We start from the raw sequence: 288,358 nt of genomic DNA on the forward strand, positions 1-288,358 counted from the left end.
TGCGTCACTTAAATTTTATAAAAGACAATTAAGAACATCAAAAATAAAGTGATACGTAAATATTTCACAGTGCAATATATTATGTAATTAATAATAATTATATATTTATGAAAAAATAATTACATCAGATTTAATAATAGCAATTGTTTTGAATGTACATAATATGAATAAATGATTACATCATAATAGTAATAATCACAATTGTTTTATTTCCCATTTGTTGCAACCCTAGCATATTTTCATGTAGCAGCAGAAGTACCTACACTGGCGGCGCGGCGGCATCGTGCGACATCAAAGGCATTGCCTTACTAGGTAAGTTTATAATGACTCATTTCTTTTATTATATAATTTACGTTTTACTTTTACAGAATCCGATTCAATGGATTATGAAGACGAGTCACACAACGCCATACGATAGTGATGATGAATGAACATTTCAATAAATGCATGCGTGTTTTTTTATGTTGTTTTGTAATTGTTAATTGTTTCTTAAATAAAGAAATAAACTAAATATTTAAATGATGATTTGTTATTTGCAACACAACTTTATATTTGAGATTCTTTACAAATGTAAGTATATTTAGTTTTGTATCATCAAATTTATAAATTTTATTCCATAGTTTTCAAAATTAAATGTAAATGACCATAAAAACATTAATAAAGTAAATCATTGATGTAAGGTCAGGGAACGTAATACATATATACATCTGACCATGTAGAAGCTAAGTCTTGTTGACTGCTGAAGTATGTAAAGTTTTGTTGTCTGCTGAAGTCTGTACGCAATGAAAATGTCTGCCGTTTCGAAAATAAGTTTTTAAGACCCTAATAAATAAAATATATGAATGGCAGATCTGGTCAAATACTTTCAAAATTGTATTTTTTTCAGCACTTTCATAAGTGTCTGCCAGAATGTTATCCGCGTGATAATGGTCTGCCATTGTTATTTTCCGATAGTAATAATAATCTATTTTCAAATATCAAAATGGCAGACGTGGTCAAATGGTTTCAAAGTTCGCCAAAAATTTCCACCTGTCTTACCTAAGCGCGCGCCCCGTCCACCACTCTGGGCTTAGTGACTCCTCATCTCATGTATAGTAGGTATAGGGGAATCAACACACAAAAATCCAGGTCTGGTCAAATACATACAGGTAGCTTTGCGCTAGCTCTCTAGCTATTACTTCTTATGGAGAGAAAACGTAAACATGTACCACGGGCGAAGCCGGGGCGGACCGCTAGTAAATAATAAAATAATAAATAGTGTATTAGATTTGTTATTGTATCTTGTATACCTACGAATAATTATTCTTACGTCTTGTTGGGAAATGTTCAAATACCTACCTATTGAAATAATTTACTGTTACAAATCATTAGTGTTATTAGTTTTGAGTGAATAGGCATGGATCAGAAATTCAGAATATAATATGCTACTAACTACTCAAATACATACATGTTTACACAACAAACACCACTGACCTCTATAACTATAAGTTATAGAGGTCAGTGACCGTCAGTGACAAACACTATGGATACCTACGCTCGCGAATGCAAATTCGGTGATTTACTAATTATTGATACCTAGTCATTGAATTCGTTTTGAAATAGCCTGTACTTTGTAATTTTTAGTGTTATAGACATTTATAAAATGTGGTGCTCATTTTTTTGTAATAAATCATCCCGAACGCTATTGTATTTTCGTTGTTTTATTTCAAGTGAACACCTATACAATTTTGTCACGAGCCGCCTCTGGCCTCTGGGTGAAATAAACAAGTCAAATGATTTTTGTTCTAATTGTATTTTGGTAGTAGTTTGTTTAGAATTTACATTACCATTGTTTAATTTTTATTTTGTATTTGCAGTAAAATAAAAAGATGAAAAACTTCATTAGGTATATTGCACCTCACTCTGAATCGCGCTAGCGAAATTTTTTCGTTACAGAGCACATATACAACTTTCGGACAATCTTCATTGAGGCCGGCCGGCAAATCGAGTATGTCGAGAAACTTCACTTATTCGATGGAGGTATTCTACCTTCCTTCCTCCACAGTTGTGGGACCCCGACGTGCATTGAACACGCAGCTTTCTGATACTAGTAGCTAAAATCAAAACCACAGATATGTCTGTGATCAAAACCATAATAATATTTTTACCTATTATTTTACTAAAAGTCGAGTGCATCGAAATCGTAAATATGTTTTTCACCTTCCTGGTTTTTTTTCCATAGTAAATAGTGTTTTTGATTTGTTGTTGTATGAATAATTATTCTTACTTGTTGGTTATGAAATGTATTTTGAAATAATTTACTTTTACAAATCATTAGTGATATTAGTTTTGAGTGAAAATGATTTGATCAGCATAATATCATATTTGCTACTTCAAATACATGTTTTGATAAAAAAAAAACAATAGTGTAATGTAGGTAATAAAATAAAACTGCGTTTTATTGTAGGTAATCAATTTTGACATTATTTATTTCCCAAAATTACAATAAAATAGTTTACGCCAACAAATATAACTTTTATTTTTATAACAATCCTACTTCCTACTAATGCGAAAGTTCATACATGTTTCAAAAGAAAAACTTTTACTTTTACTATTATTTCAATTTATCCGGTTTAATTAAGACTTAATATTGATACATATGATCATTATAAATACAAATAGGAATTAACAATATAACGAATACGTGGCACAACTAAAATTTTACCGATACCACCCGTGGTCATTCTCCTTTGTGGGTCATTTGTAACAAGATGGCGGTTCTACAGCGAAAAAAGAAAAATGATGGTCAGAACGCTGATACCGGATACCTTAAGATACTGTAATATAAAATATTACTAGATTAGATAAAATATTATAGGTAGTATCTTCACCGTGTGTGACGCGCTTTACATTCACGCCATCTAGAGTTAAATCTTTATCATTTTTGTATACGTCTGTGTGTGTAAACGACCCTGTATGCAATGACAGATGTTAAAACGCATAATTTTACCGAATTGGGTGGATTTTAAGGCAATGATATAACATATTTCAATAAAATATAATATTCAGTAACCGCCATGACTATTCCTAGGTTTGATGACTATTCCAATTACGTAAAAACTCAAATAAACTAGAAATGTAGAATTCAGCGCCATCTAGCGGGATATTGGCTGGGAACAGATCGTTGCAATCACCTTAACGAAAATATGAAATATAGAAAACAAAATGCGTAAATAATAATTATAATAGAAAATTATATTGCTGAAATAATTGTGTATTCTTGATTGGTATTTGGTTCATGACCTTCAAAATAGATGATAGAGGCAGATGTTACAAAATTCCAATTGATAAACTATAGATTATCAAGATGAAAATATAAGCAATAGATTTTGAGATATCTCTACATAATATTATATTACTTACCTAATTAAGTTTGTTTCCGACCTGTCCATCGTGATTTTTTGTTAGTTACCTTTTACCCTAGTTGCATGGAAGAGATCACTTATACATGATGAGGCCGCCAAATAACGTTCAACTGTATTAAAGTATTAAATAACTTTTTCTTCCCATATAATCCGAGTAACGTCGAAGGCAGACGCCAGAAATAAAATATTTGAACATCAACACAAACCGTTAGGCGTTAACATTATAATAACAGTAAAAGGGAAAAACAACATTATCTGTTTCACCTAAACCATTAGCCAGGTCTTTCGGCATAATTAAACAGATGTTAGGAAAAATAAAAGTTTCGCTTCATTTGGACTCTCATAAAATTCTGAACACGCTCGAACGTTACGTTGCAAATGATTATTCTTTGCGGTTTGAGTTATGAGAAAAAAGAAGTAAAATTAAACATGTGTGACTAAATAATGTACCTAATAGATGTATAAATATTTGGGGTTACCTATTTACCCATCTCGTAAAAAGCTCAAAAAATGGTGAATTGAAAAATGATAAAGCCAACATTCATGAAATATCATCTTGTTTCTTATTTTCATATATCTATTGACTAGCTTACCGCCCGCGGCTTCGCCCGCTTTGTCTAAAACCTAATAAATCATATACTAAAACCTTCCTCTTGAATCACTCTATCTATTAAAAAAGCCACCACAAAATCCGTTGCGTAGTTTTAAAGATTTAAGCATACAAAGGGACATAGGGACAGAGAAAGCGAATTTGTTTTTTTGTTATATTATATACCTACAAATTATATTATATTTCAATTAATTGCAAAATCAAAACATTTGCGTTGATAATTCTAGGAACAATGAATCAAAAGATAATCAGAGTATTTAACATGGATTTAACTGAAGTCATTTATAAAAGAAAATATATGAATTGTCCGCTTGTAACTTGCACTCAACCAAACAATGTGCTCCCGAAATCCGAAAAATTGTTGCAATTGTTTTTATTATTAACAGGGGTATCATAATCCTTACCTGTCGATATCAATGTGATGAATTTTTGCTTAGCTTGGAAGTCGGAACATTGATAGTAGTGAGAAATAGCTTTTTCTCTATCATAAAAATGTAATTCCCGCTGCGAAATTCAATATCATGTGCCGAAGCAATAAATATTAAACTTTGCATACAAATGATGTGGTTTTCAAAAAATAGGAGAAGGTATAAGACATGGCAAATTAAAAATCTACGCAAAAGTGAGAATCAACAATACTTATAAAAGTTATAAATAAAATGTACTTATGGGATCTGTGTGATTTTAATTTAATTTTTTGTGCCATGATTTTTATTATTAAACAAGGTCTAAATCATTTTTTAATTCCTCTAGTCCCTCTTTCTCTTTGACCAGACCTTCATAAGAAACTGATGATTCAATTTAAATGAAACTAGACATCATTGGAACATAGCAGAGGTAATAGAGCAATAGACATCTAAATATTATGAATCCTAGGATTTCCCACTAAAGCAGGATTTAAGAAAACCGTGTCTTATCACCTCCCAACAAAACAAAGCCGGCAAGTTATTTACAAAACGCCTACCATTTGAATAAATTATCAATACGCCAACGATAATTTAAAATAATTTAGAGCGCCTGATTAAATAATGTGAGCAAAATGTCGAGTTAGCAAGTCTGCTAGGAATAATAAATTGTTTTTACATGAAATGTTTTCATCAACAGAAAGATGTCTATTAAAACAAAAATTAGCCTTTTATGTACGAAAATAATAATATTAACAACGCTCTCGACAGGACACAAGCTGTTGTTGTGTTATATAAATTGTTTGCGTTGAATATGTTAAACAGATTTTCGGTAGGTATTTACATCTATATAATATGTATCATAATATTATTATTTAGATATTGCTGAAATTTACTGACAAAATAAACTTTTTACCCGTTACAGTGAACAAATTATAACAAAGCATAATCGTTTTAAATGAAGTGTTAAAAATATAAAAGTCCTAAATCTGTACCACATTCTACTAAAGAAAAACACAAACTTTTTAACCATGTTTACAGAACTATTTTATTAGTTTAAATAAACATAATGACGAATCAATTAGAAACCAGAGCCATTTAAAGAAAAACAGGGGAAACCCGGACGAGTTAAAACTTCCCTTAAAAGCTTTTAACTTGTAAGTAATTAAGTACAAACAAATCCAAGGTAGAACTGAACACAAATAAACATGGACAAAAATCCACTTTGAGTATTAATTAGGCTACTGTTACACCGTTGCGTAACTTTGTTTTGCTTAAAAGTTAGTAGAAAAAATAATACGTGTTGGTATAATTTATTTATTTTTGGTTATAATATTTATTTTTAAACCACTTGGTTCGTATTACGGTTTTGCGCGCAACCTTTTTGCATATAAAGTAATAGTATACTATTTTATTTAGATAAGAATACAGAAATCCTTTTTATTAAAATATCTATTTACACACGCACTTTTTCATTTTATTAGTGTACGGCATAAATAAAGACAGACGAATTAAAAAGTTAATGAATACGTAGGTACTATGGAATCATTAATTTCTGTTATTTATGAAACTCGTATGATATTATTATGTATCAACACATATTTTTGCTACACTACGGTGTGACACCAACCCAATTTTCATGAAAGCAAGAAGCATAAACAACACATAATGGTTCGAGCATAATGCGATGAGATCTTAATAGCCCGTAATTATATATTACCAGTCAAGAATGAAATATTTTATGAAGCGACTCGAAGTTTGGAACAATAGTGTCACTTTCAGTAACTTTATTACTCTGAAAATAATACTAGGGGATGTTAACGCGAGATCGTGACTGTGTTGTACCACAATGTTCGTCTAATTTACTTATATTAGTGTTCTGTTAAGGAAGAGAAGATATTTAATATTTATACTGTATAGACAACGTTACAAGTTCGTAATTGAAGTGTCTTCACTTGTAAATACTAATGACAATAATCATGTTAGTTAAGCGAAAGTTTAATTAATACCTATATGAAGTGAAAATAATAGCATGTCTTGTGTAACTAGAAGCTGTATGAAAACAACATTTTCTTACTATAAAGTGTTGTAACTGAACATCCCAAAGTTATTTCGGCAATCTATTTTACCCAATAAATATGTTCGTGTACATACATACTTCTTGTCTTTTTAAACACATTCGTGTACACTTTTACTTCTCTCTTTCATAATCTATTGTACTTATGCGCTGTTGGAGTACAGTTGGAATAAGAAGATAGATCTGTGTCTTCTGTTGTAACCTTTAAACTGACATTTTTTACTCCATTACCTTACAGGCAATAACTTCCAACTAACCTTCAATGTACCAGAAGTTTGCAATACGAAAATAACCCAATGAATTCACAAGAATCATAACGATGCCATTTTAAAACGTCTACGATGCTAAGATGAAGTCTATTCACAAGTTTGAAAAGATTGTACCAATGCTTGGTAGAAGCCAGACTCCGGAACAGATTTTCTTTTTGACGCAATAGAAACGAACTGAAAGGCAGGGTTTCAATTTACACGTGGAGGTGAGACTTTTCATAATTTTCGATGTTTTTGTGTTACAAATTATAATGCTCTTTGAATACTGTTTGATCTAAGTGTTGACCTGATTAATCAAACGAACCAATTTTTCTGATACAAATAGAAAAATGGTTTTACTTTTGATCAACCTATATTATTATTATCAAACAAGCGCTTGTTCTAGACTTATTATTTTTTTTTTCTTAATCTGATGTTTAGAGAACAACATTAATCTATACTAATATTATAAAGCCGAAGAGTTCAGGAACTACTGGTCCGATTAGAAAAATTCTTTCAGTGTTAGATAGCCCATTTATCGAGGAAGGCTATAGGCTATATATCATCACGCTAAGACCACCAGGAGTGGAGCACTGCAGGTAAAACCGCAGGGCACAGCTAGTTAGATACAAAGATGTACTGAAAGTTATAAGAATAGTGAATAATGAATGACCGCCTACTCATTACTCGGTTTTTGTGTAAAAATATAACGAAAGGGTTCTGCGTTCTATTCCTGGTGGTAGTTGAATAAGAATACAAACAAATTATGGATTTAAATAATATTAAAAAAATATTGCTAAACTACAATCATGCTCAAAAGTTTTTTTATACGATAAATGATTTTCTTATAAATACGAGTAAATACGTTCATCATATCTTTAAATAAGTAAAACAGACCTAAATTCAAAAGCAACTGAAAGTAAATAACTGGATATTACTTCTTCACACACAGGTGCTATACCTTTAGAAAGAAAGAAAGAAAGAAACTATTTATTCCAACACACACAACACACATATAAATTAATAGCATTGTAAATTTTAAATAATAGAAACTCACTCAGGATACCTTTAGACAGCACTATGTTATTTCCTACCAATTCCTGCTATAGATTAATTTATATGCATGTCTGTAGATACAGAAACGCGTGGCCGAGGCTTAATTACAACTGTCTTTGATAACTGTAATCAAAGACATCGACGTTCTGTATGGGAACTATATTGGAGGAAACAAGGAAACTCAGATGAAAGGCTATGTCACACATTCACTGGTGATTTGGTTTTGGTTATCGTATAGTCATTTCATTTAAAAGTTATTAATTATGTTGTTATAATGATAATTAATATGTTGACTTTACTTTCAGCCCTTTGCTTAATGTTCTTTGAAAAATATATTTAAAAAATTATACTCTAGGTGTGAAAACACCTTTGAATATTACGCAACAAAACATGGCATAAGTCCTTCTTCAAGGCCTAATCTACTTATATACCCCAAAGTTTATATATATATATATATATGTATCTGTATCATATTTATCCAAAATTATTAAGTATATTATATTTTATTTGCTTGAGTGACCCACATGATAGCTTTCATTATGTCTAACTAATTCTGTTTGTTAAATTATTTGGAAAGTGTGCGGATGTATTATAATTATCAGCTATTGATTTCTATTTGTTCGATTCTGCCTTGATTAGAATATACAATTACGGTGCATTTACACCAAACGAGCGAATGCTCTTTCTAACCCCACCATGTCAAATTATTGTAGGGTAAACAGGCGTAGAGCATTCCTTCGTTGTTCTTAGTGCGTTGAAAAATATTCTATGCACTGTTCTAATACTGAATACGAGTTTTCGTTTACACTAAAAGATCGCGACTCTACCTCTATGTACGTTTGATGAAAATGCACCGTAGGAGAATTCTAAATGACGTCACAGTTATTTTAAAATTCGTGACAGCACGTGACATAGTCAATTAAATATTTTAAAACGTCATAACAAGTTATATCTCGTATATACAGAGTTGATAAAATCATATTTAATTTTACAAGCGAAATAATTAAGACTGACTCTCGTATTAGGTAAAAATTTGATGTTGTTCTGTTTTTCCACAAGCCGTTTTGGCTCTATGGCTTACCAAAGAATAACACTTACTCGAAAAACAGAACCCCTTCCGTCGAAGTTGGGTTAAAATTCTATAGTCTGTCTGTTTGTCTGTTTTAACCTGTCAAATACATGCACGCAATATATGAATCACAGATCTAGATATGAATGGCAGGGAAATGATAATTTTTGACAGCGACTTGTCATTCCTAGCACGTATTCAGACAATAGAGATTTTTTCTGAGCTAAAAGCTTTGGCTCTGCCTTCAATGGTAGCTAACTGTATGAACATGGATTAGGAATAGTGTATTTCTATTCAAAGTACTGTCTATTATACACTTGTGTAGTTGTAAGAGTTTTCACTTTGTAGTGTGAGTATTGTTTAAGATAACGTTACCATACCAAATAAATAATAAATAAATGCCATGCTAAGTATGTATGTATGCAAGTACCATAAATGTAAAAAAAAAGACGTGTGGCACTTGGGGACTGCCGCGGTAAAGCTATTACATGCTATGCCTTCAAGCCACACCTCCGCGCCCGTCCCCGTGGGGAGCGTGAGGTTTTTCGTTACGGAATTTCTGGATTCGGTCCCCGCGCTCAAGGCCCGCGACAGAAGCTATGCAATAGCTTAAAATTAAGAATATAAATAAAATATAATTATTATGAAGAATAAGGGGATATACTGTACAATATCAAGAAAATAGAATTGTGAATATAAGGAGGATATAAGTTTTTTTTTTTTGAAAGCTGAAGTTTTGGATAAGCAATATAACACCCAGTATTAAAACTTTTATTTTATTGAAGACTCATAAAATAGATCTCGGACAAAACAGTTTTTATGTCACTTTGAAATCTATGAAGAATGAACTCTAACTTTATCACTTCGTTAATAATTATAGGTACAATCGTTTTCATAGGCACTAGAAAAATAGAAAAATATTTTCTTGAATTCAAATTTTATGAAAATGCATGAATAGCATGAAAATAATTAATCGCTCTAAAGTGCTTGTAATCGTGTAAATAAGCCAGTTGGAAATATTGCAATCTTCAACACTCTCCACATAAGTGGAGTTACTTAAAATATTAAAAATTATTTATTTCGTAATTTTCATATACCGCTGGCTTAATTATTTTAAATTTTATTGTGAAGAAGTAGAGTTTTCGCATATATATAACTATGCTGTAGCTGCAAAAAATGGGGGTAAAATAAATAAAATTAAATAAATAGATAATTATATTAAAACAGCTATAACCGCAACTTTATCTGCCATAAGCCATGTAGAGTCATTATGCAATTATTGCAAAAAAAAATTGTGGTAAGATAATTTTATATTGACGTATTATATCAACCCTTTTACCGCGACTTTCCCTATTTTAAATAAGATTTCAGTAATCATCTTAACTAAATACCAACATAAAATTAACGCCAGGGACACAATATACACGTGTTTATTAAAATAGGTAGGTACCAATTTAGGAGCAACTCTATGAACACCTTACACCATCAGATAGAGTCGTAGCAAACAAGAAGATAGATAATAAACAACGCATACCTACTAAAACTCCACTACGTTTTCTAAAAAAATACATACTACGATAATTCCCAAAAATCTAAAACTAATTCGTATACATTTTTCAACGGATCCCATACTGGAAACACGCTCAACGTCAAAACAAAGTTGTTAACAACGTAGCAGTTTGTGAAACTCAACTTGTCAGTTATTGGACGGTTCTGAACAGCTGCGCTCGCGCAGCGCACCGAAATACGCGCTAGAGATGTGTTGGTTCTTGGGATGTTAAATCGATTGACACTGGGAATAAGGGTATAAAAAATTCAATCTAATTGTTCTAATATTCTTTTCAAATCCACATTCAAGAATTAAATTGCAAAATAATCTTTACAAAGCCACGTACGACATCAGCCCCTAAAATTTCTGCTATTTTTACGCATTGATCGCTCTGATTTTATTGTTTATTTAAGAAAAATCTTCAAGTAAGGGATGAATGTTGAATTTGTATGTAGAGTAGCGGTACCGCGGTAGCACAGTAATACTATATCTCCATCGAATAATGCGAATTTCTATAATGTTAAAAAAAACAATTTCAGAAAACGAAAAAGGAAGCATGATAGCGTGTGCCTTTCAGTTTTCATTTATATTTGATCTAATTCTGATAATCGATGGTATAGTTTTTTTAGTTCTTAAAAAATCCATTTCAAGTTTAAATGTATTACTACTAGTATAGTCTTATATTATCTATGATATTACTAATTTAAATACTGAAACAAATTTTATCGTACAGTCACATCACTACTAAGCACTGCGTCGTAAGTCACAGTCGCCGAGATTATAACATCACCATAATCATAACTCAATTAAATCTTTTATATTTATGAGAATCGTTAAATACAGCTACTAAATAACCTTAACACTATTAGCTTACATAGCTATTTCATACAAATTAATAACGAAACAAATATTAATTGTTTGAAGCGAATATTTTCGTATGACTTCTTTTCACTTATTTTTATTGATGAAATCATAACGACGATGTTTTCCTTTTGAATGGTACGTCTTAATTTAAGACGTTTGATATTTTTAGGATTTCATTGATAATAAATAGATTGTTACAAAGGAAATTTTGTTATAGCATTATCAGAAAATTCCTATATTTATAGGAATAACACAATTTTAACACGTATTTTTTACAAAGAAAATGAAACTGCTTTTCAACCAAGCCTATTTATTGTTACAATTCTTATGAACCAGCCATTTAAACATGTTTGAGACGCAAATAGCATTCATACAAATTCTGAAAATAGCTGATTTTGTACAGTCCTCAAAAATAACCAATATAATAAAATACAATAAGAACACAATCAAACGGCCGCTAACAAGGATTTTAATTACGAACTATTCCGCGCGGATTAGCAGAAAATGGAAAATCTAAGTGGCAATACCATCGAGCAACAATAAGCTGGCAACACCAATTACTACGTACGTAATTATCGGATACGTGCTGAATCGACCGCGGCTTCTATACATTACGCAAATTAAATGTTGCCATATTCGAGTTCACCGGGTTAAGGGTAAACCGCGCGCTTTAAGTTCCTGGGTTGGTCCGTTTTTATGCCGTTTATCTGGCAATTTCATTATTGAATGGTAATGTATGGTTGGATGTCGGTATTTAAATGACTACTTATTATATTGGTTTAATACAATTAGCACACCAAATAAATACGTGTTGCTATTTTGGTTTCATTCGTAGAGATCTGCTTAATGATGTGTTCATAAATTATTATTGTGCACATAAGCTTTATAGGCGCAACTCTAGTCGTTGAGAAAAGAATGTCTACCATAAATAATAAACCTATACAATAATTATTATGGTTTGAGTGGAATGCAGCGAAAATAGTCTTCTAGAAAGGAATCACAATCAAATTGATTAGGTAGTAAGTACCTAAGTCATCATCATGATCTGAGGCTCTACAGCCGCGAATGGGCCTTGGCCTGGTCCAGTATTTTCTTCCAGATCACTCGATCCTTTGCCCGGTTTCTCCAATTTTTCACAGTTGTAGTAGGAAACAATTGTGAAATGCTCATCTATACTTCTATACTAATATAATAAAGAGGAAAGGTTTGTATGTATGTATGGTTTTCACGCATAAACTACTGGACCGATTTTGATGAAATTTGGCACAGATAATCTTTTGACCCTGAGAAAGAACATAGGCTACCTTTTATTGCGAAATATGTACCACGAGCGAAGCCGGGGCGGACCGCTAGTTAAATAATCTATATTAATACTAATTATAATTATAATATAATATGTATTATAAAGCTGAAGAGTTTGTTTGTTTGTTTGTTTGAACGCGCTAATCTCGGGAACTACTGGTCCGATTGGAAAAATTCTTTCGGTGTTAGATAGCTCATGTATCGAGGAAGGCTATAGGGTATATATCATCATGCTACGACTACGTGAAACCGCGCGGAGCAGCTAGTAATTTAAGTAACTATCAACTTTTTGCAATTTACTATTTGAGCATAGACAAAGTACATTGTTGTTAATATTAAGTTGTGTATACTCCTGCTTATATGAATTCACCTATGTGCCTATAATAATATGTAGTTACATAAAAAGCTACAACAATACCATAATTAGAGTATAGCGTGGCACATTAATTACCTCTTCTATTCTGATTGGCGGACGATGGCACGCGATCCAGTATAATTGGAGCAGTATAACAATTATTATGAGTGCTAATGTTATTCGTGTTTATTTCCTAAATGTGGATTCATGTGGAACATATTTGTTTTAATATGCCAGCTTGCAATTGAAGTATGTTTTGTGTATCGAATTAATTATTATTCAAACAAGTAGCAAATAATGTAGTGCATATAGTTCTGTTAATCTGAAAATTAATGCTGAAAAATCGATCAAGTGTGAGTTGGACTCGCGCACCAAGGGTTTCTTAAAATCCTGCTTTTTACTATAGGTATGTTTTAATTTTGTTTTAATACTTATAAAACAGGTTTGTACTTTGAAACGTCAGTAATTTAAATATGAACTTTAACTGACCATAATTTGCGAAGATGAGAAACTTAAGTTACTTGAAAATCTGACGTAAAAGTAATTAATTCAAAAGTGCACGCCTCATAATTTTTTTTAATAAATATTTATTAATTATTATTTTTGTTTATTTAATAACAATTAAACCACATCGAATCAGACCCTGAAAAATGAAAGGGTTCTATTCCTGAGCATACTCAAGCGTAAGAGAAAAAAAAAAGACTCGATTAGTAAAGTATTTCGGTCGCTATCGTGTTAACAAGAAAAAGGATCCGCACATACAGACACACGGACGTCCAAGACAGAACTTTTTTAAACTGTTTTTTAACTAGTTTAAATACCAAAAATGACATCACACACATAATAAAAGTAATTAATTGAATGTAGGACCTTCCTAGTACTAAATAGTCTAATCAGCACCAAGCAGTGGCTCAAATCATAGTTAATTATAATCGTGTGTCTGTCTGTGGTTCGAATTACTGGTAATTATTGCTTATGCTGGTTTGGTTAATATAGATTCGAGGAAGCTAGCTGCTAACATGTAGATATGTTTCTGGTACCACAATCTCACAGATGATCGGAGCTTTTAGGGTTGCCATCAGCAAATAATAATTTGGAAAATATAGGGTTGACACTTGAAAGTCATACATTTATATAATTGGTAAAAATAATGTTTAAGTATTCAGGGTACTCAGAGATTTATTTGGATTTTTTTTATTTAGATTGTCAACATTAAAACTATTCCTATGTTAATTATAAAAGCTTGATACAAAATTGAAAGTGAATTTTTATGCTGAATTGCATATAAAATATTTACAATAAAATTCATATCACGCAACTCTGAATTTCAATGATGTAGGTATTGTATCCGATTTCCAAAAAAAGAATAGTAAAAATCTCGAAAGTAAAAACATACTATTGTTATAGTTTATTACTGTACCATAATATTATCAACATCATATTATAAAACAACACTACAATAAAATAGATTAAAGAATGTTTCTAAGATGGATAAAATGAACAAAGTAATTAGAATATAGAATAAAATATTTTAAGATAATACCTAACTATACCACAGAATGAGAACTAAAATTTTTTAAACATACAAACAAAATTATACAGAAATTTCAGAACAAAATATTAGCAAGAACATAGCTACTTTTAAAGTTAATCTCACTACTAAAAATGTCTACAACTACAAAGATTAAGAAGTGTTTTGAAACACTTTGTAATCTAAAGCGGTTCTGTGGTGTTTCACAACTGTTAGCAAGTTTTCAGTAATTTACCTTGTTTTGCACTGAAAGTTACCTACTTGAGAGAAACTTTATTTTCACGCCTTAAATTAAGAGAAAACAAAGTTATACACACCAATAAAACACGGAAAAATATAACATAAATATTTTAAATTAATTAAAATATCAACTTAAGTAATGTTAGCTGCTTACGAATATGTACAGCGCTGATATTCAGCAGTGAAAGCACCTGCACCTTATCTTAATCTTAATATAATATATAAATCTCGTGTCACAATGTTTGTCCTCAATGGACTCCTAAACCACTTAACCGATTATAATAAAATTCGCACACCATGTGCAGTTCGATCCACGTTCGTACCACGGGCGAAGCCGGGACGGACCACTAGTTTTATATATTTTCATGTAGTGCAATGCAATGCAAATCAACACTTAATTCACAGATACACCTAATGCAATTTAAACTCCTGTATGCCGTATGCAATCGTAACTTAATAAAACTCTTTCGAATCACACAATAATCATCATCATCAGCCTATCAGCCCATCAGCCCATATACGTTCCCACTGCGGGAACGGGCCTCCTATGAAGGTACAATCGTTGGGTACAATAATTAAAAAGCAACCTAATTATAAACTGTCAAACTATTTCATAACACACGCCTTCAAAGGCATATTAAATAAAAATAGTATCAAAGGTACTTTAAGCAATGCACCATGGCGCTTACCCGCCTCACAAAGGTGACATGCATCGTAAATGTTCTCAGCTAAAATTAAATCGTGAAATCTTCAATCAAACGCTGGGGGACTATTTTTAAACGCGTGACACTGGCTGTGAATATTCAGTTTAATGTGCTAATTAAACGTTTTTTAGTGTAATTGAGACGTAACATAAAGATGTTGTTTATTTATAGCGTTAAAGTTTATGTAGTCCAAATTTGACAGATAATAATTATAGATTAATTAAAACAAGAGCCATGCTATCCGTTAGTCAAAAGGGAATGCTTTCGTACCAGTAATTTTTAAGTTAATCTCGAATAAACAGACACAGCGGACGACTTTGTTTTATAATAATTATGTAGTGTACAAAGTATTCAATTCAATTAAGTTTATTGTGAAACTTCAGAAGCATTTAAAGTCTTATAATTTCGAGTTAGTATCGAGTTTAAAATCTATGTAAATGAGCTCGAAATTCTCCAGCAGGTATTGTTCATGGAACGATGAACTACTAAAAGAAGCTGCATCTTATTAAAATACAAAAGCGCTACTTTTTCACCACTGGAATTTCTCTATTATTTAAGTAACTGTCAATTACCTGCCAACGCCGTCTGGCCGGTTTTTTAGTTCTTCATCCATTTAAAGTTTCATTTTCTATAAATATGTCAAATGAATTGAATTTGTTAGGTTCAATTTTACTCACAACTTTATCGTGAAATTTTCGCAAACATTTTCAAAGCCAATGGACCTTCTCATATAACTTTTGATAACTGTGTGCGTGCATATATTAATAATGGAACCTAATTGTTGTAAGTTCTTGAATTTGGTATAGTTAAAATATTATAAAAAGACGAGGACTGCCGCTGTAAAGCTATTGCATAGCATGCCTTCAAACCACACCTCCGTGCCCGTCGGAGTGGGGAGCGTGAGGTTTTTTCGTTACGGAATTTCTGGATTCGGTCCCCGCGCTCAAGGCCCGCGATAGAAGCTATGCAATAGCTTAATAAGCCTAGGATATTGCTAATTTATTTTTACAACGCTTTATCATTCGACTTTGAGTTTGAATTAATCGAACATAATTAGTACCATACGATAACATATCGATTGACACCCAAATACACTCCCGGCTATTTTCACCAAACACCGCGTAAAGATCACGAGTGTATACTGAATTTTGTGTCAAACTTGTCTTTTATAAATCGCATTCCTCCGTCCTCCGAGAATTACGGTCGTGCTTCGTTTTTGATTAAAATAAACATGTTGTGTCCAATTTATTGTGAGCTATTAGATGTAACGGTCAGTATTTTACGGGACGCGGATTTGTTAGCGTATTTCAAGTTAACTGTCTTTCTAAATTTATATAGAAGTCTTTGCTAATGCTTTATGATAGGTACATTGTATAAGTAGGTATAAATTGGTATGAATAGATTATATAGGTACACAGGATGTCATAGAGTAGGTTAAGTATTGCTAAAGGCACTCAGAGGTCACTTAGTAGAGAAAATAAGAGGCATGAGCAGAAACGAAACCAGAAGCTGGACTAGAAGATAAGATTTAGACTATCACTACACAACATTTCACTTGTTCTCCATAAATTCCTTTTATTCTTCATTAAATTCTAAGTTACCCAAGAAAAGACAAGAGACAAGACGTAAGAAAAAAAAATCATTAATCTTAATAGGCTAGTCAATAGGAATTTTAGACATAAGAGAATAGCTAAAGCATGAATTAAATTAACAAATTAACATTTCACACAATGATACAAACCCAAGTCTCGTATGTTTATAAAACAAGGAAGTTAAGAAATTATCGTGGAACTGAGTTGACGCGTATTTTCAGAACTAAACGTTATGTTATTTTGGTTCTCTCTAAATTATGATGAACTGCCTCTTAATCAAATGCAAGTCATATAAATCCTTGACAATATTAAGACAGGAACGTTTAAGTAATGATATGAATTATATGGTGAGCGTTTTTACGTTTTTGCATACTTATAAAATATAATAAAGTAAACAAGGTACAAAGGACCTGGAATCGCAGCAAGGGCTAAAAAACCGTCAAAATTTAAAACAGAAATAAGCTGGTACCTAGTATGTTTTGTTTCCGCTTGCGCATCAAATATGACATTTTTCATAAATAATAAACGTAACAAATCTTATAAAAATAGGAAATTACTAATATAATACATGACTGTGTAGGATCTATAAAGCTCTGAAATATGTCGTTATTTTTATATATCTAATTATTACTTTTCACAATTTATCGGCTTTTTGATAAAAATATACCGTGTTTAATCCACGCTGATTTCTCTAAAGCTCTATAACACCTTTAACATATTTTAAAGTCCCTTTAAATATTTACAAAGCACAGTTAACAATACAAATCAATACATAGAACGTAACTATAGCAGTCAGCTCTTTACATTTTTATTTCAAAACGATGTTGTAAGGATAAACAAAAAGCTTTGTTTATGTGTGAAAATAGAAGCCATTTTCCTAATAGCCTTTTAGAAGTCGCCAGTCGATTAACCACTCTCTGATTTCGCGTGAAGGTCCAAAATGCTTTGAACGTGTACACCATGTATTTAAAGGGAAACTATGGGGGATGGATATTGGCAACATAAAAATTTTCTTTCGATTCCAGACACCCATTACTTGATTAAACAAAATGCTTGGGAGTGATGGACTCCATGTTTCGGTATTTTGCACATTTATTTATATGGTCCATAACCATGAAGAAGAATGGTGATAGACTAGCCCCCCTAGTCAAGTGGCTTTCTGTTAGCGTAGCGTTCAATAGAATAGACTACGATATTATGAGATTGACGTAAGCTGTAGATACGTAAGCTGTAGATACGTTTATCTACAGCTTACGTCAATCTCATACATTCGTAGTCTATTCTATTGAACGCTACGCTAACAAAGTCACTTGACTAGGGGGGCAGAGGAGTTGGCTATTGAAGACAGTACTCTAGACATCGCTGAAGGCATTGTCTGTTTATGTTCGTATTAAAGTTTATTTTATCTCTGGTCTGTTTAGAGGAAAGAGGATATTGAATGTAAGATTCGGGGCTTTTGAATTTGATCCTGATTATAGAAATATACCTATTTATCACTGGAAATATTAATTATAAACATTCATAAATTATAGAAAAGTGATAAGAATAAGATTATAAACAGACAGTAGTTTATCAAATGAGTGTTCTATTAATTTAAGCTTTTAATAAATTATCTCATGATTGTAATGTTGAATTATTCCATAAGAAAGTTAATCCTGTTTTAAACTACCTATTCCATCAATTTTAGCCTTGTATATCCATACTAATATTATAAATGCGAAAGTAACTCTGTCTGCTAACTGCTAACGGCTCACGCCTAAACTACTGAACCAATTTGCATGAAATTTGGTATGGAGATATTTTGATACCCGAGAAAGGACATAGGCTACTTTTTATTGCGAAATATGTACCACGGGCGAAGCCGGGGCGGACCACTAGTATGTCATAATTCCAGTGTAGTAATATTTTAAACTACGAAATTATTTCCTTCGACACGATAACTTTTATTAGAAAATGTAGCACAATAAAATATAAATTAAATTGAATTACAAGTCGTGTCATGGAAACATTGATCTTGCAAACACAGAACAACAAAAGCACACACACTTATTAGTGTACGACAAGACAAAATTGTCATTTTCATCCCGGGCACAGTCATCTCGATAAATAACATCCTCGTTTAGCAATGGAGCTGGTGATATGACACTGTGTGTGGACGTAATTGAGGCAAAAGGGGCCCCACTAGCTAGAGGCCCCGTTTACTAGAAATAAACTTTATTTACAAGCTTTGTAAGCCGTTTGCTAGGAGCCCCATTTACTTTGTCTCCATCTGCTAATGTTTTCTATTAACTCAAGTCTTGGCAACGCATTCTTAATAAAATAGTGTAAATTTTAGGAACTAACTTACTTAATTACAACGTTTCGGTAAATTGTTTTCTCCTGCTATTCGTTTTGAAACGTAAAATCTTTAAAAGCATTGAAACACATGCAGTATATGGAAAATATGCATACAAATATTACATTAACAAAAATAGGTTGCCATAAAATACAACTATTAATACTGGGGCCCTGAAAATATCACATAGAGTACGTACCAACTGTATGTTTGTGTGTATGTTAAAATGTATTCATTTGCGCAACTCTAAGCGCATAAATCAACACTGCCTAAGGCGGCTTATTAATATTTGCCGTACATTGCCGTAAAACTACTGGATATGACTTAATTAAAATGCTTTGACGACGCAAATTAGGTCTCTTCGGAGCTTAGATATTTTGAAATGGAAGCTTTATTTTTTGTATGCTGTTTATGCAGAATATCATTAGCGTGTTTTACTGCTTTTTCTATACCTACTCCGATACAATTTCCAGAGCCATTTCTATTAAAGAAAATTTTTAGTTCGATTGATGAATAATGCAGTAATTATTTTAGAGTTGTTTATGGTTTTATTGGTCTTCTATTGCCACATTAAAAGGAAGATATTTTAACAACAAAAAATACAGATACAACAAAAATTATACCGAAAAATGATACATTTTTGCGATAAACTGATATGACATTGGTAAACTTTAAAGTTGGTGTGAGTTGAAAGCTTAATAATTGATAAGATGTTTTAATCCTTTGAATCTCGAAGTTTTTTTAAATTAAACTTCTTTAGGCGCATTGCGAGTAAAATTGAAAGGTTGCGTCATGGCAATACCGTCACGTCGTGGAGTAAGGCGATTTTGGTATCTTTGAATCTTGCCAAAGAAGTTTTACATCTGACACGTGTGCTCGAAACACAGGCTATTTTTTTTGAGAACTAAATTGTTAAGAGGAATGCTTTTGAACTTTGAATTTTTTTTGATCAAAGTCACTTCTAGTTCTTATACACTCTATGAAGGTAATATAAGTGAGATTCTATCTCCGTGTATTGTTGAACATACACCGAGAAAGATGCAAGCTCTATTCGTATGGTTTGCAATACAATCTTTATTAATTACGGAATTAGTATAAATAGCTGTTGGTATCCTAGTCGGTTTGTATCGTTTAATATTTATTGGTGTAATATTTTCTTTTCTTTTATGTCTGGGAATCCATTTTATTTATTGTTACATTGTTAAAATATGATAAACTAGCTTTCCAGCCGCGGCTTCGCCCGCTTTTTAAAAGGAAAGCCGCATAGTTCCCGTTACCGTGGGATTTCCGGGATAAAACCTATCTATATGTGTGCTAAATTTCATTGTAATCGGTTCAGTAGAATTTGCATGAAAGAATAACAAACACACACGCATCCTCACAAACTTTCGCATTTATAGGATTTTAGTAGGATAGGATAGGATAGGATTAGTAGGATAGGATAAAAAGAACGACATCGTTTTGGTAAAAGTGTGTAACAAAAAATCGTGATGTCGTTTCAAGTAATTATTATAAAATATTAAATAATATTATAAGTTAATACTAATAATCAGTACCTATCGATGATGCACAATAAAAAACCGTTTTCAATTTTCAATGTTAAAACTGTAGAAAGTTGTAGTCAAATTTATATAGGTATTTTAAGTAATACCTAAACATTAATTTATATCAGTACAAATCTCCTTCTTCTTCTTCTTCTCTTAATTAATGGCTCCACCCAATAAAAAGGGACTTCGCCAATGTCCAGTATATATGGGAGAGACAGGACTCAAATTTCAGCCAGTTAGACTTGTTCGGTTGTGACATTTAACATTTGGAACTGAGTGGGAAAATGCAGAAATTTTGATCAACTTGGAGCGGCTAGAACAAACACATAAGACAATACAGGTTATATATATTACAAAATCTCAAAATCTCCATTATAACACAATGATGTTTGCATTCAACACAATTTTAATGGCTTCAAAATAAAAGCATTTCAGTGTAGATACGTTAAAGAGAATTAAATGAATATTCAATAATAATGGTTGCAATGGATTACAGAATAACTAGCGGGAATTAAATCGTGTTATTGAGTTAATTGGTTGTGGTGTAAAATGATTAATTGTGCCCGTAATTTGTTAATAATGTTTATAAATAATAAAATAAAATCGGTGAGATTTTATTCAGTACTAAGTTAATACAATAAGTGGTCAAATGAAAATGTAAATTAGGTTTTATAAGTTGACCGCCAATATTAAAATAAGAATACTTATTAATATTTTAAAGTAAAGGATTTTACAGTAATTTTGATTTGATATCTCTAGTGTGTTCAGTAGTCTTACTCATAAAACGAATGAATTAATTTGGACGATATTTTAACAACACGTAGGTAGTTCAAAAGCTAACATTATAGTAGGGGAGCCCAAGAGGGGATTTTGGGATTTACTCGAGCGCGTCAGATTACTATAAGGGACGGTACCTTAGCTATTCATTAGTACCTCTAGTCAATATGAGCAGTTATGGTTGGTGGGTGCGCTCAGGGGCCCCGCTGGAAAATTTGAATAATCCATAATTTCCTAAGGTTGAGCTCGAATCGTCAGATTAGCGAAATGGGGACTTCTTATATTGTAATTAACCCCCCCATATATTAATCTGACGCGCTCGAATAATATTACTTAAATTTTTTACCCTTTCTTCATAGCGATTAAATCGCCACTTAAATCGTTAGATTAACGTATACTTTTTTTCAGTGACGTCCTGGAGCATGCAAAATATCAATATCTAACGCGCTTGAGTATTTCCAAGCCAATTTTTTTCTTTTTTAAATTAAAAAAAATCAAAAAACCCTTCCCCACCGCTAAAAGTGAAAACATTATAGGACCTTTTTTTCTCGCTATGGTCTAATCTACCAATTCTAATAGGTTCCCGTGACGCTCGAGTAAATCCACATTTAGCATCCTGGGCTCCCCTACTATTAGCAATCAATCTCGTTTTCATGCATACCTTCATAGTGGCGCCCTTAAAGTTGTCTCAAAAAATCTCGTAATATACATCATAAACTAGATAATAAATAACTCCGCAAACTATAAACATTATACATAAGAAGAGTGTACAAGAGAGAGAATAAGAAAGTACAGGGAAAAGCTTTAGAATTATGCTAACATAATATGATAAAATTTGTAGAGCATAAAATTATTTACAAAATATATGTTTCATTTGTAAAAAAGTAGCCATAACAAATGTATAAAATGCATTCAAATTATTGACACTACAAAATCTCCGACACTATTTAAATAAAGACAAAATACGTAATAAAGTGTAGGTAATAAAGTGAGTCACAAAGACTTTTTGCTGACGGTACTAAACAAGTCTATTTGTATTTGTCTCGGCGGAAGAAAGGCGGTGGTCCATTATTAAGATCTCACTTAGCTTCGCTATCTGACTACGAGCTTGGAAAAATTATCCGGGAGATATATGGACTACCTACTTTGTAAGCGTTTAAACATAAATGTTTTAAAAGTTTTGTGGTATTTTACAAGCTGGTTTGCAGTTTTAGACACGTGGTAGGTACTTGTAGAATCTGTGCTAAAAGAGATTATAATAAGGCGATCTTCACACTGCCCCGCATCATGCTGCATGTTGCGTGTCGAAGCACCTACGCGCGTTCCTGCGGGAGTGCAGATCTGCATCATCGTGCGGATTTTTTGCGCACTCACGCGCGTAGATGCGTTTGTAGATTCACGCACGGCGGCTCTCATTTATTCGTCGTTCTCTGTGGTGGTCGTGCAATACTGAGCATCACGACGCGCGGCACTGCGGGATTCGGTGTGCCATACCTTGCGTCTCGCCCCGCACCTACGCGCGGGGATGCATGTTTCTCCGCGTGTATGCGCGTGATCCGCATGTACGCGCGTGGTTGCATTTTCAGTGTGTTGGACTGTGCGTGTTTTCTATACAAACGGAGATACTTACAAGTAACGTTAAACACGCAGTCACGCAACATGCAGCGTGGTGCGGGGCAGTGTGAAGATCGCCTAAGCTGTGTTCGTATCTACTATATATCTTTATTTCGTGCATATTAGTTCAACAGTTTTAGAATAGAAGAGAAACAAACATTACTCTGTATTCACAAATTTTCAATTATGTATAATATTAGTGGATAGGTTTAATTATATAAAATAATGCTAAGCACTGCTATATTCAGTTAGTAGAAATTATCTGAGAGATGCATAACCCATATACATATATTGTTTTAACATTTACTTTAGAATGATATTCTAGTAACTACATATATGGAATAGCAGCGGATATTGGGAAATTAGTTATTTTGCAAAAAAATAGAGGTGCGTGGCATTTAATTTTGAATCTAGGTAATATTAGCGTGAATTATAATATCATTATAATATTATAATCACTAAATTTTATCGAGTTGAATATAATTGAGAAAAATGTGTATTTGATAAATTTAATAGGATCTATCTCTTTTAAGATGAAGTGAGGTAGCTAGGTATACTTACTAAGCCTCAAACAGTAAAATGTAATGAACACTTTTAAGTAAACGACCTAATTTATAAAAAAAAAAACTAAATATTTGTCGGAGAATTTAAATAACTCTCCATAATTAATTATAATTTGGTAGATATGTGAAATAATATTAAATAATGACTCAGTGCGCACACCTTGCGCGGTCGATGGTAGTACCGAGACTATATCATCGAGCTACTGACTCAAGGAATATAAACCATAGCATGGCCCGTAAGCCCATGCATTTCATATCAATTCAATATCGACATTATGTTGTACACAATAGAGTACATTATAATAGGAAGGTATAGCCACATAACAACTACTCTGTTATGATTCTCTCACACGGCCATTCTGACAACGAGCGCGTTCTCGCGCGAACAATTCGACAAGTAATTTTGCGAGATTACTTCTGCGTCGTATTTCATTTGTTGTATTCAAACTCTTTTCCCTTCCCGGTTTGTAACTTTACACACCGACTCTTTAATTATTACTCATCATCGTCATCATCGGTGATATCAACAACTGCTACTGTCCCCTAAAGGCGAAGCTTTGAATGTATTGTGTGTGTGTGTATTATATTGTAAGTGTAGAGCTCTGAACAAATACTGGAACTACATGCAGCGCGGAGCCTGACATGTACTGTAGTCACATCAAGCGCAATGCTTCGCACAAAATCTGGAACTACATACAGCGCGGAGCCTCATATGTACTGTGACTACAAGGAGCTTGAAGCTACCCACAACAACTGGAACTACATGCAGCGCGGAGCCTGCCATGTACTGTTATCACAAGGAGCGCAATGCTACCCATAACATCTGGAACTACATGCAGCGCGGAGCCTGCCATGTACTGTTATCACAAGGAGCGCAATGCTACCCATAACATCTGGAACTACATGCAGCGCGGAGCCTGCCATGTACTGTTATCACAAGGAGCGCAATGCTACCCATAACATCTGGAACTACATGCAGCGCGGAGCCTGCCATGTACTGTTATCACAAGGAGCGCAATGCTACCCATAACATCTGGAACTACATGCAGCGCGGAGCCTGCCATGTACTGTTATCACAAGGAGCGCAATGCTACCCATAACATCTGGAACTACATGCAGCGCGGAGCCTGCCATGTACTGTTATCACAAGGAGCGCAATGCTACCCATAACATCTGGAACTACATGCAGCGCGGAGCCTGCCATGTACTGTGATCACAAGGAGCGCAAGCGCTACCCACAACTACACGAAGCGCGGAGCTTCCAATGTACAATATGACATACGCCTTGCTTTGTCAAACACAGAGCTATTATTGAGCTATTAAAGTGTGGTGTGCATGTGTGTTATGAAACTTTTGTGTATTACTTAGATTAACTATACGGAACTATGTAACAACCGAGGAAGTAAATAGGTAAAATAATAAAATAAAACAAAAATAAAATTATACGAAGTATTTATTTTTTACAATACTTTATTGTACAAAACAATGTAAGAAAATCTAGTACAAACTTATAAAGTAAAAATATTTTGCACAATATGCGGCCTTATTGCTACACAGCAATCTCTGCCAGGCAACTTGCAAATTACTGGAAGTAAGGAGTAACTTTTATGGAATACATTTTTATTCATTGGCTCACTTTCCAACTGCTTAGATAAATTTGGAAGTTCTTGACACAAATATGTACTGAGCATGACCTCCAGTTTGAGGCTCGATTCGATACCTCTCGTTATCGCAAAGTTGAGATTATTTTGTATGGACTGGAGAACTTTTCTCCTAACTTAGTAATTTACATCGTATGACACGCCATCAAATCGTCGTCCTGTGACATATCTAGTGTATTTACAGGAATACACAAAACCACCTTGCACTTATACCTTGATGTATGCTAGGTATAATAAGAACACTTTACGGGGCAGATTAACAGCTAATAATTAAATTACGAGGACTGAACCAGGTTCTAAAGTCACACCGACTTCCATCATCCATTTACCACTACCGACGATATCACATTTTCATAGTCTACCTTGAGACAATTCAATAATCATAAATGACCGCCAAAACAAGTAAAATAATATTGATGTTACAATCGGCTTTTCTTTCTTACTAACACAATATCAACATTAAACAGAATGCCTTTTTTTTTTTCAATACGAACCTTATAGACGTTCAAATGCTCGTCCATCCTGACTTTTGCGTTATTTCTAATTTCAAATAGGTTAACTACTAAAGCGTTGACACTCGTACTAAAACATTATTACGCGGTGGACTTGCAGCCTATAGACAATTGCAATGGGCTGTCGCCTGTGCTGTGCGTTTCTTTCATACAATACAATTCAAAGTAAGTTTAATTTTGCCAATAATTGTAGAATGCCAATATCTACGTTCATGATTTTCAGCGATAATGAAACAATGAACTTAAGAACAGACATAAACCTTTTAAAATAACCCGTTAGCGCAACTCATCCCGCTTGTAATTTTGTAAAACTCAAAATCACAGCGCTTAACATGCTCTTTTTTTTTATTTACCAGTAAATGCGTCAACAATTACCAATGCGCATTTCTTAAACTCGTAAGTGCCATTCGTATCGATTGTAATGTATGAAGTGGCTCTGACACATTTTCTATCGGATGTTAAGTCGACTGTCCAGCTCTAGAGGGCCTTTTATTAACTTTGCGATGTTAAAACGATCAATGTACGTTCTAACGAAATTACACTAAATTTTTGCAGGATTTCCAAACTTAAATGTTTCAAATAATCATGAAATGATTGTATCAATAAACGAATGATAACACTTCATTTGCACCTAACAAAACAAGAAGTTTATATAGCAGGCATTTTTTTTATCGTATGTGACAACCTTAAACTTAAATCAATAATGCCATTTCATCGCACATGTCGCGAATCTTTACTATTTTTGCCCGAATTGAACATTATGTGGAGACAATTTGTTTCTACTAATAAAATCTACATGCGGTATTCTTGCACCCTTGCGTAGGTACCAACATCGAAATCTATGAACACGAGGAGAAAATCTTTTTCTTATGACATGATGCTTTGAGGCCTTTTTGAGGCTATTTTAGTCTGTTAAAATGTTAACGCTTAATAATTGATTATGCTTGAGGTCTTCTTAAACCTTTAACTCTATTCAATAACTATGATAACAACTTTCTGTGTCAGTGATTCTTTGGTTATAATATTCGATTTTTAAGTTGATCATTACTTTCTTGTAGGAAAACTGAACCATAATAATCTATTGAACAGGAATCTGTGTGTACTTCAACAACGAGATTTGTCCGAAAATCGTTAATAAAGAAGCAGACGTCATTATTTTTTGTTTTGTTAATTTCTCCGCAGGTGGGTGTCCGTATGCGAAGTGCACTAATCCTACTTTACGTCTTTTTTATTTATTTCATACAATAGGGGCTAAGACTTAAGAAAAGCTAGGAGTAATCTCTCTACAATACCTCACGAATAAATATCTCTTATTTATCTGACGAAGCTACCGTTCGATGTTATGAAACCTTGTTGTGAATACCTATTCAATGTTGCAACAGCAACTTGCATTTATTCCAATTAAATGAAAACTCTGAGCAAGTGAGACTTTCAATACTCTTCTTAAACAAAAGAATGTAACCTCTTATAATTTTGAAAACTCGAGAACATCGTTGAATATAAAAAGTAGCTATGAAGTCACATAATTTATCTAGTCCTTGGTTAACAACAAGGGCATTACAAAGCCTTATAAACGTTGAAAGAACTATAGATTGTGCTAGTGTTGTATTCACAAGTCTTATTTCCATTTCACAAAATTCGTGCTTTACTTTCAATGATGGATCACACAGGATGAACATAATTAAAATCATTGGAATCCGCGTCTATAAATTCAATATTATTGTCCGCAAAAACAAATATTTTTTATTTTAAATTCACGAATAATTTGACTCCCATTGTTATTCATAATCAAACTACGTCCGGCTCTAGTAAAAACATCTCAACCTGTTACTTCATCCCCGAAAGTACTCGAAAGTCTACAACAACCAAAGCTCATAATATTTACATCATTAACAGTTATAGGTATAATGTTGTACGGGCGAATGAATAGGTTGATACAGTGCCAATTCTTGTTACGCGAGTGTATACAAACTCTAGAGGCCTGGTCATGTTATCAGCGGCTATCCTTTTACAAAGGAAAAAAAAACAATCGGACCCGCGCGCTGTCAATAAGGCACTTGAACTTAACGCCGGCAACATCTGTGACTGTAAGCAGGGTATCGTGCTGTAAACACACATTAAAAGGGTATTGTTTCTTAAAGAGCGTGCCGCCCGTTGCTTAGAAAAACAAACCTCTTCTATGTGACCAAATTTATGACTATAAGTGCGTTGTTGTACTATTTCTTAAATATTCAACGGACCTTTGTTATTCTTAATGATTAAACTAACTGATTTTGTTTCATAGGCGAGATTTACCGTCACGTTTGTAATGACATGTGAACACACAGTTATAGCAAACAATTTGCAACATGCGACACTTTAATTGATTTGTGCCAAAATGTCTATCAAGACCCACAAAATCAATCGGCGTGTATCATAATAAATCAGATCATACCTGGTCATCTGCAATACCTTCTACCACGAATTTACTATATTCGTGTAGTTCCAGCCCGTTCGCAGCCGGTCGGTTAGCACCAACTTTGTAGTGGAGCACTCGATGTATGTTGAAACTCGATCACTTTTTTACCATACCATATCTCGAAAAAGGTATTTTCGTTACACCATTATGCTGCCGTAAACTCGCTATCATTCGGGTCGTACATCGGTATGTAAACATCATTATAGTTTACCTTCCTTAATTATGCGTTAGACCCGGAAACAAAATGTTTCGTTTCGGGAAAGTGTATCTGCCATTTCTTTTAACAGGGATGCGCACGACATGATGATTGCGAAACCCACACACAACATTGTCGTTGTCGTGCTAACATTCTCATGATTTATTGGAGGAAACTGTGGTTCTTCTCGAACCTCATTAACACTAGCTATATCTTCTTGAATCTCACTAACACTATCACTCGTTTCACTCACTTGCAGATTTGCACCGTTTAACAAAGTCTTATTCGTATTGGAATCGGGGGTAATAAGTGCCGATCCCACCGCTGCTGTCGGAGAATTTAAATAACTCTCCATAATTAATTATAATTTGGTAGATATGTGAAATAATATTAAATAATGACTCAGTGCGCACACCTTGCGCGGTCGATGGTAGTACCGAGACTATATCATCGAGCTACTGACTCAAGGAATATAAACCATAGCATGGCCCGTAAGCCCATGCATTTCATATCAATTCAATATCGACATTATGTTGTACACAATAGAGTACATTATAATAGGAAGGTATAGCCACATAACAACTACTCTGTTATGATTCTCTCACATATTAATCTAACGTCCCATTCAATTATAAGTTTGTAAAACGACCATCAAAATGCTTCTAAAATTTATTAACAAAGTAATAATTTTACTACGATAATAATCGTTCGTAACAAGATATCTTTTTTAAAATATTGTTTAAAAGTCAAGGTCAATGTCCTCTTAAGGAGGGCTAAGAGGGTTCGGCTAATTCCTCCCTTAGTACTTGAAATCTCTCTGTGTCATTCACCCTGCTTTACCTTCTAATTTATGAGATACATGCATGAGGGTAGTTTCAATATTCATAAATATCGTATCAACATGGTACCAACTATAGAAAATAAGCATGAATTCGAATCATTTTTCATATAGACTTAGGCAGAATAAGGCTTGTGGTTAAAATTCATATTAAACTAAAACTCAAACATTTTATTTAACACATTAAGAAAATGAAGCAAAAATAATTAATGTATGTATGCAATTATGAGGGATTGCTTATTAAAAATTGTTTGAGCTACAAATAATTATTTAATAACCATAATATGACTAAATAATTTCCTTCAATTTGAATTCAGATTTCAATATAAATACAATTCTAATAAATGCACTCAGAACTATAATTCAAATATGTATGTATTTTTATTTGAAAAACCTTTATAAATAAAATTCAATGCCCTTTGTTTGAAAACTGACCCTCATCTCATGTTGTAGTGTCATTCAATTCAACGATGAAAATTAGTGAAATAAAATGCATAAGTTCTTCAAAAATGTATTTATTTTTCATTTATTGTGTTCTTCTGATAAACGGGACAGTGTTGCCCCATACAATAATGATAATGCGAAAATTTACAATTCCAAACAATAATATAAAAATAAATATCGCTTAAATTAAATATAAACAGAAAACAAGAACAATAATTTTGGATAATAATTATACATTATAAAATAATTTCACATTTTTTACATTTTTAGGACAGAAAAACATTGTTTTTCGTCGAAAATTAAAACTCGGCTAGGCTTTCGATAGAGCAATATAAATTTAAATTAGCTACGATCAAGCTATTTATTTTCGTTATACATACTGTGCAGTTTATAAAAAAATGTACTTTATTCGTATTGTAGTAACTATAATTTTGGAACGGCAGAATTAAACAATTACAAACATTATGCTTTTAGCACCAGTGATAGAAATACCTACGTTGATAGGAAGTATTCGAAAGGAAATCGTGATTTATGCGACATATTTAAACGTGATATGATTATAAAATTCAACTCGCTATTCTAACTTAATTATCATCTACTTTTATACAATATCTACAAATCCCGTGAATCAATATAACCGTTATTTCATTCGCTTCACATAAAATTAAATTTTAATAATTTTATAATCATTGCAATAAATTTAGGACTAGCTCGAAATTACTTAAAGGACGAAACTATATCTATCGTATTTAGGGAGACATAATATTTGTACAAAAATATCTAAAACGTAAATAATTTTAACAAGGACTCTAGTCGAAGAACAGCACAGGAAGGGTCCTACTTAATTAATACCTCTTTTGTACAAATCCATAGAAACTGTCACACTACAAGGAAAGTCTTAAAGGACATATCACTATTATCGAAGAAGGCTGAGGCCGTCGTTAGAAATAGGCCGTGAGGAATATAACTAATAAATGCTTATGAATTCGAACAGGTTTATGGCACTCGACCATTAAAGTCCAAGCTCGCACCTCATGATAAAGGTATTTCAGCTGATAAACGATGTCTAGAGGAGGCTCTGGTGCCGCACGTTCCACAAGTATTGTTACTGTAGCCGGAGTCGGAACCGAACGAGGAATCTCCGCTTGGCGGTTTCGGAGACGCTCTTGGCCCTCTCCAGCAAGCTATCCCGGGCAGTTCACCACCAGGCCAGGCACCACCAGCGCTCATAGGCATCGGACCAGCCGGCCTTGCACCCACCGTACCAACTTGAGGATACAGTCGTAACAAGGCATCTAGAAGTACTCCTTCATGGAACTCTGATGGATCCGGCGGGTGTACGTGTCTTGGAATCCTGTGCGCCCGCCGTCTTTCTAGAGACTTCGGTCGTCGATCCAACCGATGCTGCCTTGGCCGATGGGGCAAGGACTGTGGTGGTGGTCGAGAACACGTTCGACAGGGCAGCACATCGCCGACCAGACTTAGCTCGTCTTCCGCGAAATGATCATCACTGTGGACAGAGTCATCAGATCTGTGCGGGAGCTCTTCATAGACTGGTGCATTGCATGCGTTTCCACACGGGTTACCACCCCGCCATGACCCGCCCGTGCCGCAAACGAACACGCGCCCTTGGCAGTTCGGTCGTTTTGTTTCTACCATCTGTAAATGGAAAGGAACATGTTAATAAGATTATTCAAATATGTAGAGCATAACAACTTTTATAGAATTTAAAGTTTAAAGTTACTTTTTTTTAAACTTTAATTCAGTTATTCACACAAAGTGTAACTTTGCTTAACTGAAACTGAAAAGAAACTATTTAGATGATTAATGATGTGTATAGTTACATACGAAGAATTATTTTAAATAATTTCATTATACAATTTTTTTAACTGTAACTACGTCTTCAACTGTTGCGAAACCTTTTATCAATCATAAACGGGTAAAACCGCGAAAAATTGTACATGAATTATTTTTTCAATGTTCCCATTTTATTTCTCATATGGCATCAACGTTTTTTGACAACAAGTGTTTTGTTAGATATGTAATAAAAGGTATGCTTGTGTTCTTTTAGATTATTTCATAAAACTCAATCTATCTCTTGCAGAAATATTTTATTTTATATTTTTTTTACTGGCTCCACTTTTCTGTCCATATAAAAAATATTTGTCCACCTAACACCCTTGTGACAAAAACTGATAACCCCTACGAAATGGTATGACTGACTCGCATTTTTATGAAAAATTTAAGTTATTCGGTTCTTATTCAACATGTACATAAAAATCTTTTAATGCACAAGGCCTTAATCTTTTTTTTATTATTATTTAAAAAACTGTCCACTTTTTTTATACGTGTGTAACGTCACGTATGTAACGTCTCTAACTGCCATACTATAAGAATTATCAGAATCCTTCTCTTATTTTATTGAGTGGCAACACTATTTGGCATGCTGGCAAAATTTAAAAAACAAAAGCAGCCATTTTTTCTTTGAGAGAAATGGTGTTTTGTGTAGATGTGAGATTTGTCGCTCGAAAAAAGGGTATTTAAAGTGTTCGATTGCGAGGTAAGTATATATATTCTGTCTTATTATTATAAATCTTTACGTAGGTTTACTATAAAACTAAAGAATCAGACTACTTCGTGGTTCTTAGCATTCACAATCGAGTAGTAATTTTAATTTAAGGTTATGTCGCCCGCATTTTTTGTCATGATTGTAACGATGTGTAACGAAATGTGTTACGTTACAGTCATGACATATTGTTAGGCTTAGAACACATAGGTCTATTAAAAAATTGCGCGAAAAAAGGACGATAATATTTTCAAATCTAAATGGCTGAACGGATTTTGATGTGCAAGATATCATTGGATTATATATATATTATTAATTATTTTTTCAAATGAGAAAATCAAATTACAGATGGCGTTGACGAATGCCGAAAGGCAAAAAAATATCGAGAGAAGTTACAAGTTCAAAATCCCGAGAAATATAAAGAACTACAAACGAAAAATGCAGAAAGGAATAAAAAGCGGAAAAAATATCAATTTTTTTCAATACAATTTTGATTTATGCATCTTTTTGTTTTAATTCATTATTTTATGATATGAATTGGTTTTACCTACCTATATATCTCCATTTTTTCCTGTCGTGTGAGTGTAAGACACCGTGTCGACGTTAACTTTTTAATGCTAGGAAGAAAAGATAACTGATATATGTACTAAGCTTTATAATGGTCATGTAAGTAACATTCAGTCATGTATGTAACGTTTGTTATGATGTCATGAATGTAACGGTACAATTTTTCGCGGTTATACCCAAATACGATATGAAAATAATATTCAACAATATCAGGATATTCGTGAAAAGAACATTGTCCGTAACAAAAAATAATATAGGTATAGTCTATCAAGATTAATATTTACCTCAAGCTGGGGTTCTATGTCAGGCCTTTGCGGTAAGGGTGGTCTCCGAGGCAGGTCCTGCAGATCCTCGTACAATGGTGCTGGTGGTGGAACTCGTCTCTGCGACCCTGAACTTTGACTCGGCGCTGTCGACTTTGAAGGCAACAGATTGGTGACTTTTCTTTTGTGCCTGTTGACAAAATTGTTCTTATTAGTAAAGTTAACAACAAGAAAATCAAAAGGAGAATAGTAGTTTGTTTTTGGATACGATTTTAAGATATTTCTTTAAGGATGTATGTAATAAAAGAAATTCCGAAATTACAGGTCCTTTCTGATTTTTTTTATGTCTGCAAAAAATTCATCATACTATATATAGGTACAAACACATGTGTAAATCACTGATGATACTAATCTTTCTGATCAAAGTGCGTTTTACTAATATTTTGAACACAACTATTTCACACACAACTCTTTGATCAAAAACATACGAGTACAGCATTATTCACACACAGCTCTTTTATCATAAGCATCAGACTACAGCAATTAAACTGTCACAATACAACTTGATACTATAATAATTGTACACGATACTACAACAGGATGGTAACCATTAAAGAAATTAATGCATAGATACAATATGTCCATCCTACGCATTCGCAGACAAACATATTATAATTACAAAAGTAATGTTTGTTGTAGGTATGATTGTTTTCTGAACGGAAATGTATTAAGGCGCCTGTCGCCCATGATTAGTCTGTGTATAATCAAGTTCATGATAAACAATCGGTTTAAAGATTTGAAGAACTTGTCAGTTAATTAGCATACTTATTTGATGTAGATTTTAAAGTCTGTAGATATAATACAGATTTATCAGGTGATTGCTTATAACATGACGACAATTTTTGATCAAAAACATTATGTAGGTCTAAGGTAGGTAATAAGGTCAAATGAAACATTGAGTAATTGGACTATGTAACTTTATATTATGATGCTATGATTATGATAAAATTGGAGTAACTATATAGGTAACTGTCAAAATATTAATTTTGAACGCGGTAGTTTCTTAAAAGAGTACGTACAAGAAATAATTAATTGTCGTTTGGCCTATTTATATCCACAATAGATATTGAAATACACAGTAATATTACGATCAAGTCAGATATAGATTTATAAATGACGTACTATGTAAAAGATATAAAACTCATCTCTCTTGCCCATATCTCTGAATAATTTGTTTTGTGATACATTCGATAATTTATCTAAATCTTATCAATTTGTTATCAGTTTGTTTTATTTATTTTATAGATAACTTCCGGAGCAAGATGACCACCCACCGATTTTGGAGACTGTTGATATTATATTATAGCCCCTTGTGGGAAATGAACCTGATGATTTATTTAACTGGTTTTATTATGTTTAAGTATTCGAAATCCAATATTTTTTAGTCTAAGATTCTTCCTTCAAAATTTAGGTTACTGAATTAAATAATCACTACAACACAAAGAGGTTAGGTAAAATCCTTTGCGAATTTTAATGAGGTAGGTATAAGATATAGGTATGTAAACAAGTAAAATCTTTTGTGCCTTTGATGAATATTTTAAATAGTCCGCAACAATCAAAACGAAAAATTGATATCTATTCCTTTCTAACTAAAGTGATTGTCTATCTTGCATCTAATTTTTTAAGATAAACTTAACATTTTTCAATGAAGCTACAATCTCGCTCGAACTTTTATCTGATTTGAAGAATTATGGCCGTTCATTTGTAATGCAATAGAAATTTTGAACATTAGATTGGTCGTAACTTACGTAAATATAACGCTACACTATGTTGTTCACTTTTGAAATGTCTTTTCATTGATGGTTTAAATTATTGTATATTTCTTTGTAATATCGAAATAATCTTTCAATAGACCGTCATTTGTAAATAATGACAATTGATAGAATCGATAATTATTGGGTGGAGCCATTAATTAAGACAAGAAATAAAATAAATAATAAATTTTCAATTTTTAATATTGAAAAGGCAGACGTCCATAGTCCCCATAGAACCAATATACCAGTCCATCTAACACCCCCTTCCATAACCCAGTTTTGTTCATTTCCATTTTTCTGCAATAGTCCTACATTGGCCGCGGACTGCCCAGGGCTGTATCTCTATAGTGCAGTCATGGGCAGGCTGCGGCTGCCCATGACTACTTAGACTAACTAGTTTAAATAACAAAAATGACATCAAAAATATCATGAACGTTAAAAATAGTGTTTTTTCTTAATATGTGTGTGTATGTCTATTATCTTACAAGTGCAATGTATGATACATAAAGACATTTTAAGTTTGAAAAATCAGATGTTTTACGCGAAGTGACAGTAGTACCCACCTCAACGCTTCGCTTATGAGGCGTGCAATAAGTAAAATATTGTTTACAATAATGTTAGAAAATATTAAAAAGAATATAATTAAAACCAATTTAACTCTTTATGATTTCATGTTTATTAATTATCGTTCAGGGACATGATGCGTGTACCGTCGGACCATTAAAAGTTGATCGACCCAATTAATTAAGACAAGAAGAAGAAGTAGAATCGACAAAAATAGGAGCTGCGTTATTTCAACCCGAAAAAAAGTATCTTCAGAAACATATTACTTCACTTTTACCAAGAAGGTCAAAAAATAAATAAAATCCATTCTGACGGGTGGAATCTAACAAAAAATACTTGGTGTTGAATTACTTATACCCATCAAATCCAATTAAATCGTTGAATCTTCAATTTGTTGCGCCCGTTAGCGAGTGTAATCAGACGTAAATATTACATGCAAACATTATACGTCAAATCGTCGACACCGCAGTCGATATCGAGTTTCTCGATAACCGGTGCATCACTAATCAGGTGGACGTGTATGGAATTGATTGGCGGGAGGCGGTATCGATAGTGATGGGCGACGGTGTCGATGTTTTGATAATTGCCGTTTTTTGGGTATTGGGGTGGAAATAGTTATAATGTGCCGTTTTTAGGGTTCCGTAGCCAAAATGGCAAAAACGGAACCCTTATAGTTTCGTCATGTCCGTCTGTCCGTCTGTCCGTCTGTCCGTCTGTCACAGCCGATTTATTCGGAAACTATAAGTACTACAGTGATGAAATTTGATGGGAATATGTGTTGTATGAACCGCTACAAAAATATGACACTAAATAGTAAAAAAAAGAATTGGGGGTGGGGCCCCCCATACATGTAACTGAGGGATGAAATTTTTTTTTCGATGTACATACCCGTGTGGGGTATCAATGGAAAGGTCTTTTAAAATGATATAAAGTTTTCTAAAAAACATTTTTCTTAAAGTGAACGGTTTTTGAGATATCAGCTCTCAAAGTCGTAAAAAGTATGTCCCCCCCCCTCTATTTTTATAACTACGGGGTATAAAATTCTAAAAAAAATAGAGGTGATGCATGCTAATTAACTCTTTCAACGATTTTTGGTTTGATCAAAGTATCTCTTATAGTTTTTGAGATAGGTTGATTTAACTGTAATTTATTATATTTGCTGCTACGGAACCCTTTGTGCGCGAGCCCGACTCGCACTTGGCCGGTTTTATTGAAGGTGTTTTTAGGACTTAGTTCAAACACGAAATTATAACAATATTGTACCTACATTCTTTATTCTAATATTAAACGATTATTTAAACTTAATAATGCTCTTATTTGGACGCTTTTTTTATAGTGACAGCTCTAAAGTACAGTTAAATTATTTTCAATTATTATTTTTTTTTTTTTTTTTTTTTTTTTTTTTTTATGTCAGAGCAAGCAAAGGAGCAGATGGGCCACCTGATGTTAAGTGGTCACCACCGCCCATAAACACTTGTAACACTAGGAGTGTTACAGGTGCTTTGCCGGCCTTTTATAGACAAATAAGCTCTTTTCTTGAAGGCCCCAATGTCGTAGTTGTTCGGGAACACCGCAGGTGGCAAATCGTTCCACAGTTTCACCGTACGCGGAAGGAAGTTGCGGGTGAAGCGGACAGTGGTGGAGCGCCAACCATCCAGATGGTGCGGATGGAACTGGTTTTTACGGCGTGTGGTCCGGTGGTGGAACTGTGCGGCTGGTAGTAGGTGGAACAATTCCTCAGAGCACTCCCCATAGTAGATTCTGTACAGTATACAGAGAGACGCAACGTCTCTTCGCACTGACAGAGGATCGAGCCTATCGGAAAGCCTACGGTCATCGACAATTCGAGCTGCTCGACGTTGGATGCGGTCAAGAGGAAGGAGTTGATACTGTGGGGCTCCGGCCCAGAGATGAGAACAGTACTCCATATGCGGTCGCACCTGAGCCTTGTACAGCTGAAGTCGGTGGGCCGGCTTGAAGTACTGTCTCGATCTACTGAGCACACCAAGTTTTTTCGAGGCTAATTTAGCCTTCGCTTCCAAATGACTGCGGAATTGAACGTCACTCGAGATTTCAACTCCGAGGATTCCGATTTTCGGCGATATACTAAGGGGAGTACTCTTAAACCGAGGTTCTACGACAAATGGGGTCTTTTTAGCGGTGAACGCGCAAACCTGTGTCTTTAGGGGATTGAACTCGACAAGATTAAGTTCGCCCCAATCCGAGACTTCTTGGAGAGAAGACTCGACTTCAGACACAAGTTTGTTTCGACTCTCATTGAGGCTTTCCTTTGAGGTGTTTGCACGGCCGGGATAAAGAGCATCCCCCGTACTGTCGTCTGCATAGCAATGAATATTACTGATTTGTAACAAATCATTGATATGCAGAAGAAACAGTGTAGGAGATAGCACGCAGCCTTGTGGGACACCAGCATTCACATAAAGAGGCTTAGAGCAAGAACCGTCGATAACGACCTTAATGCTCCTCTCTTCCAGGAAGCTGGCAACCCAATCGCATAACCTCGCAGGAAGTCCGAAAGATGGTAATTTCGCTAGAAGTGCCTTGTGCCAGACCCGATCGAAGGCTTTCGCTACATCCAAACTTACAGCCAATGCCTCCCCTTTACTCTCAATCGCCTCCGCCCATCTGTGAGTGAGGTACACCAAAAGATCACCAGTCGAGCGACCACTACGGAAACCGTATTGCCGGTCGCTTAACAGCTGGTTCTCCTCCAGGTACCTCATGAGCTGGCAGTTAATAATGGATTCCATTATTTTGGAGAGTAAAGAAGTGATGGCGATCGGTCTGTAGTTAGACGGATTTGAGCGATCGCCTTTTTTAGGGATTGGGTGGACAAGAGCAGTCTTCCACGAATTCGGAACAATGCCTTTGGCGTAAGAAAGCCGAAAAAGACGCGTTACAACCGGTGCCAACTCAGGAGCACATGTCCTAAGCACAATAGGGGAGACTCCATCCGGCCCTGACGACTTATGGATGTCAAGGGAAAAGAGAGCATTTCGAACGGCACGTTGTGTGAAACGTATATCCGCCATTGAATGGTTACACCGCGGGATGGTCGGCGGTGTCTTTCCCCTGTCATCAAGAGTCGAGTTCCTAGCAAAGAGAGCGCCCAAGAGTTCGGCTTTCTCTTTAGCGGAATGGGCCAGAGAGTCTTCGTCCTTGTGCAAAGGTGGAAAGGATGAACGACAGAAGTTACCTTGGATGGCCTTGGCGAGGGACCAAAACGCCCGTGTTCCCGAAGGAAGTCGCGTCAGTCTATCGCCAAGTGCACCAATGTAACTAGATTTAGCCCTAGCGATTTCTCTCTTGTAGGATCTGGAGGCAGAGTTGTACTTCTTCCTGATGAGACCAACGCTTGGATCGCGACACGCCGTTGCTGCAACCCAGGCTTGAAAAAGTTCCTGTTTCTGGCGAGACGCCATGTTACAGGAACGTCCAAACCAAGGCTTGGATCTGCCACCGACGGGCACAACAGAGTATGGCACAAATAGTTCCATACCCTGCAGCACCACGTCAGTGACAGACTCAGCACAAGCGTTGGGATCTTCCGAGGAGAAGCAAACAGGCCCCCATGGGTAGGAAGCGAAAAAACCACGCATTCCGTCCCAGTCTGCCGACCTGTAGTGCCACACACGGCGTCGAGCTGCAGGTGTCTGCTGTTTCGAACCCATAAGTGGCACCACACTCCGTATCAGGCAATGGTCTGATGACCCCAGTGGGGCCACGACGGAGACCTGATAGTTTTCGGGGTGTGTGGTCAGCAGAAGATCCAGAAGAGAGGGAGTATGGCCCTCCACATCCGGTATTCGCGTAGGCGATGAAACCAGCTGTGTTAGGCCATAGGCTAGAGCAAAATCGTGCACAGTTCGTCCCGCGTGGTCAGTTGTACGCGACCCGAGCCATTCAACGTGGTGGGCATTGAAATCGCCTAAAACCACAAGCTCTGCAGAAGGGAACTGTACAAGCAAAGTGTCGATCATCTCTTGGATGTGCTCAAATAAACGGTCGGTACCAGTATTCCCGCTGTGGGATCTGTACAGGCAAGCATAGACGCGAGGGTGGTCGCCGCAGTCAATATGCAGCCAGATAATGGACAGATCCTCACCTTCAAGGGTGCCAAGACGTCGACAACAGATATCCTCCCTAACGTATGCGCATACCCCGGCACGCGGTGCAAAAGTATGCTCCAGCTTAAAACCAGGGTATGTGAGATAAGATACGTCGGCCGGAGTTGATATCTGAGTCTCAGTCAGGAAGAGCAAGGCCGGCTTAGCCGTCTCAAGATGGTAGTGGACGGCGTTTAAATTAGTGTGCAGCCCCCGGATGTTACAAAAGTCCACCGTGAGAGTGGAGGGGGGTGATTTTCTTCGCTTGCTCTGCGAACCCCTTGGCACATGACCGAGCGGAATTATGCCCGCCCCAGAATACGACGGGCTGCCGCAGCGCAGGCGCTGCGGGAGGGATTCTCCGGCACCGCAGGTGCCGGTACCCTCCTGGGGTATTCTGCCTGATAATACCGCGTTCATATTTGGGGGTTGTTTTTGGGCCTCCGGACCCCTCACTCACCGTACGAAACACGGTAGCATACTGTTAATATGCCACCATTTCACGCCGGTTTTCTGTGAGGGTGTGGTAACTTCCCCGGTGCGAGCTTGACCCATTTCGTGCCGAAGCAATGCTCGACTCCCACTAAACAAAACAAAATTAAAACATTAGATTTGGATTTTAGCTGATAAGGAATTCTAGTTCCTAAAAATAATGCGTTAAACGTAGCGTGTGATTGACTCTATCTCCATCATTAAGATTGTCCGTACTTCCTTAAAATACTCGTCTTATAAAACCTTAACTTACCAGTTTAATAATAAAAGCATATTCACAGTTATTAGCTATAATTACATGCTACAAATCATCATCGGTGGTCTAATTAACTGACCACATCTATAACGGACCAGCGGTCAAGTGATCGGCGCCTTATTATGGTATGGACTTAATCATGATTCATATAAAATTCTCAAATTTAATAGTAAAAAAGACTAACTGAAAAATCAAAATATGTATTCTTCATAAATTAAACTTGCTTAGATTTGCACTTTCATAACCACAGATAACAATGACCTGGGGAAATCAACAATGACCTGCCTATTAAAATATTTTCTGTACCTTATCGACGATATTTGTGATATTTGTGGCACACTAGATATTATAAATACCTATTAAAATACATAACTTCAAAATAGGTATGTTACATAACAATAATCGTCATCCATCTTCTTACATTCTAGGTATTACGTCAACAATAATGTAGGTAAATACAATAGGTATTACGTCAGCTTATAATATAGGAAATAGGAATGTAGGTAAATACACAGATCACATTACAGAATTTCGTGGTTGAAGCGAGCGAAACCCGATGCTGGTTATTAGTATAACTATGCTGTGTTTTACCGTGTGGTATAATTAATTATTAAACTAATATTAGAGATATTTGTTTGTTTGTTATGATTTAAATAAAAAATAAGTCGACTGATGTTAAAAATCTTTTTCTTTTAGACAGCTTCATGCTCAGTGTTCACCGACTATCGATTTTTTTTAAATACACCTACCGGTAGAACCCGAGCAAAGTCAGGAAAAAACAGCTAGTATGATATAGATTTACATCTAGGTATATTTTTTATTCTAATTTCTGTCTGTTTGTCACAATTTCAACACCTAAAGGGTCGAAATATAGGTAAAATGTAATTTCGCGAGTGAAACCGCGCGCCCGCCTAGTAGTATCATAATTATCTTATCCCTATAAAATAAATACAATCCTATTTATACACCAAAGTAATTGTAAGTGTATTCCGTTTCGCGGTTTTCCACGCTAGAGTAGTTTATCAATGTCAACTTGAGGGACAGATTTGTAAAAGCTGTTTAAACCATTACTATGTGCCGTGAAATGGAGCGTATCGCTTTCTTTTATAAAGATAATGTTCTATCTATCTTTATAAAAGATTCCATTTCTGTACTGTGATGAATTAGGTAATGGTTATGCCATATAATAATATCGGATTTATTTATAAACAGTGATTTACTATTTTTTACAATATTTTATAAACTAAATACATACATTGAAATTAATAGGTATGTGAATGTATCTTTGTTTCCCAGTAATGCAAACGGCTGAACGGATTTGCATGAAATTTGTAAATGAAGTAGGCACACAAATGAAATCGTGTTAACAAACAATGCATTCACATTTAAATATTTATCATCGAAGTGAATCGCTGTTATTTGCCTTTATCTTATATATAAAATTCTCGTGTCACAATGTTAGTCTGCATACTCCTCCGAAACGGGTGGACCGATTCTCATGAAATTTTCTGTGCATATCGGGTAAGTCTGAGAATCGGCCAACATCTATTTTTCATATGTACCACGGGCGAAGTCGGGGCGGGCCGCTAGTTTTATAGAAATTCCTGGAATTTTAACCGGGTCTATAGTAGAGCCAAATACATAAAATCAAACACACTACTTTTTCTTAAAACTTATCAAATATTTTTGCTAAAGGGAAAGCTTTCAGGCAAAAACTGCTGATCAGATCTGAATGAGATTTCGCTTTAGAGATAGATTAGGACAAAAACTTTGTATCCAGGAACAGTAAAACCGAATGAAAGTCCTAGTTATTATGAAATAGTGTCATGTTTCTATTATAATAATTGAGTAACCGGGTGAACCAATTTCAACAGGATTATAATGGGTCTTAAATTATGTTTAAGTTTTGTTCAAACTACTTAAGCGTAGTTTTGGTCCTTTGTGTGTATTTGATTTGAAAACATATTATATGTATCTATTTATATCTACAGACTAATGTAGAAGAAAAGACGATGAAAATTGAAAAGATATTATGACGAATAGCAGTAGGTATACGAACATAATTACAAATTCTATTGACAAATTTAAAAGACTCACTTCGACATTCTTGATGCAACATGTTGCATCAAGAATGTCGAAGTGAGTCTTTTAAATTATTACCCTACCATTTAGTAGTAGTGACTTTATTATTTAATCATTTTAAAACTTCATCTCAATACTTTCTTTCATTTCGAAGCTCTGACGACTGACACCCGCGAAGATTCCAAACTATTCGACAATAGGTAAATAAATAAATAAATATTTCAGGACTATTTTCACACACGGCACGATCTGATCCCATACTAAGCTTTCGCTTGTGTTATGGAAACCAGATGGCTGATAAACATACATATATATAATTTTAAATAAATACTTATATAGATAATTAACACCCAGACACAGAGCAAACATCTATGTTCATCACACAAATATTTGCCCCGGGTGGGAATCGAACCCACGACCAGCGACTTGGAAGGCAGGGTCACTACGAACCAAGCCAACCGGCCAGTCAAAGGTAGTCATTTTTTGAGAATTTTAAGCGTATTTTCCTTGTGAGTATGCTAACCACTCCAAACGTAAATAAATGCATATAATATAGTACGTTAGATTTCAGACATTATCCATACCTAGATCCAAGTGCACAGTCGGTTAAATCGCTTGAACATAATCCAAGATTGATCTTCCTAGTGCAGGTCGGAGTTAATTTATTAACACTTTAAAAAGAGGTATAATTTTGCAATATAGGAGTGATATATTGACTGTTGGATAAGGTAGTTCTTGTATTGTAATATATGGGTGTATAGAGTTCAAAATTTATGGCAACTTATTCGTAAATTCAATATTTATGAGGACATATTTGCATTAAAGATACATTTGCAAGATTTGTCCGTTAAAATTGAAATAATATACAAAAAAGCTAGGCGTGGTGTCAAGAAACATTTTTTTTAAACTACCCATGAGAAAAAGCGGTGGTGTCAAGGAGCGTACAAATTATATTTACGGTATAATTATAAAACTGATATTAAAATGTACGAAATTAAATTGTATGAAATATATCACCAAATATTTGATATTTTGCATAGATGGTTACAGATCATACTTCTGCCACAGAATATATAATAGTAATACGCTTCTGCTAAATGTAGCTTAGGTATTTGCTCATTCAAAAAACCACACTCAAATCGCTTCATCCATTTTGAAGCCACAAAACACTATCTTACATGAGTTATCAGTAATTCGTGTTAATACATCGGCTTATAATAAAAATAATTATTATTTATTATAATATTTTAAAAATACAAATATTTTCGTAATAAAACTACATTAATAGACTAGAAACTCGTCAGCCGTCTGTGAAGTTTCTGCATAGAATTGGCATATCGTAGTCTAACTTCGTGGCAGTGAATTTTAAACTTCCTTTATTTCTTTACATTGATAATATGCGAAACTCAGAGTAATAAATATACGACTATTATAATGTATTGAAAACGTGGTGGAAATTGGAAAGAAGGTACCTAAAACTTTACGGGTAGTTATAGGAATGCCAAATTAAAAAAAATATATATTTACTAGGTAGTAAGGTAGTATAGTAGGTATTACTAGGTACCTTAGGTACAAGTTAATGCCAAGAAACGTCGGATAAATTTAAAAATTATAGTTTAACTAGCTTTCCGCCCTCGGCTTCGCCCGCGTTTTCAAAGGAAAACCCGTTCCCTTAAGATTTCCGGGATAAAACCTATCCTATGTCCTTTCTCGGATATCAAAATATCTATATACAAAATTTCATGTAAATTGGTTCAGTAGTTAAGGCGTGATTGAGTTACAGACAGACAGACAGAGTTACTTTCGCATTTATAATATTAGTATGGATGGCATTCCAAATCCCAATGCTTTACAAATGAGTATATTTTTACATATTATAGTACCTATATTATTCGCTACAAAATTATTAAATAAATTGGCAATCATTAATAAATCATGCATAAATAACTATAAGGTATTATAGTCTTATATATAACTAGCGGTCCGCCCCGGCTTCGCCCGTGGTACATATGAAAAATAGATGTTGGCCGATTCTCAGACTTACCCGATATGCACAGAAAATTTCATGAGAATCGGTCCACCCGTTTCGGAGGAGTATGCAGACTAACATTGTGACACGAGAATTTTATATATAAGAAATTCTCGTGTCACAATGTTTGTCCTCAATGGACTCCTAAACCACTTAACCGATTATAATAAAATTCGCACACCGTGTGCAGTTCGATCCAACTTGAGAGATAGGATAGTTTAAACATGTAGGTACCTACCACGGGCGAAGCCGGAGCGGACCGCTAGTAGTTGTATATAATTGAAACATAACCTATAATAATTGAAACCTATAACCTATAATAATTGAACATAATAATTATTAAGTAATAAATCATATATTGCAATCGTAAATTAACTGTTTTGTTTACTACAAAGCAGGAAATCTAAATTGAAACTAATCTCTATTCAAAGCATAAATCAAAACTGAAATATTAAGCTTAAGGGCGCGTATAAAGTCAAATCACCAATCAACTTTTAGTTGATACGTGTAATATTCAAGACCAAATATAAAAAATAAAATATATGTAAAACTTGATGATATTTTCGATTATATTGTCAGATCAAAAACATAAAATATTGAAATTGACTCGATAGAAAAAATTCACGAAGTTACCTCTAAATTTCACATTTTTACGTTTTTTACTGGACATGGTAATACTTATTATGATTTTTTTTTCATAAACAATTATATTAAAACATTTGCAAGATATTTGTCAGAGCATTTTGTGTAATTACTTTTAGTTTTGGTTTAATCACGATAAAACACTTTTGGCGCTTACTATATTTTTAATTACGCAAGAAATCATCTTCCATCGCACGTTCCGGGAGCTAAAAACATAATTCTATTTCATACATCAGACGCTATCGCTCCGTTGAGACGAGTAGACCACGCTAAAATTGCTGCGCCGTGTTTTATAATTACGCCGAATATTGATTTGTTGAAAATGGTAAACAACAGTACGAAAGTCAAAACTGTACTTACATTGAATAGGTATTTTTTTATAATATACATATGTATATGTATATATATAATATATTCATAATCTGTATTACATAGTAATATGTAGTACATATCTATACATAAATATAGTTTTTAGAATTTTTGTATGTCTGTCTGTATGTATGTCTGGGCTCTAATTTTGGTGCAGATATAGCTTGAGACCTGAGAAAGGTCATAGGATGAGTTTTATCCCGTAAATAAAAAAAACTGTCTGTGTTTGTCTGTTTGTTTGTACACGCTAATCTCCGGAACTACTGGACGGATTTGAATGAAAGTTATTTTGTTGTGTAGGTACTATTATATTATCCGGGAAATATAAAATAATAATTTATTTTGAAAACTGAAACACCTGATGCAGAACCGCAACAGACCACCTAAACTATAGATTCATTTGAGAAAGTTTATCCAGGCGAGTTTGGATATTATTATTTGTGTAAATTCTGTAAATTCGTTTCCGCGAGTTGAGTATTCATGCGACGATATTTATAGATACCTACATTCATAGTGGGTACCTACAATTTACAAAGACACTTTTTATACTTAGTTATGTAGGTACCTAATTCCTACGGTCGCCTTGCAAATGCAATCAATCAAATCGGGAATGTTTTATAATATTATTATTATTATATATATATATATATATATATATATATATATATATATATATATATATATATATATTATAGTATTACTATAGGTAGATTCCTATGTTTGCTCCAGTAAATAACCAATACAGGTTGTGAATAGTAACTACACATTATATATATTTACAATCTGTATTAGATAATAATATTACAATCACATAGGTATAAAAAAAAATTGTACGAAAGTCAAAACTGTACATTGAATATTTTTACGGATACCTACTTGGGGCGTGATTTTCAATCGATATAGGAGCCAAAAATATAGGTACATAGTTTATAGAATTTTTGTCTGTTTGTCTGTATGTATGTCTGGCTCTCTAAGCTCTAACTTTGATACAGAGATAGCTTGAGACCTGAGAAAGGACATTGGATAGGTTTGTTCCCGTAAATCCTAAAAAAACTCTATGTGTCTGTTTGTTTACAGTACACGCCAATCTCCGGAACTATTGGACGGCTTTGAATGAAAGTTATTTTGTTGTGTAGGTATTATCTGGGCAATATAAATATGCAAATTCGAAGATCTAGAATGTATGATGAGGGACCCTGAGATCACACTCTAACATTTATAGGAGTGACGTCAACAAAAATTGTTGCGTCTGATGGAAATTTTCTGTTGATTAAAAAAAATCAAAGATCTGGAACATCTGATATAGACCCATAAGAGCCCAGCTACACATTTATAGGAATGAAGTCTTAAAAAAAATGTTCAGTCTAATGGGTATTTTAATTAAAAAATTCGAAGGTCTGGAACATACCCTAGGAGCTCAAACAAACTATACCATTATATATAAATTACACCTACTCTAAATAAATTCTCCTAGTTGTTCACGTCTAAAGTTCACGCGAACGAAGTCGCGGGCATCAGCTAGTGTTGAATCACATGTTTTTAGTCGTCTCTCGATAAAATAATACAACAAATTTCGAAGAAATTCCGAAGAAATTTGTTAATATGAACAAAATAATAACTAGTTTTCAAATAATATTTTATTTTTTTATTAATCAAGGATAATATTTATTTTTATTTTCAGAATAATTGCAGAGTCGAAAAATATTGTACAATCTAACGAATTTGATAAAAACAAACTTCTGGGGGAATGTGTATCGTCGACTGTGTATGTTTATTTAAAAATACTATCTATACTCGCTATTTTGACTTTGAATAATTTATATTTGTTTAATTGACCCTGTTTGAAAGTAATTTACTAATTTCACAGAACAATTTTAAATTTGGAAAATGTGGACCCTCACTCTCTACCTGTGTCTACTGACTATTGCCACGCAGAAAAAAATACCTACTCCAGAAAGGTACCTGCTAAAGTTACCAGCTCTCGATAAAATAATACGTAAATTTCGAAGAACTTTGTAATATTTTATAAAGGATAATTTTTATTTTTATTTTTAGAATAATTGCTGAGTCGAAAAATGTCGTACAATCTAATAGTCCATTGAATAAAAAGTTCTAGAGTGCGTGAGTTAGTAACGTAAGATGTTTCTTCGGAAACATGTCAAGAGTCCCTAGGTAATAAACATACTAAAACCCCGGGCCACTAGGAGGAGCCCCGGAGTGGGGGGAGGGGGAAAATGGGTCCATTTTTTCATTTTTCGCTTAAATCTCAAAAACGGTACATGTTAGAGAAAAACTTTCAAGGAAAAGTTGAAAGGCCATAAAATTATCTACAAGTTGTACCTTAATCATTTTTTCCTATATCCTACCGTTTCTGAGTTATACGCAGTAAAACATGATTTTGGCTCAAAACACATTCCTCCATGGAAGCCTTTAGGAGGAATCGATTTTCAAAATATTATATTATGGTAGTTTGAGTTACTGAACTTGATCTTTTAATTTTTTTTCTTCCAAAAAACTCATAAGTGCAACTTGTGACCGGTACAGATAGATTGCTCATAATTGGGTCTATCATTGATAAAAATACCAGATTCCAACACGGAGGCGTTTACGGGGAATTGAATTTTATTAGGGTAGTTACGATACTTGAACTTTTTATTTTTTTTCTCCAAAAAAACTCAAAAGTGCAACTTGTGACCGATACTGATAGATTGCTCTTAATTAGGTCTATAATTAGTAAAATACATTCCTCCATGGAAGCCTTTAGGAGGAATCGATTTTCAAAATACTATATTAGGGTAGTTTGAGTTACTGAACTTGATCTTTTTATTTTTTCTTCCAAAAAACTCAAAAGTGCAATTTGTGACTGGTACTGTTAGATTGCTCTTAATTAGGTCTATAATTGGTAAAATAAACACATTCCTCCATGGAAGCCTTTAGGAGGAATCGATTGTCAAAATACTATATTACGTTATAGTTTGAGTTACTGAACTTGATCTTTTTATTTTTTTCTTCCAAAAAACTCAAAAGTGCAACTTGTGACCGGTACCGATAGATTGCTCATAATTAGGTCTATCATTGATAAAAAAACCAGATTCCACCATGGAGGCCTTTAGGAGGTATTGAATTTTATTAGTACATGAACTTTTTAACTAACTACCCTAATAAAATTCAATTCCCCGTAAACGCCTCCATGGTGGAATCTGGTATTTTTATCAATGATAGACCTAATTATGAGCAATCTATCTGTACCGGTCACAAGTTGCACTTTTGAGCTTTTTGGAAGGAAAAAAAATAAAAAGTTCATGTATCGTAACTACCCTGATAAAATTCAATTCCCCGTAAACGCCTCCGTGGTGGCATCTGGTATTTTTAGCAATGATAGACCTAATTATGAGCAATCTATCTGTACCGGTCACAAGTTGCACTTTTGAGTTTTTTGGAAGAAAAAAATAAAAAGATCAAGTTCAGTAACTCAAACTGCCCTAATATAATATTTTGACAATCGATTCCTCCTAAAGGCTTCCATGGAGGAATGTGTTTATTTTACCAATTATAGAACTAATTAAGAGCAATCTATCAGTACTGGTCACAAGTTGCACATTTGAGTTTTTTGGAAGAAAGAAATATTTTTTGATCGATTGATGTTGAAATTGTTTGAGCCAAAATCATGTTTTACTGCGTATAACTCAGAAACGGTAGGATATAGGAAAAAAATGATTCAGGTACAACTTGTAGATAATTTTATGGCCTTTCAATTTTTCCTTGAAAGTTTTTCTCTAACATGTACCGTTTTTGAGATTTAAGCGAAAAATGAAAAAATGGAGCCATTTCCCCCCTCCCCCCACTCCGGGGCTCCTCCTAGTGGCCCGGGGTTTTAGTATGTTTATTACCTAGGGACTCTTGACATGTTTCCGAAGAAACATCTTACGTTACTAACTCACGCACTCTAGACCCCCCTTGGAGGGACTCATTCAATGGACTCAAAATAAAGTTCTGGAGGAATGTGTGTCGTCGACTGCGTATGTTTATTTAAAAATAGTATCTATACTCGCTATTTCGACAGACTTTTTTACGGATTCGTGCTCTATACTGTTTCCCTAATATTGTTTTTTTTTTATATATTACATACAGACAGTTTTTTTACTGTTTTATAATATGTATAGATTATCATTAATAATTATAAACAAATAATAATAAAAAGACATATTACATAATTTGTGATGATTTCAACTTCACTGTTTTATACAATTACTAGATTTCCGCCCGCGGCTTCGCCCGCGTTTTCAAAGGAAAACCCGCATAGTTCCCGTTCCCGTGGGATTTCCGGGATAAAACCTATCCTATGTGTTAATCCAAGTTACCCTCTATATGTGTGCTAAATTTCATTGTAATCGGTTCAGTAGTTTTTACGTGAAAGAGTAACAAACATCCATACATCCATATATCCATACATCCATACATCCATACATCCATACAAACTTTCGCCTTTATAATAGTATTAAGATTAAGATAAGATTAAGATAAGATTTTAGACAACATACCTACTAACTACCGAAAATACGCGTTGAACGAGCGAAGAATATTGTGTATAATTTAGCGTGCGATGAACTTTACGTACGTTGGATGAGCCGGGTGTATGAGGGTATTGTGAGGGCGCGCGGCATGGCGCGTAATGGGCGAGGCTTAATCGTAGAATTATCTGGCTTTATACGCCCTCTTAAGATAGTAACTTGGAGATTTATTGCCCACGCAATATCTTAATAAACTTACATTACTTAACAACTTGTTTACAAGACTATATAACTTAGTTAAGTACACTGTGTTTGCATTTGAAGCAATTTAATGAAGTTGCAAAATGGCCATTTTACAGGAAGGAATTATTTATATCACCGATAGCTGAATTATTGATAAAAGGACAAATAATAAAAAGTAGATAATATATTGAAGATATTCTATGTGTAATACTAATGAGTAGGGCCCGGATAAATATGTATTAAAAATTTCGAAATATGTAAATATAAAATGGACTGAAAAAACTAAAATATGGAAAAAATATGTACAATAAAAAGCAAGTAACAACATTTTTAATAAAGCTTTTGTTTTTTGAAAATTGAAAAAAATAAAAAATTACAATTATAATCAACTTCCGATTCACTAACATTTGAATTGCAGTAAATAATCACGTGTTTGGCGCAGTGGTAAAGTAACTGCCTACTGAGCCGACGGTCCCGGGTTCGATCCCCGGTCAGGGCAAATATTTGTGTGATGAACTCAATTATTTGTTCCTGGGTCTGGGTGTTATTATCTATATACATATATATGTATTTATTAAATATTATATTTATCGTCGCCTAGTACCCACAACACAAGCCTTAATTGAGCTTACTGTGGGACTAGGTCGATTTGTGTAATAATGTCATATAATATTTATTTATTTATTTATTTATTTATTTTAATCTTCCACACAGCATGCTGTTAATTTTTTTTAGGATATGAAATCCTCTGTTTTTTTCTATGACATAAAAAAATTTTTGCCTAGCAACTTCATCAACGGGTCTTTCCGATTCAGAAATCTTCTTTTCTATATTTTGAATAATCTTCAAACTCTTCAAATTTTCTTTGAGTGAAGTTGAAGAATTCTCGAGCGCCATTATCTGCCAGAATTTTTAGAAAACTCATAGCGCTGATAAAAATATGGACATTTTATTGATATTTTGTGGAATATGGATTTACATTTAAAATATGGAAAAATATGGAAAATAAAACCTGAATTTTCACGATCTAAATAACATATTTACTGTGGACACGATGATTAATTACGAAAACAATGTCAAATAAATATATGTAAATACATATTAATCCGGGCCCTACGTAATGAGTGTTACACATAATCATCATCATCATCATCATCAGCCCATATACGTTCCCACTGCTGGGACACGGGTCTCCCATGAAGGTACAGGCCATAATCCTGAAAAATTAACTAACTAACTAATAAATTTAAACTAACAGATTAACTAAACAGAACGCTAGAAGTTTTGTTACTGCCCATTATAATCTTAAACTCGAAAAATCAATTAATCTTGTTGTCTACACCAAAGTTACACTTAAACAGGTTCCAAAAGTACGTAAGTAGTAAAGTAGTACCTTACTACCAAACTCTAGCTAGATCCTTACTATTTAACATAGGTAATAACTGGGAAAGTAAATTCGTCTATCAGTCTATTCTTCACGGTATCTTCAATCCATTTAACCGATTTGGATAAAATTTAGTAGAGATACAGGTGGAGACGTGAGACAGGACATAGGTTTTATTCCGAAAATCCCAAGGGAACGGGAACTATGCGGGTTTTCCTTTGACTGCGCGGGCGAAGCTGGCGGAAAGCTAGTATTATATAAGTTTAACCTGGTTCAACTTTATTTCAGAATTGCTATCGTTAAAAGTAAATTATTACAATCGTGCCTTGTGAAACTGTTCCAGTAACATTTAAACATTATCGTTATGCAACGGAATTATTGCAATAGTTAAGAACAAGAGCATGCAATGCTATTGTTTGTTACGAACACACGAGTGTTGAGATTGTCGAATAATTTGTAAAAATTACTTCTTATCATATTTATTTATATTATAGATAATTTGCTTTGCTCGAAGGTACCTTCTTAGAGCATAATACCCCAGCCACACTATGCTACTCGTCCTGCTACTCATGCTGCTCCTCGTCCTGCTCATCGCGCTGCCGCTCGCCTCGATATTGCCGTCTGGCCACACACTGCTCTACTCGCGCGATTAATCGCGACGCTCTTCACTAGGGATGGGTCGTCGACGTATTTTTCATCAACGAGACTAGATAGTTAAATGTCGTTCATCAACTAGTTAAAATCTTCGACTAGTCCATGTGTAAAATAAATAACTATTATTAAATAAATTCTTAAAACAATAAATTCTAATCTCAATAAAACAATTAATAAATATTTATGCTTTCTTACAAAAATTATACTCCCTAAAAAAAGTATTACTAAAAAACTTATTATCGTTTGTTTTTATAGTTTAAATCCAAAACATTGGTCTTGTAAACCAAAAATATTTTTTTTAAAAAACTTCAAACTTCAAAGAAAAGAATTTATTCTTATCAATAAGACTGTTTAGCCGTTGAATTCAACTAGTGCATTGGTGAGCGATGGACTAGTCGAATCGTTGAGTGTACATATAGACGGTTAATTTAACTAGTCCGTTGATTCCATGACGCCCATCCCTAATTCGCACTCGTATTGCCGGTCCTTTGACTCGCGCGCAAAAGCCGACAGCAGTGAGCAGGACGATGAGCACGACGAGTGGCATGACGAGTAACGTGGCCACACTACGTCCCTGCCTACTTCCCTCGTCACTTCCCATACCACTCGTCGAGTCGTGTGGCTGGGGCATTATGCCCCAGCCACACGACTCGACGAGTGAACGTGGCACTAGTTGAATTCAACGGCTAAACAGTCTTATTGATAAGAATAAATTCTTTTCTTTGAAGTTTTTTAAAAAAAATATTTTTGGTTTACAAGATCAATGTTTTGAATTTAAACTATAAAAACAAACGATAATAAGTTTTTTAGTAATACTTTTTTTAGGGAGTATAATTTTTGTAAGAAAGCATAAATATTTATTAATTGTTTTATTGAGATTAGAATTTATTGTTTTAAGAATTTATTTAATAATAGTTATTTATTTTACACATGGACTAGTCGAAGATTTTAACTAGTTGAATGACTAGTTGATGAACGACATTTAACTATCTAGTCTCGTTGATGAAAAATACGTCGACGACCCATCCCTAGTGAAGAGCGTCGCGAATCGCGATTAATCGCGCGAGTAGAGCAGTGTGTGGCCAGACGGCAATATCGAGGCGAGCGGCAGCGCGATGAGCAGGACGAGGGGCAGCACGAGTAGCAGGACGAGTAGCATAGTGTGGCTGGGGTATAAGGTTTTCATTTTCATGAAGGTAAATTTAAATAAACTACACTTAGTTACAGTGCCGGGCAAACTTTTTGTCCAAAAAGTAGCGTGGTGGGGGAAGCTTGCGCATATAAAAATGTCATAAAACTTGATGCGCAAACTTCCCCCACCACGCTACTTTTTGGCCAAGAAGTTTGCCGGGCGCTATACCTACGTTATGCACTGTATATATTCCAAGTCATTTTGATGTTAATCGAAGTTATTTTCCAATCATTAGAAATGGGTTAAAAACAAAATCGATAAGCATCCAGCCGGGTTTCTCAAACCCGCATAGCTCTTGAAGGCCTATACATAATACAATAGACTACTCAAGACCTTTTGTCTCACCGAGAGGCCCTTCTTAGTCCCCAGGTGAGACCTTTTAATTCGTAGATCTGAATCGTTAGGGTGCTTGAAATTTGTATGGTGGGTAAAAAATGTACGGAGAGAAATGTTTAAGGAGTTTTATTTTAACTATAGAATTTTTGTATTCATACAAGGCAAGTTTTATAAAAGTCATCAATTCAAGAAGTTTCAGTTCAATAGGTCACTATAATAATAGAAGGGAAGTAGGTATTTAAATTTTTATTAAAGATTACTTACTCAAAGTATTAGTTACCTTAATTGTAACTTACGATAACCTAAAAAAATAATACAAAAACATCCTCTGTTTAAAGTTTATCCTTTTGTTCAGTTATACATCCTGAAAGTATCTAACATTTAACTAAACCAATGTACAAAGCGAAACCCCTATCTAATACTAAAATGATAATGTCTTTATTAAGCCCATTGTCTCATATACTTACTATAAGCCCTTATTACGGCTAATCTACATACAATGACGTATTTGCATGATATCTCAATTCGCTAGCAATGATTTGAATAGTAAAATTTTACGCATGGCGTGTTCCACGGCGATGAGAAAGGCGAGCGAAGCGTGACTGTTGTAATAAATGTTTTGTATCAAATATGGGTGGGTTCGTGCAAAAAGTTGTCCGTATCGTTAAACTGGCTACTCACCTACCTGCAGCAGAGGCAATATTGGAATTGCACCCTTAATTTGCTCCTTAATTGTAATGTGTATAGGCAAGCAGGGGCAATTTAAAGAACAGCTGAAATTTCTCCGAGATTGTTCAAATATTGCCCCTGGGGCAGTTACGTGAGTAGCCGGCTTTAGTCGATTATGATTTTGGAAACAAAAGAATATAACAAACTGTAACTAAAAATATGTTTTGAGGTTTAAATTAAGCAATTTTAAATACTACTTACATTAAAATAACTTCGATTAACATCAAAATGACTTGGAATATATACAGTGCATAACGTAGGTATAGCGCCCGGCAAACTTCTTGGCCAAAAAGTAGCGTGGTGGGGGAAGTTTGCGCATCAAGTTTTATGACATTTTTATATGCGCAAGCTTCCCCCACCACGCTACTTTTTGGACAAAAAGTTTGCCCGGCACTGTAACTAAGTGTAGTTTATTTAAATTTACCTTCATGAAAATGAAAACCTTATACCCCAGCCACACTATGCTACTCGTCCTGCTACTCGTGCTGCCCCTCGTCCTGCTCATCGCGCTGCCGCTCGCCTCGATATTGCCGTCTGGCCACACACTGCTCTACTCGCGCGATTAATCGCGATTCGCGACGCTCTTCACTAGGGATGGGTCGTCGACGTATTTTTCATCAACGAGACTAGATAGTTAAATGTCGTTCATCAACTAGTCATTCAACTAGTTAAAATCTTCGACTAGTCCATGTGTAAAATAAATAACTATTATTAAATAAATTCTTAAAACAATAAATTCTAATCTCAATAAAACAATTAATAAATATTTATGCTTTCTTACAAAAATTATACTCCCTAAAAAAAGTATTACTAAAAAACTTATTATCGTTTGTTTTTATAGTTTAAATTCAAAACATTGATCTTGTAAACCAAAAATATTTTTTTTAAAAAACTTCAAAGAAAAGAATTTATTCTTATCAATAAGACTGTTTAGCCGTTGAATTCAACTAGTGCCACGTTCACTCGTCGAGTCGTGTGGCTGGGGCATAATGCCCCAGCCACACGACTCGACGAGTGGTATGGGAAGTGACGAGGGAAGTAGGCAGGGACGTAGTGTGGCCACGTTACTCGTCATGCCACTCGTCGTGCTCATCGTCCTGCTCACTGCTGTCGGCTTTTGCGCGCGAGTCAAAGGACCGGCAATACGAGTGCGAATTAGGGATGGGCGTCATGGAATCAACGGACTAGTTAAATTAACCGTCTATATGTACACTCAACGATTCGACTAGTCCATCGCTCACCAATGCACTAGTTGAATTCAACGGCTAAACAGTCTTATTGATAAGAATAAATTCTTTTCTTTGAAGTTTTTTAAAAAAAATATTTTTGGTTTACAAGATCAATGTTTTGAATTTAAACTATAAAAACAAACGATAATAAGTTTTTTAGTAATACTTTTTTTAGGGAGTATAATTTTTGTAAGAAAGCATAAATATTTATTAATTGTTTTATTGAGATTAGAATTTATTGTTTTAAGAATTTATTTAATAATAGTTATTTATTTTACACATGGACTAGTCGAAGATTTTAACTAGTTGAATGACTAGTTGATGAACGACATTTAACTATCTAGTCTCGTTGATGAAAAATACGTCGACGACCCATCCCTAGTGAAGAGCGTCGCGAATCGCGATTAATCGCGCGAGTAGAGCAGTGTGTGGCCAGACGGCAATATCGAGGCGAGCGGCAGCGCGATGAGCAGGACGAGGGGCAGCACGAGTAGCAGGACGAGTAGCATAGTGTGGCTGGGGTATAAGGTTTTCATTTTCATGAAGGTAAATTTAAATAAACTACACTTAGTTACAGTGCCGGGCAAACTTTTTGTCCAAAAAGTAGCGTGGTGGGGGAAGCTTGCGCATATAAAAATGTCATAAAACTTGATGCGCAAACTTCCCCCACCACGCTACTTTTTGGCCAAGAAGTTTGCCGGGCGCTATACCTACGTTATGCACTGTATATATTCCAAGTCATTTTGATGTTAATCGAAGTTATTTTAATGTAAGTAGTATTTAAAATTGCTTAATTTAAACCTCAAAACATATTTTTAGTTACAGTTTGTTATATTCTTTTGTTTCCAAAATCATAATCGACTAAAGCCGGCTACTCACGTAACTGCCCCAGGGGCAATATTTGAACAATCTCGGAGAAATTTCAGCTGTTCTTTAAATTGCCCCTGCTTGCCTATACACATTACAATTAAGGAGCAAATTAAGGGTGCAATTCCAATATTGCCTCTGCTGCAGGTAGGTGAGTAGCCAGTTTAACGATACGGACAACTTTTTGCACGAACCCACCCATATTTGATACAAAACATTTATTACAACAGTCACGCTTCGCTCGCCTTTCTCATCGCCGTGGAACACGCCATGCGTAAAATTTTACTATTCAAATCATTGCTAGCGAATTGAGATATCATGCAAATACGTCATTGTATGTAGATTAGCCGTAATAAGGGCTTATAGTAAGTATATGAGACAATGGGCTTAATAAAGACATTATCATTTTAGTATTAGATAGGGGTTTCGCTTTGTACATTGGTTTAGTTAAATGTTAGATACTTTCAGGATGTATAACTGAACAAAAGGATAAACTTTAAACAGAGGATGTTTTTGTATTATTTTTTTAGGTTATCGTAAGTTACAATTAAGGTAACTAATACTTTGAGTAAGTAATCTTTAATAAAAATTTAAATACCTACTTCCCTTCTATTATTATAGTGACCTATTGAACTGAAACTTCTTGAATTGATGACTTTTATAAAACTTGCCTTGTATGAATACAAAAATTCTATAGTTAAAATAAAACTCCTTAAACATTTCTCTCCGTACATTTTTTACCCACCATACAAATTTCAAGCACCCTAACGATTCAGATCTACGAATTAAAAGGTCTCACCTGGGGACTAAGAAGGGCCTCTCGGTGAGACAAAAGGTCTTGAGTAGTCTATTGTATTATGTATAGGCCTTCAAGAGCTATGCGGGTTTGAGAAACCCGGCTGGATGCTTATCGATTTTGTTTTTAACCCATTTCTAATGATTGGTCCTTGAGTAGGTTTTAGTGTTTGGGTTGGGGTTATTTTTGTTACTGAATATAGTTTATATTATTTTGTTTAAATCATAATTTGTATGAGAAATTTATGTGGCATTAAAAGTTTTTAATTTGTAGTTACAAAAATTGGATATTGTTAAATTTTGATGCACGGTTTTACTTGCCGGTCGCGGTAGTTCAATTAGTTGAGCAGACAGACATAATCTCTGCTCATGATTTATTCCGCATTCTTATGTCATATATCTTCAAGTTCCTCTCTATTTAACTATCCCCCTCTCAAACAAAAAATGATTCACACCATCAATTTGTCCACTTATGTACCGTCCTACGAAACTAAATTACAGGCTATGAGGAAAATGCTATAAAACATCTGCTAGACAGGTGAATGAAGACAATGTGTCAGGGTGCAAAAAACCGTTGAATATTCATACTTTGTACTAGACTTGCGCACACGCAGGTCCGCCCTCGCATGCTATTGGTCCGCTGTTTTGATATCCGCCAATCACAGGCCAGCGGCGGAGAGTGTGTAATTTTGGCATAATTAGTCACGCGTTGTAACATCGAGATGCTATTTTCATAGTATTTTATACAAAATACGGTTCGTGGACTGAAATGGTAGGTGGGTGTATAATTTTAAAGTAATTTTCGAGGAGTTGTTTCGGCTAGAAATGTTTTGAGTCAATGTTGTACTAAACATTAAATACCTATTTCGTTCAGACATCAGTTTTAGGTAAAATGATTTCTGGTTATTATAAGGTTCATTATATCATATTCTAATTTATTCAACGGAAAAAATGATAGTTTAGGTGACCTGCAAAATATTAGATACGATTACATGAACATATTGACCATAAGCGAAAACATATAGAAGCAATACACTTAAATGGAAATTTTCAAATTTCCAGCGACGATACAAAAACATTCTCTAAATAGATAAAAATGTCTCGTAAAAGTAGAAACTAAGTTCGTCAATTTTGCTAAAAATCAGTCGCTATAACGTAATTCTGTTTAGGGAATACCTAACCTTAAAAATAACCTTTTTTATTAAGACTTACAAATATCGATAGAAATATTGTGTTACAATATTTTTATTTTGCGTTACTTCGTTTGTTAGGAAATTGTATTGGAAAAGAAAATACCTAAGACAGTTACAGAATTTCTTAGAACTTACTTTGATACAATATGATTAGGTAACAACATTATTTTGAAGTATTTATTAAGGTATGTCTATTATCACAACGAAAATAATGTATTATAATATCATCGGTAATCATCACAAGCACATACGACTAACGAGCACACGTGTCAGAAGTGAAACTCTTTGTCAAGATTCAAAGATACCAAAATCGTCGCCTTACTCCATGACGTGACGGTATTTCCATGACATTGAAATTTTACAATTCGTCGCCTTACTCCATGACTCCGTCACGACATTGAAATTTTACTCTCAACGCGCCTAAACAAGTTTCACTTAATTATTCATAACTTTCAAATTAAACTTAATAATACATAATGTAATTCCTGCACTCATCTCAATCCATTAGATGATTGGAAACAATCGATTATTTTACCCAAACGAACTAAGATAAAAACGGAATTTCCAAAATAGACCGCAGCATCCGTGTTTACGGATTGACAAGGCATGATTTATGAATGATAAACACAATATGAGAGCGTATTGTGAAACCAAAATACATTTCTTTCGAAGTTGGGTAAATATTAATGCTGCTGTTGAAATCATTTGACACATGTTGTGATGTTAACGTGAAGATTTTTAGGATACTAATTCGTTACAAGGGAGTCATTTCCTTTTAGTTATACATTTGAACGAGTTTATTCATTAGGTGAATGAATGAACAAAAGTTTCATAGTACACACTAAAATAAAGAAATAACATTAAGGGCTGATTTTTCAATCCTTGGTTAAAACTTATTCATCGAATAATGTATAAACTATACCTAAAACTACCATTTTAAAAAAGTATTCTAATTGCCCGTATTTGACAGTTTACGTGACATTTTAATATTATCGTGTTATACTTTATTGGACGGATAAGTTTTATCCAAGCATAATAATATAAGCATAATAATCGGCCCTAAATAAAATACCTATACATAAAATGCACATTAAGCGACCTTATGGCTATAGAGCCATCTCTTCCAGGTAACCAGGTTAGGTAGGTACCTATGTTGTAGAAGTTTTTCGAACGTGGTCCTAAATGGATGGAAATATTAAAGCGTCACCAAAATTTTTCTCTTTCCTTTTTCAATTATTGTAGATATAACTCGGTGAAGAAGTACCTCCTTAATGGCAAAAAACGTAAATCGCAAACGCAACAAAAAACAAAACAAAAATCCTTTCTCGTTATAATAATTGTCACATTAGAAAACATAAACACGTGCTTTCTTAAAGCTTTAACTTCAATGAAAAGTTCTACTATTAACATCACTATAAATACGTCGTGCGCGAAATCCAATTATTTCAAACCGTTTCACATTAACTCGCCTTATTAAAGGGATATTCTTAAATACCAATATAATATATCAGACCTTTATATTCGATTGTCAAATGTGGAGACGTGTGTATTGTGACTGTGGCAGGTATAATTAACTTTATGTGTTTGGTACAAGTTGTAGGAGGAAGCGGGTAAATAATTATGAAGATATTGAATAGGAAGGTACTTGTAATTAATACGAGTAGGAATTAGGAAAAGCTTAATTTTGTATGAATCGTCATATTAACACCACATTAATAAATGTAAAAAAAATGGTACTTCAAGTAAGATTGAATTAAATAATGATATATTTTAGAAGTAACGGAGATCTTTTCGTTTCACACAAATTCATGGTTTTTAAATAAAAATAATAATAGGTAGGTATAATAACTGAAGGATTAGCAAAGTTTACTATTACAGTTTATTATTACTTAAAAATTATTAGATAATATTATCATATTCTTGTAGAACAGTAGGAATCTAAGATTTTTAAACATAACACTTTGCAAGAAAATAAAATATCACTCTCGCTTTCATTTCAAATTGCTTACTAGATATTGTTGGCAATATTCGGCACTTAAAACCTAAAAGTTTTCAACCATTTCCCTGATTTCCAAACTACGCGAAATAGAAGAAAAAAAACTATAACCGCTTAACGCTTATCACTATTCACTTGTACCAATCGCGCCCTCAAAAAGATTAAATCTCGCATAGGTGACAGCTACTCTAATCAACTTTCGGGCCATTGCCTCCAAGTGACGACTGCTTTAAGACCCCGTTTAAAACCATCTTATACAGGTGTAAGAGCTTATTATGAACTTTATTCCATTTGACATAAGGTGGTAAATGCTTTGTGTAAAATGTTCAGGATTGTTAGGTGTAAATCAGTAATCTCTCTTCTTGTTTACTATGTGGATAATAATAGATAGATTTACAGAGTTCTTTTTTGTTTTAGATGAAGGTATAATTTTGGTAATAAAAGTAGATTGATTAATTTATGATCTCTAGCAGCTCGAGGATGTATATTTCATAGTATATTTTATTTCTATTATTTCGTATATTTTTCGTTTATTTCGTATAACTTTAAAAAAATTTAAAACTTTACAAAAAGTTGCAATGCAAGCAGAGTCGGGGAAAGCAGCTAATATTATCTAAGATTACTAGCTGGTACAGCGGGAAAAACCTAGTGTTACTATTCAAATTTACCTTTATATTAGCATATAAACGATTTAAATGTAATATTACCGTAAAATTTTATCAAGATTCCTCTAGTTGTTTTTTCGTGAAGGAATAACAATCATACATACACTCTCAAACTTTCGCACTTACAATTAATAGGGTAAAAAAATTTCGTATTTATAACATTAGTAGCACAATATACAGATACAACCAGTAGGGAAACTTCATACAAACGTTCGAAATGGCTCACGCACACAAGCAAACTTGTTGAATCGTAAGGGTACTTATTTTCATAATACCCTTACGATTCTCGTAAACACGCTTGCTTGTGTGCGTGAGCCATTTCGAACGTTTGTATGAAGTTTCCCTACTGGTTGTGTCTGTGTATTGTGTAAGTAGAGTATAAAAAGAAACTTACTTCCAAACCAAAATGGCGCCGATAAAAATGCCAAGAACCAGTACTATTGAGCAGAGCGCGATCACAGCAGACGTCTGTAGAGATGGCCCGCTGTGGTTGTATGCGTCTATCTTCTGGAATAAAGAAGGCAATACTTTAATATATAAGTGTAATTATATTATATCTTGAATACGTTCAAGTAGTGGTAGTATCTGGGAGTTTAACAAAAAATAAAAATAAAAAAAAAGACGTGTGGCACTCGGGGACTGCCGCGGTAAAGCTATTGCATAGCATGCCTTCAAGCCACACCTCCGTGTCCGTCGGAGTGGGGAGCGTGAGGTTTTTTCGTTACAGAATTTCTCGATTCGGTCCCCGCGCTCAAGGCCCGCGATAGAAGCTATGCAATAGCTTAATAATAATTTATTTGCTTAAAACAGGGAAAACTAACTATAGGTAAATAACATCGTTAAAGATTAATACAACAAAAAAATGTGTGCGTGTACTAGTGTACACACGTAAGAAGTGAAACTTCGTTTTATTTTTCAAAAAATAATTTACTATATTATGCAACTTTACAGAAATACGTCGAATCACGCGTGGTAGGGATAAGAAAAAGATGGCGTGTAACGGAACAATGTCACGCGTAACGAATAAATGTTACACTATTTTTTTTCCAACCCCAATAAAGAAGTTTCACTTCAAAAAACTTTTCTTGAAACATTTAATCGACATTTCAAACGAAAGAGTCGATTTCAGTTCTTTAAATTATACTAGAGATTATGACTTATGTATTTAGAGGTAAATAAGAAAATATGAGTATTACCTACTATATAGTAACTAGCCGGTATGTACATAATGGCTATGACAAAAGACCCTTTTTAAAACACATAAGATCACTAAAAGTAATTTTAAACTGTCACGCAATACGTAACCCGCCATTTCAACAATACCAAATACAAGGTGTTCCTATATTTATTGCATTGTATCCTCACGCAACGGATAGACAATAAATGATGCATGCAATGTTTGGAAAGGGTCTTAAATAATTGCTTTATTTGATGTGTAACGCATTTGGCCAAAACTGTTAAACTTGTGGTTTACTAATGGGAGTAGTCACGACATTCTCTTTATTTTTTTTTTCTTCTTTCTTGCTTGAGTCAAATGACTTGACCATTAGATGAACACTGTTTGTATTATTCGAAGGTAAATTATGTATTTTGAAGTGTCTTTTTTATTTGTTTTGATGTGTTTTATTACAATACCTGAAAATATACGTGTTGAATGGAATAGTCAGTCAAATATAAGTGTGGATATATCTATGAAAATGTGTAATATAATTTTTCCTGAATGTATGTTATTTAATGCTACATTTTTTACCCAAGAAACGAGATACACCATCACTACATAGTATAAAACAAAGTCACTTTTTCTGTCCCTATGTCCCATTGTATGCTTTAATATTTTAAACTACGCAACGGATTTTGATGCGGTTTTTTTTAATAGAGTGATGCAAGGGGAAGGTTTCAATATATAATTTATTAGGTTTTAGACAAAGCGGGCGAAGCCGCGGGCGGTAAGCTAGTAATACATAAGCGAAACAAACAAACAGAAAAAACTAAGTAAAAGTAGGTGTTATTATAATTATGATCACCCTACAACTATGTAGTAGTTGTAGTTAATTAATATTAGTACATATTTTATTAACTACCTAGGTATTAAGTGGTATTAACGTAAACTTAACTTAGCGGGCTTCAGTTTAATCAATAAAAGTTACAAAAATGCATTTGCCAAGAAATCCAATCTATTATTTATTTGACATATGGTTTTTATTACCGTTCCGCCAGCTGTTATGATAATATCAAAATGAAACATAACTTTATTGTATTTATAATGGCCGATAAAGGGACAAGGGGCGTTAAGGGGGGCTAGAATACGTTCAATAACTTTGATAAAACAATTTTGTAGAATATTTTACGACGCTAAAAATGAAATTTCCTGTTTGTATTAGTCTATATTAGTTTTCAGTAAAACCTAATATGAATTAAGAAATTGTTTGTATTTGATTGTAATGTTTTTGGTTTTCATTAAAACATAATATTTATTAAGAAATTATGAACTAGTTTAGTATTCTAATCCAATTTATATTTTATGAAAATTTCAATTGATATAATATTATATGTATGATTATATTGCACGCCTCATAAGCGAAGCGTTGAGGTGGGTACTACCACAGTATTACCATTATTTCCTACAGTAGTGCGACGAATGTACTTGTGCAGAGAAACGGAGGGGAACTGGCGGGGGTCGGGCGACGCGGGCCGCGTAAAGCAAACACGCTTAGTTTGCTTTACCTAGCGCGAAAGGATGTCGCAGTCGTATTTTTTGTGTAATAATTTTATTATACATAGGTACTTACATATTCTATTATGGCGCGCACAAACTGTTCGGTTTACGGATGTAAATCTACATTGAAATCCCAGAAGGAAACAATATTTCAGAAAGATTGTATTAATTGTATCTGTTGAATTAAAATCAAAGCTATGTATATGTTGTCCTCATTATTTTCTAATCAGATTGTACATCCCAATGCGAATGCATTACTTAGTTAAATGTTATAATATACAATTAAGAACATCCAAAAATAAAGTGTCCACGTAAATAATATTTAGCAGTGCAATATCTGTAATTATATATTTATGAACAAATAATTACATCAGATTTAATAATCGCAATTATTTTGAATGTACATATGAATAAAGATTTCATCATAATATTAATAATCATAATTGTTTTATTTCCCATTTGTTGCAACCCTAGCGTATTTTCGTGTGGCAGCGTAATTACCTACGCTGGCGGCGGCATCGCGCGACATCAAAGGCGATTCCTTACTGTAGGAAATAATGGTAATACTGTGGTACTACTGTCACTTCGCGCAAAACATCTGATTTTTCAAACTTAAAATGTCTTTATGTATCATACATTGCACTTGTAAGATAATACATACACACACATATTAAGAAAAAACACTATTTTTAACGTTCATGATATTTTTGATGTCATTTTTGTTATTTAAACTAGTTAAAAAACAGTTTAAAAAAGTTCTGTCTTGGACGTCCGTGTGTCTGTATGTGCGGATCCTTTTTCTTGTTAACACGATAGCGACCGAAATACTTTACTAATCGAGTCTTTTTTTTTCTCTTACGCTTGAGTATGCTCAGGAATAGAACCCTTTCATTTTTCAGGGTCTGATTCGATGTGGTTTTATTGTTATTAAATAAACAAAAATAATAATTAATAAATAATTATTAAAAAAAATTATGAGGCGTGCACTTTTGGATTTTCCAAATTATTTAAGTATGTAACTAGATTTTAATATTATCAAAATTTAATTCTTTTCTATACTAGTAGTTCTTTTCTATAATAAGGTTATAGTTTAATGGGAAAAATACTTTACTTTTTGTTGCTCTTTTAGCAACGAAGACATTATATCAAACTTCAAACTTTTTCTAATAATTACGATGAATTTACGGTATGGGACACAGGTAAGTTAAATTTTAATGTTCCCAATTTCATCCCTTAGGGAATCAATGGTGCGTGTAATATATTTTTTGTATGAGGGTTGATTTTTGCCCCAAATTGCTTCATCTGACCGAGAGTGAAGCGTTTGGTTTTTTGTGATTATTATAATGTAGGATATTATACTTTTTGTTACATGTTTTCAATATATTAATAATACTAGCTAGTCCTATTAGATATATATACCTATACTATGTGCTAAAATATAAAATACTAGCTTATCGCTCGCGGATTCGCCCGCTTTGCCTAAAACCTAAAAAATTATATACTAAAACCTTCCTCTTGAATCACTCTCTATCTATTAAAAAAAACCGCATCAAAATCCGTTGCGTAGTTTTAAAGATTTAAGCATACAAAGGGACATAGGGACAGAGAAAGCGACTTTGTTTTATACTATGTAGTGATGATATTACAAACTTTGTGTTAGATATTTTCAATAAATTAATAATAATAGCTAGTTCTATTAGATATACCTAGACGATTTGCTAACATATAAAATATAATAATATCTTGATTTATAATTTATATGAATAAAGTGTGTGAAGTGTCTAAACTCTAAACTATAAACGCAAAAATAACTTGATATAATCCTTTGCGATGCGAAAGAAATACCAATAATACGCTTTCGTTTTTCTATATTAATTTCTAATATTAATTACTTTACGACATATTCTTAGGTCTACCAAAATGCACAAAAACTGAATCGAACACGGTCAAGCCGTTTCAGACTAGTTTCATTACAAACACGGTGAAATTTTATTTACCTACACATGATAATAATGCAAGGGGAGGCTATGCTAATAATTTTTATAAGGGGTGGATATGATAAGGGGAAATAGAAAACGAAATATAAATGAATGTGGGCGTGATGCAGATAAAAATAATTGCATGTACGTTTGTTAGTAATTGCTTGAATTGAGGGAAATTAAATAAAAACCTATTTTTATATAGTGCGGTTGAAAACTATTATTCTGTTGTCTATGTATGAGAAATCTATATACATATATAATTATATAAAACTCAAAGGTGACTGATATAGTGATCTATAAACGCACAGCCCAAACCACTGGACGTATCGGGCTGAAATTTGGCATGTAGGTAGATGTTAGGACGTAGGGATCCCCTAAGAAAGGATTTCCCGAAATTCTTGCGGGAACGGGGAAAAACGGGGATGCACGTACAAAGTCGTGGGCGGAAGCTAGTTAAAAATATAAATGCACGTGCTATTAATTCCCGTTTTGTTATTTTTATTAATTAAAAAGCTATATAGAGTAACTAGCGGTCCGCCCCGGCTTCGCCCGTGGTACATATGAAAAATAGACGTTGGCCGATTCTCAGACTTACCCGATATGCACAGAAAATTTCATGAGAATCGGTCCACCCGTTTCGGAGGAGTATGCAGACTAACATTGTGACACGAGAATTTTATATATAAGATAATTGAAGAAAGAATAACCTACCTATGGAACATAATAGAAAATAGGATTCGTTCTTAATTCAGGTAACATATTATAGTGAAAATACTACTTTCATTTCAAAATGAACCATAAACATAAGTCCAAACGGCTGATTCATTTATGATGAAAATATTCACCTGTATGAGTACTTGAACGATATTATGTAACACTAAGAAAACCTCGCAGCATTAATTAAATATCTATACCTACAAATTTTATTATCTCACATTTAAATACCTATGTATGAAATAGGAAAAGGCTACCAGGTACAAAAAGGTATAATTTATAAACAAAAATTAATCTTAAAACGTAAAAAAATACCAATATCTTATCAACTCTCTAGGGACTTTAACAAAAACCCGAAGTGACCTCGAAACCTCAACAGTTACATAACTTCAATATTTCAGAATCGGTATCCTTCGGTCATCGGACAAGCTTCTTATAAAAACAGGGCCGGATCTGGGAACGAATGACGAGGGCGCCATGTCTGGGGCGAAAAATGCAAAACGCAAAAGAACAATTAATTAAAAATTACTAATCATTTGATTGTAGGTATAAGAAACGTTTTATTCAAAGATGAGGGGTGGTAAGTAGAAGTCATGAAACTGAAATCCCTAAATACGATATAATATTATAATTATTTCGTTATAATATTATATACTAGCTGTTGCCCGCGACTTCGTCCGCGATTAGGTCGTTTTTCGTCATTCGTCGTTTAAAAAAAATACGTGACACTTTATTTTTGAATGTTCTTAATTGTCTCTTATAAAATTTAACTAAATTAAAATTGAACACTGATAAGAAAATCTTAAAATCGGAGGAAATCGAAAATCTGAGGAAAACATGAATGAATGTGATTTAAATTCTACGTTAATTAGTATTTCAAATAATAATCTAAATTAAATGTAGATTAACAGTTTAATGATGATGATTTTACAAATAGCATCCTTTAGGCATTTAAGAGGTTACTAAAATATCAAGCAAAGTTGTTATTTGAACAAACTAAAAACATAGATAATTACTTATTAACACATTACTGACAGTTCGTTTGATTTTTTAATGATAATAAAATATTTAAATTTCTTTCTTTCTGACACTTTATTTGTACCGTGTATGTATTCATTTTATGAGTAACGATAAAATGCCAAATAACCATTGATATGGTAATTTATATTATTTATTAAATAAAAACTATATCAATCCAAGGGCGCCAAGAATTTTCGCCTCAATGCGTAACTACTGCGGCCGGCGTACAAAAACAAAGATAAGATCTGGCTCAGGGGGTCTATTTGTCAAATGTCGAAGGATTTCTGGGGACATCCGTCATCGGAACATATCTCCCGATCTGAGGTTTAAATATTGGAATGTTTGATTGATTATCATTTGATAGTTTAAATGTAGAGTTTGGGATGGGATTTGATAGTAATTTTTTGTTATTTATTTTTAATCATTTAGTCATGATCATTTATTCCCAGGAAAAACGAAATTGAATACATAATACAATAATTTATATGTGCTGTGAATTGTGTGTTGTTTCTAATGTTACTATAGTATGTACTTACATAACCAAAGTTTCCGTATGCATTTATTCACATGCCAATGATTTTAACGTAAAAATGCATGGCTGTTATGTGACTACTTACTTGATTGATAACAAATCTGGTTTTTCCTTATCCAGTAAATCGTAAAACTAAACTAGATTTATAAAGAATAACATTGTATGGAAATGAGTTCAGTTGTGATAGAAAACATTAAAAAATATCAAATACTTACAACAATTTTGAAGAATTCTGAACCTGCTGAATAAATCCCAAATTCCACAAACAGTATGGCCACCCCACGTCAATCTATGACCGGTAGCGATTAGTCAATGCACCCTCTTTAATTAATAAAGTCTAAGAAAAAGAATTGAATAAGGTTTTTAATTAATTCCCGGCATCCTCTTTGCGGTGCTTTTCATAAATTACGATCATCTTTTCCCCTAAATTTTTAAAGGCCGTATTAGAATTTTTACAATTTGCGGATAAAAGGCGTTTTGCATAATGGATTCTTTAAAGTTGTTTTTCTTAAATTAACGAAACAGGACGTTTTTGTGTAAATTGGAATTATGTAATTTAAATAAATAATATCTACTGGGCCATGATTTGTGCTGTGTATTTGCAAGAATATTTAATTATATGCGTAATTAATGAGTTGCGAATGTCTTTATAAGATACTAGCGGTCCGACCCGGCTTCGCCCTTGGTACATATTTCGCAATAAAAGGTAGCCTATGTTCTTTCTCAGGGTCTAAAGATTGTCTGTGCCAATTTACATCAAAATCGGTCCAGTAGTTTATGCGTGAAAACCATACATACATACAAACCTTTCCTCTTTATAATATAGAAATAAAATATTCTTTTCAAAATAAGTATACTGAAGAAATGATGTGTTCAGTTCCTGCTAAGACGTTTTGTAAGTCGTACCTAAGTATCTACGTTTTTTTCATTTCACCATGTCTTTTCTTCCTTTTGGGAACACATAAACTAGAATCCTAAATGTAAAGTATGATTACCTACTTAGAGAACCGGGCAAGCAAGAAAGCCCAATTCAAGAATGCCCTAGTGTGATCTTTTTACCTATTGTTTTTAAAATGTTATACAAAACGCCCACCTCCAATTTAACAGTAAATAAAAACTACAAGCACCCATGTCATCTAAGAATACATTAATGAGACCAAACAGGCAGTTTGTTTGTTTGTTCGTCTAATTGTTAGGAATGATACAGCATTATGTGTAATATATGCACATACTTTATGCTATGTAGCATTTGAATGAGTCATTATGTATTCACTTGGCATCTGCTCTCTATAGATTATTCATGTATTTTTTTAGGTTAAAATAAACGAAAAATCTTGAGAAAATAATATAATGACGGTCGTTAGTTTGATTTTTAAAGCACTTGGCAAATATACTGGTATATAAATAAACTTCATGAGTTTAACCTAATGTAGTTTAAAAATTGAAGTATGTAAGTATTAAGTAGTAAAATAACAGATCTTTAAACGATTGTGTCAGAAGAAAAAAACTTGTTATTAGTTACATTTAATAACTATGTATCTATTATCAAGTTTACATATATATAAAAAGTCACAATAAGAATGAATAGATGCTAGTTAAAAGTGATAAAACATACATTTTTTGTAAATTTTTCTATTTTTTTATCCTTTAATATAATATGAGTTATATGGCACTAATCTTCATTTACCTAATAATATATTACTTATTATTATCCAGGCTCTATAAACCTAGTGTTTATTAACTTATTACCCTGATTCTAACACCGTACTTATCAAAGCAAGCTCTGCATTAAGATTCAAAGCAAACCCTTAATTATATGGTTGATAAGCGTCGTTAACAGTATAATCTCTAAAGGATAATCCATGTACAAACCGGCATACCTTACGAAATTGTAAACTAGCAGTACGACCACCCAACGCTTCTGGGAAGTATGAATCAACATATACCGTGAAATATCAGCACCTTATTGCTAACAACTCAATCGGCTAGACCGCAAATATTTTTAAGACCAATTAAGATTAAATTAATGTGTTTTCGAACGGTTGCACCTACCACGTAGAGGATTGAGATGTCAATGTTTTGTGATCTTTATTGTAGGAAATACCAATTGATTGGGAATTCTATATTATATTTTTGACGTGACAACTGACACCGTCTTATAATTCGATAGAGCCGGCTGCACGCACGAAAAAATATGACTCATGCGGCGTTACCTCGCTCTGAGGCGTTCCGTTAGGTTTGAAGTGCAAGCGACAGCGCGGAACGAGCGACAAAGAAGCACAATCGGACGTTGTCACGTTCAACTATCGTCAGTAAACCGACTTTACAGACATACAATTTTTTTTTTGTATTAACAACGACTTCACATTATAAGGAAGTGAAAGAAAACTGTTTCTAGTAGGTACGTAAAACTAAGCGTAGGCAGACGTAGGAACGTACAGTATGATTCATTGGTTTCACCTAATTCTTTTGTCAAAGATGTGTAAAGCAAAGTAAGTAATTTATGGACGGAGAATGCACGAATTTTTCAAATATTTTACGTGAATATGTTCAAATGTGTTAATTTCGAAGAACTATAGCGAAAGTAGCGACTAATAATACAATTGAGAATGGAACACTTAAATCTAATAAAAGGTACGGTAAAAGTTAAAATTTGAAGGCAAAAAGCCGAAGCGGAACTGCGGTAATAAGCTAGTAATGTATAAAATGATGACTAACGCTCTCAACCTCTAATTCCGAGATTACCGTTCTTAAAGGCTTAGTAAAGGCGAGAATGGAGTAAGCAAATAGAAACCCGGTATCAATGTTAGCATTACATGTACTTACGAAATCTGAGCAATAAACCGTTACAAAGTTCCATACTTCGAAACGGAAAGCACACACGACTTTATAAAGATCGTAAAAAACTTGGAGATGACGAGATAAAGTGCATTGTGCCGGGCCCTCATTAGACACGTCAAATATTTAAAGAGATAACGCAACGCTTATTCATTACCATTTTTAGGACAAAACATGGAAAAGATAAGATTAACCAGCCATTCGTCAAGACCCTAAATGTTTAGGGAACAATAGAAAAGGGAAGCGTTTCAAATCGACGGCATTAAACAATAACTTGCCCGCTTATCTGATGGAGAAATAAAAACAAACACCGAATCGTTTCATCATGATTGATAATTTTGTTAAGCTCGTCGTAGAATTTTGTAAGGCATTCGAAATGGTATCCGTTAAATTATAGAACGTGACTCATTTAAAATCTAAATAATCTGTACGTGTCAGTTTTGCCAAAGCTTTGTCAAGCAGATCGCTAAAACTGAAGTGACACTTGCAATTAGAATTTAAATTTACACCAGTTTATTCAGAATTTGTTTAGTTTATTTGCTTTGAGGAATTGTCGCTTGGAAATGCTGCTTTAAATTAATCTGATGAAATATTATAGCACTTTATTTATATTGACTGCATTGTATGCATGTTAATAATTTAAATAAAAAATACTTAAAGCCTGTTTTATAGAGGATAATGAGCTATTTTCAATAAAATAATAAATATCCGACATAAAATACATTTTTTGAAGAGCAGAGTAAGTGAACTATACTATTCAATTAATTAACTTTTTAAACTGATTTAAATTTATTTAAAAAAAAGTTTTTAATAGTTAATCACTACTTGCTTGTCCGAAACCATCCTGGATTGTCTTTTATGTAGCGTCCAATGGGGAAAATTATTATCACCATCGGTTGAGTAGTATTTGAATTTTATATATTCAATTACATCTTTATGAGTGTAGGTAATCTACACTAATAAAATATCCGTCTTCACATATAGGTATACATACAATAAGTATAATATTAACGTTTAAAAATACATATAATTTACTTACTGGTTCCGAGTCACACGTCTCCAAATCAGGTATCGGATCGTCACCACAATAATATTCCGCCTGGAGGAAGGGCGGTCTCGGCGGTGGGGGCAACAGGAATTCAGGAGGTGGCCCAAGACAGTCACACTCCGTTAAGTCCGTGGGCTCCAATTCCCACATGTCGAATTTATCTAACTTATCACTATTCACAACCTCACTATAATCACTAACACTCGAATAACTAGTATCACGTTTGACGCGTTTCACTTCATTTGAAGTTCTTTGTTTGATTACGTTGGCTATGTAAAGTTCATCGTCGACGTCGCTCCATACGTTCTTTCTGACTTCCTCATCGAAGTCATCATCGACCGTGTCTTCTGTCGCTATAATTCCATCGATAGTCCCAAGTCTCGTTTTAATTTCAGGTGTATCGTGATTAACATTCGGTGGATCATTTTCAACTTTTCCCTCGTCTATGACTGGATTTCGCAAATGCTTGCTAACATTTCTCCACACATTCCGCTTTGTCCGAGAAGCGTGCTGCGACGCTCTATCTGGACCTTCTTTATACCTTTCCATACGCGGATTTCCTCGTTATCTGCAACAAAGATAGAAATTAAAGGTACAGTTAATAAAACAACTATTGATACGGCAACCAATTTCCTATCTGACATTGCCTGTAACAATTCTCGTCTCAGATCGAAACACTTATGATTTAATAGGAGAGTAACACCTCATTTTGTATAACAAAGACGCCGCAATTAGAGACTACTACGTCTTAGAGCACAATGGATGCGTTAGTGTCGATATCATCTGGCCTCACGAGTTATTTTAATTTATTTTTTATCACATCAATTTGAGTGGTTGGTTTCCTAGCGGCTCCCATCGTGATGTCGAGTCTACGGATGATATCGATGTTTTTTATTTCGAATGCTGCTCAAGGTTTAACGGAATCTTACGTTTTGATTGACAGATGTTTGGTTTTTCGAAAAATAATAATTGTTTTTTTAGTTTTGTTTCTTGTTTAGGATTTGAGAAGGATGTGGTTAGATACATTGATAGACGTGCTACTTTAATTTTAAATTAACGTTTTAGACATATCCATCAATTCATATTTCAATACAGCCTACCTACTTATTAATTCGTAAACTAAGAATGGATACGCTTAAATTCAAGCTAAAATAGATCGGTTGTGTCCCCAAAGTGATAGGTACAAAATATATTCACAAGGTGAAAATGTGTGAGTTCAAGGGTCAAAAGGCGCCCTTGTCAGAGATGACAAGCAAACAGTCGTTTGACTAAAATGTTTACTCTCGTCTGAAGTTTCAGTATGAAGCGCTGTTTAAAAATAAGTTCACATTTTATGTTCTATATCTTTATTAAAAGTTAATTAGGTTCTAGGTACCCTTACATAATAATTGTAACGTTATAATTTTTATAGAAATGAGTTTTGGAGCTAATTTACTATATTATTTTAGGATACTAAATCATATTTTCCATTTTTCTACCATCTTTATAAATTGTTCTGTAATTTTAATAAAATCATAATATATATATATTAACACACTTTTAAACTTAATTACCATCATGAACAAAATTAATTCGATGTTGTCTTACGTACTTATATTAATTTTATGTTTTTACAGTGATATGGCATTTTATAATGAGACGGATGATTAATTATTATTAATGAAAACAATATTTTAAAGCAATATAATTTAATTTCATAATAGCCGCTATTCGTTAATAAATTCGCTTTTTAAAGTAGGTACAATAATTGACTATCGATTAGGATAGAATGACACGTTTCCACAAACATTTTAATTGACCAAAACAGTATTAGTAAACCTATTGCTAATTATTATTTGAATTATTTTACATTAAACGAAATAAAGTCTTAATTTTCCCAAAAATAACTTAAACGAAAATGTCAACGTCAATCATGGTTTTAACAGCTCCATACACATCCATAGTAGTATTCTTGGTAGTATTCAACTCCCGCCTATATCACAATTGGCGACTGTCACACTATGACAAATCAATGTTGCCATATAGGCCCATCTCATTAGCATTTTGGCGCGAAGGTCCTGACATCAGCACAATGCTGGAGAGCCCTTGAACCTCTTAACGAAGCTATTCTGTTGGTTTTCTCACGTGAATTATTGCCAGCGATTTAGGGTTGCCAACTCCGTTTTTATTGAGCACTTGACAGGTTAGCGCTGGATTTAATTCAACGTTTGTTTTATTGTTTACTAGCGGTCCGCCCCGGCTTCGCCCGTGGTACATAATATTTACGTTTTCTCTACATAAGAACCATCCTCGTACTTCAAGGAATATAATAAAAAAAGAATTATCGAAATCGGTTCAGCCGTTCTCGAGTTATGCGCTTACCAACACATTTTGCGATTCATTTTTATATATAAGATATGTATATTTTTTTATTGTGTGAAATATGAAGTGTGTGAATAATGGTGAACATTATTTTAATTTAGATTTGTTTGCTAGTTACTGTAAATATTTTAGCTTAGCTTATCACTACATAGTATAAAACAAAGTCGCTTTCCCTGTCCCTATGTCCCTTTGTATGCTTAAATCTTTGAAACTACGCAACGGATTTTGATGCGGTTTTTTTTAATAGATAGAGTGATTCAAGAAGAAGGTTTATATGTATAATAACATCCATTAAATAGTGGAGAAGTACTGTTATTTTTGAGGTTTCTAATGTGATGTCGTAAATAATTACATTTTTTCCGCTTACATTGCAAACGCAGGCTGAACCCTACGAGTTTTATCAAAATAATGTACTAAGTATTGTACACATTGAAAAGGTCTACAGAAAAGTCCGTGATGGTATATGTCTATCTCTTATGGATAACCCACAATAACTTTTTTTTGTCATTTACTTTTTACGACAAATAATGGCTAATTTTCGAAACGATTTTAACCAATACAGCATTAATCCTTAACCAATTAAGTACCTTGAATACATTGTTCATTTAATATAGATATATATGGCCCTTTACACCGGATGATTTAAGTGAATATTTTCGAAGATATTACAGATTTAAAAATTGCGGGACGTAGCGTTTGCGGCGGTACCGGCCGGCCGCCATTGCACCCGTGCGAAAACCCGGGGCGGGTCGCTAGTTCTTATATAAATAGACATTGCTTTTTTTCAATAATTCTAGGTAATAGGTATTATAATTCTATAAATTTATTCTCAAAGAAGTTGTTATTATTTATGCTAGGTACTGGCTCATTCCCGTTGCTTCGCTTTTGTAGTTTTTAAATTAGACATTCGTCTTATCATAAAAATGTTTAATTCTTATATCTTCAACCTTCCATTTCTGCACAAAATAACGTCTATCTATAGCTATTTTCAAAAGAAAGACCATTACACAATCTATGTAATAAGTAGAAATAACTAATAAATACCAGCCCTAGCCAATAACGGTCATGCCTCTTGAAATCTTAATCCGAGGTAAGCCAGAGGTTGATTGTAACTAAGATCGTATTCGCCGAAGAATGTCCATGAATATTGTATCTGTGGTCAAGGGCTGTTATAATTATTTATTTATTATCTGTGCTTCTGTGACAGCTGTCAAATGAGTTCATTGCCCCTTCAATTATTTAATTGGGGCTTAGTTGCAGCGTTTAAGGTTTTATTACAAAACTTGGTACAAAATTGAGAGAACGAATTGTCTTTGTCAAAATATAAAACTAATAAAAGTGAGTGTGAATCTGATTATAATCGGTGGCGAGTTTTTTTTTAGGATTGAAATCAACGATGATCATGGCATAATTCCGAACAAGAACTATTTTATTCAATACAAACGCATACACACACGCATTCATTAACATAATACCATACATTTAATTTACCATAAGTTCCAATGAGACATGGTAGAGCAAGCAAATGCATTTACAAAATAATGATAAATATATCGAAATATGAAAATGGCAACTATGGAGTTTCTTGCCGGTTCTTCTCCATAGATACTGCTTTCCGAAGCGGTGGTAAATTCTAAAATGTGTAATGACGATTCGAAAGTGCTTCTAAAAGAAGTCTAATTGAATACTTAAATAAATGTTTGAGTTTGAAATTTATTCAAATCTTTCATATTATGTCAAAATCTAATTCATTATTCCCGTAAAATTAGCGTACCGAATGACCTGCCATAAAGACAATACGTCTCCCATAAAATGAAAACGTAATCTCGCAGTAATAAACCTAATTTCATTTCACAAACGTATAGTTCCAAAAAATATACCGTCTGCCAACTACCAGGCATATTATAGTGAGTATAGTAAGTGGATATATACATACGGTTATAAAAATGCAATGTTGTAGGCGGATTTGAAACGATTGTCGGTTTCTGGGTCGTTGTTATATTAAATATTTATTTTTTCCGGAAAATGTTTGCTCGGATAGGTTTGTTGAAATAGTCACATTTGGCACATTGACATACAATGCAGTCTTTACATAAGTTTGTTTTTATAGAGATAATGTTATATTGTTGACTAGCTTACCGCCCGCGGCTTCGCCCGCTTTGTCTAAAACCTAATAAATTATATACTAAAACCTTCCTCTTGAATCACTCTATCTATTAAAAAAACCGGATCAAAAGCTGTTGCGTAGTTTTAAAGATTTAAGCATACAAAGGGACATAGGGACAGAAAAAGCGACTTTGTTTTATAGGTACTATGTAGTGATGATGTGGGTATTGTCCTATTGTTTGAGTTTATACTTTATACTGCGGATTTCTTGTAGGATACTGGGTGAGTATTGTAGTTCTAATAAGGCGTTCTCTCCAATTAGATTAAAATAGAGTAGTGGATCTCAATATAGTTTAATAGTATTATTATAAATTCCTAAGTGTGAAGAGATAGAAGCACTTTTTTAGGTATTTCAAGCGTATTTCAGAATTTATTTCTTGGTTTGTGACAAATTACTGAGAATTGCCTATTCTATAGATACTTAAAATCTCTTGTTTTACATTCCAATGTTTATTTAAAATATATTATAGTTACCTATTTTATATTTTATTAAAATATATTATACCTATTTTATATTTTACTAGCGGTCCGCCCTGGCTTCGCCCGTGGTACATAATATTTACGTTTTCTCCACATAAGAACCATCCTCGTGCTTCAAGGAATATAATAAAAAAAGAATTATCGAAATCGGTTCAGCCGTTCTCGAGTTATGCGCTTACCAACACATTTTGCGATTCATTTTTATATATAAGAAGAAGATATGTGTCGATCAACATTATTTTACGCTATAAAACACGAAAAGTACTACGTTAGTTTTTTCTATAGGTACAAGAGTCACAATTAAACTTTTTAATCGGTTGTTGTGAACCTTGAAACGGTATTTTAACTTATCTTTAAGTACTTATTGACTTATTGATAAGCTGTTAGTTTCCTACTTAAAGCATAAAATATTATGAGTCAACTTTTAAGGTAGCGCAGTAGCAGGTATAAGTTACTAAAATACATCTGCAAAATTCATTCAATGATTTGACATTTTTAACGACCTTTTATTTTAGTGAAAGCACAGCTCTCAATCACGTAGGCGGCTTTTGAGAAATCACGCCTATAGTTTATTTGACCGATTATACAATTAAATTAATTATGTCTGTGAATTTTCAAGCAAATATGTACTACGAAAACAATTTATTCAGAACACTGAAGACAAAAAGAAGATTTGAAAGAATCATAATTTTTTTTGTTAGATAATATTGATAATAGAAATACGAATTAAACATTTTATCGAAAATGTATTACCCCGATAGTTCATAAATAAAACCTAAAAAGTGTAGTTTCGGAATTAAATTCCTCTAACAGGTTGTCTCTTTCAAACTTTGCTCGCTTTGAAACTAGATGGCGTTGCATGTATTGAAATGTTCATTCTATTCGTCATACATGAAAATGTTATTTTGTAATTTTTATTATTTTGTTACAAGACTTCTTCTGTATGCTATAATAATATTTAATTATTATAATATAGTTTGTTTCAGATCTAGCTTGTAATATAAATTTTATACTTGTAGAGTAGGTAAGCTATGCACGGTTTTACAGAATAATTTGTGAGTAATTGTGGTATTCACTATTTAGTTACCTATATATAATAAGTATTGAGTTTGTTTTTAATTATGTAATTTTTATATAATGAGCATACGGTCTATTTCTTCATTTTTTAACCTTATCATAAGCAAAGAAAACAACACAAAGATTATGTTTAATTAGATTACTAATATCAAACGTAACATTGCCAAACATCAATGTTTCCTTTGAAGAAGTACTGAAGTAGTCATAATTTTCACTTATCTATTCCCGAATGTTCGAATTAAGTAAGTACACCGGTATCAAGGTTATTGCCACAGTATAATCCAATAAGCATACGATAATACAATTACTTTATTGTATTAACCGATCTATCCCTTGTGGAACGTATTGATCAGCGTTATAGGTTATAGCTACTGCTTTGTTCAAGGTAATTTTGATAAAACTCATCCTGTTTTGCGATAATTCCTACATACTTAGCTATAAGTAGCGAACTAGTAACTACCTAGTTACCTATAATTTATTTTTGTATGAGAAATAATTTTATTACATAAATAGTTACAATTACCTATACTGTTAAGTAGGTACTTTTGTAGTACTTTTGTGAGAGCTTGCGGTCACGAAACTGTCTCTACATTACCTATGTTCTGTGATAATTGATAATCATAGTAATTAAAATCAGTTTTATATGTATTAATACAAAGTAGGTAATTATATTTGAAATTGGATGTATTATTATTATTACTTTCTTTTATACCTAGATAAAGTTTTGGCAAAAACGATTACATATAATATTATGTACCATTTAAAACGCTCTATAGACATGATCGGCGTATTCTTTAGTTTTCGTTATCAAAAATTTAAGAATTAAAAATTATCCTCTAGTGTCTAGGATAAAAAATATTTTTCATACAAAAATGAAAGTTTTAAATATCTAGCGAAAGCGTTATTGTATATTTTGGTTCAGTGATCTGGACAACGGCCCGTGTATTGTTCAAAATGTATTTCCGACGTATTCATAGCTATCATTCGATGATTTATTTGTTTTCTCTGTTATTTTGTAAAAATAAAACTAGGTATTTTATTCGATATCTAAAGAATATTTTATGTTGTGATTATTTTGGATTTGACGATGGACGAATACGATGTAGAGTTCTGGAATTTCTTATCATTTTTATTACCTACTTAATTTAAATATAATTGCTTTAGAATAAAGTACAGACGATTATTAAATAGACATAATATTATATGTACAATAAAACATTTTCATGTTGGAATACATTTTTGTAATATTAATATTAAGTACCTAGGTATGTTCTGAAACTTTTTAAAACTAAAACTCTCATTTTACCTAGATACTTAACTAAATTATTTGTAACTTTTTGATTTGCATTTTTTATTACAAAAATTCTTAATTAATTGCTAGGTAGGTACCTAATAATTATTTGATAATAACAAGAATATCATAGATGTCTTATTTTTACCTATTATACCGAAATGTTAAGTAGTTGTTATTGTATTATTTACTAACTATGCAAGCATTCAACTTAAGCAATTGTTTTCATTAAGAACTCATCAATGTACACTTTAGAAACAAAAATCGTTTTCTATTTTCTAACTTTATATAAACATCTTTTAACATAATAAAATAAAACTTTTACTAACTTGTCGTATCAATATATTGGAACATCCACAACATGATTATCACCGAACCATTTGAATATCGTTTCACAAGCAACACAATAATGATCACTTCACTTCACAACGCGCGTCTTATTCACGGAGCGTACGGACGTGCACTCGCTTCGGCGGCTAAAAACTGAATGATCCAGTGGGTCGACACTTAGAACATCGTTTTGGTTAGGCTTACATTTGCAAGCAATTTTAAACTTCATTCCATTGATATAGAGTTTAAATTAATTTGTACTTTTTCAAGAGCCTATGTTAAGTTTAGCTTGCCAACATTTAGAAAAAATAAAAATATTTCTAATGTTGGCATCTCCGATGTAATCGTATAATATTAGATTTAATATTTTAGTTTTAGTTATTTATTATTATTTCTTCTTTTTTTTTAAACCTTATTTTTGTACATTTTACTTTTAAGCTAGTACATTAATAAATTATATCTTTCTTTCTTCGATTTCTTGTCAATGGTTAAGACTTAAGCATAGACAACGTCTTGACTCTTGATGATTTGAATTCAAAATGGCGTTTTATTTTATTGTTTGTTTTGGTGGATAGAGTTAAAATTAATTGTTCTTCATCGTAGATTATGTTATTTACTCAGTTAATACTTAATGTACAGTACATTGAATTATCCCAAATACATTGAACTAAGCCTGCTCTTCAAATTTGTAATATTTATGCCAAAAGTGAAAAAAGAAGAAAGTGTTATGTGTAAACAATGGAATCTTGTGTGTAAATAATAATTGTAATTTGTGACTAAATATTTGCAATTTGTACCCAATGACTGTTCTATATGGAAGATAAAACATAATAATTATATAACAATGTATTCTCTAACACATGTTCTAGCTGTAGAATCAATTGGAGAGGAGATATTGTTATAAGTTATAACAAAGAAAACAACGGCTTCAATATTGGTATCGAAATTTATAACGAGATTTTAAAACAGAAATCCCGCAAAATATTTCAAGGAAAAGTATAAAATGTGAATCTAGTTGTATTCACATACTAATCAAGTCGAATTAAGTACTAAATGCCTAAATAAAGATATTCAGTAAAATTCAAATGGAATTATCCATTTTTGCTGTTAATAGTGTTTTAACTTTTAATAGGTATTATATAAAAATGTTATTTAATTAATATTATATTATAATAAACTTATTGATCTACATTGTTGATGTTTTATTTTTAATTTCCTCTAAATTTGATTAGGGATGAGAATTAGTAGGGTTGTACCGAGCATCAAAAATTTTATCGATATCGATAAAAAGTTTTATCGATATTAGCACTCTTAAATAGGCATCACTAGCAACATCAACCATACATCAACTTTTAAATGTTGGCAGCAATGTGGGTCATTTTTGACGTGAACTTCTCATAGGTTGGTATAAAAGATTTCCCATAGCGAATACATGCATATGTGTGCGTGAGCTCGAAATCGAAGTACTGAGTGCCGTCTCTTACCTATATTACTTGCTCTGTGGAATGATCCGAACTACGAGTGTCGACTGTCGAGTATTCTCACTGTGACAGGACGCGATGTGTGATTGGTCGAATGAATTATTCAGGTAGTCATGGTAGAGTTTTTCAACACTATTGTTGGACTTTTTGTATTAGTTTTGAGTTGCTTTATCTATGGCTCATGGGCTATTGGAGTTGTCTGTTAATTTTTTAACTTTGTGTTATTTATGTTAACGTTTACTTATATTTTTTTCTTAGATAGGTGAATTAACAACGGTTTATTGTTTATACCATGTTTGTACCTAATAATGCAAATTATTAATCCCTTATACCTAGCATAGAATATAAAACTTTAAGGCGACCTAATTGTGAACTAATCAATATTCGCAAACGAAATTTCACTAATTTTCAAAATTAAAAAATTGAACATCATCATAAATTAATTAACTTACTATTTACTAAAAATGATGTTAATAAACTAAAAACAAGTGCAATGTATGATACATAAAGACATTTTAAGTTTGAAAAATCAGATGTTTTTGGCGAAGTGACAGTAGTACCCACCTCAACGCTTCGCTTATGAGGCGTGCAACACGCGAATATTTACTACTAAAAGCTGTAAGGTCTCAAGGTGTGAAAGAAGTAATTAAGAAAATGCATATCGCGACGTGATTACTCGGTGCATTTCACTAAATATAACTCTACTAATTATGAAAGTGAGTACATGCGAAGTGTTCCTGCTAATAAATGAACTTTTAAATTAGCAAGTTTATAACGTGAAATGGGATTGCAAGTGTGTTTATTATGTTGCAGTTTGTACATAGTTAGTTTATTTATAAGATAAGATTGTGGATATATACGTTTTAGATAATCTATGGTGGTAAATGTTAAAAATACTCATGTAATGACGATTCGAAAGTGCTACTAAATAGTAGTCTAATTGAATAAATGAATGTTTGAGTTTGAGTTTGAGTTTGAATCTATTATAGTTACCTGATCAGTGACAGTGTAATAATTTTGTACATCTATATAGTTTGTATTATTTTTTAAAAATTGCAGGTTAAGTATAGGTACCTACTTATAATATAGAGTATGTACCGACTACAGAGATGTGTGCACTATACGTTAAATAATTAATGTTATTTTCATTAATTTAAATTGCATGAAACCCAACATTGAATCAGTCTTATGATCGAGTTGTAGCAAAAACTTAAAGGCATTAGTCCAAACTTTTAGTTTCAAGCCACGACCAACAAACATATGAAATCATTCTTATTCGATATTTAACAAAATTTGTGTAGGTACTTTTGACTTATTTATACTCAGATCCTGTTCAAACCTTACATAATGCTATACCAATATTACAAAGTTAAAACATTAAAGGCCACAAATATTTAAATACGATAAACCGTTGGTGGTCGAAAGTAAAAAGTCTTGGCGTAACCCGCCTCGTGCAGTTAGCACAAGAGATCAACTGGTTCTATGTGAAGGGTGTATGCACACTGTGGTATAAAAATGTCTTTAATAATCTCATAGAAAAATAAGCTGTCAAAGCTTATTTTTTATATTTGAAATTGAAGATAGAAGTGAATACTATAAAGTGTTCAACGCGGCTGTAGAAGCTTTCCCTTTTGATAAATATTACATTAATTTAATTAACCTTTGTGATAGAGTGTGTTAGACACAGTGAGATGTCTTTTTCTGTGATTTTTGCCTTGTAATTTATTTTGGATTTAACGTGTAAAATAATAATGTAAATATTTTTTTTAATAATTAAGTTAGTATTAGCAGAGAGGAAATGAATTAAACTTAGAAGTAGAGAAGACTGAATTTTAAAGACTATTGCTATCAAACCTGAAATAAAAATGTAAAAGTTTACTCAGTTCACTTTTATGATTTTTGAAAGACAATAATTAAAGTTGTCTTCTACAAAGACAAGAAGAAAGTTTTCTTTTCAATGGTAGAAGCTTCTTATAGCCCAGTGAAATAAGGTAAAAAAGGGGTCAACCTCGGAATGAAAGATAATAAGCTGGAAATTGGTAAAAACCTTTGTTTTGTTACCCTAAATATTGTCTCAAAAGTCACAAATGCTATCGTGTCCGCGTCTTAAGATATTGAAGGTCAAAGGTCACAAAAAACGATTTTTCGCGAATATCTCGGTTCCTATTGCTTAAATGATATTTTCACCTATTATGAAAGCAGTAGAGTATAAAATTCTCTACAACTTTTGTCTAAACTTTTTTTTTATACGATCAACCGTTTTTGAGGTAGAGCGCGAAGAGTGCGCAGCGTACAGTCATATATGAGCTAATGCACTAATGCAGGGTCAAGCGTGAGTTACGGTTATCAGTACGTTGTATAAAGTCAATTATTGACAAAAAAATTATAATTATTAAGCAATGCCCATTATTTCTGTACTTATTCTTAATTATTTATATTTAAAATAAAACGACATTAACAAAACTACACGCAATTCATCAAATTAACAAAACTAAATAAACCTGTACAATTGTCAACACTTCCACCAACAAGTGTAGCAGCCCGTCAACATATCAATCGTGTCTACTACCAGATTCAAACGTGGCTAGGGAAGAACTTAGAACCTCAAGAATGGGGCTGGAAGCTTGAAAATGAAATCCTGGAGCCCATATCAACGTTATTACCTCCAGCACCAGCCGAACTACAAAACACAATATTTTGCAATTGCAAAAATGGTTGTGGTTCCCGCTGTGGATGCAGAAAATCAGGGCTACTATGTTCTTTAGCTTGTGGCCAGTGCAATGGACAAGCTTGCCTCAACGCTCCACTATATCCAAGTAATCCCGATGAAGAAAGCACATACGATCCTGAAATTCTAGAAGGTTTGGAAATGAATATGACCGATAATGAGGATGATGACAATGAATTGAATATTTTAGCCCGACAACAAGAAGAAGACCACGAAGAAGAAGATAACTAGCTTCCATTCGCAATTTCATTCGATTCACAAATTATTTTAATACTTAAACTCACATTTTAATAAATGTATAACATTTAATGATAAATAAAGGTATATCTAAAATATATTTCCTTACCGTCTTTTTATTTTAAAATATAACTAAAATAGATAATCCAGAATTAATAATATACTATAGTTGAATAATTAAATATAAATAATTAAGAATAAGTATAGAAATAATGGGCATTTCTTAATAATTATAATTTTTTTGGTCAATAATTGACTTTATACAACGTACTGATAACCGTAACTCACGCTTGACCCTGCATTAGTGCATTAGCTCATATATGACTGTACGCTGCGCACTCTTCGCGCTCTACCTCAAAAACGGTTGATCGTATAAAAAAAAAGTTTAGACAAAAGTTGTAGAGAATTTTATACTCTACTACTTTCATAATAGGTGAAAATATCATTTAAGCAATAGGAACCGAGATATTCGCGAAAAATCGTTTTTTGTGACCTTTGACCTTCAATATCTTAAGACGCGGACACGATAGCATTTGTGACTTTTGAGACAATATTTAGGGTAACAAAACAAAGGTTTTTACCAATTTCCAGCTTATTATCTTTCATTCCGAGGTGAAACCCCTAATATGACTGGGCTATTAGCTTTTCTCAAACCACAGTGCGCATACACCCCACTATAAAGCAAAGGCGACGCCGACGCCATTAGCCGAGCGGCTAACACAAGAACAAACAAGAGAACACGCCTGACTAAAACTACGGATAGCGTTTGACCATCCACAGAGTAGCTGTAACCAGAGATTGAACTTGAGATAAAAAATATTGTATTATCCGCTCATATGCTTGAGAAAAAAAAAATGACCCCTTACTTAGCTACGCGCAACCACAGTTGCAAAAACACGATCGAGAATCTTGTTTCGCGCAACTGTGGTTGCAAAGCGACTTTCTTATTTCAATTGATTATAAACTCTATTTCATACTCTCAGAGTCTAATTTTTACGTATTTAAACCAAAGACAACTAATTGATTCGTCTATTTCTACCCAGTACTACCAACCTTTCAAACAGAATTTTGGGAATATCTTAGTTTGTATCTTACGTGTCTTACAAGGCAGTGTTAAAATATGCCATAATTGTTGTATTTTATTGATTTCTACTCTTGTTTACTTACCAGATTATTCTCTAACATGTGTTTTATTGTTATAAAGTAATATTTTAGTGACCGTTGTAATAAATATGTAATAAAGACGACTTTAAAAGTTAGTAGACTTTAGAGGATTTCATAACTTTTTAAGGTATACGGTAATCATATATTGTAAAAATAACACAGTTTTGTATAGTATTATTACAATAGCAATCGATTACAGTCAATATATTTGAAGTACTCCTCTCGCGGAAGTCATAAATTAAGTTTTAATAGCGGTGCGTCGAACGCGCGGCGCACGTTCCAGAGCACTAGCAAAGTAGGCTACCTTTATTTTTTTTGCAAGCTATTTAGCGTATTTTATTTTTGCAACTGTGGTTGCGCAAAGCATATGAGCGGTTATAAGGCTGTAGTGGCAATTGTGTGCAGTTTTCTCTGAGATGAAGAGTAGCCTATGATTTTTCAACTCTCCAATGCTATAAAAGTTAACGGGACGATTAAAAAACATAATATCTAAGTTCATAAATAAAAACACAATGGCTACATTTCACTTGGGATTTTCATCCTATTCGAAACAAAGAATATTTATAGGTACCTACAGAGGCAGATTGCACTGCCACTAATTCAATGTTTCAGGTTAAATTTCTTATTTTACCAAATAATCTAACACTTTATCAAATAAATATCCGTCAAACAACACATGTACCTTATTAATTTTCGTGAAATCCCATATAAAACACGTGTTCGTTACTCTGCGCGGGCATCGAAGTGACGTACCCATATGTCAACATTCATCACACTAGGGACCCGCTAATATGTAAACATGGTCTCAATAAGCTTCCATATTTGCAAAGGTTAGTTATACATGAGAGGCGAAAATTAAATATTACTTAACTTGGCAAATAGAGGTTTACTATGCGTTGTTTACAATTTTGTGATGAGCTTGGTACAGAAATGAAAAATACGTGTTGCACTTGAGGACTACCGCGGTAAAGCTATAGCTACTGCATAGCATCGCATCGCTGTGCCGGAGTGAGGGGTGTTAGGTTTTTTCGTTACGGAATTTTTACATTCGGTCGCCGCGCTCAGTCTGAGATAAAAGCTATGCAATAGCTTAACATCTCGGAACCGAGAATCGCTTTCATTCACTTCGTTTACAATATTCTATTGGAATTCCATACGTAGATGATAATGAAATTAGCGGTTCCTACAATATACTGTGTACATACGATTAGGGATAATACATATTTACAAAAAAGCAAAGTATTCCCATGCTACCAAAATTATTGTTATTTTTTTAATTATTCGAGTCATGCCCCTATAGTTATCAAATTATTACTTTTAGTTATAACTTTTTAAACTTCGTTACTGCAATATAATTCGGTCATCATTCACTCCTATCAAAATAGCTCTTCAAATCTATACTAATATTATAAAGCTGAAGAGTTTGTTTGTTTGTTTGAACGCGCTAATCTCAGGAACTACTGGTCCCGTTAGAAAAATTATTTCGGTGTTAGATATCCCATTTATCGAGGAAGGCTATAGGCTATATATCATCATGCTACGACCAACATAGGAGCGGAGAAATGCGGGTGAACCCGCGGGGGACAGTTAGTTATAGATAAAACTTCAATCCCGTAAACCAGTCCAATGTAACATTACATCCAAACAATAATATCGTCAAGGGAGCAACGAAAACAAATTTTACAACCTAATTCCCATCTGGATGTAGGTTAAACTACCGTTCCAGTTTCAGACATATCATTTGCCAAACGACACTGCCAAGACAGAAGTCCATCCGTTATCAATAGTTCTTTAACTATGGTGTCTTGGCAACACTGGCACAGTGGAGTCAAGAGCCAAATGCCATGCCATCTTGAATACCTGGTGATATTCGTGAGAATGAAACAAAATGATATTTGATTGAGTGTTTTGCGAAGAATTTTAAGGCTAATTTGTACTGCACAGTTAAGTTGATAATAATTCAGTTTTACTGATAAATCGATCGCAACTTATACGATGATAATTTAATATAAGAGAGTAACTAACTTTCACTAAACAAAATGCAGATTAAGGGCCGATTTTTCAATGCCCAGATAAACAGCTAGATAGACTTTATTCTTCAGTTAACAAAATATTCAATTTTTCAATAGACGAATAGGACTTATCTATCGAATAACTACGTTATTTGAGGAATAAATCTATTTGCCGCTCCAACGGCCAGATAGCGCGCTATTCGACTGTTAGGCGTTTGAGTTGACAACTGACGCGTCAAATTTGAGATATTTTCGTATGTCATAACATAGAGCGTAGAATTATTAACAATTAAACCTCTTTCTATATAATTATTATCAATTAAAATCATATTCAAATTGATGTTTTTGATAGTACTGATGACCATGCCATTGAAAATTTGCCGAACGCTGCCTTTAAGTAAGTCGTTTCCATCGTAAAATATATAAATTGAAACACAAATTTAACCAAACTCTTTACTCGAATCAAAACAACAATCAACAATCATAGAAGACAAGTGCACTCCTGACGTGAGTCATAATGACGGTTGTTGACAAATTGCAAGATTTGACTCTATCCCGCTCTAACCTGACTAATTTAATATGTTTGTTTCGCCACTCCGAGAGCAGTGCTGCCAATATGGAAATATTTGGTCAGATAGTTATTCATCAAATAAATCACGATTGAAAAATAGGCGAGCCGTAATGAGTTAGATAAATAATTGAATAAATCTATTCGACGGGTAGTTATTAGACTGTTTATCTCGCGATTGAAAAATCGGCCCTAAAAGGCATAAATAGCTAAACAATTAAACATACTTGATGCTTTTTCACCACCTATTAAAAAAAATACGTGAGGCACTCGGGGACTGCTGCGGTAAAGCTATTGCATGCTATGACTTCAAGCCACACCTCCGAGCCCGTCGGAGTGGGGAGCGTGAGGTTTTTCGTTACTAAATTTCTGGATTCGGTCCCCGCGCTCAAGGCCCGCGATAGAAGCTATGCAATAGCTTAAAATATTTTCATCATCAAAATATCAAACAATACCTCACAATACCTAATATCTAGCTCATCTAATTCCAATAATAATAATAATAATAATAAAAAGCCTTTATTTGTTCCTTTTCTTACATCTAATTACATATTATTTTTTTGTTAGTATTGTTAGTATTTACATTATTCTTATTTCTATTACAATTCTATTTTTAAATATTAAATGAAGTGTTAGTAAATAATAAAACAGTATGCAATTAAATATATTATAAAGGACCGCTTTTTGCGGTAAAAGCCTCCTCCAATTTTTTCCACTCATCTCTGTTTTTGGCTACTCTTGTCCATAGGGCACCTGCGTGGTTTTTCAAATCATCACTCCATCTTGCAATTGGTCTCCCTCTTTTCCGCTTTTTATAATAAGGTGTCCAATTAATAACTGTGTGTGACCATCTGTCATCTCTCAATCTGCACAGGTGACCTGCCCACTTCCACTTCATTTTACAGACATACCTTGCTACATCTCGAGCATTCGTTCTTTTTCTTATAACAGTATGTCTTATTCTATCTCTCAGTTTGATATTCATAAAGCTTCGTTCCATACCTCTTTGACAGATGCTAATTCTATTCACATGTTTTTTTGTTAGAGTCCATGTTTGGCATGCATATGTGAGACATGGTGTTAGACATATATCCATCGCTTTGGCTTTTAATGGGATTGGTAACTGACCTTTGAAAATTTCTTTCATAGCCCAATATTTGTTCCATGTTTGTTTGACTCTTCTTTCAATTTCTTTTTCGTTGCATAATTTAAATGAGATGAGATGTCCAAGATAGATATAGTCTTCAACATACTCAATGGGAGATTCATTCAATGTGACAAGTAGTTGGGAGCTGTTAGTTATAATTTTTGTTTTTTCCTCATTTATATTCAAGCCAGCTATTTTGCTATATTTATTGAGTGACTCTATCATTATTTGTAATTCCTTAACATTTTCTGACAACAAAACTATATCATCTGCAAATCTGAGATGTGATAAATATCTTCCATTGATTTTGAGACCATATGACTCCCAGTTTAGTTGGCTGAAGATATATTCCAGTACTGATATAAAGATTTTCGCTGAAAGTGGATCTCCTTGTTTGACACCTCGGTTAATCTTAAATGTTGGTCCCTGAATGTCTAGTTTTACTCTCGCATAGCTGTTTTCATATATAGTTTTTATTATTGATATATATGTCTCATTGACACCTTGAGATTTTAATGCTTGCCATATAGCACTATGTAAAATAGAGTCAAATGCCTTTGCATAGTCAATAAAGCATATGTATAAGGGTTTATTGTATTCGTTATATTTTTCTATTAACTGTTTTACAGTATGTATATGGTCAATTGTAGACATTCCTTTCATAAAGCCCGCTTGTTCAATTGGTTGCTTGTCATCTAAGATATATGACAGTCTTCTTAGTAGAGTTGAGGTAAATACTTTATATATGCATGGAATTAAGCTAATCGGTCTGTAATTACTTATAAATTTTGGATCTCCTTTTTTGTACAATAGTATTATATCCGAGCATAGCCATTGTTTTGGGAGCTTTATTTCTTTTAATACGAGGTTAAATAAATGTGTCAGAGGTTTTATTATATGAGATTTGCTCGCAATGATCATCTCGTTTGTTATACCATCGGGGCCGGGACTTTTCCCTGTCTTGAGATTTTTAATAGAATGCTCTACTTCACATTCCAAGAAGGGTGGGACATCTTCAAACTGTTCATTATTATGTGTGCTGATGGTCTTAAAATTTTTAAACACGTTACTTTGCTCTTGATTAATATCGTTGTATAGGTTTTTGTAAAACGTTGTGGCAATATCCAGTAATTGTTTTCTGTGTGTGGTAACAGAGCCTGTAGGAGTGGTCAGATGTGTCATTAATTGTTTTGTTTTCTCTAAAACCTTGTTTGCTTTTTTTATGCCACCTGTTTGTTTTAAATGATTTTCAAATATTTGTAATCGATAATTTTTTAAATTCTCCTTTATTTTTTTATTAATTGTTCTATATAGATATGTTAGTTTATATTTTTCTTCACGAGTTTTATTAGTTTTATTTCTTAATATATGTTTCTGTTGTTTTAACTTAATGATCTCCTCAGTAATTATATGACATTTTCGTGTAGTTTTAGAATTTACGCTTGGTTTTTTCAAACATTGAAGCATGTTTTTTTCGATATCGTCGTAGAGGTGCTGTACCGTATCATATTCTTGCAGACATAGTTTAAATGGGCTTTTTAATGTATCATATTCAATATGTTTTGTTGTAGATTGCGAATAGCGTGAACGCGATATTTTTCTTGATTTGGTACATAGGGTCATTCTTACCATGCGGTGGTCACTCGGGTGTATAACTCGACTTAATACACTCAAATCGCTCACATTTTTGTGTATATTAGTAATAATAAAGTCGATTTCATTTTTTACTTTATTATTGGGTGCCATCCATGTCCATTTTAAACTATTCGGTTTTTTATAGATTGTATTTAATATTTTAAATTTATATTGAAAACAAAAATCTATTAGACGTTGGCCTCTACTATTCCTTGTGCCATAGCCATATATACCTCTAACCATTTCCTCGTTATCTTCTGTTTGTCCAATTTTTGCGTTAAAATCGCCCATAATTATAACTTTCTTGCTACATTGAGATATTGCGTTTTCTAAGTCAGTATAAAAAGTTTGGAGCTCTTCTTCACTTGAGTTTTCCGTAGGCGCGTACACTTGTATGATAGTATATAAGGTAGATAATATTTTAATTTGCAGTAATGCTATTCTATCAGATATCCCAATGGAGTTTATAGTTTCTAAGTAACTTTGTTTTTTAACTAGGAATCCTACTCCTCTTTCGCCTTTTGTTTTTCCGTAGTAATATAATATGTAGCGACCTCTATTTTCAATTTTAAATCCGTTTCTTCTTACTTCCGAAATACCAATTATATCCCATTTTATTGGTGACAATGCATACTCTAACTCTAAGAGCCTGACTTCACTTGCTAAGGAACGTACGTTAAACGTGGATATGTATATATTTCAATAGAATCTAATTCCAATAGAACAAATAAACACTTATTCCAATTTAACTTTGCCAATTTTTGACATCGATTCCATTTATTTTGCGAAACATCATGAATTGATATTATCTTTTCATTGTTTGATGAAATATAAATATTGAATTTAGATTTTTGGGTTACACTTTGTTTATTTGAGTACTCAGAATTGTATTTGAAAAGGTTTTGTAAAATGTACACATAATTTTAATATATTCTAATGGCCTGTTAGATTATTAATAATTGTATCTTTAGATTCATGTTACAATGTTTCTTGTTACAAAAATAATAATTTATGAACGCATTTTTAAGTGAAATTTGCCTTTATTTGTTCCCTTACACATAAATATTAGGTAACACTAAGCTTTATGCTTTATTTCGTTTTTTATCTATTTTATTAACCTAACATAACCCCTTTTTTGTCACAGTCGGTTAAAAACAATTCAGATAGGTATACAGAGAGGTCTTAATCATGATTCTCTTATTTTAATTTTAATCTTAGCATTTAGCCAAATTTCTTATTACACTTCAATACAACGTTACCACAAAAAATCTTAAAATTCCAAAAAATCTACCAATATATTCAAATAAACAAAAATAAATTAAACAATACACACACACCGCGACAGGCAACTCAATTACAATAGAAGTCAAGAAAAGGCGGGCCACTCACGAGCGCACGACTTAAAACTGAAGTCTTAATTAACTCAAGCGACGTCAATTTAGAAGGAATCCTGAACGTACGTACGTCAATTTACATATTATATGTTTGTTTTGATTCGTTTGTAGGCAATATTTTACGAACAGGTATAAACTATGTACATAGAGTATATGATCGCGTAGTCGTAGTTTTATTTCTAATGTTCTTTGTTTATTGAAGTGAAACTTCTTTATCGGGGTTGGAAAAAAATTTAGTATAACATTTTTTCGTTACGCGTGACACTTTTCCGTTACGCACCATCTTTTTCTTATCCCTACCACGCGTGATTCGACGTATTTCTGTAAAGTTGTATATAGTTAATTATTTTTTGAAAAATAAGGTCATAAAGAAGTTTCACTTCTTACGTGTGTACACTAGTACACGCACACGTTTTTTTTATAATATCATTAATAATATCAGATATGTAGAGCCTATCAGTTAGTTGTAATTACCAAAAATACTAGAAACCAATTAAATAATTTAGTTAGGTACTTCGGGTTTGTTTATATTTGGTTTGGTCATTGTGTATATTAATCATAGAGAAGACACATCCTGTGTAATCATAACGCTTTTTGAAATTTTTATTATAATTAATTTATTTTAAGTTATAAACAATTAGATTAATTCAAATTATTTCTTTCATTCAAGTAAATAAAATCCGTATCTTTAACTGTATCGACATTATAACTGCATTTGTTCCATTAATTACATAAGGCCAAGTGATCATAATATTCTCTTGCCCTGATTACTGACGCTTTATTGAAGCAATTGAACCAAAGGGTCGACTGGTAACAACATAATACTATGTGTAATTGATCCTTTATGATATTGTAAAGGTGTTTCAAGTATTTTTTATGAATAATTTGAGGGACAAATCACCGAATAGCTAATTTGATGATATTGGTATCAATCAAGGGAAATGGTTTGAGCACCGAGAAAACTATTAAAAGTCTTCTTAATTAATATTTAACTAACGCAATCATAACATGCACTATGCAAATAACTCAACTGAAAGGACTAAACGTTTTGATTACATTTGAATTTGATCTCAATTTTAATCAAAATTTCAAAGAAAACGCGCACTAAAGAGTCATTATAGAATGTCTGGTTTCTTCACATGAAAAGGTTCTTAAGCAAGATGCTGCACCTCTATAACTGCAGGCACGTGTTTGAATTTGAATTTGAATTTGATTTCCGTGCATATTATTGTAATTAAAATAGGAACACGTTTAGAAGTTCGGTAACTAGAATTCGAAATTATGCATAACGAATATCTGCTGGAAATTCTAATTTAGTTCTCGATTGCTATAACTTTGTATTGATGTTCTTGAATTAATCTTTTGGGTGAAATTCTGTTTGATAAACTGTTTTATTAATTACGTTTCGTATTCGGTGTCCTTTTTTGCTAGTTAAAGATACGCAGAATTAAATAATGTCTTGTCTTTCGGCATTTAAATTGCTTTCCATCAGTTTTTATGCGTTATTAAATACTAGCTTACCGCCCGCGGCTTCGCCCGCTTTGTCTAAAACCTAATAAATTATATACTAAAACCTTCCTCTTGAATCACTCTATCTAATAAAAAAAACCGCATCAAAATCCGTTGCGTAGTTTTAAAGATTTAAGCATACAAAGGGACATAGGGACAGAGAAAGCGAAAGCTTTGTTTTATACTATGTAGTGATTATAAGTCCTTGTCTAACTTTTAAAATAGCCTTAGCATTCCTCAAAATAACAATACCAACAATGAACCAAAGTTATCGCGAAGTTTTTTTACAGTCTTAAGTTATTTAATAGTCTTTATTAAGTCTAAAAAACTCCTAATAGAATCGTCTAAATTGTCCTAACATTTTGCAAGATTACCCCGAAAGAATAGACTAATATTTTTTTTTAATTCTGTTCTCTAAGACCTTTTGATTCTGTCCAAAAGGGTCTCATATTACACCATACGCTACCCATACATTTAAATTTCACCTATAACTTTAAACAATAAAAATATATTCCCAAGTCCTGTCTATACCTTCTTAGATCTCTCGCATAGACAGATCGCACGGGGAGTCTAAACAAGACTATAAGCGACATGTCGGTTTTTTAGCCTTGCCTGGATGTCTTCATCTAAAGTCTAGATGTAAGACGTACTAATGATCTAGAAATAACTGCTGGATGTAGTTTATTGCCAACGGAAATTCTTAGTGTGTGAAATAAGTTCGTTTGAAGGATAGCGTGTGTTTGTATGTTGGTTTATTTGTTTGTTATTTCTACAGAATTTAAAGTGGTTTAATTTTATGTTTAATTTATAGCATTAAATTGAGAGGCTTTATAAATGACATTTGTTTTAATGTAAACTCAGAGGTTTTATGGGGATATTTGGGCAGAATTTAAAAAAATACAGAATATGTTAAATTTAGTTTGTCATAATATTTATAATTAAATTGTAATTCTTAAATTTTGTTTTTAAGTACAAAATATTTAAAGGCTTTGAATTTTAAATATCATGTAATGTAATTAAAAATTGATTCCGAACTTTTTTATTCGAAACATTCCTGAGGGGACCGTGCCTTAAAAGTTTCTTTTAAATTGCCCTTCCTTGCATTAATTTAAGCCAAGAATAATTTTTAAGAATTATAAAATTTACTTACCAGCTTTGGTATTTTTATTAGCATTCAATAAGTAGAAAAATTATCTCCTACTTATTAAATTTTCTATGTACCACTTAAAACCAAAACGACTTAACTGATTTTGATAAGATAAGGAGGTATATGGTTAAATTAATCGTCTTCCATTGTTTTATATCTCCAAAATTGTGATACAATTAACGAATAATCAAAACCTCTACCTATTCTACCACATTTAACATAATCAAATGCACGCATTAACAAGACAGGATGAAAACAAAAGATGGCTCCGATATTTATAGTCAGCGAGTGAAAATGTAGCTCCGGGCTATATTTTAACTTCACTTGTTAATTTATTGCAGTTCATACAATGATACAACATAAGTTAATTGGATGTTGCATTTAATTCGCGTAATTGCTACTGGTTCAACCCACTTGCAAATCGATTGGTAGGTAGGGTCATTGCGCCAGTTCGCGTCCACTTAGTGCAGTTGGAAAGTTTGAAGGAGAAAATAAAAATGTTCCAGAACAAATTTCAACGCAAAATTTATGTAACGTGTTCATTACATAGTCTATTTTAAGATTTACTTTCAATTGTGTTGGAAATATCATGTGGTTTTTATTTATCTAGACAAATAGCAGAATTAGGCGTTTTACCCAGTTCGCGTCCAAAAATTCCAGTTTGCGTCCACCTGTGGACCAGTTCGCGTCCACCAGCTTAGAAAAGGAATAAAGAGTGTATTTGGTGATTTCTTATCAGATAAAGGCAAATAAAAATTAGATTTTAATAAATTATTTATTTACGAATTTAGTTATTTAACAAAAACCGGTCAAATGTGAGTGAGACTCGCACACCGAGGGTTCCGTATTAACCTGTTTTTTTTTTCATATGTTTTAACTGCAAATGATTATTTTTTCAATGTTTCCCTTATTTGTGCTATAAGACGTTGCTTCGTACCAAACTTCAAGTGTCTGTGTTCACGTAAAGTACCCTGTAGGTTTTGATTCCCTTGCGAATGTCTAAATTTGCGAAAATTTGCAGCATAAACGGCTGTATCTTTTGATTACTTTGGCTTATAAGTTTGATTTTTTCACTGCTTCAAGGGACCGTAGACTTGAGTATTCAATATAAATTTCAGCTTTATACCTCCACGCGTTACTGAGAAAAAGACAGAAAGACAGACCGGCAGACGGACATACAGACGGACGGATATCAAAGTGATCCTACAAGGATTCCGGTTTTTCCTTTTGAGGTTCGGAACCCTAAAATCAACATTCACTGTAAGGAAACTGGAAAAACTTATTTATATTTATCTTCTCATTATTATTAGAACTAAAAATTAACATAAAACAAAGTTACGTTATGTAAATAAATAATAATCAGTTCTATTAAGATTACCTACCTACCCTATGTTTTAGTTTCTATTAAATTTCTTTTTTGTTTATACTATTATTTTCTTAAGCACAGTCTTTTTGACTCTCATTCTCAAAGATACAAGTCTCATTCTTAGAATACCCATTTTAAAATGAAAAAATAGCATAAAAATTTGCTAATTTGAATGAAAATTTAAATTATCAACTTGTAGTCTTAGTCAAAAATTTACAATCTATTTTAAATACATATTTTAACAAACAATTCATTGCTACGTAATGAAAAACAATGTGGACGCAATATGTTCTATTGTTATGCACTATAGGTATAGTTTGCGCCCACCGTGGACGCAAAATGGAAGTTGTACAAATTCGGTGTAGTAATTCGCGTCCACCTTATTTTAGCTATTAATTGTAAAAGATATAAGCTGATTTATAATCCATACTATTCCATGTTTTGTTAGCAAAGTAAAGAAACAGTTACATATTCAAAAATTCACATTTAACAATAAGATACTTACCGTCGAACGCGACGCTGCGCACTATTTTTTTCTCAAAATCCCGCGCGTTTTAGCTCTCTCGTTTAATAGCCAAAATTAAATATTTTTTTTTAAATAGGATAGGCGGTGCGCAGGGTTTTTTTGAATATGTGTGCATGTCTCTTATACATTGAGGTATTATCGGAAATTTTTCTTAGTACAATTTTACTTAAAGTATACTTATTTTCGTGAATTTTCTAAAAGATATCCGCAAAATGGACGCGAATAGGCATGTGGACGCGAACAGGCGCAATGACCCTATTACGTTTTTCTGTATTACGTATAGTTTGTGGTATTACTAGGGATATGCCTTGTAATGGTTAACTTTAATAAACATGGCGTCCGATTGAAAAGGTTTTAATGCATTGATGAGTTATCTTTTAATTTTTAGAGCATGTGTGTTTTATATTTAAAACAGTGATATTTAAACAAGTACGATATCCTGTTTCGAATATTTCACAAGGTAAGGTGCAATCTAATGTAATTTCGCCTTTAAAAAAGCCAATTAATAAACCGTTTTTCAGATGAAATAATTATTAGAATTGTAAATTCTAATTATATTTAAAAAATACAAAAGAAAAAAACAAAATGCAAAACTCAAGCATACACAGCAGTCACATAACCACCAAAAAATCCAACTACCAAAAATCGTATCACAAAAGGTACAACAATTTTACATAAACACGGCTATACATACTAAAACACGGCAATACAGTTACACACCCACACAGCTATAAATCAACACTACCCTACATTTATTGTCGCATAATTCACTTACATTTATTGTAACTATTCTCTCTTTGATATTCTGAATATATGACAGCACTTGACAATCGCTTTGTAGCGTCATTAATGAATAAGTAATAAAGAATGAATAAGGAATAAATGTAATGTGGGTTTATTGTTAGTTTCCGTAAACAATCATTTTTAGAACCGTTTCTAATGTTATTTAGAAACTATTTTTAGTACATACATGAGTAGGTTTTTGGTAGGTAATTATTATACCCATGGCCCTGTCGTTGATGCGGCTTGACGGAACACAGTGGGGTTTTGGTCGGTAGAAATCCGACATAACCCACGGCCTCTTCCCCGGTGGCCGTGGGTATCTATGAAAGATTTCCCCACTTACAAAAAAAAAAGGTTTTTGTTAATCATAATCGACATAATATTATACAAATATGGTAATAATCTATGAACCGCCAACGTTTCTTACGTTTTTGTTAAGGCACAAGGACACGAAAACACGAGAAGGGGGCGATAGGACAGAACAACGTCTGACGGGTAGTAATTTAATAAATTCATTAAATTATTAGGTTACAATGTTAGAAAACAAGAGAAAAGTAGTTGCTTTGAAATAGAAAAAATGACAGTTACGACTGTTACGAAGTTACGAAGAAGAGAAAAAACGCTCTATTTTCTACAATTTTATCAAAACCCTATGTTAGAATGGAAGAGAAATTCCTTTTGGAATAGAAGAAATGATATCTACGACTGTAGAGACAAGAAAAAGCACTGTAATTTCCAGAAATGTTTCAATTATTAACTTATTTAAAGACAATTTATAATACCACTAACAAAACCACTTCACAATAACACCAATGTAACTCTAACGTTATTTAACAGATCACAAGTATCATAAGTAAATTTAATAATACATCATTAGTTAGTGAAATCTCTCACAAACAATAAAATGATATTATTTTAATGACAGCTCTAATTAGCGTCGCGTCAAAGACATGTAATTGAACCGGCATACAAGTATATACAGAACAGAATAATTTAACACAGACGCTATCAAAGGGGACTTGGCTAATTTAATGTATATCGTACAAATTTTAATTAATTCCTCCTTGTTTGTTACTCTGTGTAGGCCCGTGTTCACGTGGGAATCGTGAAACTGCGACTGTGACGTCATATTGTTTTTAGTTTAGACTTTAGTCGACTCGTTGAATTGATTTGATCTTTTTTAATAGTTCAAAGTATGGCCGCATTATTTTTTTTAAAGTATCAAAAACATCTAAACTGCAAGCTATTGTAGTTAGTTGTCCGTATTATTGTTTAATACTTAGAATGATTAAATTTTTAAGTTGTTATCTATATTAAATTCTATTCAAAAACTGGCAATATCGATTTAAAACATTGCTTTTTTAGTACTTACCTACAAACCATTTGTTTTACTAAACATTATTTATTTCTACCCTTAATTAATAATTACTACACAAAGGTTCATTACATTCAAACAAACAAACAAACAAATTCAACTATTTATGAAACAAACGCCAAAACGTTTTAGAGCCGATTTTTCAATTCTTGGTTAAAATGTATCCGTCCTATAAAGTATTACACGAACATATATTAAAATGTCACCTGTAAACTGTCAAATACGGACAATTACAATACATTTTTGAAATGTTTAATACGTTATTCGATGAATAAGTTTTAACCAAAGGATTGAAAAATCAGCCCTTAGTCGTAACAAGCGCACGTCTTTATGACAATACCTTTAGAGTAATACTGAAATATTTTCTATGAAAAGCTGGTTTTAGTGGAGGTTGTTTTCAAGTCGAACGGAGTCGCTAATGGCACTTTACAATTAAATCTTAATGCATTTTAGCGCGGCAGCCTGCCACTACTCATTTTCGTCGGATATTTAACAAGATTAGTATTTAACAAGATATTATATAGTAGTAACATTGTAGGGATAAATGCTTTACCTGCTTTTGCAGGTGAAGTTAGGATGTTGTTTTTACTTTTTACATATTGTTGTAGAAGAAAAATTAAATAACTTACAGCGATTCTTACTCACGTTATTGTAATTATTAGATAATTATAAGTAACGGTTGATATGCGTATTTTATAACTATTTATAAAAATTGTATTTATAAATTGACAAACGAAATAATTTTGTATCTATGTAATGAAAATATATTCATTATAATAAATAGGAGCAGTAAATATGAATATTATAATATTTTAATGTGTAGATATAATATTATTGCAAAATGATAAACTCATTTTAGCAAAACACAAAAATATGGTTTTCCCAAAGTTCTTATTAACATCACAAAAACAGAAAGTTATAGCAGAAGTTAATATCGCACCATATGTTAGTGTAAAAAATACCCCCGCGTACGGATAGTGTAAATTATTTGAGTGTAATTAATTTTTCAAACTTTTAACGCAACTTCGTCCGCTATGAAATTCGTGGTAAAGAATTTTAGGGTTCTCTTATGTGGGGAAGCGTGGTAATATTTTTAATGATTGCATAGTTGTGTGAAGAATTTTTATATGGTACATTTTAATAGTATTACGTAATTTGTGAACATAGTCTTTTAGTTCAAGGAATAAAAATACTGTGACCGTAATGACCTCTTATTCCTATTCGGTTTTCGCCGTGAACTGAACAGACTGGCAAATTCATAGTAGTTATTGCGATCATTTGCCAGTCAGCTCAATTCACGCCCTAGTCTGTCTGGAAATAAGAAGTCATAATATGGCCCCATAGAGTTCAACAAAAAATCAAGTTGATCAAAATTTTTATTTGCTATGGTTACAAAGATGTGTTCATATTTGTGCTTACATAGAACGTTGTAATAGTTCACTACTTTGTAAGTTCACCAAATATTCTATACTTAGTAATTTTTATAGAAATTTTGCTGAATGTACACAGTGAGGTCATCATTTTACTAACCTTCATAAACGCTAACAAATATACTTTCTTCAGCGCTAAATGAGGTGTGTGTTGTTTTAAATCAATATTTTAGTTCGACTTTAGTGAACTTTGCAAGGCGTTATAACATATTTAGTGTAACTAAATTAATATTTGAGTTAAACTTTACTAAAATACTCTTGATCAAATCGAAACAGATTGTATATTCTCGATTCGCGCAGAAGTTTTTACCATCAGCGTACAATGTATTCGCTTGAGCGTCGGTTATGCCGCAAAAACATCGAATCGTAAATTTGAAGGGGCGCCACCGGTTTTTTCAGTTCAAACCGAATTTATGGTAAGTATTGAAGTTTGGGGTTTGCGATTTTATCTGCCATTTGGTTATCGGTTTTGTTATAAGAACCGTTTCATTTTCCGTAAGTACAAGATTGCTTTTCTGTTTAACTGAATAAACTTTTTATGGAAATGTTTGTGACCAGTATTTACGATTTGAGGTTATTTTACGGAATATACAAATTTTTTGAAGCAGGCAAGTGCAGGTTTTTTTTAAATGTTGAAGTTTTTACTTTAAGCATGTTTATAAATACACAAGGGAATAAAGAGGCTAACGAATTTATAAAACTAGACATAAAACAAAATAGGTACAATACTCTGAAAATATATGCATAACACGACCAATGGAATCGACAAAACGCTATCAATAGCGCCTAATTTAAATATCGCTTTCCCAACTCCGCAAATCGCAGCCGATAATTAAATAATTGATGGAATGAGTTCTAACGAAGCCTAATTATAGTGCCTTCTAAGTTCAGAAGGCAAGAAAATGTAGCTAATCAATCAACCTGAGGAATCAAACGCTGGATAAACGGGACTAGTGACAAATGTCACGGTAATTGCCCCGGATCGAGGAAGAATTTTTTCCCGGCAAAATTCCGAGAATACGATTGATGAGCCACCGAAAAAAGAAAATCAGGGTAAACGTTGATTACGGATCCAGATTTGGAGAGAGATCTCCAGGTAGCGTTCATTTGCATAAACTATTTTTACTGGTAATGAATTTTGGAGCAAAATTCAAAGGTAAAGGTATACGTGAAATCCATGTTGCCGAATTAATTACAGACCTCGGTCGATAAACAATTATGTTTGGAAACGTTTTTTTGTAAACCAGTCAATGGAACTGTACGGTTTTAATTTCAGTTAGTCAATTGAACAATGCTGCAAGGCATTGATTGTATTAGTTGTTTTGCGAAAAATACAATTTATTTCACGTAAAATTGTGTTTCTAGATTAAGAATTTATTAACATGGATCAACAAGAATGAAACAATAGCTCATTAAAAATTTAAAACGCAAGTTAAGATTATTATATCTAAGTATCACATTTACAATTTAAAAACAATATCCGATACTATGACTTCCAACATTAATTTTGGCATCAAAATTCACCAAGTTATTAACCATCCTACCAAACATTTCCTCTTTTTTCTTATTCTAGCACTCAAAGCAGAAAAAGCGCTGCATAAAAATTACATTCAAGTCGATTCTTAATACATTTCCGACTACATTCGGAATGAAAACCGACTGTAACGCGAAGCAGGTGCTAGCGATGCTTTTTCAGAAGAAAAAGCTTGATTTACAGCCTCTACATAAGGCTTAGTTGTAGGATCTATTCAAATATTTCATAAGAGCTAGCTAGTTTTAGTTTTATAGGTTTTGCTATGAATCCGAATAAATTATCTGCTAGAGTATTTTTACGAAAATGTGTATGAAAGGGTAGGTAATCATTGTAACATACCTATATGATAAGTTCAAAGGTTACATACAAAAAAATCGGATAAAAACACACATTTAAATATTATAATATAATGACGTTTTAAAGTACAAAGGATAAAAGTCCTGACGAAAATGAAATATGAAATTTATTTTTCAGTTTAAAATTACAATTTAAACTAAATTTAAATGCATATTAAATCTTTGTAAATCCAACTCGCACTTGGCCGATTTTAATATCTACTAGCGGACCGCCCCGGCTTCGCCCGTGGTACATATTTACGTTTTCTCTACATAGAACCATCCTCGTACTTCAAGGAATATAATAAAAAAAGAATTATCGAAATCGGTCCACCCGTTCATGCGTGATGCCCGTGACCAAGGAAAACGGGTTTCATTTTTATATACCTATAATATTATGATATAGATCATTAATTAACACATTACATTATAAACTTTATTATTTCCTATAAAAGCAGCGGATTCTAAAGGCGCTAACCAAAGTTCATAAAACATTTTATTATCTGTGCATCTTAATAACCATTTACTTAATTTAGAACTAGAAAAGTATTATAATCAGGTATAAAACAGCTTTTAGGTAATAAACATTGTACTTAGAAACTATGAGGTTTTTACGTTACCGACCACGTGTTTTTATTATGTAATTTATTACAAGAACGTTACGGTTCATTTTTCTTTGAATAAAAATGTGGCGTTAAATTTTATATTTTAAAGGCCGCGGCTTTGCTCACCTTGTAACTTGTAAAAAAGAAGCCATTGCAGACCATTATATTCATTAAATTATGTTTGTATACAAAATACCTTATTATTAACGGCTTAATTTTTTTATTTATAGGTTACTAGCTTACCGCCCGCGGCTTCGCCCGCTTTGTCTAAAACCTAATAAATTATATACTAAAACCTTCCTCTTCAATCACTCTATCTATTAAAAAAAACCGAATCAAAATCCGTTGCGTAGTTTTAAAGATTTAAGCATACAAAGGGACATAGGGACAGAGAAAGCGACTTTGTTTTATACTATGTAGTGAAGTGTTACAAGTTTAATTTTATATAAATTTATAAATTTATAAAGAATAGAAAAAATTCGATCACGAGGCGGGACTCGAACCCGCATCCTTCGCGCCATTCCGGGGCGGATGCCTTACCAACTCAGCCACTCGTGACCCGCCAGAGCAATCGAATTTATTCTATTCTTTCAGTTTTATGTGTCTGAAGGGACACACCGCGCGCCATCTATTGAGATGATTAACAACCATTTCAATCAATATGAAGCACTTTTCAGTGAATACAATATTGTAACGATGGAACACGACCTTTTTTGTTGAATTTATATTTTTGGTTTCAATATCCATCCATCGTAAAATGGTTATAAATGGTTGTTAATCATCTCAATAGATGGCGCGCGGTGTGTCCCTTCAGACACATAAAACTGAAAGAATAGAATAAATTCGATTGCTCTGGCGGGTCACGAGTGGCTGAGTTGGTAAGGCATCCGCCCCGGAATGGCGCGAAGGATGCGGGTTCGAGTCCCGCCTCGTGATCGAATTTTTTCTATTCTTTATAAATTTATATTTATAAAGCATTTGAATGCCATAAAACCAAAAATATAAATTCAACAAAAAAGGTCGTGTTCCATCGTTACAATATTGTATTCACTGAAAAGTGCTTCATATTGATTGAAATGGTTGTTAATCATCTCAATAGATGGCGCGCGGTGTGTCCCTTCAGACACATAAAACTGAAAGAATAGAATAAATTCGATTGCTCTGGCGGGTCACGAGTGGCTGAGTTGGTAAGGCATCCGCCCCGGAATGGCGCGAAGGATGCGGGTTCGAGTCCCGCCTCGTGATCGAATTTTTTCTATTCTTTATAAATTTATATTTATAAAGCATTTGAATGCCATATAACCAAAAATATAAATTAAAGTTTAATTTTCCTCTTCTATTAAATTTTTACTATTATATTCGGTATCACTAATAATCAAAACAATCAAGAAATGTAAGGTTTAAAAAAATGCGAAAAACCTTAACATTCTTAATTTTTTTTCGCTTCACCCTAACCACACTCTGAACGTCCAGAGTAGGTACAAACATATTATTATAAAAAACATTTATTCTATGAATAATGAACCAAAAATTACAATCCAATTACATTTTCCATACAATTGAAACAAACGTAGATACTAGATACACTGTGGATCAGTTAATCTCGCTGGAGCATCTTGCTAATCCACGAGCACTAACTCAAATACATCTGTTAAACAAGTAATTGGATTCGGCCAACACTTGACAGTTTGTGGATAGCGTAGACTGGATGGTGCAGTGTGCGTACGAAATCTAGTGAGTCTTGTAGAAATGTAATTAAATTGAATGAATTTTATGTCGAAAGCTTCAAACTGCATTTAGTATTAGTTTCAAGTGCAATAGATTTATATTTTTTTTCCTTGTCATTTGTTTTAGTTTTTTTTATAAAATAGCTTGGTTTTACGTAACGGGGCTCTAAATTGATTATAGGTAGGTATTCATCCATTGAGCAACTCAATTATTTATTTTTTACATGTTAATTATCGATTCAATAAACGAACAATAATAATAAATTGCGACATGAATTATACGCGTGTAACTTGTTAGTGATTTTCTCTCACTTCCGACACAATCAGTAGGTGCTTTCGCATTTTGCAAATCTATATCCACGTCTCATTCCGTTCCCCAATACGTTGTTATGAAAAGTTATTCTCTAAGACATTCAACTAATTTGGCTGGCAGCCAATTACAGAAGTGGATTCTTGTTTTAACGGGAATTAGGTTTTAAGCTGGATTTATTACGTAATTTTCGTAACAAACAGCTAACGAATCGGGCTATTATGTTGTCACGTTTGTGTTTTTACAAGTTTTGGGCGAGCAATCAAATTGTGAGAGTGTGTGTAATCTGTATGTATGTATTTTTATGTGTGTGTGTGTATTTCTTATGATTTCCGAGCTCTATGTAAGAAAATATAATAAAATTATATACTGCGATTCGAACCCTAGATAGGCTTTTAGCTGCTATAATATTATTTATCGATTAGTAACTCAAAAAGTTCCCTCAGATGTAATAGTATACTATAGAGTATAATATAATTATCTACTGTTTTAGTAGCCTGTTTGGCATCTTTATATTACTGTCATTATACAAGTTATACCTACGTATGTATATTCTTCGAAATTAAATGATGTACATAACGTTATTCTATATAATAAAATCATTAATAGGGAGTTAGATTCACAAAAGCACACACAACATCAAACTAATTAAAATAACTCAACATATAACACCAAATAATATCAATTTTTTGCACAATGATTAACAACTTGTTTCTTTCTCGCAGTTAACATATAACCCGTTACCTTAAAAAGAAAAGCAATTCATTACAAGACAATTATTCAAGACAACACAATGTAAATAATGAAGTAATTACCCGAATCACAGCCGACGCAAAAACTATGGAACACGGGTTTTTGTGAGCAAAAAGTAAGTCATTAAAATGTATGCTTCTTTTGCGGAGCGTTGGATGATCTTTTTGTTTTTCTTTCGGTAAATAGTTTGTTTGTGTAATCGGTTAAATAATGAGAATGTTTCTTTAACTTTCTAGTGATAAAAAAGCGCGGTATACTGAAAATCAGCGCTGATGCGAGAGCTCAGCGTGTTTTGCTGGCCAGTTTTCGCTGAGGAATTTGTTAACATAATATAGTTTTTGACAATAAAGATTAATTTACCTATTGAAGTATGTTTTATAATGATCTTACTAATATTATAAATGCGAAAGTAACTCTGTCTGTCTGTCTGTCTGTTACTCAATCACGCCTAAACTGCTGAACCAATTTGCATGAAATTTGGTATGGAGATATTTTGATACCCGAGAAAGGACATAGGCTACCTTTTATTGCGAAATATGTACCACGGGCGAAGCCGGGGCGGACCACTAGTACTCAATAATTATTGTATTAATATAGATCGTGCACTTAGTAAAAAAGAGAATTCAATTATGTTGATGTTTTTAGTGGAGACTGGTCAAGTTGTAAGCACTTCCAAGCTAATATACATTTTCGTTAGTAGTTTTTATTCCGCTTACCTATTTTGTGGAGTTTAAGAAGATTGATGGATACCTAGAAAAGTACGTATTGAGAATAAATTTATAACACTTGATTTTACAGGAAAAGCTACTTATAGGATTTATTCAGTTCGAATAAAATTAAAATACCTACCTTATAAAAATTAATAACCATTATTTTTTACATTACATTTCTTTCTCAGATCCAACAACATTCGAATGAAAGAGACGTAATTATTTAAAAAAGACGGGTTGCACTCCGGGAGTGCCGGCAGAAGTGAAAACTTGATTATTAACGTTGAGCATGTTTGATATCCATCCGTCTTACGCTTTTTCGATCAGGTCACGTGTCCTGATGCGAGTTTAAGATTTTATACCCATTACAGAAAAGTGCTCAATGCCGCTAAAGAAGTTTTCACTTCAAAAAAATTATCTAAGTACCTTTTAAATTAAATAAGCAAATCTTTAAAATATTCCAAAATGATAATCTATACTAGATTACAATAACACACATAATGGAATTAGCTCTGCATACAAAATAAAATAAACATAGAAACTACGGGAACACTGCAAAGTAAATAAAAGTCGTCTAGCGAAGTTCAGCAAAAACTGAAAACAAAAACACTGACAATTAAGGTCTTAAGTGCTCAACTTCCAACTTGGACAAAATCTTTTTAATACAAGCCTTAACTTATACAAGAGAAACTTAGTAACTAAGCTTAATAAGTACTTTATTTTAACTTAGTTTATTTAAAATGGTGCTTTGTTGTTATGATTTATTGATGGTTACAAATTAAGTTTTCCTTATTTTACGAGAAAATTTCGGTTATATTGTATCTTTATGAAAGAATTATCAAAAATCGCGTAAATGCTTTTTACACACAAACAAAAATGCTCATCCATATATTAGAACTAGCTGCGCTCCGCGGTTTTACCCGCGTGGCTCCACTCCTGTTGGTCTTAGCGTGATGTTATATAGCCTACAGCCTTCCTCGATAAATTAGCTATCTTACACCGAAAGAATTTTTCAAATCGGACCAGTAGTTCCTGAGATTAGCGCGTTCAAACAAACAAACTCTGCAGCTTTATAATATTAGTATAGATTATGTAATTCATGAAATTTCCGGGTACTTTCCGGCATAATGTACCTATCACAAAAAGGAATTAACACAGAATTAACCTTTCTTTTCCATATTATTTTAGTTTCCATTACAAACTAAACTTACTTTTCTTTACAAAAGTGTCCCTTTTTCTGACATGAAACAGATGCATTTCCCATCTGTTTCACTGATCGATTTTCTTACGGGTTTCTTACGGGCTAGTTATTTTTCACTCATGCGTCAACTATTTTACCTTCCTTAAAGGCCAATATTAAACAACGATTTTTATAAATCAAAAATTATGTGTTTTTCTTAAGGCGATAGACTTGAAGAGAATTCGACTAATTTGAAAAATAATTACGCTAATATACTTGCTTTGCATTATTTAATCGAGAGATATTTAAAATTTTATTAAAATCTACCCTAAGTCTAGACAGTAGAAATAAACACATTTTTATGATACGCAGTTATGGCGTTTGTCTATGACGTCATCATAATATTTTCCACAAAGGTACTTTAAAAACCGATTCTTAGCATGAGGAGCATTTCACTTACGTTGCTCAGACATTACTCATCGACGTACTTACTTACCTATCACTACATAGTATAAAACAGAGTCGCTTTCTCTATGCTCTGTCTCTATGTCCCTTTGTATGCTTAAATCTTTCAAACTACGCCAGCGATATTGATGCAGTTTTTTTTAAATAGATAGAGTGATTCAAGAGGAAGGTTTTAGTATCTAATTTATTAGGTTTTAGACAAAGCGGGCGAAGCCGCGGGCGGAAAGCTAGCTATAATATTCAATATAATATAATCTATGGTAACACGACTTTCTCGTCCCATGAGCAATATCACCATTAATAAAGTTCGACCACAGATGATAAACAAATAGAGCTAGCCAAGAACAAATAACGCTTGTCAATTTTTTATCTGTATTGAATATGTCAACCAGGCGTGATATATTATGATTTTGGAGGGTAATCGATTTCTGTACGATTTGTAATTGTATTATGCTATTTATATCTGCTTGTTGCTTTAGATGTTGTATTTTTCATTGTATTGATCTGAAGTATCTGGTATGGATCTATAAAATAGCTTTACGTATTATGTTACCTAATATATTGGCCTCTACCAAGGCCTCTACGATGACAGAATTTGGTTTGACAGTATGTGAAAACATTGGTGAAAATATGACAATTAATAGATATGATAGAATCTCTCCATATGTTTGCTTTCCTTTCGACGATAAGAATAAGAATAAATAAGAATAAGAATAATTTATTTCGCCAAAAGCCAACAACAGTTAAAATAAAAAGAATAAGGAATACAAAAAACACAGAAAAAGACAAAAGTGTGGCAGACCTTTAGCAAAAAGGGGACCAACTCAGTAATAAGCTGTGCCTTCAACAGCACAGCACCGATAATACAATTATTAAGCTTATTAAGGTTTAAAAAGATCAGAGTATTCTAAATTTTTAAGGGTTGAATATTTTAAATATAAATAATAGCTAAGCTATATTAAATAGAAATATTTTTCTACATTATATTGCACACTACATCCATACTTTCGCCACATCATTGTCGCAATTTAACAAGTGCGTTAACCCGACTTCGCCTGCGCATGACCAGCCCGGTTTGGAAAATCGTGGTTTCTTCACAAAAGTTAGCGCCATTCATGGATATTATCCTATCTTAGACATCCTCGATTCCCATTAGTGAAACGATACCTTAAGTAGATTTTAAAATGTATAAAGTAATTTTATAAGGCAGGTATTGTTTAGTACTTTGTCTCTTGAGAAATTTGAAAGAAAGAAAGAAAAAGATTTCTTTCTATCTTTTTATTTTTCTTTTAAATGCACTCACCTTTATAATTGTGTGTGTGTGTGTGTGTAATAGTATAATATCCTGATTTTGTCAAACTTTGTGTGTGCAATAAAGAGTATATAAATACATAAATAAATAAAAAGATTTCTTTCTTTCTTTCTTTCTTGAGAAATTTAATATTGTTACTATAAAATGGAGTTACTCAGTAACGGTAATGTAATCAATTTATTAAATACTAGCCATGGCCCGCGGTTTTACCCGCAGTAGTCCGCTCCTATTGGTCTTAGCGTGATTATAATTATATATAGCCTTAGAGTTATTAAAATTATTTCGGAGTTAGATAGCCCATAATATAGATAGGCTATAATAACACCGAAATAAGTTTTCCAAATCGGACCAGTAGCTCCTGGGATTAGTGCGTTCAAACAAACAAACAAACTCTTCAGCTTTATAATATTAGTATAGACTACAGATCAGAAATTTATAGCCTATTTATTGTGACTATTAAACGCACTATAAACACGAACCCTATTACTTGACCAAAACGGGTGAAGTTAGTATTTTTAGAAATGATGTTTTGTACAACCACTCAAAGAATGTAAGTAATGTAAGTACACAATATGTGATTGCTTTGAAAATTATAAATTATAGTAAGGTATTATACATTCATACTATAGTTTATGTTAATGCGACTTATTCTTTATTTATTTAATCCGTCTTTACGAGTATTTGAGACGCAAACTATGCAACATTTTTTTAGGAATGCTTTCTAATAAATTAAGCGACGCACTTTTCTTTTTAAATTGATTAATAAAGTGAAAAAAAATAATTTTACACAAAAATGCGAAACTTTTTCTCTCAGTCTGTCTTTAGTTTTCACAACAAAATCACAGCATAGATATTATGGATGACACGAAAAGATAATTGATCCGATGATCAATGAAAGCTACTTTTTCAAAATCCAAAGGTTTGCCCGTTCCGTCACAAGTGAAACATAGGCTCTAGTTTATAATAAAACATCAAAAACAGCCCAGAATTATCTATTAACGCAATTTCAAATGGCCATCAAACACCAATATTCGGGTGGGTGTTAAAAACGATATTGCCTCGAACACACGCGATAAAAAGCTTGATTTTATGATAGTATTCGGTACATTGTTCATCTTGGGTGGTCAAGCCAAATGGGGCTTAATAAACATCGATTGGTTTCACGCCGCATCCTTTATCTCAATAATGGTTATCTGGTAGATAAAGGTGTCTCTTGAGTTAGGACTTCCTTTGGATTTGAAATAGGAATTGGGTTTTGATTTAGGACTCGCTAAATTACCTTAAACCATATTGATATAAGAGTTATTGTAAATAGACATAATATCTATTAATCGAGTTATATTGCCAGGTTTCATAGTGAAAATAATAAAACACTTTGTTACATATAAAATGTATAACAGTAAAAATAGTAGTCATATCGTAGCAACAATTTTATGAATTTTGACTGTCTGTTCGTTCGTGCTAATCCTGAAAACAGTTGAATCCATACTTAACTTTTACTAGTAATATAGCTAATGTTATAAATTAGGTTACTTTTATTTTAAAAGGATGAACGATACCCGCATATAATTTTTGGTACACGCATACAATTTTCGACTATAGTTTAAAATAATTGCAGTAGCAAGACCAATTGTCATAAACGTTTATTTCCTTCTTACTATTATATTCTCTATTGGATTATTATTTATTCTATTATTAACAATTAGTTAATAAAACACTCAATTGCTTAGGGGAATGGCGTTAGTTTGAGTGACGTAGAAATAATATAGTTTTTGTTAGCATGGGGTTTATGAAATATCTTGGGGTGTATTTAATACAAGTGTTTGTCCCCTTATGGGGCAGATGTATGTCACATATCGTAGTGATCGATATTATTTGTGGGTAAGTTAGTGTTTGATTTTGTTTTACTAGATTGTTTGTTAACCGATCCGGCATCGAACCCTGAACCATTCGATTATTATAGACTCATTTACATAATATTTTTTCGACGCTTTACTTATAAAATAAATCTTTATTCCAAATAGATACCACTGTAATAAAAATTTAGTTATCCAACTTTTTTTTCACGTAAAATAATATATAATACTAGCGGTCCGCCCCGGCTTCGCCCGTGGTACCTACATGTTTAAACTATCCTATATCTCAAGTTGGATCGAACTGCACATGGTGTGCGAATTTTATTATAATCGGTTAAGTGGTTTAGGAGTCCATTGAGGACAAACATTGTGACACGAGATTTATATACTATATTGAGACTAAACCACACATTTGCGAATGACGCTCATTTATCAAACGCAGTAAAAACACTAACTTTTGTTATATTAAATAACAAAGGAACAGTATCCCATTGTGAACATTTCAACAACTTTCTGCGCATGATACAACACAAAATTGAACTCGATCTATAGAAGTGTCACGTCAATCACTGTCTACCCTCAATTTTTATTATTTTTAATAACTCTTCCAAATGCACACTAATATAGTAAAAAAATCTATCATGTATGTTTGTCAGGTACCTACCTACACAATAATTTTAAAAATAACATTTGAATAATATGTCTTATCTATACTAATATTTTAAAGCTGAAGAGTTTGTTTGAACGCGCTAATCTCGGGAACTACTGGTCCTATTTTAAAAATTCTTTCGGTGTTAGATAGCTCACTTATCGAGGCTATATTACCTACGCTAAGATCAACAGGAGCAGAGCCACGCGGCTGAAACGGCGAAGCACAGCTAGTGTGGTAGAAAGCTCAAGCAAAGCATATTTTTGTTTTGATACCGGCTAAACTTAATAAAACATATAAATATTTTATTCATATTTTATTAAGCAGTTTTAATAGTTTAGTAGAGGAATTACCCGAATATTTCTAACTAAAAGGTCCGAGGTCTGATTAAGGAGTCCGATTTGTTTGTCACATTATGTAAAATTACCTATAACTAAACTAGTCGATTAATTTAATGTACCATTCCTACTATAATTACAGTTATTCCACCATAAATAATAATCGTCGTTTTCTTGAAATATGTACATAATTTATACCAATAATTCACATAGAATTATGTGCGTGGGCCGCGATGGTTATCGTATTTACTCAGTGTAGGAAATATCGCATATTAATATCTAAAGGAATTGCTGTAATAGTGTAGTCTGTTTGGTTTTCTTGTAAATTCCATAAATTGTTGTAAATTGAATACTTCGAGGTAAAAATGTATGTTTCAAATTAAAGTATTACTAGCTTTCCACCCGCAGCTTCACCCGCGCAGTCAAAGAAAAATCCGCATAGTTCCCGTTCCCGTGGGATTTCCGGTATAAAACCTATCCTATTTCCCGGGGTAAAAAGTAGCCTATGTCCTTTCTCGGGTATCAAAATATCTCCATACCAAATTTCATGCAAATTGGTTCAGTAGTTTAGGCGTGATTGAGTAACAGACAGACAGACAGAGTTACTTTCGCATTTATAATAGTATGGATTTAAGACTGCTATTGCTATTAATTTTAGGGCTTAAGCACAAAATATGTATTATGGTTCTTCTTTACTTAATTTTCCTTTTCTAATAAGTGGGGTTGATTCATTATAATACATTTTATTTTTAGAAAGATAATAAATACATTCGGTCATTTGAAAGTATCGATTTGTTGTTACTATTAGTAGCTTCATTTTAATTTACGTTACCTACTTACAAATGCCCTTCGAAGCCGCGGGGAACAACTAAACATTATAGAGTTAAAACCAACGGGAAACGCCAACCGAACATTCTTACAGTCCATGCAAAATATCCCAGTCATGTGTCATACATGACCATACATACAGCAAATACATCTTCAGCACTAAGGAATTATTTGTAGACAGCTAAACTTTATCGTCCTTTTCAATTTTAGTACTCACTAGCCCCTGGGCGAATGACACACTGTACACCGTAAACAAGCGTTTTTATTGTTATTGGATTGAATTATAGGTACGATAAATAACATGCTATTATGTGGACGCAGCTTTATGGTGTTATTTGCAGGTGCAAGAATTGTTTGAAATCTAGAAGTTAAGACTTTTCAATTTACAATCACTTACCAGCGAATAAAATGGAAGTGTATAATATTAGTGTACCCATAATTATCTTATATATAAAATCTTATCTTATATATAAAATTCTCGTGTCACAATGTTAGTCTGCATACTCCTCCGAAACGGGTGGACCGATTCTCATGAAATTTTCTGTGCATATCGGGTAAGTCTGAGAATCGGCCAACATCTATTTTTCATATGTACCACGGGCGAAGCCGGGGCGGACCGCTAGTAGGATATAAAACAGCTTTTGTTATCTTTATTACTAGAAACTATAGTATTAATGACACACCTAAATGTATTGAGAAACATTATATTATTAACTAATTAAATGTCACTACAATACCTACTAGAAGATTCAATAATCTGACTATAATTTCCATTATTCATTGAACGCAGAAATAAAATGAGAGTATTTCGGAAATACCATTCATTATATTGTTACGTGTATCGCAAATTTCACAAACGATACATGAAATGAGTTCCTTGTTCATATAATTTGAATTCGTACAACCAATTCAAATTTCCAATATAACTGCCAAAGGCAATAACTTTAGGAGGCGTAATAACGTTGTGAATACAATAATTAGCAAATCGAAGCTTTACTGATTAGAGCCTGACAATTGCACAGTCGAATCCAATGGTATTAACCCGGAAAATAGCATTTATCACACACACGTAGATGCCAAAATAGCGTGCAGACAGCACGGTGACAGTCCTCTATTACTGGACATATTGACAGAACCAGGACACAACTAACGACATCGACAGAATTCGCCCAAATATTTGTCCGTCCAATTAAACAAATGAAATCCAATGTAGCTACAACACTTGGAACGAATTTAGGGGAAATGAACGCCGGAAAGAAAACAAACGCACGGGTTGGCTTGTTATGACATCTGCCACGATAGACAAACGGACAATGCGATGAATTAAAAACGTAACGAATTGTTCGTAGTAATGCTCGCTGACGACATAGGAAAGTGGGACAGGAACTGTAGAACACAGATTTATATAAATAGGCAAAACATGTCAACAAGGGCCCGTTCTAAGAAAATTTCGTATCTTCAAGTTTTTGACTGTGTTTGTCTTTCTTTTTATTAATCATTCTGACTAACTGTCTTCTTACATGTTTTCACTGCATTATGAAATATTATGTTTTTCTTTCGTCGAAATTGGTTGATTTCATCTGACTCCGAAAACTTATTAAATTCAAATCAACAAATTGCATCTATTATTGTTTCAATTTACTATATTGATTATCAGAAAATATTAAAACACACTACTTTATTTATCTATACTAATATTATAAAGAGGAAAAGTTTGTAATTATGTAATTAATAATTATGTATGTATGTTTTCACGCATAAACCTCTGAACCGATTTTGATGAAATTTGGCACATACAATCTGTAGACCCTGAGAAAGAACATAGGCTACCTTTTATTGCGAAATATGTACCACGGGCGAAGCCGGGGCGGACCGCTAGTACCTAATATTTGTCAGAACCTAAACAATTGTTTTACGCAGGACATATTTTTTACAACGCCCGTCCAAACTTCTACATACATCACAATTTTTTGCCTCCATTTTAAAACGCCATGTTTCAACTTTCTTGTTTTGTTTTCGTTTCAATTTTACTTTACTTTTGTCATATTTCAAAGTAGGTTAATCGAAAGTGGGTTTTTATACTCTATTGTTTAAAATAGTGGATTTTTATTCGTCCTTTGAAATGTTTATAAAACATACTCATAAAAATTCAACAGCAGTTAACAGCTATTTTATCGCAGAGATGAAAACAATGTTGACGTTTTTAATATTGCAATACTGAACAATTTGTTCATAAAAAATTAACTTTCCAATCAAAAATAATGACTGAATAATGACGTAGATTTTATGATAAAAATGCGGGAAATACGAGTGAACGGAGATAGTAAAATAATACGATTAAAAGAGGAAAGCCAAGAAAAAGGTATAATATTTCAGTATTCATTTTACTATGTTTACTTAATTGAATGATATTATGCAGAAATAATAAAACGTCTATCTTTAGAGTAATTTCTCTACAAACATTTTATGCTACGTCCCTATAATAAAAATGAACATTGTTTTTTCTAAATATTTGTACAAAAATCTCATCTGTTACGTTTTAAATTTAGTTTTTTTTTAAAGTAGATAATAGTATCCTCAAAGATAAAAAGTTGATGAGTATCATCTGTGTTTTTTTTAATAGAAAAGCTTCTAGAAAATAAACGTTAACTGTCTAAAGAAATATAATATAATACTAGCTGTGCCGCGCGGTTTCACCCGCATTGCTCCGCTCCTGTTGGTCATAGCGTGATGATAAAAAATATAGCCTTATAGGAAGGCTATCTTCTTCGATAAATGGTCTATCTAACAACAAAAGATTTTTTCAAATCGGACCAGTAAATGAAAAATGAAAAATCTATTACTTATATGTATCTATAATAATAAAACCACATCGATCGGCACTACCCAAGCAATAAAAAAGGCGACAGCTGTTACCTGTATCTAATAAAGTAGAAATTTGGACGGACATTATCCATTATCTTAATTTTGATACGCTTACAAAAGAGCGTAAAGTGCGACATATGCTAGGATAACCGTTTGCTTCGGAATTAATCGATTTCCTGCTTGGCGACAAAAATAGTTAACATTTTGAACCACGTACGTTAAAAGAAGTCAAAACAGAGATAATAAAGTTTAAACTTTTTAACGGACTTTAAACGCGATTTATTCATTATATTATTAACCCGTTTTGAACACCGAGCGAGGTTACGGGTTGACTGGCACTCTGCGTTAAAAAGATTTTCATTGTTAGATGTATACTCGCAAAAAATAAAACACGAGAAAAAACTAAAACAGAAATCACGCAAATAAAAATGTTTAAAGAAACTGTTCTAAAAGATGTATCAAGATGACCAATCGAATAAACGGACCACCTCGTATATCCACATTTACCTTCACAGTTAGTCATAGAACAACACGATAAGAATACACTCTCATAATTAACATCGACACTCAAAAGGTAAATAAAAGAGAGGCAGAAGCATGTCATCGGAATGTCAAAACCATTAAGCTGTTTCAGACTTCATTGTCGCAAATAACAGTAAGGCATAAATTGTCGTCGGCAAACCAATAAAAGAGAACATCAGTAGCCATCTATTATATGCTATCTTGCATCATGACAAGTGACCAGTGACGAAAAAAAAGGTACCTTCTTCGTTAGTGAACCTCAAAAGATAGGCATCGATTATTTCCTAGAAGACCCTTCGATAAAAATATTTGTTTCGCCGTTGTCACTTCACAGTGTATGCGCTTGACGATTTTGGGCGGGAACTGTCAACTTTAGAGGTTATAAAGTAGTTTAACTGCTCAATTTAAGAAAGTAAATAATACTACTAGATCTGGTGTTTCTTATCGAATAGATCCAAACATTGGCCTTAATATCAGTGACATACAAAACGTAAATAATATAAGAACTATCTTCAATGGTATTTTATTTCATCCTGCGATTGGAATTAGTAGTTTTCTGCATCACATATTAATTCTGAATTACAAACATTGCTGAATGGAGCGTAAAGAATGATGGAAATTAAAGGATACATTTGACCGCATATATCTACCATTAGTTCAGTTATTTCGAATGCAAGAATTTCCGAAATAGAACGACCTCGTTGGAGCGTATCTAAGTGGTAATAAAAATAAAGTATTTATACATTAAGCTCCTAATATTGTTACGGTTTAATAAACTTGCAAGAGGAAGCTATGATTGCTGCGGTTTTTGCAGATCTTCTCAACTTATGCACGAATTCAATTGTTATTTTTGTGTTTCCGACCTTTGCGCTCTATTCGTAAAAGAGGATCATAGAAATAACGATAATATCGGTTCATAAAATGATGCTTTTATGTTAAGGCTATTTTGATATACCTACTTTTACTGAAGTAGGCCACCGTGAGGTATTAAATTTTATCTAGTTAAAAAAATGTATTGATTTATGTTTTACCGTGCTCCACGGTTTTACCCGCAGTGCTCCGCTCCTGTTGGTCGAAGTCCTTTCTCGATGAATGGGCTTTCTAACACCGAAAGATTATATTTCAAATCGGACCAGTAGTTCCCGAGATTACCGCATTCAAACAAACAAACTTTTAGCTTTATAATATTAGTATAGATTGCAGTTAATACCGTTTGCTAGAGATATTATAGACTCAGACAATAAACTGATAAAATTTCTTACAAACGTTTTATTGAACAATATCATAAAATAAACAAATTAATTAATCCATAATAAAACTCACAGTTCTCACACACATCAATAGAACCGCGACATTCTGTTATAGATAAAAGACGCGTTTTCACATAATAAAGTCTTCAACAAATTGTGTGCTAAATTGAGTCAAAATTTTTCCAAGAACACACCTCATTCTCAGAGATTGTCAATAATTTTGTAGCTACATAAATTGAGATATCTTCAACCGTTTATCGATGATTGTCACCTTTTTTTTCTACTTCAGGTAGAGGTTTAGCTTCGGCATAATATGGTTCTGTAGATTGTATTTCTTCGAAATGATTGATGACCCAGTAAATTAGTACAGGATTAACGCATGGTCGAGTTTTTAAACATCGTTCATAGGTGTTGATGTTATTATTTCGTGGTGAATACAAATGATATATTGCACGCCTCATAAGCGAAGCGTTGAGGTGGGTACTACTGTCACTTCGCGCAAAACATCTGATTTTTCAAACTTAAAATGTCTTTATGTATCATACATTGCACTTGTAAGATAATACATACACACACATATTAAGAAAAAACACTATTTTTAACGTTCATGATATTTTTGATGTCATTTTTGTTATTTAAACTAGTTAAAAAACAGTTTAAAAAAGTTCTGTCTTGGACGTCCGTGTGTCTGTATGTGCGGATCCTTTTTCTTGTTAACACGATAGCGACCGAAATACTTTACTAATCGAGTCTTTTTTTTTCTCTTACGCTTGAGTATGCTCAGGAATAGAACCCTTTCATTTTTCAGGGTCTGATTCGATGTGGTTTAATTGTTATTAAATAAACAAAAATAATAATTAATAAATATTTATTAAAAAAAAATTATGAGGCGTGCACTTTTGGATTTTCCAAATTATTTGAGTTTATGGTCGTGTTCACTTAGTATCAAAAGTTTTAATGTCTTTATTAAACATCTGTCTTTATAGAGAGATACTTTTATATTCAAGCAAGTAAAAAGCATAAGCGTAAGCATAGTGGAATAAATTTGAGTAACAAGTTTTTTCCGTAACTACGGTATATTATTCTGAGTAGTAATATTAACACAAGATAAACACGCGTTTGATAATTCATTTCTTTCAGTATATATCTTCAGTATATTATGTAAATGAACTTGTATAATATTAGAACTATCTAATATTATATATTATATATATTATATATTATTATATTATTATATATATTATAAAGGCGAAAGTTTGTAAGGATGTATGGATGTATGGATGTATGGATGTTTGTTACTCTTTCACGTAAAAACTACTGAACCGATTACAATGAAATTTAGCACACATATAGAAGGTAACTTGGATTAACACATAGGATAGTTTTTATCCCGGAAATCCCACGGGAACGGGAACTATGCGGGTTTTCCTTTGCAAACGCGGGCGAAGCCGTGGGCGGAAATCTAGTAATATTATATTGCATAGTCTACATTCTTTGTGTTTGCTCTTAGTTCTAGATTCTATAATATTATATTACTAACAAAATTATAAGATAACAATAACGTTATTAATTGTATAAGAAAGAAGTATATAGGTACGATTGAAAATATGTAATTACTAGATTTCCGCCCGCGGCTTCGCCCGCGTTTTCAAAGGAAAACCCGCATCGTTCCCGTTCCCGTGGGATTTCCTGGATAAAACCTATCCTATGTGTTAATCCAAGTTACCCTCTATATGTGTGCTAAATTTCATTGTAATCGATTCAGAAGTTTTTACGTGAAAGAGTAACAAACATCCATACATCCATACAAACTTTCGCCTTTATAAGATTAATAAGATTAATACTAAACAGATTAGTATTAATTTTACATTTTTCCCCTGAAATAAAAGCCTTTAAAAATCCAGTAAGTATTATAGCCCTCAAACAGAAGAAAAAATACATTTTATAAAGCGATTATAATAAATTTGTACCGCGTTTTAATTCACTGTCCCATATTTTATTTCTAGCCATATAAATATTCTGTATTTCTAATCCAACGATCCATTCCAGCGAACCAAGTTAATCCGTTCTACTTCAGCGATTTTCTAAAGAATAATTCCATTTATTTGGCTTAGTTTCAAGTGAGATACGAATTTACTTCAGCAAGGAAGCGATTCGGCGATGTGTCGTTTGCTAGCGCTTAGTACTGGCTGTTAGTTACTAGACTGTGGTCACGTGTACAAAGCAATTAGTGGTGTATAGTGTATAGGTTCTTTATTGTATTAGTACATTTTTCCTTTGTTCTTTATTGTAGCTATATTTTACGCTGTACGTTTTAAAGATGCTGGATTGTTTTATCGACTGATTATAGTGTTTTTTTTCATTACTTATCAGAATAAAGGTTTATTTATTTATTTTCCTTTCTTCATCAAGTCAATTATAAGTAAAAACATTCACTCATATACTCTTATGAGCCATTCACTCTTTCAGTACTCAGAATTTGAAACTCAAACTCTGTTTAGCCTAGGCTCAATTATTTTGCAAGAAATATATAAACTTGTATAAAACACGAAATAAGAAACAAAATCTCGTAGAGAACAGTCGCGTGATAAATATAAATTGCCAACCTAACCCAGCCACAAATTTACGACGACTAAGCAACAGTTACTAAGCCCTTGTAAATCACGCTGAGACTATCCAGTGTCGCCGCGTTAACTGTTAAGATAACGAGTTTACCTAACCCTGCTAAATGTGTTTGTTCTTGTCCGAGTCTAGCTCATATAGCTCATAGTTAGGCTCCGGCTACATTAGCGGGCTATGGCGTTAAAGCGATGAATAATAGATCGGTGAAGATGATGAATCTTGTATATAATCTTGCTAGTGAACTGGAGCATATTAAAATATCACAATAAGACCTTGAAGGAAAAGAAAGATCAAGTTCGCTTCACCCAGTCGTCTAAGGTAGGTAAGAACATCGCGTATGCTTGTACATTACTAGCTGTGCCTCACGGTTTTATCTGTATTGCGTAGCTCTAATATATTATAGACTATAGCCTTGTTCGATAAATGGTCTATCTAAAAATGAAATAATTTTTCATATTTTCAACTAAACAAGCAAACTCTTCAGCTTTATAACATTACTAGCTGTGCCGCGCGGTTTCACCCGCGTGGCTTCGCTCCTGTTGGCCTTAGCGTGATGATTATAGCCTATAGTCTTCATCGATAAATGGGCTATCTAACACTGAAATATTTTTCAAATCGGATACGTATTTAGTCAGATGAGAGCGTCCAACCAACCAACTAAACAAACAAAGTCTTCATACCATTAGTAAGTATAGATGTTTTAGCGCGGCAATTCTTCACGAATCTTCGCGCGATAACGTAGCCGTAGCATTACGACTAAACACTGCGCACTTAATGAAATAGAATTTAGTACTGTGAGTTATCGATTTTGTATTGCAAATATTACTCGATTGACCGGGCTTGACGGTATCTTGTTACGACTTTCCGCGTTCGAGTTTTAATGGTATTGTTGAAATCTATTTCAGCTAGAAGTGCATCTTTATATGCTTGTGTACGTAGTTATGGTTATTTGATGTTTGTGAAATAAGGAAGTAAAGATAAACACAGAATTTTAGCCTGTTTTTTAAATAAATTATCGCTGTTTAATATTAAATATCGACTTATAAGGAATTATCTTTTAACCAGTTATACGATAATATTTTGTATTACTCAATGTTATGCTGAGATCGTTGTTTATAATAACATTCAGGTCTTATTCATAATAGGTATTTTAACCAGGAATGGAAACCAAGATCTCTTACGCTGAAACCATTGCACTATAATGGTCAACTATTACCTAATTCTATTTCGAGAACCAATCCATTTTATTGATCCCAATAAAACGAGAAACAAAGCCACAGATAACATAAAATATTGTAGTAATTGTGCTTAGCGTTCAATAGCTTAGAATTTATGCAGATAACATAGATATTATAGACAAAATAAAGTCGAACATTCGTGTCAAGTATAACTTAAGTATTTTTACGATGATAGTTAACTTTTACGGTTAGTCCGGTGAGGGTGTTTATTTTTAGTGGCTTGAGCGAATTTCGTTTTCCCTCGAGTTGGATTGTTGCTTGTAACTTTAAGTTATGAGAATGAAGTAGTTTTGTAACGTGTACTTGTATTATTTTTATGTTTTTTGTAGTTGTAGGGAATAAAATTTTGAAACAGGTAAAGAGCGTTTCTTGCAGGCAATGTTGGCAGGTGTTAATGATCATATTTATGTGAGAATAAATCGATGTGGTAATTTACGTTTAAATTTATATTCTAAAAAAAAATTGTAACAGAATATGAATACCTACATAATATTTTTAATAAGAATATTAAATTTTGATAAATTTATAATATAGGTAATATTATATTCTTTTGACTTAAGCGCGTCACACACGGTGAAGATACTATGATATTTTATCTTAAGATACTGTTATATTTTATATTTATATTTACAGTATCTTAAGGTATCCGGTATCAGCGTTCTGACCATCATTTTTCTTTTTGTCATTGCGTACTAAAACCCCTGTAGAACCGCCATCCTGTTACAATTGACCCGAAACACTGACACAAAATTTCGGGTCATTTATATGGATACTGTAATAATATAAGATAATATAACTAAAATATTATAGTATCTTCACCGTATGTGACGCGCTATATTCACATAATAACAAATTAGTTATTAGAGTATGTAAATTTTATATAGAAAATAATATTATCTTTCAACAAAGTAAAGTACTCAACGACTAAGCAGCAAACAAACTATTAAAAAAAACAATACTATTAATAACTACTAAATAAAAATATTACTAGTCATAATGACAAGTGTTTAACAATTTTACGAGCCGAAAAGGTTTTACGTTATTTTTTTTAAATCGTAAACGTCTTTGTGATGTCTATGGCAACAACATGTGTTTGGCGCCAGAACCTAAAACAACAAATTTTAGCGCCATCTTGCTTTGCATCAAGTGCTTTTGTGTGTTTGTCAGTTGGTAAATAAATATCTGAGTGTGGTAGGATAGATTTGTGAGGTAGGTCATGGTTTTTAATTAACTTCTTCAGGTATTGTAATTTATTTTATTTTAAGAACTGTAATAAAATTAATCTATAAAAATTATAGTCAATATTTGGTTTGCTATTTAATTATACTGTAGAAAGAAAATAGATAATATTATTTCTTATCAATACAGTAATAGATAAAATGAGATCGATCAATAATGTTAACTGTTAAGATCAATAATTCATAAAAGGTATATTTTTATAATTCTTTATTTCAATACACAAATTTATGCCATTCAATTAATCTGTAAGTGTCATATTAATTGTATATTGAATTAAATCTTTAGTAATATGAATTCAGACTTCTTAATAGAAATGTAAGTTTTTTCATAACCAAGATGGGTATAAAATTATATAATTAAACAGTTTAGTTCATACAAAGAGACAAATCAATCAAAATACATACCTGGCATGACGTTCTATTCAAGTAAATACCGACACACTAGAATCTTGTGAATTAACCCCAAAATGAAGTACGAAATCACAATGACGTCATTCCTTCATTCGGGCCTTTATAACCCAAAGACATTTCTATAAGAATTATCACGCACAAATCGTTTTATTGTCGCGAAATAGCCTCAGAACCTTTGTCAACCATCCCTATTTGTTGATTTGATGTGAATAGTCAGAAATATCAAAAGAAATAATCGATTTATGTTTGGGGTACGTTTGACCATCTGTCCCTTGCAATATTGCTTTTTATTCACGCTTATGGGAACGACATAGGTGCGAAAGAAAGGTGTATAGTTTGATACTATTTTAATTTATTATTAAAATTGTAATGCGTTGAGCACACGTGTTTAATTATTATGATTTAATTACGGTTATTAATATGTCGACACGAGTTATTTATCCCTAATTGTGATTATATTTGCATAATTAAATTACGTATTATAATTAATTAATCCAAATATATCAATTTTTAGTAAAGTTTTATAAAAATTGGTCTAGCACGTCTAGTACATTTATTTTCTAAGTACTTACTTAAACGCTCGTAAGGTGTCTACAGCTTTGACATTTCTAGTGGCAATTTGAAATGTGCATAGAAATATAATATTTTTTAAAAACATACGACAATAATGGAATTTGAAGATTATTATTGTATCAAGACATAGCTGGGAATCATTCGCTATTAAATGTATATAATAATCATCATTGTATTATGTTACAAATAAGAACTTGTAACTGTCTTCCAAATCGGTGGTAAATGGTAAAACTATATAATATACTAGCGGTCTGCCCCGGCTTCGCCCGTGGTACATATTTCGCAATAAAAGGTAGCCTATGTTCTTTATCAGGGTCTCAAGATTATCTGTGCCAAATTTCATCAAAATCGGTCCAGTAGTTTATGCGTGAAAACCTAGCATGTATACATACATACATACAAACCTTTCCTCTTTATAATATTAGTATAGATATTATGACGATTTAAAAGTGGCTAGAAGAAGTCTAACTGAACCAATAAATGTTTAAGTTTGAAAGAACAAATAATCTGGTTTGATGAGTACATTACCACACCATCGCAATGCGCTATCAAAACGGCCCACTAAAATCTAATTTCGTAAGGAAAACTACGCACCATCTGCACCAACCGCAAACTAAACCAGTGGCCGAACCTGACCAAAACTGAATAAAACATCACACGCATATGTTCAAACAAAAAAAGCAACCCAAATTTATAACACGTCAAATTCGGAGAAATGGTTTCCTCGAGATAGAGACGTTATTTTTATATGAGAATACAATTAATTGTGCAGTCTTTCGGTACATCTGCCGCGTCTATTGTATGGTTTTTTCTACCTTTTCTACGGTGTGGAAAAAGTTCGGAGATATTTTGTAGCGTTTTTCGTTGACCCACCCAGTTTGTGTTCTTTATTATTTTTTTACATTTCACCTCATGGTTGTGTGACTTGATTTTTATGGGTGCAAAGATCAGTTATTTTACTTTTAACTGAGGTGAAGGACCATGATAACAATCAAAACATGCTAGTCAACAGATAGTATAAAATCACACTATTTATCTACCATAATAATATTATACTACCAAAAAAATGTATAAAAATATCCTTTCATTGCTTCCCTCTTAAATTTCTTAAAACGCGTGTTTTTCATACTATACTTTGTTATTATATTATGACGTCTGTCTGTATATCTATTGTTGTGGTCGATCTAAACAGGTAGCGTTTATTTAGACTTCTTAAAATTATTGTGAATAGATTTTTTCAAACTTACGCCGCCTCAAAGATTCTTCTATAACTAATATCAATTATATTATAGTTAAGCTAAGACGTTGATTCTAAATTCTACAATACTTTCTAAATTCTACAAATAGGTACAAAGTAATAATTACAATATTTAATATATATTCTACATTAAAACCCTATTACTTATACAGGGTGTCCCACTGTTGGTATACTAAGCTCAAAAGAGGTTATAGTTTTGCATACGCTGAGTACGTAAAAAATACTTATAAAATTCCAGACGCATTTTTTTTTCAAATAGATGAATTCTTAAAACTCTATGTGTACACCCCTAACAAGCAACCCGCCCAACTTTGCCACCCGCACGTGAGCTACGTTTAAGATTATGTTTTCATAGACAAAATGCTCACATTAGCGAAGCGGTATATGCCGGCTGCGCGAAGCTAGAGAAGAAAACATGAATTTTCAGGAAAAATTTTGCACAAATTTTTTGACGTAATTTTGTTGTTTAAGTATTTTTTACGTGATCAGTGTATGCAAAACTACAAGTCCCTTCGCGCTTAGTATACCAATAGTGGGACACCCTGTATACTCAATAGGTGATCAAAAGCAAAGCGTTTGTTGATTTAGAATATGTCATAGATACACTATCCGGTGCTCATTAAAATTCATGTAATCAATACGTTGTTTGTAGATAATTATACAAACAACTAATTCCGAGATTGCTATATTTTACCGCTTTCGATACCAACTCGATTCTCATAAAATACTGATAATGAACTCGAAGCGAACTTATATTACATTTCAATTACCATATAAAATATAATCGCGCTTGAATGCAACTTCGATAATCATCTAATCAGGGATCATTCAATAACTTTTATTTCAATTCGAGCAAAGATTTCCAATCCACACAAATATCCCTCTAATACCGCAGAATTAAAGTTTAAATTCCTCTGAAACCGGATAAGGCTTCAATCGAGTCCTGGTGTATTATCTTAAAGGAGTTAATATAGTCTATTTCTAGCACGTATCGTGGAAATAGAAAAAGGATTCGAAATTGAACTTTAACTCAATAGCATTAATGTCAACGTATGATAGGGCATTTAAGCGACGCTCCATTCCCAACCATCAAGTCCGATGAATCAATGATTGTACGTAATTGAGATTCGAACGCAAAACGATTTCGACTTTACGATGTGATCATGCTTCAGTGTTTCGTTAAAAAATAAGCTCCAAACAAAATGTTAATTTAATTTACCACTATTGTTTAGCCCGAATCAAACTTTTTACGAAGCCGGCAATATCTCCGTTTTATGCCCCACTGCTCGTAAACCATTTAAAAAACTTAACAGCTTAATTACGTACATATGTTAAAGTCAGACAACGATTTATAATTCAGCTTTGTACAACAATAAATTGTGGAGGAGACAATAAAGTTATTCGCGGGACACATAAAAAACGATTGAAGAAAACAAAGCGCATAATGAATTAAACAACATAATGAGCCGTCGATTTTGGGTTCGGGGAGTCAGACACCTGCGAAGGAACCGAAATGTCTTCATTAAAATGAGCGAGGCGAACAGGTGCATTTTGATTGGAAGCCCGAACACCGCTAGTTAAATGTATACTGCAATTCTGTTGTTATGTATATCAGATCGATCTATAATTATAGTTCTTCGCGGTCGAAGTTTTTTGTTCTATTTTAAAACCTTCGCTGGCTTAAAAACTCGTTCCGAATGCATATCTGTTGCCAAAAAAGTCTCGAAACGTGGAACGTTCGAAACAAATGCAAAGTATCCCGCAATTTGAACGGTTCCAGTGGGATTTTTAAAATCTCATCTCAGATTGCAGCTAACCCGCTGTATACACAAAGTCACGATCCCGGTAATTGTTTCGCTCGCTTCGTTGACAGGCACCCCGGGGACGCAACGATTGGCGGGATCTTGCAAGATGGCGTCCGACCTCGCCTGACCTATCCGTCAAGCGAAGACAGAACATCTGTTTTAACATGTCCGCTTGGCAGTTAATAAACGAGCCATATACAAACTTTTGAATTTAGAAATCTTTTTCTCAGAAGAGATCCGCGTTGACAGTTCGAGGCGTATTTATTAGGGATTTGTCTACGGATTCTTCGAACGCAAAGTATCCACTTAATGAAGTGATTTAAGCCGGAACGACAAGTGACACCTGTTTTGAAAACAAATCCATAAGTTAGAACATTTGATGATATATAGGAACTTTAACAGAACTCACACAATTAATGGTTGCAATTAAGCGATGAACAGGTAAATTTTCTTCCAACAAATGACTTTAAGTGAATAATTAAGGGCGAAGTGTAAGAATATCACTCAAAAGGAATTAGAATTTTAAGCTATCCCCTCGCCTAATCAAGGTCTTAAGAAGAACAAATTATAAGGCGGATTAAATTGAATAAAGGGTATAATGGTCTTCGGGGCTCGCAATTTCCGTTCCTACCGAAATACTCCAAGAAATATGCAGTGAAACTTTGATTGTACATCACTTGGGCTTGTTTACAACAGTCGTTAGCATGTCAGACGATCATTCAGACATTCTTCTATTTATTACCCCTTACATTGTTTACGCAACGGCGTGGGAAATATGATTTATGTGTAAAAGTTGATAATGATGACGAAGAGCTTGATTTTGTTAAAATTACTTTTATTGTTCGCCGATGAAATGTTGTTGTTGTTTAAGTTGGAGTTCTAGAGATTGAGTGGAAAATGAGAGTCGAGGTTATTCGAATTATGCGAAGGTTTAATATTTTACTAGGTTATTGCTTTTCTCGCATATTGCAGATGATGTGACGTGACTATTGTTATATAGCGATGCATCTACTGTTTCCACAGGGGAACATGTCATTTAAATGAAAACTATTAATTAAACATTTAGATGATTTGAATTATAATTTTACCCTCATCATCATAAATCAGGACGTACGGCAACCGTAACTAATAACTATTATTGAATTACAATCTAATAACTTCATCAAATTCGGTGATCATAATATAATCACGTACGTTTCGCACGTGTCACCTCAATATAGGTCAATGTAATAAATAGATCGCAATAAATAAATAATCAAGGATACGAGAACTCTGAAGAAGAAGATAATTACAGTATAAGGTTACATTACGGAAATACCAGAAAATAATACAGCTGACAGACCAAAACAACCTGCTATTCAAAGGAATTCGCCTAAATCCTACAGGTAGTAACTCGACTAAATATAATAGTCCGGGATCCATCGCTCATTAATTTTGCAAGTGATTACTATCAAGCTAATTTTTCGTGAGTAGCTTTATTTTGATGAGATGCCCAATAATTTCATGTACGAAACTCTCGATTGTGGTAGCTAACAGAGAAAACAAGGATAAAATATTTTGATTTGATGGTTCTCAAATATTAATTACTAACTGAATGTTTTTTTTTGTTCAATCTCAAGATAATTATCTAAATTATTCGAAAAAAATATTTGTCCTACAAAATCTATGGTTTGATCAAAGAGTCCCCCTTTCCAATGTGTATCGATAACGAGGTCATCATAAATGATTACTAACCAGCTGATTTTTTTATTTTCACTTATTTAATACTTATATAATTCAACAGACATATTGTCCTACAAATTGCGTAATAAATATTTGAGAACCGTCAAATCAAAAATTTTTATCCTTGTTACCTCTGTAAGCTACCACAATCGAGAGTTTCGTACATGAAATTATTGGGCATCTCATCAAAATAAAGCTACTCACGAAAAATTAGCTTGATAGTAATCACTTGCAAAATTAATGAGCGATGGATCCCGGACTATAAGGTCTCGATTCATATTGTTGTAAACATTTGCTTACTGTAATATGATTGTTGTATTAATTTCAAACGCAAAATCAACAGTTTTTAATGCAGTAATTTTTTTAAGTGTATTATTGAAGTGAAACTTCTTTATCGGGATTGGAAAAAAAAATAGTGTAACATTTTTTCATTACGCGTGACATTTTTCTGTTACGCGCCATCTTTTTCTTATCCCTACCACGCGTGATTTGACGTATTTCTGTATAGTTGCATATAGTAAATTATTTTTTGAAAAATAAGGTCATAAAGAAGTTTCACTTCTTAAGTGTGTACACTAGTACACGCACACATTTTTTTTTTGTATTAATCTATCCCTGACATGATGTCGCTTCTACTACCGAATAAACTAAACAGTAACAATTTGTATTCATTGGCTGTTTAGCTACTGTCCTGTCGTTCACCTATGGCTTATAAATTACAGGAATGTTAACCAACACGAAATTCAATTGTATCTAACACTAGCGGTCCGCCCCGGCTTCGCCCGTGGTACATATGAAAAATAGATGTTGGCCGATTCTCAGACTTACCCGATATGCACAGAAAATTTCATGAGAATCGGTCCACCTGTTTCGGAGGAGTATGCAAACTAACATTGTGACACGAGAATTTTATATATAAGATATAAATTGACTGATAAAAGGATTTTAACTTTACAAAACGAAAAGTTACCAAAGTTGACTTTATGACAGGCATTCGTTTGATAAAACAAAGCTACAGATTCTATAAAATCAAGCATTCTCACAAACAACAATATACATCCCTGCTGTATCTATAGTCCAATATAAAGTCCAAAAATCCACAATCAACAAATCATCATCGAATTGAAAAGTCAAGAGTGTCAATGCATAAAGTATTATATGAAATGCACCATGAATTATAGGGAGCGGAAATTTCTGTCTTGGAAGTCTCAATTCACTTGTCTTCCCCGAATGCAGATGTCAAAGGGGAATTAATTGCCTCATAAGAGCTACGTTTCTGAGATTGTGGACCGCTTTTTGTAGGTTTTCCTGGCAAATTAGTTGAGCTTGGATTTAAATGTTTTAAGATATTAGAGTATTTGAGTGAGGATATTGCTAATTTGTTTAAGGTATGTATTAGAAGTTAGGCGTGTGTACCTCTATGTGATAAATAAATAAACTTTTGATTGTTATTCAGCTAACTATCATTAGAAGTAATATTTTTATAAGCAATAAAACATTTCCTAGATGAATAGTTTAAGTCGAAATTAGTGTTAAGTAGTTGTTTCCTGGTTGTTCTACGGTGTTCTGAATATTGTTTTTTTTTATTGTAGGATAGGGACCTTGACCATTATCTCGCCTGATGGTAAGCTGAGACATTCAATTTGAAATAGTCTGATATAAATAATTTTGTCTATTAGCGCATGCGTTTCAATAACAAAAGAATACTTACAACACCTATTATAAATGTAACATCTATTAACAACATTATAATTTACACTACTCATAAATTTTATTTAAAAGATCTTATTTCTTAATAGTAAATCTACATCGTTCCGTATTTATCATATTTTGATAATGACGGGCAAATAAAACCCATGTTTTTATTACAAGCAAATGTGGCAATGCTAACGCGAAATTTATTGCATCGAGGTACAAATAAACTGCGATAAAACATAAAATTTTATGACCTGCTTATTTTCTGCTCGTAAATTTTTGTGTAATATTTTTCAACGAATGTTTAGATTTGCTTACCTGTTTGATGACTTCATTCAAGGTGTATCTGTAACAAGAATAATTAATTTAATAGATGATTCATATTTTAATGATTGGCACAAAAATTAATACAAGTATAGGAACAGTAAGGTATACAGCATTTTAATAAAAAAGAGCGTGTGTGCCTTGCATACGTGTCAGAAGTGAAACTTCTTTGGCAAGATTCAAAGATATCAAAATCGTCGCCTTACTCCTTGACGTGACAGTATTGTCATGATAACTATTACTATGATAACTAATACTATGATGCTACTTTTAAATTTTACTCTCAACGCGTCTAAAGAAGTATCACTTCAGAAATATATCATTAAAATAAAAATAAAAACTCAAAAGAATGGAAAATAACTGTGTAACTGTGTTCAAATCGGATAAAAGTACATAAAATCTTAATCATCAAACAATTGTATCATCAGAAACCAGAAAATATTTTCAAAAACAACTTTTACAGAATCACGTGGTTCCCGCTTAGTTCGATACGTGATCGTTGTACGGAATTAAATGTTGGCTGTTGGACAATGTTAACATTTCCCAAGCGATGGAAATTAAACTTTTAATGAGTGAATGTTTGAAATAATGAACGGAGATTAGGGTTATTAATAATGGCTAATTGTGGTTGACATTTTAGAAAGTGTTAAATTAGCAGGCGAATAATTTATATTTAGAAAACACATTATGACGACATAAAAATTCGTCACTCATGTGGTTGCCTTCTTTGATAAAAATTATTAATGCTTTGATAAAATTATTCCTTCTACTTAAACCTTTAAACATTCTCAAATAGAATTAGAAAATTTGTTTAAGTCTAGACTACGCAATAAACACGTTACATTCTAGTTTTACTACCTGATCTATGTTTTACGGATACTCTGTATTTTCAAATAAAGTAAAAAGAATACAAAGTATACAAAGTAACAACATCTCTTCCATAATTTCATAACACCACAAACAAGCATCGTCGTTCTTTCTTACAAAAATCGAGAACATTATGTGATAGATCACTTTTTCATCATCCACATCATTACCAATTGCTATAAAAACGTGCTTTAATGATCCCACTTTCAATCCCTTCGCACGTTATTTCTTATACCTGGAAGGCAAGCGCATCTTCCAATTTCTAAATCCACCCATCTCTTTTCTCCCTAACAACTTCCCTATCCCCCTCTCGCTCCTTCTTAGAACCTTATGCGGCGCTCTGAGCAAACAACATACGTTCAGAATTAAGCAATTATAGTTAATTTCGAATCTCCCCATGGCCGGTCTTGTCGGCAAGAGAATGTGTTATTTTGAATTGTAATTTGTGAGAAGGCATCCGCCTGAGCAGCTGTAAATTATACACCGTATATATAGGTAATTTTTAAGTGGAGTATTAGAGTACTACTGGAACTGTTACGCTTCACAAAGCATGACTTTTGATATCGCTTATGGGAACATTAGCCATCACACATCTCTTCAATTTGGCCCGTAGACCATACCATTTTTTCAGAAAGGTGATCTATTCCACACGTACACAATTCCAAAAACAAAACTCGATGAAGCATAGACTATAAAAACCTAATCGAATAAATGGACCATTAATTCAAACAGCGCTCGATCGAGACGTCAAATCGAATACCATTTGAAAATTTCATTATGCATTCCACCGAAGAAAAAATAGTAGGTACACGTCGGATACGGAATTCGAAACCATAACGACAAAGTGATTAATATTCTTGTGGTTCGGATGACACTAGCACCACCAACTCATGTAATATGATTGGACGTATTCATATAAATTAAAACACCGGGCGGAGTCTATTGGTATAATTAAAAAGCATAGATTATTATCGCCTTTCCAACCAGCCAGGTTTCCGGCGCGTAATTGTTAATAGGCCAGTTTCAAATAGGTTTTTTAACGAACATTGTTTTTGTGAAGCACGCGAGGGGTAACGAATGCGCTATACAAAATGGAGTATTAAAATCAATGTTTAATTTTTCTTTTGTATGTTAAAGCGGGGGAATTTATTATGAATGGTAATTTTTAATTTGATTATTAAATTCATCCATTGTATTAAGATTTTTCATGGAGATAGTAAACAATTATTATAATTCAGGTGGATTTCGTTCCAATGAATAAGCCAATGAATATAACTAAAGCTTTTGAGGCAAGCAAGCAATGTATGAATAAAACACAAATTATACAAAAATTTTATACCTACCTATTAATAATCTTGAATTCAAAGGATTAAAATATTGTGCCCTTTGACCACTGAGATTTTATTCTAGGTTAGTAAATATTCTTCCCATCCCTTCCCATCAACCCAAAATACATGCACATGCACATGCATGTGAAAGTGAAAAAGCACACGATTTAATACCTACATATCAATACAATACATTTGATTTAAGTACATTAGACAGCTCTTAAGGTGGAATACATTCAATACGTATTACATAGCTAGTGTATCCACAAAATAATAAATCAAACACTAAGATATTTTTCATCTCTAGTCACTAAGCAAATAACATTATTTTGCAACCGAATACTGGCAAAATGAGTCACTTAGCACAGGAGATGCGGGTGCTTATCGCGTCTTGATAAATTATCCGTGTACCGGTGATGTTAGTACTATGTCAAGTGTTATGATTACAGAGTAATTCAGAGGTAACTTTATAGATATAGGTATCATCATCAGACCATTATGTTCCCACTGCTGGGACATGGGCCTCCCCTAAGGCATATAGATAGGTATCCTTATATGAACAGTGATCAATCTTTTAAAATAATTATCTCAAAAGAATTATAAGTAAATTCTAGTACCTATCACAGTTCGATTGAGCTGGAATTCTGAAAGAGTAGGTGCTTAATACTGTTAATTTTTGACTCGAAGCTCAACAATACAGAAATTAAAAGAAATATTCACAAAAATATATTATGCTCCATACAATAACGAAAATAGAGACTGATGCTTCATGTTGTTATTTTCTGGCTTAAACCTACAGAAATTTTAAGGAAGATCCATAATAATTTTCATAACAACTAAGCACTTACGCTTGAAATCCCGCGATCGAAAATGAACTAGTGAATTATCTAAAATAACTGTTCACAGTTTCACAGATAATTATTGTAAAGTTTTTAGTGCAGAAAAAATTCTAGATCCAGGAAGAATTCGCCAGTTCGCAACTAAACCGGGAAAGTGAACATAAAGACAGATCGTAAATTATTAACAGCCCGCATTTCCTCTAGCATGCTATTACTGTAACACCCGTGTTATTTGCTTTATGTTCTCGAATATTCTGATATTGTTTGGGAGGTCGTTCTGATTATATAGGATAATGAACCTAGTGTGTATTGATTTTAGGAAGCTTGATTATAAGGACTGATTTGTCTCTATTGGAAGGTTGCTCTGAGTAATAGATCTAACAAATATTTATACAAATACATTTTTTAAGAGTTTACTTTTTAAAAATGGATAGTCTTTAGTATTAAACATTGATAATCAGATTGTTGGCTGTGGACCTCAGCGCGAAGGCCAGACTGATAATGAGCGATGGTAAACTCTGTAAGAGTTGAGAAGCACAGCTGAGTTTAGACCTTTTGACATCAATCCTTTGGTATCAAAAGTTGTAATTGTTTAGTTCTTAATTTAAGTAGAGTTACAATGTTTTGTGGCAATAAATGTATTCTGTTCATAAATATACAAACACAAAGGCAGTTTAGATTTTAGTTTTTTATAGGAAAGTATATCCTGGCGATAATATTAAGAAAATAATATATGGAACGGCTGACACGTCTTTAATAACATATTTAATATCCCAAGAATATAGCCAATGTTTTTGTAGAATGTTTCGTAGAATAAGTAAAAAGCCTGAACCTTATTTCTCAACTATATTATGAAGGAAGCTTTCGTTGATAAAACAATATGTAGGTAAACATATTTTCACGTTAAATTAAAAACAACAATAGTTTAAAGGTTTGTACTTAGCTAGCTACAGCATACGATTAATTAATACTACTATACTATCTACTAATAAAGATTTAATGCCGCTTAAAGCAGATAAAAAAGAAGCACTTAGAACTATCATCAGACAATAAAGTTTGTTTTCTTTCTTTCTTTCTTTCTATATTTACAATTTACATGATAACTTCATTAAACCGAACTAGAATTTAATACTGCAATCAATTGACAGTTCATTTCTCATAATTTACATTGGCACCTCTATTTTTTTTTTTTTTTATTTATTTATTTAACATAATATTAATTCTTATGATCTAATTTACATTGATGCAATCATAAACTCATTCAAGTTTTTCTGTGCACCATAAGCCCACAATCCGCTACATATGTTTTAATACTTATTGTTAGTTCTTAATCCTAATAAAAATTTTCTAAGTACCCTCTACTTAGAAAATTTTTAGTGACGAGCGACATCGGTAATCTTGCTGGCCGTGTAAACATACAGTATGATCCTTCCGTGAATCTATAATTTTGTATTATTTGTATTTATATTTAGATAAAATTAGTAATAAGTTAGGTATTAATTACATATATAGTTAGTTACAAGCTAGTATTACTGCAGTTATTCATAGCCCGTATAATTGTGTTATTAACCATGCAAACACTATTCCTGTATTAGCTGTAAAGCGCTCTAAACACCTCGTTCAGAATTTGCATCACAAAGCTGGCGACTAATGACTGATAGTTTGCCTTTATAATGTACTAGATTTCCGCCCGCGGCTTCGCCCGCGTTTGCAAAGGAAAACCCGCATAGTTCCCGTTCCCGTGGGATTTCCGGGATAAAACCTATCCTATGTGTTAATCCAAGTTACCCTCTATATGTGTGCTAAATTTCATTGTAATCGGTTCAGTAGTTTTTACGTGAAAGAGTAACAAACATCCATACATCCATACATCCATACAAACTGTGATCGGTGATAAATGGTAACACTATTGGTATGACTATTCAAAGTGCAGTCTAATTGCATGAAAAAAAAGTATGAAGGATATATATGGCTGAAAATTTTGTTTATTTAAACGCGCTAAACTCAGGAACGACGGGTTCGATTTGAAAAATCCTTTCAGTGTTAGATAGCCCATTTATTGAGGAAGGATATTATCACCCCAAGACAAATTATACGTGCGGAGCAATGCGGATAATTATTAGTATATTATTTTATTTATAAACTTCTCCGCTTTTGATAAAGAACATAATATTATTCAGTCTATGAAAGCAAATTCCTTCAAGCTTACTTCTAAGTAACTTACAAAAGGTTTCTGGTATCTTCAAATAGATTAAAACTTCAAAGAATTAAAACCAACCACATTAAAAGCGCAAACAAATCAGAATGTCTCCACAATTCGCGAAAACAATTCCATTTACCAAATTATGTATAATTAACGGTTCAGTGCTGTTTTCAAATTAAGTGTCGAATTTTATTAACAATGTACTTGTTTTCGAATATATTAACATTAAACAAATAACAAGGTAAAAATTATTATGCATATTGCCGCTGGCCGCATATTCATTCGCTGAAATAATGTGTATATTAAATATGAATACAATATTAATGTCCCAGTGTTCTCTTGTTAAAATCTCGTTTCGTAATTAAGTGTTTGCGCATTTGATTTTGTTTTATATGTATACTTAAATAAAGCTTAAGGTTGTTTAAACGCGCTAGTCTCAGGAATCTTTCTCTGGTTCGAATTGAAAGAAATGGATAGTCGTAAGACTAACTGCACCTCTTTGATCTGTCTAAATTTACTTAAGTATATCTATTATTTACTTTAATACTATATTGAGGTAGTATTATCTCAAATATGAAATCCTTACAGCTTCATTTATGTCTGTTTTGCTGAACATAATTTTAATTTTTTCCTAATTATAAAAATAATTTAAAATTGATAAAATGAATTAGTGAACAATTTCTCTTTCAAGTAAATTGTATTTTGTTAAGAATACAAAAAGAAAGAAAAAAGTCATGAAATGTTAAAATAATTTTTAAATCCGATCAATTCGTTCCAGAGATTTGCGTGTTCAAACAAGCATGCAATGAGCTTCATTATATCAGTATAATCTAATGAAATATCACATTTCAAACGATACAATTCTGAAAGCATCATTCAAAAAAAGCTACGTAAAGCATTACTTCAGTTAAATTTAATATTATATTAGTATTGAATATAAGAGGGAAATAATCCATACTAATATTATAAATGCGAAAGTAACTCTGTCTGTCTGTCTGTTACTCAATCACGCCTTAACTACTGAACCAATTCGCATAAAATTTGGTATAGGGATATTTTGATACCCGAGAAGGGACATAGGATAGGTTTAATCCCGGAAATCCCAATTTATTAATGTCTAACTGTACGGGAACGGGACTATACGGGTTTTTCTTTGACTGCGCGGGCGATGCCGCGGGTGGAAAGCTAGTTAATAATAATTTCGAAACGTATACTCATATCCATAAAAATTAAACCATTAGAAATTCTTCTTCAGCATACATATTATTCTGACATACGCTTAAAATGTAGCTTTTAAATAAATAGCTAGAATTAAAAGTCAATCATACAAAACATCTAAACCGCTTTCGATACGAATCTACAAAAAAAAAGCCCTAGCAATTACTCTGATATAATGGAGTCTAGTATTTCTGACGTTAAAACCTTGAGCCGAGTATCCAGTTTCATAAATTATAATGAACAAGGGGGATTTTAAAAAATAAAAATGTAAGTACTGCGCCCTTAGCAAGGAATTAAATTGTCACTATAGGTAATTCTTACAGCTTTAGCAAAAATTATTCGTTTATTTATTACTATGAAACTTGGATATTTTACAAGTCCAAAATTGTTTGCTTACTTGAAAAAAGGTTTTAGTTTCAAATTGAAAACTAGGCAAGTTTTAAGATGTCATTTAACATATTTTACTACAACCACAATGCATTTCATTACTTTGAAAATGTAACCTTATGTCAACATATTAGAAACTAATACGCATTAAAACGTATTTAACATTAAGCTGTGGAAAAAATCGCGTTGTCATCCCGTCAACGTCGAGGCGTGACGAATCGCGATGTAGACGTCAATTCCTTTACATTCTCGAAAAAACCAACAAGATTTAAAAAAAGAACAATCACAGAGTAAATAAGAAACGATCGATCGATGTCGTGACATCTCTGCTACTAGTAAAAAAAAGAATGACCATTTACATTTTTTACTGGCCGCTTGTCCTAATTCGTTTTTTCGAATTTCAAATTTAAAAGTTCTGTAACGAATTTTTATATTCATGAACGGTGTTAGTTTTGGAGATTTTTTGTTTGCACTTTCAGCTGTTGCAAAAATACCGGAACTAAAATGTTTGTCTATAACGGTTCGTTTGTTAAAAAGGTTATTCGAGTGATAAAACGTTAGAAAAAGTGCATCCAATTTTAAAAACTATGACAGAACAAAAACACGCCAATCTAATAACAATATACTACAGTTTATTCTAAACGCGGAGCGAAAAATATTTGACGCACGACGTTTAAAATTCCATACATTTATCTATATACATAGTTATGATGTTGTCCGTCCTTTGTTTCGTGGGATAATAAAAGTCTACACTGCCGACTCGATTTTTATGTGTGACTTAAGTTATGTGAAAAACTTTGCTGTTGCTAAACTAGCATTTCTTCATGGTTTTACCCGCATTAACTCCGCTCCTATTGGTTTTAGACCTTAGTGACCTAATATTGAAATAATGTTACAAATCAGACCCGAATCAGATCCTGAAATAAGTGTGTTCAAGCAAGCAAACAATCTCTTCAGCTTTATAATATTTGTATTGATATAAAATGCTGAAACATCCATACTAATATTATAAATGCGAAAGTAACTCTGTCTGTCTGTCTGTTACTCAATCACACCTAAACTACTGAACCAATTTTCATGAAATTTGGTATGGAGATATTTTGATACCCGAGAAAGGACATAGGCTACTTTTTATCCCGGGAAAATGACGCAATCCTGGAAATCCCACGGGAACGGAAACTATGCGGATTTTTCTTTGACTGCGCGGGCGAAGCCGCGGACGGAAACCTAGTACAAAATAAGTGATCGTAAAACAAAAACTTACAGATACAACATTGGCCTTTCTAAATCTTACTTAAAACCAAACAATATTACAATTATTAAAGGACAATCATAATTTTTCGTTGTCATAAACCATAGTACACAATATGAAAGCATAAAACAGATTAATCCATTGTGTGAACGGGCCTTTAAATTATTTTATTCTAATGTGATCAATCATTTGTGTTCATTAGGAGGGAATATAAATGACTCCAATCAGCGCTGTAAGTACTTTAAGTGTCGGCGCATAATTTCGAAATAATTGGCTTTTTAAAGTATTACGGTTTTTAAGACACCTATTAAAAAACAGGATATCGGTATTTTTCTTGCGTTCGGATTGCTCTATCAATTTTGAAGCGGTTTTATGAACGCTTTGATAGTCTGAGCTGATTAACTTCATTTTTGTTTTTTGTAGACTTCGGCACATCTCAAGAATTGTTTCACTTCTTTACTTATATAGAATTTTATGTTGATGTAATTCACCTAAACCTACCGTTTATCTAATTTATGAAATTTCTGTTTCATTATTATTGTTACGTACAAGTATTCATAGAGCTTTTGGTTTTAAACCTTGTTCCTCTTTTAGGACATAAAACATTATTGTTTTTATAACAGATCAATATGAGATTTGTAGCCTCTCTATACTGTCAATACTGGTATTATTCTTACTAATACATAGTCAATCGTTAGCTGCTCATTTAAACTTAATTAACTGTACACTTTAGTAACATAAATCGAGCCGTAACCAAGCTTGCACTCAGGTAAGTACACAATACGAATTGAGATGTAACTTTCCATCTCGAGAGCCATTAAATCGTTTTGTTTTACTCGCCTCCTTTATTTGTGTTTTTTGTTCCTACAGTTCGAAGAAGTAAGTTATTTTTAATGTTTATATTACCGCTTATTTTGCGTTGGAGATCATGTCCTGTAATTATTGTTGAAGTATTGGCTCGACGAAATTACGGGGGGTTTTAATTTGTTTTTCAAGTACGTTTTGTTGGTTCGTTATATTGACTTGTTGTTCTTGTGATGTGGGTGTTAGGCTCGTGGCTAGTTGCATGTAATGGCAGATAAACTTCAGTTTAAATAATAAAGGTATGGTCATTGGTCATTACGTAGACATTGACTGTATAGCTGTAAAATTTTGTGTTTACTGTTCTTAAAAGTTGTTTGTAGTCATTAAGTAAAGAATCTGCCTGCCTGTATGGTCCAATGATAACTCACTTCTGTGTAACGATCAAATTAATAATAGTTGTCCCGTTGTTTAAGTGCTTGAGTTTAATTCAGTTTTGTTTCCTTTTAACGTATGTATATTCGTAATTGCGCTGCTTTGTCTCACATTCCTAGAACATTAACAGAAATCGTTTTTATTTCTCAATGTTCTAAAATAACACAATGGAAAGGTAAATAATTGAGGTTTCTTTTGTCTCACTTATCTTTTAGTCAATGGAGATTAATTAAAGGTGATTGTTCATATTTGCATATCATGTTCATTAGGTAAGATATGAATGCCTGCAATCAAGATAGTGTTGGGATTACCCAATAGTCGGTATTGCTGATTTTTAAGCTTGTAATTGTATCTTACACAACTTGGAGTTAGAGATAGTTAATGTTATTTAGTATGTATATAAACTTTAGATAACTATTCTTTGGCTTTGTAAACAATAAACAATACATTGAATCAACACAACGAACAATCATATTATTATAAAACAATTCCATGAAATTTAATTCAATGAACGCTAACGTTCACCAAATTTCGATGCCGCAGAATAAACACTTGGCAAATGCAAATCAATTTTATAAAGCCACAAACAATGGCTGAAAACCGCGACACAAGTGCTCTGCTAATATTACTTCTAGTTTTGAGATGGGATAAATTATTTATAAACCGCGAATTGAGTTCAGACTAATAATCCTGTCTTGCTAGAAACTTGAAAGGATTCAACATTTTTATTCGTTATTGAGGCAAGAATCGAAATTAGATGAATTATTTTTGAAACTTGAAGATAATGATTTAATTTTTAAGTATTGTGAAAAGCGGCATGTTTTAACTGCTCGGCAGTGTTTTAAGAATAATTGAAATACCCTTGAAATAACATAATATAAGGATTCTTATTATGTCAAAAGACTAGTGATGACGACCCCGACCGCGACCTATATAGCGCTGTCATTTTTCCATACTGGAAATTACACATTTTGGTTTTTAGGGCTTCCAGGACGTAGTTTAAAAATTATAGCGCACTTAATATTTCTACAAAAAAGTGTAATGCAGACTTTCTTTTTACTTGTTCAATCACGTGACAACACCTTTTCGTCAGATTGAGTTACATCTCAATAGTGCATGATTTGACAAAACGTCTGTATTCCGCCTGTCTCGTTTCATGAATTTAAAAACGTTTTGGAGAAAAGGGCCAAGGTCACTCTTCAGACGTGACCTACGGGCTACAAACGTTGACTTGTGTCATAACTGAGATGTTTTAATTTATTCGTAAAGTTTGAATATGAATAGGTGTATTCATTGTTTTAGTTTGAAATTTAAATTTATATAGTGTAGTCTCTTGAACCACCCATATTATAGTAAGCGTCTGTGACACATAAAGCTGTATAATTGAAATTATAAGGTACTAGCTTTCCAGCCGCGGCTTCGCCCGCGTTTTCAAAGAAAAACCCGCATAGTTCCCGTTCCCGTGGGATTTCCGGGATAAAACAAATCCTTTGTGTTAATCTAAGTTACCCTCTATATGTGTGCTATTTCATTGTAATCGGTTCAGTAGTATTTGCGTGAAAGAGTAACAAACATACACATCCATCCTCACAAACTTTCGCATTTATAACATTAGTAGGATAGGATAGTATAGGATAGGATTAAGATTTCGTAGACCAAATTTTTTTCATTATTTTCAATCTATTCACGAGTTTACTACAAATTTGCGAAAACTTAACAACTAGGGTGGTCTATCTCCTTTAAATGGAACAATTTAATTCCGAGACTTGAGAGACAATAAAAAAATATGACAAACAAGATGATATCTCACGAGAAAGTAATAAAACGCGGTTTATCACAAAGGACATTGTTGCAGTAGTTCACATTTAAGAAATTAAACAGTAGCATTTAAGACTGGTTCTTTAACCATTAATTTTGACAACGTAAACGAACACATATACCTTTTGGAAATGTTGTTTTAACAACACAGTAGTGCAAATGTACTTTGAATTTCAGTTCTTAAAATATAAGTACCTATATATTTTAAGGAACTTAAAAACTTTTTACGCGAATCAAACCCGCATATTCTAACCACAGTAAAAGTAACCAAAGCTAGCTTATACTCCGAGCACTTGCATGATTAAAACATCAGCGGGAAAACAAAAACATAACCGAGGGCGGTCGTGCCTGCGGGTGTAAGGTATATAATAATTATTGTTAGCCTCAAAAACGCCGCCACGCACACATGGATAGTACAAAGCGCGCGCGCACACACGCGCAGAACTTTAATAGGCGCGTGAGTTCACGCACACATGCGCAGAACATTAATAGGTGCGTGAGTTCACGCACACATAGAAAACCTTATTCGTAAGTTCACGCACACATGGATAAACCTTATTCGCATGTAAGCACACATGCTGAGCGAACATCATAATTACGAGGGCCACTGGCGTGCGTCGAGTTGTAACGAGCTTAAACAAAATGGCGGATTATTTTATTTATACCAAATTGTTGTTGAAGTTATTGCTTTTAGTTGTAGTCACGTCTTCAGGTCGGATATGCATCTGGAAGAATTTAGTCTAGAATAAGACAATCTATCCAGATTAGTTTAGGTCCAGCCGTTTCAGGTTTCTTGTTAGAATGTCAAAATTCTTAAAGACAGCATATAAAAATTGATTTATTAAGATTATAATATTATCGCTTTGTTATTTTTTAATGTTTTTAGGTTTCCGAAACTATTACTGAGACTTCGATATCTGTTTGTCCTTGCGTAAGTATTCAATTCGAATATTAATTATGGCCATTATCAAAAATACATTATTCAGTTTTAATTGCAAGTATCATTGTAATAGTTATAAATATTATTTTTAGTAATATCTGTTTAGCTTAATTATGTAAATGTATGTCAACTATACGTGAGTAGATACTTGACATGAATCTTCATTATCTGATAAGAATAATTTTATGTAAAAATAAACATTTCCATAATTAAAAAATAAACAGTATTTTAAAATTAAACTATTCTAAATTTAAAATTCAATCGTAATTTGAAATCTGTTTATCAAAATATTTAAGAGTTGGTTTATTCTCGGACGCTTCGCTTCGCTTCGGCGAATAAGAAACGAATTCAGATAATAAAGTTTTGAATAGAGATACTCTTTAACTGTTTTATCTATGACGTGATCAAAGCGTAACGAATAATTAAAATAACTTAAGATTAAGTGCATTATATTTTTCAATTAACTTGTTAAAGAAAGAATGAGGAATTAAACATAAGTTCGTTATCTTCGAACAAAAAGCTGATGAGAAGATTATTTATTTTAATTTAAAATGTAAGTTGACGATGCTTTATATAGTTTATTTATTTGTGAGAATGTATTATGAACTTAATTATAATGCGCGCATGTATTTATTAGTGTTTATTCATTAATTTCGGAATATACATTAGGTGATTTATACATAAATAATAATCATTAATCATATTATTATAATATAACATATTTATGAACTATACGACGTACTCCACAATTCAATTAATAAAAACTTACCTCCCGATCCAGCCTGCCAGTTATTCCATTTATACAAAATATTAAAAAGCATGACATACTTCTTATTCTACAACAATTCTCTTCAGCCATGGTCTAAACTATTCAAAAAAAAAAAAGTCAAACAATACGCCTAATGGCGGGAATCCACGTCCCACGTATGGTAATGAAGTTTAATTCATTCGGGTTAGAACGGTAGCTTGAAGCATTTAAATATGAGTTAGTCAACGATTAATAGTTTAACTAGTTATTACCCGCTGGTTCGCTTGTACTTTGGACATTTTGATTTCAAAGTACCTACGAAGATTTGAATAAGCCCCAAGTTACTGTACCGTAAAGAAAAATATCCATTTTTTAACAGGTAAGCAGGTTTATTTTTGATATGGTTAATAAAATAGTGGGTCCACGTTCCAGAAAAAAATATTTAATCTAAAGTAACTTTGAAAAAAAAACTGTGACGTAAAAGAAAGACAGTCAAACAAACACTTTAACATTTATAATAAGAAACTCCAAGAATAATAGAAACTGATTCTATAAAACAGGCACTTAAAATTAATATTATTAGTTGACTTAAGAGAACTAGACTGTCTTAAAGTACATTCCATGAATGATTTAGGAAATACCTCAGCGAGATCATACAAATTTAAATAGCAAAGGCTTTGTGTAAATCTAAGTACGAAAGAAAAAGAATTTATTATTAACGTTTAAATTTTTTATCCTTTAATGAAAATTGATATAATATTCTGATGATCACTTAGATGTCTTAATGTACTGCAAATCTTATATTACGAAGTAGATAGGTTTTAAAATAATTGTATGCACAAAAAAAATGTGTGCGTGTACTAGTGTACACACGTAAGAAGTGAAACTTCCTTATTTTCAAAAATAATTACTATATGCAACTTTACAGAAATACGTCGAATCACGCGTGGTAGGGATAAGAAAAAGATGGCGCGTAACGGAAAAATGTCACGCGTAACGAAAAAATGTTACACTAAATTTTTTTCCAACCCCGATAAAGAAGTTTCACTTCAATAAATGTTGTCATTTAACAAATTAATTGTGTGTTACTATACAAGTATTTCATTGTTTAATTTGATTTATAGAGTGTTTTTGTAAATTGTAAATTGCTTTTATTCGAGTCAAAGTTTTGACAATCATCAAAACAGGGATTAACCATATATAAGGATAATATTATTAAATTAATCTTTACACTACTAATAATTCAATGTATCTCTTTTAGATATTATGCTCTAACCGCTTTTAAAGATACAACTTTAACAATAGTAATTGCTATTTAAAGAAAAGCCTGAGGCAAGTGAGATACCGGGATAAAACAGAAACTCGAAGGCATCTCAACAGCTGGTGGAATATATTATTTACGGTGAATAAAAATCTGCGAGATAATATGATAATGTTCCGGTAAATTTGATCCAGATAGCATCTATGGATAGCGCTTTAGGACCTTTCAACGGCCATTTTAATAGTGCAAATAGAGAATGGACATGTATTTCATATCCTACCTTGCCTTATATTGATGATCTTATATTGACTTTTGCAAAATAGTTTAAGCATAAGAAAAATTTTAATAGATAAAGTATCTATTTTACATATTATTTTGATATCAGAAACTCATCCAATATTACACAATTTATAGTGAAATTATTATTTTCTCTATAAGCTATGTTAACGTGATAAATGTATCTCAAACCCAAAGCCAGGGCGAGCTGCTAGTATTCTCTAATAATTAACAAAGCACCGAAACTTAACCCCGGCCAATAAATTTTACATCTCCAGAGTAAAATAACCCGACTTCTTAGAAATCCGAGATAACAGATAAAATTTCAAATCACACAAATTAAAAATTCCCAAGAGCCGTCCAAATTAAGTCGGTTAAGAAAAATAACATACAAATAGCTAATCAAGATTGTGGGAAGGAATGGTAATTATCAAATAGATTATAATCTACTAACAAACTAGTTTGTAATGGACGACAATTATTATCAATAATTACTTGGTGATGATGAATTGTTGTTTCGTTAAAGTGATCTAAATGACACTAACGTGGACACGCAAGGTGCATGTAATTAAATAGAAATGGACAATCCAAAATGTGCTTAATGATTTATAGTTTAAGGTTGAAATTTAAGTTACTAAATGCGAAACAGCACTTGCTAATAAAGGTACTTTAGAACGTCTCATCACGTACTAAGTATACATAAGGAAAGCTATGTACTTCGACAATCCGTATAAATCAAGCCTGTAAATATTTTCTAAGGTTCAGTCAAACTTCTAACGTGAAAGAAATCTATTGGAGTCAGACTGAGAAAGCACACTGAAACGTTTTAATTTATAATTGAGTTAGACTTCTATCGTTCGGTTAGTGTCCAACTATCTGTGCAGTGAGAAACAAAGCATTAAAATAATTAGTTTTGTTTATTTTAGGTCCACTAGGCCCTATTGATTAACCTTCATAGTCTTTATAAAAATCTAATACGTATAAACTAGTTTCGAGTATTTGCTATCTTTTAAATTGTTTACTTTCTTACTGCTGTATCATAGATGGTTTTAATATCAATTGTTTCTTTGATTGTAAAACAATACTTTGCTTTCAACGCTCATCATCTATTTAATTTTAAATGGGAGAAAGAAAGAAAGCTGGGGAATGTTTATAGCAAACTTTGTCTCTTCTTCCATGAAAGGACTCTTTGAAAAGGGAATTTCCCTGAAAAAAATCAGTTTGATGAGCAAAGCAACTTAATTTTTGTTAAGTACTTCTCAATTTAATATTTCTTATGTTTGTGAATTGAAGTGTATATTCTTGGTATCAAAAACTAAGCATATAGACACGTTTTCATGTGAAGCTCGTTACAAATTGAAATACCGAGCTATTTAGCAATAAGGTCATGTTTTTCCGCGTGTTTGGTACAAATAATAAAAATTATACAATATTCGAATTGCCTGGATAAAGTTATTTGCAGTTTTACGGTGTATACCAACCAGGTTTTGAATTAACCATTTTTTAATCAACATCAAGACGATTAACATCGCAATCTGTCCATGACTACGCTTCGTGTATAATGTGTCCGAAACGTCATGTTAAATTATTTGTTGAATGAATCGCGTTTTAAATTAAGTAATGGATAACATGGCGACTGGTTTAAATGCTTCATCATCTGCATGTAATCACAATACTTCATCATCATCACCAACATCATGTCCTAAATTTGGAGGGAGACAAACATAATCCAGTAGAATAAAAACACTTTGGCAAATTTAAAAAGCATTTGTTTCTTAATAACACGCATTTTGTTTATAAATAACTATCTGTGCGTCGCGGTTTTACCCGCATAGCTCAACTGATGTTAGTCTTAGCGTGATGATAGCCTGTTGATAGCCTTCCTGGATACACGGACTATCTAATAATGAAAGCATTTATCAAATTGAACCAGTCGTTCCTCAGATTAGCGCGTTCAAGTAAACAAACAGGTTTGTATATAACACTGCCTAATCATACCCCTTCACGAAGTCAGATAAAAGAGTTGTTTTGCACAAAAATACATTCGGATGTTGGCTATTTGCCGAGACATCCAACAAAAGGTTTGTAAATTCGCTCAACAAAGAAGGTAATTTGTTTAAAAATCTCGACAAAGTAATAAAAGGGCTTAGTGCTGTTTTATTTAAATGAGGCAATAAAATAAATACTGTCCAATGATGGCGGGAAGAGGATTTTAGTACACCAGTGACAAGTCCGGAACAAATTGTATTATTTTGCATTAATTTTTATCAAGACGTTCGCGAGATGTTCAACGACGTTATTTGGTATTCTTATTCCTTCGGAAGAGTTAATAAATAACTGAGATAGTAATATACAATCTATTGGTTATCTGGTTTGTTTATCTTTTGTAGGTGCATAATAATTATTCTTTGTTAATGGTAGACATTCCGAGTACCGACTTAGTAAAAAAAACGATTAGATTAAAACATTCCAATTTCATTTAAATTTAAGTGTTTTGTTCTGATAGGTAAACTTAAAAAAATGAAATATCTGTTTGCAACACAGCTTAATTATTTGAAGCTACGGTGCCTAAAATTTATATATTTTGTGTTTATTTGTTCCAGACAGTCCCGGAGACAGCAGAGCTGACTTTGGCGGTTCTTCATCTTAGTGGAGTTACCCTTTGATATCACATAATAGTACGAAGAGAAGAAAAGAGACTCGTTCACTTTTGTTTTAAAAAATAATTATAAATACTTGTCCTTATGCATTAACAATCAAATTCGAAAAACAAATTTAGCGTTAATTTCACATTGATTTTAATAATAATTACAGGTTTTCCAAAAAGACGCCAAAGTCCATACTCATCCAGACAGATCTCAAATAAAAGAAAAGATATAATATATATACCCTTTAATTACGAAGACAACCCAGTCATCTGGACATCAACGAGATATGAGGCGTTAACGATTCAGATCTTTCAAATTACACGCCATTAATTGAGATGTCAAGTCTGCAACGAAAAAAGGATAGACCTGAATCCATACTAATTTAGATATCAAGCGAACAGGCCGACAAATTGTAAGCCATATGTTCAGTTTAAGCTGGTTGTATACGAGCGGTTTTCACGTTCAGCTTGTAAAGTGGAGACAATCGAATGTTGGTATGTGGTATTGCGAATGGAGTATATGAATGGTACTTGTTCTTGATAGAAGGTTATCGTTGATGGATTAGTGGAAGGTTATATAGTGATGGTAGTAGACAGATTATAGTAACTACATAGCTATGATTGTCTATTATAAAAGCGGCTCATTATTAAAGGAAATTCAAATAGTTAAAGACAGTGAAAGCACAGAAAAAATATATTTTAGCCTGATCGAATTAAAAGTGTTTATATTGTTGCAGACTGGATTCTAAGTTAATTTCTTAAATACCATTATGGAATGCCACTGGACACTCCTCCTTGATTATATAATTCAGAAATTGTCAATACTAAATAAAAATTCAAATAAATAATATTGGAACTGCAAAAGATTAATATTTTACAATACAAGCAACGTTTTTTTATCAATTTGTAATTTAATTAATTTCTAAACCTCTCTAACCGCCCGTACACTACACACCTAACTCATCTCCCAGATTATTTTTAGTTGCCGACGTTTCAATCGAAAACGGTCAGAGTTGGCGGTTTTTGTTGTGAAATAGTTGAGAGTCGGTTCAATCCATATCAATTCGGAGGGTCGAGAGGACTTCAAAACTTCTAAAAGGTAATTTTCCGCTTTGAGTCGATTGAGTGATAATGCCCGTTAAACATTCACTTGATTTTATTCAACGTTTTTTGGGATTTCATTTGATTTGAATGATCGTGATTTGTTTTTAATATCTATACGTTTTAGATGGATGCGTTTTAGATAGAGATTTATGTTTTGCGTGTATATTAATTGCAGTGCATGTTTTTAGTATAAAGAGTTATGCACATTTTATGTGAGTGTGTTATAACTATTAGATAACGATTATTTTAAGAGAGATATAATCATGTATGGAAAATCATGTGGTTTGAAAAGCTGTATGAATTTAAATTCTTACTCAAGGCTCTTCTAATTAGAATTTGGAAGTGTGAATTAACACAATTATTTGTTGTAACTTGTAAAACAATTCATTTTAAATTATTTTGTTACATTCCAATTTTAACAGATTTAAAACACGATTTATTCATTATGGATCCGGACGTCCACTTTACAGCGAACCTGATCACGCGCTGAATAAACAATATAATTAATAAATCGTGTTTTAAACCAGTCAAAGTTAAATTACCATATAAATTGTCTACTTTATCCATTGATAGCAGTAAAAGAGAGATCCAATAAAAATGTCACATTAATAATTTTCCACAAAGGCTCAATGCAATCCATTATTATACAATCACTAGCGGTCCGCCCCGGCTTCGCCCGTGGTACATATTTACGTTTTTTCTACATAAGAACCATCCTCGTACTTCAAAGAATATAATAAAAAAAGAATTATCGAAATCGGTCCACTCGTTCACGCGTGATGCCGTGACAATGGAAAACGGTTTTAATTTTTATATATTACTAGAGGTCCGCCCCGGCTTCGCCCGTGGTACATATTTCTCAATAAAAGGTAGCCTATGTCCTTTCTCGGGCATCAAAATATCTCCATACCAAATTTCATGCAAATTGGTTCAGTAGTTTAGGCGTGATTGAGTAACAGACAGACAGACAGAGTTACTTTCGCATTTATAATATTAGTATGGATAGTATAGATTATCCAATATACATATTATTATAATAATTATAAAAGTAATAAATAAAAGCTTATACCCACACTTGACCTGAAATACATTTCAACTCGAATAAATTTACGCCCCCGTCTATTCTTGTTGAAGACTGAAGTTGAACGAATATAGGTGAAAATTTTAATTGGCGGTGCCTACTAAATTTTTATAAAAATATTTTTTATTTCAATTATCTTTGCGTCTAATTATGTTAATTATAACTTTTTTCGTTTGCTTTTTAAATTATATTGTTTCTTCGTTAATTAAAATAATTGTTAATTGGAATTTAGTTATAGAAGATTTTTTTAAACATATTTTATATTTTACCAGCTATGCCCCGCGGTTTTTTTTTACCCGCGTTGCTCCGCTCATGTTGGTCTTAGAGTAAAGATAATAATATCTAACCTAGCCTTCCTCGATAAATGGGCTATCTATCACCGAAAAAATTTTTCAAATTGGACCAGTAGTTCCTGTGATTAGCGCGTTCAAACAAACAAACTCTTCAGCTTTATAATATAAAAAAGTATAGATAGAATGCAAACTGTTACAGCTTTCTAAACATTCAACGCAAGTAAAGCCTCATAAGCCAGTGTAAATTTCAGTCTAAAATCTAAATAATGATTTCCACGGTATCGTAATATTATAGTCTTGTAATAATTTGTCATAAAATCACGATTATAAATTCAGGCCAACAAAACCTGCCGAATATGTAATTTAACACTACATTTCTCTAATTAACGCTTATAAATATTTATTAAGAATCAAAACATAATACGATCGCTCAAGAGATATAAATTAACCAGTAAAATTTAATTGTAATCGATCCACATTAGTTTTGCATACTGGAACGTACATCTATATTTGGTCGTATTAATTAATGTGAGTTTTATTTTAATGAGTGAGGTTTAAGATTTATGTCTTAATAGATTCAGTATAAGTATCTATTGAATCTATCGCGTGTGTGAGAAGCGAGATGTGATTTGTATAAATTCGATGCTAACTTTTGCCTCGAATTGTAATAATATTAAATAATTTGGAAAATCCAAAAGTGCACGCCTCATAATTTTTTTTTAATAAATATTTATTAATTATTATTTTTGTTTATTTAATAACAATTAAACCACATCGAATCAGACCCTGAAAAATGAAAGGGTTCTATTCCTGAGCATACTCAAGCGTAAGAGAAAAAAAAAGACTCGATTAGTAAAGTATTTCGGTCGCTATCGTGTTAACAAGAATAAAACCGGCCAAGTGCGAGTCGGGCTCGCGCACAAAGGGTTCCGTAGCAGCAAATATAATAAATTACAGTTAAATCAACCTATCTCAAAAACTATAAGAGATACTTTGATCAAACCAAAAATCGTTGAAAGAGTTAATTAGCATGCATCACCTCTATTTTTTTTAGAATTTTATACCCCGTAGTTATAAAAATAGAGGGGGGGGGGACATACTTTTTACGACTTTGAGAGCTGATATCTCAAAAACCGTTCACTTTAAGAAAAATGTTTTTTAGAAAACTTTATATCATTTTAAAAGACCTTTCCATTGATACCCCACACGGGTATGTACATCGAAAAAAAAAATTTCATCCCTCAGTTACATGTATGGGGGGCCCCACCCCCAATTCTTTTTTTTACTATTTAGTGTCATATTTTTGTAGCGGTTCATACAACACATATTCCCATCAAATTTCATCACTGTAGTACTTATAGTTTCCGAGTAAATCGGCTGTGACAGACGGACAGACGGACAGACGGACAGACGGACATGACGAAACTATAAGGGTTCCGTTTTTGCCATTTTGGCTACGGAACCCTAAAAAGGATCCGCACATACAGACACACGGACGTCCAAGACAGAACTTTTTTAAACTGTTTTTTAACTAGTTTAAATAACAAAAATGACATCAAAAATATCATGAACGTTAAAAATAGTGTTTTTTCTTAATATGTGTGTGTATGTATTATCTTACAAGTGCAATGTATGATACATAAAGACATTTTAAGTTTGAAAAATCAGATGTTTTGCGCGAAGTGACAGTAGTACCCACCTCAACGCTTCGCTTATGAGGCGTGCAAAAATATACTTCAAGGTACCTACTTAAATTGAATGCGGTAATGAATGAAATTAATGGCAAAAATTTTACGTATCGTGTAAGAGTTCCCTAAAGCATTCGTAATGCAATGTACTAATAGAAACATTTATTTATTTGTTATATTAATGAGATCTCATAAACTCTTTAATAAATTCCCTGTTCTCATTAAACAGGTTTAAACAAACTACATTGTCATTAAATAATAATTAAACCCGCTCTAAAAAAATAAAACCGCAAAATACATTCGTACATATAATCCGCACCGTGCCAAGCCTACGTCAGTATACACGGGTACAGATAAAATTTTACAGATCACATGTTCTGAAATAACTTGCGAGGTACGAAACACAATTTTCTACATCAGTTGATTCTGTTAAAAGTATGACCGGGGACTACGGGTTCATTTACATACTGCGATATGTCATTCTTATATTATGTGTACATATTTTGTTTCAAATTCCGCTTTCTACGTTTGTGTTCATTTTTTGTGATAAATAGTTAAGTTTATAGTTGGTGTCAAAAACATATTGGTTTTGGATTGAGATTTGTAATCGAGTGAGATAAATATGAGAAAGTAAAGTTGCCCCCCTAATATATTATAATACCAGATGGCCGCTTGCGGCTTCACCCGCGTTTTCAAAGAAAAACCCGCATAGTTCCCGTTCCTGTGGGATTTTCAGTTACTTCAGTTACTTACATACCAAATTTCATTGTAATCGGTTAAGTAGTATTTGCGTGAAAGAGTAATAAACATTCATCCATTCTAACAAACTTTTGCATTTATAATATTAATTAAGTAGGATTTCGCTGTTATACATAATCACTACATAGTATAAAACAAAGTCGCTTTCCCTGTCCCTATGTCCCTATGTCCCTATGTCCCTTTGTACGCTTAAATCTTTAAAACTACGCAACGGATTTTGATGCGGTTTTTTTTAATAGATAGAGTGATTCAAGAGGAAGGTTTATATGTATAATAACATCCATTAAATCGTGGAGAAGTACTGTTATTTTTGAGGTTTCTAATGTGATGTCGTAAAAAATTACATTTTTTCCGCTTAAATTGCAAACGCAGGCCGAACCCTACGAGTTTTATCAAAATAATGTACTAAGTATTATACACATTGAAAAGGTCTACAGAAAAGTCCGCGATGGTATATGTCTATCTCTTATGGATAACCCACAATAACTTTTTTTTGTCATTTACTTTTTACGACAAATAATAGCTAATTTTCGATGCGATTTGAACAAATACAGCATTTATCCTAAACCAATTAAATACCTTGAATACATTGTTCATTTAATATAGATCTATATGGCCCTTTACACCGTATGATTTAAGTGAATATTTTCGAAGATATTACAGATTTAAAAATTGCGGGACGTAGCGTTTGCAGCGCTACAGGCCGGCCGCCCGGCTATCTATTTTATACCCGTGCGAAGCCGGAGCGGGACGCTATGTTTTTATATAGTACAACGTTCACAGTTTTTCTGTAGTGTATTTAGTATCAGCATTGCACCCGTGCGAAGCCGGGGCGGGTCGCTAGTTGATAATATAGTAATTAAATAGGCACCTAGAAGAAATAATATTCTTTCAAATTAATTAGAAAAATTAAGTGGAAAAAGTCGTTGAGTATTTTTTCATGGAAACAGACTGTAGGTAGAGATTAAAATATACAGTATATTAAACTTAAGAAATTTTTCATGTTAAAACCAATGTTTTAAATCGAATAGAGCATACAATTTATTTATTCAATCGCACTGTACCTACTTGCTTTCTTCATTGTTTAATTATTGTAACTTATATTGTTGTTAATTAAATAGGTAATCTAAACATCTTTGATAAAAGCGTTTTTTTGTGCTAAAACAGTAGGTATTTATTAAGTACCAAAAAAAAAATGTGAGCCGTCATGGGACGCCTGGCAGATGTGAAACATCGTTCGGTTTACAAGTGAGCCTATAGATGTGTATAGCGTGGTGACCCGTCGCCATGGCAAGCGTCGCCACGTCAACAATTCGGTTTACAAGTGAGCCTATAGATGTTTCACATCAAAATTCTTATACATATTATATTGTTCATTTACGGTTATATTTTTTTTCACTAGCGTAAAAAATCTATTCTACAATTTGTTTCAATAAATAATCAAAGCGCTGTTATTTTAGAATGTTCTACAATATTTCTTGATTTTAGTTTCTTACCTGTGTAATACCTTGTGAAATATAAGCTCTCTGCAGGTTATTTTATCGTGTTTTTAATGAAAAATAATGTTGCGTATGAAATGTGCTATCTATCTACTTTATACGTTATATTTTTTGTAGTATATTGTGCTATAAACATAACTAACAAGGATTTTATTTTTTACCAATGCTCCCAAAAATGAGGCATTTTTTTGTGATTTAAGACTAATTACCATTAACAAGGAATATATCTACGCTATCTTAAAACTGTTTTAGTTACATGAGTTACATATTATCATGTTGTCCCACTTTATAATCAGTTTACATAAGGAATTTCACTACAATTTCTACATTTACCAAACGTAAGTAAATTTTTTGTTTTATTAAGCTATTGCATAGCTTCTATCGCGGGCCTTGAGCGCGGGGACCGAATCGAGAAATTCCGTAACGAAAAAACCTCACGCTCCCCACTCCGACGGGCTCGGAGGTGTGGCTTGAAGGCATACTATGCATAAGAAGAAGGCATATAGCTTTACCGCGGCAGTCCCCGAGTGCCACACGTCTTTTTTTATTCTATTCTGTTTAAAGGTACCTACATTTCTTAAAAAAAATTAAAAGCTAACAGAACTAAAATAATCTTCAAAATGTTCAGATTTATCGACTTTACAAATCAAAACGCAAAACAAGTGTGAAACGTCTTTAATTCTTTATCCATACTAATATTATAAATGCGAAAGTAACTCTGTCTGTCTGTCTGTTACTCAATCACGCCTTAACTACTGAACCAATTTGCATGAAATTTGGTATGGAGATATTTTGATACCCGAGAAAGGACATAGGCTACCTTTTATTGCGAAATATGTACCACGGGCGAAGCCGGGGCGGACCTCTAGTATAATAGGTATAAATCACCCCATGTTACTTATGAGTTATGACCGCTTATAAATTGAGTTTAAGAAACAAATAAAATACATCTTTTATTTCCGTCTTCTCAATGCATTGTTATTTGCTTGTCCGTGATTGTGCATGAATTTCTATAAGTTGAGTCAGCGTATAACAGAAACATGCCTAATCTCTTTGGTTATTTATTAAATCAAAAATTTATTTGACTGCATAATGCATGTAATATTATATCTAGTATTTTAACTAGTGGGTATTTTTTTTCGCGTGTAGGTTAAAAAATTTCTTTGGTTCATTTTGTAGCGTAAGTAGAGACAAAGCAATTTGTGAGTTGTCGTTAGAACCTTCTTAATTTTGAGAATGGCACTAAAATTAGGATATCAAAGTATTATTTTGCTACCAGTAATTATATTATGATTTAAGTGATTTCTTTTCAAAATTTCGATGGTTTTAATCATGTGACAGTGCCTATTAAAAAAAAGCTATTCAAATTAGTCTTACACCCCTTTCAAAACAAGATTGATAAATCGAACCCATATTGTCTTAACATCCCATTAGCTATCGTATAAGTAACGTAATATACTGTTGTAATTAAATACTATTGACATGTTATATTACCAATTCCTATTGTTATAACATTAGTGAAATGGACGCTAATAGATGTAAATTAACTAGTCCCGTATTATATATTCGAGCAAGATGATCACATCTAATGCAACGAGGCATTAACGTCCAATCTCTGTTTATGTAGCCGCATTAATAACAATTAATCATTACAGCCAGTAATGGAGGTGCGACAAGGCGATATACTTGGGCCGTTTTCTTTCCTAGTTTATAACGTTCGAGTAAATGACTCTATCAAACATGTTGAAATGGATATTTAAGTGAGTTTAAAACACTTAACTAGCACCGGATTTTGTGTTATGTTTGTTGAGACGTATATATAAGAAGAAATAAAAATAAAGTGTCTAGTATACCGCTTTGAGATTTATATTAACTATAGAGCATAAATAAAACATATCGTTAACACTTTAAGACATACACAATTCCACAACGATAAATAAGCTTTGGTTTCATTTTACAGGCACACTTGGCGACGTGTAAAATATTGTTATCGATAATGGAAGCAGAATTCCAAGCGACGACTTTATACAAGAATCGCATCACGTATTAAGAAATTCGAGAACACCATGTTAAGAAATCTCGGTGGAAATAAAACAAGAAAGTCTTCACGAATAAATTATGGCAATGTAAAGTATGATAAATGATGTAAAGCTTGTAATGGAACAGCTCGGAGCGTACAATTGATAACGTAAGTTGGTGCAGGCGATGATGTTTTAGAATCTTATATGTAAGACATTACAGTTAATAATGATTCAACACTTGCGTCTGATTTGTGGAGACGGGTGGCGCGCTGTACAGATGCCTCACATTAAGCCCAGCGGGAGTTTCGAACAAGTAAACTAGTATCTTAGAGGGTAACGTAATAATCTAAGTACCCCTCGGCCATGTTAACAAGACACTTTGCATCTCAAATCCGGAGCACTCTGCCGATGTAAGCATGACTATTAAGTGTCTTCGAACGTATATCGGAGTGTCAGATTAAATTGGACGGCAAACATTAATTCATGCATTCGATGATTACTCACGATCGATAATTATGACGTTACGAATAATAATTAAAGTTCTGACATTTTACGACCTTAGGTTAATGAGTAAACGCCGCGTTATTATCTTTATAAATCAAGGTGCAGTTAATAAGGGAATGTGTTTAGAACTTTTAATTATTAGATGATAAACCGGAAATAATATATTTTAACATTTAATTTCCTTAGTATAAATTAATAACCTTGTTCTGATGTATAATATTTCTCAATATATTATGTACAATTTACATATAACTTTTATTTACATAAAGTCGTGTAAACACACAAAATAATAAGAAAGTAACCAATCAATCAATCGAAATTAAAAGCAATAAAGCGTTGACCAATTCAATACCAACACAATAACATATTCAAATCACACAATCAGCAATAATTTACATTCAAATTCTTCGATTAGCATCAAAAGAGAGCCGATGAAATGTAACCAATTGAAGCGAGGTATTAATGCATACCAAAACTCGTTTCGAAGTCATATTCAAGTTGAAGTTGCAAGCGAGATTAATCGAAATCGGATCTTATGAGTTTGTGATGTTGAGTTCCTTATGTTTGACTTTTAGATTAGATTTGGGTGCAGGATATGCAGCGCTGCCTTTGTCGTGATAATTTCGCTGGTCTACTTTGACCAAAACACTATGAACTAGTATGATAACTCAGTTTTTGTGTTCCAGGAATTATTTTGATGGTAGATTTAAAAGCTAGAAGACTGAAATCTTGGTCAGATTTGTTGGTTTTTAAGGAATTAATTGGATGAATAAGCATATATGAAGAAGATTGACATGACAATTATAGCAATTAATAGCAATGAATGCGTTATTAGAATGAAAACTGACGTTATCTTTAATGTAAGTTTCATATGAATGAGATTCCACTGGGAAAAAATACCGCTAAATACCAGGGACACAGCGCTTATGGAGTGATATGATATCATATCATATGTCTATAGTTATGGCGACGGGTATGACAAAAACTGTTATGAATGCCGGGAGCGGAGCGTTTTTGTTGGGAACCAGTTTGTTCCAATACTGAAGAATGCTGGATCTTGTTGATGAGAAATGTTGTGATCGTTTTGTGGCTATGAAAAGGGCCAGGCGTTGAAAGCGGTCTGTTTGATTGTACAGCTTTTATTAATATCTTAATTTATCAATAGTAGACGAGTTAAAATTTGAATAATAGTCACCTATTGGCTATTACATAATATTTATATCGGTGTTTTTAAATTCTAATGGTCTATTTTGTATATGATATTATTTGATACTTTTACACTGGTAGACCAATAGTGACTTTCATTTCTTTGTGCCGGTGTTTTTAAAATCCTCTCTTATAGACCTCTTGTTATAAAGTGAAAGAGCATTATCAGTAGCCCTAATATAGAGCCCTTACAGGTTTATTATAAACGCAAACTATATAGGCAATCTAGACAATAAGGTAGCCCTAAATAAAGCCTAATTCTACACAACAATCGCGTATCTAACAGCCACACAGTCATAACAAACGTAAGACGATACAATCGGTATTTAACATGAAACAGAGCCGTGTAACTTATAAGAAGATAATAAGGAATGGATAAAGGAGACAATTATATCTGGTTGTTGACCGCAACTGAAGTTTGGTTTTTGCGAACGACTTGGTAACAAAGATTTTTGTTGATTTGCAGTTGGTTGCTCTTAAACTAAAGATTGAATTGATTTCTAGATATTTATATATTATTAATATGATCTAGCAGTTTAACAAACACTAAGTTCTTTACATATCTTCAGCTGAATGTCAGTCATATTATGTACACGATGAATTAAGGCGTAGGCCCTAATCCCCTCACTCAGGAGGTTAATGACATCGGAAAAGTTTATATACTATCTAACTAGCGGACATCTGCGATTTTGCCAACATTTTATAGGTAGAGATAACGTCATTAAACTTGCCTAATTTGCCTTTTAATGAATTATGAAATCAGCTATGTACTTACGATAATGTCCTTCCCCGCCAAAATCAGCCCATTTGTCTCATAGTTGCCTTACATGGAACGTAGGAATATACTCTACGATTTAATTCATTTATCGTACATTGATAAATTCGCTTACATTATATTCTTTTAACAATAAAGCTTCCCCATATCATTACATACCAAAATCTAACGTGCAATCAAGTATGTAATTATAATCGGATTGTAACGAAGGGATAAGCAAAGATTAATGTTTCAACACCTGCTTGCTTATGAATTATTTGTTTATTATTATTGGTAGATCCATTTAGATTACAGTGTTTCGTTTAAGTTTATTGTTTATTTATATTGTGGGTGTGATCGATATCATTGTAAATATTTATGTGCAATACAGTGCAGTGCATTCAAAGGGAAAATAAATAAGGAATGATTTATTGCCGAATTAAACAATGGTGTACGGGGTAGGTATTTTATACAAATTATTTATTAATATTTTTTCCAGATATATCAATAAAATGAACAATATTCAACCGACTTCAAAAAAGAAGATTCTCAAGTCGAATTTTTGTCTTTGTTACCTTCGAACCTTCGGTGAACGGATTTTGATGCTTCCTACTAAATTTTAAAAATAACTGTAGTTCCTTCCGCGAATTTGAAGGCGGTTTAGTTTTTTGTGATTTTTTTATTAAAGCGTATTTTTTTTTTATAACATTTGTACTTTATCATATTATGTCCCTTCTAATACTCAAATTAAAAATACTTAATCCGAATTATATAAATTAATTGTAGAAAGCTCTATTTGCACGAAAGCAAATAAAAAACACACCACACTTGTTTCCAATTAAACCCTTGATATATATACTGTGAATTCTTCGGCTCGTCCGTCTGTCTGTACGTAATTAATAACTCCTGGATGTTTCACCACATGTGCGGGTTAGGTTTCAGATTTATTACATTATTATTGTTTCGTAATTTTTATGGCCTGCTAAGTGGTTAGGGTGAAATGAGATCAAAGGTTTGGGCGAATTTGAGACTTCAGGAATTTCTTTTAAGTCCTACTAATATTATAAATGCGAAAGTTTGTGAGGATGTGTATGTGTGTGTTTGTTACTCTTTCACGCAAATACTACTGAACCGAATACAATAAAATTTAGCACACATATAGAGGGTAACTTGGATTAACACATAGGATATAGTTAGGTTTTATCCCGGAAATCCGATGGGAACGGGAACTATGCGGGTTTTTCTTTGAAATCGCGGGCGAAGCCACGGGAAAGCTAGTATTATTATATACTAAAGCCCCTAATAAATGAGTAACAAAGAACAAATATTTATATACTATAGTGATATTTATCAAAGACACCGTCCCCATACTGATGGTGATTGGTAAATATTTGCCAAACCATCGCTCTCGACTCCTCACTTTACTAAAACAATATTTAATTTGACCGTTGGTCATTTAACTATGTGACTCATAATTTCTGTGCCTCCAGTGAATAAGGGAGTAAGACGAGTTATTCCCTTTGGTTTTTATTGCACCATTGGATTCAGCTCGTCAAAATACACAACATATCAAAAGGTCATATCTCTAGCTGCGTCCTAACCCATTTTTTCGAATGACCCAAACGGTATAAGTAGGGTGTGATTAACGGTATAAGTTACCTTATCCATCATTTTAGGCAATCGCAAAGGAACTATTCGTCTCGAGTCAAAAGTACCCACGAACACAAAGACGTATGTGTAGTTATACTTTTTGAATAAAGACTTAATTCATTTTGTTCCATCAGTCCTAACACTATTTTAGTATAAACGCATTTGTGTCATTTTTCTAACATGAGCATAAAGGAACAACTCTTTTAGTGTCATTGGTTCAAGTGACGACATGAGACAGTTTGGCATTAATGCCGTGTTGCTATTGGTCAATTTGAATACTACACGGAAACAACACACACTATTCCTTATTATTTTTAAATCGTTTTTTCAATAAATCTGCAACAACAAATCTTTATATTTTTTAAAAAAGGTATTTATCAGTTAACTTGGGATACTAATATATTTATAGAAATATATTAGTATCCCAAGTTAACTGATAAATACCTTCCATAGGGAAATTAACTATTTTTTGCAATAGATATTAAAAATACAGTTAACACATTAAGTGCATTTAATGATATTATACTCTTTGTTTATATAAATACAGAACGATAATTGAATCATCTAAAAAAAGCCAACAAAAATGTTAAACTTATATTTTCTTCTTATAATTGGGTAAGTTTTTAAAAAATAACTCGTTTTTAATCTTTTTTTAAAAAAAATTATCTAACTACAATAATCAAGACAATAATACTATAGTCTATAATAGTCGCATAAAAAAAAGTATTTATATAGCGTTTTAGCCACTGTGCTTTGGTAATTTGCCTTTTTTATAGGAAAAAAATCCGCAATATCGATACTTCTTTGGTCCTGCATTTTCGTAAACATTTTATGGACACTCTGGTACCACATATTTTGAAAAAATTGGGCTATTGTCACGTAGAGTCTCTTCAAAGTGCGTGCCACAAGTCGTATTTACATCCAAGGCACGTTCAAATCTGTGCTTAATTTTTTCATAAAATCTTTGCGGCTCATTGTATTTTCTTTATTTATCTACATTATTTTGATATTATATGATATAGAAATTGTTAAAATTCTATATCATGCCGTAAAATATCGCCACTGACCAACTATAACTTTTCCTGTATTAACTGAACATACAGGAATATGGTTTTCGGGCTTCTCTTATCTCTTTATAGTGCTTGTATCCTCAATGTATACCACCATGACATTGTGGCGTTGCCACTTTTATTATCTATATTTTATTATCTGTGGCGTTCCGAAACGGAACGCACTTGATCGAATTTTAAATTGATTCGACGATTAATTTTCACTAGGACAATAGTTAAAACGCAAAACGCAATACGCAGTTAATACGTATTTAATACCAATACTCAATGATTGTCTCCTGCTAACCTGTACAGAAAGTGACTGGTGAAACATTGTATAGCATTAACAACATAGTACTGTATTATTGAAAGATCGATTAAAGGTTTATTTTACAATCTACGACTTTCATTATACATGGGTTATAACATAACCCCATAACATATTCGGTTTTACTCCGGACAACATCTTCAGCCACCCAATCCCCTTGCTTGAAGTCCAAATCCAGCGGAGGACAATAATCGTCATTTACCTACTAAAATTGAAGGCTTTCGTCCTAGTATAAAAGTTGTCTGGATCCCATTTTATACTCAATCTATAGTAATATAATACTATAGATATCATGTGAAACGTGACTTTGAAAAAAATTATTCAAATAAATCACTAAATAAAAATTTGAAACAATCTTAAAAGTTACGAAAAGCCCTATTATACGTCAAAATGACGCACAACATCCTCTTTACAACCAAATGGCGGAATTTACCGGGATGAGCCAACTATGTACTGCTAAGTCTCGACGGCTAATAAGTTGGTTCTGGATTTTGCAGCGATTCGATGGTAAATATTCGATGGTAATAAATATTGAGAGTTCATACGTCAAATTTACGTAGATTGGACTTCTAGGGTGAAATGCATAAATACCTTAAATGTTGTTTTGTTTTTATTATCTAATAACGATAAAAAAACCCGTTGATTTCATTCGTTTTTCAAGCTACGTGCATAGTTTTTCCACTAAAATGCCTCAATTGAGTCATAAAGTACACAAATTTCAAGCATAATAAGTCACATCATTTCTATAAAACCAAAACTGGCAATAATATAAGTCGTGTTGTGCGATTATGAACATAGTGCATAAGGGCATAAGTCGTTATATTGCAAAGAGTAAAAAAAATTATGTGAATACATTGAGTTATTCCATGAAGTACTCGTTCATAAGGCAACAACTACAAAAAAACACGAAAAAAGTATATTTATGGGGTTGTTACAATATGTGTTCATATGTAAAACTATAGTCTAACATCATATCTTACCCATACAAGCTTAAAATTTTGAATTAATAAAGATTTAGTATTGATATATAGTTTTTTGTCTGTCCTGAAAAGTGCTGTTTTTGAGTTATTCCCTTATTCACTGGAGGCACAGATTTTATGATTAAAGGTGTTTTTACACATTGATTAATAAGTATATTACGATATTTTTTTATTTATATTATTAGTACACTATTTGATGACATTATATAGGTACATAAATATAACAGTAAAAGGTGTTTTTTATATTAATTAATATTAAATAATTGAAATATTCATATTCATGTATGAAGAAGGGTTCCATTTCATTTATAAATGCAAATGCAGTTTAATTTTACCCTGTATCCGCTGAAACGATTTTGATAAATTTATCTAAAACATACATTAGCTAGAGACGGAAATAGGTTACGTTTCAGTCGCCAAATCCAACCAGAAAAGACAACAAACAGCTATTGCGTGATAGCATGAAATGTCAATATAAATCTAGATTTAAATCCAAAAACAAACAAACGGCCTTCACCTTCGGGACTAGAGAAAAATACACGTAAATATTTAATCTAAATCTTTCGTGCAAAAGTTTTCGTTCCGAAATACTTATCCAAGTTTTCCGTAAAGGCAAGCGAAATAACAAATAAATAAAACTTACCAATTGACCGTATCGTTGGAATTGTTACTTTTATAACAGAAGGTTCTTGATTTTTATAGATAGACAAGCTGTGCACCGCGGTTTTACCAGCATTACTCCGGTCCTGTTGGTTGGTTAGCGTGATGATATATAGCGTATAGCCTTCCTCGATAAATGGGCTATCTAACATCGAAATTATTTTTCAAATCAGACCAGTAGTTCCTGACATTGGCGTGTTCAAACAAACAAATAAACAAACTCTTCAGCTTAATAATTAGTATAGATAATAAGGTATTTTCGTTACAGTAGATATTCAAATTATTTATCACCTAATAATTACATCTTTTAATCAGTAATTTAAAACTTAAACTCTAATATTTTTTATTCAATAATACTTTTGAAAAACATATATTATGTAGTAAGTAGTTGTAAATTTTCAACAGTTACTCTATCTATAGTAACTCTGTTGTTGATCAACATCGAAAAACTTTATGCAATCATCATGAACTAATAATAATTTACATAATTTTTTTTTTCAGCACCGCCGCGAGGCGAGATACCTACTTGCCCCCCCAAATTTACATAAACGCAGAAATTTCGCATAGTCCTTTAAAACTTCTGCTATCGAATATTGTGCTATGCTCCTTTTAATCTCAATGCTAATCATGTAAAGCAATATGTGATACATAATTAATACTATGTATAAACTACGATACTTAATTTTTAAATAATACACTACTATATGTATGTACTATATGTACTCCTGTATGTGTGTGCAATAAATAATTTTTCATTCATTCATTCATTCATTCTTTTTTCATTCATTCACTACTAGTCTTACCAACCGATGCTACAATTTAAACTCGTATCATCTACCTTTTACACTACATACATGCTTACATAATATTATTAATACCTACTTTCATATGATTTAATGCTCTAAAGCTGTGTCTTCTCTATCTATTCAATCGCTATTTACAAACAAGCATTGTTTACTATCGATTTACTCACAAACTCATTAGTCGATCCGCTGTTACCTGCAACAGAACAAATAGCATCAACGTCAGAACCCCATTAAAAGTCACTCTAACAGAAATCTATAGTAGATACATTAATAAACCGGCCAAGTGCGAGCCGGACTCGCAATACTGGGTTCCGTACAAATAAGTTAGTCAACTGCAAAACATGATTACCGATTTATGATCGTGCCAATCGTTGCTTTAGTTTATTTTATTTTAATTACAGAATTTACAAAAAATAATTACAGAAAACAATATACCTACCTAACAAAAATAAAAGTGCTAATTATGAGGTATTATTTGTTGAATTTTATATTTTTGTTCTATATCATTCAAATTATCTATTATTTGTTGTTACAGATAGAGGCAAAAGAAATACATCGTCACTGAAAATTACAGCTGTCTATCTATCACGGTTCATTAGTTACAGCATGTAGTCAAACGGACGTACAAGCAGACAGCGAAGTTGCAGTCTTAATGAGTGCCGTTTTTACAATTTCGGTACTGAACTCTAAAAATGACAGTGCATTAGTACAGGATATCAGCGTAGGTGGGATCAAAGAAGTATGCGTTTCGGCTTAACATTTCAAGATAAACTCGTGTTATAAGACGCCTGTGCTCTAAAGTTGAAGATTACAATTTTATTTACTGCTTTAAAATGATAATGCACGTCTTAATTAACGTCCAGCCTGTACTATGAATGTTTCAATCGAGTTTTTAATCGATTCCTGATACGAGTGAGCAATGGGAAAGCGACTCTATGAAGTCGTAATACGGTTGAGTTTTGTTTGGAGTTGTGACGGGAAATTAGCGATAGTATTAGAAGTTTGGGATAAATGGTAGTGGTTTCTCACATATTGCCGCCAAGCCACATTCGTTCTAGGAATGGTTTGATTAGAAACAATTTCGGTAATGGCACTTTATAATAATTCTTGGGATATAAGTCTATTAACGTCTTCATTTTGTAAGTACTTTAACACTAAATTGTAGATATTCTTTTTTAATTCTGTAGAGAGTGTAGCAAATGTATTATGGTGAATTTGAAAAATAAGTTGTTTAAATATCAAGAGAGAAATGGTGAATTTGGAAAACTTAAGCTAAGATTTTACTAGAAAATGAGATTCCTGTAAAAATTGCATCGCTTATCTCAGATGCAGTTTCGCCAGTTTTATTAGTAGGTATGTCATCTATTTAATTACACATGAATTAGTAATACCTCTTAGTTTGAATTTTATTAAATTAGTTGTAAATTATGCGATCTATTTTATTCTAGTCCTTATCGATGTTTTACATATTACAGCATTTCTCGCGCGGCTTCGCCTGCTTTCAGCGACGGCGACTTTCCTTTTTTCTACATAATTATTATGTAGTGAAGTTTTGTATTTATTTTATTTCACTTCACAAATATGAAATAACACACAACCACGTGACGTCACAGTCGTAAATATATTTCCCAAACACATTGAATGCAATATCAGAATTAATTTCGTCAGTATTCGTAAGTTGTTCGTAAGAAACGAGGTGGCGATCGTAAAATGGCTTTATCACCGTTTGTTAGTTTGTTTATGGCGTACAGGATTAACTATAGTGATTGATTTCACTTCCTACGTATAAATTGTGATACTTTTTTTTTGGGCAAAGCAGACCGGCTTTTTTACTCTTTAAGTAACGTTCGCCTGATGTTAATCGTGGTAAAGGACCAATTTTCTTTTTTATTCAAGTACCTATTTGTTTATAAAAGTTACTGTTTAATTTATTAAAATGAGTGCTGTATTTTGATCTAAATTATATTTATTTATTTAAGTAATTGTTCAATATAAAACAACACAGTGCCAATTTATGACTAACATACATATTTTCATCGAATTTCTTGCAAATTCTTTTGGTCGTTTTCGTAAACAAATGTTGTGTCAATAAAAAATAATTATATCAAAGTGTTAAATAAGATATCAGAAACTTTATCACTCACTTGTCCTCAACTTACGAATTACCTAAGTACTACTAACGAAATACGAAATCAATTATATTTTATTTTGTTAAAGGAACTACTGAAATACTATGAAATCAATTTGAATGTAGTGTATTTATTTAATTTATTTACACATCTTCTACTGTAGAACTTATTTTCTTATTTAAATTAAGCTTAGTAAAATGTTAACGAACAAACTGATTGAAATTATTCATATAAAAAATTACCGAACCAAACTAATCACTTGTTAAAATCTAACGGAATCATTAAATACTTTCGTATTAAAAAAGCTAATAATAGTTTCATTTCACGCATATTATAAGTATTTAAATTTGGTATGCAGAGATTCGTTAACATTTGACCCTAGCTTCGTGTGATATTAGTCAAACGGAACTTTCCTAGTTATTGCAAAGCTCAAAGCTGACGTAGTTTTAAAAGTATATGCTTAAATGTTTTAGGTATTAAATAGTTTCAAATATATTACAATATTAGTAATTTTATGCCCGTGACATCTGTTGTGAGATTTTCCAATTAATCAAGTCATACTGTATACTTAAAATTAATAACTCGTTTACACTAAAGTTTCTTGTTTTTTATGTCATATTTTGCAGTTTTAAGTTTTAATCATCGTTAATACGCCAATCCAACATCAAAGAAATTACACAATAGGAATGTAAGCCCCTGTTTTTACTCTGACCTCCCGCAGACACGATTTATCGGTACCCAGGCAAACAAAAATAAATCGTAAACGCTCAAAAACGGGCGCATAGATAAAAACATCACAATGACGTTCCGATCACGATCCGATATCGGGACGACCACGATCCGGTACGAGACGAGATGTAGACAAGGTCATGGCATGCCGAAGATTAATGCGATCTGCTTTGGAAACTATAGAGATCATGTTATAGAGGATCAAAGACTAAGATTTTCGTTGGATTTGTTCTTTTTGTGATACTGAGTTAATTACAATTCTTAGAAAGTATGAGTGTTTTTAAGTCAGCATTTAAAGATGAAGATAGATGTGATCTGTATTAGTTAAGTAAACACGCATTTTAATTTATATTTCATTTATTTTAAACACTTTAATTTATTTGCTGCCAACATAACAATAGTAGGTAATATTAAAGCAATATTAAAGTACTGTATTATTAATTATTTTTAGTTTTAGATTTCTACGAGCTTTTAATTAATTATAATTGTTGTTATTACGTTACCATTTGTTAGTACATATACTTAAATTAAATAGGACTCTATCAAGTGTGTAATAATAAAAAGAAAAAGATTTTTTATAGTGGTGAGAACCAATACAAAACAGTTTTATATACATTTCTTTCATATTATGAGAAAGTCGTGGAAAAAATATATTGTGACCGTTCTCACAAAAATAGAATCCTGTATTCGTCGTTGGAGTGAAGGAATTGTTTCCTAACTTAGTTTTTTCTCAATCATTCGTTGTTTTGGCGAAGTAATTGCCTCGTTTCAGTTGAAATGATATAAACTTTATCTTACTAGCCTAACACCCGCTTCTTTCATGATATTATACAAAAAAATAAATATTTTATTTTTTATTACTCAAAATAAATAAAACCTGTAAAATGAAATGTTTTTATTGAATCAGTAAGTCCTTTAAAGACAACAGAATACCAATCAAATTGCCATAGTCAATAATTCAATATCCTACCAATATAATAAATGCGAAAGTTTGTGATGTAAGTTTGTAAATCTTTCACGTCAAAACTACTGGATAGATTTGTAATGTAACTTTGCAGTAAAATAGATTATACATCAAAAAAATACATGAACTACAGAAATACTTGATTTTGCCCACGGACTCGTCCGCGGGTGATAGCACGCATTATTTTCTAAATGAGCCAAGCCAAGTATCAAATATGTTTCCTACACTAGCATCATCCCGTGACTTCTATCATAAAGAATCCTTATAAACGATATTTCTTCCCGTCAAACCAATTAAAGACAAGATGTTAAAGCCACAGTTAAATAATTACAAAGTAGCGTTAATTGCGACTGAATTTGAAGTCCATTATAAATTTGGTTTGAGCCGTGAAGCAAACAATTTTAGACGCAAACAAATTAACGTGAAATCGATATTATAGCGGAAAGATTGCTTAATTACACGAAACTGGTTTATCTGTAATTAGCTGTAGATAAAACTATTATAGAAATACATAAGAAAAACATAGTAGAAGATAGAAATAGACGAATGTAAAGTCATATTAATTTATTTTATTTATTTATTTATACTTTATTGCTCTTAGATAACTTATATATGAACTTTAATTATAAATTAAAACAAATGGCGGTCTTATCGCTAAATAGTGATTTCTTCCAGACAACCGCAGTACGGAAGGAAATTAGTTAGAGGAGAGGAATAGGGCAGAACATAATGCAGGAATAGGGCAGAGCAATATAATAAGTAAGAACATAATATTATTTACTTAATTTGTTAAATTAATGTTTAATTCAGGAAAATCTTGGCCGTACTACTAATAAACTAGATTTAGAAATAAATGAATTGCATTTAATTCTAACTAATTTTCTCGTTGATGCGCTGTCCTATAAACACCATTTTTAAAATTAAATTTTGTAAAGGATCAACCTCGAAGGACCAGTTTCGCATATTCTTATTATGTGAAAAAACTTGTACTTAAAGTTATACGAGTATCAGCTAATTTTGCTATAAAAGGGAAAAGGAAAGAAGAATATAAATGAAAAGAATATTCGAGATAGAATTGCAAGAGGGATAATCCACAAAATTTTCTTGTCATATACAACTGTAATGACTTCCTTAAATATGACACTTTTCCGTTACTTTTTGTGAAGATGAGATATCTCTGAGCCCACTTTATCATTTTTTATGTAAACCGTAATTGACTTCTAAAATTGCTAATGTTAGCAATTTAATAATAGTGATATCAACAAGTTAAAAATGTATTTGAATGATATTTTTATGAAATTTTAACAATCCTTTGAACTAACTAGGATAGAATATTATTATGCCGTGTCAAAAGCCATAAAAATACAAAACAAAATAGGTTTAAATACATTTATACTACTATTATACTACGATTATCCAGAAAATGTTTGAATTAACAATTTTCGTATTCCAAAATATATTCCGTGGTTCTAGTCGTTTAGCTACTATTATACAGGGTTACTTGTAAAACACCAGCAACCTTGCAGGACAAGATAGCTAACATCATGAGTAACAACATTTGTTCTACGACTTTTGGCATAACGCAATAAATTATTTTTAAATGATTTTTTAAACTTTTATTGTACTCTCCTAACATTAATTGTAAGTCTATGTTCTATTCATTATCGAATGGACGAAGCGACGGCCCCTTCCCCCTCTCGTTCGCTTTTTGTTTACGTAATTTTTGGGAGGCGTAGAGTTTATAAAATTCAAACGGAAAATTTTAATGAATATTTATTTTTGTATGAAAATAAAATCTAACAAATTATCAAAAGTCGTAGAACAATTAATGTTGTTACTTATGATGTTAGCTATCTTGTTCTGCGAGGTTGCCGGTGTTTTACAAGTAACCCTGTATATTCCGTGGTTCTAGATTAATAGTAAATTCATAGAGTCAGCAGGTACATACGAAAATAATATCATAATGAAATTTTAGCGCAAACCAGCGAAATATTACTCATCAAAATTCCAGATACATGCCACGTTTTGATATCGGTAGCTTTAGTTTATTCAGTACGTATAAAACGGTGGGTAGGTATAGCGGCGTGCTCTGAGGGGATATTAGGTCGACCCGGTTGGTCCAGGGATCACGAAGTACAGCTAGACCGAGGTATAGGCTGAAGCGTTTTAAGTATCTACATTCTACAGTGATAGGTAATATTGTGAAGGGAAGTATTATTCTTCGGGTATTTGTCAAACTACGTCACTGTGGCTGAAGAATATCCTGTAGTAAATTTAAACCAAAAAATGAAGTAAAAATATGAAGGTATGTGTATTAGTAGGTCTAGATTTAGCACAGTGATACTTGTGTTCATCTTCTTCGTTTCTTTAGTGTCAATTTCCGATCAGATGAACAGATGATCAGAGACTATATACTATCATTTTGATTAGTGCTTTGGTGCTATGTATAAAATATGAAAAATATTTATAGTAATGCTATCAACATATTAAAAGTGATCTTGAAGTGCTTTGAATACAAAGAAATGAAATTAAATTTAATATATTTATTTTTACGCTTTTTCTTGAGCCTTAGACCACATGTTCCGCCGAGACGAATTATTATTTTTATAGTACTGGTGCTTAGATAGATTGCTCGTGATTTGATGCTTTTAGAGTTCTGATCTTTCAAGGGAAAAGCGGCTGTCTACGAAGTTATGATAATTAAGTATACCCAAGACTATTTGCAGCCTATACATTTGCAAGATATATTTTGAGGGAACATAAGTAATACTAATATTATAAAGCTGAAGAGTTTGTTTGTTTGTTTGTTTGAACGCACTAATCTCGGGAACTACTGATCCGATTTGAAAAATTCTTTCAGTGTTAGATAGCCCATTTATCGAGGAAGGTTATAGGCTATATTTCATCACGCCACGGGCAACAGGAGTGGAGCCACGGGGGTGAAACCGCGCGGAGCAGCTAGTATGGTATAAGCTTTTGTACTCTAAACAAATATGAGTCTTCTATATTCAGGAACAGTTTCAGGGGCTTACAGTTTTAGAAAAAACGCATTAACTACGCACGTTCGCATAATTCATATAACATTTTTTGCAGTTTAATCTCTTATCTACCTATCCCTATAAAATAATGTCCAAACTTTTCTTTAGGAAGTTATTAATAATAAGATCTTCTAACTCCTTCCAGATAAAAGATGAAAACAAAATATGTATTTACTAGGTTTCCGCACGCGGCTTCGCCCGCGCAGTCAAGGAAATACCCGCATAGTTCCCGTTCCCGTTTGATTTCCGGGATTGCGTCATTGTCCAGGGATAAAAAGTAGCCTATGTCCTTTTTCGGGTATCAAAATATCTCCATGAAATGTGGTATCATTTCATGAAAATTGGTTTAGTAGTTTAGGCGTGATTGAGTAACAGACAGACAGACAGAGTTACTTTCGCATTTATAATATTATAGTATGGATTTCTCATACGTCATCAACGGATGAACTGTCAATACATGGTTTGAAAACAAAAGCCCACTCAGATTCATAATTTACATTTACATTCCGCTTCAATAATACCCCAGCATGTCTGCCATTCATAAGCTTATTTTTTATCCGCTTCCTCGACAGCATTATTCAAATAATTCTAGCCACACTCCTCGATATTAAAAATGAAATTGTGAATCGCGTAGCTGATTCCGAGGTGACGTCTTTTTTCATAATTCCTAGCATTTAATACCGGAATTCGGTATTGAAACTCGTAAACCTTAAGCCGAGGTTACTGTAGCGTTTGCGGGTTTTTATTACATTTTTCTATCGGTAGATTACTTATCCTTAATTGAAAAAGTATTCCCGAAGTTCAATTACATTTTTATTATAAAATCTGATATATTGTGTACATAATATGCCAGTAATTTTTAGTGTGGGAGGCGGCTAAAAGCAAATTTCAATAAGCGCTTGCCAAATATTTTAGTCTGCTATTTTATTAATTTTAATTATCTATCTGTTATCTCCTTTCAAAGTGTTAGAGTAGGTTTATTCGTGCATTTATGCCATAAATGCTATATTATTTATCTATATTTCCCATAGACTGATAAAATATCAAAAGCTAATCCATAAAAAATAAACAAGAAGAAAATTACTTCTGATAATCACAACTTAATGGACCGTGAGAACACTTACTTTATCTACACGATAGGTGCTAACCGAAAAAGTTATTAAGCCAAGGACAACAAAATCAAACCAACTCCGCTCGATAAGCTTCAATCGATCATACCTTATCAAAACCCACGTGTCCAAGTATATCCTAATCCATTACATCCTTCCACTTAATAAAATACGTCGAGACTTATTTACAAATTGATAAATATGAGATATGGCGCGTTAAAGCTACCGAAGTGACATAGTACTGACAGCTGGTGCCATCTCTATCCAACCTGAGCAAAATGAGGGGGAAGGAAATAGCTCCTGCTCTGTGTACTGATATGTCTTCGTTATTTAGATAAAGTGTGAAGGAGAAGGAAATTGACAAAGTTGATGGTGTTGTCAATGGTCATGATAGTAAATATAGTTATCGCATTTCTGACGATGTTTATTTTGGGGCGTTAGGACGTTAAATTATTTAGGTTGGTGGCAAAATCATATAAACAGATATTACCTAATAAACAAATACGTCAAGTACGAGTCGGGCTCTTACAAATAAGCTAAAAAACAAGCAAAAATATTACTCATCTATTTTATGATCGTGCCAATCGTTGTTTAGCCTCGATTTTTCATTATTTGATACTATAGCTGTAACACAAATTCATCATCTCTGAAAATTTCAACTGTCTAACTATCACGGTTCCTGAGTTACAGCCTGGTGGCATGTGTACAACGTCCATCAAAAAATAAGCAATTTAAAATGTCCTAATAAATGTGCTCAATGCAGCACTCAGTTTTCTATAGAAATGCTACATTCCTAGTTATTCAATATCCTGGTAGTAAAACTCAAGTAATAAAAAACGCATAAGCGTTTACTGGATTTAGCTTAAAAATTTACTGCAAAACGTTTGGCTCCCCTTGATTATTAACGTTACTAAATGATCAAATTATAATGAAATATTAAAACCATTATCGATGATCAATGTAGATCTCAATACTATTATAAAGGCGAAAGTTTGTAAGGATGTATGGATGTATGGATGTATGGATGTATGGATGTTTGTTACTCTTTCACGTAAAAACTACTGAACCGATTACAATGAAATTTAGCACACATATAGAGGGTAACTTGGATTAACACATAGGATAGGTTTTATCCCAGAAATCCCACGGGAACGGGAACTATGCGGGTTTTCCTTTGAAAACGCGGGCGAAGCCGCGGGCGGAAATCTAGTTAAATAATAGTTTCTAATTTCGGCGCAAAAAAATTCTTAGCTCGTAAAATTCAAATTTAATGAAAATAATGACTTAATCAAATGAAACTTGTTCCGAGGTTGTTTGTATGATTATACCATTTTTCTTCGAAGTTAATTTTGCGACTTGGTTTATTCGAGGAAGCCGGTAGAACTAATTATAATTTTAATTTTGTTATTGAACTCGATCCTTATTTATCCAAGAATTTTAATTCCCACAGATAGCAGAACTCTATAAACATTATTACTTAATGGGATATTTTAAAAATAAGCGCCTGGTATTTAAGTTCTTAAATATTCTTCTTAGGTAACATGGATAAGAACTGGCTATTATTTTATGAACATTTTAAGTTTTAAGCTACATGGCCAGACCATTTTTTACACATAATTTAAATTCTACTTAAACCCTACTACTGCTAAAAGATCTAGTCAGACATCTCCAATTTAATTCAAGGTCAATACCATTATTACCTTATGTGATTAACAATAACCACAAGAAACAGAATAAGCAGACTAATTACCAGTAGAACTTGCAGCAAAAAAGCGACCTCACGTCGCTTTAAAACAAGGCGCCGTGCATGATGAAGCGGCTTAAAGTTTATAGGCAAAACGATGACATCAGAACATCAATTTACTCATGCTCACTATAATAACTTTATTTCGTAAAACCTGTTCGCTCGGACACGTCGTAAATTATAAAGATAAAACCATAAAAAGCTATTATCTTGAAAGGAAATATATTATGGTAATACCGAGTTTGGGATAAGGATGGGTTTTGCTGTATCAATTCATAGGGATGATACGGGAAGGGCTATTGATGTTTTGCGAATGTTTAAGTGTGTTTATTATGTTAGATATAAAATTCATTTCGATTTTGAAATAAATCAGGACTACAATGACGAATAAGAAAAATATGATTATCTTGTTTTCATGGAAATTATTTTATGTTTTGATTTTAATGCATAATAATCTCTGCCATCTCGTTGTGAAAACATAAGTTATAGTGTGTTGAAATAACTTTTAAAACGCACTTACAAAGAGTCCTACCAAAACAATGTATTCCGTTTAAAAAATAATCATTAATTAATTATTAAATATTTGAAGGTTGAGCAAATTAGCCGTGTAATAATTAAGGTAAATCACTTTTAACCCAACCGCTTCACACGTTCAAGAACTATTTGGAATCGAGTATAAATTCTAATGACAATTTAATCTCAGAAGGGAACTTTCTTAGAATTTAAAGACAGGAGTAATTGCTATTAAGTAGCGAAACTGCCTACGCACGTTGCATTCTTAAACAAACACACGTCACGAGATTCTAGCCCGTATTACCGGGTCATAAGGCGTATAATTGGACATTTTAATTTCTCAGATAGTGCATCAATTTAACGTCTTTAAGATATATATTTCGCTTTTAGTAATTAAATGCAAGCAGCGGAGTATCTTCATTGAGTCGAATGGATCTAGAAATTCTCGTTTCCAGGCAATAATTACAGTTTAAGCTATTTTAAAAGTCACTTAGCGCTCCATTGAATCTATAATGTATTGGATAAATTTATAGGAAGTATTAGTATTTTTAAGGATTAAAATATTGAAGACAGATGCCTTGGAAAAATACTTCAAGTCGTTAAGCTTACAAATGAATGACGTTAGATTTTCATATACAACAATCCACTTATAATAGGAATTATAGTGATTGATTAGTATTTCAAATATTATATCTAATATAGATTGACTCTTACATTAACGATCTATATCTTAACAGATTTTAGTAAGCTCTATATCAATTTATTAGTCAAGAGAGATATCAGATTGGGTCTGATGAACTAATGAACTAAGGACTCAAAATTAACAACTAAATATCTTAGCGATTGAACGCCAACTGTATGCTTTGGGAGAATAATCAGCATTGTTAGTTAATGTGGAACCCTACATAATATTATACGCTGTAAACATGATCTATAGCACACTGCTCGTAAAACATCTAATATCTATCTAATATTCTAATACATATATATTATAAAGGCGAAAGTTTGTTCTTCTTTGTCAATTCACTCTTGGCCGCTCTTGGCCACTCTTGGTCGTGGTCACGTTGAGACGTCCACATCGGTGGTAGAGGCGGACACAGCTTTCCGCCATCTCTTTCTGTTACTAGACTGTCGGGCGCAGTCTGATACGCGAATTCCTACAGCAGATTTCACTTGGTCGGTCCAGCGCATTGGTGACCTAATCTTTACCAATCCATACTAATATTATAAATGCGAAAGTAACTTTGTCTGTCTGTCTGTTACTCAATCACGCCTAAACTACTGAACCAATTTTCATGAAATTTGGTATGGAGATATTTTGATACCCGAGAAAGGACATAGGCTACTATTTATCCCGGGAAAATGATGCAATTCCGGAAATCCCACTGGAACAGGAACTATGCGGGTTTTTCTTTGACTGCGCGGGCGAAGCCGCGGGCGGAAACCTAGTACAAAATAAACAAACAAAAACATGCAGATGATAAAGAACATAAAACATACGATGAGAAAAAAGAAGAAGAAAAATTAGGTTGTGCATGAATACAAATTCATAGAATTCTAATTAAACGAACGTCTAAAATCATTCAAGCATACGTAATTGGATTGAAATGTAACTTTTATATTCATTTCTCGTGAATATTAAAGATTTCGTGAAGAAATGTTTTGATGCCTTCAACTGTAAAATGCTTCAACGTCTCAGCAATATAGAAAAATTCTTTTGAAATATACTTAAATAGGTCAAACGCATTTATACATTAATAATTATAAATATGAATGTACATGTCCTTTGATGTCATACGTTTTAGAGCTAGTTTTCAAGCCAATTCGTTTTAAATTTAACCTCAATAAGCTACTAATTTAATGGCGTAGTTCTTAACTGCGCTCTTATTATTAATAATTAATTTTTAAATGGTATCAAGACTGAAATCTAAGTTCTAAGTTTTAATTAGTTTCTTTAAGAATTTGTTAAACTCAATTCATTTGGTCTTTCTATGTTATGTTAAATATTTTAATTACTGGAACATAATATTCATAATTTCTTTCTTCATTCGCGAAAATTCAAATTGTCATTTGACATATAAATAACCTTTTTGTTGTTTGATTATTTAGAATTTAATTTTTTTTTATATAACTACAAATTACGTAGCGCTTAGAAATTGTACCTATCGCAAAAACAATGTTAGTGATAGAATAGTTATTTCCTTTCTAAATTATACACCCTCGAGTTTTGAAGAACATATCAATGGATTAAACCACAGATTAAACACTAACCTAGATAATCATGCTATTAACTAAAGGCATCGCCTCCTAACCAACGCTATAGTAATTTAGACCATAAAGCTCACGATATAAAGTACAAAATCCAGTGATCAACTATCGCATTACCGACATGATACATTGTTTACAGGTAATATTTGCGTAGTGACAAGCTGTACAAATAATATTATTACATCAGTTGACACAACTGCAAATGTATGTGTGTTCATGTTTACTCAAAGTTTTATAAGAAGCGGAGTTCCGTATATTAAACTGATTTAAATTCCGTTTAATACGAACTTTAAGAAATCCTGTTTCAGTGTAAAAAGGAGAGCTTATTTTTTGCAGTAATTATAAATTATATGATTTTAAATACTAATGAAGTACGTGGTTTTCTATGGCATTCAATATTTATCCCATACGTTATGGCGTCGACCATTTATAACTAGCCTCTCTAGCCAAGCATCAAAAGCCGCACAGTTTTTATGTGTTGACAGAGTAACAAACAAACAAAGATAAAAAGTCTTCCCCACAGTAAGCGTAGGTATCGTATTATTTAATTTTTTATTAATTTTAAGTAGGAACTGTTAAGATAGACCCATATTTATAAATAGCAAGAGGTGTGAAGTTAGCGTAAACTTGCTGAAAAGTAAAAGATGCAGGTTCTAATCCTTTCCTGTAAGTAGTCAGTTTAGTTTATTATGTAACTAGCTTACCGCCCGCGGCTTCGCCCGCTTTGTCTAAAACCTAATAAATTATATACTTACTTAAACCTTCCTCTTGAATCAGACTATCTATTAAAAAAACCGCATCAAAATCCGTTGCGTAGTTTTAAAGATTTAAGCATACAAAGGGACATAGGGACAGAGAAAGCGACTTTGTTTTATACTATGTAGTGATACTCCTATTTCTCTTCAACTCTAGACGAAAACAGAACGAAAAGCCAGTATCAAAACGGACAAAATTTAATCAATATAACCATTAAAATTCCATTCAAACTTGCGCTATAAAAATCGAGAAGTTATAAAAACGATTTACAAAAGCCAAGCGCTTTAGTATTGAAAATTACTTGAAAATTGCTCACGTAGGGATCCTTAAGAGCCTTCCACTTTATCGTCATTGTCTTGCGATCCGCATGTCGCTAAATTAAATTTCATCATTATGTTTGGGGATTTGTTTTTCTGTTATTCTTTAAGGGATCTTATTTACAATATCCGGTGTTTGTTATTTATGCTTAATGGAATGTTTTTCTATTTTATGTGTAGCATTTAATTCATTCTTCATATTATTATAAGTTGTTAGATCAATCAATTTTAATCAATCCATAATCCAATTTGATGATTATCGTATGAGTTCTTGATATTATTATGAACTAATTCATTGTTTCATCAGGTGACCTGCCCATAATATGCTTTCACTGTTATAAAGAAAAAGTTGATCAGGATAATAATATATTGTCAGTAGTATTTATTTGCTTATGAACTAATTTTCATTATTATGTGTTCTACAAATTAATTTCTTTCTGATATCAAAAGAAAACCAACATTCAACAACAATATTATAAACTATTCATTTTCACATTTGTTCATATCATTCGATTTCTTTGCTCAATAGTCTCAAAGCCGTATCCAATCCAAGAGGAATGCCAGTCTATGACAAGGAATGTCATGTACCCTTATAATGTTGACAATGATGTGCGGCAGCTTTAACCAACCAGCTCACTTCCTACCGTCATGGTTTAAATTTTGACAGGTGCACGTCGAAATGAAATTAAAAATGTCAACCGTTGCATTCTATATTTGTGACATCTGTGGAAAAACTGTGAAGGGGAATTTTTTAGTTGTGTAAATTATTAATTTCGGTCAATTGAATTTGTTACTGGTCCTTTTACAAGTTCGTACTTGCAATATAAATATCACGATTTTGTAGTTTCGAAATATTACTATCAATATAAAAGTTTTGACTATATTAACGTTTTTGGTCACTTACTGGGACAAGAATAGCAATATTCATGTTCATGCACTCTTTAATTGGAAAAGCTGTGTCAAATATACTGATAAATTAATCGTCTTTTAAATTTGTTGTTACAATATCGTTCTCAGTTTATACAGTAAGGTCTTTTTTCCTCATAATTCCTTAAAACTAATTCTTACTCAATATTTCGTAAGATACGTCTTAAAACTACAAAATCCTTAATGATTGCTATAAATCATATGAATTAAGTAGCCAATATATTCTTGCGACAGGCATACCGAATTTTATGATCAGATTACGTTAGTTATACCGACTTATCTCAAATATATGTTCTCGATATAGTTGTACGCATAAATAGGAATTATACGAGTATAAATGGTCCAGATTATTGTTATAGGCGAAAATAGCTCTTAAGTTAACAGTGTTAAAGGTGAAGATATTGCTAATACATGTTTAATATTGGTCTAGATAGAGATGGTATAAATGTTTCAATGAATATGAGAAAAACATTGGTTATAAAAAAATTTAATACCTAACTAACTATTATATTATTTATTTATCAAATTGTATTGATTTCGATAAAATAACAGATATAACATCTGTCATAGGTAGATAATGAAATAACTGAGTAATTCTGCGAATAAACACAAAAGAATGCATGAAGAGTATTATAATATCACAAATAAACTTACTTAAATAACGAACCGATGCTGATAGAAACTAAGATAATTTAACAGACTTACATTAAGCCTCTTGAGGTAACTAGCATGTATTTAACTATGATTTATTTCACTACTGTTATTCGAGTGTTTTTTTAATCTATACCAGCACTTAGACGTATGGTTTTTAAATGTGTATGTAATGCACTTGTATCTATAGTGCCCTATATTAGAGAGTTAAGTCAATGGTTATGTCTTTATTATATTTGTGTGGAATGCTGTAGAATGTTTTTTTATGTTAAGATGGCTGCCGCTTACGAGATCTTCTAAATTAGATTTTTAAAACACCTCTCGTGCTTGGTGATATAAATATTTAGCTTTAAACAACCTTTTATTAAAAAAAACTCTAACCTAAAGTTTTAGGTTATCTAAAAAAAGAATTAAAATCGGTTTAATCAACGCTTTGATATTATTTAAAAACAAACATACATCCACAAACTTATACTTTAATTTTTATTTCAAAAAAGAAAAAACAATCACATTTATTTGTATTGACATGAACATTGAACATGGTTTTTACAAATTAAATAAAAGCTTGTAAAAATAACGTTTACAGGTCGAAATTAAATAAAACTGAAACAAATTAAACAATAACGAATAACATCCGGTCGTAATATCAATTATGGTATAAGCTGAGCATCACACATTAATATTGCTCTTATTTACGTGATATTTTATGAAAAAACATAGGTATACAAAATGTTTCATGTCAAACATTTATATTCAATTAGTTATCAATTAGCTGATTAACAATTCAGTTTAACACAATCAAAATTCAAATGGTTTGCTCACAATAGCAGCTCATGCGTCAAAATTGAAAGTCCGTATCTACTAATTTCATAAATGTGAAAATAATTCGTTCGCCCCTAAACTATTGAATCGATTTTGATAAAATTGTGTAACAGATTTAGACAAAGCTTTGGAAAATGACGCAAAGGGTGTATCTTTATAAAAAAAATCTTGTAAAGATGAAGAAAATAATAAACGTGACATAGGCGATGGAAATATTAATGTAAGTCCGTCTATCACGCTATAACGTGATGTGGACACAAGCGAAGCTGCGGGCTGATAGCTACTACATATTACCTATAATTTATTAATATCGTAGCAAACACGCAAAACATAACCAAAAATGAAAGAGCACCATACATCCTGGCACAAGACAAAAAAAACAAAAGAACCGAACCTCCTGGGACTTCATAAATCTTAGTATTGTCATTACAATATTCGTTGTCAATGTGAATCTTCCTTTTAATTTCGTTTCCGGAGTATTATGAGTTGACAATGGTCACCGGAGGCTGTACACTAACTAGTTTTATCCGGTTTTGTGTAATAGAAACTAGTAACATTGGCGCGGTTTGCTATTGTAGTACTATTTGCGCCACGCTCCGTAATAAATGGGTTCGAATCGAATTTGACAAATTTGACAAAAAACGGGAGTAAAGACAGGATATATGGATCCAGTTTTTATTAAGAGCTGGTTCCGATTTGCTAGGCTGTTATTGCAAATTTATTGCTGGCGAATTTGCTTTGGTAGCCTTTATTTGGTATGGATAGCTATTGATAATAACCGCATAGTTGTGCTCAATGATCATAATATGATTTAAATTCAGCTTTTGGCCGTGTATCTAATATTAGTTATACCTACCCCTATTTTCTATCATTTACCTATATAGAAATATTAATTAAGAAATCAGCAAACTTGAACTTAAATAAATAAGTTTTTTTTATCTCCCCATCTACTGTAACACACCACCAACGCTATTTTGTATCAAAATTGCCAACAAAAACAAAACACATACCAACATTCCCCGCGAACCTCGCAAAAGCAAAGACAAGTAACTTCTTCATAATATTACGTGCTTCTGGGAACGCGGATTCTTATGTCATATCCTGTATGTTTTGCGCTATTGAAATTGATGAAGGGCCTATAGAATTATCTACATGGACCGGTATGAAACTTGTAACTCGATTCTTTGGCATCAAGCTGTTTATTTACCGATGGGACAACACGCCGCCTTTTGTACTCTTTTCGCGAGGTACAGTGCGCATGTTAATGTTGCGTTTTATTTAGAATTCTGAGCCAAAAACGTATTTTTACTTTTTTAGTATGAAGGATAAAGATATTTGTGAAATAAAATATATATGTTTGGGATTAAATTTAAACGTGTTTCTTAATTTGATTGTTGAGAATTAATAATATAACGATTTGATATTTTCTCAGAGAGTTAAAGATCTATTATAAACCATTGGGGGAGTCATTTATTGAACAGTGAATGATAGCAAACAACTACTAATTAATTATACTTCGATTTTAGGTATGTCGTAGAAATAATAATAAATAATTTTTATACCTCACACAATAGCTAAAACGCGAACAATCGTACTTTACAAAATTATTTCAATCTACAAAATGACTATCCGAAAAAGGTAAGTAATTAATATCCAGCGTGGCCATAGAAAATCAATACAGAATAGGTATGCAAATACGGGATGATAAATCAAATTTGCTGACGCTACTCTTTCAGCCCTCGCTTAAATATGATACCCTCTGAAGTGGATCGCTAACAAAAGCCCATTCTGATTTTGTTTTGACTAAAATCGAGCCGGGAGATATCACATTACTAAACTCGTTGCTGACGGTACACAATATTCTACTATTGGAAACCATAATGTTTTAAACTTTATTAATTTGGTGCTAATTTTGCGAGTCCATTAGATATGGAATTTCATTGAGTGTTTCGTATTCGTGGAAATGGCTTATTTTAAATGGATATTATGTTACTAGCTGATCAAGCAATATTGAATCCATTTGCGCTATTCCATCCATTACGTAGGTCTTCTGTACCTAACATACATAGTAGGTATTTTATACAGTTTATAATAGTTTAGTTAAACTTTAAAGACTAATAATTATAAAAAGGTAGGTCATTGAAATCACGATTTTCTCCTTTTTATTACTAGTAACTAGGTATCCAATTCTGATGCTAGTATCATATTTATTATCTACTATAATATTTCGCATACAATAATGATATTTTTCAAAACCTATGTGAGATAATTACTTATCAATGTTTTGCCACCGTATCCATATTAAAAAATGTGGCTTTCATTACAAAATGAATCAAACTTCTCTTTAAAACTAAACTCTTTAATTTCTAAAGCCCTACATTGTCACAGGAATAATACGAAATAAACATATTAAAAAACTTCCACGCTTCAATAAAATTGTTATAAATAACTGATACAATAAACGTCATCATTGTGACGTTTCGTACCTCGACAGGAAATCGAACCCCTGCCGTCCCAAGATTTAAGCTTTCGCACAAAAAAACAATAAAAAAAATATAACACAACATTAAACCCGTCTTTAAATCCGATACACAGCTTAAGACGGTTCATTTATTTTGAAAAAAACAGTTACTAAACAGTTTGGAGCACAAAAAATATGAGATTTAGTATATTCTTATTTAGTTGAAAAACGGATCAATTTACCATGAATATAATCCTAGTTTTCACATAAATTGAATTTTAAAAATATAGAATTAAGACTTCAAATGTGACTTGACTGTAATAAAAATAATGTCTGTTATATGAAAAAAAAAAGCATTTGTACAAAAAATGAAATCAAATAACATTATTTAAAATTCGTATTAGCCTTATGGAAGTTATGGACTAGAAAACGAAGTCTGCAACTATTAAGACAACACTACAAATTGAATAAACGCTAGAAAATCCTAACCAAGACCTATAAAAAACTAAATAATAATAAATCTACAGAACCCCCAGGTGTGAATCACGCGCGGTCTTGAACGTTTTTATCGCATCCTTGCTATAGTAAATAGAATATAGCAACCCCAGTTTTATGCGCAATAAAACACGAAGAATTCAATATTACAAACTGTTTATCGGCTTACGTTTTAAAATACTCGCTGAATTGGAATTGAGTCTCTACTTTGTAAGTTTTAAGGGAAAAAACTTGTATAAGTATATTCTATAAGTAGCTGTGCCCCGAAGTTTCACCCGCATATAAAACCATGAGCAAAATGTTAATGCTTTTGGAAATTGATTTTTGAAAATTAAGTACTAGTTTATTTTGACTTTGGCCTTATGACTATGTTAATTTCAGCTGAATAGGTGTTAGCCGTAAAAGCATTCGGACATACATATAGACTTTCAAGTTTATAATATTAGTATATAAAATATAAGTAAGCAAATAAATGTCCCAAATTAATTTCTGATCCATTCCTTTCCTTGTCCTTCATAATCACTGTTCTCTATTTATTCTCTATTGTTATCTTGACAAATAAAACATTTGTCGTCTATTTCTTCATACCAAGCAAAACAGATCCACAAACATGAAAATTGTCTATCTATAAATCATGGTTAACTCAGCTCGAAGGATGTACGACATAAAGCAAGATCTCTGTGCGATAGTCAAAAAACGACAAAATCGTGAAACATTCCGACTTAAAATTGATACGGGCCATCGACGGATTCATTACACCACTAAAACAAAAGCTAACCCCGCCGACAGGCGATTTACATCTCTCCATCCCTCTTTAAACCTACAGTTTGGATAGAGACATCATTATTAACCCTTGTCGTGCTGGAAATCACGAAACCTCCTGATCATGATACAGTGCCGAAGAGTCACGATCACTATTTATTAACAAGATCGGTTTAGATCGCCTCAAATTGTATGTTAATATTTATTAATGGGGACATTATGAGCACATTGATCAATCTCTCTTCGCTGCCCATTTATTGGGATTGGTTTAACTTGGCTTGGTTTATCGTGGGCTGGTGGGCGGTTAAAGTTTTCGATATTTATGACTGACGTTTCCATATAAATAAGCTTGTAATTTAGCCAAATTGTCTGATCTTAAGCTATCTGCGTAAATAATAATTAGACTTAGACGAATATGGAAAACCTTTATTGGTACCTTTATTATTTAAGGATTTATTAACTTACACAGTTAACGCAATGTTTTACAACGGTAACTATGAAATTATTAATGTTTATTTCAAACTTGTAGCCTATATTAGTGTAACAAAACTTATTATTATTATTCCTCTTCAGTTCTAGATATTTCTTGCATGTGTGCGTCAAAGAATTTTACTGAAGACAGAAGCTTAATTATCTTCCCATATTCTTTTGTTTTATAAGTGTCTAAATACATTTCACTACTCCATCATTACCATAAAAGAGACAGTCGTAAAGCACTTGAACCTATCAAGTTTTAGACGTAATTACATTTTACAATGAAAACTTTGAATGCAAACCTTTACGCAAAATAACGGTGTAACAATAAGCCACTATTTAACTTGTGAAGAAATCTCGACTGCTTTGTCTCATTGTCTTTGAAGAATAAAAGCTTCAATGTATTGTCCACTTCCATTCGCCAATTACATGCTTTATTCCAAAGACTATAAGGTTCATAAACGCTTGAGTCTTATAGTAGCGTCGGCAAAATCATTTCTCCTTGTGTACTTGTCATAGATGTCTGTCAATCGTTGATGTCTATTTCCTGAAGTGATTTTAATCCTTATTATTATGGAGATAGTTTTGGAATTTGCATGTGCCGTCGTGGTCGTATTGAAGGGTTGTGTATTAAACGGAAAAGGGTATATTTGTCAAAGAGATTGCTAAGGGAATTGTTAAATGCGGGTGACATACAAATGATGAAGGTGAAAAATATTGATAAAGAAGGTCTTTATACAAAGCAAGTGAATATTATTATGCAAAGATTGACTACGATATGCAAAAAAGAACCTGTATTGGCGGATACACGATCACTAGTAAATTGATTTCAGAATATACACAAGCAGCCTAGGGTCAAAACTATAATATGTCAAGAGGTAAGAAAATGAATTGTTACATTGTCCATCAGTTGTCCATTTTGTGTCCACTGAGACTCCAACAAGGGTATTTAGATCTAAAAGCTAATAATTTGCGAATATAGTAACGAATTCGTATATAATATTATTCGTGAATTGAAGCAGAGGCCGTGACAACGTTTTTTGGATGATTTTCTGTTGATATTTCAAATGTAAAATTAAAACGCTCTACTCACTACTGGAATAAAGATATTCATAGAGACAAACTCCTTACGACTTATTCTAAATAAGCAAATAATGTTTTCGAGTAACGCCTACAAACTCAGCTGTCAGAGCCATCGAGATAGAATGTACTACGTACTAGAGAGGCGATCGCTACTACACTCTCTTTAACACGAGCTAGAGGTAAGAATCACAAGTCTCTTTAGTCTGTGTCGGACTGTGCCCCCCGCTTGCCGCGTCAACACGTGTTATTGCTCTGTTCAAAATGCCTTCGTGTTTGCTTAGATATTGTTTTACTGTTCCCATAATACAAACAAAGCCCGAGGAGTGACTTTTCACCAGTAAGTTTCCTTATTATGAGTAAGTCATGCATTTTACTAATATTGTTATCATTTTGCGAAAAATCACCACGCGTTCTGCGTTTCGCGCCATTTTTTTTTGCTAACAGCACAGACGTGACACTATCGATGAGTCTGTTAAAAAAATGTAACTGGATTTTTTTAACTATGTATATACAATATCTACTAGGAAAGATTACCATGGTGTAGTACCTAAATATTTATACTTTTACCCGACTACGCAAAGTAAAACGGTAGGTTATATTAAGTAATATTTCTTTATTTACCTATTTTTATTTATTAAAAAAAGGTTAATCAACAGTTGTTCCAATAGGATTTATAAATTATTATGCACAACAATTACAAATAAACACAACATTCACAGAAACTAATACAGTAAAAGTTCTTTAATCGCGCTTCCTTTATTCGTGTTTTCACTATTCGCGGATTAAAAAAATGCGACCCAATTTCTATATTCACGACTAAAAATTTTTTTTATTCGCGGATTTAATAAGTACATACTACATACATAATAATAAAATTATTCCAATAGGTATCTTACCCAATATCCTTGTCAAGTGGACTAATAAGAAAGTAAAATAGATCTTATTACAAGTTTGCCTAAAGTACATAATATTATGTTCTTAAATGATATCGCCGAGGCCTTTGACACAAGCCGCCTTTGTCGCAAGCCACCTCTGCGGCGATTGATGTTTTTGAGAATGTAAATAAACAGAATGGAAGCAACCTTATAACTCAATAAATAAAGTATATTTTTAAATGTAGTTCCGTTTATAGTAAAGTTACAAAAATTGTGATCGAGTAAGGGGGCGTGCATAAATTACGTGAGGTGTTTTTTAAAATTTTCTGCACCTCCCTCCCCCCCTGGTGAGATGTCGTGAGAATTTATTCAACCCCTCCCCCATCCTCGAATCTCACGTGAGATTTTTCAAAATGTGAGTTTCTTATACGTAAACGCCATCAACATTGAATCATCGTATCCATTTAATTAGGGCTATTATAAACCAATACTCCAAAATTCGATTACATCATGAAGCAAAAACTGATAAAACTATTGATTACTACACAAAACGACAAAAGCTTACTAAATTGATATTATTTAAAGGAAATTAAAATACATAGTTTAATATAAAATCCTCGTTTTATTAATTCCCTAGTATCAGTACCACCAGATAGTACCGAGTAAACAGATTGCACAATGTGTCGCATCTGCACGCATTGCTTAATCTTTGAACTTGAAGCCACGCCTCGCTCGTTCCACACGTACCCCACCACATCGGCCGCGCGCAATGTTTTTGTTTGGAATAACCCCTCTAGTATGTACATATATCTCGATGGTCAGAGCTTAATTATTCTTTTGTCTTTGATGACACGGCATTTTATTTATAGAAATAAGATACTTCTACCTTCTTTCATTAAAATTTTTTAAAATACATTTTTGTTACCATTGACAATATATTTTTACTAACTGTAACTTGTACTAACTAATATTTTAAATGCGAAAGTAACTCTGTCTGTCTGTCTCTTCTTCACGCCTCAACCACTGAACCGATTTAGATTTCTGAATTTTAGTACAGAAATAAATTGAGATAGGTTTTATTGCGGAAACTTCACGAGAGCGGGAACTATGCGGGTTTTTCTTTGACGACCCGGGCTTACTAAATAATACGAATACTATTTCTTTCAACAATCATAGAAAAACCGCTCACATTAATTTAATTAAACAATTATATCGATTAAAGCACATCCCTATTGAAATAACATAATAAATGATTACAACGTCGTCTATAATTATATCATTCTAATACGATCACGTACATTGCATAGATACAAATCGAAACTTGGGCCCTAAAAGTTGGTCCCGAATTCTAATAAGCCCACGGGTTGGACCTTACAGGTATATCTGATCAACTTAGTGTTGTACGGAATAATATCGATGTTTTATTTTTGAGAGTCTTATTCGAAGTATGGAATCAAAAGAATATGATAAGGTGTCTTTGTTAAATGATTATTTTTTTCACGTAAAAAAAATTCCTAGTAGGACTTGTTATAAATTTTCTTATTAGTTTTTCTGCATAACAGAATTAGTAATTCTGATTATACTTAAAAATTGAATATAATATCGCAAAGGTAATAACAATAAACTAACATGAAAATGTGATGTATCATATGTCAAATGTATACGAATTTTAGAAAGTTTAACATTCCTCATAGTTAACTTCTTAGTTTGGAACATGAAGAACAAATACCGATAAAAAACCGTTACTTTACTGTATTGTATGAAACGGAAATAATATGAGTAATGATCAATTCTTCAAATATGACAAGGATGTGATTTTTCGTTTGTTTGTTACAATTTAACTTAAACACGGCTCTACGGGTTTCAAAAATTCTTTTACCGTCTTTAGCGAGTAAGATAGGCTATATTTTTCCTATATTTTATATTCTTATTCTATTTCAAACCAGGTAATGCTAGCAGCAGGTGATAATCGATACTTTTATAAATTAGATATCGATAAATCAGGTACATCTCTAGTAAGTTTGTTTCGTAATGGCGATATGATGTGTACAGTTAGTAATTGCTATTTGCTTAGTTCTCTACCTGAATTCAATATTAGTTACGGCTTTGTTTTATACAGATATTGTGTTAGTAATGTTTAATTGATAGACAACACGATTGTTCAATGGTTTAATTTAATTACGGTGTTAGAAGTTTCAGTTAGAGGGATTATTTTCTTATCATTTGTGAATAAAGGAGAGTTTACAAGACTGAAATTTGTAAATTTCATCTTATTGCTTAAGAAATGTGTATAATAAAAGCGTGTTAAAAAAAAGAATGTGTGCCGAGCACACGTGTCAGAAATGAAACAAATATACCAACATCGTCGCCTTACTTCATGGCGTAACGATATTGCCATGACGCGACCTTGAAATTTTACTATCAATGCGCCTAAAGAAGTATCTCTTCAAAAATAGTATAGCGATAGTTTAAGAAGAATACTGTCTTCGCTTGTTGTGGAAGTTGGTCTATATGTCCCTATCTGTAATCTATAAATAGCCTAAAGTTCTTAGAAAACAGGCTCAAACATATTTGCCTTATATGTAATTTGGCACTGGCCTTGGCTTTGACAGTATATTGAACCTATCATTATAATAATAGGTAGCCATTTTAATTACTACGTTATAAACTTAATTATGTTTATCAGTTACTCGTACAGGGTCAGCCTACTTCCACTACGAGTTTGAAATATTAACCAGAAACTTTCATGTAATATCCAGCCTTAACACTTAGAGAATAAGGTGCAATTCTGTTTGTAGGTGCGTTCTACACGGAGGCCTGAAACTGGTTTTAACCGGTACCGCACAACGTGATGTACCCGCGATTATCTTCGGATCGATCTCAAACGTAATGTCTTCATTACTTCGGCCAATTGATTCTGAATAAGCATTTAGGTTTAAGCTTTTGATTGTAATTTGCGTCTGTTGTTCTTTAGTGGGTATGAATTTTATTGTTGCTTCATGGCAAGAATAATGGTTACGAAATGTGGGAATTATTTTTGTTGTTGTAGTGTTTGATGTGAATTAATAACCTCTTTTACGGTGCACTTAGATCAAACAAGCGAATGCTCATTCTAACCCCACTATCTCAAATTATTTTAGGGTAAACAGGCTTAGAGCATTCTTTCGTTGTTCTTAGTGCGTTCGAAAAGCTTTTAAGCAATGTTCTAATACTGAACAACACTGAATACGAGTTTTCGTTTACATTAAAAGATCACGAAAGAATGCTCTTGCTCTAGCTCTAGCTCTATGTTCGTTTGGTCTAAATGCATCGAAGAAAGATACTGTCTTTTTCGTAAGGTACGAAATAATAGTATCAATGTAATATTGCAGACTCGATCTCTCTGTTCTCATTAAGCTTTTGCGAAGTTCTAATAATATATGCGAATATTTTAAAGCCTATGTAAACAAATTTCCAGTCTCGTCTAATTTTCAAAATCAAATGAGGAATAGATGATTGTTTCCATAATTGTCTACAGTCGTACTTATCTTTTCTTTATTTATTGTTCCATTTTTACTAAGCCTTACGTGCTTCTTTAGCGAATCAATACTGCAATACATGTAAAAATTATATTATGTCTCACAAGATTACTCACACACTTTCGAGCACTTCAACTTATGTATGTCAAGTGCCCAAAACACTGGCCATTAACATACTGTCAGGGGAATTAGACAATTCATTAGTTGTGATTGTTTGCGATGACTCAGTACTTTTTCTTTCTGAATGCGTGTGGTATATTCAATTTGTTCCAACTTTGTGATTGTAGTTGCATTGCACTAATGTGTTGGAGTGTACTTTTTATTTATGATTGTATGAGTGTACTTATATTATTTAAGAAGAATGTTGACCGTGTGATTTTGTGTATTATATTAAGTCACAATTTAAAAAGATTTTTTCGAGGGGTGAATATTTATTTTTCGATATTATGTTGAATTACAATAACTAATTGAAATTTTATTTATTATTTTATTTTATATTTATTTATTTTAGACGCAAAGAAATAATTTGCGGAATAATAAAATCGGAATAATAAATCATGACTTCATATATTTTTTTAATAAGTATATATATTATTATGAAAATACATGTATTATATTTTCAAAGAGAGAACTATTAATGTTTATTACAATAACAGTTTTACCTTCTAATAAATGCAGCATGCGTGTGCGCATACAGATCGCAGTATCTGTTGATAACACTTAAGATTGTGTTTCCTTAATAAATTATAGAATAAAATTTGTTTTATGAAAACCGTTATAGTTTTTTTTCTTCTCTATTAAAATATTGCGAAAGAAAAGGAATATCAGCCTTAAGCTAAGATAATACTAATCACCTCTATCTTTATTATTAACTAGCTTGCCGCCTGCGGCTTCGCCCGCGTTTTCAAAAAAAAACCCGCATAGTTCCCGATCCCGTGGGATTTCCGGGATAAAACCTAGCCTATGTTACTCGTGGATAATGTAGCTTTCGAATGGTGAAAGAATTTTTAAAATCGGTCCAGTAGTTTATGAGCCTATTCATTACAATCAAACAAACAAACAAACAAAGTTTTCCTCTTTATAATATTAGTGTAGAAAACAATTATTCCGTTTTTGCCTCATGAATCAAAACCTACATGTCCCATTGGCAAATATAAAATGTGATATTCCACATTAACTTCCCCATTTAACTAGTTGTCCATTAGACTAAAAGGTGGCATTCACTAAAATTACACGTAAGTCAGAAGCGAGATAATCAGCCAAATTATTCCACACCCCGACCCCACGTCTCACTAAAGAGGCTATTTACACCTAGATTATCATTTGGACCGTCACAAAAATCCCTTTCCACGTCACCGGGCGCAACTGGACCATAGAAACAGTGTTTAATATTCAAAGTACGTATCCTTTCATAATTCCGCCACTATTTAATACAGCCTTACACGACCGCCGCGGAGACCAGCTCGCTTGGACTTTCAACGGTTAAAGCTTTTAAATTAGATGGTATCGCTCAGGGGTCAACTTATTCTGGCCGCCTTATCTCATACTTACCTTCTTTGTTTCACGAGAACGTGATATAAAAGATTAACTTATTAGTATTCGGGTCCGAAATGTACGGCTCGAGCAGTGCGTGAGAAAAGCTGATTCTAAATGGACGTCCATCTTGAAATAATGTCAATTGTTACGGTTTTTGTTCGACGCTTTTTCCATTTGTTTTGATTTCCAATGGAGACTGTTAAAATCCTTTGTTTGAGATAAGGAGCTTTTTACGGAGGGTAAAAAGGAATTAATGATGATTGGGCCGGAGTTTTAATAACACAAGAAATTAAATATAAACGTCCGATGAATTTATTTCTGAAGTATGTATTGGGTTATTTTATGGTACTCTTTATGTCCAAACTGATCGAATAATCTCTTATCTGACAATCTCGAGAGTATCAAAAATAAAAATTAAGGTCTTTTTCAGATGGGATTCCTAGTGGGATTTAATCCCACCCAATCTCAACCAGATAATGAGTCTATAAATAATCTATACCGCGATTAGAATTCAAAAATCAAAAGTGACATAAATTAAAATTACATTATTAGCATGCGCAAAAGCTATGTTCCTAGAGAAAGGGCCGGATGGTGATTTCCTATGCATTGTATTCTTATTCCTTTTAATGGGGCCATGACAATGGATGTGTCATTAAGTACGAATATAGTCTATGGTCTACACGGTCATGGGGCATGACGGCTTGCGGTCATTTGTTTCTTCCAGTTTGTGTCAAAAAACTGGTGAAAAGAAAGTAAATGGACACTTACATTGATGGTTGATAAAAGATACTGCGTGTTAATCGAAACGGTGTTCCTATTGATTTACTTTTAGACAAAAGTTAAATTAGTTTTGTCACTTTGTGTGATAAAACGATGTAATTACAATTAAAACACAATAGTTAAACCAAAGCGTAACGGCACGGCAGTGAAAACTATCATTACTAGAAAAAATTACAAACCGAAAAGAAGTAAAGAAGTAAAGACATATTATTTCATGTTATACTGTCTTGTTGTTTTGTAGTATTACAAAAATTGCACACGAAAACTCTACATCTCTTGATAATAGCCGACGAAATTATCATCGAATTGTTATTCTACAAACTATGAAAGTCCCGCTAGAATCGATCCAGTCCTTCCAAACATTACTAAATAAAATTAATTTTATTCAAATAAATAAACTAATGTTTCTACCCTAAATAAAACGAATCACCACATATACACGTGGAAGGAGTAGGTTGCAAGTCTATTTAAAACATTTTATATATGACTTTCGCGAAGAATGCACATTGAATAATTTCAAAGAAAAACCGATGTTGAGGTTTACACGTGCGTATGAAATCTTAAGCGTGTTGGAATATCTGTACTATGAATGTTAACATTTTGTTAACTGTTTGAAGTGAAAGTTCTTTATCGGGGTTGGAAAAAAAATTAGTGTAACATTTTTCCGCTACGCGCCATCTTTTTCTTATCTCTACCACGCGTGATTCGACGTATTTCTGTAAAGTTGAATATAGTCAATTATTTTTTGAAAAATAAGGTCATAAAGAAGTTTCACTTCTTACGTGTGTACACTAGTTCACGCACACATTTTTTATTGATTCTCTTTGCAATTAATTATAATAATAATGACCGACTCTGGGAAAACTTCATAATATTATTAAATAGGATACTGGCAATATTCTAGGTGCCAGATTATAAGACCAACATAATATTATCAATTTAATAAATTATAATTAGTAATTACTACAGCCTCCATTGAAATTCTTTCAGTGTAAACCTGTCTCAGGTTTCTTATGAGATTCTATATATTATAGAGTACGCATACACATACACATTAAATATAAAAAAAATGAATGATAAAAAACGAATAGGAATACGAACACCTTATTCTTAATCCTATTTAAATAATAATATTATATATAAAAAATGTTGTGTGGTTTTATGAAACCACGGTAAAATTGAAACTGTTCGAACCTCGGTTCGAACGGTTCCGAACCTCGGTTCGAACGGTTCCGAACACTGCTTTATACCTACTCGGCAGCCGACCGTCACATGACATGCGCTACACAGACCAAAAAGTTTGAGACGATGTAATAAAAGTTTCACTTTAAAAACTAAATCGCATTTCTCGACCATTTAACATTTTTATTTTACCTATAAGCCCATATTATAAAAGAAATATGAGTAATTACGTAAGAGCTTTCCAAAGCCTCCATCGGAATTCGAACAAGATAGCGATAATATTTCACATAAGTTTGAAATAGTTGAAACTCTAGGCTAGAAATGTTGGAATGCCTAAGTGGCTAGACTGAAATAGATGCGATGTGAAGCAATGTGAATAATGTAACGTGATATCTATTTTGATACTAGATACCTACTTACTATTGTTTTAAACTAGTTTTATCCTGCGATTTCACTCGAAACTAAATCGCTCAAATTTTTATAAACTTCTTCAATGCTTGAGGGGTTGATTTTTGATTAAAAAAGTACATGTTTGAATCTTGGTTTGTTAACTATTTTCATTCAAAATTTCATCCAAATTTGTGTAGTTCATCAGCTTTGAAAGCCTACAGACAAACATCATTAATGTCATTTTCGTATGATACGGAATTTAAAACTATATTATAAATGAAGCTTAAAATCCATACTAATATTATAAATGCGAAAGTAACTCTGTCTGTCTGTCTGTTACTCAATCACGCCTAAACTACTGAACCAATTTGCATGAAATTTGGTATGGAGATATTTTGATACCCGAGAAAGGACATAGGCTACCTTTTATTGCGAAATATGTACCACGGGCGAAGCCGGGGCGGGCCACTAGTTCTTTATAATTCAAATCAACAATATTCACAATATCTTGTACGCTAAACTTTCTAAGAAAGAATTTTCATATTGCTTATTTATATTATAAAGGCGACCATAAAAATATTTGTATAAGTATTTGTCATAGCTTGTAACATAATACACGTTACAACTACTAGATTTTCAAATTTCCATATCAAGTCTTTCCCAAACAATATGCAATATAACTTTAATAAATCGGCTTTATCGGCAATAACAAACAACAGACCAAAATAACCTGATCCCCAAAACTCATCTGGGTATTAAAAACACACGCTCATTTACATACTTGAAAAACATTCACGGTTCAACATATACTGGTCACCGCGATGCTTATCAAAACAAAAATTTAATTGAAATTCGATAGTTCACATAGGCATTATAAAACTAACATATTTATGACTTGTTATGGATGTCAACGAGTTTAATATTTATGGAGCATTATAATTAATATTTTTAATAGCCATAAAGAATTCGAAGCGAGATAATCATCGGACACTGATTTTTATCGCGCTTCACCAAATTTTATGTGAAACCTGCTGTTTTGATTCCGTTTTAATAAAATAAGACACTGTAAACTTGCTTTGAAAGTGTGTGAAAATTTTTGTTGCCCTTCATAATCAGGCTACGCCTACTTTGGTAATAGTTATTTAATATTCACACATTTTAACAGCACCTTCTTACTTAAATATTAGATATGTTTAACACTCATAAGGGACATGAAAGTTATTAGAGCCTAATAAATAAAAATATACCTACGTATAATATTATATTGTTCACATGATTTCTGTTGCAGTTATATTATGTAGGTAAACCAAATTTTATCATCATCTGCTCATACTTTAAGGATACTGTTTTCAACGCAAATAGTTACAGAAACTTCCATCCATACTAATATTATAAATGCGAAAGTAACTCTGCCTGTCTGTCTGTTAATCACGCCTTAACTACTGATCCAATTTGCATGAAATGTGGCATTGAGATATTTTGATACCCGAGAAAGGACATAGGATAGGTTTAATCCCGGAAATCCCACGGGAATGGGAACTATGCGTATTTTTCTTTGACTGCAAGGGCGATGCCGCGGGTGGAAAGCTAGTACGTAATAAAAACTAGTTCGGAGTTCCTAACGGCTGCATCGTTATGTGCCAAATAGAGCATATTTAATACATAATCACTACATAGTATAAAACAAAGTCGCTTTCCCTGTCCCTATGTCCCTATGTCCCTTTGTACGCTTAAATCGAAACTACGCAACGGATTTTGATGCGGTTTTTTTTAATAGATAGAGTGATTCAAGAGGAAGGTTTATATGTATAATAAGATCCATTAAGTAGTGGTTGTCGTAAAAAATTACATTTATTCCCCTTACATTGCAAACGCAGGCTGAACCCTACCAGTTTTATCAAAATAATGTACTAAGTATTATACACATTGAAAAGGTCTACAGAAAAGTCCGCGATGGTATATGTCTATCTCTTATGGATAACCCACAATAACTTTTTTTTGTTATTTACTTTTTACGACAAATAATGGCTAATTTTCGAAGCGATTTTAACCAATACAGCATTAATCCTTAACCAATTAAATACCATGGATACATTGTTCATTTAATATAGATCTATATGGCCCTTTACACCGTATGATTTAAGTGAATATTTTCGAAGATATTACAGATTTAAAAATTGCAGGACGTAGCGTTTGCGGCCGCCCGGCTATGTATTTTATACCCGTGCGATGCCGGAGGCCGGAGCGGGCCGCTATATTTTTATACCTATACAACGTTCACAATTTTTCTGTAGTGTATTTAGTATCAGCATTGCACCCGTGCGAAGCCGGGGCGGGTCGCTAGTATATTATATAGCAGGTCCATTATGTATGAGATTTTGAAAAGAAAAACAACGTAAATTGAATTTAAAAACATTCACGATACTTGCCAAACTCGGTAAAATTATACAGTGTGATGAGAAGAAAAAACGACACAATAGTGTGACATAAGATTCTTTATGTATTGGAGATAAAGTAATAGTGGTATTATTCAACTTATTTACTTGAGAGACTCAATCTGAGAAGGATTGATAAAAAGTGAACCTTTCTTGTTCACAGGTAAATTGGAACCTTATATATATCTATGTTAATAAAGCATATTTTTTACTGATTCTTATTTCATTGAATGGTCATGAATTCATGGGCACATACTTGAAATTCATATAAATCAAAAATCGATTCCTTAAATTGAAAGTTACTTGCGAAGTAAATATTGGAAATATCCTACATAGTTATTTATATTTCAAAAGCTCTATATTTTTATACGAACGGTGCTTTGAAAAAAATATCATACACATAACTTCCTATGCTATAAAAGAACATTTCATTCATAAATCCTAAACCAAATGCAACCATATTAATTAATATTTCAATACCAATATGTTACCGCAGATCCTAATGAAATTCAGTGCAGTCTAATAAATAGAATGATTAATGAAAGCAACTAATGAAACTGCAATTTATAAGTGAACTGCATTCGCAGTCATTATTGTAATCTATCCAGATAATAGCTGGATAACTCTTCAGCTCGTTAGGTTAGATGTTAATTCCCTAGATAACCATTGTACACAAAAAGATGCTAAGCTATAGTATCAATCTAGGATCATTTAGGTTACTCCTAGTATAGAATGTATTCGAAGTTAGAATTAGAATAACGAGAAAGAATTGAACTGATTCTTGTGAATGAGCGACATTTAAATACTTAAATGAAATTATATCATAAGACTAAGAAGCTGAAAATGGATTTTAGGAATAAGTTATCGATCTTTAGTTAAAAAGAGATTTCAATTTTGAATCTGTATACAAAGAATTTGTAGAATTTACTACAAAGGCTTATTTACAGTTGGTGTTAATTTTCATCAGATTACTATGACTAAGAACTTTGGAGTCAAAAGCTGAGCCGAGCGTGTTTATCTAATTTATTAATTGTAATTAAATACTAATGGTGACCTTCTTACTAGGTAAGTGATCAAATTAAAAATGAAAAAAAATCGCAACAAATCCATAAGCTACATTGTAATCATATCACATATAGGCCAAGGTGATATTGACATGAAAAACCCCAACCCATGGGAAACACTCTTCAGAAACGTTACAGCTAGAATCATGCATGCTTTACAACCATAGGAATGCTCTCTGGAATACAATCTATTTTACCAGATATATGTAGCTCAATGCACGTTAGCATCTCTGGCCTCATTTCTCCACGCTTTCACGGTACTTGCAGTCGAAGATTTATTTTAATTACCACAGATTAGCATGGGATTCCGGACCATTAGGTGGAATATAGCGTTGTTTTACGTTTACTGTGTATAGATAAGATGTAGAATGATTTTGTTACTCTGATAAACGATTGTACGATACGACTGACTTCAATTAGGTTCTAGTATCTACTGATTTAAACGAACACCCGGTTAACAGGGTCCGTCCCGGGTTTAATGTAAGAGCTTTCTCACCGTAATATTCTTGTTTTGATTTTGGTGGCAGCTAATAAAAAATGTGCAGTAGGGTAAATAAGTAACACCCCATAATACAAATTGTGGTCAAATTAAAATTATTAGCATTACAGTCTTAAAGCAATGATTATTTTGTTAAAAAAAAAGTATACGTTATTTAAACGGAATTCATATAAGTACATTTTCAATAAACCACTATAACATCGAAGAAAAATATATTAACACCGCACTTTACTAAACATAATATTATGTACTTGTGTTTTGTGTACACGCTCTCATAGTCTGCAAAAGGATCAGTCTGAAAACCGGGGCTTTACTTGCACTTTATGCCACGGAGAGTAAAGCTAAGCTACAAGCCGCTAACTTGTTAAACCCGAGAGTGCTAAGATTTCTCGAAAACATTATAATATTTTAATCCCCCGAAAACTCGTTAGGCATGAACATGAACTTAAAAACAAGCTCGTTTTACGATAGGTCAATCATTTTTGGGGTATTATTTTTATATCGTCTCTGCCTAGGTAGATTAGACAAATTTTGTAAACAGCTGAAATGATATGATGATGTGCGAAACGTCGGGAAAATAATATATAATGAATAAATCGCGTAAATAAATCATTATTCTAGCTTAATAAATAATAAATCAAATAAATCTTTAATTTCTAGCTGAAATGAATTTAATAGAAGAGTGTCTAGACCAGTAAATTTTTATTTTTCTGTAAGTCACTAGCGTCGTTCAGTTGATAATCTTTTTCTGGAAGATTTGAATAATATTATCTTAGACACATATAGTTTCAGCTTTATAATATAGAGACTAAATCCATACTAATATTATAAATGCGAAAGTAACTCTGTCTGTCTATTACTCAATCACGCCTAAACTACTGAACCAATTTTCATGAAATTTGGTATGGAGATATTTTGATACCCGAGAAAGGACATAGGCTACTTTTTATCCCGGGAAAATGACGCAATCCCGGAAATCCCACGGGTGCGGGAACTATGCGGGTTTTTCTTTGACTGCGCGGGCAAAGCCGCGGGCGGAAAGCTAGTATTGATATAAGCACAAGTCGTACTTTAACGGTTTTACCAGAACCAGGGTTGCAGAAACTTCCTGTGGCTCAGAACACATGCTATGTGTGGTCAATGGTAATAAAACATGATAATTGACGTTAAATTTCCAAGACTATGTAAACAAATTGCCTTGCTACCATTCCTTCAAAGGAAGTCCCTTTTAACACATTCTAATTAGCTAGCCATAATGAATGGTTGTATAGAAAGTTGGATCCAATGTTTATTGCGTGCTAAGAGATTTTTACATTTTATTGGTTTCAACATGGTACCGAAAACATTAAGTTTCTAATTAAAAGTCTTGATGCTTGTATGCTTTTAATTATTATAAAGATAGTACGCTCGTAAATTTAGTGTACAATCGTTAAGTTAATCCAATTACATTTGCATTTTAGTCTTTACTCATAGATTTATTATCTACTAGCTGTGCCCGCTTTTACCCGTATTGCTCCGCTCCTATTGGTCTTAGCGTAAATACAGCCTTCCTCGATAAATTGACTATCTAAAAATGAAATAAATTTTAAACCGGAACCATGGTTTATGAGATTAACGAGTTCAAGTAAACAAAATAACGAAAAATGTACAGTTTTATTATATCATAAGTCAGCTGTGTAATTCTCGGTTTAACGTGGCTTTAAAATTTAAATATTGAGTTTAACTATTTTGAAATAATTGAATAAACAAAATCATGCCTCGTTTTTGCTAATATCAAGTCGTTTTTGTTATGTATTTTTTTACATTAAAATTAAATATTTATTGGTTTGGGTATAATTAATCTTGTAAGATTTACTAGGTTATTAATTGAACGATATATTAGGTTTTGTAAACAGTAATTGATCTCCATCTTATAACATTAAGATCTCATATGGCATTAAATAAAATACCAGAATGAAGCGTATTTTTCTTATTTTGTTCTACTTATAATACGGTATATTCTTAGATGAAAAGTTGATCCATAATAGATCATTTATAAAAATAAAACGTCCTAAAGCATTCTTGACAAATGTTCTTGTTTATGTCAAAGCTGGAATATTTGAGTCCTACTCTTTTCTAGATTTACCTTTTGTGAAAGTTCGTAATACCTTTTCGTTAGGAATTTTATACCCTTGACAGGTGTAGGAGTAGGTATTTTGTAGGAGTATTTTGTTAAACTGTTTCTATACGTGAATTTATTTTATATTGTTAGTAATAGCACAGAATAATAACTAGTAGCTAGCTAATAGTAATGTGTATTGTACAGAATTGTTTTAAAATGGAAGAAGATATGCTTTTAAGCTATTGCATAGCTTCTATCGTGGGCCTTGAGCGCGGGGACCGAATCCAGAAATTCCGTAACGAAAAAACATAACATGAAGGCATATCATGCAATAGCTTTACCGCGGCAGTCCCCGAGTGCCACACGTCTTTTTTTATTTTTATATTAATTATTGTAAATACCTAAGTATTTCTTATTTATTTAAGTGGTTCTTATAAGTATCATTCTGGACTTAAAATATGTAAATAGAAAAAATAATTTATTGCTACAACTCGAATCACATTTGACGTAAACATTTTCACATAAAACACATTTTACTTAACCGAATATGAATTAAAAAGCAATCTCTTCCAACTTTCTATTTTACTATAAGATTTATAACTCAAATATTGTACGAAATCATAAAAGTTTACGATGTCTAACGTCTCTAGTAATTTGTCCTTATATTATATTTCAATCTAAATTTAATTATGGTGCCCATAAAGAATGTTTAGTATGGGCAATTAGGTGTATAAAACGACAGTTTATATGGGATTCTATTCTAAGTGGAATTTACTGTATAGTTGTGTATACTTTACTTTGAAAAAGTAATAGTTTGTGTACAATATTTTAAAAATAAATGAGTGTGTTTTAAATGAGATAGAGAATGATTATACGACCAAGTCTTTGCAAATAAATCAAAGTAAGTAGAGTTCTTTAATTATTCTTATTAGAAAATACTATAAATATTACTATACTTATATACTTTTTACAATAAATCGCGTGTTTGATCAACACAAACGATTGCAATAAATTCAATACCTAGTTTATGAACCTATATTTACTAAAAATACTATAACAAGTTTATAATCAACCATCTTTCATGGTCGAGACTTAGAGTATAGATAGTATCTATAGAGTGCGAACAACCAAGTGGGAACAGTAGGCACAGGTGGGAACAACACGACGTTCCCGCTGCGCGCGCTCGTAGTCGTGGTTGAGTGCTGACGAAGTGCGTTGCTCTGGATTTTTATTCATAGCTAGGAATAAACATGGTAAAATGTGCAGTTCTATCTTGCAAAAACGACACTAGAAAATACACAAAATTGAAATCCAGTATCACATTTCATCAGTAAGTCGATTGTTATACTTATTTTTACGAAAATAAATCTAGCATCGCGGGGGTGAAGGGGAGGTGGGAGGCGGACACGCGCAGGCTCGCTCGCGCGCCTCACTGCCGCCATTTTATCGTAGTGATGTGACCTGATCAACGCTGTACTCGATATAAAGTTTACAAGAAGAACAATATTTTTACAAATTATTTATTTAACTTTAAAATTAAAACTCTTTTAAAAATGTAAATAAATTTGTGGTGTGTTTTGTATGATACACTTTCTAATATTATGAATGCGAATGTATTATAGGGTAAATGTAAAGTATGTAATTTTACGATATATTTTCTGAACCGCTAAATTGATTTTGAAGATTTTGATAGTAGAATGGATAAAATGAAATAAAAAAATTATTTATATTACATATTTATTATATTATCATTTTAAATTATTAATTATTTCTTATTTTTATTTAACATTTTTAAAACATTGTTATTATTGTTTGATTTATTATTAAAGAAATAGCACTAAACCCGACCTTATATTTTTATTAACTTTATTATTTAAAAAGTACTCACGGTTATCTGATAGAATATCAGATAAATCATTTTTTAAAGTACTTATAATTAATAGAAGAAATATTCAAATGGAATAAACAAACTTAATTCAGTTGGTAAACAAAATTACATATTTTTACTTTATTCATATATTTTTCCTTTAATAACTTATTGAACATAAAATTTACTTATGATACATATTTATTTACATAACTTATCGATAGTTCAACACGCAATTGATACCTACCCATCCCTATTTGTCACACACACATCTATATAATATCTATAGCTCATCTGCCTACGATGTGCACTGAGCAATTTGTGCAATACACGCGCTCTATACTATATCTATACTCTAAGGGTCGAGACTTCTAACTTCTAAGGGATCTAAATAACGATATCATTTGCTAAAGTTCCAACTCACATAAATAACACTCTAAAATTGCTCATACCTAATAAAATGGCGTATTACTTCCAAAATTAAAGCATAAAATAACAATCCATATTATTACCTACACTATTTTTAATACTTCACAAGGTGGTCTCGTAAAAAAATTCACCCCGTGGTTACATATTTTATTAAAAAAGTTCGTCACCGCGAAGGCGGTTCGAACCGGTGTCGATTTTCTTTTATTAAACATTTTCCACACTGAATAATTTACCGTATTTGATGGAATACGGAATTGGAGAACCCGGAAATTGTGGTTATTTCGAGCTATTTATATTGTATTTATATTGTATACGTTATATCGGACTCACTTAGAAATTGACCTTATCAATACGACACGTTTGTGGAAGATTTTATGTAATTTGGAAAATATTCAATCAAAGGTATATTTTGGACTCTACAAATATTAAAGGTAAGGTAAGTATATGACAGTATATAGTATATACTGGCAAAGTTATATCATATGGTGCATTCAAATAGGCGGCAGTTGCTGGCAATATAGACCAAATAAGTGCTTATTAAAAAAGAGCGTGTGCCGAACACACGTGTCAGAAGTGAAACTTCTTTGGCCAGATCAAAGATACCAAAATCGTCGCCTTACTTAAATATAGATAATTAAATTTAGGAATTGCAGTAACTTATAATTCATACTAAAACTTATAAAAGTCATTTATAACAGATAAAACTAGCAATACCTTTTATATTCAATAAAAATCTTTACGGTCAGCAACGAAACTCGTTAAAAATGACAGTTCCATTCATAATATTTAAAAAACAAATACACGACTCCTATAGCGAATATTCTTTTTTTTAATCGGGCCTTGATTGACGTTGGTGACTGTACATCCTGACCACACGCTCGCCACAGATAAAAAAGGATTTGAACAAACATATAAAAGAAACATTGAACTAACAACGTTCAGTTGATTTGACGAGCCCTTTGTAGTTTAACCGATCTTTCATTTGGAGCAATAATTAGAAAACGGTACCTATACATTAGCATGTTGCTTTTTTAAAGTAAATAAAAAGCTCTGTATAACAACAGTAAGTATAGAAATAGACTAAATATTTTACTAACGAAGTTATAATGACTTAGCAATGTATTTTTTTGCTTCGATATATCTTATATATAAAATTCTCGTGTCACAATGTTAGTCTGCATACTCCTCCGAAACGGGTGGACCGATTCTCATGAAATTTTCTGTGCATATCGGGTAAGTCTGAGAATCGGCCAACATCTATTTTTCATATGTACCACGGGCGAAGCCGGGGCGGACCGCTAGTGTACTTATAATATGATTTTTATGAAGCGAGAAATAAAGTATATTGTAGTAAAAAGTAACGTTTTTATTTTCCACTTATTTAAAAATTGATTACTGATTTACATATTTTCTTAAAAAAACTGACCTAATGAACATTTAGTGAATTATTTAACTTTCCAAAAAAGATTTCATCACTCTCAATTACTATATTCATGTTCACGTTTAACAATATTTTCCTCATAAAAATTTATTTACTTTTCTTTTACAGCTGATATCTGATAAAATAAGGAACTCAAACATGACATACCGAATCAAGAGGGACATAACACTGGCTTGACAAGACGATCCCTTTGTAGTTGAGTGAATCTAATAACTCTTTATTGCCTAGTGTGGCCATGAAAATAGCGGAAATATAATAATAATTTTGTATGTGAAAATAAAGCAGAAAGCTCTACATTCAGGAGCGGTAGTAAAACGATAAGGATTCTTTACATAAGAATAGTGATATTTTTTTACAAATGTAGGATTGAAATAAATAATATTTCTAAGCAGTGTGACTTTTTGTGATTTCCATCAATTTTATAATATAGTTTAGTAATAAGATGCAATATGTGACGTGATTTTTTTTTAATTTGACATTTTTGTGGTAATTATTATGCTTTGTTGTGAGTATTTTATCATATTCGAAGCAGCCAATTAGTATATAAATATTAAGATGCATTGAAACTATTTCAAACTAGTTGTTATTGATACATATCTATACTTCTATACTAATATTATAAAGAGGAAAAGTTTGTAAGTATGTATGTATGTATGTATGTATGGTTTTCACGCATAAACTACTGGACCGATTTCAAAAATTCTTTCACCATTAGAAAGCTGCATCTTTACTGAGCAACATAGGCTATATTGCATTTTCAAAAAAATTAGAGATCCTTACCAAAAATGCAATAATGTAACCCAAGGTGTAAAAAAATCCTCAATAAAACTTCTGTCATCGCGTGTGCTGCGGAATCTATTGAAGATAGAACAAAAAAATGTTCTACGGTATTATAGAATGGATCAATATCTACAAGAAAGTCCGCGATACCATATGTCCATCTTCAGTAGTTATGTTACTACAACAACTTTTTTACGTTTTCAAAGTAAATAGAAGTGCCGACAGTAATCAAACCATGTTATCCATACACATATATTAATCCTTATCCCATTAAATGATGTTTTATTATAGACTGTTTCAATACCAGCAAAATACTTTTTAAATGAAAAGAATTGGATATTCCATTCAAAAGATATAACGAATTTTTAAAAGTGTCAATCTACAGAAAATAGTAGGTATACTGTTCGAGCAGGCCGTAGTGCGGGGGTCACGGAGGAATTCTACCAATATGCGTCTTGACGGAACACAGTGGGGTTTTGGTCAGTAGGAATCCGACATAACCCACGGCCCCTCCCCCGGAGGCCGTGGGTATCTATGAAAGATTTCCCCACTAAAACAAAAAAAAAAAGGCCGTCGTGTGGGACGGGGTAAAGGTGATTTTCATGTGATTAAAAATTAAACCTATAGTCCGACCTATAGTAGACTTTTCCCTGTAACGATATCGCTATCTATGCGGGTGAAACCGCAGGGCATTGCTAGTTATCTTATAATATTATTAGTATAAACCTTATTATAAAGTGATGATTATGTGAAGTATCTCTATATATATTTTAATTTTTAACCAATGTTTAATACTACTACGAAAATCGCTATTTTCCTAGCTCTAACATATGTCTCGGACAAGATCAAAGAGTTATATATAGGCAGAAGTTTACTTTATACATCGTATCGAATAAACGTTTTCGTAATTGAACCAGTCTGGATGTAAACAAAGATCATACCACTAATGTGATAATGTAACAGCTAATGTTCATGCCATTTTTTATCTTTTGTGTTAAGATATATGGGTGATAATTGAATAGATAAATTATTTGATATAATGGGGTCATTTTTCATGTACATAGGTTATTTTTTTGGTGTTCGATGGCAATTTCATGAAATTAATGGTGGACTTATTTTACTCAAATTTAAATCTCTAGGTTTAAACGTATTCTAAATTATAAGAAAACATTTTCTGATATGCGTGATTTTAAAAGTAATACCTTCTTGGAATACTACCTACTACTATTTAAATTTATCTTGTACTAGCGGTCCGCCCCGGCTTCGCCCGTGGTACATATTATTTACGTTTTCTCTACATAAAAACTATCCTCGTACTTCAAGGAATATAATAAAAAAAGAATTATCGAAATCGGTTCAGCCGTTCTCGAGTTATGCGCTTACCAACACATTTTGCGATTCATTTTTATATATAAGATTTAAGATTTAACGAGAGTTTTAGCAAAGATATATTTTACCTATTACAGATAAGAATTTTATTTGTATTCTGGCCGTAACTATGATATAGAGATTTCAAATTAACTACTAGCAATACCTTTAATATTTAAATCATTTATAATTATTCATCTTCAAAGAGTTATATTAAAAAACTATTTTAATAATCTCTTTACATTTATTGTATGTTAAAGCTACGTTTCAATGATTAATTGAAACCATAAATGGCAGTTTAAAATTAATTTGATCAGAATCTATATTTCATTGAAATCAATATCAAAAAATTTCTTTATAAATAAAATAAATCTCGAATGACCTGCCTTAAAAAAGGGAATTTCGATTGCTGCATAAAAAAGGGTATTCCAAATGACCTGTATTCTATTAAAAATTGCAATGACCTGAACTGACCTAGAATTAAATCCTCAATCCGTTAGAAAAGGTAAATTGCTCTAATGAGCACTACTATCTTGGGATAGTGTTATCTGCTAGATAAGAATACTCTAGTTAATGTGGCGCCGATTTTATTACACTGTGTGTAAGATTTTAACGGAATCATGATTAAATTTATTTTTTTAATATTATATACTTCTCTTACTAGCTCGTCTTTGATGTCAGGTTGACCCAGAATGAAAAATAATAATTGTTAACTTATTTAATTCCAGGTCTTGGTAGAGATACAACTTTCTAATAGAAACATTATTAGTTTGGAGATACACTATCGTAACAAGAAATAAAACATTTTCCCTGCTAATTATAAAATCAATTTCAAATGAAAGAATAACAACGCTTTTCATTTAAAAAAAATTCAAAGAAGGATTTTTTCGTGCGACACGTTCATGAAATGAAATATTTAATACGAGTATGTTTGTATTTTCTGCACTAAAATTATCACCTTATCCCACCTTCATCACACTTGAAGTAATAGACCGGGAGATACTGACACAAAATTTCGAGTCATTTGTAACAGGATGGCGGTTCTACAGGGGTCTTAGTACGCAATGACAAAAAGAAAAACGATGGCGTGAACGCTGGTACCGGCGGCTTAGTCGCGTGGGCGTTAGTCGAACTCGTCGGAAAATAGCGAAAGTCAAACGATTTGTAACAGTATGGCACTTATTTTTCCTGTAAGTTTGAGGATCAACAAATATAAATACAAAATTTCAAAGATCTATGTGTTGGAAATCTTCACTTATATAAATTAATAATAAATTAAGTTTTCAAGTATGACAGCACTTTTTCCCCCTACTAGAAGTATGGCAAATATAATAATGGTCACATTTTATCAAATACTCTCCAAAAATCCAAATGCAATACTGGTACAAAAAGTTTGGCGAAATAAAAATTTTTTGCAGATTTTCGGCGGTATGGCGACCATTTGGAATCGTCCGAAAAGTATGGCATGGCGATTTTCGTAAATGGCTGCACGACGATAGTTACCTGTGCAAAAGTTAGCCTGGTACAAATGGTTGAATGATTGTTTTATTTAAATCAACACATTCACATCGGTATGGCGGGCTGTAAGTCACACCGGAAAAGTATGGCATGACACTACCGCCTACTACTTTTTTATGGGCTATCGGTAAATTCTAAAATTTTTGTGTTACAAATCGTTTGACTTTCGCTATTTTTCCGACGAGTTCGACAAACGCCCACGCGACTAAGCCACCGGTACCAGCGTTCACACCATCATTTTTCTTTTTGTCATTGCGTACTAAGACCCCTGTAGAACCGCCATCCTTGTTACAAATGACTCGAAATTTTGTGTCAGTATCTCCCGGTCTATAAGGGTTGTCACGGAAACTTTTAGATATTTTTTTAATATGTAAAGTTAAATCTACTAAAATGAGGTGTCATAGTATTATTGAATGTTTTTATGTAGACATAGTGTTTTTATTCTTATTAAAATGTAATTAGAATGTCAATGGTAACTGGTATTGACGCAGCAAGCAGTTTCAACAGAGAACATCATTTAAAATTTCCATCAATTCTGAACTTATATCACAGCCACTCTACTTTGTCAACTACATAATACCTATTATATCGGTATCTCTATAATATTTTCTTGTATCATTGTTTTCTTCGACTTCTAATAACTTATACAACAACATTACTTAAATTTTTTAAAATATATCTAAATACATCATTGTTGGCAGCCCTACAATCACTTCCCAGTAGAGAAATATTTCTAATATTTATATGGAGTGTAGGTCGTGCTCTATCCCCCACTTAGGATAGCTAAAGGGACACGTTTCACACTAAGATCGAATGTGATTACTCCAATTCCCTTGGAAAGTATCTGATTGGGAAATAGTAGGAAATATTGGCTGAATGTTTGTTTTGATATGCTTTATGCATAGCGGTTAACTGTAGTGCTGAATTGGAAATTAAGTTGAAAGTTGCCGTTTCTAAAGTAACAGTGATGGTCCTTAATACTCTTACATAAAGTTCGATAAAAAAAGACAAAAAAAGTACGGGAACATTTATAGGCAATTAATGGATAAGAACAATTACTAATAATAGTATTCTCCCGATGGTCTTTACTAGAATATAATATTAAATAAATAAATAAATAAATCATTTATTCCACTTAAAACGTTTTACAAATAAGAGCGACCCAGGCTCCTAAGATAGTAAGAACTGTTTTTCAGGAGCCTGTGTCTTCCATTTACAGTTACATGACACGAAAAAAATCAGAGACAAATTAAATAAAATCAAAAATAAATTAAAAATTTACATGCAATTAAAACTATTAAAAAAATCAATAACAAATAAGTACATACAGCAAAACAAAAAACAAAATGTGTCTAGGTATCTAATTACAAATAAAGCACGTCCAAAACAAATTTCGTAATTTATCATCACATAAATAAATTCATCTAAAATTAAATAAGTTAGTAATTATAAAATAAATTGAGCAACATATATTAAATCAGCAAAAAATCAATATTAAATCGAAACAATGCAACACTATTATTATAAGTTGTTACAATCAACATAACAATAAAATGTAAGTTAGTAGTACCTAAGTTATTATAGCTAAATATTACAAATTACAATATCCAATCAATTAAAAGGTAAAATTAAGATTCATGATAAGTATATTAAAATGTAAAAATCAAGAAATGGAAATTGATATTTTAAAAATTAAAATTAATAAAAAGAAAAAAAAAAAAATCAATAAGTCCAAAACCATTATCAATACTATATTAATTAGGAGAATAAGATTATGTAAGTGTGCGTGTGTGCAGGCGTGCATGTGTGTGTGTATGTGTGTATGTGGGTGCGTGTATTAATAATTAATCCATTTAAGGAATTTATAATAGATTTTCTGTGTCATTGTAGTCAAGTCTAGATAACCAATTCAAAATTCTAGCCTTAATTTGGTAATTGTTCAGAGCAGTAATATTATAAAACTTATTCATTTTATTGTACAGTTTTGGAGCAATATATTTATAGTGCCTGTGTCCAAATTTGGATTTAGTCCACGGAACTGGAACAGCAACTCTTCTATTTTTGTTATACTCATTGCTGTTATTAAATCTATGATAACGCCGTATACATTGATACACAAATAGTTTTCGGACACTTAAAATCTTCACTTTAGAGTATAACATGGTAGTTGGGTGGTCGAATGGTAACTTGAAAGCTACTTTTAAAAGCGCACGCTGAGACCTTTCAATTTCTAAGAGATAGGTTTTTGCTGCTCCTCCCCACGATGTTATACAGTAGCTAATGAGGCATTCCCCAAGTGCTTTATATATTAGAGTTATTAAGTCATTGCTTGCAAATTTTCTAAGTGTTTTAAATACATATATTAATCTTCTGATCCGCGTTGAGACATTTCTAATTTGCGGAATCCAGTTAAGCTTATCATCAATTATAATGCCAAGATATTTTATTTGGGGAACTCTCTGTATCTTCGGACACATGCATGAGCCTGTAGTACTGCTGGAATCACGGTTGCACGGAAAAACATGTAGTGTAAGGTCCAGGTGATCAGCTGGACTAATTGCAGATGTTTTTGAAAAGCATAGGTATTTAGTTTTAGATACATTTAATTTTAACAAATTAGTCTCCAACCACCCGGTCACAGCTCGAAGTCCCTTTTCAGATTTTTTAAATACCTCTTTCCATGTTTTACCTTTAAATAATATAACCGTGTCGTCAGCAAACATAGTTACCTCACAGTCAGCCACATTTAGTTTACACAGCTCATTCACATATATCAGAAACAGCATAGGACCGAGAGTGCTACCCTGCGGCACTCCATAAGAGACCTCACCCTCGTTACTCAGTTTAGATTCTATACGCACAGATTGCGTTCTGTTAGACAGGTAATCTGTAAACCAGGCAAGGGGAAGGCCCCTTACGCCCACATGCTCCAGCTTAGCAAGCATAATTGGGATGGACACAGTGTCGAAGGCTTTTTGAAGGTCTAGAAATATTCCTAGACACTTATATCCTTCATCCAGATGCGTTGACACTTGTGTAGTGAGCCGCAGTGTGGCATCCTCAGTAGATCTTCCACATCTAAATCCAAATTGGTTGCTATGTAGGAGCTTATTTTTTTCTAAGAAGCGAGTAAGTCTCTTGCTTACACATTTTTCTAATATCTTAGCTAAAGTACATAGCAGAGAAATAGGTCTATAATTAGAGGGGCATGATCTGTCGCCTGATTTATGGATAGGGATAACAATGGCTTTTTTAAGAGGCTTTGGAAAAACTCCTGTTTTAATACTTAGATTGCATATATAGGATATGTGGGGTGACAGGAGGTCTCTGAATTCTTTAAATATGCGGGTAGGTATATTATCATAGCCAGAAGCACTACAGGAATTCAGCTTAGATAAGAGCCCACATATTTCTTGAGGATCAGTAGGACTAAGTAGAAGAGAATTTTTAGGACACTCATCGTTTTTTAAATCTAGTGTTAATTCCTTCTCCGTTTTCTTCAGTGAATTAAGGGTAGATTTTGCGAGTGTTCCACCTATTGAAATAAAGTAGTTATTGACTACATTCAATGCGTCAATCGTATCATACTTTAAATTTAAAAGTTCATTGCTAGGTGCTCTGTTGTTCGATAGACTACATGCCTCCTTTATTATCTTCCACATGCCCTTTGGATTGCCATAATTTTTGTCCAATTTGTCTTTATAATATGACTTTTTCACATTTTTTATGATGTTATTACATGTGTTTCTATATTTCTTGTATTCATCGAGTAAAGCAAGATCTGTGGGGTTTCTTTTGGTTCTTTTATGTAATCTATCTCTTTTTCTTAAACATTTAATAAGCCCGAAAGTAATCCAAGGTTTCAGGGGTCTTTTTCGGTTGGGAACTTTTTTAACTATTTTGCAATTATTTAATGCAGATTCAATTTTATCGATGAAGAAAGTCACAGCTTCATTTGGGTCTTGTATCTTATAGAATTCGTACCAATTTATATTGTCTATTAAGTCAGGGAGAAGCTTATGATCATAGATGGTTTTATACAGCGTTTCATTATTGTTCTTATCTTTTGACGTGCTGATTTCTAGAAGGATAGGTGCATGATCTGTCAAGGGATCAAAAACAACAGTTTTACACCTTTTTTTTGTTCTTAACATGAAATGATCTATGCAAGATTTTATCCGTGTTGGTTTATTTACTCCTTGTCTAAGTCCATGGAAGTACATCATGTTCAGATAGTCACACGCGTAACCCGTAGTGTTACTGGGAAGAATATCCAAGTTAATGTCACCAGTCAGAATGATTTCATTATTTGAGATAGTGCTTAACAATTTGTCCAGCGAATTTATAAACAGTGAAGGATGAAGGCTTGGTGGTCTATAGGAGCAGATAAGAGAAAGATTACGCCCAATTGTTAGAAGAAGACAATTCCCACCTTCCATTTCCGGTTCCGAAAAAGTATATTTGAGGTGATTTTTAATATATACAATAACGCCATCATTCTGATTGAGACTTTTACTTGTTTTTATGGCAGTATAAGAGTTCAAGCCTGGTATTATACTGTCCCCGTTTATCCAACACTCTGTTAAAACGACAATATCTATATTTGAGTTTAAGGATGCCAAAAATAGAGCAAGTTGATCGAAATTTTTGTGGACACTGCGGATATTTACCGTTAGTATTAATAGCGATTTGTGGTTATCTGGGCTACTAAAGTCTGCAGGACTCGGCAGATATGTACAATCGATTTCACTAATTATTTCTAACTCAGTATAAATATTATTATCGTCATCGAATTTGAAAGCATATTAAAAGTTTCGCTAAATTAGGGACCCGAATATTAGACATGCACTGGTTAAATATACAATGATCATCTGAATTATAAGCACGTGCCAATTTGCAAAGTAATATAAGTAAATACAGATTAAATTCCTTGTTATTATGGATATTGTGTTGTGTATAATAACGTGTGTAATGTGTATGTTGGTTTTTCACAGTTCTTTGTAAAAGATCATAAATAGGGTATATAGGGAGAAATAGAGTTAACAATAAATTATTTCGATAACTATCATAATGTATGGATATGAGAATGGTTTTGGATAATATAAGTCATGCTGTCGCTTCATTCAGTTGTCGCAGCTGATTTTCTTCCTTGATATGAATATGTTGTCCACCGTCCGTTTTTCTCATATACACTCTGCCATTCGTTGTCCAACAGAACTTATATCCATGGACGTTTGCAAATTGTCGAGCTAAGTAAAACAGTTTTCTGGTTTTGGCAGTGAGGCTTTCCGTTATGTATATGGGAACAACGGGTCCAGGGATGCCAATGTGTTGCGAATTAAACTTATTGTGAGTATTAGTTTTATTAAATTCTTTAACCTTGGATAGAATTTTATTTTTAACAGAGATGGTAGTGAAGTCCACCAAAACAGACGCTGAGGGTTTCTTTTGATTGAACTTATTAATTATTTTGGAAACATCTTTTATATCAGATAATTGAATAGGCACATCCAGAGAATCACATGTCTTGTTGACAACCGATAAGAGGTCAGCCGTCGCAGCGGGAGTGGGGGGGATGTTTCGAATTTCAATCATGGTGGATTTTTGTGACCTATGCATCATATCAATTTGATCCTCTAGAGACTTTATATAAGTTAAAGTTTCTTTTCTCTCTTTCTGCAACAGTGTCACGGCGCTTTTAAGATCTTCATACTTTTCTGACAAGAAGTGGAAGGATTTTTCTATTTCCGAATTTGTGTTTCTGATTTCAATGTTAGTTTTTTGAATGCTGATATTTTGTTGCTTGACTTCAGCAATATCATCAGTCAGTTTCTTTAGCACTAGCTCTTGTTCTTTTTTCCAAGCGTCAATTTTGTTAAATATATCTTCCTTAAATTGTTGGTGATCCTCTCTAGTTTTATGTACATCTTCTTCTTGCGATCCCCTGCGACGTTTTTGGCGTTTAGGATTTGCACCCTTCTTTTTGTCTGTAGGATCATAAAATTTTGCTGTCTCGGTATCCGAGTTATGCGGTGTGGTTTTGCTCATTGGTGGAGTACGTTGCATTTTTAAAAGAACTTTATCAATAATAATAAAAAAAAAAAGAGAGAAAAAAAGAAAAAAAATTTTTTTTTTCCTTGCTGTTTTGCTACCTTTTGATCACCATACATACACTCTTTTCAAGAGGAAATAAATATAAACAATTTCTGAAATATATTTTCAAGTAGGGCCATGCGAGGTTTGAACTATGGTTCAGATGATTTATGACCGAAGTCTATCCGACTCAGCCACCGATGCGCTAGTTGGAACAGCGAAATTATTGATGATATGTAGCTTATAAAAATACGTTATGATTATCGAAGTTACTGAGTCATTGACCTTTGATTACGAACAAAGAACACAGTTTTTTTTTATTTGCACTTCGTTTTCACTGTAATTATGAATTTATTATTTTTATTTATCGCTTTATTGAGTAATAATGTTTAGTTTAAACACTTAGAACACTATTTTACAGTAACTTATTTGTTCAAATTCACTGTTGAATATTGGGTATTTCACTGTTGTACTTATTATACTTAACACATAATTATTATATATATATTTTAGCACTAGTAAACATTAGAAGAGGTAGTCTGGGAGATGCACTTTACTATTTTAGACTGTTAGATCCAGATTAACACTGTAAATATTTTATTGTAATTTATAAACACGGAGCTGATACTTTCGTGCCGACGACGAGTACGCGAATAATATTGATTTGATTTTTTTTTTCACAATACTAGAGACTCGAAATTAAGTCGTCTGAAATAATCAAATATCCAAAATAACTAATCACATGCGACTATCATCAAAACCGGTTTATAAAACCATTTACATTCCGCATCAAAATTGATTCAAACCAATTACAATAGAACATAATCAAATCCTCGTAACTATAGGTTATTTAATATAAGGCAAGTCCACACAGAGCGAGTTTCATTGTTCTTATTGCGTTCGAAAAGATGTGAATTCATTCTATGCAATGTTCTAATACTGAACAACACTGAATACGAGTTTTCGTTTACACTAAAAGATCACGAAAGAATGCTCTTGCTCTAGCTCTATCTTCGTTCGATGTAGACACCGTTACAGTAATTACGCGAGGCTGGTCGTTCTGTGTGAACCCGCCTTATGACTTATCCCACCTTCATCACACTTGAAGTAAGGGTTGTCACGGAAACTTTTAGATATTTTTTTAATATGTAAAGTTAAATCTACTAAAATGAAGTGTCATAGTATTATTGAATGTTTTTTATGTAGACATAGTGTTTTTATTCTTATTAAAATGTAATTAGAATGCCAATGGCAACTTAATTCTTTCTTATTTTTTTAAGTTTTATTTACTATTTATGCAGAAAGCACGTTCAACAGTGAATCATTAGGTCGGATATCGATAACGAAAGCAATAGCTTAATTAAGACGTCTACCCGCAAGGCTAGAGCTAATAGCTGATATTTATAGAGCATTCTAATCTGAGAAAACCTTAGGCGATATGAAATAAAGCCATTATAGAATGTATAATACGACCGATTTAAAACGCTCTACTAGCTTTTAATTTATGAACACGTGGTATTGATGTGTGTATGTGTTCGAGCTACCGATATTTATTAATGACGTTTTAAATCTAAAATATAATAATAGCCTTTAGTATAATCCAACTTATAATTGAAGATAATAATATATTGATTAGTGTGTAGGATTGTTATTCTTTCACAGAATTTTTTTCTGATTGGTTCTGAGTGAATATTTATAGATTAATGTATGGATAAGCACATTTATTAATGAAGTTGTTTGCTTATAGTGTTTGTTTCTCCTTATTATTTTATCCTTGATAAATTTTATCTTTCTAACAGACATTAGTATTACGATAATATTTCGAACAGTATGAACTTAAATAACCAAGTTGTTTTAACAATTATTTTTCCTATCGTTATCGTTATATTGAATAAATATGATAGCATAAAGCAAATCAAAATATTTACTAAAATGTAGCGAATATTATGTGGTCTGTACTAAACTAGGCACACGAAGACAGGGGCATATACTAGTCTATAAAACAGATTTCTACCGTCTATTTGCAAGGGTAACAGGGCGTAATTTGAAATCCGATTATACGTGCATTATGGTACTTGGATAATGTTGGGTCTACACATTCAAGTTTGTGCAATTTGCATGAAGCCATTATTGATTAAATTTATAGATTTGATAGTGGTAAGTTTATATGTCTAGATTCGATTTAGAATCAATATCAAATGAATTGAATGTACATGTCTAGTTTCAATTTAGATTTCGAGTAATTTATTTTTTTCTAGTATTAGCTAGGTACGTGTTAAGCACTTCGATAGTAGAGCATATTCAGGCAAAAGTTTTGTCTTCTTTATTTAATTCCTAGAAAACAAAATTTAGTATCAGCACACCCCGGACACTCCATACAAAATTATCGTTTTGACAGTCACTCTGTAGAGACTGCAAATGTGTGTGTTAACGCTTTATGGTTGGCACATTTGTGACTAGCGTAAAAAAAAATTCGCGTTTTTCTGATGAAATACATCTGTAAACAGCACAATATCATACATACATTACATTTTCTACGAAAAACGATAATCACAAATCCAAAATAATAAAATTACTTTAAGTCAATTTGATTAATGTTGTCAATCTTCGTTGCGTATCGTCCTTGTAGAAAAATATGGACCATTTTTAGACTGATCGTGCGGGTTGAGGTAAGTGTTTAATTTTGTTGTTCTGTAGCGTTTAGCTACTATTATGTATTCTGTGGTATCAGCTTGCCATTACTTCATAAATATTAGCATTATAATTCCCACTTATGCATACGTAGTACTACTTTTTTTTTTTTCAAGTGGGGAAATCTTGCCTAAGATACCCACGGCTCCCGGGAAAGGAGCCGTGGGTTATGTCGGATTCCTACCCACCAAAACCCCACCGTGTACCAACGCGCTGCTTTAGACGGGATGCGGGTACACATTCGCAATCTTCCGCATGACGTACGTAGTACTACTAACAACTTTCTTCGTAAAAATTTCAAACATCTCTGTTTAGTCTACTTATTTCTTACCATGAAAGTAGTATAAGTGTGTTGAAAAGCAGTTAAAATGTACTGCATTAAACCCAGCTTCATACAACTACGATCGTGTGTCTGCAGCATTATTCACATATAATACAGGATGATGCATTATGAAACAAGGATTAACATGGCGGTTTAATGGATCTCAGGTACCATCCTGTATAAGTTAGTAGTTTTAGTGCTTATGATTTAGTACTATCGTATCATGTAATTCGCATTTCAATACTTTTAATATATATCTTGGTATAAACTAGATTAAATTTATCGATACTGTAATTTGAATGTATAGCCTATAGCGTGATGATATATTATAGCCTATAGCCTTCGTCGATAAATGCGCTATCTAACAACGAAAGAATTTTTCAAATCAGACCAGTAGTTCCTGAGATTAGCGCGTTCAAACAAACAAACAAACTCTTTAGCTTTTTAATATTAGTAATAGATTAAGGTATAGATACACTGATAAACTATCGAGTCGTTTTACTTAATTGGTATAAAAAGTAAAATAAATGATTAAACTTGAAGTATTGGATTATAACGGAAAAGAAAATAAGTTATTTTCCAACGAATTCTAGAATGAATTGAAGAACATAAAAATGTATTAGCATTTCTAAATTAGCATACCTATAGGAAATATGTCCATTACTTCATCGGTCCTAGTCTTGGGATATTATTCTCAAGTGATACTATTTATTATTATATTTATCCCTACTATATTACACACGCAAAAAAAGTACACACGCAATTAATTTACTCCATGCTATTTGATTGGTATTTATTTTTAAAAGTATAATAAATAATGCTATAAACCACCTACGTACTTACCGGACCATTTTCCCACAAAATTAACACTCAAACTCATAGTATAAACCAACAATTTCACTACTTTTTTTTTTACTTTGTCATTCATAACCTCTCTGGACTTCACTTTTACAAACTGTACAATGAATGAAAACACAGATTTATTGTCAATTAAAGAATCCATGGCACAGATGTCGGAGATGTTTAACAAAAGAATGCTGGAATTCCAAGAGGATCTTAAAAAAACATCCACTACCACTTCGTTGGCCAGTCCCCCGACTAGGTTGGCATCCGATTTTACAGCTTTCCGCTCCTTCGTTATAACATCCCTGCAATGTCTACAGACTCAGGTTGATTGCCTTTATAAGTTATATGACAATCAGGAGATGAGAAGTAGAAGGAAGATTTTATTGCTGCATGGTGTTCCGGAGCACAAAGATGAAAATGTGACCTCTGAAACTTTGAATGTATTATCCACCCACTTAAAATTGCCTAATTTGTCAAGCAATGGAGTGAGTCGCTGCCATAGGTTGGGAAGCCCCAAAGAGAACAAACCACGACCAATTCTCTGTAAACTCCGTAACTTGTCCGACAAGGAGCTCATCTGGTCATCCAAAATAAGTCTCAAGGGTACGGGAATCACTCTCTCGGAGTTTCTTACCAAAAGCAGACATGAGGTTTTTATGGCTGCTCGGGAACATTTTGGTGTCACTAAATGCTGGACAAGAAATGGCCACATATTTGTCATCGGATCCGGAGGTGTTCGCCATCGCGTGGAGAGTATCGCTGATTTTAAGCCTATATCTGCATCACAAGACAAACCCAATCCAGGTACCTCTGCTTCATCCCATATTTCCACCAAAGATAGTAAGATAGTCGTTCGCTCAAAAAGGCTTGTTAAAGGCACCAAATAACAATAGTACCAAATAATATAATATTTATTATGTACATTGTTCAAATGATCATCCTTTTCAATGTTTCCGTTTCTTCTATTATGTATTATTAGTTATTACCGTTTTTATCAATTGTCTTTATATGTTAGTTCCACCATTTGATACTACTATATAAATATACAACGTCTATCTACCTTCTGCTATATTAAATTATGTTTTACTACCTTCTTTTTAATTAACTGCGTTTACTTTTGTTTGTTTACGTTTTACAATTTGTATTCTGTTAAAAGTTGTCAACTGTCAAGTGTCAATTTATTGTCAATGTAAGTCTGTCAAATGTCAAATTCTTATTTTAAGATAATGTTGCCATTTGTAAATTAGCTCTTGGAATTGTCATTTACCTTTAAGTTTCGTTTTTTTTATTTTATTACTTTTTGGCTTGTATACTTGTTTAATTTATAGATAAATTCCGGAGAGTACGAGGTGTAAAGTATAAATACGTTTATTTTTATTTTTTTAGCTGATATTAGTTATCTATTCTGTTTTTTTAAATATTATTTTATTTTTATTTTTTATTATATAAGTAGTATATTATTATTATTATTAATCTTTATATTTTTTATAATGTTAAATATCAGTTCTGAACATTCCGAGTATCATGATTGCAGTCAAACAACGTCACCGGATTCTTTAAGCAGCGATGAGAATAGTTTTCATAGTGCTTCCTCTCCCCTCTCCCTTGCTCTCCCTACTCTGTTTAATAATCTTCAGAAAAATTTTAATGTCGTTCACATTAATGCACAGAGCATTCCGGCTCACTTTCCTGATATGCTTGCATCATTCGTATCCAATAATATCCACGCTATCCTGGTTTCCGAATCATGGCTCAAGCCTTCCCTTCCTTCAGCCAATTATTCCCTTCCCGGTTTCCATCTTATCCGAAACGATCGTATTGGCAGAGGTGGTGGTGGAGTAGCAATTTATCTTCGGACTCATATCCCCTTCAAAATGATCCAATCTTCCTCCCAACCCCCTCCAAGCAATACTACCGAACATCTCCTTATAGAAGTCCAACTTCCTCATTCCAAAATTCTCCTCGGCGTCTTCTATAGTCCTTCTTTGACCAATAACTATTTCTCTTCCTTTGACCTTCTCCTTGATGACCTTACTCCTGAGTATAATCATCTTATTCTCATGGGCGACTTTAATACATGCTTACTTAAGAATGACCACCGAAGTAAGAAATTATACTCTCTCCTAAATTCACATAATCTCCATATACTGCCGCTTAATCCTACACATTTTTCTCCTGGCTGCTCCCCTTCCCTTCTTGATCTCATCATTGTCTCCTCTCCCCTTTCCGTATCCAAACATGGTCAGTGCTCTGCTGATGAATTTTCCTATCACGACCTCATCTTCTTATCCTATAAACTCCGTCCTCCTAAGCTCAAACCTTCATCTATCCTGCTGCGTAATTTTGCCGGTATGGATCACGACCAACTTCGACTTGATGCTTCTGAGTGTGATTGGCAAACAGTTTTTGACGCAGATACAATGGATCTCAAAGTGAACTTATTCAACGATATTATGCTCGCACTGTATGATAAACATGCTCCTTTAAGACCTGTTAGGAAAAAACACACACCTGCTCCGTGGCTGTCTCCAGAAATAAAATCCCTTCTTAGTAAAAAACATCGTGCTAAGACCAAACTGAAGATGGCCAAATCCACTGAGATGCAGGATAAATATAAAACTATACGTAATCGTTGCAACGTATTGTGTAGGGATGCACAAAGACGTCATATTCACAAGTCGGTCGAGAACGGCGACCCTGTTAAAATATGGAAATTTTTAAAATCTCTAGGAGTTGGTAAATCTTCCCATACCTTCCCTTCATGTAACATCAACCTGGTTAATTTAAATTCTCACTTTGCTTCTTCATCTTCACTTAACGCCACTGTAAAAATTAACTCTACCCTTAATAATCTTTCTACCGCTTCTACTCCTGATTTTCCTCCGTTTATTTTTAAACAAAGTTCTGTTGATGAAGTTAAGAGGGCTACCCTGTCCATATCGTCGAATGCCATCGGTACTGATCTTATCAGTCGTAATATGATCATTCCTATCCTTGATATCATTATTCCCGTCATTACCCATATCCTAAATTTTTCAATCATCTCCGGAACTTTTCCTAGCTCCTGGAAGGATGCTCACATCATTCCCCTCCCCAAAAAACCTAATCCATCAAACTTATCCGATTTCCGTCCTATTTCCATCCTACCATTTTTGTCCAAAGTACTCGAGCGCCTTATCCATTCCCAGCTTAGCACTTTCCTTAACATTAATAATATCCTTAGTCCTTATCAGTCTGGTTTCCGTCCTGGTACGACCACTGCACTTGTTAAAGTTACAGATGACATTCGTTACGGTATGGATAGCAAGCAACTCACAGTTTTAGCACTTCTTGATTTTAGCAATGCCTTCAACATGGTAAATCATGATATTCTGCTGAGTTTGCTTCGTCTCATTAACTTTTCATCGACAGTTCTTGATTGGTTTTCAAGTTACCTGGGCGATCGGCGGCAGCGTGTTTTGTTGGATGAAAAACAGTCAACTTGGTGCGCAGTTTCCGCCGGTGTGCCTCAGGGTGGCGTCTTGTCACCTCTTCTCTTTGCCATTTTCATAAATAATCTCACTTCTCAATTAACTTCTCCCTACCATATGTTTGCTGACGACTTACAAATTTATACCCATTCTACGCTCGATGAACTACCAAATGCTGTTCATTTTATTAACAATGAACTGGCTAAAATTGTCATTTGGTGCGATCAATTCGGCCTTAAGATCAACCCCGCAAAAAGCCAGGTTATTGTAGTTGGTAGTCCTTACCAAATATCTGAGGTTGACTGGGGTATATTGCCTGCTGTACATATTAACGGTGTTATAATACCTTTTAGTAAGCATGTTAAAAACTTAGGTATTCACTTAGATCAAACTTTATCTTGGTCTCACCAGATTCAAGAACTTGGTCGGAAATTTTACGCCGCGTCTAGTTCTCTACGACGTCTGCGTAACTTCTTACCCATACCGACAAAAATTATGTTAGCACAGTCCCTACTCCTTCCCATTATTGATTACGCTGATGCATGCTTTCCTGATTTAACAGTTGAGCAACTAGACAAACTTGAGCGACTTCAGAATTACGGTATTCGGTTCGTATTTGGTCTCCGTAAATACGACCACGTCTCCTCTTTCCGCAAGAAACTCAAGTGGCTCCCAATTCGTCTTCGCCGGAATGTGCATTATTTGCTTCTCCTGTACCGTATCCTTTTTGACCCTAAGACCCCCTCCTATCTTAAAACGAAATTCAACTTCCTGCATTGTGAAAGCTATTCTCTTCGTTCGGTCGATAGGCTTGTTCTGTCTACTCCTTTTCGTCGCACTCATTACTTTGGTAATTCCTTTACAGTCACTGTTATAAACCTATGGAATGAACTGCCGATAAACATCAGACAAGCCCAATCCCTTGCTTGTTTTAAAAATCTCGTCCGAAATCACTATTTAAATTTGGCTTTTGACTCGGTATAGCATATTTAGCTCATTATATGTATTATAATATGTATATTATTTCTTTAATGACTCCTTGTCCTTTGTCTTTTATTATTTTATATGTATATGTATTCATATGTATGTAAATGTATATATATATATATATAGGTATATATTTTTTTACTTATGTTATGTTTATTTTTGTTTATGTATGTGTTTATTTTATAGTGTTTAGTTTATCTATAATCTTTATTTAATAGTATTTTGTTATCTTTGTATAACATTATTATTTATTTATCTTTGCGTATACTTTCTACCTACCTACCTCCTATTTCTAGTTTATTATTTATCCTTTCTATCAGTTGGTTGCCTGGAAGAGATCACTCTTAAGTGATAAGGCCGCCTTCTGTGCTGTTTTTCTCTTAGAATAAGTTTTGTTTGTATTTTATGTATTTTGGCAGCACAATAAAGAGTATAAATAAATAAATAAAATAATATTATAAATGCGAAAGTAACTCTGTCTGTCTGTCTGTTACGCTTTCCCGCATAAACCTCTCAACCGATTTTGATGAAATTTGGCACAGACAATCTTTAGACCCTGAGAAAGAACATAGGCTACCTATTATTGCGAAAAAACACCACGCGGGCGAAGCCGCGGGCGGAAGCTAGTATATAATATGACAAGTTATAAGCTCTATCTTATAAAACTTTTTGTCCACAAATTGACTATTCAAGTCATTTCTTAAACAAGGTCAAACATATCCTCCCACTTACAACCGTTAAGCCCAATTCCCAAACATACCTACACAACAATTACAAAAAACACACAAATACTTTAAACAGCAATTCTTTACGTATAAAACAGAATTACGATACGACCTCCGAACATTAAAATAAATCATGAGTCGTCTTTGACAGCGGCTCCGAAATTTTCTTACAATACACTTTGCCACGCTTCTGGGGGCTTACAATGTAAGCTTTCTGTATTTATATTTTCATTTTTCATCCGCAAAACTCTAATGATCCTTAATGAAAAGAAGCCGCTGTGGCCAAATTTTCTCTCGATGCTTTTTACTCTCAGTTCAATGACTCAGCTCTTTTATTTTGAGCGTGAAAATAATGAATTGATGTGTTCAATAAATATATTGAGACCAGATTTGAGTGCCTGGGTGTTTTTCAAAATGACATCAAAGTGATGTAGCTCTTGTTTGTTTCTTGAAAAAGCTGTATATGTAGGCTATATCTATACTATATAATATTATTTATAATTTATAATATTATAAAGCTGAAGAGAAAAATTATTTCGGTGTTAGATAGCCCATTTATCGAGGAAGGCTATCATCACACTAAGACCAACAGGAGCAGAGCAACGCGGGTAAAACCGCGGGGCGGATCTAGTAATAAATATGTTAAGGTATGAAATAAATATTATATACAGATAATGTTTTTACATAGATTTGTTTATAAAAAAGCATCTTTGTCTGCTCAAGTTATGGCATTAGTAGTCTTCTGTATACAAATTCATATGCCCTTCACCAGCAATGTTTATATTTTACAAAAAAAAATCTACCTATCCTCTAAACTTCATCAATAAAGAATCAGTGGTTACGTACAGCTAGTTAATTATACGTATTTGAATCCTTGACCCTTTGATTGTAATCGAATCTCAACCACTAAACTACCACAGCATAAAACCTCGATGTAGCGTAAATATGCCACGGTCGAAGCCCACTTTAAAATATCTTATTCAGAAATTAAAGTTTTTCAACTGATTTTAAACATGATTGGCTGCACGTCACTGTGATTTTGTAGTACTGTCAGTATACTTAATTATGTTAAACTAGCTGTGCCGCGCGGTTTCACTCGCAGACGAAATTAAGTACATAATAATATCTACTTGATAAACCTCATATAAAAACCTTGTATCATGTAAAAATGTAAAAATCAGTAATCATGTAAAAATCCTCCCAGTTTTTCGTGAAAAAATAACTGTAATTTCTAAATATACTATAACACAAGAAAACAATATATTTTAATATACATTACCCCTTATCAAGATAACTGAAACAGACAATCTTAAGCATTCGAAAACATTTCGTACATTGGAACGTGACTTTTGCTTAATTTGAGAAAAAATTGGCAAGAATTCCAAGCCTAAGTATGTACGATTATTTTACTGGAAGAAATTCATTTAAATATGTACAAGATTTTCATTGCAGTTTCATTTAATTTTTATTTATTTTAATCTACAATATAAATTTAAGTTCCTCTTCTTTTTATGCATCGTATAAATTTGTATATTATGATATTATGGTTGACATCAAGTGTATTTATCTGGGTTCGATACCAGATATTATATTAATAAAAAAGTTTCAAAAAGAGTTAAAAATTATCTGAATTAATATTTCGGTCGAGCTTAACTTTTATTACCCAATTGTCCCTGAGGAATGTCTATTAAAAATTAGATATTCGCGTAAGGCAACATTTTATGAACTCTTACATTGAACCAAATAAAATTTTAGAAAAATTCACGTCTTCAGAAATACCTCTATCTAATGAATAGGTCTTTAATGACCAGTGCATGCATTATAAAAAACTATTCATACATTGCTCTGAATGAAGAATTTAGTATAAAAAGTTATATAATTTGCTCTATTCTCTAGCAAAATATACACGTGGACGCCCACCATTCATTACTATACTTATATTAAAGCAAAACACTATTGAATGGTGCATTTACACATTCATGCGAATAGCGAGGCGAATAACGAACATGCATCCACATGCACATTGTCCCCATAGACATTGCACAAATATTGCACTCGCAGTACGCCTTGAGATTCGCGTATTCGTGTTACGGTGCATTTACATCAAACGAACATAGAGCCAGAGCTAGAGCAAGAGCTTTCGTGATCACATAATGGAAACTAAAACTCGTATTCAGTATTATTCTGTATTAAAACATTGCATAGATACTTTCCGAACGCACTTAACCCTAGAACCGTACCCATATTAAAATTTCATTAACGGTACCCAGGGGTACAAGTGTACCCCTATGAAAAAAAATAGATTACAAAAAGATTAATAACTTTTTTTAAATGTTGTCTTATTAAGGTCATCTTAACATTCATTTAGGTCCTAATAATTTAATTTATCATGGCATTTTTATATTTTTTCTACAATTTACACACACTTTACGTTGGTGATCAAAATTTATTAAAAGTTTTCACTTCCTGCATTGTGTGCGGGACTGACGGAATTTTAACGTGGATATTCACAGTTACATCTCAGATTTTGAAAAAGCAGTGGACCCTGCAGTTATTGGTGATTGTTGTCCTAAAATATCTCCATTACTTATTTGTAGAGACATTGGCAAAGTTATGTACTGAAATCATTCTTCTAGGTGAGGTTTTTTATAAGAAAAAAATTAAAAAATTTTCGTCAGGTTCATATTTTAATGCCTCACCAAGTACCAGCTCTTCTTGTTATTCCACCTCCCACAAAAAATCAAAATTCATCCATTATTTGCCATCAAAAAAAGAAAATGAATAACTCAGGTATTCAAATCATGCAGCAAATCATAAATTTGTTGAAAATACAAATTCCTACACTATTTAACAATAACAGTATGTATAAAAACATGAATGTAAAGTAAACTTATAATTGTACATCAAATTTATCAATAAAAAATATAAAATAAAAGGACCAAAAGGCGAAAAAATAAAATAAATGAACCTTGAAATACTTACGTTCGTAGTACCCAGGGGTACTGGAGTACCCCGACAGGTTCGTACGACGTGTTCTTAATATCTTGACCACTGATCGAATACGGTATCTACGTGTCTCCTCATCCCCGATAAATACACGAACGCGCAAAAGAAACCGTTGTTTAGAAAAAAAGATATAGAAGATTTTCTGATTTTTTTTTCATTTGTACCCCAGGGTACGGTTCTAGGGTTAAGAACAACTAAAGAATGGTCTACGCCTGTTTACACTTAAATAATTTGTCATAGTGGGGGTAGTATGAGCAATCGCTCTTTTGATGTAAATGTAGAGCAGGTATTCAGAAGCTTTTTTGGTTAAAGGGAAGATGAATGTGTGAACAGTGGTTCGCGTATACGCTCTTGTACGAAAGTTTTGTCGAATGTACCTCGAATATTGAGTCACGAACACGATGCGAATAACGAACGCGAAAGTGTAAATGCGCCACGACAGTCTCCGCCAATTGCACTATATATTATCATATATTTTCGTTGGAGTATTATCATTACATAGTATGTATATAATAATAAAACAAAGTCGCTTTCTCTGCCCGGGCCCTTATGTCCCTATGAATGCTTAAATCTTTAAAACTATTCAACGGATTTTGACGTGATTTTTTTAAATAGATAGAGTGATTCTCGAGGAAGGTTTTAGTATGTAATTTATTAGGTTTAAATCAAAGCGGGTGAAGCCACGGGCGGATAGCTAGTCGAACATTACATAAGACTCTTCAGGCCCAATAGCCAATCAATTAAGCATCTGCGCCTTTCTCTTTTCCATAACACCTTAATTAAGTAATACATCTATGTACTAGTGTGGGTGTCAAACTAAAGGTAAATTAAAACGCATCATTAGCCACGAAGATCATTGTTTAAACTGAATTAAGCTTGACGGCATTGTTTTAAAAACATGTAAACAATAGTTCATCTATTGTGTTTAATGTCACGTCATTATAAGCGCACTGTCTGTTTGTTTTAATCAGGATGAAGTAATTAATTTATAATGACCTGTTGTTTTGGCCCTTTGTATACGGGGCGTGACGTATTACCATACCAATTTTGATTAGCCTTTTACATTTTTATTGATTAGGTAAATGGATACATTACATAGTAAAAACCGGCCAAGTGCAAGTCAGACTCGCGCTCGAAGGGTTCTGTACTAATTCCGTATCCCCCTTAATATCTTATATATAAAATTCTCGTGTCACAATGTTAGTCTGCATACTCCTCCGAAACGGGTGGACCGATTCTCATGAAATTTTCTGTGCATATCGGGTAAGTCTGAGAATCGGCCAACATCTATTTCTCATATGTACCACGGGCGAAGCCGGGGCGGACCGCTAGTATTTATATATTATTATTTTAGTAGTAGGTAGGTATATTAGTAGGGAGGTATATTATTAATTTATTTTTAATTTTTTGGTATTTGTTGTTATAGCGGCAACGGAAATACATCATTTGCGAAAATTTCAGCTTTCTAGCTATCACGGTTTATGAGATACAGCCTGCAGACAGACAGACAGGCAGATATGCAGTATATTTTAATGCTTTTCACGTAAAGTCAAACTTTGTATTCTCTGAAGCTCCGATTAAAATCAGCTCTATAGTAACTCTGAGTTTCAGACCTCATTCATTATCCTTACAATTGTGACTTAATGTCGATTGTAATACTCAAGGGACGTCTATTATCCTATGAAACTAGGCCAATCAGCTGTATCCTATCTCTTTCAGTCGTAGATAAGTTATAGCAATAAATGAGAAGATTTATTTCAAACTCAAACTCAAACATTTATTTATTCAATTAGACTTCTTCCAGAAGCACTTTTGAAACGTCAATACATATTTTTAACATTTACCACCGATTCGGAAAGCAGTATCTACGGAGAAGAACCGGCAAGAAACTCCATAGTTGCTCTTTTAAATCATGTCAGTTTTACAATTTAATTTTTGATTAAAAATTTATTCAGTATCATTATAGCATTAAAATTGAGTTTCAATGTAGAGTCTTAAATAGAGTTCATATGTTTATTTTAATAATTGTTAAGTCTTCAGTTTAATATAATAATGTAAATATAATAAAAATATTTGGTATATTCAAGTTATATATTAAACTAAAATAATAATTAATCATACTAAGCTAATTTTTGATCCATTTTATTAATAAAATCCACCTCTCGTGCTAAAAAATAGATTAAAACTTTGGTTTTCATCATAATATTAGATTTCATTTTAGTATTATATTGTGTTGATTAGAATAAACACACATTCTCTTATACCTATATAAAAATGAATCGCAAAATGTGTTGGTAAGCGCATAACTCGAGAACGGCTGAACCGATTTCGATAATTCTTTTTTTATTATATTCCTTGAAGTACGAGGATGGTTCTTATGTAGAGAAAACGTTAACATGTACCACGGGCGAAGCCGGGGCGGACCGCTAGTGGAAAATATAATTTAAATATTTTTTTGGAGTAAATGGTACCATACTAATACATAATTGAGTAAGTATATGGAGATTTTTAATTAGTAGAATGAGAGACCAAAGGCAGTTTAACTGATAATACACCTTAACTGATAAATATTTTAATTTTTCTCTCTTATCTTATTATAACGCATATTTTAATAGATAATTTCAGTGGATGGCGGAGTTAGTAGACAAATTGTTTAAAACTTCTTAAATATTTATTTTTTCAGGATTGGGTATTCTCTTTTTATAAGTGCCTAGTATCATAATATTATTTAATAGTACAAAATGTAATGTATACAGTAATGTAATATGTGGAATGTAGGTATACCATTTTATCATCAAAGCATGCTCAAATAATTTCAAATACCTACAATGTTTCAATAAGTTTTTCCCAATGCATCAAATAATTTTCATACCTTAGCTAAGTTATTCAAGAATCTTATCAGAATCATATTCAGTTACATACATTATCTAGTCAGCTAAATACTCACTCGCACAATATCATATTCCACGGCTAATGCTGTTCCATCATACGTTGAAACAAAACCTTTTGATACTTGTGTTTCAAATGTACATTATCCATTAAGCTGTCATAGTCCTAACATACAGAAAAGCATTGACTCAGACAATAAACCACATCCGTTCCTAACCACTGTAAAAGTGACCAAAACACAAGACAAGCTGTGTTCGAGTCAGTTCACAACACTTATTCGTGTCTCAACATACACTCGACATTCCTGATTTTGCGATCGCGATGTAAAGCGCGGGAGAGTCGACCGGCAGCGACACTCCTCCTACGGCAGCCAGAGAGCGACTGAGAAAATTGTTTGGACTCTGCGGGCTACACTGGCTATTGCATCCGAGTATAAACGAAAACTACCGAATGAAATTTTGAAGTGAACGAGACAGCTGTTGGATTCGTTATGGTTAGAGAGAGAGATAGCGACGGCTGCATTACCAGCTATTGTCTATGCAGGCTTAAGAATCGAGATTGCATTTGGCTAAGAAACATCATAAAGTGCGCACAAAAGGGTATTTTGAAGGGAAACCAACCCTTTTATGAGGGCACGCTAAAAGGGGAACTTGAATTGACGCAATAGCATTTATAGTACTAATTTTCTTTACACAATATGTTAGTATAGAGGCGTTGTGTTAGCTGGGATGAAATTGTCGGGTAAAATTCGTTCCACGCTTCACGTAGTATAGGGAAAAATAAGCAAAGACTAGTAGTAATAAACATGTCCTGTGTTTGCATACTTAAAATACGAAATATTTCCTTGAGCGCAGAGCTGCATGTGACAGGTATGATGTATGAAAATTGCATTTACTGTCTATATATCGGTACACACAGGAGTAAGGTAGGTCTGTGATTTGTGTTGAAACTGTTCGGGACGGTAAATGGAAAAACCTTTGACTTGTTGACCGCTGGCTTGGACTAATGTAAGTGGGTTAACGTTATAGCTTAATAGCTTCCTTTATCTTAATTATAGATATAAAGAGAAACGATACGGCCGTATTTTTGTTCGCTCGGATAAACGCCTAATAGACACACGAATAAAACATGTAATAACTACACCGAATCCATCAGTCCTCGGAATCACAGACACAATAGAAAATCTATTGTGTCGCGCCCCGATCGGGCCTTACGGTGGTCAATGGGTTAAAAGTTATCCAAGATAACTAGGAGACGCAGCTTGTATATAATATTATAAGATAGCTTCGGATCATCTTGTCTAGAGAGAATAATATTATATTCATCCCAAGATCAAGTGCGAGCCTTAAAATCCTAAACTTCTACACAAAATGAAAGATTGAATTTTTATGTTTGAAATGATCTCATCTCATAACTCATAATATCGCAACCGATTTTAAAGATTATATCACTGCTATATTTGCTGATTATATGTTGATATATTTTTGTTTAATCGAAGCGGAGCCGGGGCAAAAGTCTAGTAACACAGACAAAAATTACTCCACAAGGGAAGTGGAGTCCACTTTCCAACCTGGCTATTTTAAGGAAAAGCAGACTAAATATATAAAGACAATAAAATTCGCTATATTTAGTTTTTCTCTTGGGACCTTAATATCTTCTTCTTCTTTATTTCAGTGTCTTTTAAAAATCTAGCTTTAATAAGCTTGTCGGATATAATTTCTACTACACTGTGTTTCTTTTTAGTATTCGTACAGAGTTAGTTTTTCTCTAACAAGATTCGTAATCACTTATTTCTCAAAAGTTAAAAATTATACTTTTGGCAAGTCACGATCGACTCTAAGTTAAATATGCTTAAATTGCTGATGCCTTTTCCATCTACTTTTCTATTTAAAAATGTATAATATACTAATAAAGACAGATAACTTATGTCTATAATATAAAAATTAATCGCAAAATGTGTTGATAAGCGCATAACTTTACGACGAGGATGCTTCTTAAGGAGAGAAACGTAACCATGTACCCTCAGGCAATGGCGGGGCGGGCCGCTTGTACTTAAAAATGACACAAAACCTACATCTAGACTTAATATTATAAAGAGGAAAGGTGTGTATGTATGTATGTATGGTTTTCACGCATAAACTACTGGACCAATTTTGATGAAATGTGGTACAGACAATCTTTAGACCCTGAAAAAGAACATAGGCTACCTTTTATTGCGAAATATGTACCACGGGCAAATCCGGGGCAGACCACTAGTAATATTATATAATTAAGCACCCTTATTTTGAGTTAGACAAACCCCAAACACCCTTCACATTATATTAGTCTAAAAGCTTCCTGCCTTTTATATTCAAAGCGCTCGATTATAGACGGCTTAAAGCATTTCAGCTGTAATAGGTTACTAAAAGACAATTAGCATAGCTGTCATACGTGATATTTATAGCCAATTACTTGAAGATGTATTATTCAGTGCCAACAAGTTATTAGCATGCAGCGTTTTCGTTTGTTTTCACTTGTATTCGCTTCTATGGAAAATATTGGCACCTGAATATGTAAAGACTGATTGCTTGGTTTATTATTATAGAGAGATTTATTTCATTTAGTTCATACTAGCTTCCGCCCGCGGCTTCGCCTGCATGGTGTTTTGATAAAAGATAGCCTATGTTCTTTCTCAGGGTCTAAAGATTGTCTGTGCCAAATTTCATCAAAATCAGTTGAGAGGTTTAAGCGGGAAAGCGTAACAGACAGACAGACAGAGTTACTTTCGCATTTATAATATTAGTAGGGATTTAAGAATGATGGCTGTACGAATGTTTTTGAAAAAAAACACTAGTGAACGTGGTTCACCTTTATTATCCTTAAATCCGTAGTCCGTTCATCAATTAGTGTCATTACAGTATAATTCTATTGTTTATAAATAATAATTTGTTTAATAATACGATTTTAGAATGTACAAAACTATTAAAAATCGAATTTCAGGTCAAATGTCCACATACGAAGAATAATAACACAAAGCGAAAGAATTAATTCATTTAACTCCAACCACTTATTACGTTTCGGCTTTACACACATTCCAATAAAATCTTCTAGAAACATCCATTTGTAAAACTCTACAATTCCGTTTTTACAATACTAAATGTATTCGATACAAAGAGCGGCCACATGAAAAAATATATACAACCAATGCAATAAAATGCACACCTCGGAGAATAAGGCCGTTTCCACATAACGCTGTATTTGTAAGTAGTTGAGGTTTGTTGCGAATAATAAATTATTACTTATATTATGTAATAAGCTCAAAACTAAGCGAAAAAATTGCTTACAACGTATTGTGGTAACGATTAAAGAACTCAAGTCGTGAAATTAGTGCTGCGGCTCTGCTGAAAACGCTTTGTAAGACAGAAAGACAACGGCTAGCGACTTTGTTTTATACTATGTAGTGAAAAAGAAGTTTTAGTTACACCACTTTTACTAAGTTAGTACAAAATTGTAGAGTGAAACATTCTTAAAATGACATACACAGAATAGGAACATACATAATCAATAGACACTCCGTCTTACAATCACCTAACATATATATTTGTAGTCAAACTAAATACTGAACATAATTAACATAGTCTTTTTTGCGCTCAAGTTAAATATCTGAAATGCTTTACATTTTTTATATTTTAGTTTTATAAAAGCACAGTGTGTCCACACCCTAACCCGCCTACTCAACTGTTAGGTTAGGCCGTATTCGCACGAACGGAACACAGAAGACGTGGGCGAAATCCTGATTTTATTGGTTTCGGCTTTACACACATATTCGAATTAGTTTTTAATATGTCACACTACGAAATTGTAAGCCATTTCAAGTAATCTGCTTATGAATGTGTGCGTGGGCTGGATAATGGATTGCGAGTTGAGGTTCTATAAATATTTGTAGATCTTAAGATATACAAGATAAGAGAGAATAAGATAAAACTATAATATTATACTACCTAGAGACTACAGTTTCCCTCGAGGGTTAAAAATAAAACTTTATCGACGTAATAAATAGGTCAGCTTGTATATGAATCAATAGGCTCCTGAATTAGCAAAACAAACGAAGCTAGAATTTACACATAGATTTTATTCAGATAGTGTTAATAAAAATAATTTAATACCTAATGTTAGTTTAGGAAAATATTTAAAATTTGAGATATACGAGGAGAATGATCTACCCGGGAAGAGCCGGGGCGAGCCGCTAGTGCATAATAATAAAGTATAAGTACAATTATCACCTATAATAATTTATATAAAATAGTTTATAAAACATGCCTTTAAGTAGCGTGGAAAACATGAAATAATAACATTTTGATCAAAATCTTAAATTTATAAATAGATTTCTATCATTTGCATAATAAAAAAAAATGTGTGCGTGTACACACGTAAGAAGTGAAACTTCTTTATGACCTTATTTTTCAAAAAATAATTTACTATATGCAACTTTACATAAATACGTCGAATCACGCTTGGTAGGGATAAGAAAAAGATGGCGCGTAACGGAAAAAATGTTACACTAAATTTTTTTCCAACCCCGATAAAGAAGTTTCACTTCAAAAAATCTATCCATAATATGCTAACAAGTAACAACTGTTACATAAAATGTTTAATGATTCCGTATAAAAATACTCTGAAAGAAACCTGTAATTTAAAATAAAGGTAAATGGAAACTTTAGATCAGCTTTTTAATTAACTACCTGCTTAAAGTAAATACTTCTAGTATATAATTTATTGTAAAAACATTATTTTGTATCAATCGATGTTTGATGGCAAATTAATTTATCGAAAGGTAAGGTTCATATTACAATACGTGCTTCAAAAATGCAATTTCAAAAATTCAGTTATTCAGTTCTCAGAAATAGTCGATGTCTTATGAATTATTAATGTATTTGTTCAATACACACAATATTATATTAATGTAATTAACACAATATATTGTAAAGATGAGAAGCAGTAAAATATTGTTCTAATAATAAGTGCATGTTTCAATTTATTCTTTCTTCACACCTAAAGTACATAGGTACTATTCACGTCGTTTTTAATATTTACTCACCTTAATTATTCATACGTTTTATAGTAGGTAATGTTATTTATTACTCTCAATAGCCACCACTCCCAAAAAGACAATTCGATAACCAACAAAATACCTAATTATCCATACAGACGTTACTCATCTCCCGTGATTTTATAACGCATTCATAGCGACATTTTTATGGGCCGCCAAAACAAAACACTGGGTTGCTATATGACGCATTGCACGCAATGGCTACCGGTTCAGCTCATAACTTGGAAGCCTGTCGCATCGTAAATAGGCAAGTTTGTCGAGACTCAAACGTGGCCCAAGGTATAGAATGTAGCGATTAGTAAAAAAGCTCAAAAACACAACACAACAGAGTTGGGCAGATTTAGACTAACGTCGTTACATTGGTACACCCTTATTTAATACATACGTAGGATATAGTTAAGGCAAAAGATGAATCAGTTATTATGCTGGTAAGTAAAGGTATTTCATTAAAATAATTTATTATTGATTAACCTAAAATCTGCCCGTGAAAATAAATGGAACCAAAAACTTATATGTCACTCAGATTTGGAAGCTTTTTAGTCGAGATTCAATCAAGTTTCATAATTATTACATACGCAGTTTTATCCAAACAAAACTGTAATAATTAACATAAAATTAATACTCTACAATTTACAAAACGCGATAATCTTATATCTTAATACATTATCGTGTAGGAAGATCATTCTTTATGCTGCCGCTATGGCCAGGATTAGTAGCGCAGTGATAGGGCAATCAGCCTACATCATAACTATTATTTATTTCGACAGATCTTTAAGAACAACAGTATTGTTATAATAGAATTTCTTGTCTGATTAGTTGATAAATGATTAACTGGTTCATTTCCTTGTATTACGAGATACTCAATATAAATGGAATTTTTTATTCTACAACTATTTATAGGAAAATAAACGCTTACCTACAATATATTTACACAGTCTAATGTCCAGCCGTTCTGGAGCCTAAAATTATTGTTTGACGGTGCATTCACATCAAACGACATAGAGCTACAGCTAGAGCAAGAGCATTCTTTCATGATCGTTTAGAGTAAACTAGTCTGTACTCTCGTACTCAGTATTGTTCGTTCATGTTATTAAAACATTGCATAGAATATTTTCGAACGCATTAAGAACAACGAAAGAATGCTCTAGCTCTCATTGCATAGAATATTTTCGAACGCATTAAGAACAACGAAAGAATGCTCTACGCCTGTTTACACTAAAATAATTTGACATAGTGGGGTTAGAATGAGCATTCGCCCGTTTGATGTAAGTGCACCGTAAGATTATTGTTTAGTAAATTATAAACAATGACATTAATTTATATTTTATAACACCTTCATATTATTTTAATACAAATGATTTAGACATAAGAAATGTACACTTTAATTTATATCAACACTAGCTTTCCGCCCCGGCTTCGACCGTGGTACCTACATGTTTAAACTATCCTATCTCTCAAGTTGGATCGAACTACACATGGTGTGCGAATTTTATTATAATCGGTTTAGTGGTTTAGGAGTCCATTGAGGACAAACATTGTGACACGAGATTTATATATATTATTAAGGTATTTTAGAGCATGTATTTAAATCTTAATTTAATAATATAGTATCTCCTTTAACATTGCCAATACCCTCTCATAAAAACTTGTATCTAAATCTTTCTTCATTCATATCTAAGATAGACTCACATTACGCCATAAACCTAACAAAAACTTATTCCACGAGCATAATTTAAAAGAGCAACTATGGAGTTTCTTGCCGATTCTTCTCCATAGATACTGCTTTCCGAATCGGTGGTAAATGTTAAAAATACTCATGTAATGACGATTCGAAAGTGCTACTAAATAGTAGTCTAATTGAATAAATGAATGTTTGAGTTTGAGTTTGAAACACCGAAAAACCTCAACATCCCATAATGGGACATCTAATTAAGTCAAATAAATAGGGTCCCACGTCCCTCTAGATCGTAATTAATGTAGCCCTTGGAAATCACCTCTTAATAATTGATACTGAACTAATTATATGTGTGTTTCATTAGACATTATCTAGTCCTTAGTTTATTCGAAACAGCTTTGTTTTGGCATGGTCTTTTATATGGGTATATCGGTTTAAATTTGTGTAACGTATGTATTCTAATCGATACTAGGAACAATAACTATATTAATAATTTAATTTAAAAATGAAATAAAATTATTAAAATCTAACTAACTGTGTATTGATTTTGACCGTTTTCTTTCAGTGTAAACAGGCGTAGAGCAGCATTCTTACGTTGTTCTTAGTGCGTTCGAAAAGATTCTATGCAATGTTCTCTTATTGAACAACACTGAATACGTGTTTTCGTTTGCACTTAAAGATCACGAACGAATGCTCTTGCTCTATGTTCGTTTGTTCGTTTGTTCGTTATTATATACTTACCTACTATACTTACCTAGCTGTATTGACATCTAGAAAGACTCCTTACAAAGACTTTTAAAGAAAAAAACTCTTAAAAATCTTAAATTTCATCTCGATGACTAAGAACATTGTCTTCAATGCATATAGCCGTCAGCATAATATTTATTACTCATCCCTCCTTCTCATTATAATTTAGTATTTTATAGCAGCTGTAAAATTTTAGTTCTCAAGTTTGGGAGTTACGTGTTATCTAAAATGAGGATTATCTTCAAATTTATATCCGTAGCAAAAATCACGAAATTATTATGTACTTATCGTTCTTGCAATGTGAATATAGAAAATACTTCATATTAACTACATTTAATAATTATATTATTTAACAAGCTGAATGGTAGAGAAACTTAATCTATGCTAAAAGTATGTCATTTTCATTAACTTATGTTTATTTTTATGCATTCATTTTTAATGTAATTATTATTTTTTTGGAATCTGAAGTCAAATTTATGATAATTATGTCTGCCAGACCGCGACATGATTTTTTCGTCTCGTACATTAAACTAATAAATAATGCATAATACTATAGTTTTAAGTTATGATTTTTAAAGGTCCCAGATATTTAATTATTATTTTAGTAACCAGCATTTACTGCAAAGTTTTCACATCATGCATAAGAAGTGCCTTATGTTCAACTAAATTATAGACATTATTAAATTGTTATTATTATATTTTCCGTTAAAATATTAAATAAATATTTATGCCGTCTTTCATTATCATCATTATAATAAATGCTTATTAGAACTTCTGAGAAACATTTGGTTCAATACAATGTTGCATCCATAAAATCGTTGTTAACACGATGATAAGATTATTCCCAGTAATCTTAAATTGTAGCTGTTAATTTTATGGCAATACTTGCAAATATTATGCTGACCGCTATAAACTTTAACAATGTAAAATGTTATTAAGCCAGGTGTAAAATACCATTCGAATGAAAGCAAATTTTGTATGAGAGTATGGAATGAATGTATGTTACTTAATTACGAAGAAACTGCTAGACAGATTGGAGACAAATGTTTGTACATAGATAGTTTTGAACATAGATACAATGATATTAATTTACATTATCGTTTATGCCAAATAAATTTTGATAAGGCCGATGATAGTTGGTATACTTGTTTGCGGTCGAACTCTACCAAACGGCTCGACCAATTTTATTTTATTATGCTCAATGTGAGGCAGCTAGTAATACAGTAAAATACCAATAATAGTCATATTATTACGATGTCACATAACACACTTATTTATTAAATTAAACTGCTTTATAAGTAGGCACCTTTATTACAGAATGAAATTATTAACCACTTAGATATTACCATCTCTATACAGAGATAAGTCAGCAAAAAATTATGTTGTTGCACTTTTGAAATCATATCAATGTAACAACATTAAGGCTGCAGTCCAGCAAAATTGCGTTTTCAACAAGTTATTTGACAATTTTTTCCCGGCTAATGAAATGATAAACTGAATTTTTTTTTCTTGTTTATCAATTAGTGTTATATACGCAATGCGCGTGAATTTTTTCATATTTATAAAGTTACTTTATGTTACCTTAATCAGGCCTTCAAGATAAGTCTATTTCCCCCAAAGACATTTCGAGCTAAGTTTGTGCACTCACTACGTTGCAACCGATTACAATTTACACAATCTGATCAGCGCATTATTATCCTTATATAGTCGTTATTAAAAACTGCTGAACACAATTGCCGAAAAACTTATGATTTTCTTAATTAGAACGTTATAAATTCATTAAATTTCCCATTTTTTGCCTTACAAAATCTATTGATAAATACTGCTAAAAGTTATTTTTTCCATTAATTTATTCGAGTTGGTTGAAGACCAATGAGTATTAATCCTTTAAAATTTTTTTTTTTTAATTTTGATAATTCCTTAAATATTAAAAAAATATTTAAAATAATTAGGAAAAATCCTAGCGAATTTCTTTAGTCGCGCTCCTTGGGCCGGAGCGTTCTGACGTGTGCTCTACGCTCGATTTTCCTTCATACCGAAGTGAAAGTTGCTCTACTTCATTAAATTTAATATTTTTGTTAATTGATTATTTTTATCTTAGTTTTGTGCAAATATTCGTATTTTTAAACATTTGATTTCGATATGGAAAATAAACGAAAAATATACGCGTGTAACTACTAGAAAAAAAATTATCTTCGAACATAAAGTTAATGAAACCAAATAGATTGCAAAGGTGATTGGCAACAATTTCTTTATTTTACGGGGTGTCAGTAAAGGGATGTATATTTCTTTAAAACTAAAGTAAGCTCATAAATTTTCTTATAATATAATTTTTTTGAAGTTCCAAAAATGTTTATTTTTCGTTTGAGAAATACGAAATATAATATAAACTTGTATTGAGAACTTAAACTTCCCAAGTTCATCCGGGGAAATCCCCATACGGGGAAAATGATTTGTTTACTCCAAAATTGATCCGAGGTGTTTTAATTTTTTCTTCTAGTCATTTTCAACGTAGCGGCATGTTGTTTGATTATTAATTTTGTAACTTAAATACAGGATGTTGGTTTTATATTCTGATCTTACAGACGCGCTGACAAATTTAGTCCGCCATTTCTAGTTTAGTCTACCAACTCTAAGTACCAATATTAAAACGAATGGATTATCATCACATCATCAAAACTCAGATGTAATGGAAGATCACAATAACATAGAAAATTCAGTGGGTGTTGAGAACTAAACAAACAGAAGTAACAGAGACGCGAAGAATAAAAAAAGAGGACGAAAACGATAATTCGTTGATGCTTTCCCTTTTCGACGTATTGTTAGGGTACATCACCAATCTGCAAAAAACAAAACTGATGATTCCCAATTGCTGATTAAAAATGAAAAACAAATAATCGACAACAGTGGTGAAAATTTGCTGATCACAATGAAACATCCTTCAGTGGTAGCAGATTTACTCATTTCAAATGTATCGGTGAACAGCGTAAAGGAGAGGAGGACAGGAAAACATTATGAATGTGGATGGTGGATTGTATACAGGTTGTAATCGATAAGTATGTGCAGGCGATTATGACGTTATTATTGCAGGTATCAAAAAACTTAAAACTGATATCGAAATTACTTTACCTAATGAGCAAAATGACAATAATAACTTTTTAAAAGTATAACGAGAAATATCTAAAAAATTTACTTTATACACTCCCATATCAAAAAGGGAAAATGGGACTAGTAGAAGTTAAATGTCTAATTCCGGCAAAAGACATGAATGCGGAAGATGCGGTTAAAAAAAATTAAATATTTGAAATACAATGCAAAAAATAACACTTTTGTCATAGATAAGAATCATGACTATTTTTTCTAAATTCAGGGACAACTAAACGTTGCAGAAGCAGAAGTCTGCTTATTTGATGTTTGGACTGGAGTGAATCATTCGTTAAAAATAGAATATATAAAAAAGTATGTAACGTTTAGGCAAAATAAAATGATGGACCATTATCAAGATTTTACATAAATTGCCTACTGTCAGAATTGATTGATTCGAGACTTCAGCATTCGATGCCCATCAAGGACCCATCCTATATCATTCAAGCGATTGAAAAAAAAGAGATAAATCCAGTGCAACCGATAAAGCATCAGAATGCTAGCAAAAGATTTATTAGGTTTATCAATATAAATCTATATATTACACATAATATAATAAATCTGTAGAAGACGCAAAGACTGACATCCGCGCGGACGGAGTCGCGGGCGGAAGCTAGTCAGAAATAAATATCTTTTGTTTTCATTTAACACAAACATTACATTTTTTTTATTATAAACAAAATTTGTTTATCCGTTTTATTAGTTAAACTGAACAACTTTCACTAAGAAACTTAGGTCGAAAAAAATGTATAGAGTTCTGCATTTTGTATGGAAAGCTTATTTTTTTTTATATTTCGTCCAAATTTCTTTGTAAAAGTTGATCAGTTATATAAACATGAAGTTGAAGATATCAATAGAAAGTATTCGCAAATTTTGTGTACTGATAAAAAAAAATCACCCGGTGTAACTTTCACGAAAATTGTTTCAAATTGTCATTTTTGGTACTTATTACGAATATTAAATTATGCATACGAATGATTTAATTTTTAAAAATTAAGTGGAGCAACTTTCCCTTAGTACATTTGTATTATTTACATATAGGATGACAGAATGCATTTGTTTGCACTACTAGACCAAGCCCTTAAACACTTAAAATGACATGAATACCAGGGAACTATCCTGTGTTTCTAAAGCCATGTACACAACAAAACATCCTCTCAACTCGACAACATTCATTGAAAGCGTTCACACTAGTGAAGTGTCAGTCCAGTCTAAGAGAATGACCAGTGCTGATAATATCTAGATCTATACATAAGGCTGTATTACAAGTGGCATCTTCCGGATAAAACTCCGTTAAGGACTCCTTGTGGCGTTATGTGAAAACCTTTTGTTGGACTCTACATGGATGTTGGATACTAGATGTGACCGATGCGTATAATATCTAATACTAGCTATGCCACGCGGTTTTACAATAACTATTATCTATTATGTGGTTTTACCCGCATTGGTCTTAGCGGAATGATATAGGTAGAGCCTATAGCCTTCCTCAAAAATTTTACTATCTTACAGTGAAATAACTTTTAAAATCGGACCCGTTGTTTCTGGTATAAGCACGTTCAAACAAACAAACATACTCTTCAGCTTTATAATATAAGAATGGATTATAAATACGAAAGTGTGCTGTGGTGAAACAAATTTTCATTTCCAAGGGTATTTCTCTTGGCAACATGGATGAAGCCGCGTGAGAGAAGCTAGTATAGAATGTCTGTCGCAGATGCCAATGTGACTATTCATCTATTTTCCCAACTATTCGTTTATGAAGGCTACGCACGGCTAGAACAAAAAAAATATTATTGGTGTATCTCTAGACTATTTGCTATTAGCCTTCCGCTCGCGGCTTCGACTGCTTTGCCTAAAACCTAATAAATTATATACTAAAACCTTCCTCGTGAACCACTCCATCTATTAAAAAAAACCGCATCAAAATCCGTTGAGTAGTTTTTAAGATTTAAGCATACATAGGGACAGAGGAAGCGACTTTGTTTTATACTATGTTGTGATTTTGTTGTTGAATTAAATCGAAAAACATCCTTTAGCGCTATAGCTTTAGTTGAAACTACAGTATAAGCATGTCTCAATGAGTATTAAAACGTGGTCAGTTAAAATTTAAAGCGCTAATTAGCGTTGCCGGTTAACAATAATTATTTACGTTTTCGGTCAATTTACGGTTGTAATTTAATTACACGTATTTGTAGAATCACCTGAATATTGTAAATCTGAAAGTTTGTTCAATTGTGGCTGTGGATAAATTCTGATAGATTAAAACTCATGAAGTATGACTGAAATGTACATTGTAATTTTTTTAATTAAATTTTTGTTGTAAGGAAAAATAAGTATATAGAATTTGATTTGTATATGAATATATTATGATATTGATCTGTATTTAAAATAAATTACTTATACCAAAATTAAAGTATCAAGAAAAATACAAAGTTAAGTTTTTTTTATTATGAAAAAGATACAAAAATCGTCGCCTTACCCCTTGACGTGACGGTATTGCCATGACGCGACCTTGAAATTTTAGTATTAACGCGCCTAAGGAAATTTCACTTCAAAAAATAATTAGTCCTAGACACTTCCAGTTCCCTACATCCGTGTAGTCCTTTAGAAGCGTCAAGTCCTTTATTAAGATAACAACAAAGAATGTTAAACGGCAGAGTTGAAGGGATTTCGCGTTTCAAGTGACCGCGTGGAATCAAGTGGACTATACAACTTGGTCGGCTTTTATTTCTGTTTAACTACGCCGATAGTTAATCACTTATGTATGATAATTTAACGAAATTGACCCGTACTTAAAAATAATATTATTGGAAATGTAAAGCTTTTTAAACTTTTTTTCTAACAAAAAGCTTTTTTTTCTCTGCATAAAAGTTTCAGTAGATATATTAAACAGAATTATTTTGCCTATTTTAAGTATTAACAATATTTATAGGATACGATATAAGATATACAAAGGTGTTGGTAAGCCTCAAAAGCACAAGGTTAGTTTCAGAAACCTTGCTTTATATGCTTAAAGCTTGCTTAATATACCTATGTAATTAAATTAGCTTATACAAGTACTAGCTTACCGCCCGCGGCTTCGCCCGCTTTGCCTAAAACCTAATAAATTATATACCTTCCTCTTGAATCACTGTCTATTAAAAAAATTCGTTGGGTAGTTTTAAAGATTTAAGCATACAAAGGGACATAGGGACATAGGGACAGAGAAAGCTACTTTGTTTTATACTATGTAGTGATAATTGCATTGTAGAGTCTTGTCAAGAATTTATTTTGTTTATTTTAGAATTCTTTATAAATAAAATAGATAGGATTGTTCATAATGGTTTAAATGAAATAACCAAAATGATACATCTTTTTCGTAACATTCGTTACCACATATCATCATAATTTATAAATTTATATCTAATTCCTTTCCAATAGTTTTTGAAAAACATTAATAATTTCCGAAAAACACTCTTTTTTAAAGTCGGTTAGCGTTATTGCCGTTCAATTTTTCATTACAGATACATTACACCCCGATGAGAAAGCATATTCCCTGCCATTAGGGGCCCTTTGTGATGTACACAAATAAATCTAAGATCGTTCATTCACTGATGATGAATGAATGTAAAACGATTCAGCGGTAATAATGCCTAAGTCTGGAAATGGAATCTATTTTATTTAAGTATTTAAGTAGGTATAGCTTTTAAAGAGATTTAAAACTAAGTATTTATTTTTGAAGTGAAACTTTTTAAAGGTCGCGTCATGGCAATACAGCTACGATTTTGGTATCTTTGAATATTTTTTTTTTATGTCAGAGCACGCAAAGGAGCAGGTGGGCCACCTGATGTTAAGTGGTCACCACCGCCCATAAACACTTGTATATTGCCAAAGAAGTTTCACTTCTGACACGTGTGTTAAGCACACACGCTCCTTTTTATTTATTTGTCGATTCAGAGAGTTTAAAGCAAGTGTGAGGATGGGAAAACTGAATAAATTACCTAATAGTATTAACAATTTTTATAAACCAAATACTTACAAAAAACTATTTTTTTTTGGTATTTTGCCAATAAATTCTACTGATGTCGTTTTATGTAAAACAACCTTACATGTCGCATTTTATTGTTCAAAATCGACTACTACTACTATTACTACTACTACTACTACTACTACTACTACTTTATATTATAGTCCTTTCATTTTACTAATTTTAATATCATCATTATTACCATTATTATTTTAAATCAACTAACTACCTACATTTTAATCTCTTTAACAAAAACTTTACGAAACCTTATCTTGTCAACAGGTAAGTCTATTGAAAATTAGTGTTAGAATTTCAGTTGGCACTTCAATTCTCAATTCTCACTAAGTGGATGTCCAATTCGTGGCGCAAAGTTTTGATTAAGTATGTCGCTTTAATGTTTATTAGGAAATAGATTTACTTATTTTGATGATTTACACATCGGGAATGAGATTGGGTGTGAATGCAACTTCAATAGTTTAAAAAAATATAATATGTTGCTTTTTCAGTAATACATTATAATAGCACTACATATTGATCATTGTAATACATCATTTTCTTTGTCTTTTTTAATTATATTTATACGTAAATAATCCTATTTCATTTCTATGTGTTTAGTTTCACACATGTATAACAGCGTCTTAGCATAAGTAGGAAAGCTTATATGCGTCGTAGGAAGGAAAACTTAAAGTGTGTTAAAGCTCTGCCTAGAAAGAAAAGAGCTACTCAAAATAAAAATATTTTTTTAAAACTTTAGCGTGATTTTCACATACGCTATTCGCTATACCCCAAAATTACGTTCAACCTTTGTTAGCGGTAGGTAAAACATCAAAAATAATAAATTCTGTCCTCTCCAGAGGTTTCGAGAAAAGTTTTGGTCTGTTTGTTTACGATTTTTATTCGCAATTTTTCCGTGACAATGGCGATAACGAAATATTTTTTGCTTTGTCTCGAGAGGTTTGAAGAACTTTTTTCTGAATTGTTTTATCAAAGTGACCCGCCATTTTTTTGCGTCAAACTTTAATACGCTGCAGAAGTCGATTTGAATACGTAAATAGTTTGAATTTTATATAGTTCTTTTTGCATTTTATTGACGGATATAATAAATATTCAAGTTTCTGCTTATCTCTTTGAGGCTCTAAGGAAATTGTTTATTCATTCTTCTAGAATTTTTAAGTAACATTATTTTCCTTCAGGAGTCAAATTGATTCCTGTAGCGTAGGTGTGGTAGGGTCCTATTTGATTGCGGGGGTGTATGCATGAATTAACTTTGTGTTAAAGAAAACTATTCATTGAGAACATTTCTTAGCATTTCTGTTAGAATATTGCACCAACATTATACACTAGATTGATAGGTTAAACCCATTGAGTCCCAAGCGGCCCGATCGGTCCCAGACACAATAGATTTTCTATTGTGTCTGTGGTTCCGGGGCCTGTTATTAAAAATACTCAAATTTATCTATATAAAAATGAAGTAGAAGTACTTACCTTGTATGTTAGTAGACAGACAGAGGCTCATGGGCCACATGCTTCTAAAAAACTGGGCGTCCTTAATAGAGCGAAGCAGTACTTCAGGCCTGACCACCTTCTTTTACTTTATAAAGCTCAGATACGGCCACACATGGAGTACTGCTCACATCTCTGGGCTGGAGCCCCGTTTTACCAACTCCTTCCACTTGATCGCGTACAACGTAGAGCAGTTAGAATGATTGGCGACCCAAAACTTAGCGATCGGCTTGACCCTCCTGCTTTGCGAAGGGACATTGCCTCACTGTGTGTCTTCTATCGCATATACCATGGGGAGTGTTCAGATGAGCTATTTGAGCTCATACCTGCTGCGGAATTTCATCATCGCACCGCCCGCCACAAAGCCAAGTTCCATGCACATCATTTGGACCGCTGGCAAACGAGTACCGTACGCTTCTCGCGAAACTTTTTTTCACGTACCACCACCCTGTGGAACAGTCTACCCCGTTCAGTATTCCCGCACATGTATGACATGAATTTATTTAAAAGGAGAGCCTATACCTACCTACGACAGTCGGCAACAGCCTCACAAAGGTAACTTTGTGAGTGCTCATGGGCGGTGGTGATTACCTCACTAGGTGACCCACCTGCTCCGTTGCCCGCTCTAATATAAAAAAAAAAAAAAAAAATGCGGCCACTTGCCCAGTGTATAACTGGAGCAAGTTGCAAGCTTACATCTATACTAATATTATAAAGCTGAAGAGTTTGTTTGAACGCGCTAATCTCAGAAACTACTGGTCCAGTTTGAAAAGTAATTTCGATGTTGGATAGCCCATTTATCGAGGAAGGCTATTATAGGATATAATATTATATCATCACGCTAAGACCAACATGAGCGGAGCAATGCGGGTGAAACCGCGGAGCGCAGCTAGTTATAAATATACATCTACCTATACACATCCCCTAGTCTTATACTATTTCCTACTCGATATCATTTCACAATACTAAACACAAAGAGTATCAAATCTTACGAACAAAACACATGACGTAGCCTGAAGGCAGTATGTAGATACAAAGAAAGATCTGATTCTGTTTGAACGTAGCTCAAAGGGCCTATCCGTGATCAAAAAGTGCGAGTTCCAGGATGATATTTTGGAATTTTTCAGGAAATGTGATCATAAGAAATCAGATAGATGCAATTGAGATTGATTGTCAACTCTATATTTAGATTTTAGTCATATATTGTTTGGTAGAGTGTGAGATCCCAGAGTCGTATGTAAGCCAAGTAATACATGTTTTAAAAACCCGTATACTTGGTTTCTCATGCGACCAATTTTTATCAGATATCAGGTCAGACAGATAGCTTAAAAATACGGTTAAGTTTACTTCAATTGTAATTGGTATGTTGTTTTTATTATCTAGGAGAGCTTTTATTACTCACTGTTGGATGGTTAAATACCTATACCAATTAGGTAAGGACAGTATAAATATTACCTAGGATTTAACGCGAAAAAAATAAGTAGTGTTATTCCAAGTAGGTCCTAGGAGATCATCAGAAAATATTTTTACTAACCTAATTGCTGCTCCATATAAACACGGCGAATACATGTTACTAATACGAGTATAATAATTTCCACCTGCCTACTAGCGAATACATGCATTATTAAAAGCTAAGAGAGAGCGATGTATCACAAAAATTTCCTCCAAAGGTACATTAAATACATTCTCAGTGTTAGAGCCTGCAAGCGACTTATACAGGATGTTGTGAAAATTTATTAGTTTTTGAAATGAACCGACAAAATTGTCGCCTCGTGAAAGGCTGTGTATAGCTGGCTTTTAGTTTGCTTTATGAAGTGTACTTAGCTGCTGTATTTTATGAAGTAGCTACTCCTCTTTAGGAATAGAACGGTTTATGACGGCGCAATTTTCGGTATCTTGTGATGGTATAATTTTGTAACGGTAAATGAGATATTTTTTTATTTTAGTGAATTGTTTCTGGCGTATTTGCCTGTTAATTAAATTAATTCATGATTAATTTGATTCACTACTGCGGAAACTAACATTTTAATAATTTAGAAGCAAACTACATAATATATACTTATTTCTTCTCCTTCTGAGATGAAGTTGATTTAAATTCCAATACCTATTATTAATTGCATATTTATTAGAGTTCGCGGGTAATGTTAACATTGTATGAACATATTAATATTATGAAGACATCACTACATATTTTTAAATTTAGATAAATCAATTTGATAAAAAATATTTTTTAAGTAGTAACATGTTAAACTAGTAAATTAAATTGGAAAATTTAGAAGGAATTTATTGAAAAATATAAATTATATTTATTTTAGTACTAGATACATATATTCATAGAATTAAAAAAAAAACACATCCTGTATAACCTCTATCGTCGTATATTACGGAGGAGGCGATCGGCCGATAAGCGAGATATAAGCGATTTTATTCAGCGCTCACCGCTTGATTTATAACTTTATTGTGAGCAGGTACCGTTTATTGATTTAGGTGTTTACTCGGAAACCCTTTGAGAGCGATGTGCTGTGTTTTGTTTACAAAAATGTTGTTTAAGATTGACCCTATAGTTTATACAGGGTGTTTGTTGTTAGCTACTATGTTATTCTAACTTAACCTACTAATAACTTCTTGAGAACTTTCTGGACAACTTTTTGTAGATTAACATTTGAAAAGTAGGTACTTAATAGAATTTTTTACTTAAGTAAAAAATATACAAAATTAAAATGGATGCACTTGTTTCAATCATTTTACTATAATTGACATCAAATTGCATATCTGCATATTATTACAACTATTTTAATTTTAAATCGAATAATACGATGCATTCGTAATAATATGTTGAAAAATCATGGTCGATTAAGTTTATATGCAAATCATTTTATAATAATAACAGTATGAATATACATCGCGGTTTAATTCAAAGGGTTAAAAAGTACTTATCTGTATGTCAACTTAATAATACGTAAGGAATGAAGTTATTTAATGAAAAAGGATGTGTCGAATTAAATAGGTTTGATTTGGTTTCGTGACTTTAATATGAGGACGATGTGGCTTTGCGAATATTATGCAAGCAGATGTTTCATTTCGCGGTGCTTTTAAATTTTGAATAAGAATAAAAAAAATATTTTTTTATTAAGCTTTTCAACTGACTTCAAAAAAGGAGGATATTCTCAATTAGAATATATTTTTTTGGGTTCGTTTCCTCATAACTTTCGATCGGGTAGACCGAATTTGATGATTCTTTTATATTTGAAAGATTTTTTTAATTCTTGTATTTATTAACGTAACCTGTATTTTATTTTAATTAAGAAATAAAGACGTACATCACAAAACTCTTTCAAAAGCGTAAGATTTTTAATTCTAAAGCATAATTTAAAAAAATTGCAAATATTTTATTAATCCGAACTAATTAATCAAACGACTAATCTTCATCGATACACGGCTAATACATTCGTGGTTTATAATATATTAACGTAAGCGATTCAATTAGCTTTAGGTAATATTGTACGAGATAATCCTATGATTATGGGAATCCACAAAACTGACAGCTCTGAACATGATTATATTCAAATATTCGGAACGAATATAGCTTATTATTTCGGTAAAGGGGAAGATATAAAAAGGGGAAAACTTTAAGGAAGAAGAAGAAAGAAAATTTATTTGACGAAACAGAAGAGATAGAGATCATTCGTATTCTGATGTACTTAAATACTGGAAAGTTTTATCCAAATCTCTTCAGTAGTTTTTTTGTGAAAGATTGACAAAATAATACTTACATCCATCCTTGTAACTACGTCAATTAATTATTACGTCATAATCACCTAATTTTTTGGCGCACGCAATCACACATTAATTTATGTTTGTACTATTTATACAATTTTCTCCTACTAATTTATAATGTTATTGTTGTGTGTTTTAATAAATGCTTACTTTCTAAAATGCTTCCTGTATTAACAGAATATTGATAGCATTTACAAGCAGGAACTTTATTCACAGCCTGTCCTAAATTCTTTCTTCCTTTCTTTCCTGTATTGACTGCAATTGATAGCATTTACAAGGATGCTAACCACAACCTGTAAGCCTTCCTACGTAACACAGCAGGCAACTACTACCCAATAAACATGGTCTAATCTTTCTCATTTGCTAATGATAGTTGCCCTAAACTATACATTATAAGTACCTACCTACATATTCATTTGGCCGCGAGCTACTAGACTAAAAGGGATTTCCACTTGGCTCTTGCTTTTTTAGCAGGTTTCAGATTAGAGTATTTATTTTTAGAAAGTTTTACGTTTTTCAGTAAAGTATTACGTTTAAAATGATTGTTAGATTGTAGAAGAAAATTAGGCAAACATTTATATTTAAATTTGAACTTATAACGTACATTCGTTTCAGTAATATCTTGGCTGATAGTAGAAGTAAACGGAAAAAATTTTTTACAATTTTTGATAATTTTATTTAGAACTTATTAGTCATCACACGTATTTCAATTTAGTTCGTACTTAAACTAGAACAAATCTATACTATAATATTATAAAGCTGAAGAGTTTGTTTGTTTGTTTGTTTGAACGCGCTAATCTCGGAAACTACCGGTTCGATTTGAAAAATTCTTTTAGTGTTAGATAGCTCATTTACCGAGGAAGGCTATAGGCTATATATCATCACGCTACGACCAACAGGAGTGGAGCCACGGGGGTGAAACCACGCGGAGCAGCTAGTTAAATATAACATGAATATTATTATATTCATGTTTGAATAGTAAAAGCTCTACCCTCGTTGATATCAAGCAACTCAAAACAAATCATGTTTCTATCTATTACTATAAATCATGTTCTTGTTAAAATATTTTATGTATGTACACACGATCATTTTAAACAACTCTGTAGAGTCGTATTGACAGATTTGACAGGTTTATCGCATTTTTTAAATGTTTAAATATTATAAAATATTTTTAGTCCCAAGTGGAACACACCCCGTGCTCTCACTGTCCTTGCTATCAGCCCGATCTCTTGATTAATGGCAGCTGTGGCAACCACGATTGCTTTTAATTAATTGGACATCGCTTAGCTTCCCTTTTAATGATCAAATATCAATATTTTGTATAAAATTATGATCACTTGACGGTAAGCTTCCGTTGTTGGGGAAATAAGGACGTGGAAGAGATAATATGGTTTTATCAAAAGTAAATTAGATTTAGTAATTATTTAATTTGATGCTTTGTTAAATGTAATACATTTTACCTAATACTATACGATACTATAGATACTAATATTATAAAGCTGAAGAATTTGTTTGTTTCTTTGTTTGAACGCACTAATATCAGGATCTACTGGTCTGATTTGAAAAATTCTTTCGGTGTTATATAGCCTATTTATCGAGGAAAGCTATATATCATCACGCTAAGACCAACAGGAGCGGAGCACTTTGGGTAAAACCGCAGGGCACAGCTAGAATATAAAATTCGTAGAGCAATTAGCAACAAAATTTAACTAGTTAATCAAGTTGTTTCTACGTTATTTAATTCTCTTTAAAGGTATACAATGTTTAAACTTAAAAGATATAAAATCATTCAATTAAGGATGTATATCAGTGACACTTGATAGACAACTTTGGCATCTCTACACGGCACTTAAGTACAGAAAATAACTTAATATGTAATTCTGCATCCTGCACGTTAACATTATAATATTATCTCTTACATAGTACGGTCAGAAAAAACGTAATATTAAATAAAATTTCAATGTTAAATTTAAGTAATTTAAATCATTATAAATCAGTACACAATGTACATCTGTCTATACTATCAATAATAATATTATAACGGGTTAAGTTCTGTACATTAAAAAAAAGACGTGTGGCACTCGGGGACTGCCGCGTTAAAGTGTGGGGAGCGTGAGGTTTTTTCGTTACGGAATTTCTCGATTCGGTCCCCGCGTCAAAGCCCGCGATAGAAGCTATGCAATAGCTTAAAATAAACATTCACATACATAACACTACTCTAATAAGTTTAACACAATCAAGCAAACATTGTTAGTTGCATAAAAAATAAAAATGCAATTCAGTGGGTGAAATGGATATAAAATAAATGCTTTGTCGATGCTCCAATTACGTATACGATAAACTTAATTAAGACGTGGCAGGACCTGTTTTCAGTTCCCAAAATGGTGGGCGAAATGCTTCGTAAACAGGGCTACTGCATTACACTAGTAAGGTTGTGGGCACACTGAGAGAGGTGTATGTTTGTTATTAAATTACGCATGATTAGTTGCATGGAGCTGGGTGAAAATTGGAAAGATTATAGAGAATAATATAATGTATTGTGAATTCTTATTCAAGTTTATTTTGTAATTAACACATTTTTCATGATTTAATATTTCTGATTTATGCATCATTTACTTACCCACATACCTAATTGTTATGACTAATGACACTTATATTAGAATGAAGTAGGGGATTGTATTCAAGAAGACTAAAGAATATATAAATTATAATTTATTTATTAGACATTCTTCGAGTAGAAGAGCTCAACACCAGGGTGCTTTGGCGCGAAACCTGAAAACTTTCGGTGTCGGAGACCAAGATCCACTTTGGGTCGTTGCGCCGTTGAAGTAGGTAATTTATTTGAGGAAATAATTACGCCTCCGCATAAACCTGTTGTGAAATATTTGAAAAACCTTGCATTTACTAATCCAGAAATTAAACTTCCGATGTGCTTATTTCGTTAAGATCTGTGTATACAGAAATCCTCATAATTTCGTGAAATATACGCCCAGTGTACTCCCCGCATAACGCAAGCAATTTTTATCGAAACTCGAAATTCAAATTAAGACATTAAGCAACCGAAACGCTACTAATGAGTTCACTTAATATTTGCATAAACTCAATGTGGGCGAAATTTCATTTTCGAGTTCAAGTTTTAATTAATTCTTGAGGACATGTCCCTTACATTGATGTTATTTATTAAAATGTTTCTTATTTTTCTAATAAGGAAACAGCTTTGTGGTCTGGATCTGTAAATAAATTACACAGCTTAGTAAATCTTAATATAGGTATATAAATCTCGTGTCACAATGTTTGTCCTCAATGGACTCCTAAACCATTTAACCGATTATAATAAAATTCGCACACCATGTGCAGTTCGATCCAACTTGAGAGATAGGATAGTTTAAACATGTAGGTACCACGGGCGAAGCCGGGGCGGACCACTAGTAAGGTACATATTTTAATTAGCGGTTTGGTAAGTGGTAATTACTAATTATAAAAATGTATGCAGCGATTAGGATATGTGTATTTTGACGTTTAATCCTAATTTAGGTTTTGCATTAAAAAAAATGCAGTGACTGGACAATCCTTTTTGCAGCACAATTAATTATTGCTAGTCATATTGATTTTTAAACCGTAAGAATATTTAATATTTAAATACATAAGCAACTTTTTAATATTCATATAACTAGGATTTTTTTATATTGCATCCTTACTAATATTATAAATGCGAAAGTAACTCTGTCTGTCTGTCTGTCTGTTACTCAATCACGCCTAAACTACTGAACCAATTTGCATGAAATTTGGTATGGAGATATTTTGATACCCGAGAAAGGACATAGGCTACCTTTTATTGCGAAATATGTACCACGGGCGAAGCCGGGGCGGACCACTAGTTTAAAATAAATTAAAGTTACTATCTAAAAAGCCCCAAACAAATTGACTTATAACCGCATAGAAATCAATCCTCTGCCATAAAACCATAAAACACAAACTCAAGAAATCCTCGAAGGACCTAAACAACGCGTTGCAATTATAAAAGCTAATGGCTAATTTATTCATCTGAAGCCATTTCGGTTTTTTAATTAAGCCGTATCGTTGTCCGTGTGTTTGTTTTGTCAAAGAGTTTAATTGAGTTACATGTATCCGGATACAAGGAAATTGCAACTCTATGTCAGAGGTATAGGATACAAATTTAGCTGTTTGGTAGATAGTAGTTGCATGTTCGAAAAAAAACAGGAGATCATTAGAATGGGAATTATGCAAAATCGTACATGTTTTTTTTTGCGAATGTAAAATAAGTTTATAAAAGCAATGATAATATATATAATAATACCTACTCAAATACATCTGCATTTTGGAGGTAATAATTAATAGATAAATAAGCTTAGTACATAGTAGCAAAGTAAATGAACCTGTAATCTCCTATAATAATATTATTTTAACTACATATTAAACTACAATAAATTACTTCAATTTTTGTAATTATTATGCCTCAGGTATCCTGAATGGCTTCCTTTTTTAGCGCATGCAACCACACATATATTTATGTCTTCTATTACATATTATTCAAAATTTACAATGCTATTTTATATGTGTGTTGTGTGTGTTGGAATAAATGTTTTCTTTCTTTCTTTCTAATTGCGTTTTTTTATTATACAAATTACTGTGAGCAGGCGTGAAATTACTGTGGTTTTGGTGAAATAAAAGCCCACACAAAACTTTTAATGAACTGTATATTTTGTTATAAATAAAAGGCCTAGGTAGCAGTTACCGCGTGCACGTCTTGTGCGAGACTGACTTCTTATCATTATTTCTCTTTCACTCTCATCATGTTTTATACAATTACCTTTTCGATACATTACAATACATAATGGTAGAGTTTTATTTTACTAAAAAATACCAAGTTATAACAATGACTAGTCATTTAGTCAATCAAACGGTTTCGAACAATTACAATACAAAGTAACGTACTATACACATTCTAGCAAACACTAAGTACTGTTTATCTCAATAGCATCCAAAGCAATTCCATTGAAGCATCAGAGCTAGGTTAGCTGATTCGAATTCTTGTAACCCACAGCTCAATACCTAGAATACCAAAGCCTATGTCATAGTCTTAGATTTAATATCTATAGTCTATACCGTTACTAATATTATAAAGAGGATATAATTTGTATGTATGTTTCTAACAAATTGCCTCAAAAATTATTGGATGGATTTCGATGAAACTTTACAGTACCTAACGTAAATCAAATTTGTATATTTTAAGTAGCTATCCTAGCAATTGGTGTTCAGCCTTACTCTTATCACTCGTGCTAGAAAAATATGTTGTTCAATTACTGATATGCACACAAAATTTCATGAGAATCGGTCAAGCCGTTTAGGAGTGTGGTAAATGACTTGTGACAGGAGAATTTTATTTATACAGAAATTATAAACAGGAAAGATTTGTATGTGTTTGAAAGGAATTAGCTTAAAAAGATTCAAATGTACTTTTGCGTACGAAAGACGTACTAGGATTATCTATTTTATGTTCTTACTGTATTTGTACTTTCTTATGGTACGGGAGCCAGGAACAGATTTTATGACCAAGTTCCTCTCAAGCGGTAATTAGTAAAATGCATCAAAGTATAGTATTATGAAGCCTCGTGAACGTCAGCTGGAGCTCGGTTGGGGGGAAGAGCGGTTGTAGCCTCCCGTATCAGCTGACGGTTTTTCCACCAAGATACAGCCAGCTGACCTATATATTTATCCACAGTTACATATAAGCTATCATCAGGTAAATTTTTGTTTGAGGGGAAATCACGGAAAATAAATTTTTCTTTAAATTTAACTTTCATGTTCGAGACACCAGCTGACGTATAATACACCATGTTGTAACCAGCTGATTATTTTTTTTCGTTGAGATATTGGGTTAGCTACAATTTGACAAATTTTTAGCTGAGAGGAAATGAATGAATGAATGTATTTTTTTTTCCTACGTGCGTGGGAGGCTACAACCGCTCACCCCCGCAACCGAGCGCCAGCTGACGTTCACGAGGCTTTATAATACTATACTCTGAGGCGTCTGACGAATTATCTCTTGAGAGGAAATAATTAACCAAATTTGCACCTGGCTCCCGTACCATTATGTGTGTGCAATCATTACATAGTATAAAACATAGTCGCTTTCTCTGTCCCTATGTCCCTTTGTATGCTTAAATCTTTAAAACTACGCAACAGATTCTGATGCGGTTTTTTTAATAGATGAGTGATTCAAGAGGAAGGTTTTAGTATATAATTCATTAGGTTTTAGACAAAGCGGGCGAAGCCGCGGCCGATAAGCTAGTAAAGTATAATAAAATAAATAAAAATAAAAAAGCCTTTTATTTCCACACAACAGTTTTACAATTTTACAATTTTTGTTAGTAGAACATATTAATTTAAATTAGACAGTTTAACAATTTTACAATTTGCGTTTGTAGATGTGAAATTTATTATCAATTACTAGTACATAAATATTAGTTGTTGTGTTGGATCCCACATTGGGTGAAGGCCTCCTCCATCTTCCTCCACTGATGCCGGTCTTTACCGCAGGAAGCCCAGTCCTTCCCAGCTATATCGACAATGTCATCAGACCACCGTCTGATTGGTCTACCTACATTCCTCAATCCTTCTGGTCCTTTCCACAATGATGTTTCCGATGTCCAACGTCCGTCAGTATAACGACTTATGTGTCCAGCCCATAAAATAAAATAAATAAAATAATAAATAGGGTTAGTAAAGACGGACTTTTATTAAAGCTGATCATCTTTCCAGAGATCAGTGACCTTTTAACCGAAACAATGATAATCATATTACAGTACAGAAAAAACAAGCGGTACCCTTTACTTACATATTATTTTCTGTTGAAATCCAACAAATCCGCTATAACAAAGAGGTCTTGCTAAATATCACACGTTGTTAACAAATATTTGGTTCTTTGACGCCATTTTCCTTCGTCACTTAGAATGTTTGTGTTAAACGACATTTTGTTTAATTATTGACACTTTTTTGCAAGTTGAGCTTAATATTTATTTAGCTTTGTAAATATAAGTGTAAAACCAAGAAAGGAACCCCTAATTAGGAATAAAGTTATTTTTGAATGAAAATGCATTGTTAAAATGGACGTTAAAATTGATTGAGACAAAATATTAAATACAAATAAAATTTACTTGAGCTTTTTACAAATGTTAGGTACATTATATTTCTTTGTTATTGCTATATAGTGTCCTATGTATATTAATTTACGAACCTCAATTCAATATTCATTCAATAATCAATAAATTACTGTAACTGTTATTTTTGGATTGAATTTGAGTCTTTCATTAATCATAGGCTCTTTTATTCATTTATTTATTTATAGTGATGTGTGCTTTCTACATACGTTTTTACATAGTTCATCCATTCTGATTATGGTCTTGTGTGAAGTCCCATGTCCCCAAGTGGGGTAATGCATCTGGCATTATACATCTATTTCACTGATCGATTTTCTTTAGGGACAAGTAGGTGATCAGCCTTCTGTGTCCTGCCAGACCGAGACATTTTTTTTTCTTCGTCTCCACCGGGAATCGAACCCAGGACCTCTCGGTGCTACGCTCACGCGTCAACCACTGTACCAAGGAGGCGGTCATGATTATGGTCTTAGTGGTCCATTAATGTATAAATATATTTCAATAAAGAATTCTTTACTAATTTATTTATAGTTATGTGTGCTCTACATAGGTTTTTATATTAATACTAGTGTTCCGCCCCGGTTTCGCCCGTGGTACATATTTAGTATACTATGTCCTTCTGCTGGCTCTAAACTACCTCCCTGCCAATTTTCAGCTAAATCAGTTCAGCCGTTCTTGTGTTATAAGTGGAGTAACTAACACGACTTTCTTTTACATATATAGATATTAATTGAAATGTTTCAGCAATTTGTTATCTTATGAAACGCAAACCCCCAACATTGTCACTCGCTCAGAATCACAGCAATTCGTTCCACAAGGCACATCTAACTTGAAATTCACTTCAGACCAGCTGTGCCATAAATCAAGTTAACTGACTGCACTAAGACATATTTCGGTCTATCTAGAGTATGGAAATGATCTGGATGTTATAAGCAATTATGTTTTAAGTTAATAGTTTTCTTTGTGATAGTTTATGTTTTTTTCACGATGTTTTCCTTCATAGATTTAAATATAGGATAGACTTAAATAATGTTAAATGCTTATATTATATATATGTATTGTAATACTGACATGATTATAAAAGCGCAACTATGGAGTTTCTTGCCGGTTCTTCTCCATAGATACTGCTTTCTGAATCGGTGGTAAATGCTAAAAATATGTTATGACGATTCAAAAGTGCTTCTAGAAGAAGTCTTTTAATAGAATAAATAAATGTTTGAGTTTGAGTTTGAATTCTGAAAATCAATATAAAGCAAATCCAAATTTATCTTTAAACTAGCTGCGCTCCGCGGTTTTACCCGTTGGTCTTAGCGTGATGATATATAGCCTTATAGCCTTCCTCGATAAATGGACTATCTTACACCGAAAGATTTTTCAAATCGGACCAGTAGTTCCTGAGATAAGCGCGTTCAAACAAACAAACAAACTCTTCAGCTTTATAATATAATATAGTATAGAAAATAATACTCAAGAACTTCTTTCGAATTGCACATTAGCCGTACAAATAAATAAAACTCTAGATAACAATTTCGTTCCAAATAAATATCATATCTATCTTCATCGATAACTGATTTTTGTGGTACGCCCAAAATCGTCGCGTATTTAATCTCAGCTCATAAATAAAGGTATAATTACAGGCTTGAAAAATGTTTGCACACGATTAATGTAGGCGTTTATCGATAATTTAATGTGGCGATGACGTAATGTTTCATGATATGAGAGAAAAAAGTATTTTATTGACAATATTACTTTAACTCTTGAATCACTCTATCTATTAAAAAACCTGCATCAAAATCTGTTTTATACTTTTAAATATCTAAGTACCTATACATACATACAGACGCGGGAAGCAACTTTGCTTTATAGACGTAAAACTAATGAAAATATAACTATATACCTTCATATCTATCTGTTTTCCTTAATAATTTTAATAATATATTATTAATTGGTAAGTGTACTTCAAGAAATAATATCAACTTATCAATACTTATAACGCATTTTTCGCGTGACAACATACAAACACTTTCCACTACCTATTTCACGCCCTTTATGTTTTCTTATCACGAAGAAAAGTAACATAAGTCTTTCTCCGTGGTCATAAGGAAAGCTTTAGTTCGAACCCAGTATTAATTAAAATCTATTCTTTCAGGTATCGAACATACTGGTATAGTTCCATTACTATTTTGACATGAATAAGCATAGGTATCTATTTAAAAGGTACCTAAGTTACTTTATTAACTGTAGAGTATCTAAATCAAATAAGATTAAAATAATATTTCTTTCTAATGCTTAGATAAACTATCAACACCACATCAAATTAAAATAACTTGACCATGGTCTAATAATATCAGAGGGTCATTCTGAAGAACTTCATAATTAATTTATTTTTAATTAAACAAAATTATGCTTCACTACTTCGTCTATTTTCAATTTGTGTTTAATTTAAATAATTAAACACTAAGTGAAAACAGACGAAGTAGTTCATAGGAAATGTACCTATTCATTCATATTGATGCTTATTATTTATTGTATGAATAAGCTTATTTATTATTTACTAGATTTCCGCCCGCGGCTTCGCCCGCGTTTGCAAAGGAAAACCCGCATAGTTCCCGTTCCCGTGGGATTTCCGGGATAAAAACTATCCTATGTGTTAATCCAAGTTACCCTCTATATGTGTGCTAAATTTCATTGTAATCGGTTCAGTAGTTTTTACGTGAAAGAGTAACAAACATCCATACATCCATACATCCTTACAAACTTTCGCCTTTATAATATATATTAGATATTAGAATATTAGATTCTCTCCACATTTTATGTAATCTATGTTAATATTTACTATTAAAAAAACGTTTAATATTAATTCGCTGTGCATCATCTCCATTCCCGTATAATCAGTAATCAATAAATACGTACGTTCGCGTTGGTATGATCCATAATATCACGACTCCTAAATAAATGATAAACGTTTCAAACTATTTGTCGATTATTATTAGCCAAAACCATAATAATATTTTTATCATAGACATAAAAAACAGTCTACGTATTAAAAATTAACATTATGATATTTATGCATTATATCATTTTGAATCATCGCCTGCAGCAAAACAGCTTTTCAATGCTAATGAAAACCATATACACTGCAATTAATAACGTCAACAAACAAATAATCAATCTGATAAGCGTGTACTAATAAAAACACGTAAACGTCGATTTTAATTTAATATTTATCACTAACTTCGCCTTAACTGGATCGAAGTATCGACGGACCTCATCTTAATACAACCTATCGAATTTTTCTGCCATAACGAAAGAATTTTGACATTCGATTATGAACTTTATTACAAATCCAACACGGTTGTAAATCGATTGTGGATGTAAAAGGATGGTGTTACAGCGTGGGCGACAGTAAATTCACCTTTTTATACAAGCATAATTATGTTAGTGCCGTTTGCGGCGGCATTGAAAACGCATTGGTGGGCTTTAACCGGTTTCGCATTATGCGATCCCGATACCCACCCGTGTTGGTAGCGTCAGCAAATAAATTTAGTATTAGTAATAGCAAGAAATTGTGAGTTGGCTTACATTTTCAAAGTTTTGAATGAGATGTTTTTATTAAAATTCGAGATCTATTTTACTAGAACGCTGAAAATTTTTTAAAGGAAGAATGAAATATATCAACCATAGAAACATTTTACCAGAAGTCAAATAGTACTTTTTCTGATATAGACTAGAGTAGATAATTTTTGAAACAAAAAAAAATCGCAGTCGGATGAAACCCATTAGAAAAGGAGGGGAATATGATGAAAATTAAAGGAAAAATAAATTACGGTCAATCCGAGTTCGGGAAAAGGGAGGGGGGAGCTTTTAAGAGAAAAAAATGGTTTCTCTTGATTTCCGACAAAACTACAAGTCCTACGGAAAAAAGTTCAATGGCAAAGTTGTAGATAATAAAAAGATCTACAACTTTTGTATTGACAATTTTTTCACATAACCTCAAAATTTAGGTGAAAAATTCAAAAAACCAAGTTTTTGGTTTTTTATTTTTAACTACTTCAAAATTTATTTTTTTTTCTACGACATTTGGTAGAAACTTGCTTTATTATGTCCCAAATACACTGTAATTTATTTGATTGAAAATATTTATTTTTTCGCCTTATTTTGAATTAATACCAAAAAAACAACCTAATTTTCAATCGAAAAGTCACCCGTCAAAATATCAGCTTTTTTCAAAAACTTGGAGAGCCTTTTATTCATTAAAATCTCTACTTTCATATGGTGTAAAAAAAAAATAAACATTACCATAGTAAATGTTCTCAGAAAATGCATACAAACAGTGTGAAAATGAGCTTTTACTAAATCAGGCACACTTCTCAAACTACCTGAAATGTTTTTATCGACATCATTTTGCTTTTGAATATGCTGTAAAATATTATACTTAGAACAGATAATTTTTTTTCTTTTGAAATATTACCGAAAAGCCGATACAAGAGAAGATATAGAGTTCGAGAAGTGTGCCTGATTTAGTAAAAGCTAATTATGACACTGTTTGTAAGCATTTCCTGCGAACATTTACTATGGTAAGGTTTATTTTTTTTACACCATATAAAAGTAGAGATTTTGATAAATAAAAGGCTCCCAAAGTTTTTGAAAAAAGCTGATATTTTGACGGGTGACTTTTCGATTGAAAATTAGGTTGTTTTTTTGGTATTAATTCAAAATAAGGCGAAAAAATAAATATTTTCAATCAAATAAATTACAGTGTATTTGGGACATAATAAAGCAAGTTTCTACCAAATGTCGTAGAAAAAAAATAAATTTTGAAGTAGTTAAAAATAAAAAACCAAAAACTTGGTTTTTTGAATTTTTCACCTAAATTTTGAGGTTATGTGAAAAAATTGTCAATACAAAAGTTGTAGATTTTTTTATTACCTACAACTTTGCCATTGAACTTTTTTCCGTAGGACTTGTAGTTTTGTCGGAAATCGAGAGAAACCATTTTTTTCTCTTAAAAGCTCCCCCCTCCCACTTCCCGAACTCGGATTGACCGTAATTTATTTTTCCTTTAATTTTCATCATATTCCCCTCCTTTTCTAATGGGTTTCATCCGACTGCGATTTTTTTGCACTTTTTATTATTTTTAAAGGGATCTACCCCAGTGTAATAGGCGGTGACTCTATAGATAATAATACATATATTGCAAAGCATAAGAGAAAAAAACAGAAGATAAACAAAAGCGGAGAAATACCTCACAAAAACACCATTCTGAACCTTAGTCGATTTGTATTAAGTATGCTAGGAAAGATATTTTATTTTAATTTATTTATTACACTTCACTATGCTAGTATAGGTACATATTTCTATTATTACTTAAAACTAAAACTGCACAGAGCCGTCGGCTTTATCACTAAAGAGTGATGTCTTCCAGGCAATCCACAGTGTGAAGTAATATTATCTCAAATTCATCGTGAATTGTACTTAAAAATATATTATGTATCTACTAATACACTTTCAAATATAGGTCACAATTCACAATTCAATTTCAACAGCCACTTCATAATCAGACGCAGTTATTCGTTGTCTTTCCACTCCAGAGAATCCACATAAAGTGGCCATAAAAATTAATGAACAAAACAATTTTGCGACGAGTACAGATATCTTGGTGAAACAAAACAGTATGGGTGAGTGACCTCTTATATAATCGTCCTGTTATCAACAGTTGCAAGATCTGGACGCAATTTTGATATGTTTGTCGATTTGGAGATTTTAATTTGTTTTTAACCGACTTCAAAAAGTATGTTCTCAATATGACTGTATTTTATACCTCTGAGCTTTCGACTGGGTGAACCAATTTTGATAGCTAGTGCCGTCCGGTTGCTCCCATTTAAAATTTGTTTACTTTTTTAGTATAGTATAGTATCTTAGAAGACAGATTTAGTAGTAGACTTATGAGATATTACTCTGTATTAAATGTAACAACGGCTAAAGTAGGTAACATAATATGACATAACCATTGTCGTATAGGTAGGTACCTATAGAATTTCTTGACTAGAAAAAAATCAATTATTACTTCCATGCCATATTATATTAAAAAATACACATTACCACTGCGGCAAAAGAACCCCGACTGATATTTTTATAATGCTGTTCTCATCTGCTATGACAGTAGGGCAGACGGAAGATGTTGATATTGGCTTAATAATAATAAACACTTTATCGTACGCAGCCGTAAAAATAAGCGAAGCTGTACGAAATTACTATCATAAAATAAACAATGTAAAATAATAGTAATAAGACTACTTTCGGTTACGTTATACTACTGAAACCAATCTGCGAAATCACTCAGAACATTTAAAGCCGCGTATAAATTAAGCGCGGCAAACCATCGAACATAGGCGCGCGCGGCGGCTGCGCACTATGTAGACGGGATCGCCGCGCGCGGCGACGCGAACATTGCCGCGCTCGAATGTGCCGCGGGGCGATCCGCTCGCTGTCGGTTTTTGAGACCGCATCAAAGGAGCTTCAGGCGTTCGCTCGCGCGCCGTGTGGACGGTTTGTAGTTTTGGTGATTCGGCTCGCGCGGCGTCTACGTAAAAATGGACAACGAAAAGTGCCGTTTACTACTAAAATTGTATGGCGCTAATGAATTTTTGTGGAACAGCAAATCCTCCCAATACTACAATAAATACCACAATTAAGTTTCACGCCATATAGCGATCTATTTACTAATTTTTTCATCCACCAACGCCTTTTTCTTTTATTTTTTTTTACAAATAAGATGGTGAATCACAATGAAAGCGCGTCCATACTCAAGACTCAAGAGTGAACACTGAACTAACCGCCGCGGTCTGTTCGTGATGGATCGCCTGCCGCGCGTGGCAACTACGTTCAACTTAAAATATATCGCGCAGCAAATGAACGTCAACTCTGGTCGAACATAGGCTCGCGCGGCTGCCGCGCTTAATTTATACGCACCTTAAGTGAACACTCAATTTCAAACATTTATTTATTCACTAGCTTTCCGCCCGCGGTTTCGCCCGCACAGTCAAATAACTGTATTTTTGCTTCGGTATCTATTGTAAATCACGCCTCAAGTATTCTTTAAAAAAATAATATTTAATATACAGTTTTGAATTTTCTAAGATTTTATTATATTATGTATAGATATTCATATAGAATAGTCAAAATACAGAAAAATATTAATTTACCACCGAATCGGAACAACCTTATAGGTAGTTGCTCTTTTAAACAGTGTAACAATTTAAATATTTAAAGTAATATTAGTACATATATAGTGATAGTTCACTGCCAAAACAAAAGGGAATTGAACGTAATTAAAAAGCAAATAAAACAATAATCCGTTCAATGTTTTTACAAAATCAGCGAACGATAATGAAACTCAAATGCATAATAAACTGAAATTTAATGCCTTGATTGACGTTCCGCTCACCAATTCAGATTGGCAGAATTAAAATTGTATATTGACAAAATATTTAAACGCTGTATTGTAATCGCGATCGGGAGACAATCGTTCGATGTTTTAACGAGCGGTCTACTTTAAATTTATAATTTTGTATTCAATGGTGCTTCGGGTTGCGCGGTCGCTTTTTGCGGACGCTTCCACGGAAATGCTTGCGAGGCATGGGAATCTTATTACGTCTGTATGTATTAATAAACGAATTACACTGCGTATTTTGTTTATTAATTGATGAAGGTTTATATTTGACGTGATTGAAGGTAATATTGTTACTGCAATAGTTCACAAACAGGTAAAGAAATGTGTGTTCGCATATATGTACTATGATTTTTGACGCGTTTTTTCAAAAAAGAAGACTGAGGGACCAGTTTTTTTGAAGTGAAAACTTCTTTAGCGGCGTTGAGCACTTTTTCTGTAATGGGTATAAAATCTTAAACTCGCGTCAGGACACGTGACCTGATCGAAAAAGCGTAAGACGGATGGAGAGTAGACAGCTATCCCCTCTCTACTACGCGCGTTTTCACGTCTGCCGGCACTCCCGGAGTCGGGAGTGCAACCCGTCTTTTTTTAATACACTGTAGAGGACCGAAAAAGTTTAATCAGACTCAATTAAATACTTTAAAATATACCAACAGATCATTTTTTTGTTGCTTATCTAAATATAAAAAAAATAAAATCATAAATAAATCTGAAAGTATAACTTTCTCTATATAGGTACATAATATAGAAGTCATTTTATATTTGTATCCTTAAACAAAAACAAATTTCGAGCGATAAAAGCATTTGTGGTGTATCCAATTTAGATGGACCATAACTTGGGATTGAAGAAACAATGGTTCGGTCACTGTAGAACACAATCAGCGAGTGCATTTACAAATACACACCTTTATTGCCACTAAATCATGGATTGTACAGTTTATACGATATTGTTACGATAATTTTTAACATCACTCTGTAGTTGGTTGTCGTTGTGAATTTAATTATTTACAATATAAGGTGAACATGGGATATCTTTGATTGCAGTATTTTTTACTGCATACTTCATAGAAAGGTAAAGGTAGAAAATATTCTCTACTCTCATCAGAGTAGGTAGTGATAGATATCGAGTCTCATGCCATACCCATTATACAACCTATACATATTTACGTGAAGATTTATTTCTTTCAAAAACTTTAACAACAATCAGACGTATTTATAAAAGCATCTAATAAAATCAAATAAAATCGGAATGTATCCTTATTTAAAAATGTCGTAACGACAAAATGTGATCGCGCGTTTAATTTTACACGCATAAAGTCACATGCATTTTATAAATCAACTTATTCGTTATACTCATTGTCCTCGCTTTGTGGACGGATATGAAATAAAAAGAGTAAGCTCGTGTAGGTTTTTAAAATAATTGTACGTCTGGTAGGACATATAGCTTCCGTTCTTAGTTCTGTAGGTAATATTGTAGGTGGGTATCATTTTACGAAGGTTTATTTTTTACATATTATCAGCACAATAATATATTAGTTTTAGAAAAAGGGTTAGTTTCCTAGCTTTAAATAATTTCAAGAAGGTAATGTTTTACATATTAGTGCGATATCAGACAGATTTAGTAAAAGGCTGAGTGGGAGAAGCTTTAGGCTGTAAATTTTAGGGATGGCAAATTTGAAGATTTTGAGCATATCTGGCCGAATAAAAATTATTTCTACACTAAACAAGATTCTCCCTTTTACCTTTAGTTGCATACTGAATCATGTCCTTAAAAAAATTGCAAATTTTTAATTTAGATGACGGTGAACAAATGCATCAACGACGATTACGATTGTAAAGTTCAGGGGAGTCAAAATGTTCTTTACACATTTATTGTATTTTAAATACAAGCCATATATTTTGTAACTTTATGTTTATGCTTAGATCATTAAGTAATGGATGGAGCACGCTGGCAAATGTTCTAACTAAACTTTCTGCCGGTTTTGGTGCGGGGAGGGTAACTCCCACTTTGAAACACAATCACACATTCACAAAAATAATTTGTGTCTTTACAAACTCAAACTATTACAAAATGGACAGACTAGCATGTTTTTGCACACATACATCGATTACACAGAAAAATCTCTATACATATACGTAATAATAAAATCGCTCTAAAGGGATGTAACCATATCGATATTACAAAAATAATAATTTTGTTGAAATTAGAAATAACATTAATATTATATTCATAAAAAATACTACACAGGTCATTTGTAACGTTTTCATCATTATTATATGCATACGAAAAAACAATAAAACGCCATTTTATTTGTATTTGAATATGTATTTATTCAACACATCACATATTATATTCAATAAAATAAATATCGGTCCAGGAATTTTTATTATTTCTGTACCGAGGTGTCCATTCTGATTTTCTCCCACAGCATTCAATCCACCTTAGCCTTAAAGCAGGATTTTTTGTAAATCTGAAATATACGCAATATTCGTACATACATATAAATAAGGTAGCTGCTCCGCGCGGTCTCACCCCCGTGGCTCCACTCCTGTTGGTCGTAGCGTGATGATATATACCTTCCTCGATAAATGGGCTATCTAACACCGAAAGAATTTTTCAAATCGGACCAGTAGTTCCCGAGAATAGCGCGTTCAAACAAACAAACAAACAAACTCTTCAGCTTTATAATATTAGTATAGATTACATAATAGAAAGGTTACAAGATTAACATTACAAAAAAAACGGCTAAATGCGAGTCGGACTCGCGCACGAAGGGTTCCGTACCATTAAAATGTTCTGCCAGTTAAAAGTAACCGAGCGTAAATTTTAATAAATATATACAAGACTTACAAAATAAACATTATACTCCTTTTTATGCAGTTGTGTAAAATTTTAATATAATAAAGATTAATTCTCATCTCATTTCAAATTATACTTAGAAAAATATTTTTTTATCGACGTTCAAGTTAAAAGCAGTCCGTCACTAAGAAAGTCGTAAAAATTAACGACCTTTTAAGTGACGAGTTTTTAAATTCAACTCTATCACTAAGTTCATAAAGATTAAATTTGAATTTCTCTTCAAGATAGTCTCGCTACATCACTTTATAGTCTCGTGGGGAGTGCGGTTCAATATCGCGTTCTAAATTCAACTTTATCGCTTAGTTCATAAAGATTAAATTTGTATATTTTCTCTTCAAGATAGTCTCGCTACATCACTTTATAGTCTCGTGGGGAGTGCGGTTCAATATCGCGTTCTAAATTCAACTTTATCGCTTAGTTCATAAAGATTAAATTTGTATATTTTCTTTCCATGATAGTCTCGTGAGGCCGCATCAATGATCGAGTACACACATGACTCGATTATTTGTCTTGATCATATCGCTAAACGATACATCGACGATTATTAGAAATTGCATTTAATTAGAAATGTACGTTAAAAAAATAAAAAAATATACACAAATGAAAGGTTATTCCATCTTTTTTAATATTCGACATGTTTGAATTGCTTCTGCAAGACTTGACAGTGCAAAACGGCATTTTTAGCGGAGCACTCGCAGACGTCCTTTCGATGTTTTACGAATACGCAGAGTGTTCGTAATCGATTACGCAAGTAGTTTTTATGAAAGCATAAGATTTTTCGATTCGAATAATCTTATACCTCGGCAAAAGGGGAAACGCCTGCGTGTGTTATCCATTACTTAATGATCTAAGTGTTTATGGCGCGAAATAATGCATTTATTCATTCATTATACAGGGTGTGTTATAAAATCACCCGTACATGTACACGAAGAGCAACTGGCCAAAATGGAAACCAGAAAAATATATTTCATCGACCGGTATCGTCAATGGTGCGGATTCAGGCGTTCACTTGAACGGGACGTTCTACAATGGTCCCAAAAATATATACATTAATTTGATTGGGTTATATTTATGCGTAATTGTAGAGTGGATATATCTCTGTTCTTGGAATTGGAATTAATTTTTTAGAGTATGTAAATGGAAAATAGTAATTTGCTAGTACTGTTGCGTGCATTAGTTTTCATTATAAAAGGTGAAGCTGAAATTAAAATTACAAGACAATGCAACAAGATTTTAGTTCATTTATTTTAAATTGTATCCTTTGCAAATTCGTTGATCAGTTAGGTATGTGAGACGTTAATATATAATTATTATTATGCCCTTAATAAATACAATTTTTATATTTAAACACTGTATGTACATAGAATACGTACATTATATTTGAATTACCAATAAATTAAAACCAAAGCAAAAAATAATGCTCTTTTGTCTTCATTCAATAAGCTCCAGTAAAGTATTTGTCGCCTGTAGTACACGCCTGTAGTGTATAAAACCACTGCAAATAATATTATAATAATAACCACTGCAGAACCACGGAACAAGTAATGACGGCGAGCGAGAACAATAGCCGTGCGTATCGATGGCACTTGTCAAAAAATAAAAACCCGTCGCAGCGAAGTTCGATAAGGGCTTTTTTAGTCTGTGCTCGTGGGAGCCGTTTCCAAAATCAGAATAGGTTTTGGCGCGTCGCGTCAGCGTTGGTTAAACCGCCGTTTATTGTGCGTGAAATCTTGCGCGATTCCATTTTGAATTCGAATTTGGAACGCTTTTAGTTCCGTTTGTTTTTTCTCTATTCGGCCAGACTATTTGTTTATAATCTATCGCTTGTTTTTACTTAAATGCAGATTATGTTTCGTGCTGAAAAGAGATGGATGTTATTGAATTTGTTGTAAAATAGTCGTGAAATCTTGCGCGATTCTGTTTGAATTCAAATTTGGAACGCTTTTGATTCCTTTTGTTTTTTCTCTATTCGGCCAGACTATTTGTTTATGTTTGTGGCTTGTTTTACTTTTAAATGTTTCGTGCCTTATGAGGAGAGTTGTTACTTTGAATTTGTTGTAATAAATCTATGGGCAGACTATTTTAAGGTTGCGAATTATAAAGTTAACATGGCGGTAATAGGAGCAAATAAACTAGATGTAGGAACGGATAGGCGACAACAATGGGCGTTTGGAATTTAAAATATATCTTCTAGGGTTGATGCAGAGGGTAAAGCAATATTATATTACCTAATAAATCATAAGAAATTGCTATTTTCTCTTGCGTCCAATTTATTACTTATTGTATCTAATTTATGGCATTTAGGACTGATAGAGGAGCGAGCTAACATTTCGATAGTATGATGACAGCCGAAATCATGGCCTACTTGATAGTAGATTTTTTATAATTTATTTCTCTTTAGAACAGTTTTTTTAAGTACTACGATTTCGAAAAAGAACTTGGCGGCGAAAGATTTATCACCATTATTACTTAGTAGTTATATTCTCTACCAGCCAACCGGGACAAAAAGAGCTGAAAAAATATTAAAAAGTAGGTAGGTAGTAAGACATATTTTATAAAAAAAAGACGTGTGGCACTCGGGGACTGCCGCGGTAAAGCTATTGCATAGCATGCCTTCAAGCCACACCTCCGTGTCCTTCGGAGTGGGGAGCGTGAGGTTTTTTCGTTACGGAATTTTTCGATTCGGTCCCCGCGCTCAAGGCCCGCGATAGAAGCTATGCAATAGCTTAAAAAATACTAACTAACCAACATGAGTATATAGTCACACAACACTAAAAACAACCCACTCAAACGGTAACACAAGCAGCAATTCCAATGAATACCAAAATCAAATCGTTTACTATCAACACACGATAATTAATCACGCTAATTGCGAACAAAAACTAATGTATTATTCAATACAAAAGCGATGAACTTCATTGATTCTGAGTTACTGATTCTGCGTGATAGATGGCGCTGGGAAATCATCTATTCAAGTAATTGCTAGACGAGTGATGGTTGTGATACCGTCTTGTTACCGTTTTGAGTTGGCAGTTAAAATTGTTTTAAAGTTGAATATTTCGATTTGTAAAGAGAGAATTTTTTATTGATTAGTGACTAATCTAAATATAACTTAGGTGTTATTTATTAATACAAGATTCTTTATTAATTAAATTGTATATTTTTGTAAACAATAACCAAGGTAATAGTCTAAGCATAAGGAGGAATCGGAGACACTTCGTCGTGTCGACAACCTTTGGTATAAAGTTGATTTTCTGCAATTAAGAAGTTTGTAATTTTTTTTTGTATTCATGTCGCAGAAATTTATTGGAAAATCAATCTAAATAGCTTTTTGTGCGAAAATTAATTAACATATTCAGTAATTTCCTTATCGTTGTAGAAATTTGCAATCCAATGATCGGAAATAAGGTTCTGTAAAAACATCCTGCTATACTTGTACCTATAAAAAATGATTTACACAATTTTACAAGTTTTAGATAGATAACTGGCAACTCGATTGGTTTTTTGACGTGACAACGTCTTATAATTCGATAGAGCCAAGCTGCACGCACGAAAAAACATGACTCATGCGGCGTTACCTCGCTCTGAGGCGTTCCATTTGGCTTGAAGTGCAAGCGAGAGCGCGGAACGAGCGATAAAGAAGCACAATCGAATGTTGTCACGTTCAACTATCGTCAGTAAACCTACTTTACAGACAACCAATTTTTTTTTTTACAAAATTTCTCCCTCACGCCATCTACCGCCCTTTAAACATTCCATTTCTAGAAGCCTATTGACAATTCATTATTCAAGATCGTAATCAAAGTTAATAAGAACAAAACTATGACTAATGATGGTTTCAGTGTGGAACGGAATCTGATCCTTTTGCTGATCTGTACCTAGATAGGCTTAGTTATTATTGCTTTGAGAATTTAATTGTTTATTGTCTTGAAGACGTTCAACTTTTCTACAAAAATCTTATACAAAAATGTTTTATTTTGTGAGCTTGAAAAAGGCAAAATGATTACTATTTTGGGTAGGTATCCTATAGATTTTGTTGTTTAGTACGAAAAAACACCCTGCGAAATTAACATTTTATAAATGTTATTATTACATGATTTTAAGGGAATAATAAAAAATGCAAAAAACAAACAAAATTCGTTGTACAAAATATTCTAGTCTATTACAGAACTTTTTTTATGAGAAAGCTCTAAAATGATACGATTCGTTAGGCCATAATACTCTGTGCTAATGTTCCGTGATATGAGGTCCCATAATACAAGATATAAATTCTGAACAGTTACCTAACCCTATTCCTAAAATGTGCTAGTAAACGAGAATTTTTTAAAGCATCTGAATGGTATAAACCTACATAATTACATGTCAAAAATGAGCTTGTAAGTCTAAGACATCCTCCTTTTACATCCAAATTAATATTATAAATGCGAAAGTTTGTAACGATGGATGTATGTTTATGTATGTATGTTACTCTATCACTCAAATACTATACGGGGTTTATATGCGGGTTATGCGGGTTATGCGGGTTTTGGGCAGAAAGTTAGTATCCAAAATAGATAAAAATTAAATGAAAAATTAATAAATTTACCCGGCTTATAAGTCAGAAAATATACTACTTTTGCCGTAGAAGCATAAGTAAACAAATCTATAGTTTTAGTACTAATATAATATTATGTGTGGTTTTAGCCTTAAAAATATTGCGTAAAATCTCTTTGTAATCATAAGTTAATTGAATTATTAATACATTTTTTGCACGTACGTATATTTTTTTAATTCTTTCGTCACTGGAAAGTCACTTTATTTTCCAATTATAAATGCTGTTTTTTTTCATCTCGGTTCAACTTGGTTGAAATAAAGGTAAAGGAAAAAACAGTATTTTTTCCATACTAATATTATAAATGCGAAAGTAACTCTGTCTGTCTGTCTGTTACTCAATCACGCCTAAACTACTGAACCAATTTTCATGAAATTTGGTATGGAGATATTTTGATACCCGAGAAAGTACATAGGCTACTTTTTATCCCGGGAAAATGACGCGATCCCGGAAATCCCACGGGAACGGGAACTATGCGGGTTTTTCTTTGACTGCGCGGGCGAAGCCGCGGGCGGAAACCTAGTAGAAAATAAAAATCTACAGAATATTATTCGATTTCGTATATTGGATTCGTATGCTACAAAAAATTATTAAGAGTGCACTTTGTTTGTTGAATGACTAAGTAAAGAATCCATATTTGTTTGCGTTATGGGTTCGAATTTAGATGTATGGTTGTTTGTATTTTTATACCCGCTGAAATAAAAGTTTTTAAAATACCTTCTGGATTTTATTTAAACCCTTCCTTTTATTTTTTATTTAAAGCTATTTTAAAGGATTTTATTGAAGTGAAACTTCTTTATCGGGGTTGGAAAAAATTTAGTGTAACATTTTTTCGTTACGCGTGACATTTTTCCGTTACGCGCCATCTTTTTCTAATCCCTACCACGCGTGATTCGACATATTTCTGTAAAGTTGCATATAGTATTTTTTTTTAAATAAGGTCATAAAGAAGTTTCACTTCTTACGTGTGTACACTAGTACACGCACACATTTTTTTTTATTTAATAAGCGAAGTGAAATTAATGCAATGTTAAAAGTTTTAGCTACTTTCCCGAATGTTTAAAATTTTTAACTGAAATATTTTACACATAATATAAGTACTTAAGTTGGTATAAGTATTATTTATTTCGATTTTATTACGAACAAAATTGTCCAAAAAAAATAATTTTAACAAACGTACAACAATTTTAATATTATAAAAATAACTTCACTTTGACAACCCTAACATAAACGTATGTATACCAGTGTTCATGTAGGGTTGACACGCTTGTTATAAGACGTCGCTGGTATCGCCTCCGTAACTCTGCCCGTAAATATGCGCATGCGTTTGTCCTTGTTATATAGTCTGTATTACCATTCTATGGTAGAACAATTATTTATTACTACTTGGGCTTGTAGAAACAGTATTGAAGTTGCTTTATCAGGTTAAAAATGTTACTTTTATGACTGTTTAGAAGGTGAAATTATGTAATCATTTAGGGACCGTAGGTATTCTTTGTTATCATTATTCGACTGACCGGTTGGCTTGGTTGGTAGTGGCCCTGCCTTCCAAGCCAGAGGTCGTGGGTTCGATTCCCACCCGGGGCAAATATTTGTGTGATGAACATAGAAGTTTGCTCTGTGTCTGGGTGTTAATTATCAATATAAGTATTTATTTAAAAATTACATATGTATGTTTATCAGCCATCTGTTTTCCATAACACAAGCGAAAGCTTAGTATGGGATCAGATTGTGCCGTGTGTGAAAATTATCCTGAAATATTTATTTATTTATTATGTCTCTGCACTGTAGAAACTGCTTTCCGATTTATTATTGTAGGTAACTTAATTTTTACTCACAAGTTTTCACTGGTGTGATCAGTTTATTTACAATTTTTTTTTATTTGAACACTAGCGGTCCGCCCCGGCTTCGCCCGTGGTACATGTTTACGTTTTCTACATAAGAACCATCCTCGTACTTCCAGGAATATAATAAAAAAAAGAATTATCGAAATCGGTTCAGACGTTCTCTAGTTATGCGCTTACCAACACATTTTGCGATTCATTTTTATATCTTAATACTATTATAAAGGCGAAAGTTTGTTTGGATGTATGGATGTATGGATGTATGGATGTATGGATGTTTGTTACTCTTTCACGTAAAAACTACTGAACCGATTACAATGAAATTTAGCACACATATAAAGGGTAACTTGGATTAGCACATAGGATAGTTTTTATCCCGGAAATCCCACGGGAACGGGAACTATGCGGGTTTTCCTTTGCAAACGCGGGCGAAGCCGCGGGCGGAAATCTAGTTTGAACATAATTTCGCACTTGATTTTTTTGTTAAATACATTACCTTGAAAATCAATGGCTTGTTATAATAATTAATACAGTTATTCATATTATGTAATGTAATTTAATTACATAAAATATATAACCCTTAACAAGAAAACGTTTTATTAGTTATTCATAGATACTGTTATTCCTTGCATGATAATATAATTTAATACTGTGATATGAATGAAAATAACTTTGCAATTTTCGCGTATTTATCAATAGAAGGTGGTTGCATGATCGTCACAGTGCTGGTAATAAATCAACACTATGTGAGGTATCACAGCATGCTTACTGGCTGCCCGATGATAGTATATGCGAAAATAAGAGATAAATCATGTTATTTTTTTGAGAGAATCTTTACATATTATTTAGTCAGAAGTCGGGCACGAATTGTGCTATGTTTTTGTAATACAAATCTCCAGAACATATTATATAGAGTATAATATGATACAGGCATTTGTGTGTGATTGTACAAAAGATAATATGTAATTACCTTAAAAATAAATATTACAAATATTACGAGGATAAGAAACTAGAATAAACTCCCATTGTATCTACAATAATTAATAATTTTGATAATAATTATTGAACTATTATATTACAATACTTATACTATTATATTGTCGTTCTTATTATTGGACTGATAAGGTTACCATAGTCCATAACATGAACAGTTTCAATATGACTAAAGGCAAATTTACACGAAACATGTCTTAAAATCCATGTTTGATCGCCTCATCCCGCATATACTAGCACTTATATAAATATTTCATCCCAAGTGCCCCAGTGTTGACTCTGAACTAAAATGTACCGATCAGACGAATGCTGTTTTAAGATCTTATGCAAATAACTTCCTCAAATAGTCCATTGAATGAGTCCCTCCAAGGGGGGTCTAGAGTGCGTGAGTTAGTAACGTAAGATGTTTCTTCGGAAACATGTCAAGAGTCCCTAGGTAATAAACATACTAAAACCCCGGGCCACTAGGAGGAGCCCCGGAGTGGGGGGAGGGGGGAAATGGGTCCATTTTTTCATTTTTCGCTTAAATTTCAAAAACGGTACATGTTAGAGAAAAACTTTCAAGGAAAAGTTGAAAGGCCATAAAATTATCTACAAGTTGTACCTGAATCATTTTTTCCTATATCCTACCGTTTCTGAGTTATATGCAGTAAAACATGATTTTGGCTCAAACAATTTCCACATCAAACGATCAAAAAAATATTTCTTTCTTCCAAAAAACTCAAATGTGCAACTTGTGACCAGTACTGATAGATTGCTCTTAATTAGGTCTATAATTGGTAAAATAAACACATTCCTCCATGGAAGCCTTTAGGAGGAATCGATTGTCAAAATATTATATTAGGGCAGTTTGAGTTACTGAACTTGATCTTTTTATTTTTTTCTTCCAAAAAACTCAAAAGTGCAACTTGTGACCGGTACAGATAGATTGCTCATAATTAGGTCTATCATTGCTAAAAATACCAGATTCCACCACGGAGGCGTTTACGGGGAATTGAAATTTATCAGGGTAGTTACGATACATGAACTTTTTATTTTTTTTCTTCCAAAAAGCTCAAAAGTGCAACTTGTGACCGGTACAGATAGATTGCTTATAATTAGGTCTATCATTGATAAAAATACCAGATTCCACCATGGAGGCATTTACGGGGAATTGAATTTTATTAGGGTAGTTAATTAAAAAGTTCATGTATCGTAACTACCCTAATAAAATTCAATACCTCCTAAACGCCTCCATGGTGGAATCTGGTTTTTTTATCAATGATAGACCTAATTATGAGCAATCTATCGGTACCGGTCACAAGTTGCACTTTTGAGTTTTTTTGGAAGAAAAAAAATAAAAAGTTCAAGTATCGTATCTACCCTAATAAAATTCAATTCCCCGTAAACGCCTCCGTGGTGGAATCTAGTATTTTTATCAATGATAGACCTTATTATGAGCAATCTATCTGTACCGGTCACAAGTTGCACTTTTGAGTTTTTTGGAAGAAAAAAATAAAAAGATCAAGTTCAGTAACTCAAACTACCCTAATATAGTATTTTGACAATCGATTTCTCCTAAAGGCTTCCATGGAGGAATGTGTTTATTTTACCAATTATAGACCTAATTAAGAGCAATCTAACAGTACCGGTCACAAGTTGCACTTTTGAGTTTTTTGGAAGAAAAAAATAAAAAGATCAAGTTCAGTAACTCAAACTATCCTAATATAGTATTTTGACAATCGATTCCTCCTAAAGGCTTCCATAGAGGAATGTGTTTATTTTACCAATTATAGACCTAATTAAGAGCAATCTATCAGTATCGGTCACAAGTTGCACTTTTGAGTTTTTTTGGAGAAAAAAAATAAAAAGTTCAAGTATCGTAACTACCCTAATAAAATTCAATTCCCCGTAAACGCCTCCGTGGTGGAATCTGGTATTTTTATCAATGATAGACCTAATTATGAGCAATCTATCTGTACCGGTCACAAGTTGCACTTTTGAGTTTTTTGGAAAAAAAAAATAAAAAGATCAAGTTCAGTAACTCAAACTACCATAATATAATATTTTGACAATCGATTCCTCCTAAAGGCTTCCATGGAGGAATGTGTCTATTTTACCAATTATAGACCTAATTAAGAGAAATCTATCAGTACCGGTCACAAGTTGCACATTTGAGTTTTTTGGAAGAAAGAAATATTTTTTGATCGATTGATGTGGAAATTGTTTGAGCCAAAATCATGTTTTACTACGTATAACCCAGAAACGGTAGGATATAGGAAAAAATGATTCAGGTACAACTTGTAGATCATTTTATGGCTTTTCAACTTTTCCTTGAAAGTTTTTCTCTAACATGTACCGTTTTTGAAATTTAAGCGAAAAATGAAAAAATGGACCCATTTCCCCCCTCCCCCCACTCCGGGGCTCCTCCTAGTGGCCCGGGGTTTTAGTATGTTTATTACCTAGGGACTCTTGACATGTTTCCGAAGAAACATCTTACGTTACTAACTCACGCACTCTAGAACTTTTTATTCAATGGACTAAAAGGCATAAGTTTGTGGTTATATTGAAACTAGCAAAACCAATCGATTCTCGTTTTATGAAGTAATATTGGTTTAAGTTTCTTGTTTCATTCGAAGTGAATATAATAGTTGTTTGACGATTTGTGCGGAAATGTCTTCTGTAGTTTTTAGTTTTAGTTTGCGTAGTTGCGAAACCTATCACAAAGATTTAAAGTACCTAATCAATAATTTTGTTTGAATACAAGCTGAGATGACAGATGAACATGAAGATAATGTTTAATTAATTTTAGTATTCTACAAGAAATAACAATTTTATTAGAGACTTAAAATTTTATTTTAATTTTGTAATCCACGAAGTTATATTTTCTGATTCACAATTTATGCGATGTAGAATATCATCTACTCACAGCAAATTAATAAACATTAACAGACCAGTGAAAACAAACATTGTTTTTTTAATATTACATCCTAAATAAACCAGCAACATACTACGAGTAAGACAAATTCGTATAAAAATTAATGGCTCAGTTTTACCTTCACCACATGCTATATAAACAGGCCAGTGAGTCAGTGACTAATAAAAAGAAAGAATAATAAACAAAACCATAATCATTTTAATAACGACTAAAATATCCCCAAATAACTAGCATATTACCCCACGCGTTCATGTACTTAAATATTTGTTTACCAAACGCAGTATTTTTAAAGTAAAACTTGTAAACACATTAGCTATTCGGCTTCCATCGTGATTCGTGGGCTAAGTGACGTCTGCGACATAGAGTAATGTGCACGTAGAGGCAATAATTATTTTAATAATGTATGTTACAGAATTAGGCACCTACTATTCGTAAGTACCGATCATTTCATCAACTTGCACATAAGTCCTAGATTTTTTTTGCCCGCGGCTTCGCCCGCGCAGTCAAAGAAAAACCCGCAAAGCACCGTTCGCGTGGGATTTCCGGGATTGCGTCATTTTCCCGGGATAAAAATAAGCCTATGTCCTTTCTCGGGTATCAAAATATCTCCATACCAAATTTCATGAAATTTGGTTCAGTAGTTTAGGTGTGATTGAGTAACAGACAGACAGACAGAGTTACTTTCGCATTTATAATATTAAGTATGGATTATAATTTATTGGCTTTCAATAAATAATGGTATAAGAATATATTATCAACAATTAAAATAAGTATTTTTTGCACCAGCTCTATGAATCCGTTTAGGTATTACCTACTTTAAATATTGATTTTACTTTCCTTTAACTAAATATATTTAATCCAATATACAGGCTCGTATGTAAAACACATACTTAATATAAACACATAAACATAGAATATTATTTAGTAACATAAATAATTATAATATTACACCATTCTCTTTACTCAACCAACTGTTATTTCAGAGAACTCTACAAATATCTAATCTGTGCTCGTAATGGACTTCTTACATTATTAACTGGGAACGTTAGAGACGATTCTGTCCCCATTCCTCGCTTTTTGATCTTGTATACACTAATATTATGAAGATAATGTTTATTTGTCACTAATAAACTCTGAAACAACTTGACTAATGTGGAGGAATTCGTTCTCTCTAGAAAACAACACAACCAGAGCTTTTTTTATTTGACTATCATATCTACTAGTTATCGCATGCCATAACCCTAACATTTTTACTGAAACAAGTAATTTAACATCCGAAAGTAGTTTTTACACCTGAATGGCTCAACAAACTTCGATGGAACTTTGAGAGAAACAAGCATTTTATCGCGTACTAAAACTTTTATGTTTGAATGTGTGAAATTTTAAATAGAAGACAAAAAATTTAGGAGAAACAGCTATACAAATTCAAGCAGGCAAAGCCACTAATAAAAAGATTGTAGCTTGATCTCAAGGTTATATGTATAACAAATTATTTTCCATTAAAAAGTACCTACATAATATTAACCCACAAAAAACTATCTAACTTCGTCATTTTACTTCATTGACCTAATTATTATACCTGTACTAGCGGTCCGCCCCGGCTTCGCCCGTGGTACATGTTTACGTTTTCTCTACATAAGAACCATCCTCGTACTTCAAGGAATATAATAAAAAAAGAATTATCGAAATCGGTTCAGCCGTTCTCGAGTTATGCGCTTACAAACACATTTTGCGATTCATTTTTATATACCTGTATAACATTCAACATACAAAATATCCATTAAAAATCTATAAGCTAAAATAAATCTGAACCTAAGTCACAATTGAGATCATTCAGGCTCTGCCGGAACAGCACACTCCACGCCGGGGGACAACAATAGCTTTCCGGTAAGACTCAGACTATCTAAATATAAAGATCCCTTCTTTTTCCAAATATACTCACTGTACGATAAAACGCTACGTTTTGAGAGCGTTTGTTAAATTTTGTTGGTTTGGTCGAAATGCTTAACGATTACATTGTTGATTATGTATTTAAACCATGTTAATAACTGCATTTCTAACAGTTTGTACTTGGAATTGTTCAATTAATCACTACATAGTATAAAACAAAGTCGCATTCTCTGTCCCTATTTCCCTATGTCCCTATGTCCCTTTGTACGCTTAGATCTTTGAAACTACGCAACGGATTTTGATGCGGTCTTTTTTAATAGATAGAGTGATTCAAGAGGAAGGTTTATATGTATAATAACATCCAATAAATAGTGGAGAAGTACTGTTATTTTTGAGGTTTCTAATGTGATGTCGTAAATAATTAGGTACATTTCTTCCGCTTACATTGCAAACGCAGGCTGAACCTTACGAGTTTTATCAAAATAATGTACTAAGTATTGTACACATTGAAAAGGTCTACAGAAAAGTCCGCGATGGCATATGTCTATCTCTTATGGATAACCCACAATAACTTTTTTTTGTCATTTACTTTTTACGACAAATAATGGCTAATTTTCGAAGCGATTTTAACCAATACAGCATTAATCCTTAACCAATTAAATACCTTGAATACATTGTTCATTTAATATAGATCTATATGGCCCTACACCCTTACACCGTATGATTTAAGTGAATATTTACGAAGATATTACAGATTTAAAAATTGCGGGACGTACCGTTTGCGGCGGTACCGGCCGGCCGGGCCGCTATGTTTTTATATACCTACAACGTTAAAAGTTTTTCTGTAGTGTATTTAGTATCAGCATTGCACCCGTGCGAAGCCGGGGCGGGTCGCTAGTGAATAATATAAATTTGAAAACACAGGTATTGTAAATGTTTGGTTGCTTGCTTGACTATCTATCTCTATTCTCGTCGAAGCAATATGAATGGAATAGCAGTATAACATCAATGTGTACACATTAATATTATATTATCTGCTGCACTATTTCGGTATCTAGATAGTTCTATATACGTTAATATTTAAATAAGTCTACATTATATCTCTTACAGTTACTTAATATTTTCTTTACTTTCAGGACTACAAAAACGTGACAGCTTTTAAGGAGAAGGTAAGTGTATAAGAAAGGTCTGCAATATTACATTAATTCACGCTTTCTTCTCATACTTTCAGGTCTACATAAAAACGCGGCAGGTTCTAAACAGTGGGTAAATATACGAAAAAGGCTGAAATCAACGCGACCCCGGCGCGCTATACGTGCTTCGCATGTACTACAATCGATTGAATTTAAGACATGCGAAAGAGAGCTTCGCAATTATAAACTTGGACGGGGATTCAGACGATTTAACGTTTTTTGATACAACAGTTCCTTGTAAATATGACGGGATATGATAACTTATTATTAAGGTATTAATTAAATATACTAATAATTCGTACCAGTTAAAATATATTTTGTAAACTAATTTATTCAATTATTGTTTTTAAGCTATTGCATAGCTTTTATCTTAGACTTTGAGCGCGGCGACCGAATGTGAAAATTCCGTAACGAAAATACCTTACACCCCCCACTCCAACCGGCACAGCGATGCGATGCTATGCAATAGCTTTACTGTGTGCTTTACCGCGGCAGTCCTCGAGTGCCACACGTATTTTTCGTCAATCTTTCGTCTTCATAGAGCTTTTAGTTACGTATTTAGCAATACTGGATTTATTAAGTCTTGTCTTACCTTTATTTTCTTTGTAATTTTTAATATTTTATTAACATGTATAATTGAATTAAATTTTACTTGTGTGTTGTCTTTAAGAATCATAATAATACGCACTAATAGACCGGGAGATACTGACACAAAATTTCGAGTCATTTGTAACAGGATGGCGGTTCTCTAGGGTTCTTAGTACGCAATGACAAAAAGAAAAATGATGGTGTGAACGCTGGTACCGGCGGCTTAGTCGCGTGGGCGTTAGTCGAACTCGTCGGAAAATAGCGAAAGTCAAACGATTTGTAACAGTATGGCACTTATTTTTCCTGGAAGTTTGAGGATCAAAGAATATAAATACAAAATTTCAAAGATCTAGGTGTTGGAAATCTTCACTTATATAAATTAATACTAAATTAATTTTTCAAGTATGACAGCACTTTTTCCCCCTACTAGAAGTATGGCAAATATAATAATGGTCACATTTTATCAAATACTCTCCAAAAATCCAAATGCAATACTGGTACAAAAAGTTTGGCGAAATAAATTTTTTTTGCAGATTTTCGGCGGTATGGCGACCATTTGGAATCGTCCGAAAAGTATGGCATGGCGATTTTCGTAAATGGCTGCACGACGATGGTTACCTGTGCAAAAGTTAGCCTGGTACAAATGGTTGAATAATTGTTTTATTTAAATCAACATATTCGCGTCGGTATGGCGGGCTGTAAGTCACACCGGAAAAGTATGGCATGACACTACCGCCTACTTCTTTTTTATGGGCTATCGGTAAATACTAAAATTTTTGTGTTACAAATCGTTTGACTTTCGCTATTTTTCCGACGAGTTCGGCTAACGCCCACGCGACTAAACCACCGATACCAGCGATCACACCATCAGTTTTCTTTTTATCATTGCGTACTAAGACCCCTGTAGAACCGCCATCCTGTTACAAATGACTCGAAATTTTGTGTCAGTATCTCCCGGTCTATAAGTTAAATCCTCATGCTGTTTATTGCATTCATAAATTATTACAGAAGTATATTAGCTTCTTGTTCAATAATGATGTGCCTAATTTCCGTAATTTAAAATCATTTATTCAACAATCATGTTTGGGGTATGTAATGACAGCTCCAATTATTTTCACATTTGTGTATCTCTTGAACTTGAGGGGAAATTGAATGCAACTTATAATGGACGTGGTTTTTATAATTAACATTATTTGTTTGTTTTAACAAAATGTTTAGTTTAGTGTGACTAATTGTGGTTTTAAAATGATAAATATAATTTTATAAAATATGAGTACCTTATAAGTTATGATAACAAAACAAATTGACAATATAAAATCAAACCTTATTTTAAAGAAAAAAAATCTGTGTGTTTGTGAGAGCAGCAGCTACACATCCACATAATATAATGTTTATAAAGTTTATGTGTGTGCTTTTGTGTGTATAATGATTTTACATACTATTCTGAACGTTATATTTTTAATCCTATTAATATTATAAATGTAAGTTTGTATGGATGTTTGTTACTCTTTCACGCAAAAACTACTGAACCGATTACAATGAATTTTAGCACACATATAGAGGGTAACTTGGATTAACACATAGGATAGGTTTTATCCCGGAAATCCCACGGGAACGGGAACTATGCGGGTTTATCTTTGAAAATGCGGGCGAAGCCGCAGGTGGAAAGCTAGTGTTATGATAATGAAATTTCTATTTATCCCCGTATGATCAGGCATTCAAGTCGGTAAAAGAACAATTAAATCAATTATCTAAAACACTTTACAAAATTGATGTAATGACGTAGTATTCATACAATTTTAATAAACCAATTAAAAGCACTTAAACTATAAAATAACAATTAAAAATTAATTCCACACCACATCCAAGTTTGCCCGGGTAAAGTGGAACAATTCCTTCGAGACGCAAGAATGTTTGACTCGTAACAGCTGCTTTGCCTATTTTCGTACCAACTTTGTTCTGGCACTTTTACCTCAGTGGATTGTAGGCTTGGAATATTTTAGTAAGTCTAGCAAATAGTTATTTGTTTCAGTTTTAGACGGATTTATAATTGATTCATCCGTAGTTTTGGATACGTTGTTGTATAGTCTGTGGAGAATTTATCTGTGAATGTGGCGTAAGGCTTTTACATCGTGATATAAAATCATTTATGTTTAAATATATTATAATAGCACTATTTTTTTAAGTATAATAAAAAATAGAGGTAATTTTATCAAATACTTAAATCATAATTATTACTAATATTAAAATTGCCAGAAAATACTTTCTAGTTCTACAAATAAACATTTATATTTACCGATCAAAAAATCTAAACCCCAAAAAACACTGCAAGAAAAATAATACAACCGCAAAAGAATATTACAGTACAAAGAATGAAGATACGACTTTACCCATATCAAAATACTGGCCGACTCAATTCAACAAAAACCTATTTCCGAAACGCCACCTGGGGGTCTTCCAGCCGATATTCATATGGTAATGATACAGGAACATTTGTTTTGCCCAAGCTTTTCCCTCTATTGAGTTTTGATGCTCCAACGATCAATACAGAAGTCTTGGGTTAGATTTATGTAGTGTGGGAGGACTTTTTATTTGTTAGGTATAAATCTGGGATTGATGGAGTACTTAAGGTTGACGTTTTGATAGTAATAAGTTAGTAGATGCATGATGATGTAATAAACATTAGGTATATTATGTCGCTTTGAAGTTAGAAGCTAAATGACTTTTTCTGGTATTATTTAGAAGTGAATTCGTTTCATTTCCGACTAGCCGGTTGGCTTGGTTGGTAGTGGCCCTGCCTTCCAAGCCAGAGGTCGTGAGTTCGATTCCCACCCGAGGCTAATATTTGTATGATGAACATAATTATGTAGATGTTTGCTCTGTGTCTGGGTGTTAATTATCTAAATATGTAGGTATTTATTTAAAATTATATATGTATGTTTATCAGCCATCTGGTTGCCATAACACAAGCGAAAGCTTTGTACGGGATCTTATCGTGCCGTGTGTCATAATTGTCCTGAAATATGTATTTATTATTATTTATTTATTTATTTATCTAAACATCCTACTATTATTATATGCGATATCTAGAGCTCAGTAATATCAATTTCCTCGCTTTGTAAATGAAAACCCCTGGTATCCAGCCGCACAAACATTGGGAGTGGTAACAACATCCGTGTTCGCCTGCAAATCCTTTCAATAGCTTCCCCCGAATCAAACTAAAATACCACACATTCGATTGAACAGCACGGTACATCCAAGCTGAAATTTGCATCTCACCATACATAAGACAATCACTTACTCTAAGTAATTGGTAAGCAATGTTAGGATATCCAATCAAAGGCTGGAGGCCTCAAAGAAATTGGGTAGCATCGAAACTCGACCTTATTTTGGAGAGAAGACGTTCCATATCGCCTTGTGCACGCATTAGGATAGATAGGCAATTTTGAGATGGGCAGAAACGCCAGAGGCGAGATATCAGCGTGTGTAATTGAATATTGGAAACCTCGGGTGACCTGAATGTAGGAGAATAGTTTCGTGGATAATTAGGGTCTTCTAAGTCTCCACACAAGGGACTAATCTGCCAGTAATTAGAGAACAGAAGACAATGGAATGATTAGTATTCAGTTTGCTTTTTGTTAGCGCGTTTTGTTTCGTTTTAGAATGGAATATATTTTTCATTTAATGCTTGTATTTTTTCATGTACTTTCAGCGGGAGCATGTTGATTTTACATGTACATGTATAATGAAGCATTTTTAATAATAGTTCGTACACTAAGTTTATGATAATGTTGTTACTTTTAAAATAAAATGTAGTGTATTTATATACAATTCAATATTGCATAAAATGTCTAAATTTGCTCAAAAAACCATTGAAACAATAAATTTATAAAAAACTTCGCATTTGCGTTAAAATAATGAAAGCATACACTCGTATTTTCAACAAAAGTGAAATTATTCTAACGTAGAGCAACTTTTCTCTCCTATTAATAGAAATAACCTAAACATTGAGTTATTAATCATAACGTGACCTACAAACGTGACCTCAAAATACACAATGGGACAATACATTTATGACTGTATTTAACAATAGTAGGGAGCATTTTATATGAAGGAGGCATTTAATTCTAATAAAACCGGCCAAGTGCGAGTCGGACTCGCGCACGAAGGGTTCGGTACTATCATCATCTATAATAAATAATAAATGAATCGTTTATTTTCCACCATTATTAATTAATGACCCAGGCTCCTAATATATTTTTATAAACTGTTTTCCAGGTGTTCACACTAAATTATATTACACTACTAGCGGTCCGCCCCGGCTTCGCCCGTGGTACATATTTACGTTTTCTCTACATAAAAACCATCCTCGTACTTCAAGGAACATAATAAAAAAAGAATTATTGAAATCGGTTCAGCCGTTCTCGAGTTATGCGCTTACCAACACATTTTGCGATTCATTTTTATATATAAGATTACAATGGCATATACAGGAGTTCATTCAGCTTACATAACTTATTATTATATTATTTATTACATTATTAAGTATACATTATAATAGAAAATACTTTTTGGTATGGAGACCGCCCTTAATACTTTTTTTTTTTAATTTTCAGCATGAGTTGTTATAGCGGCAACGGAAATACATCATTTGTGAAAATTTCAGCTGTCTAGCTATCACGGTTTATGAGATACAGCCTGGAGACAGTCAGATAGCGGAGGCTTAGTAATAGGGTCCCGTTTTACCCTTTTGCGTACGGAACCCTAAAAACCGCTCTCACGCATTTTTCACATTAATGTCGATATTTCAATATAACTATGAGAATTCTATTATGACCCGTAATTTGTCGTTCATTGTTATGTTAGCATGCTTTGGTTAACGACAGGTAATGAATTTTGTAGACCGAATTTGATGGCCATATTTTGGTTAAGTAGATATTTTGTTTTTACAGTTCTTGATATTGATCTTAATAAGCACCGATTTTGACATGCAATATAATTTTTTTTATGATATTATGTCCGTACAATAAAATTAACTATTAGGTATGGATCACAATTTTAATCAAATAATTTTTCAGAATATTATACACTAGCTGTGCCCTGCGGTTTTACCCGCAGTGCTCCGCTCCCGTTGGTCTTAGCGAGATGATATATAGCCTATAGCCTCCCGCGATGAATTAGCTATCTAACACCCAAAGAATTTTTCAAATCGGACCAGTAGTTCTTGAGATTAGCGCGTTCAAACAAACAAACAAACTCTTCAGCTTTATAATATTAGATTTTTCTCTGTAAAATACCTGTAATAAAAACTCTTACAATATACTATTAAACCCTTAACAGACCAAGTATTTAATCAGGTTTAAAATCGTATACAATCAGTAAATGTAACTATATTTAGTGAATGTATTGGAGGCGTTTCGCTTACGATTGATTGAACTGTGTGAACGATTATGTTCCGATATACAGCCTGTATAGTAGGGTTTGTTGGTCTTGGCGTTTGTTACTTAGATGAGTAAAGGAGGGTAGTGTTTTCATTCAAGTATGTTTGAGGCATTAGTGTATATTTTAGATTGTACTTTGAATGTAGAGAGTGTACTATTAAAATAGAGAGTCGATTACCTAATGTAAATTAAGTGAATTGTTTTTTGAGCCACTCTGAGAGTTAATATTATCAATGTATCTCGATACTAGTGGTAGAATTTTCAAGAAGTTGCTTCAGTGTTCAGGCTTTGTAAAGAAACTTACCTTTTATTAATGTAAGGTCTATTAGTATAAATATAGGTCAGGTTAAAATTCAGTTCCTTGTTCGTTTTAAGGACCTTTTTATGGAATAATTCTTAAAATCACGAAGAAGAAATTATCCACATGAAGAGTAGTTATTAAACAGTTGATTTGACACGATAAAAATTAAAAACATGCTACAAATTAAAAACATAATATGTTTCACAAGCACAAGGCTGTTTTTAGTTCTAATTACGTGCGACTTCATATAAGATTTACCATACTTGTCTTATTTATTATTATGTGCTTTTGTTCTAAGTTCATCAGTATGTATATTTCAACTTCAGTCATTAAAAAAGTTCATAATATATAAGTTTTAACAACTCCAGTATAAACTTATAAACAACTAGCACTATGCCTTTATAATATGTTTTAAAGCGTCTCATAAATATTTTAAACTTTCAAACAACTATAATATCAGGAACATCACTTTATATTATTGCTTATGTTTTCTATTTAAAGTACTAGCGATTGACTCTCGGCTTCGCCTGCTTTGTCTAAACCCAATAAATGTTATTAAGTATATTAAAAAAACCGCATCAAAATCCGTTGATAGTTTTAAAGATTTAAGCATAATATTATGTAGGGATAAGGGACATAAGGATATAAGGACAGAAAAAACGACTGTGTTTAATACTATATTATGTATGTACTATGTTTTTCCTTGACCACAAGGTTGTCTGGAAGAGATCGCTGTCTTTGTCTTAGCGCTGGTGCCCAATAAAGTATTTTTGTTTGTTCGTTTGTATCTAGTGATAGTGATTATTAACCTATATCGGTCATGTATATTTCAAATTCAGTCATTATAAAAGTTTCTACATAAGATATAACACGTCTCATAAACTTAAACTTCTAAACCACTATAATATCAGGTAGCACATTTATATTTAAGTCTTCTATATAAAGTATTTTTTAGCCATAAAATTGACTTTGTTCAATTCAAATCAACCGCACTATAGTGATTGATCCATTATTGATAAGAAATGCTCTTATTTCAAATGTAATTGATCGATGCGCGATAGCTTCAGCGCGTTAATGTTGTTTTTTGTTGACTTGCATTTTAATACCTCTTAAACTGTTGCTACCTTTGATGTTTTGTTCATATTAACTAGGTATGACATGCAAATATTAGAGTGGTGTGATTTGTTTTATATTGCCTAGAAATAGAACGAAAATGAAATAATAATATGATTGAATGAGGATTATTGTTTTTTTGACTTTAGTTTGTACAATAAAATGGTTGTGGATACATATAAAATTCTGGTCCATACTCCATAAGGTCCAGTTTTAAATTTTTAACCAATACAGGACCTACAGGATTTTTTAAAATTTGATATTCCATTCAAAATTAACTTGAACAGAACTCTCAAGCTAAAATGGCCTACAGACCGTGACAGAGATAAATAAAAACTGAAAAACATTCCTTCCAAAGTAACCCGGCAAAATATCATAACACTTTTTACACATATTTTGCTGAAACACAGTATACACTCATAACTCAGTTGGGTAAACATAAAACGTGCCCGTTAATTCAGCAGCGTATAAAATAAATCAAGCCTACGTTTTACATTAGCCAGCCGTTTATAACAATTATCGGGACATCTTTGTTTAGCGATGACTCCGCGTTTTTTGCTCGCGTTTGTTGAAAAAAATTAATTGAATCTCTTTCGCAGGTCTCGTCTAACGTAATTTTAATAACGTTTTTGATCAGGGTGTGCTCTATGTTTTTAATTTAATGTTGCAAGTTTATGAATGTATGTTTAATGGATTAATTAAAATATAATAAGCTATTTTGAAATGTTATGAGCAGTAAAATATTATGAACATTTTTTTTATTTCTGGAGTATGAGGAGAATCGTTATAAGCTCAGTTACGCCACAGTATTCATATTTTCTGTAGCAGATATTAAAAACTTGACGACCTATTTTAACTATTATAAATATCTTAGTCAAATAGCTATTCCAAATATTATTAGTAGAAATATTCACATGGCTTAAAGAAAAGAAAAACAACTACGCTAAATCAACTTTAATTCCTCATAAAACTAATTACGATCACACATAACATACTCCACAAGGACACTCTCACACTACTCGCGTTGCTTATGCCGTTCATGTAACCGAATCTTTTCGCTTGGTGTATCATTTCCAATAAGGAGTCCAATACTTCCTCGCTATTTGGTCGAATCTGGTTAGCTGGGAGGAGGAACCCGTGTTGTCCTCTATCACGGAACTCATAGCAATAGACTAAGGGAATGTTCAGAGCCGATTTAACCCAGTCTATGCTTCCGCCGGTTGCTAAATCTGAAGGAAGAAAATACATAATGATTACAATATGTCCATAAGAACCTTCCTTATGCCTTAACAAAAATGTTAAAAAATTGAACCGAATTGGTCGTACCGTTCTCGAGATTTACGCATAGGTTAGAAATACCATCATTTATAAACTCTATAGCTATATTTATAGCACTCGTTAAATAATATTAAAATTTAATGAAAATATTACTATTGTATAAAGTACGGAGTATAAAGTACGGATACGGAACTTTATTTTTACTTTGTATTGTATATCATAATATCTACGTGACAATATGATTATATCGATATACAAGTATAGTATAGTACCAAGACTCATGTCTTTTTTCATATCCTCTTGAACTTACAATAACAAGATTTTTATCGCAAGCTTGGAGGGAAAGTTTCCAGTCCCTTGCACGTCAACAGAATATTATATCAGTTATTTGTTAGAGTGCTGCGCCCTTCGGTCTCCTGTTGACCACATTTCAGTCACAGGCAGTTACAGGTCAGGATTGATTAGGGAACTATATGCTGATAGGGGCCATAAGTCATAATAATGTTACTCTATATAGATTAATTGTAAATATACTAAAATACTATGTTATAATATAAATCAAGGATTGTTTAGTCAATTTGTTTGAACCTGCTACTTTATGTGTTTAACAAATATTTTAAGTTT

The 288,358-nt window shown here is 32.8% G+C and overlaps 3 protein-coding genes, 1 long non-coding RNA gene and 3 other non-coding genes across 9 annotated transcripts in view; 3 read left to right on the plus strand and 4 right to left on the minus strand.

Moving 5' to 3' along the window:
- Positions 1-30,005: 30,005 nt before the first annotated feature.
- pxb (putative Hedgehog signaling attenuator pxb) lies at positions 30,006-228,523 on the minus strand. Of its 3 annotated transcripts, none has more exons than XM_090112425.1 (7): positions 228,212-228,523; positions 164,267-164,292; positions 130,692-130,719; positions 72,357-72,933; positions 61,910-62,022; positions 33,368-33,536; positions 30,006-31,609 (listed from the first exon to the last, which is right to left on the minus strand). In XM_090112425.1, exons 4-7 carry the CDS (start codon positions 72,912-72,914, stop codon positions 30,983-30,985), a joined length of 1,467 nt encoding a protein of 488 aa, XP_089968551.1. In that variant the 5' UTR covers positions 72,915-72,933; positions 130,692-130,719; positions 164,267-164,292; positions 228,212-228,523; the 3' UTR covers positions 30,006-30,982. The 3 variants fall into 3 exon arrangements, with proteins under 3 accessions (XP_089968551.1, XP_089968552.1, XP_089968550.1); XM_090112426.1 differs by having other exon boundaries at positions 164,176-164,292; XM_090112424.1 differs by lacking the exons at positions 130,692-130,719; positions 164,267-164,292; positions 228,212-228,523 and adding an exon at positions 80,070-80,209.
- Positions 32,009-33,018, plus strand: LOC149900831 (uncharacterized). Its single transcript, XR_016457742.1, has 2 exons — positions 32,009-32,510; positions 32,865-33,018. It is a non-coding gene; the product is annotated as an uncharacterized LOC149900831 (long non-coding RNA).
- Positions 103,529-103,604, minus strand: TRNAS-GGA (transfer RNA serine (anticodon GGA)). The gene has a single exon. It is a non-coding gene; the product is annotated as a tRNA-Ser (tRNA).
- TRNAS-GGA (transfer RNA serine (anticodon GGA)) lies at positions 103,907-103,982 on the plus strand. Its single transcript has one exon. It is a non-coding gene; the product is annotated as a tRNA-Ser (tRNA).
- TRNAS-GGA (transfer RNA serine (anticodon GGA)) lies at positions 104,216-104,291 on the plus strand. The gene has a single exon. It is a non-coding gene; the product is annotated as a tRNA-Ser (tRNA).
- LOC149900835 (uncharacterized) lies at positions 212,231-213,190 on the minus strand. The gene has a single exon (XM_090112726.1). The coding sequence runs from the start codon at positions 213,188-213,190 to the stop codon at positions 212,231-212,233; it is 960 nt and encodes a 319-aa protein (XP_089968852.1).
- A 58,887-nt stretch (positions 228,524-287,410) lies between the features above and the next one.
- Positions 287,411-288,358, minus strand: part of LOC149900836 (zinc carboxypeptidase-like) — a 3,949-nt gene continuing 3,001 nt past the window's right edge. Inside the window, exon 6 of the mRNA XM_090112727.1 lies at positions 287,411-287,685. Within this exon, the coding sequence (XP_089968853.1) occupies positions 287,411-287,685 (275 nt within the window). The remainder of the gene's footprint in view (positions 287,686-288,358) is intronic.

The sequence above is a fragment of the Colias eurytheme genome, chromosome 18 (genome assembly GCF_061535395.1).
Source record: "Colias eurytheme isolate Ceu_HAF_F1 chromosome 18, ilColEury1 Martin Lab GWU primary, whole genome shotgun sequence".
In the NCBI taxonomy this organism is placed as follows: Eukaryota; Metazoa; Arthropoda; class Insecta; order Lepidoptera; family Pieridae; genus Colias; species Colias eurytheme.

Excerpts from the sequence above, each read along its gene's own strand:
- LOC149900835 (XM_090112726.1), bottom strand. The coding sequence starts at position 213,190 with ATGCAACGTACTCCACCAATGAGCAAAACCACACCGCATAACTCGGAT.
- pxb (XM_090112425.1), bottom strand. The coding sequence starts at position 72,914 with ATGGAAAGGTATAAAGAAGGTCCAGATAGAGCGTCGCAGCACGCTTCT. Across the intron at positions 33,537-61,909 it reads GGCGCCATTTTGGTTTGGAA|GCACAAAAGAAAAGTCACCA; the intron begins GTAAGTTTCTTT and ends TTTTGTCAACAG. Across the intron at positions 31,610-33,367 it reads ACATAGAACCCCAGCTTGAG|ATGGTAGAAACAAAACGACC; the intron begins GTAAATATTAAT and ends TTCCATTTACAG.